Source organism: Hippopotamus amphibius, chromosome 1 (assembly GCF_030028045.1).
Source record: "Hippopotamus amphibius kiboko isolate mHipAmp2 chromosome 1, mHipAmp2.hap2, whole genome shotgun sequence".
Classification (NCBI taxonomy): Eukaryota; Metazoa; Chordata; class Mammalia; order Artiodactyla; family Hippopotamidae; genus Hippopotamus; species Hippopotamus amphibius.
Genome location: NC_080186.1, coordinates 70,450,823 through 70,739,180, shown reverse-complemented (window position 1 = coordinate 70,739,180; position 288,358 = coordinate 70,450,823). Strand labels below are relative to the sequence as shown.

Sequence of the window (288,358 nt, the reverse complement as noted above, 5' to 3'; positions counted from 1 at the left end):
GGGATATATGTATAAATACAGCTGATTCACTTTGTTGTACAGCAAAAACTGGCACAACAGTGTAAAGCAATTATATTCCAATAAAGAGCTTAAAAAAAAAACAAAGAAAAAAACACACAAAAAATTACTCTCTGGAAAGGTTTTTAGGGAAAATAAGAAAAAAATGTAAATTTATGACTGAAGTATTTTATGCTTTTATATAGGCTTTATAACCATAGATCATATACACACAAAATTAAAAATTAAATTGCATGCCAAAGTTTCTCAGGACAGTCTTTGGAAAGGTTGTAATGAGAACAGACCCAGGACTCTCCCCCAAACATGTCCTATAGCCATTCATACTTCTGTATGAATGAGAATTATACATACTTCCTGTATATATAAATAGTCTTTAAATGTTTTTTGCCCTATTGACTACCACAGAAACTTCCAACTTTTTCTTTCAAATTCCCCCATTCTGAACTCCCCAAGTAATATGACTACAATATTTAGTAATGTTAATGCCTTAACAATTGTACAATTTCCATCATCCTGAAGAATCACAAGTTATTTTCTAAACTTGAAGCAATATAGAAGGGTGATAAGTAATTATCCACTCTATCTTGAATCAAAACAGTTAATAAAAGAAACCTCAAGAGTAATCTTACATAAGTACCAATCTCTGGTTTATATATAGCCCGTTTATTTCTTTAATTATCAAACATGTGTAGAGGTGATGGGGATATATCTCTGAGAAAAATACCCCTGCCCTCCTGATCTTTATGTTCTAGTGGAAGAAAAAATTACATTTTTTTGTAATTGTATATTACAGTAAGAGTATATAAGGAATAAGAAGCATTAAGGAAAAAGTTACCTCAGTACAGAGGTAATGTTTAAGTGAAAAGCTGAAGACAGTAAATAGAAAATCATATGGGCACCTGGTTAAAGAGCTTTCCAGGCAGAGGGACAGTAAATTCAAAGAATGGAGGAGAGGTAGAGGAGTAGGAGATGAGAATTAGATAAGTAATGAGAATGCAAAGATCTTTATAAGGACATTTACTCTGAATGAGACAGGAAGCCAACTGGGATGTTTCAAATAGATAACACAATATTACAGTTCAATAGGACTTCTATAGCTGCTCCAAATATGATGAACTGGGACAAGAACTTATGATGCCCTATAATGCCAATAAGGCCTGTCGTTAGCATATAATTGAGAACTAGACCTATGATATCACTGAAAACTGAGTATAGAAAAAAAAGATTCAAGGACAGAGCATCCTAATGTAAAGAGGACAAAGAGCTGTAGACAGCAAAGAAGACTAACAAGAAATAACCAATGAAGTAGAAGGAAAACTAGCAGTGTAAATGATCCTAGAAGCCAACTGAATACAGTATTTAATGAAGGAGGGAGTGATTGGTTCTGCCAAATACCACTGAGTTAAGTTGAATGAAGACTGAGAACTGACCACTGGATTTAGCAATGTGGATGCCACTGATGACCTTGACAAGAGTAGATTCAGTGGAGAGAGGTAAGTAAGAGCCTTACTAAGGAGGGTTCAAGCGATATGAGAAGAAAGTAACTGGAGAGAGTGAATACACACAATTCTCATGAACAAATCTGCTATGAAGAAAAAAAGAACGGAAAAGTAGCCAGAGATTAAAATGAGTTAAATGGGAAAGTTTGGAGAAATAACAGACTATTCCTACATATAAGAAAGATCTGGTAAAGTTGGGAGGGGTAGGAGTGAGAAGGTTTGAATATTCAGGGCAGAGGGAAAATGCTGGGGCAATATCCTTAATTAGACCAAACGGATAAGAAGAAATCTACCCTATAGGTGAGGGGTTGGCCTTTCCTCAGAGCACAGGCACTTCAACCACAGTAGTAGAAGGTTGACACAGATGGATGGTTAGATGAGGTTGTAGGAGTTGTTGAAATTCTCTTCTGACTGATTAAATTCTCAATGAAATAGGAAACAAGGTCTTAAACTGAGATTGAGGATAAAGGAGTGCATGTTAACTGTTTGAGAAGAGAGTAAATTTTAAGAAATAGTTATATAAGAGCTGAAGTGTGAATTAACTAGAAAATTCTAGTATAACTGTAAGACAGCATTAAGAGCTAGCTTTAGGTCAGTGATCCTGCATTGAAAGTGAAACCACTCAGCATGGTTGTGTGTTTTTCTCCAGCAACATTCAGTTATAGGATAGTAATTTGCTATTAAAGAAGATTATAATTTTGATAAGTGGATATGATGGAGCAAGAAAGGGGCAAGAGATTTAGGAGAATGTATAAGAGAATGATTACAGTCATTGATCATGGCATTTAAACTTGAAACAGAGGGTAGTCAAGACATGAGGAAATGAGTAGAGAAAATATGATAAAAATCAATGGATTGTATATCCTTGTGATGTAAAATGATTACTGGAGTTAGGTTACTAGAAATAATTAGTTGAAAGAATAAGAGATGATGAACAGAGTTGAATGCTTCAAGTTGAGGTCATGTTATGACAATGTGTAGGTTTTGCCCATGAGAGTGAGTAGCTAACATAGGTGGAAATTAAGATAATTAGAGGAGAAAAGTTCAAAGAAGTTACAATCCAAAGTACTGAAAGGATATTCTACATGGATGAGGATATCATCCAAAATTATGATAAAGGTGTTGTTAAAGAAGGTAAGTGCGGGTCTGTGGATTATGTCTTCAAGGACAAGGGCAAGAAAATGACTACAACAAGAAGCTGTTTTGGTTGGCAAAGTTTTATGGCATAAGATTCAAAGCAGGAGGACTTAGATACGATGGATGGAGAATAAACTAAAAGCAGCTAGGAGAAAAAGGAGAAAAACCATACTTTTCTCCCTCCTCCGGCCCAAGCAGTACAAGGAGTGTGGGAAAGAAAACAGCCACCACTTGAAAGGGCTTCAAGGAAGTAGTGTCATCAGGTGAAAGATAGATTTCCTATGGAGCAAGAGGGTGATGATAGAAGATCTCTGAAGATCACTGTGAGTTGCAGAGGACAAATCATGTTTTCGGAAGTCAGAAAAGAGTGACACCAGAAATGGGAACGTACAGTCTTTTGGAGACTGCGATCTAAAGAGAGATGGGAGGTGGTGACAGATGTGACCTTCTTGTATTAACTAAAATAAATGGACCATCTAAATTGGATGTATGTCAAATGTATTGTTGAAGGACAGGAATCTAACAATTCAGCATAAGACTCTGTTAAAGGGAACCTGGCCTTTGGGCTGTGGGGTTTTTAAGTTCCTTAACTGGGGATAAATCAGGTCCTCTTTTGTCAAGATCAGGAGCTGGGATCCAAGCTGTAGAGTTATAGCAGTATATGATAGGGCAAAATCTTGACTTTCCACTCTATCCTGCTAAGCTACATTACCTGTTGCATGAGTACCATCCTTTTCCCTAACATTATCAAGGGATTTAAGAGAATTCCCCTTTGGCAACAGAAAAGATGTATGACATACCAGTGGCTTCTAGCTCTACTCAGCCACCTCCAAACCAAGAATTTACCTCTGGGTTTTACAGAGAGCCATCTTCCTCTGGGGAGGGGGGTAAGATTAAGGAGGATCAGTCTTGTACAAAATTACCCTTACCTTTCAGCGCACACTCATGTATTGCACCCCTTTCTCTCAGCTACTGATAATTTTTTGTCCATTATGCTTGTGATGCTAGTCACTGACCATGCTTAGAAGACTCTTGAGGACAGTCAAGTCAACCAATAGGAAAGGGAAGAAAGTGAATAACACCTTTCCTAGAAGGGAGCCCTAGAAAACTTTGAAAGCCTAGGGTAATTGCTGCCAGGGCTCAGCTCTTGTAGATCCAAGGCTGTCAAGGGAAAGAAACCTGTATACATAGAAAAAACACCCTATGAAAATCTTGTTATCCAGTGCAGAAATGTACATGAGTTGTTAAAAGGATCAACCAATTAGAGGCTATCCTTCCCATAATGAACACAAGCATTGCATGTAGTTGAGCAAGGCTGGTATTCATGGCTGCAGGGAGTTATATATTCATCTCTTACCTAGCATTGCTATAAGAAAGTGTTGTGGGGCAAAGGAGGAACTGATCAATTCCAATGAAGTAAAGGTGCTTTAGATAGTTTTTGAAGGATAAGTTCTTGAACGATAAGTTGAAAATGTATGAATGTACAAGATAGACAAGTAAAGGAGGGCACTTTAGGCAGAAGGGATAAAATTTGCAAAGGTATATAGGAAACAACATCAAATTTCAGGAAACTATACATAATTCAATGTGTCTACCAACAATAGCGACTACCACCCTTCATCAAGTGCCTACTTCATGCCAGGAATTGTGTGAAACTCTTTTCAACAATTCAACGTGGTCCACACTCTATACCACATCCCTTTATAAGAAATAATAGTCTGACTTTAGAAGTTTTGAAGAATGATACAGATCTTTTCCAAAGATTTCTTTAAAAGAAGGCATGAGAGTTTTACTTAGCACTTTATAGAGGAAACTTTGTTGAGCAAGAGGACTATCTAACAGGACTCATAAAACGTTTTCAATCTAGGAAGCTCTTTGAATTTCTTTGATGAATATTTCAATTTTGCTATTGGAAAACAGAAGTGTTCAATTATCCAACTTTGTTCTAGCCCTCGAAATATTTTTAGGCAGGCCATTCCTAGCAATTGGTATGAAATAGGTAGGTAAAAGGAGTCATAGATTTACTGTATAGATTAAATTATTGTGCATAATAGAATATCAGCTTTAATGTAGAATAAATTATACATGACTCAGTGTATTTATGTGTGGGTTAGCTTCAAGATATGACCAATCTGTTGAACATCTAAAGAAGCATCAAAAGTTGAGTAACGGACTGACACAGAATTGCACCATAAACTGCAGAAATGAACTCACAACCAGATGGGGGATAAACTATTCCACTATTAATAGAGAAATCACCAACAATGTATCCAAGAATCATTTAAAAAATATTAATTTGTGAAGCCCACAATGATTTACAATGTACTTACACATACATTGCTTTATTAGATTCTCAAAACTGAGTAGCATAATTAATATATTTTTCCCATTTGCAAATGTAGAAATTCAAGTTGTTAAAGGCCTTGCCAGCTCTGATTAAAGATTTAGCGATACCACAATATCAAAAATGTTGATGGAATGAATGGAATCCTCTTGTGATTCTTTCTAATGTGCATTTAATATAGATAATGGAGTAAATATAATGTACTAGTTTATAAGTTATGCTGAATATAACTAACTTTTTTGGATTAAAAGATCTTCTCATTTAGTTTTTATATGTATAAAATCATTGTAGATTTTACTAATGGGTACTAATTCTCAGGATACTCCAAGAGCCTGGTATTTTGTTAGTTAAGGCTCTGCATTCAACCTATTTCTGGTAACTTTCTCTTTTAAAAATATATCACTAATTTTTGAATTTACTAAATATTCAGTTAGCTATGCTGATTTTCACCAGATTAACTAGTATACATTCTACTTCAAGCTTGTCAAGTGCAACAAATTCTTCATTCATTAGGGCCAGTTGACTCAGTCAAACAAGTGGTCATTTACTTGAAAAGATTCAAATGATTTTGGCAAAAAAATGAGGTGAGATATTGGTCAAGTTAAACCATCTACCTGGTAGCCCTGTGCACTGGCATGCAAAACCAAGCCACCACCCACACTTTTTAAAAGAAGAAACATGCTCCCCATGCAGAGCAGTGAGAACCTCACAGAGGTAGCCCCAGGTCAGATACAGGACGATTCACTCTGCTCAATAAATCTACGTGGGCTAGAGAGACCCTTCCTAAACTGCGAACATGACAGAACTGCAAGGAATTCTTGTAGGGGGATGAAGTGTGATAAAGAGCAAAAGATAGTTCTCCACCAGTCAGGAGACCAGAATTTGAGTCCTGACATTGCTGGTGACCAGGCCATGAGCACGTCATTTTTCTAAACTCATACCTAGAAGTAATAACACTTGCCTTTCCCATTTCAAGGACTGCTGAGCCCCAAAAGCAATCATATACATGAGCTCATGTTGAAAAATATAAAATACTATACAGATATGAAAAACATAATTTTCTGCTTTGGTCTCTCTCATGAGCTAATGAATGACACAGCACAAAGGATGTGCAAGAGAAACTGAGCTCCTGGTTCTTTAGATAAAAGATTTTTTGAGTGAGAAGAGATTAAAATTTTTGTTATGATTTTGTTTAAATTTAATAAACATTTATTTAGCATCTATATGTGTGTATATATATATAGAACACTATGATGGCTCTTATAAAGAACTGACAATGTAAAGGTGATTAGGTGGACCGCCTATATTCAAAGCAGCTTACTAAATGAAAAACACTGTGGAATTGGAAAGATGCAAGTAAATTCCCTGACACATTAATACAAGCATAATGAAGGGCAATTTTTGAGCAGAATCTGAAGGATGAATAAGAGTTTGAAAATGGAGAAAGGACAGAAGAAACAATCATAGTAGGTAAAGTAGCAGCATATGCACAGGGATAGAGATGTGAGTGTATAATACACAGGAAGGATGGAGAGGAGAAATGCTGAAAACCTTGGATGCAAGGGGGAAATGCAGTGAGGAGTTCAGTACCTTAGGTGAGATTAGTGGCTCCTAAATACTTTGTTGTGTGCACTTGCTAATCCACCCAGCAAAATACCAACACTTTTGTTCAGATATTTGAATTCCAGAGTCCAGTGTTTTCACATTAGATCCTGTTGATCAAACTTTGCATCTGAGCAGCTCTGGGGATGTCTGGCACCTCTCCACTTCCTAGAAAATGTTCAGAGTCAGTGCATCCAAATTAGATATTACTTTGATCAAATTGCTATTGAGCTCAATAAAAGGTTCCCTTCATGCTCTGTCATCCAATAAAACAGATAAGTATCAACCAAAAAACTACTTGTGAAGAGAATATTAAAGAATTGAACTTGAAAACAATTTCCAAAAGCCTATTGCCTAAAGGCATTGAAGGATTCCTTGGAAGTTTTTCTGAGCATGCAGCGTGTCTATACACAAGTGATTGAATTCATGTGCATGCTGAAATTATACAGTTGAGACACGCAGCTGAAATGTAAAACTGAGATATTCAATAACAAATGGTTTCTGAGCATCTTCCCACCTTATATTTACATGGACAAGCGACTTCAGATCCTTCCTAGTAACCATGGTTTAGTCTAAGTCTCTGAAACTAAAAAGGGATGAATTCCATTACATTTACAATCGGTGTCACTTTTACCTAAGAATTATGATTTGACCAGACCTCTGTGCATAAATAACTTATTCAAAACAAAACTCTTTATTTCCATCCCAAGTCCTGAGCCTCTGCCAGGATAAGCTATGCTGCAGTAACAATCCCCAATACTATATGTACACATAGTTCTCACTCTGAGAGGCTAACACTGCAACCACTGTTTGGAACATGACTGATCACTGCAGAAGACAAAAAGAGAAATATGCAGGTCTCTCTTGGCAATCAAATGCTTGGCCTTGAATTGAAACCACATTTCATCAAAGTCCAGCTTATGGTCATATCAGATATTTTTATCAGTCTTGTTACCATTTTACGTTGATAAAATTTCAGATTTTTTAATATACTGGTATGAAAGCATTTCTTCCCAAACTGTATTTGTGAAAACTATATGACTATTTATTCTTTTTGGGGGGGGTCAGGTGGTTAATGAACATCTTTTTAATTTTTTTCAGATATGTATTGGAGTATAATTGCTATACGATGTTGTGTTAGTTTCTGCTGTACAACAAAGTGAATCAGCTATATTTATACATATATCCCCACATCCCCTCCCTCTTGAGCCTCCCTCCCATCCACCCTAACCTACCCCTCTAGGTCGTCATCAAGCATGAAGTTGATGTCTCTGTGCTATGCAGCAGCTTCCCACTAGCCATCCATTTTATATTTGGTAGTGTATATATATCGATGCTACTCTCTCACCTTGTCTTTTCTTGCTCTTTTTATACCAGTAGTTTTACCCTAACAAACTCATATTTCAAGTTTGGGGCCATGTTCTTAATGGTATTCATTTGCATACAAGGATTGTATTTCTTAAAACTGCTTGAAAGGAAATGATTCTTCTAGGTCAAATCTATTGAAATTCCTTCTATGCTTCAAAGCCAATACTTCAACCACTTTTAACATGAGTTCTAAGTTGCAGAACCATCTTCCTAATGATGTCTTAAAATACCAGAATTCCCTAAAAATACTAAATGTGTACATCTAAAACTTGCTTTTAATAGATTAAATGTATAAAATTAAGATATTTAATATAGATTCTAAATATTATTAGACACAAAGGAATATAGTTATAGAACAGATAGGAATGAAAGAACAATAGTAAAACCAGAAATTTCATAATGGTGAACTGGGTTAAAGTCAACTAGGGTGCAATTGATAAGTAGTAAAATGTCAGCTTAAAATATTTTTCTCACTGGTCTTCCAATACTCAAAAGTTCATTTTTCAAAAGAAATTTTATATCAGACGCTCAGGATAGAGAAAAACATTAGACATGACCACTACTTCAAGAAATATATTTCCTAAAGTAGGATGAGTAGCAGACGTTAATAAACAGAGTATCAGAGGTGATTAAGTCTGACTACTTTGTTGTGTTCAAAAAGAAACACATACGTTTGATTCATAATTTAAACTGGTTGGAGTATATTGGACAAAACTGGAAACATGATGGCAAGATTTCAAACCATAAACCATAATATTTAGTTACCGATCCTTTATTACCAACTGAACTATTTCCCTAGGTCCTCCTGTGGAGAATCAGGGTGGGTACATTCATTGCTCTGACCAAGCCAACTAAAGCCAGAGTTTAGACTTTAAAGGATCACAGTTGGAGTAATTGATCTCATAGGGATGGCCAGCAGTGGGGAGAATCATAGTAGGGAGTCTGAACTAAGGTGCACACAGATCACAAGGCCAAGCCAGAAAACCCAGCATCAGCCAAGCCTAAAGAAAGGGCTCAGGGCCAAAGTCAGTATATTAAGACAACAGTAAGCCGTCAGTTGTAATGAGAAAGAAGAAAGGTTAGAAGAAACATAAGGAGTGTTCTGGACTGTCTCGAATGGAACAGAAATGTCATCAACCTTGTGCTTATGGTATTGAACTGGTTTAAAGTGAAAGAATTTGGTTGGACAAGTTTCTATAACATTTATTGACCTAATAAGGATTCTTCTTGTTTCAAGGAAAAAGTATCTAAATACCTCTGATATATAAAGCCAAAAAAATGAATTTATTAAAAGTTGCTATTATTAACATTTAATACTATTACAATCAAAGAGAACTGGATAACTAAGATTCAGTATAAAGAGGCAGCAGGCAGGTCCACGCACGATGAGAGCAAGGATTCATGGGTCCTTATTCTAGAGTCTAGAGCACTACCATTACCTCGACACAGCTCCAAGGATCAAATTTCTTATCCTAGGTCAATAAACTACGGCCAGTAGGTCAGAGTTATGTAATCAGTGTGAGCTAAATCACCTCAAGAGGTGGCTACTATATTTTCTTATAGTTAGTGATTAAATACAGATGTGAAAGTAACATTTGTTGTAAAGAAGCCACATCTAATTTCAAAACGAAACCAATGAAGTAACTATTATATAACACAGAAGCTCTCAGGTAACTGAAGTTAAACCAGTAGATTTCCCTGTCTCTTTGCCCTTTTGAGGTCACTGTTTGCTTTAATGATTCTCTAAATAAAGCCATTCATTGTGCAGTAGCATTATGAAGTCATAAAATGGCATTGAGTTACCTGGCTTTTCTGGATTCCAAGTACCAAGAACAGTATCTGCACACAGAGGCATTTAATATTTGTTGGATAACTTTAAAAAATGAAGTGATTTCTCTGGGAACTCCTAACTTCCAGAGATTTCTAGAATACAGCAGGCTTTTGATTGGACATTATAGGCAGTGAATACCGTTGTCTCTAGACAACCTTAAAATTGTTGGCACAAAATCAAAACCGTGATCATCTACAGAGGGCTGAGTGTTTCTGGATAAGAAAGTATATGAGAAAGCATATCAACTAAGAAGTCAAGGTATCTTCCAAGATCCAATAGAACCCCCGAGTCAGAGGCTAAGATACTGCTCTGTAGAGCAAGCAATCATGGTAAAATCAATTGCATGACAGTTCTATCCTTTATTATTATATTTCACATTGCCTAAGGCTTTATTCTAGAAGCATTCTTTTTGAAAATCCAATAAGATTATTAGTTCTATTCACTTCCTTTATGTGACTAGTACATATTTGACTTTGTTTCTGTACTTTATCATCAGCTGGCCCTTAGGTACAAGAACTTTTGCAGCAAAACACAATAAATAGTGACCAGAATAAGCCCGGGTCTATAGGGCACAACCAGTATAACTTTAACAAATATTGCATTTTTGCTTCTGGAGAGCCTCTTGCAATGCCAGTTTAATTATCAACATATCCCAGAAAGAGAACAATTCTCACTGTCCTCAGGACAAATTTATTAGGGATACAAAGAGGCTAAAGAAATTAAGCCATTTTCTCTACTATGAGAGAACAACAATTCCAAAATCAAAGGGAGTCAGAGTAAGAGCTCAAAGCCTGGGCAATTACCAAATACTCACAAACCTTGTTCTCACTCAAGGTCAGATTTTTCCATTTGGGGAACCCCTTCTTGTTAAACTACTTTCAGAAAAATGAAGATGACTTAAGTAAAGTACCTCTAGGGAGAGACTCTTTCATTTGGAACACATGGTGCCTACCCACAGGGAAGACAGTAATCAATTGGCTAAATTGCTTCTATTGTCCTCACTACTGCTCTTTTGAGTGACTTCAAAGTTAACTCTCCCAAAAGGCATAGGTGACTAGATAATTGAGGAACAGCAGGGAATAGAGTACTTTCCCCATGAGATATTTCTTAAAGGGATTTTATGATCATCTTCTTATAATAGGTGAATTCTAGAAACTTAGAAATTGAAAAAGTGCTATTAGAAGCATTGATAATTCATTTAACCCAGACTTTTCCAAAGGCATTGACCTTGTGAACATGTTGCATGCTTTGGAGAATGAAGGATTGGGAGTGCCTGTTGGAGAGCATACAGGTGGTGCTCTCTCTTGAAGACACTGAGTGTCTGATAATCAGTGAGTTACCTTTTAGAGCTAACATCTTGAGTATGACTCCCTCTGTCCCCACCCCACCAGGCCTGCTAGCACATTGTGACTCAGAGACCAGCAAAATCTCAACTGACCAAGTGTAGTTATAGTGAAACTAAACAGTTTCAATAGCATGTCTCAGAGCCTGTGAGATGTAGAACATACAAGCAGTCAGCAACCCTACTGGAGAAAAGAAATGCATGATTTGCTTCTTGGAAAAGTAAAAGAGACCAACAGTATGTGTCATCAATTTAAGTACTGTACCCTACAGCTGGAGCCCATCTAGCACATTAGCAGAAAATTTAGAAAAAGAAAAAAGAGGAGGAGAGGGAGGAGGAAGAAAAGAGAGGGGGAACAAGAGATTAAAAAGGGAGCCGAGGAAAAAAGAAAACGATCATCCAAAAGAAGCCCACTGAGAAAACTTTTATCATCTTGAACTTAGATGGGCAGATGTTTTGGCAATTAAGCATTTGGGACATGAAAATAGAGAGACAGGTTTAATTCCCCAGGATTGAGACAGCTATGGGTCCTTTCACCCCAGGAGATCTCTGTCCTGAAGTTCATTTACTCTATCAAGTCTTTGGAACACTATTGAGGCTGAAGGAAGCACTTCTACCCTATAGAGATAATGAGCCAGTAAGGAGGTTAACTTACAGGAGGGATCAGACTCACAAGGCTAGCTGGAAGAAGGCTTTTAGTCTGAGTCACATATTTCTAACAAGTTCAGTACAGCTTCCGTGGGTTACGCATCTACAGAGTTATGTCCAATATACAGCCGAGTCACACCAACACATTATGCAACTATTCTAAATGAAATCCTGCCCACTTGCACAGCACATGTTCTATGTGGTTATCAGAGGCAAAAAGGAGTATTTTGGGAGCATACAATCTGAGAAGTGATGTCTGTTAGACCGTGCTCCTTTCATTCAGGGCCCTGGGCCTCGACTTTAGGCACGTAAGGCTGATTCTGTGGAAGCTTCCCAGATACAAGGCCATTAGGGGTTATATCTTCTCATGCTCACTCTTGCCAGCACCTACAAAAATGTCTTTTTTGTGACCATAACCTTATATATCCATGATTTCTCTCAATTCCTGATCCAAACCCAGCAGCAATTTCTATTAGCTTTACCTTTAAAGTATACTGTGTATCCAACTGCTTCCTACCATCCCCATTGCTATAACGCTAGTCCAAGTCAGCATCATCTGTCTCCTGGACATCTGCAGTAAGTTCCAATGATGTCTCTCACCACTCTTAACCTCACAGTTCAGTTGGTTCAAAAACTGGCCTCCATACACAGAGGGCAAGGAGAGATCAAAGAAAAAGGCATTTACTCCAGATTGGTAGGTGGCAGGTTTAACAAGCAAAAGAGGACTTACTTACGAGGCTTGTCTTGAGTGGCTGCAAAATGAGTAGATCTCTGCACACGCCTGCCAGAATCCTAAAAGCTTATATAGAGACCTTAACTGGGTTTAATCACGTATACCATCCAGATGGTCTTAATAACACGTTGCTTTCTTAAGGCTACATCCTCAAAAACAGCTTCAGCTGTGGGAATGGTGGGCGGAGCTTAAATCCAAGGACAAGAAAGGGAGTAAGGAGCCTGATTGCTCACTTAACTGGCAATCACATCCTCCCAACACCCTCCAACATCATTCTCTACCAAACAAACCAAATGGAGTTCTTATACCAAGTCCTATGTCTTCCCTTTTCTTCCATGGCTTACTACTGCAATTAAAATAAAACAAAATGCATTTTCAAAGCCTAGAGTATCCTGAGTATCCTAGCTTCTGCCCATTTCTTATAAACTCCTGCACTTACCCCCTTGTTCACCATGATTTGGCCCCACTGGCCTTCACTTTGTCCATCAAGTTTGTTCTCCTCCAAGGCATTTGCCCTTGTTGATCCCTCTGCCTGGATTGCTTTTGTATGCAGATCTCCTTATGACTGCTTACTTCTCATCTTTCAGGTCCAAGTTTAAAACTCATTTCCTCAGATAGAGCTTACCTGATCATCACCACACCTACCCCTGCCATCACGCTTCCCTTTTTCATTTTGTTTATATGTTTATTGTCAGACTATTCAACTGAAATGTGAGTTCCATGACTGCAGGAACCTGGTCAGCTTATTCACTGATGCATTTTCAGTGCCTATAATGGTGATTGATAAAAAGTAGGCACTTTAAAAATGTTTCTTAAATAGGTGAATGAATGAAAAAATGCCACTTGGACTGAAGCTCACCTTGGTCGAATCTTGTAACCACAGGAATCCTAAACTAGCCCTGACTTTCTAATAGAACTGATGCTGCAGTCTCTCTTCTTCCTTGTATGTGATTGACAGGATGCCCACCTGACTGAAGCTTATCTAGCACATGTATTTTCTCCGTAAGACCTTTTTGCACTTAGGAATACCAGACAGCATTTTAGCACGATGCTTGGGGATCATTTTAAACAAAGAAATTACAAAAAAAAAAAAAAAATGCCCCAAATGTGGCACTAAATACACTGCAAAAAACACATTTACAATATAAGAACAGAAACAAGGCAGCAGAGTAGCTCCTTGTTTCTGGCCTCAGCTGGGGATGAGCTCGTCCAATGATTCAAATTTTTTGCTACTCTGCCGTGTCTGGGAATGACCACAAAAGCAGTGTGAGTTCATTGTGATATTATAAATAAATTTTAGCAAGTAGGCATATTTGAAAATACAGAATCCATGGATAATGAATATCAACTGTATTGGACACTCCCTTACTAAAACTACCACCGGCAGTCTCTTGCAGGCTTTCTCCCCACTCCCCATTGCCTCAAACTCTTACCATCTTGCTGGTTTACTTCAACTGCCTTCAATTTCCCATCTTATTTTCTCATCCAATCCTCCTATATCACACCTCTGATAAAAATTCTTGTCATTCTACTATGAGAAGTGATATATCCAAGGCCATCCTTCAAGAGGTACACCTAACAAATGATTACACAGAACCAGCAATGACTCTGAGATTATAGCCTTCCCTATTACATATTGCCTTAGTTTCCTAGGGTTGCCATAACACAGTACCACAAATTGGGTGACTTACAGCAACATAAATTTATTGTCTCACAGTTGTGGAGGCTGGAAGTCCATAATCAAAGTGATGGCAGGTCCATGCTCCTTCTGAAATCTGTTGGGGAGGACCTGTCCTTGCATCTTTCCAGCCTCCGGTGGTTTGCCAGCAAAAGCCCTGTGACTCTTCGGCTTGCAGCTTCAGCACTTCAACCTCCGCCTCCCTCATCAAGTGGAATTCTCCCCATGTGTGTCTCTGTATCTCTGACAACTCTTCTTCACCTGAGTGAAGGGAAGCCGGTGAGACTGGTAGATTTTGCAAGCTGGGGAACATTCTATCAAATTTCCAAGATGTGTAAGTATAGGCAGTCAGGAAGCATTATACATTCCCGTGCAATCAAGTATTACGCACTTGGGAATAGTTTACAGTGACAGCTAACTTTCTACTCTACTGCCCCGCTTAAGAATTATTTCCCCACTTGATTGTGCTCTCATCTAAAGGTGAATAGAAGTGGAAAATATGTTAAATTCTCTCTCAAACACAGTGACCACCTGCCTTCACTAAGAACTCCACTCCTCTCCAAAGGGACAGGGCTCGGCAGCCAAATTTGCAGTATCTGACACTCCCTGGTCATATTTGATTGGACACCATATGCACTAAGCTGGACCATTAACATTATCTCTATCAGAAGTTTGTTTTAATGAGAGATGGATGCTTGTTTCTGCTAGTTAGTTTAATTGAGAACAGGTAAATTTGGCAGCTGTAAGGAAATGATCTATTATATGCACAGAGAAGCAGAAAGAGAAAAATCAAATAGACTTGAAAGCGGAAGCCACGATGAGAGACCATGAGTTCCATAAAAAGAAAGATCAAGACAGTTTCTGCCTCAGAGCCTGACAATTCGTATTTTCATCCTACTGGAATCTCAAATATATTTCTGCCATCATGCTCCATGGGACACACCTATATCCAGTTAATAAGCATTTTCTCCTTTTTTACACTAGTTTGATTTACTTCTGTTTTTGCAACTAAGTAGTCTTCATTAAAATAAAACTCAGTTAGACCTTTCCATCATTTGTTAGTCTACTGGATAAGACAGTTTAGCTACTAACGTGAGGCTAGAAGGACAGAATTTCCTTAATCTCCCATAAAAGTTATCTGACCAGCAATGTTGATACATAAATGACTCAACAGTAATATTTTAATCATATAAGAAGTGAGATGATTCCTGACCAAAAATGATCAAACTGACATTGCTACCTTGTCTCCTACCCATTTTTAATGAAATATACACTTTTTATAAAACAGCATTAATAAATTTAGGGTCAACCCTTCAGTTTAGCACATTACACGTAAAACTGATTCCTATGTGCCTGCAACATGTTTCTGTTTTTTTTTTTTTTTCTACAGTCTACCAACTTGTTCCTACCTCTGCCAGAGGCTAGCATACCTTAACAATCTTAACAAATGACTGGTTTAACAGTTCCTTCCCAAGTTCTGTCATTTCACATAGACATTAAGCTTAATGAGTTTCAGTTGTCATCATGTTTTGTTAAAACACAAACCTTATGTTCTATGTATCATTGCTTTCTTTTTTTTAATGACATTTTTAAGGTTTCCTAACATTTTATGTCAGATATGATATACTTTAAAAGAAAGATAGGATACACTTGCCCTGGAGCATTTTATCTTCACAGCACTCAGAAGCTGGCATCTAAAATACTGTGATCATGTTCTACAACAGAGATATTCATTCATTTATTTATACTCCAAATTTTGTGGAACATTCTCCGAAGGTGATGTCTTTGTGAGGCACTGGTTCCTGCCTTCAAGAATCTTGCAACTTAGAAGGAAAGCTGAGATATACACACTTATTAATCTAATTAAGTTAGAAAACATAAGTATCTTAAGAGCGAGTATTCAGAGACCAAGATAGCTTTACTTCTGGATAAGCAGATTAAGAAATATTTCATGGGCTTCCTAGGTGGCACAGTGGTTAAGAATCTGCCTGCCAATGCAGGGGACACAGGTTCATTCCCTGCTCCAGGAAGATCCCACATGCCACGGAGCAACTAAGCCCGTGTGCCAAAAAAGAAAAAAGAAAAAAAAAAAGAAAAAAAGAAATATTTCATGAAAGAATAAAATTAGCAATATAAGAAACCAAGAAAAGATGAGATTGGAAACAAGATAAAAGTAAAAACTGAAAAATGGTGTGTGGAGTGTCTATGTTCTTGGTGTTTTTAAAATTAAAAAAAAAACAAATTTTTTATTTTAAATCCAGCTGAAATATATATCCCTTTTGTTTTTAATGATGGTTTGTTCTTTTAGCAATCCTATGTTTATCAGAAAATCCCATGTTATTTTCATCTTTGCTTATGGCCTTCCCTAAAGTAATTGAATGTTTTCCCATAGTCATAAGACAAGCCAGCCCTTTCAGAGTCAATATATTTCATCCCTTTACCATAGTTTATAGCACCTATTACTAAGCCTCCAAATTCCCTGAAAATTTTGCAGAGCAAACAACTGTCCATCCTTCATGTCTGTCATGTCCTTCAACATGTCTGTCCTAGTCATGAATAAGCCCCAGTGAATAGAACTCTATTATGAATCACAGTATTCAGCAAAAGAAGAGCTCAATGAAGAAATGTATGTCTCACACTGAAGGACATTTGTTTATATCGGGAGAAAATCATTTAAGCTCAAATAAGAATTCAACTAACCTGCCATTTCATGTGCATGTTGTTTCCAAGTGATAAAAATATCCCGCTTGATATTTTATAAGTCTGAATGGAGTATTAGCAGGAAATCCAAGAGGGAGAATGGCTGAATCCCCAAGTTTAAGTTATGTGAAATTAAATGTCTTTTGCCTCACAAAATCTGCAACACTTCAGGGACCAAAAGGGTGGGTAGTTCTCTCCAAGCTAAAGCAAATTCTGCCTTGGTTTATACATAAATTCATGCTATAGACCATGTAGGATTAAGCTATTCAGTTCTCCATCCAAGGAAGAAATATATGGGAAACTGATATTTAATCCACATTTTTCTTTTCTTCTGTCATCCTGTTTAGAGGAGAAACATCATGCATTATGGATGAACTTTTTCGTTAGCTGGAGAGTCTTCCCTCATCAACACTCAATCTGCATCCTTTGCATCCAAGGCAGAGATATAAAAAAGCCTCCCTCACCAACATGAACTTCCTGAGAATATACGGATGGAAATACACAAACTAATAGTGCAGATGTGAAAATAGAACAGATTTGATCACCTGAAGGGAGCAAGGATTTCTCTTTCTGGCACGAGGAGAGGCTGGATCACCTGAACTCAGCAGAGCAGTTCACAAACCCTGAGCTGCCCTGGAACATGAATGCTTTCATTTCAGCAAGACTGGGGCTGTGATCCAGACCTGAAATGGAGGATTCTGCCACTGCGAACCACACAAAGGCATCCAACAAGAGGACAAAAGGGGACTGACATCCAGTTCACAGGCCAAGATCTGCTTCTGGAAGAAGTAACATGTTTTTCTAATTCACACAGAAGTATTCTCCTCTCAGAAACCAAGGGCTTGAAGGACTTCACCTGCTCTGATGGAGTGCTTCTCCTAATTCCTACAGAGCCATGGTATGGGCTAGTATTGGCCTAGAAACAAGTACCAAAGTAAAGCTGTTTAGTCTCTCTTATTAAGAGATAAATAATACTAAATACAAAGTGGAAATAGTAGACTGTCTTAAACATTTACTAGGCATCTGGCACTCAGTTGTTTTCTTGTGATCTATTTAACCTTTCCATAAACTTTATAAGTGAGACATTATTACAAAAAAACCTTCTTAAATATCTTTCACATAAAGGAGTCACTAGATCAATCTCCATTCTCCACCCCCTCAGTGAAACATACTGAACAATATTCATCACACACTGAATACTTGTAGCCACAAGGCCACTCTTTCATACTAAAGAGTACTGAAGGGTGTTCTTTCTTCACCCAGAGTTTGTTTCATGCTACCAAGAATCAGTTGAATTGGATCCTGAACTTTTTAAGATGAGCTGTCATTATTTTGAAAATATGTTATTTAATAACATGTGAACCAAAAAGAAACTCCTTAAGAAGAGTAGCATTGACATATATACATTACCAAATGTAAATAGATAGCTAGTGGGAAGCTGCTGCATAACATAGGGAGATCAACTCGATGATGGGTGATGACCTAGAGGAGTGGGATAGGGAGGGTGGGAGGGAGTCGCAGGAGGGAGGGGATAGGGGGATACATGCAGCTGATTCACCTTGTTGTACAGCAGAAACTGGAACAACAGTGTAAAGCAATTATACTCCAATAAAGAGCTGAAAAAATGTTATTTTCTATAAACATTAAGTAGAATATTTTGGGAGCTGAATAAAGATGGATCAATAAAAAAATTCTGTTGAATTATATGTTTGTGCAGCCACTTTAAAAACAAAAATTAATAAAATAAAAATGGAGAACTATTGTAGACATACTGCTTCCCAAGTGTCTAAGTTCTCATTAATTTTAAAGAAACAGGCTGAAAATCATAGGAGAAACACAGTGGGTATGCTTCATGCATGACGTCACAGAAGCCCAATCAGCAGACCTGCACTGAAAGAAATGTTTTTTTACTCTTCATCAAACTATTGGCAAATGAGTATGTGTTTAAGTTATAATCAAATGCTTAAGTCTGTATACATCACTTTTTGTGATTGATCACTTCAACTTTTTAAGAGAGTGTCTACTGTATTATTAACATTAGAGATGATGAAAATGAGTCAGCTTCTTATGTGAGTTGCAGAAAACATCACAGCCAGGAGATGACAGAGCCCCACTTTTCCCCAGTCTATATCCAGCCCTGAGATACATTTTAAGATCCTGTTCATTTGACCTTGGCTCAGATTTGCAGCCTCATCTATTGCCAGCACCCCACTCATATCCTAAGCTAGAGCCATGACAAACTGCCCTAAGTTTCCCCAATGCTCTATGCTCTATCATTCTCTCTGACTTCTAGGCCTTTGAATTTTGAACCACCTGTCAAAAACTTTCTTCCCTTTCCACATTACCTAGAAAACATTTATTCAACAGCCTTAAAGTCTCAAAATGGTGTCATTTCTTCTAGGATTATATCTATGACATCACTCTCACTCAGGATTAGAGCCCCTTTCGATATAGCACCTTTATTTAAGCCTTCTAATCCTTCATCATACTAATTATTGTCTATTGCTTATCCTTCTGTCCCAAATAGAGCACAAGCACATGTATTTAAGCTCAAGATCTCTGTATAGCCCATGATTGTATGTATAGTACCAAACCTAGCTCCTGGCACATAATTGGTGATCAATGCATATTTGTGGAAGGAAATCAGGAAGGGAGATAATCTGAGAGAATTTTAATTAATCTTTTCATAAGATAGGAAAACAATAGTGTCACCAAAAGATTATGAACTATAAGAATGAATACCGGCAGAGGAATCAAAATGGCAAAGTAGGAGGACGTGTGCTCACTCCCTCTTTCAAGGGCACCAGAATTACAGCTAACTGCTGAACAATCATTGACAGAAAGACACTGGAACTCACCAAAAAAGACACCCCACATCCAGAGACAAAGGAGAAGCTGCGATGAGATGGTAGGAGGGGCACAATCACGTTAAAATCAAATCCCATAGATGCTGGGTGGGTGACTCACAAACTAGAGAACAGTTATACTGCAGAAGTCCACCCACTAAAGTGAGGGTTCTGAGCCCCACGTCAGGCTTTCCAACCTGGGGGTCCAGCAACGGGAGGAGGAATCCCCAGAGAATCAGACTTTGAAAGCTAGTGAGATTTGATTGCAGGACCTCCACACGACTGGGGGAAATAGAGACTTCACTCTTGGAGGGCACACAAAAAATAGTTTGCTCACCAGGACTGAGGGGGAAGGAGCAGTGACCCCATAGGAGACTGAACCAGACCTACCTGCTGGTGTTAGAGGGTTGCCTGCAGAGGTGGGGGGTAACCGTGGCTCACTGAGGAGACGGGGTACTGGCAGCAGGGGTTCTGGGAAGTACTCATTGGTATGAGCCCTCCCAGAGTCCACCATTAGCCCCACCAAAGAGCCTTTAAGCTCCAGTGCTGGGTAGCCTCAGACCAAACAACCAATAAGGTGGGAACACAGCCCTACCATTGGCAGAAAAGCAGACTAAAGTTTTACTGAGCTCTGCCCACCAAATTGGATTAAAGTCTTACTGAGCTCTGCCCACCCAGCCCTACCCACCATCAGTCCCTCCCATCAGGAAGCACCCATGAGCCTCCTAGATAGCTTCCTCCACAAGAGGGCAGACAGCAGTATCAAGCAGTATCATCAGTATTTCGTTTTGTGGAACTGAAAACCACAGCCACAGAAAGATAGAGAAAATGAAAAGGCAAAAGACTTTGTACCAGATGAAGGGACAAGATAAAACCCCTGAAAAAAAACTAAATGATGAGATGATAGGCACCCTTCCAGGAAAAAGAATTCACAATACTGATAGGGAAGATGATCCAGGACTTTGAAAAAAGACTGGATGCAAATATTGAAAAGTTGCAAGAAAAGTTTACCAAAGACCTAGAAGAATTAAAGAACAAACAGAGATATGCAACACAATAACTGAAATGAAAAATACACTAGAAGGAACCAATAGCAGATTAACTGAGGCAGAAGGGCAAATAAGTGAGCTGGAAGACAGAATGGTGATAATCACCGATGCAGAAAAGAATAAAGAAAAAAGAATGAAAAGAACTGAAGACAGCCTAAGAGACCTCTGAGACAATGTTAAACGCACCAACATTCGCATGATAGGGGTCCCAGAAGAAGAGAGAGAGAAAGGACCTGAGAAAAGATTGTAACAGATTCTAGTTGAAAACTACCCTAACATGGGAAAGGAAATAGCTACCCAAGTCCAGGAAGCGCAGAGAGTCCCAGGCAGGATAAACCCAAGGAGAAACACGCCAAGATATATAGTAGTCAAATTGACCAAAATTAAAGACAGAGAAATGTTATTAAAAGCAACAAGGGAAAAATGACAAATAACATACAAGGGAACTCCCATAAGGTTACTTAAACCTCATTAGAAGCATTTATCTGTATAAAAGTAATCAGTAGTATAATCACAATTCATTGTCTTCTATTATTTAAAGCTGGTTCCTTAGCAAATTTTCTGTACGATTGTTTCTTAACCTAGATTAGGTTACCTAAAAGTAACGAAATTCATTTTAAAAGTATAATTTTGAATTTTAAACAACTGAAATATCCTTCCATCTATTTTGAGCAGTTCTCAGTCTTTTTTCTACAGTACACATAAAGAATAATCATTTATCTCATCATTCATATACTCATCCAATGAGCATTTATTAAGAGCCTACTATTTTCCAAGACCTTTGCTAAGCACTGTGAGTATAGCAAAGAACAAACAGATGTGACCCATCTTCTCATGGAGCTTACATTCCCCTGGAGATACAGAAAAAAACAAACAGCAAAATGAAGCAACAAGCGCTCTATGATGAAAATAAAAGTTGATGTGACATGGAGTTATTTCAAATTAAATAATTAAACAAACATTTTTCTGAGGAGGAGATATTTAAACCAAGACTGTGTAGTAAGGAGGAGCCACCAGCCATTCAAAAACCCAGTCAAAGCATTCCAGGCAGGGGAGCATAAAATAAGGCAGAGATTAGCAGAGACTGGACCACGGCGAGCTTTGTAAGCTAAGAATATGGGTTTTATTGTAAGTGTAATTGTGTGTAATTGGAGATTTTAAGGAGAAGAGAGATAGAATGTGATTCCAAATGTCACACATACTCTGTAAAGAGTGGTTTAGCAGAGGCAAAGGTTAGGGAGGAGCGGAACAGAATGGAAACACTGAAATCAGTAAAAAGCCCATTTCATTTGCAAACATGACACTAAATGGCAGCACTGGAGAAATAAAAGAGTGGACAATTTTAGGACATTTTAAAGGAAGAGCCTATAGAACTTAGAGATATTTGTCAGAGGTGAAGGAAAGAGTGGAAAAAGATTGCTGTTATGTTTTTGGGTTGAGCTGCTATTCAGTCATGGCATTCATAAAGATGGGAAAGACTGGGGAACAATTAAGTTGGGATAGAGGATCAAGACCTCTGCTTTGAATACATAATAATAATTATTATCAAAATAGATAATTCATAGAGAGTTAGTCCATAAACCTGGGGTTTAAAGAGATTGAGGTGAAAATAATAGACTTGGGATTCACCAGCAGAGAGATTGAATTTAATGCCATGAAACTGGATGAAATTACCTAACAAAAGAGTAGAGACTAAAAAAAAGAGAAAAAAAAGGTACCCACAAATAAAATGTATGGCACACCAATATTTAAAATTGAGCAAAGGCACTGAAGACAGTAAAAGAGAAGCAGAAGTCATTAAAGAAAATGAAAGCCAAAAAAATTTTTTTGCCATAAAAGTCAGAAGAAGAAAAAATTCCAAGGAGGAGAGCACCATCTACTATGTCAAATGCTGTTGAAATCTAGTAAAATGAAAAGAGAAAAGTGGACCACTCATTTTGGAAAGATAATGCTTATTAGATACAAAATATGATGAACAATTTTAGTAGAGTGGTAGCCATGGAAATCAGATTAACATGAGTTGAAGGAATGATGAATGTAGAGGAATACAGAGAACACAAATGGATAACTCAAGAAATTTTGCTATAAAAAAATGAAAAACAAAATGAGGATGTAATTGAAGTGAGACATGACCTCAAAAGAAATAGAGTAAAAAAGACCTGTTCCTCAATGTAGTTCTATCTACTATCAACCAGTGTGACCCTGGGAAAATTGCATAATTTTTGTAAACCTCTGCAAAATGAGATCTCTCATCTATGCCTCACAGAGATTCTATGAATATCAGATTTATCACATATATATATACATAAAGTTCTTTGTATAATTCCTGGATTGTATTAAGTATTCTTTTATGGTAAGCAATTATTATTATTTTCCACTTTTCATTTTGTGAAACTGCTATTAAAGAATATTTTCCTCCTTGTCTTCAGCATCTCTTACAAAAGGAATCAGGCTTAAAATTCCAATAAAGGTACCTGTCACTTCTGTTGAAGGAAAGCAGGTCTGTTATTATTAAGACAAAAAAGACTTAAGTAACAGTATTTTATATTTTATTCCAAAATGATGAGGTCAATTTAACATTCAGTCAGAATCACTATATAATCCCAAATTTTGGTTATATATCTACCTTGTCAATAGACCTTATTTTTGTAATTAATAAATATATATATATATAGCACACATATACATGTGTGTCAAAACATATTTGTCTTTAATTGTGAGTTAATTATAATTTATGGTTAGTTTCAAGAATTCCAAAGATAATAACTACAGAATCTAAGAGCTATCTTTCAAATATCAGCTAGAAATTTAGTTGCCTAGGTTGGATTTTGACATTCTCTTAAACAAAAGTCTTTTACAAAGTTCTCACAAAGTTAAAGTCAATCAAATATGCATAATAAGAAAGTTAACTATTAATATGTTCATTTCAGGATGGAGATCAAGACTTTTTATGTTGCTTTTTATGTTGCTTTGGAATTGCAGCTGAAACCTCAAAGCTTACTCAAAAGAAAGTCACCAAAACATGCCCTCAGGACTGAACCATCATTCCTATGCAGTCCCCTGTCTATGTATTCAAGTAAAAGCCTAGGGAGTTTGAGGAATTTCTCCAAGTAGCAGTTACCCACTAAGAGAAAGAATACAATTGGAAGAGGGTGTTTCCAGAGACAACTGAGGAGATGTTCCAAGAGAAACCACTCACTGAGAGTTGTGCAAGTGTGGCGTTTTCTAAAAACCAAGCAGTATCTTAACTAACACCAACCAATTCTCTAATTCTCTGACACCAACTGGTGTTCAACAATTCAGTTCTTACACTAACTACCCAAAGTTAGCACAGATCCCACAGGTTAAGGGCTCAGCCCCACAAGACTGCCCTCACCTCAGATGCCAGTTGAGAATGGGATACCCAGGCTTCCTGCACTTTTGCTCAGATGACTACATCGCGACTTCATCTTCAGGTCTGATAATTCAGTAGAATGACTCACAGAACTCAGGAAAGCACTTTACTTACAAAAACCATTTATTATAAAAGATAACTCAGGAAGAGCCAAATGGAAGAGATGCGCAGCGTGACGTATACGGAGAGGGGGTGCAGAGCCCATACCCTCCCTGGGCACACCAGCCTCCCAGCACAGTGACGTATTCACCAACCTGGAAAGCTCCCTGATTCCTGTTATTAATAATAAATGGAGTTTTCATTATGTGGGCAACTAAATCATTGGCAATTAATTATTGAACTCGATCTCTAGCCCCTTTCTGATCCCCTAAAGCTGGGGGTGGGATTGAAAGTTCTAACACTCTAATCATGCAGTTGGTTTTCTGAGGGACAAGACCCCATTCTGAAGCTACCTAGGGGCCCACCAAAAGTCACCTTATTAGCATATGCAACAGTAAGTTGCAAGAAGCTCTGTGCCAGGAACTGGGGACAGAACCAAAATATTTATTTTTCATTATGTCACACTTCAAGAAAGGCAATGTGGCACCTTATTCCCTTTGGATATTTGCTAGGCAGTAGCCCTATAACTGTCCTCATGACACTTCCAGAAAGGAGCAGCTTCTGGCAAAGCAGAGAGGATGCACTGAGCTTTAGTTCTTTTAATATTTGCCAGAAACTTCCTTTAAAAAAGGGAAAGCAAGAATTAACATAGCTCATTTGAGCATATTAAGTAGAGTTTATTCTTCTTTAAGTTGATTATTTATTCATTTGACATGTATTTTTTAATGTATCCCGTCAAGCACTGTTCTAGCTGTGCTGAACACGACTGCAAACAGAACAAAGTCCCTGCTTTGTTCATGGGCCACACATTGTGATGGAGGAGACCAGAGAGTAAAGAAATAAGTACACATATGTAACAGCTTCAAGGAAAGTGCTATTAAAAAGTAAATAAATAAACAAAGCAGGGTAATATTATAGGGACTTGGGGTAGGGAGGTGAGGTTATTCTAAGGAAGCCCTCATTGTGGAGTTGGTATTTGAGCAGAAATTTGAGGCAAATGCAGAAGCAAGCCACATGAAAATCCTGTGGACTTACTTTGCTATTTCTCAAATTATGAATGAACACGGGAACTTTAAAATAACGAAAGAAGAAATTCAGGTTAAAGTAATGATAGTCTAAAGTAGAAAAGGAGAGTTTGGATAGTCTGATTATCTGATAAGCATATCTTGCTTACAGTTTACCAACATTCTTTCTTCGTGTAGCAACCTTAACAAAAATAAACATATCCAATTTTCTGTCTTTCACACACTAATGCTTTACAAGAGCGTATTTTTTAAATCATGTAAACTATATATTGTCTTCTAATCAATATGTGGAAATCAGTGGTGTAATGATACCGAATGAGATTTGAGGGATGTAATGCGTCTTCTTGTTCTTTAAATGCGAAAGTTTGAATTATATGCATCCATAGACAATGATCTAAGCTGCCCTTTATAGCAGGTAAAAGGGTATCCGCAACTAAAACTCTAGGTTGTGCAGGCACTTGGTGCAATCACTTTCTCCTTTAAAACCCGCTAAATACTTTGTTAATCTTTCTGTTATGACATTTCCCTTACTTGAATTGTAGTCAATTTTGGATTTGACTTTGACCATACCATACTGTCTGCTACTTTAGAACAGGAACTGGGTTTTAAGCATTGTTTTACTCCTCACCCAGCAAGGGCCTGCACATAGTAGGTAGAAATAAATTCTTGCTTTATTTAGTCTTAAATTCTGGTTTTAATGGATCATATGTTTGAATTGTTCTGTAATAAAAATGGCATAAAGAGTATTCCTTGAGAGCTTTTACTCCCACCCATCTCCATCCATCCATTGCCCAACTCCTCGCTATGCCTAAGAGTTAACACCTACCTTGGAAATTTTTTCAGTGTCTCTTTATGTAAATGTATACAGATATAAATAGATAACCTTAAACCCCTGTTTTCTCCAACTCCAACAAAGATAAACATAGCCCTATACTGTTTTGCTTCTGATATTTTTCCAGTTTAATAATGTGCCTTTCTGGAACCAGATGCCTTTATGCTTTTTGTTGTCCCTGAATAGTACTCTGTTGTGTGGCCGCATTTCCGCTGTCCTGCACTGTACTGTAATTAACAACCGTTGCTTCGTGGTAGGCAGAATCCTAAGATGACCACCGACGACCTGCACCCTCACATAATTCCCCTTGAGCGTGGAAGGGACCTGTGTATATGGTGGACAATCATACCACTCCCATAATTGGCATGTTGTATGGCACTGTTGACCTTAAGAAAGAGATTACCCTAGGTGGGCCTGATCTAATCACGTAAAACCTTAAAAGGGACTGGGCTTTTCCTGAAGAAAGGAATTCAAAGCAAAGAAAAAATTACTCCACGGCTAGTTTTAAAAAAGGGGAAAGACACATGACAAAGAACATAAGCAACTTTTTAAAATGAGAACAATGCCCAGCCCCCAGCAAGAAAATGGAGACCTCCTTTGGGTCCTTGGAGACCCAAAGGAACTTGGAAGAGGACTCTAAGCTCCAGATGATAAGATAGCCTGGCCAGCATCTTGATTTCAATTTTTGACACCCTGAGCAGAGAAGCCAGTTTGTCACAGCTAGACTTCTGATCTATGGAAATTGTGAGATAATACATTTTGTTGTTTTAAGTCTTGCGAGTTTGTGGTAACTTGCTACATGACTCTTCTTTATCAGAGTTTCTCAGGCTGTTCTTACTTGCTTAATTTTTTTCCATAAAAACTTTCTAGAACAAGTTTTTATAGTTGTAGGAAAATAAAACTATGGTATTTTTAAATTAACTTAGGGACAATTGATATTTTATTTTAAGCATTTTTTATTTTAAGCATCACTATTTTCAGAACATATTGTTTCCACTTTTATGTCTACTTTTATTGAAAAAAGTTATCCATTCAGGAAAATCCAGAGGAAAATATCCATGGAGGTAAAGTGCATTCTCTGCTGTTTAGCGTAGATTTCTTTCTAGGAAACAGTTAAGCTTGGGGCTTAAGGTAGTTTCTCAGGGCTGCCATAACAAAGCACCACAAACTAGGCGGCTTAAACAGTGAACATTTATCGTCTCATAATTCTGGAGGCTGGGAGTCCAAAATCAGTGTGTCAGTGGGATTGGTTTCTTCTGAGGGCTGTTGAAGGTACCTCTGTTCCATGCCTCTCTCCTAGCTTCTGGTGGCCTCAGGCTTTGATTTATAGATGATATTTTGCCTGTGTCTTTACATCATCTTCCTTGTATGTCAGTCTGAGTACAAATTTCCCCTCTCTGTGAGGACACAGCCATGCTGAACAGAGCCCACCCTAGACCTCATCATAACATTATCGTCTATTTCCCAATATGTTCACATTCACAGGTATCAGGAGTGCAACATCTTTGGGGGGACACCATTCAACTCACAGGCCTCTTCAGTGATTTTTACACAGATATCTGTTTCCAACTCCAGTAAAAATACAGTGAGTGATTTTTAAAAAAATCTTTTCTAAACTCTACTACCTTGTAACTAAGTTACAAGTGATTTTTTTTTTTATGGAAAGACATTAAAAATAAAAAGTTAAATTTTTTAAAGACTGAGATTTCACAATTCTTAAATGATGAGTTCAGCTTGAAACTATAGACGAGCATGTTTTCCTAGAGAAATTTCTGATTCGTCATATTCTTGGGAAGAAAAATCAAACAAACAAATTGAACTCCAAACTTGTCAACTATCAAGATACTTGGGGGGGGGCGGGGGGAGCTTAATTTTACTTTATTGCATTACTCGAAATTTAGTTAGCATTTCACAGGGAAAGTAGACCTGAATTTTTATGAGTCCTTTCAGAGTTTAATGAGTTTTAGTTCTTAAGTAAACCTTTATTGGAGGAAATTAAGATCTTACAAGATCTTAAATGGAACAAAAGCAAAATCAAAAGCTAGTGGTGAGGAAGGTCATAACCGCCAACGCAATCGTTTAATCATTTGTTACCATATTCTGGGAATTCATTAGACTTCACCTGGCAGCTTTTGAGAGCAGACTCGCCTCAGTCTGAAATTAAGCAATGACTTATATGCCTTGGAGTCAAATATTAATCTGGATCAGATCTAATGGGAAATTTACTATATTCTGCCACTCAATCTCGCACGCGCATGTGCGAGTGGGTGTGTGTGTGACTTTCATAGTGATGAACATCATAGTCTAGGCTTAAGGAGAGGAGTGGAAAGAAGGAATGAGATTGATCCAAATTCCATTTTCCTTTTGGTAACTGTAATTCTACTCCTCTATATGCATGTAATTTTTTTTTTTTTTTTTGCTTCTCTCTTCTATTTGTGAAAGAAAAATTGACAGAAAGTCCAAAGCTTCTTTTCTTTCTCTTTCTCTCCTGCTTCCCCTCTGCCTTTGCCTCCCTCTTCCACTATTGTATCTAGTGACTTTGTCACAGGAGCTAGCAATCATCAACGAAGGCTGATCATCTTACTGGAATCACCTCTGCACTTATAATATCACCCTGAATTCTACCTTTTCTTTGGAAATGGAGCACTCTCAAGTGCATAAAACTTACACCAATTCACTCAGCTTGGGAAAGTTTTCTTATTGTTTTAATTATTATTATTGACATTAATGTTGTTATTTTTATCTTTTTTTTATTTTTATTTCCTTTTCACTTAAGCAGATTTGTAGAATATTGAAGCAAAAGGAGGAGGAGAATTAAGCTGTCCAGAGTAAGCAGGTCTCTTGATGGACAAACTGAAGATGAGATGCTCAGATAGTCTATGCAGGGTAGTCTGCAAAGAAAGCCAGACCTTACTTTATCCTTAGTGTAGCCATAATATCATATCACAGCAAAGGAACCATGGAGATCCTCTGGCTAGATCAAACCTCCGCAGATGTATAAACTGAGGCCACAATCTTGCAAACAGTGGCTGTTATAGAGTCCACTGATTAACCCCAATACACATTCTCTCCTCTTTCCTTTTAGCAGTGAATTTTGGCTTGGCATTTGGCTTCATAGCTAGAGACTATATTTCAAAACTTCCTGAATTAGATTTCTATTGCTGCCATAACAAACTATCAAAATTTATCAGCTTAAAATAACTCCCATTTATTATCTGTCACAGTTCTGTAGACAAGAAGTCCAGGTGGATTCAGCTGAATTATTGACCCAGGGCCTCACAAAGCCAAAATCATGATGGTGGTTAAGCTAAGCTCTTAGCAGAAGACTCTGAGAAAGAATCTGCTTCTAATCTCAGATTGTTGGCAGAATTCAGTTCCTTGCCATTTTAAAACCTAAGGTCTCTGTTTTCTTAAACATAGCTCTTCATCTTCAAATAAACAATGGCATATTGAATTCTTCTCATGCTTTGAATTTCTGACTTTCCCTTCTGTCTCAACCACAGAAAGAACTCTGCTTTTAATGGTTCCTGTGCTTATATTAGGCCCAACTGTGTGATCTAGGATAATCTGGTTCTTAATCTTTATTCATTCCCTTTTGACACATACTTAAACATATTCATTAAAGAAACATTAGAGGGCAAAAGTTATGGATAGTACACTTCTGCCCACTGCACCTCGCCTGCAGTAGAAGCCACCATGCCAGGGCTGCCACTCTCCACAATACCAGGGGGGCAGCGTGATCACAAAATACAGTGCAAATGATGCCCCTTGGAGATTTACAACATGGGAGAAGCACACTATATAATTAGGCTTAGCCAATGGGATGGAAATGGAAATTATATGCATGATTCACATTATTTTAAACACAAAGTCTCTTGCCTTTTTTTTTTCTCCTAACATTTTTTTTCTTTAACTTGAAAATGGCAATAACGTGAGCAATCTTATTAAGTAAAAAAGGAAAATAATTCTCTTGTATTTTATGGTTTCTTTGTTATGGCAGTTTACCTTGCTAAATGTCTTAGAGAATCAAGATTAGGATCCAGGTCCCTTGATTCCCAACCCAGGTGTTTTTATTGTCATACTGTCTCTCCTTATTCACATATGTGTTTAGTTCTGAATACTGCCACTAAACATGGAGCTTATTGCTTTAATTTCCTTCCCACTTGTTAGCCCAATATCTTCTGCTCTCTCCTCCATTATCCTTCTCTTGTGTTCTTCAAAATTCTGTAAAAGTCTGAGACTGGGGAGAGATGGCCTGCTTGGGGTTTGAAAAGGTATGATTTGTGTTAATAATAAGAGTGAGGGACTTAGTTGGGTGAGGATGGCTTATGTAACACCTCAATCTCTTTAGATAAGTGTGGGAGTAAAAGATGTTTCATTAGCTATGCAAATTCCTGAAAAGTGGTGAATAATTTTAGCACAAAATAAAACGTATCATAATAAAGAAAAAGCAAAAGTTGTTCTAGTAAATAAAAAGGAAATATCAGGCATGTGCATTTTACACACAATACCAATATGAAGAGAAACTAAATAACTCATAGAAAAAATTGTCTAAAAGTATGCATTCATAAAATAAAGTTATTGACAATCCCCATTCAGGCAATAGATAGCATTTGTGTATATCCAATAGCTGTATTTTTCTTGATCTTCTTCATTAAATGGCATTCAAAGTCTTTGTCATGTTCCAGATTTAGCAACTTCATTAATCTTGGCATCAGTGTGAGTATTGTTCTGATGAAGCCCTCTCTAAGGAGAGAATGCAGCCAATGTCTGTGATCTCTTAGCTCTTTTCATTCTGGCTGATAACTTTCCTCTTGACTCCAATTGCTTCTACAGCACTGAGCTTCCCTGAAATGTTACTGATGATTTTTAGGCATTATTTATATTAAAAAAGATAAACCTCAGAAAACATGTAAGTGTACAGAGTATAATCTAGGACAATTTAAAGAGTACAAAATCCTAAGGTAGCTGGGAATGTAGATTTTGGCTGGAAAATTGCCTTATATTGTGCTGAATATTTTCATATTAGGTTTCACCTGGACATTTGGAAGCACTTTTGAATCAACTAATGGTATGAGTAACAATATAATCCCCACCTTGCAAAAAATTATATAAATTGTATAATTATATACGTTATTCCTGTATATTAATAAAGGTGCTATTTTTTTCACTCTATTCTCAAAAAAACATGAAATAATTATGGATAGATTGGGTTGCCAGTTAATGAGCCTCAGATAGGTATTGGTTATTTGCTGTAGGGATGGCTAAGGAATTAAAGGAGAATGCCTAGGAAAGGTATAAATAATACTAACAGAGAGGAGACAATAAAATTAGCAGGGTCCTGGGAAATAGGTCCTTTGCTATCTACATTGCCTTTTGCAAATTACTAAATAACTCTGAGTCTGTTTCCTCTCCTAAGATATGGGGATCCTAGTACATACCTCTCCATGGATTTTTGAGGATAAAATGAGGAAAAGGTAGACGCATATATCCGTAGTTCTTGAAAACTAGTTGGTATCTGATAATGGTATTACCTTACTTCCTCCAGCCTTTGTAGGGGAGACTCTGAAAAGGAAAAGATTTAGAGTGGGATAGTCCCTGGGTACAAGTTCATTACCAGCCTTTGCTAGTAGATAGCAGAGGAGTACACCAGGGCAAGCTACTCCAGGTTATAGTCCTCTTTCTTAAAGGAGGATATCATACCTAAGTTTATCCCATGTATTAGTTTATTTTGCTGTGTAACAAATAACCACAAATCTGGTGGTTTAAAACAACACAAATTTATTATTTCAGTCTCCATACGTCAGAAGTCAAAGTAAGGCTTGACTGGGTCCTCTGCTCCAGGTCTTATCAGGCTATAGTAAAGGAGTCAGCTGGGTCTGTGTTCTCATCTGCAGCTTGTGGTCCTCTTCCAAATTGTTGGAAGAATTCAGTTTTCTGCAGTTTTAGCACTGAGACTTCCATTTCCTGATGGCCATTTGCTGTGGGTCACTCTCAGCTACTAGAGGCCACTGTCAGTTCCTAGCCAAGCTGCCACAACATTATTCCTTAATTCCTCAAAGCAAGCAGACTCTTGTATAACACAATCTAACCAAGGGAATAACTGCCCCACCATATTCTCAGGTCCTGTGCACACTCAAAGGGAGAGGATTATATAAGGATCTTATGCCAGTTGGTGGAAATCTTGGGGGCAACACAGAATTCTGTGTACCATACTCTACTAACTTGTTTCAAAGAAAAATAATAAGATTCTGAGTCAGGAAGAAATAATATTTTTCCTCCATCAAAATCTCTTTGTGGACCCAGGTGTTGCCATAACCTGCTGATGTATAATCTTTTATAGTCTGATTAGAAAAATCTTAGATATCAGTTTCTAATCCTCTGCCATTTCAAAAAAGACATTACGAGCCAGTCCATTCACATGGAAAATGAATTTTCTTTCTTTTCCTTTTTTTTATTGAAGTATAGTTGATTTACAATATTATATTAGTTTCAGGTGTATAGCATAGTGATTCAATATTTTTATAGACTATACTCCATTTAAAGTTACTATAAAATAATGGCTATATTTCCCTGTGCTTTACAATGTATTTTTGTTTCTTATTTATTTTATATGAAGTAGTTTGTGTCTCTTAATCCCTTACCCCTATCTTGCCCTCCCCTATCCCCCTCCCACAGGTAACCAGTGGTTTGTTCTCTATATCCGTGAGTCTGTTTCTATTTTGTTATATAGGTTTATTTGTTTTATTTTTTAGTTTTTACATATAAGTGATAACATAGAGTATTTGTCTTTCTGTCAGACATTTCACTAAGCATAATACTCTCCAGGTCCATCCATATTTTTTACAGAACTAAAACAAATAATCCTAAAATTTATGCAGAACCACAAAAGACCCTGAATTGCAAGAGCAAACTTGAGATAAAAGAACAAAGCTGGAGGTATCAGGCTCCCTGACTTCAGACTATACTACAAATGTACAGTAACCAAAAGATCATGGCACTGACACAAAAACAGACACATGGATCAATGGAACAGAATAGATAGCCCAGAAATAAACCCAGGCTCTTACAGTCAATTAATCTATGACAAATCTTCCTTCTGCAGACTCTGAGGAGAAAGTCTGTTTCCTTGCCTTTTTCAGCTGCTAGATTCTTTCCTTATTCCTTGGTTTGTGGCTACTTTCTCAATCATCACATCTTCAAATCTCTTCAAGTATCTCTTTCCTATCATCTCTTTCTCCTCTTGCATTTTACTATAAGCAGCAAGAAGAAACCCGGCCACACCTTCAGTACTTTTCTTGTAAAGATTCTCAGCTAAATATCCAAGTTGATTTCTTACATATTCCTAGAAATCAGGTTTATTTCATCCAATATATAATGGTAGGAGAGGCATAGCATAAAAGTTATAGACAACCCCCACTCAAAAAGGAGAGAAAATGAAAAAGAGAAAAAACTCACTGCTCTCAAGTAATTTCAAATCCAACAAGGCCAACTCCATTACATTTTAAGGCCTAGGAATAATCCTCTGTGACTTGAGGCTCACCCCTCTGGGCCAGCAGCTCCACTCTGAGTCATCCTTCCTTTTTCATGAAGGGTAGCATGTGTTTGTAGCTGAGTAGTTTTATCAGTCTATTTCCTGCTTATAGAATTTGGAGAATCCAACAGTCTTCTTTCATCTCCTCTCTATCCCTTTAGGGCAAAGCTGGCAGTATTTCTGCTGCTACAATAGTCTCAAAACCTTGTGGGTTTTCTGTGTATGTCATGGGGATTCATTCTATTAAACAGGAAGATTTTTCACAGGTCTTTCCTAGATTATTCCATCTATATTTTTGGCTCTTCCTAAATTGGTAGAGGGAATCCAAGAGTCACACATCTAATCTTCTCAAAGAGCCCTATATATGACTGAATACTGTGACTTTCTGTTCTTTCTGGGGTACTAGTAAAAGATTGTCCAACCAGACCCTTGGTTTTTCTTCAGAGCACACTTTTCTGACAGTGAATCTCCTAATTTTAGCATTTTTCTAATGATCTAGATAGGTTGGAAAATTTCAAAACCATCAAAATTTGATTCTTTTTTGATTAATAGTTGTCTCCTCAATTTATTGTTTCCTCTCATATATTACAAGAAGCAGCAAGAAGAAACCAAGCCCCATCTTTAATACTTTGCTTAGAAATCTCAGCTAAATATCCAAGTTCATCACTTACAAGTAGAGAATACGATTCAGGTAAGTTTTCTGCCATAAAATCCTCTTTCCTCCAATGTCCAATAACATGTTGTTTTTTTTTCAATTTAAAGGTTATTTTGATGGCAAGACACAATACACTGACACTTGAATAGAAGAAAGGCAGAACTCATTGGACAACTACATGTAAAAGAATGATATTAGAACATTTCCTCAACCATATACAAAAAAATCTCAAAATGGATTGAAGACTTAAATGCAAGACCTGAAACTATAAAACTCCTGGAAAAGAATATAGGCACAACACTCTTTGACATAAATCATGGTAATATTTTGGGGCATCTGTTTCCTAAGGCAAAATAAATAATAGCAAAAATATAAAAATAGGATCTAGTTAAAATTAAAAAACCTTTGCACAGCAAAGAAAACCATCAACAAAACAAAAAGACAACCTAGTGAATGGGAGAAAATATTTGCAAATGATATGACTGAGAAGGGGTTACTATGCAAAATAAATAAACAGCTCATACAACTTAATATTAAAACACTTAACTTACTATTAAAAACAAACAATCCAATTAAAAAAAGGGCAAAAGGCCTGAATAGACATTTTTCCAAAGACATACAGATGGCCAATAGGTACATGAAAAGATTCTCAATATCACTGATTATCAGAGAAATCTAAATCAAAACCACAATGAGATATCACCTCACACCTGTCAGAATGACATATCAAAAAGTCTAAACTAACAGATGTTGGTGAGGATATGGAGAAAAGAGAATCCGTGTACACTGTTGGTGGGGATGGAAATTGGTTCAGCCACTATGGAAAACAATATGGAGGTTTCTCAAAAAACTAAAAATAGAACTTCCATATGGTCCAGGAATTCCACTGCTGGGTATATATCTGAAGAAAATGAAGACACTAATTCAAAAAGATACATGCACCAACCCCCAATGTTCATAGCAGCATTATTTACAATTGCCAAGATATGGAAGCAACCCAAGTGTCCATCAACAAATGGGTAAAGACGATGTGGTATACATATACAATGGAATATTATTCAGCCATAAAAAGAATGAAATTCTGCCATTTGCAACAATGTAGATGGAGGTTATTATATTTAGTGAAATAAGTCAGACAGAGAGAGTTATATACTCTATGTCATCACTTATATGTGGAAACTACAAAATAAAACAAATGAATCTATATAACAAAACAGAAACAGACATAGATATAGAGAAAAAACTAATGAGAAGAGGGGATGGAGAGGGGAAGATAAGGGTATGGGATTAAGATACATAAACTACTATGTATAGAATAAATAAACAATGAGAATATAGTGTATAGCACAGGGAAACAGCCATTATTTTGTAATAACTTTAAATGGAATGTAGTCTATAAAAATATTGAATCACTATATTGCACACCTAAAATTGATATAATATTGTAAACCAACTATACTTCCATTAAAAAATAAAATACATATTCACACACACACACACACACACACACACACAGAAGACAGAGCATCCTTGTCAAGCGCCAGATGTCAGGGAGAAGCATTCTTATACCATTAAGGGTGCTTACGTGTTTATTAAAGATACACTTTATCAGATTACAAAAGTTTCCTCCTGCTGCTGTCATGCTGAGAATATACACCATGATTGGAAAAAGAAAAAAAAAAGAAGAAGAGAAAGGCATAACTCTTTACTACTTACAGCTCTAGGTAAGAGACAGCCACCACACAGCCATACAGAAGGTTGTAACCAGGGAGAAGGTAACAGCAAGCTGGAGCTGTAGGGAATGCTTATGTATGGTAAGTGGGGTGAGGCTGGCTAGGTTTCATAGGCTTCCTGTGGATTGGCTAATTTGAATAACTTCTCAGGCTCTGGAGCAAATGGGCTCTCCCTACTTGCCTGGTACCTGGCCCTGTGGTAATTAGGGTTGGTGCATAGTGGCTCAGTATCTTTTATCTACATCTTCTTTTATGTCCTTTAATAGTTTAGTTCCTCCCCAGATTGTGTGCATAAACTGTCAGATTTATTTTTAGATAGATGAGAATTATTGTTGCTTGTTGAAAATAGAATCTTATTTTCCGTTAGTTTGTCTGGTTGTTTCTGGCTCTATAGAGGAATGCTTATTTCTATATGTTAATCTTATATCTAGCATTCTTCAGGACTCTCTTCTTTGTTCTAGTAGTTTGTTGAATTGTATGGCTTTCTATGCAAAGTATTATATTGTGTGAAAATGACTATTTAACCTCTTCCCTGTGTAGTAGGCAGCATCCCCGAGCTGCTATGGATGCTACTGCTAATAGCTCACACAGGCTACCTCTTTCATAGGATGGCTCTTTCGTGGTGATATGCCTCACCAAAAGGTGCCTGGGAGTTAAGGCCCTTCCCTCCAATGGTGACCCATATGCAGTGACTGATGGGATGTGGCTTCCTTGCCTTAAGACAGAATGAAATTTGGATGTAATTTACACTTCAGAGATCTTCCCAGTAATTGATTTGAGACTAAACTACATCTAAAACAGTGTTTGTCAGCCCTTTGTTTTTCATTGTCCCCCTAAAGAGCCTTTATAGACAGCTTTTCCTAATTGCCTACCCCCAGGAAATTTTGATAGCACAGGTAGACCATCTATCCCCATGTTCATGTACTGTGGTCCTTTGGAGGGATACATCTGTCTATAATATCTTTCACTCCCACCCCAATAATCAATTTTCACTCCCTTCAGAGTAATACTGTCCCAATGAAAGCACATAATCAAAACTACATCCTTGCTTAATTTCTTTCCCTATCTTGCTTCCCTCCTCCCTTGTAGGTTTCTCCTGAGCACATTCCCATTATAAGTTATTTATATATGAATACTCATCACAGGTTCTGCATCTAGAGACACCAAACTAAGACACCTTACATTCTTCTCTAGTTATATGCTTTTGTTTTAAAGATTTTTTTTTGATAGGGACCATTTTTAAAGTCTTTATTGAATTTGTTATAATATCACTTGTGTTTTATGTTTTGGTTTTTGGCCGCGAGGCATGTGGGATCTTAGCTCCCCCACCAGGGATCAAACCCACACCCCATGCATTGGAAGTTGAAGTCATAACCACTGGACCACCAGGGAAATCCCGAGCTATATACTTTTTAATCATTGTGTGGGAAAACATTCAGAAGTCTTTCTGAAACCTTGAAAATGTTACAATAAATATGGCTAAAAGTAATTAAAGTATGTGGGCCGAGCAACTGGATGCAGGATGTCCTGCTTGAGCAGGGGAGGAACTAAGGGTGCTGGGCGTGGAGGCCATGGGGGCATAGGTTACCGTGGAAACAATATTGACCCTCTCTGGGGGCGCAGCCCCTTCCTCACTTGCACACCTCATATCACCCTGTTTGGCCCCAGAGGATGGCTGGTTAGCCAGAGACAGGTAAGATTCCTCAGGGGAGGAACAACCTAAGACAGGCACAGTCACAGAGGGGCCAACAGGGGTGGGGCACAGACCCTTACTCCTTCTGAGAGAGGTCTCCTGCCCCCATGGCTGCATTGCTTCCCACGCCCAGCTCAGATGGGGGCCCAGGAGGCAAACAGAGACCTGGCTAATAGCAGCTGCCCTCCTTCTGCTGTTCTTGCAAAAGACTACTGCCCCCAATCATATGAGGCCTTTGTTTGGTTATTTCAAAGTGAAACCTTGACTGTGGGACGAAACTGGGAGTGTGAGAACCTTATGCTATCTCGCTTCTGGAATGCCGAGAGCGCAATAAAAACAACGTGGGATGAAGCAGCGGGGCTTTTGATCCTAGAGGTCTTGAGTCCCCCGGCTCCATCTTTCTCTTAAATCTATGTCTGTGTTTTTTTAAGCTTGCCGCACCCGTCACTCGCCCCGAGTCACGGAGCTGGTCTCTGCATCATTGTAATATAAGTTCCATTTTTTTTTCTCTTGCGTTTTTTATTTCTGAGCATTGTTCTATAAGAATTTTAAAATATTTTTGTCAAGGTAAAAAAATTCTAATTGGAGCTTGATTTTAATTATATTAAACTTACAATATAAGTTTAGACAAGCTGATATTTTAACAGTATTCAGACATCATCCAGAAATATGGTATACTCATTTACACAAGCATTCTTTCATGGCTCTCAGTGCATGAAAATGCCTCATTTATTATGGAAGTTGTTCTTACATGTTTTACATTATTTGTTACTGTGAGTGGAATTTTAAAATTATTATTATTATAGTATTTTGTTTTCTGAATATTTATTTTTACTATGGAATTGATAAGCATTTATCTTTCTAAATGATTTCAAGGATATATTTAAGGGTAAAACCACTGCATTTTCACATAATGCCAAGCCAAGTAGAATTGCTACCATCTTAAGAACAGGTAAGGAATTCAAGGTTAACAAAAGTAGATGGAAAGAAAATCAGGACCAAAACACAGGTGTGCACTTAACGATTTTTTTTAAAGAAGAGTATAAAGACATTATAAATAAATCAATAGAAGACAAAATGGACTGAGATCACAGCAGTTCATAAGTTTAAGCAGAAATGTAAAGTGTATGATGCTCTCTGAAAACAAACAAACAACGGGCAAGAAAACTAGACTGTTAAAAAAGAAAAGGTCAAGCAAAAGCCTGCAAGTAGTCATCTTTATTCAGCAATAACTGGGCCTTGGGTATAATAGTGAATTGTTGGGAGCCAATATTTCTAACAATAAAGCTTCTTTCATGGTAATTTATTTTCTTTTACTAAATGTTTTAGAATCATCAAATCATTAACTGTTGGAGTTATTTGACAACTTAAAGACTTCCTAGTTTGTCTTCCTTATTTAAAAAATAAGGGAAGTGGGACTTCCTTCGTGGCACAGTGGTTAAGAATCTGCCTGCCAACGCAGGGGACACGGGTTCAAGCCCTGGTCTGGGAAGATCCCACATGCTGCAGAGCAACTAAACCCATGCACCACAACTATTGAGCCTGTGCTCTAGAGCCCAAGAGGCACAACTACTGAGCCCATGTGCTGCAACTACTGAAGCCTGCATGCCTAGAGCCCATGCTTGGCAACAAGAGAAGCCACTGCAATGAGAAGCCCGAGCACCACGACGAAGAGTAGCCCCCCACTCTCCGCAGCTAGAGAAAGCCCACATGCAGCAACAAAGACCCAAAGTAGCCAATAATTAATTCGTTAATTAATTAATTTTAAAAAAATAAGGGAGGTAAGCTCTAAGTAGGCAAAGTTAAGCTCCAATTAGGCTAAATTATTTTCCCTGATTTCCCTTTTTTGGTTACAGTCATCAGAATTCATCCAAGCCAGAAGTCTGGGTCATCTTCATCCCATATCCAATCTGTGATCCAAGTGCTCTTTATTTTTTTATCCTAAACACTTCGCTAATTCATAGCCACAGAGGTATTTCATGTCCTCATCATTGCCTCCGTTCTTTCATGCCACAAGTGTTTCTCTGCAGCTTCTGCCAGAAACAGACTGTACCAGACACTGCAAATATAACAGCAAAATCTGTGTGTCTCTGCATTAGGCTCCCACTTATTCTTTATTTTGATCCATCTTCAATACATTTCCTGAAGAGTTTTTACAAAACACAAATCTTATTACAATCTTCCTTGACTAAAATTCTCAGTAACTTTCCACTACTCTCTGGGACTAACACTGAACCCATTAGCTCTTCTCAGTGTGATCTGTCCTTATGATTTAGCTCCCTTTCCTGCTTATGTACGTATTTTTGGTTTACCATCCCACAGATCCTTTGCTGTAGCCACAATGAAGTATGAACTTTTACCCAAATATGACAGGTACTTTCATGTTAGAAACATAGAATGTTAGCCTCCCTTTCTCTAGTATATTTGGGGGAAAGTGAGTACGTCTTGTATCTGCTCCTGAGTCATCCCTTAGCTGTTGCTGTCCTATGGGATAGGATTTCCCCTACTGCTCTCCGCTCTAGCTCTGGTCATCATTCACTCTTTGGCTGGGTACCACCTAATACTCCAGCATGCTCTGATCTTCTGTATAGGGTAGCCACTGTGGTGCTAGCTACAGTAGGAAGTGATATGGGGACAGACACTCCTTCCTTTATGGGCCCATCCCTTAATTCTCCAAAGAATCAAGACAAAGAGTCTTATGTATGTAACAGACTTTATTGCAGTGTTGATAACTAGAAGAAAATAAAATGAAGGTAAAACAAATCTAGATGCTGTGCATGATTGTTCCTTATGTTCAAGGAAAAAGAATCCTTAATTCCCTTGTTCCTAGAATTGTTTTCCCAACCTGACATTTCTCCTCTCTCCCTCTGAAAGAACTGCCTTCTTCAGTGCATCCCAGGGTTAGTATTCACCTTATCCTACCCCTAGCCCCTTCCCACCAGGATACCCTAACCCATCCCTAATCACCGAAATTTCTCTAGCTTTAGAACCATGAGGCTTCAGCAGTAGAGTGCAGGGAGTACATCAGAAAACTCCAAGGAATATTTTGTCACATCATGTACAAGGATAAGTCAAACATTATCCACATTCTGGCTGTAGAATTTATAGAAGTTTTAATATAACCAGAGTGAGGATAATTTTTGACTCATCCTCGTATATTCTGCTTTAAGATCTCCATCACAGTGTGAAGTACCAATATATCTCCTAATTCTTCCTGTAGTTTTGGGGTAGGTAACGATTGAGACATACACACATAAGAACATTAGAAATAATAGCCTAAAACCACCTTAAAGAAGTTTTGTTTCTATATGCAAAAGGCCTGCACTGTTTCCCCTGGCCACAATTTATGTAGAACTGAATCTTTTAATAAAGAGCAAATTTACCTTCTTTTTATATTCTTTTTCTAAGTCCCAGCTAATGCCCAAAGGATTATTGGATCTTTAAAAGTAGGCCATTAGGATACCTTGACAAATATTGGAATCATCCATTGCATGCTCCTGTCCAGGAAAAAAAAAAAAAAAAACAACCAAAGACCCCACAAAACTCAGGGGTTAGATATGTAAGTGTTAGAGAAGAAAGAAAAGTTATTGCCTTTTTATTTAAACTACAATATTTTCACATCTTTTCACATGTTATTTCTCCTGCTAAAAATGTCACTTCTTCCAGTGAAAAGATTCAAGCTGAAATGTCTTTCCCGTGATGCCTTTGCTTACTCCTCTGTAGTCATCCAATAGTCTCCCCTGGGCTTTGCATAATAACCTGAACTTACCTCCACTATAGCTTTTGTTGTTGTTGTTGTTGTTGTTTCCCTACTACAGCTCTTAACGCATTCCTGTGTTTGTTGACATCTGTCTGTCCCATGCAGCCTGTGAGCCCCTGTGAGGACAAGAACTATGTTTTAATCTCCTTTGGCTTCTAGTACTTTACCACCATAGGTGCTTAATAAATGTTCTGTGAATAAATGAAAGAAGGAATAAATTCCTAAAGTTATACAAGTTAGTGGCAGTGTAGATAGCAAAACTCAGACTTTCTGACTCCTCTAGTATTTTCCACAATCATTATCTAATTTAGTCTGCAATTAATAGTTAATTTCCAAAGTACAGGCTTGAAATTAAGAGATTCAGTGAATTTTTCAAGGTCATACTCATAATGTCCGAAGTGCCGTTATTTCAGTCAGGATAGGCTAGATTGTGCTGTAGGAATGACAATTCCAGAGGCCTGAAGCAGCAAAGTTCTATCTGTTGTTCCTGCTACAGTTCCGCCATGGGTTAGGAGGGGGAACCGACACCTTCATCCAAAGACAAAGGCTGATGGAGCAGTCACAGTTGTGAGCGTTGCTTACTCTGTGCCAAGGAACAAGACTGTTCTGGTGCTAGCTGTAGCATGGAAGTTACACGTGTAGTATCCACTCACAGCTCCCTGAACAAGACTGGTCATCGTCCCCATCTACCAATAATGAGATCATGAAGTACAATTCTACCACGTTCCTCGACTGGGGAAGAATTGGAGATATTTGATTAGCTACCATTTTTCTTAGAAATGCAAGTTGGTCAGGACTATTGCAGAGACATCTACGGTAAGTATACCACAGATATTTAGGTTGAGTACAATTTTCATGTCTAGCCTAGAATTCTTTCTCCCAAGCAGTTCTGGGATCTCCTTATTTCAGAAAAGATACAATAGATGTGGGATATATTTTAAGATGATTCAGATTAAATAAAACAAATGTGAAACTGTTCATTAAATTATACATCTTGGCTTAAAACTAAGATATCTGAGTGAAAAATAGCTGACTTCAATCGTGGAGAAGGTGATTATAGGAAAAACCATGACAAGTTTTTCTCAGACGACTCAATATAAAGAAATAGACTTAAAATCAATTTTTAAAGTTAAATTGGGTGTTTTCATAAGAGTTATATAAAAACGTCATGGCATATAAAAAAAAAAGGTCACTTCGTAGGAAAGCCCAAGATTTAGACCTAAGTTCATCACAAATTAGCTATGTGTAGTTGGATCTCCTGTAGGCATATATCTTGCATATAAAATGAAAACTGGAAGAGATGTTTAAGGTTCCTTGCAATTTAAAATTATTTGACCAATGTAATTCAACCCATCATAACTCAATTTAGGAGCAACTGCTATAGTAATTAGAGTAATAATAGCTGCTGTAGCAAGTACACCCCCAAATTCCAATGACTTAAAATAACATAATTTTATTTTTCACCCACATAACAGTATTCCTATCTGACAGGCAGACTTTTTCTACACTCTGATTCAGGGACTGAGGTTTCTTCCATCTAGGGGCTCTATCCTCCACTGGAGCCTCAGAGTTCTCTGCTTCAGGTCAGAAGAAGCAGGGAGAAGAGTGAAGAAGCCCAATCCAGAAGTGGCACTCATCACTTCTGCTCACTTCTGTTGGACAAGGTCCTCATTGGTAAGATCATACGACCTCATCTGGATGCAAGGGGCAACTGGAGACTCTCCTTCTAGCACCAACTTCATACTGTGGAAGTAGGGATTCAAATTTGTGGAGAACATCTATCCCTCATCTAGTCTTTCTTGATGGCCACCTCCCTCCTTCAAAAAAATAACCACTCTTCTCTGTTGCTCCCCTGTACTCAGACGGAATGCTATCTCCATCACTTGATTCATTTAGGTGATACATATTCAAGGGCAGGGACCACTTTTATTCAGCCTTGCACTTCTCAACACATGGCCCTATTCCTGGAACAAAGTAAGTATGCAATAATAAATTTTAACGAAATGAATTTTCTCAAAATCCTCTCTACCATCTTTGTGTTTTTTCACAGTATGTGAACTTGGAAAAGTGTTTTGTTATAGAACTTTATAAGAACTCAATGATTCTGCAAAGTTGTTAGGGGTATTATACTAAAAAACTTAAGTGTCTAGATATAAATGATGATTCCCAGCCCTTCATTCTCCACTGGAAACCACAGCCCCTTCATAAGTTGATGGAGGGCAAGGTTCTATGTGAAATAGTCCTTCATCCTTTCAGCTTATGTCCAAAAACCTTAGGTTTTTAAGTGAAAAAAAGATGTCATATAGTACCTCTAGTAAGATAGAATAACTAGACTGTGTAAATTTACAATAAATATGTATATTTTCTGAAAAAAAAAACATTTGGACTTTATAGAAAACACCTGGAAGATTCTGTACATAAGCAACAATGAAACATTTTGGAAAAATTAACTTTTAGTTCAATTCTTATTTAGTCTGGACCAAATGTATAAATACATAATGATATGTTTATTGCAGAATCCACTCATTTATCCCACAAGCATTTATTAAGCACCTACTTTGACTTATTAACCTAGACTATTTAGGAAAAAAACAAGCCATTTTTTCAAATTACCTGGATAATTAGAGAATGTTCAGCACTGGATATGCAGCAAGATCTTTGAGGAATATTTTTAATTATAATATATGGCTCTTTAAGGACAAGAGCCCACATCTACCCATTGCTTGAATTTCCAATAAATATTTATAGAATAAATTACTACCAAAATAAACCCTTTGTTTTTTTTAATCTTTTATTAAAACTTTTTACCTATGAGAATGTTGAACTTTATCAGAATCCAGTGATTCTAGAAAACATCAATGTTTAAAAACAAACAAACAAAACATCTTTTTGTGTTCCAGACAGTAGTTTACTGCAAAGAAACAACTTTCCCCCTGTGAGTTAGGTGAGACTAATGGATGCTCTCCTTATTTACCTATGACAAAGCCAGACAAAATCTCTCTCTTTGACTTCCTAATGATTAGCTGAACTGCTGGTCCCCACTGATTATCAGAACAAAATGCTTATTAATCAAAGTTTGGTTAAGCTTCTCTCCTTCCCCTAGGCCTCTGAAGTTTGACCTGAGCCAGCGCAAAACTCCTCTTCAAGAGTCCTGCCTGAGAATAGGCAGCTTCAGGGTAACACACTCTCTGATCCACACCTCCATCCCTCTTCCCCACATTCTGTTTTTTCTAGCCTTGTTTATTTTTCCCTAAAAAAGAAAAATGTTTTCGGACTAATTTTTGAATGCTTGCAAATCTCATGGCTCACAGTCACTGTCCCCTATCATCATAGACTCTTTTCTCCTGTTGTACTAATCCTTTCCCAAAGTCTCTTCTCACTTAGTTCCAGACTTGTTTTTTTTAATTTTATACCTACTTTAAAAGAAAATTACTCCCTCCAACACACCCAAAACACAAGTATGAGCTAAATATCTAATAGACTCTTAACTTTATTTTTTCCATTTGATTCCCTGACATAAAAATGTGTATTAACATTCAAGTTTAATAAAGGTAAATATTTAGAACCTACACCAAAAAAAATACAATTTTTCAAATAAGAGTTCTGAATTTGGTTTTGGGGTTTGGGGAGCACTTATAGAAGGACTACCTGAATGTTAGGGGCTGCTCTGTTTTTATTACACAAACTCTCTTCCTTTAAGACTGAATATATACTGCCATCTACTGGTAAGTGGTACAAAATCAAGTTAATACATATAGTGTTGCTTTACAAAATCATATGAGCATATTTGCTGAAAAGACAGTCTTCTCAATTACATAACAGACCTAACAACAAGTATTTATGTTTTGTATAATTATTTAGTGACCCACCATGTTGAAATACTCTTTTGTCTCAGATTTTCTCAAAAATATTTTTTAGTTGGTAAAATATTTTTAAATGATTCAGGGTTAATTAAATATCTGAAGAAGTCTAATCATTACATACATTGAATAGGGTAGAAAAGTCCAGTATAATATAGAACTTTGATGCAAACATTGGGTAGACCAGCAGTACCAGTATCATTTGGAAACTTGTTAGCAATGCAGAATCTTAGGCTTCTCCCCAGACCCACTTGAACAGAATCTTCATTTTAACAAGATCATTAAGTAATGCATATGCACATTAAAATATGAGAAGCACTGGTACAAAGTACTGTATAGCATTATATGTCGAAAACCTTTTTTTTTTTGTAAAAAAAGGGAAGTGCTCAAGATTTTTGTCATAGTTTCAGAATCATTTTTCATCTTTCAATCTTCAAATGGATTTCATCTTGCAATTAACTTTTTTGAATCACTGTAAGATCAATTGAAGCAGTCTTGCAACAAATTACACCTCTGTTAAAGAAAAAGAAAAATACCCTCAAGCTATATGTTAATATTATACATTCGTGCATATTCAGGTTCTTTATACTGTTCAACATCATCGATGAGACTTTCCATAAGATTAATTACTGAAACAGCCATGCCAGCAGCCTCCCAAGTAGGTCAAGGGATAGACAATCAAGGGAAAGATACAAACAAACTGAGGAGTTGGAATTGAGAATAAGGTCAATTTATGCAGTAAATCACATGCACATGGGCACATATACATACACACATTGACAATGAACTCCTAAAGTCAAGTTGAAAGACCACAGAAGCCAAACTTTAACAGTTTCCTTGTTCTTCACAGGTCCTGCAGCTACATGTATGAGAATGGGGTGCCATTGCCTCAAGTAATTTCATTCACGGTACCAGATGCCTCTTCCCTGAAAAAGGAACACAGATAAAAGTGTACATTCTACAGAGTAAAGGCCATAGCCACCGTTTTTCATGATTTATACATAAAACCATTTTATTTTTTTGGAAATTTGTTAAGACACTCTTCATGGTCTAGCATAGTCAATTGTTAAACATTTCATGTGTGTTGGAAAATGTTCATTTTGTAGTTATTGGGTGCTAAGTAGACAGAGAAATCAAAATTGTTAATAGTTAATTATGTTGTCCATGTTTATATCATTACTAACTTTTTTCTCTGTCTGACCCATCGATTAATATAAGTATGGTGGTATTCCTGAGAAATATAGTATTATAATTATATTGTGACCCTCTTCATTCTTAATAATGCTTTTCATCTTAAATTCTGTATGATTTATACTACCCAAAGCAGGCCAGACAACACAGGTTAAGGGCAGAGCCTTTCACAAGATTTCACTTCAGGCAGTACCCACGAGTGAGTTCAGGTGTACAGCAGGCCACCCTCACTGTTAATCAGCTGGCTATAATTTTGTATAAGTTCTTTATAAATTTTGGATATTAACCACTTCTTAGATATGTGATTTACAAATATTCGCTTCCATTCAGTAGGTTGCCTTTTCATTTTGCTGATGATATTTGCTGTGCAGAAGCTTTTTACTTTGATTTCATCCCACTTGTTTGTTTTTGTTTTTGTTGTCTTTGCTTTCAGTATCAGTGAACTTTAATTGTCAAAGACCAAGGTCTCCTTTCTAGGATTTCCTTTGTGTTGCCTTTTGCGGCAAGATACAAAGGACACCCTTCGTACCCACAAGTGAATTTTCTGTCCATTCTCCTCAACAATTGCTTTAGCAGCTGCTCATAAAATTCCTAGCCAAGTGTCATTTTCTAACATCAAGGGTTCTGAGGCATCTAGAAGTCTAGGCATTTCGTCATTAGTAGAGATATAGGCAAAACCTCTAGTTAATTCACGATACACAAAGAGAGGTAGAGAGATAGACATTGGAATTGTAATGTCTCTTCAACTGTCTCCTACTTCGTTGCCAGTTCTGTTGTCTAAATTTAAGCCTCACAATCTTCTGCCTAGATTATTTTTAACAACCTCCTAATAGGTTTCCTGTTTCCAATCTTGTCCCCCTCAAACCTGTTTTCCACTTTAGACCCAGAATGATCTTTCTAAGTCATCCATTTAATTATGTCACTCCTGTCCTCAAAATCCTATATTATCTTGCAATTGCTCTTAGGATAACGTCCCAAATTCTGATAATACCTCTCAGGCCTTTTTAAAAATGAATTTCAATTAGTTGAATTCACTCTGCTATTTTTGTCCTTTAGATCATTGCTTTTGCTTTTGTTTCAGCCTGGAATACTCTTTCCACATCATCTCATCATGTGGCTAATTCAGCTGAGCCCTTCATCCTTGCATAAAATTTCCCTGAATTTCCAAAAGCTAGATTAGGTGCTGCCCTCCTCTATCATCAAGTACTATCAGAGAACTCCTAACTCCTTCACTATTCTATTTTTAACACCTAGCAGTGCAGTCACATAGTAAGTGTTCAGTAAAGCTTTTCTAAATGGGTGAATTAGTAAAATAACAAAATTATTCAGAAAAAGATATGTGTTTGTTTCCTGCCGATATTTTTTTCTGTGAGTAGAACTGTTCCCAAACTCATTCTTAGAGAATAATTTTTACTTATCTGAATACACTGGAATGATTGCTCTAAAGTTAACAGATACAAAGAAGTAGCATTTTATGTAAAATAAACTCATGTTGGACTCCACCCAAATAGAGTTAGTTACTGATGTCCCCCAAAGCACTTCATTATAAGGTGGCCAGGCTTGAAAGCCTTGGACACCAAAATGTATAACTAAAACATATGTCTCTCTTACAGGGTAAGCCTTCCCAGCACAAGAAATGCTCCTGTGCTTTGCGTCAGAACACTGAAGTGTTTGACTTGTAAGGAAATTTGTTAAAGACAATAGGTATTTAGAGACATTAAAAAAAGAGTAGAGAAGTGAAGATTTGTTCATAAAATAGGGCTTTTTTGTTTTGCAAATCAAGTTTAAATTACAGAGACACAAATATCCTCCACTCACTGGAAAGAAGAGTATGATTTTTTTTTTTCCCAAAGGGAGAGAAAAATATTGTACTTTAAAGGATCTTATTTACCCACCTTGCCAAATTGGAGAATCACACATAGTGCTTTATAATACTTTACATCACCTGGCAAGAATGAAAACAAAACAAAAAGCTAGCACATTTTTTGGTAAAATGAAACACAAATATGATAATTTGGTGTATTATTGCAAACAAAGTACACATTTTGAATGCTTCAGAGAAATATAGCACTGTTACAAGCTAGTAGGTCGTTTCTTACAAATATATGCCAGGATACCCATCAAAAGCATGTGTAGTCAAGAGGTTGACATAGTTTCAAAGAAGGACCATTAATCTGGTGACAGCACTCCATTAAACCAACTCTGCAAATCATTTCGTTGAAGGAATGAAATATTGGAGTGAGAGTAGGACCCTTGTTTACTGTCATTATTGACTAATTACAACATAATTGCTTAGGGACAAGCCAATTTTGGGTGCCATGTAGAAAGATAACAGAGATAAAGAAACTCCCATTTGGAGCAACTCAGCTTTTTAAGGGCCTTCATTTCTCCTTTTGACTCTCCATAGAAAACAGAGAGAAAGAAATTTGTTCTTTTAATTTAGGTAGGATGGATGGGAGCAGATTTAATTAAGGTAACAATTAATATAACACATTTTTATTCTGTGAATAAACTATATGAAAAATTCAATAGAATTTGAATAACATTTAATATTTCCACTTTACACACTACTAAAGCTAATTATTTCTCAAAAGATAAAGTTTCTTAGTATTGATTTCCAGTATAGACATATGACAATAACAGCCAGAAAATATTGATCTAACTAAAGGAATCAAATCTCTCTTAAGGTTGCATTTACCAGCTTTTTAATTTAATCTAAGTTTGCCATTAGGAAAACTAATGAGACTTTTCTTGGAATTATTCTCCCAGATGTACACTCAATTCCTGATTATCTAAGATAGCAGAGTGTAGAAAATAGCAAAGATAGCTAAATCAACAAATCACTCCCTTGCCTAAACTTCTACTAACAAATCCACAAAGTAACTTCAAGTTAAAGCATTAATGATCAGGAAAATGACCAAAATTTGTTAACTGCATGATTAACTCTCAAAATACTCCGTTATGAGGTGGTAGTGGGGGGGGGGGGGTGTTAGTTCATTGAATAAAATGCAGGCCCAAGTTTGTCCTGCTGGGTGTAAGTAATATATACACAGAGATCTAACATATTATGAGATGTAAACAGAGTAAATGAACAGGCCGCATGGGACAGTGGAATAAAATTTAGTTTCTGTAACTGTAGAATGAGGCAGTCATTAGTTAAGCATTTTTCACCCATCTATAAAATATCCTGAGTGCCTATAGATACTGCGCTAAATGCGGGAACAGTGGTCAGTAAGACAAGTACAGTAACTGCCTTCATGAATCTTTAGGAAAACAGATATCAAGCAAATGAATACAATTAATTAATCAATTAATTCACCGTAGCAGGTAGATGATGATGAAGGCCACCATTCTCATTATGGTAATCACAACTCACGCTTATCAAGCGCTTGCTATGTTGCAGATCCAGAATAAAGCCTTTAATATATGTGATCTCATCTGTCTCCCAATACATCTATGAGGAATGCTGTAATCATCTTACAGATGAGAAAGGTTGTTCACATACTGTCATTCAAAAAACATATTTTATACCAGGCACATTTTCCATACTCTGGGAACAAAAGCCAGAGGTTTTTGTAAAGTGCTGGAGGCTACACTCAGCAAACAGTGGACCCAGGATTTGAATCCATAATCTTATCCACCATGCTTTTATCCTCCCATTGTTAATGGTGGTTAATATCCAAAGCTTTAATGAAATCTCACTTTTAATTCAACTTTGAGTTGCCAAGTTCATAGATAAAGGGAGGAAAGAGGTCTGTTGAGGAGAAATGTTTGTTGCTCTCCTAGTCACATTCCTTACAGCTACAGAGAATTTCACCTGCTGCACTGGGCCTCACCAGCTGCTGTGCAGAGCAGATCCCATAATAGCTATGGTCTCTATGTGTTGTCTGATTTTAATTTAAAAAGGATTTTTAAAGCAGCCAAAAACTTTAAAGTCATATTAAGAAGCGTTTTTTAAGGTTTTGTTTTTCAGGTTGTTTTGTTTTGTTTTACCCATTCATCTGAGTCAGTAGACATTTATTAATATTCTCATGTTGTATCTCCTCTTTGCTGCTTTCTTGGAAAGTAAATCTATTACTCCTTTATTTTCTTCACTCTAATACAGATGGTCCTATCACCTAAAAAGGTAAATTAAATCTGTAAGAGCTACTAGTTTACTGATTCAATGATGACATACCAGGGTTAAAGTGAGCTGACTACAACTCAAGATACCAGAAACGACCATAGAAGAATCACTGGTATATGCCCGTATTTAATCACTTAATGAAGGAACAAAAAGATATCATGTGGATGATACAGTACATTGCAGTAGTGACTAATTTGATTTTAATTGCTCCAGAGTCCCATCTTATTCTTGCTCTATTTTTGCACAATGTTCAAACAAATCAATTCTTTATTCATAGAAGACTTTTTTCACATCATTAAAATTGAGAAAAAAAGATTAAAGCTATATATCATTGTGCTGTTGGTTTCCATTTAAAATATGCCTACACATTTTCATTTGGAAATCATTTGGAATTCTGGGCTAAAGCCTCTGTGAATATTTGGCCAATTATGCCAAAAAGCTCAAGACAAATGAGACCCCTCTGCATGATTTAATTTGGTACACAATGGAGAGAAAACAACTGACAAAAAAAAAAAACACAGATCATTATCTAAGCCTTGCAGATTTACTTTTAACAGTGATTGTTGATTTTTTTAACTGTATGAAAAATGTACTGCTGTGACCTGAAAATGGAAATTTCCATGGATACTTTTACAATTTCAAGTACAAGATCATGTGAAAAATGTTCTTGTGATAATTTCTAGCCTAGCCATTTAGCTAAGGTTAAAAGCAAGCAAGTCATTTTTTATGTTTATTTAAGTGTTGCCTTTGCACACTTGAATTTATACAATTTACTTCATATTGTTCACCTGTTTTAGCTATTTTTAATAGGTGCTCAATTCATTTCAAATACATAAAATGCTTCTTCTCCCCCCCTCCCTTTTTTGTTCATTTCCAGTTTGGGAAGCTTATAGGTAGTATGAGGCTGGAATGAATACAGTTGCTGCTGTTAACAACATTCATCAACTGTCAACAGTGTGCATGACATCAGATTGCATTAAATACTGTGGAAAGTTATAAGTAGATGAATACTTAGCTTCTGCCCTCAATGAAGATGCAGTCCAATGAGATTCATATAACGTACACTCCTGGAAAAGTAAAATACGCTAGAGAAACATATTACATGTATTTAAATAGTAATATTCTCAAGTGCCAGCTTGAGTATCATAGAGAAATGTCTCTGACTCTATGCTTTAAAAAAGTTGATTGGGATTCCATTGCTAGTATTAGTAATAATGATAGATATCAAAAGGGCCGTCACCTGCAAGCCAAGGAGAGAGGCCTCAGGAGGAACCAAACCTGCCTACACTTTGATCTTGGACTTCCAGCCTCCTGAACCAGGAGAAAATAAATTTCTGTTGTTTAAGTCCCCCCAAAACAAAAAAAGGGCCATGAAAGACCCAAGGATCTACAAAGATAACGTGGTAGTTAAATTTTACAGAATGCCTAATGAGTGCCAAGCCCAGGAGCTTTGCATACATCATTTCACTTAAACCTCATGACAACAAGGTTTATTCCCATTTTCCACATGAGGTAACTGAGGCTTAGAGAAATTAATTATTTAGTCAGATCATATAGCTATTAATGGCAGAGTCTGGCTTGAAAACAAATTATTCTAACACCAAAGTCCAAACTTTCCCCATTTCCCCCACACAGCCTCTCAAGCTTCTTTACCTGGCCAATCTAATTTTCTCAACTATTTCTCCCCGCTATATTGCCTATATCTACTCTCTGACCTCAGCCAATTTTTCATTATCTCCTCCCCTTTCCTTTACACCTCTCTTCCTGTACTGAACTATATGTTGTCAACTCGCTGGATGACACCAGCACCAGCCTCAAGCAGCTTCTTGAACTTCTCGGTGGGCCCCAGCCTCTCCAGCCATGCTCTGGCTACTGTCAGTGACTGGCTGTCTAATCCCCCAGCTCCACTTTCAGGCCTTCCCTTCCTCACTGCCTCATTCATTCTTTAACCCCTAAACTCCCTGTACTCCCAAAAATACCTTTCGAAGCTAAGACTGATACAGTCCCCAATTTATAAATCTCCTCTTTCTCATCTTCATTCAGGTATTTGCAATCAATTTTTAAGAGATAATTCTAGGTAAAGGGAATAAGTATTAATCGAGCAGCTTCTCTGCCTGACAGACAATGTCTGCTGGGTCTTTGGCATCTTACCTGTCTTTATTTCTTTATTTCTGGTAAGTCATTGTATCTAAGGTAACTGCTTAATCTCCTGAGTGTCCAGGGTATTTATTGACTCAACTCAACAAATGTTTACCAAGTGCTTATTACACATCAGGCATTGTGTAGGTTGCTAATGAGAACACAAGTCTCTATCCTCAGGAAACTTATAGTCTGTAGGAAGAAAGTCAAGGGACAAATATATAAGTGTTTGATAAAAAATAATCACAGCCATGTTTAGGGTCATATGCACATATGGAAGGGACATCAGACTCAGAATGGGAATAAGAAGGGTAAAGTGAGAAAGAAAATGTTTCAAGGGAGGTGTACATAGGCCATCTCTCAATTATGAATATGGGTAAGCCAAAACAAATAGGTGGTAGGTTAGAACACTCCAGGAAAAAAAGGGGCACCATCTTCACAGAGTGGCTGTGTGTAACTGGAGAACAATGTAGTAAATGCTGGTGGAGAGCCAGAGGCAGGAGGAACTAAATCTTAAAGGGCTTCTGTGCTCTGCTAAATTGTTTAGATATTAATCTTAAGGCAATGGGGAGGCATTAACTGTTTATTTCTCAGCTAAGGGGGTCTAGCTTTATACCTTAGAAAGATCAATGTGTCTGAGGTTTGGAAATAGGAAAGTTAGAAGGAGAGGAGTTAAGTGACTTTTTGCAGTATATTCAGGACAAAGATGATGAGGGTCTGAACCAGTGATGACAAAAAAGTACTTTGCCTTAAGAAATAGATTTTAAAGATTTTAAATAGAAATGGCCTATAGATGTCTAGATGCAGGGAAAAGAGGGGCAGAGTGGAGCAGTTGGATCCAGAATGATGCCATGGGGTCTGCCTTGGATGGTGGGACCCTGGGGAAAGCAGCATTGGTGGGAGGGAGGAGGAGATGAGGATACATTTGGTTATAGCTTGAGGTACCTACCAAACCTTCAAATGGGAATGCCCAGTATATATTTCTGTATGAATCAATTGCGATGTATCACATGTTCTTTTTTATTATAATTTAGTATTTCATGTGCATTCTTAATCTAACCAAGTATTTTTTTTTTTTTTTTGAATTCTTTGAGCAAAGAATGGGCATTGCCTTATAAGACTTTGCATTCATCACAGGTCAAGCACAATATATTGCTTATAGTGGGAGTTCAGTAAAAATTTGTTTCTTGACAAATGAATTGATTGATTAATTGCTATCGGTTGACTCTAATACACACTGAGTAAGGTAGTTAAAGTTTGCCTGTGAAGGTTTCATAAAGGTTTTATGTATGAAGTTTAGAAGAACAGCAGCATAGTATATTTATGAAAACCTTATGTAGAGAAAAGAAAGCATTTCAGAGAAGAAAAGATGGCGGCGAAGTAGAGAGACGTGGAGTGCATCCCTCTCCACAGATGCATTGGGAATACACGGAAGGACGCAGTAATTCCCACAGAGAACCAGCTGAACACCAGCAGATGGCCTCGGACACCAGAAAGGACCGCAGGGAGCCCGACATAGCCGATTTAATATTTGCTTAATCCAATACTTGGACATTAGTCTGAGGCTTGGACAGTCTTCTATAAACACCTCTATCGTCAGGACAAGCAACCCCAAAAGTTTGGACAACCATGAGGAAACAAAGAAACACCATGCAGGCAAAGGAGCAGGTAAAAAACCCACAAGACCAAATAAATGAGGAGGAAATAGGAAAAATGCCTGAAAAAGAATTCAGAGTAATGATAGTAAAAATGACACAAAATCTCGATAACAAAATAGAGAAAGTACAAGAAACAGTTCATAAGAACTCAGAAAAACAAACAGCAATGGATAACAAAATAACTGAAATTAAAAATACTCTAGATGCTATAACCAGCAGAATGACTGAGGCAGAAGAACGAATAAGTGAGTTGGAAGATAGAATGGGGGAAATAACTGCCACAGAGCAGGAAAAAGAAAAAAGAATAAAAAGAATAGAAGACAGTCTCAGAGACCTCAGTAATAACATTAAGCGTACCAACATTCGAATTATAGGCATCCCAGAAGAAGAAGAAAACAAGAAAGGGTCTGAGAAAATATTTCAAGAGGTTATAGTGGAAAACTTCCCCAACATGGGAAAGGAAATAATGAACCAAGTCCAAGAAGCACAGAGAGTCCCATACAGAATAAACCCAAGGAGAAATACACCAAGACACATATTAATCAAACTAACGACAATTAAACACAAAGAAAAAATATTAAAAGCAGCAAGAGAAAAGCAACAAACAACATATAAGGGAAAACCCATCAGGATAACAGCTGACCTTTCTACAGAAACTCTGCAGGCCAGAAGGGAATGGCAGCATATACTGAAAGTCCTGAAAGAGAGAAACCTACAGCCAAGAATACTCTACCCAGCAAGAATCTCATTCAGATTTGAGGGAGAAATCAAAAGCTTTCCAGACAAGCAAAAGTTAAGAGAATTCAGCACCACCAAACCAGCCTTACAACAATTGTTAAAGGAACTTCTCTAAGTAGGAAACACAAGAAAAGGAAAACAACTACAAATACAAACCCAAAACAATTAAGAAAATGGTCATTGGAACACACATGTCAATAATCACCTTAAATGTAAATGGATTAAATGCTCCAACCAAAAGACACAGACTGGCTGAATGGATCCAAAAACAAGACCCTTCTATATGCTGCCTACAAGAAACCCACTTCAGACCAAGGGATACACATAGACTGAAAGTAAAGGGATGGAAAAAGATATTCCATGCAAATGGAAGCCAAAAGAAAGCTGGAGTAGCAATACTCATATCAGACAAATTAGACTTGAAAGTAAAGACTATTACGAGAGACAAGGAAGGACACTACCTAATGATCAAGGGATCCATTCAAGAAGAACATATCACAATAGTAAATATCTATGCCCCCAATATAGGAGCACCTCAATACATAAGGCAAATGCTAACAGCTATAAAAGGGGACATCGACAGTAACACAATAATAGTGGGAGACTTGAACACCACACTTACATCAATGGACAGATCATCCAAACAGAAAATAAATAAGGACACACAAGCTTTAAATGACACATTAGATCATCTCGACTTAATTGATATTTATAGGACATTCCATCCAAAAACGACAGAATACACTTTCTTCTGAAGTGCACATGGAACATTTTCCAGGATAGATCACATCTTGGGTCACAAATGAAACCTCAGCAAATTCAAGGAAATTGAAATCATATCAAGCATCTTCTCAGACCACAACGCCATGAGACTAGATATCAATTACAGGAAAAAAACTGCAAAAAAGACAAACACATGGAGGCTAAACAATTCACTCTTAAACAACCAAGGAATCACTACAGAAATCAAAGAGGAAATCAAAAATTATCTAGAAACAAATGACAACGAAAACACAACAACCCAAAACCTATGGGACGCAGCAAAAGCAGTTCTACGAGGGAAGTTTATAGCAATACAGTCCTACCTTAAGAAACAAGAAAATTACCGAATACACAACCTAACCTTACACCTAAAACAACTAGAGAAAGAAGAACAAAGAAACCCCAAAGTGAGCAGAAGGAAAGAAATCATAAAGATCAGAGCAGAAATAAATGAAAAAGAAAGGAAGGAAACCATAGCAAAAATAAATAAAACTAAAAGCTGGTTCTTTGAGAAGATTAACAAAATTGATAAACTATTAGCCAGACTCATCAAGAAAAAAAGGGAGAAGATGCAAATCAACAGAATTAGAAATGAAAAAGGAGAAGTAACAACAGACACCTCAGAAATACAAAACATCATGAGAGACTACTACAAGCAACTATATGCCAATCAATTGGATAACCTGGAAGAAATGGATACATTCTTAGAAAAATACAATCTTCCAAGACTGAACCAGGAAGAAATAGAAACTATGAACAGACCAATCACAAGTACGGAAATTGAGGCAGTGATTAAAGATCTCCCAACACACAAAAGCCCAGGACCAGATGGGTTCACGGGTGAATTCTATCAAACATTTCGAGAAGAGTTAACACCTATCCTTCTCAAACTCTTCCAAAATATTGCAGAAGGTGGAACACTCTCAAACTCATTCTACAAGGCTACCAACACCCTGATCCCAAAACCAGGCAAAGATGTCACAAAAAAAGAAAACTACAGACCAATATCACTGATGAATATAGATGCAACAATCCTCAACAAAATACTAGCTAACAGACTGCAACAGCACATTAAAAAAATCATACACCATGATCAAGTGGGGTTTATCCCTGGGATGCAAGGATTCTTCAATATACGCAAATCAATCAACGTGATACATCATATCAACAAATTGAAGGATAAGAACCATATGATCATTTGAATAGATGCAGAAAAAGCTTTTGACAAAGTTCAACATCCATTTATGATCAAAGCTCTCCAGAAAATGGGCATAGAAGGAAATAACCGCAACATAATAAAAGCCATATATGACAAACCAAAAGCCAACATCGTTCTAAATGGGGAAAAACTGAAAGAATTCCCTCTAAGAACAGGAACAAGACAAGGGTGTCCATTCTCACCACTATTATTCAACATAGTTTTGGAAGTTTTAGCCACAGCAATCAGAGAAGAAAATGAAAAAAAAGGAATCCAAATTGAAAAGAAGAAGTAAAATTGTCACTCTTTGCAGATGACATGATATTATATATAGACAACCCTAAAGACTCTACCAGAAAACTGCTAGCACTCATTGATGAGTTTAGTAAAGTAGCAGGATACAAAATTAATGCACAGAAATCTCTTGCATTCCTATACACGAACAACGGAAGAGCAGAAAGTGAAATTAAGGAAACTCTCCCATTCACCATTGCAACAAAAAGAATCAAATACCTAGGAATAAACCTGCCTAAGGAGGCAAAAGATCTGTATGCAGAAAACTTTAAGACATTGATGAAAGAAATCAAAGACGACACAAACAGATGGAGGGACATACCATGTTCCTGGATTGGAAGAATCAACATCGTGAAAATGACTGTACTGCCCAAAGCAATTTACAGATTCAATGCAATCCCGATCAAATTACCAATGGCATTTTTCACAGAACTAGAGCAAGAAATCTTACGATTTGTATGGAAACACAAAAGACCCTGAATAGCCAAAGCAATCTTGAGAAGGAAAAATGGAGTTGGTGGAATCAGGCTTCCTGACTTCAAACTATACTACAAGGCCATAGTGATCAAGACAGTATGATACTGGCACAAAAATAGAAAGGAAGATCAATGGAATAGAATAGAGAACTCAGAAGTAAGGCTAAACACATATGGGCACCTTATCTTTGACAAAGGAGGCATGAGTATACAATGGAATAAAGACAGCCTCTTCAATAAGTGGTGCTGGGAAAATTGGACAGCTACATGGAAAAGAATGAAATTAGAACACTTCCTAACACCAGACACAAAAATAAACTCCAAATGGATTAAAGACCTACATGTAAGGCCAGACACTATAAAACTCCTAGAGGAAAACATAGGCAGAACACTCTATGACATCCATCAAAGCAAGATCCTTTTGGACCCACCTCCTAGAATCATGGAAATAAAATCAAGAATAAACAAATGGGACCTCATGAAACTTAAAAGCTTTTGCACAGCAAAAGAAACCATAAACAAGACTAAAAGGCAACCCTCAGAATGGGAAAAAATAATTGCCTATGAAACAACAGACCAAGGATTAACCTCCAAAATATACAAGCAGCTCATGCAGCTTCATACCAAAAAAGCAAATAACCCAATCCACAAATGGGCAGAAGACCTAAATAGACATTTCTCCAAAGAAGACATACAGATGGCCAACAAACACATGAAAAGATGCTCAACATCACTACTCATCAGAGAAATGCAAGTCAAAGCCACAATGAGGTATCACCTCACAGCAATCAGAATGGCCATCATCACAAAATCTGGAAACCACAAATGTTGGAGAGGGTGTGGAGAAAAGGGAACTCTCCTGCACTGTTGGTGGGACTGTAAGTTGGTACAGCCACTATGGAAAACAATTTGGAGGTTCCTTAAAAAACTACAACTAGAACTACCATATGATCCAGTAATCCCACTCCTGGGCATATACCCAAAGAAAACCATAATCCCAAAAGAAACTTGTACCATCATGTTTATTGCAGCACTATTTACAATAGCCAGGACATGGAAGCAACCTAAATGCCCATCAACAAATGAATGGATAAAGAAGATGTGGCATATATATACAATGGAATATTACTCAGCTATAAAAAGGGATGAGATGGAGCTGTATGTAATGAGGTGGATAGAACTACAATCTGTCATACAGAGTGAAGTAAGTCAGAAAGAGAAAGACAAATATTGTATGCTAACTCACATATACGGAATCTAAAAATGGTACTGATGAACACAGTGACAAGAACAAGGATGCAGATACAGAGAATGGACTGGAGAACTCGAGGTATGGGAGGGGGCGGGGGGTGAAGGGGAAACTGAGACGAAGTGAGAGAGGAGCACAGACATATATATACTACCAACTGTAAAATAGATAGTCAGTGGGAAGTTGTTGTATAACAAAGGGAGTCCAACTCGAGGATGGAAGATGCCTTAGAGGACTGGGACGGGGAGGGTGGGGGGGACTCGAGGGTAGGGCAAGTCAAGGAAGGGAGGGAATACAGGGATATGTGTATAAAAACAGATGATTGAACTTGGTGTACCCCCAAAAAAATAAAAAAAAATAAAAAAAAAAAAAAAAACAAAAACAAAAAAACCTTTTGTATTTTTATGTGTAACTCTAAATACATCGTATCCTGAAAACAATAACTTATACATTTTTGTGAATAAAGATTGTCTTATTTTTCCTCCATCTTCTCCCCAGCTTTTGTGGCACATGGTAGATATTCAACAAATATTTGTTGAATAAATGTGCAAGCCACAATCACTAGGTCACAATTTATGTAAACAGCTATCTACAATGTATATACCACAATTTCAAATTATGAAAACCTATATTTAATAACAGTTACAGTAAATAATAGATGGAGTTTACCCAATTTTTACCATCCAATAGTCACAAAGTATCTTTATTTGCTGTCTTTGTAATATATTTGCAGTTGCAGTCTGTCCCTTTAAATCTGAGCAATTCTGCCTCATCTGCTAGTGATGCCAGATGGAGGAGAGGCAGGGAGACCAAGAGATTAATGAAGCAACTCATCAAGTTGTTTGAAAGGCAAAAATATATAAGAAAATCAAATCTGTTGAAATGCTCTCACCAAAGAGCAGTGGCTGCATATTGTGTGTTTTAAGTTTCTGGAGCTAAAAAAAAAAAAACCACCACCACTACCAAAAAAAAAAAAAAAAAACTAAAGGAAAACTTCTGTGAGATAAATTGTTAATGACATGTAAAGATGTCCATTTTGGAAAAACACAGAGTATCATCTTCTCTTCAGTGTCCATGTTACACCCTGGTAGCAAAGAATATTAACTCTTTCTGACCACAAGGGTGAAATTAACTACACTGGGGAGTATGGAGTTCATTAGTGAAAATAGTTCCCCAAGGCTCTTGGTTGATGATGGACTCAGACACCATGAAATAAGGGTACAAGCTAGTCTTTTCAAAGAAAACTCAGTACTTTAGAACAGGAATATTGCTTGTAATTTATAGGAGAAAGGAAAGGCAAAATCATGTGAGCTCTGCTGGATCTTACAATTCTCCAGAAAGCAGTAGTGAAAACGGAGGGGAAAACATACACACACACACACACACACACACACACACACACAATATTTTAGGACAGTACCAGACTTCAGCCAGTGGGAGGTAAAAGGTAAAATAATATCCCTCAAATAGTGCTGTAATGCAATAAACTATATTATTCAACTCACCATACAAAATATATTCTAGTAGAAATGAATTCATTTTAAATGTTAGTAAGTTGTAAAATTGCATGATGAAGAAAAAGTATTAGTAATATTACAAATGAAAAAATACAGAATAGAAAGTATGTTTAAACAACATCTGTAAGAAGTCAATCTATATATCATCCAAAACAAATATCATTAATCAAATAATTATATCATTAATCAAATAATTGTATCATTAATATCATTTATCATAACAAATTGATCATGAAAGCTTATTCATTAAATTTAGATAATTTCCCTCTTTAAAGAAAATTCCTGTTTTCTCAGTTTTTCTACTCAGCTCCTTCTGAGGCAAGTGACAAGTAGATCTATAGTTGATAGTCAAATTCCCCCGGACTAATTTTGATTCTCTTGACATTTAATTTCTCAAGGTCAATTTTTTTGTTTAAAAATATATCAATCCTAGTAAGAATTCTGAGTTCAAATTATTTTCTAAACCTGGCTTACTTGACAGAATATACAATTTTTGAAATGCAAATAATTTTATTTAGTAAAAGCCACAATCTGATCAGATTTGAAAAGAGATATAGAAAAAAGAAGAAAGAGAAAAAGAAGGAGAAGGGGAGGAGGAGGAGGAAGAGGAGGAAGAAGAAGAAGAAGAGGAGGAAGAGGGAAGGAGAGGGAGGGGGAGGAGAGGGGGGGAGGGAGGGGACGGGAAGGGAGGGGGAGAAGATGCAGCACAAAGTTACCGTATTAGGACTTAATGTACATTTTAGGAACATATGCTTGCTTTTTGCATCTTACAGGAATTAGAGTCACTGTGAAAGATCTGTATTCATTCATTTATTCCTTCATTCACTCATTTATTTAACAAATATTTTTAAGGACTCTTTATATACCAATCACTATGCTAATTATTAAATATATATGGCATAGATCTTAAATTTCCATATATATGTAAACATCAGAAATGAAGTTTTGTGGGATTACCAGTTAAAAAGGACAGCCAAATACTGTCCATACTATAGGTGAGTATGGCTGTGTATATACCCCAAACATTTTATCTGCTCCCCAGTGTTTCTCAAAGCCCTTGTGTTAGGCAAGTACATGTGAAAATTTCTGGACAAAGAGCTACAAGCAGATGTGACCTATATCATTTTGGAGCCAAGATCTTTAAGGGCTGTTGGACTATGTTCTTTGCACTATGCTCCCTTTCCTTGCCACAGCAGTCTTGGAGGCTGAAACTATAAAATGGTGACACCTTCCCCAGGACATGTAGTATCAGTGAGAAATGAACTAAGTAGGACTAAGCCACTGAGATTGGAGGATCTGTCACTAAAGTGATTATTTCAGCCAATAAGCATGAAGAGACTATCCTGAAATGATAGATGAAGTGTTGATATGAAATACAGAGGTTATATTTCAAACATTTCTTGACTTCTAGAAACTATGCATGCCAATTTAGAAGTATTGCGTATTATACAAATACAACATTCATTTCTAGCCTGGTTGGTGACCACCTCTATTCATGAGAGTATGAAAGAAGGTTCTGTAGCTCTGACAGTCGCATTTCCTCAAGGATTCTTCCCTTCCTCATCAAGAGATTTCCAGGTTTCCAGGCTGTAGAGGAAGATTTATAGTGAAGACAATGGGACTTAAGTTTTAGTACCCGTTGTTGTGTAGGTCCCTTCCAAGGTCTTTTGCCTAACTTCGTATTTGTAATTTCAGATAATTTTTCTAAAAGAAGATTTTCCCAAGTTGAGTAAGTTTCAGGACAAAAACTTGGATCCATCCCTACCTGGTCTCTTATATGACACCGCTTATCTAGTACTAGGTGTTACCTTTCTGTTTTTACCAGATATTTATCTCACTCTCCAAAAGTAAACTGTATAAAAATGTATGTCTTACCTGGCACTAGGCATTACGTTTCTGTTTTCAACAGCTATTTATCTCACTCTCTGAAAGTAAGTTAGATAAAAAGGCCTTTTTCTTCATGGTCTCAGAAAGTATCATATATCTATTTCTCCTTTAGGCAATTAAACCCAAGAGATGTTTCCTTTGGCTGAGTGTTTAAACCAGTTTTTCCTAGCTTCAGTTATTTTCAGTAGCTCTCATTCACACATATAGACTGGAACCTGCATATCTGTGTACAAATGGAAACACATACACACACCCACAGACTTAAGAGCACACATAGCAAGTATATTTTACAATGTGTTGTGTTCTTTCTTCCCATGTATTAAGATGACTTCATAATAGAGACCTTTACCACAGGTCAATATCAGGTAAATAAGGCCAGTGTCTACAGATTTCTGACACGCAAGTCAGCCATTTTCATGATGCCCAGCTTATCTCCAAGGCCACATATTGTACTTTGAGGCAAATTACCTGAACAATTAAATGCCTGTGCTAATGACTTTTTTGGAGCTAGCACTACCTGGCCCTTCAAAGTAGAAGAAAACCAGTGCCTGTATGATGAGCAGGTGGCTTTCCTCTTTTCCAAAGTACTCTACTTTGTGTATCACAAGGGTAGTGGCATGATCCTGGCTGTCATTTTCATAGGGAGCCTAACCGCAATCTGTATTCTGGCTGGCAGAATGGCAGCAGGAGAGGAGAGCGGAGGCCAGGAAAAGCATAGTTAACAATTATGCATACGGTAGTGTGTTAGGAACTCCTTCCAAAGCTATGATAAAGTACTTCATTCTTTATTTAAACTCTCATAATCACTCTTCTTCTTTATCTAAAGAGCCACATTTTTAGAAGAAGCAAAATTCTAAAAAAAAAAGTCAGCTTTCAAATTTGTTTTTTCCCTCTAAATGTGGGAAAGAAGGGAGAGTAGGAGGTTTTTGAAATTACTATAAATGGGGCTTTTAACCTAAAGTTGATTCCTCAGCAGAACAGCTGAGATAGTTAATTCAAAGAGTAAGTCAAAAGAGAGTTTACTTCTTGAAATTTTAGTGGTACTTAATGACTTTATCTCAATTTTATCGGTCTGTAAAATATATTCACCAATCTGTTGTCCCTACACAGGTAAGAAAATTTTAATAAAAACAGGTATGTTAAAGGACATTCTTTGTTCTTGAAACTATTCCAAAGACTAAATAATACACACAGAAAAATAAAAAATATCCTCTTTTCATTATTTTAGCACTGGGGATACAAAATTAAATAATAATTAAATGGGTTGAACAGTAAGTAATCAACTGTGTTGTAATGCCATGTAGTAAATATTATAATGGAGGCGTGCACAGAAGCACTGTGGGAAAACTCTTGCAGAGCCTACCCCTCAACTCTAAAAGATCCATCAGAAATTCTCTAAGCAGACAAGAGGGTAAGGGAACTTCCTACAAAGGAATTTGAGAATTGTGAATAATCCAATGGCTGGAACATTGGGACTGAGAGTTGGCTAGAAAGGTAGGGGCTGGCAAGATCATTAAGGAATTTTTTTTCTGCTAAATGAAAAGGGTTTTGACTTCATCCTATAGCAATGGAGACACAACCAAAGAGTAGATCTGCATTTTAGAAGGATATGCAAGGTAGATTTGAGAAAAAAAATAGTAAGAATTAAACATTGCCTTTGGAGAGTCAGAGATGGAGAGTTTTGAGAGTAGAGACAAGAACATGGACAAGAGTTGGCTATATAAGGCATGAAGTAAAGAAGCAGGTTTGGGATGACCCACAGGATGGGTTCTAGAAAGAAAGGAAGAGATTTTAGTTCATAGCATGTTGAGTCTGAGTTCTGTGAAGGACATGCAAGTAAACATATGCAGCAGGTGGTTAGAAATATATTGGACCTCAGGAGAGATGCTTTTAGGACCTGTTAGAATATAAGCTATACCATAAACCTGCTCCTGCACACTCTCAGTCAGGAAACAAATATAGACTGAGAAAAAAAATGGTAGATGGAAACATGAGTAAAACCAACATTTAAGGACAAAGCAATAGGAGCCCCCCCCCCCCAAAAGGCCAGAAGAATAAGGAAGAATATGAAGAATAGCACATGGTATTATGGAAGTTGAGGTGGAAAAGCTGTAGCAAAGAGGAAGAAATCAATATTATCCAATGTGTCCACAAATGCCAGAAAAATAAGGACTAAAAAAATGTTGATTTGATTTAACCAATAGAAGATTATTAGTAATATTTTTAAAGGTGTTTTCGCTGGTGTAGCATAGGAAGTAATGGGAATCTGATTATACAGAACTGATGTGTATTTCAATATACACATTTATAATAAAAATAAATATATATAAGCAGTTTTTCTATTCTTTTTCTGGATGCAGGCTTTAAGAAAAGTCTCTGCCCTTAGTTATTGAGGTGAACACTCACTAAATCACAGCTGAGAAAGACATTAGTAATGATTACTGAAGACCACCTATAGCGCATAGGACTCTGCTAGAGACAGCTGGAACCAGAAAAATGGTGAAACACATTCCTGACCCTAAGGATTTTATAACCTAACTGGAGATGTTACACAAGAAGACAGATGACCATAATAAAAGGGAAGATCAGTGTCACAGGGCTGTAGCCTCAAAGTACCATGACTGACTTTTAATATGTACCTTCTTATTATCAGCCTTTGATGCATTTCCTTCCAATTTCCCCAAAAGCTGAAAGTTACAGCACTGAAAATGATTAAAAACAATCATTTATTAAAATAAATATAAATGAATACAATAGTTAATAACATTATTATAGCATTTCTTTTGGCCCTGGCACTGTTATAGGTGTTTTACATTCACTACATTTAAAATCTTCATGATAGGTTATTATAACCATTCGACAAATGATTAAGACAAAAAACCTACTGTGCCACTTTCAGAAAAGAAATCATTTACACTTGAAAATGAAGGTTTATTGAGATGAACTAAGTATATTACAATTCTTCTTCTTCTTGCGTGGAACTGAGAACATTGCTAGTGAAACAATAAAGATACTCACTGGAAGGATATTAGGTAACTCAAATCAACAGGAGAAATCTGGGGACCAAGCTCAGAAAATGGGCTAAAACCAAAGGAGGCTAGGTAGCAGGAGTCCATGCTGGACAGTGACATAGAAACGGTCAAATTTTCTATTTCTAATGCAGGAAATTTGATGCTGCCTATTGAACTCATTGCCACCATGAATGACTTCCCAATGGTCTTTGGTTTTTGTACCACTCTTTCAGGATTAAAAGTGCTGTCATGAGCATAAAATAGCTGGCAGAAGTTAGGGTGACAATTATTTGATCCTTCTAAATTTTATATTGGGACATGGGACCGTACCTCAAAGCCAAAAAGTTATGCCCCCTGAAAAAGGGGATACAGTTGATACAGAGACAAAAACAAACAAAAGAACTTGATAAATGACCGGCTACACCTTTCTTCTGATACTAACATTTCTCATTCCCCCCAGAAGTGACTCAATTCTAACATAAATATTCTTTATTCAACAAAAAAACATATATCCACTTCTATAAGTGAAATAATTCAAAGTCTCATTAGTTACTATATCCTACTTGGAACTGAGGATCACTCACTGTATAACGTTCCTTCCTCTTTTGTTCTATTACAATTACATTAATATTATACATTTAAGAACTGGGGAAATGGAAAGGAATAAAAAAATATACTAATTAAACTATACAAATATGTTCATGATACAACAATGACAATGATATGAGTAGAAGTTGTCTTTGTTTCTGTACATATTTAAGAAGCCATAGTTAAAATATATGACTCCCTCCGTTATGGTAGACAGGCCTGTGCATTCCTTAAAAACCTGCAAAGTGGGAGGTGTTTCTGCAAATATAAGAAGGGTGTTGAGGTACAGATTTAAAAACAAACAGGTTAAATGCCCACCAAACTGAGAAAAACATTTTCTAGTCTATCAGTACTTTGCCTCACGAACTGAAAAAACTCCACTTTCCTAAAACAAGGTAGGAAGATAGACTATTCCCCTATCACTTCCATCTCCTGCTTCAAACTCAGGTCTATAACAGCATAAAAAGGGGATAACTCTTTCCCAATACGTGCGAGTGCTGCTATTTACACTTGATTCTGTTGAATGACTCTGTATATTCATCCACTTATGATACACAAATTACAATAAACAATTGGTCAGAGAGAGGATATGCTTAGATGTGTTGGGTGGTGCTGATATTAGCCCATATTAGACCTAGTTACCACAAGGTTATGTGTGGGGTCAAAGACAAGAAACGCTCAGATAACAATCATGTATCAGTGACCCAGAAAGTGGTGGAGTGGGGTGGAGGGGTTGGGTGGGAGGCAAGGAAGAGAGACTGGTGAAAAGGATCCACATATACACCTAAATATGAAATGAAAGACTCCACAATGTTAAAAACGATTATCTATAGGCTGCAGGCTCTTATTTGTATTTTTTTAATGCTTTATTTTTTGTGTTTGCGTATTTTTTTAATTTATTTATTGGCTGCATTGGGTCTTTGTCTTTTTCTAGTAGCAGAGAGCGGGGTCTACTCTTCATTGCAGTGCGCGAGCTTCTCTTTGCAGTGGCTTCTCTTGCTGCAGAGCACGGGCTCTAGGACGTGGGCTTCAGTAGTTGTGACGCACGGGCTCAGTAGTTGTGGCTCACAGGCTCTAGAGCACAGGCTCAGTAGTTGTGGCGCATGGGCTTAGTTGCTCCGTGGCATGTGGGATCCTCCCGGACCAGGGCTCAAACCCATGTCCCCTGCATTGGCAGGCGGTTTCTCAACCACTGGGCCACTAGGGAAGTCCCAAGGTTGCAGGCTTTTAAATGCTATTAATTTTATTTTATGTTTTAATGTATTTTCTACTTTTCAAAAATGATGTTGCTTTTATAATTGAAATACAATATTTCACGTTCTAATGAAAATCCTGGTAGTATTTGCAATACAGAGCATTTCAGCTTGGAGGGAGAAATACTGACATCAAAGGAGGAAAGCAGAAAATCATGACATTTTCAAGAACCGTTGGTATTCAACATGATTGGAACATAAGTAACCAAGAATACTAGTAGAAGATAAATACTAGAAACAAATCAAGGAGTTTGGTAGCACTTCTAAAGAGAGAATTCTGGGCAGAGATTAAATATTGTTCTTTAAGAACTTCTTATTGTGTATATGCCTGCCCATACATGGGATCTGTCTGTCTGTGGTAGAGAGGTAAAAAAAATCATCCTCAAAAAAAAAAAAAAAAATCATCCTCATTAAGTCTATAATTTGCATTGAAGTCAAGAGTTATTCTATGGAATAATGCAACAGAATTCTAAGAAACTTTTAAAAATGAACTGGCTTGAAGAGTGGAGTAGGGAAACAAATTTATACATATAATATATATTTACATATATAAATTTACACTTATATATAATATACAACATATATCACTATTTCAGTTTAACTGAGAAAGACTTTGTGTTGATTTTAGATACAAGCAACCTGAATACACTGACATTCAAAGGCAGTAGAGGGGACTAACATGGGTAAAACTTAAACAACAGTAACCAGTAACACTAGTAACACTTACATGGCTTTCAGTAATTATTTGTAAGATGGATATGAAATAGATATTTGTTATGAATTCTCCATTTTTCAATATTCTTCATTCACTTTGAATTACTTCTAGATGAGAAAGCCTCAAATATTTCATATATATATATATTTTATTTATTTTTTCTCCCTTTGTGTGCACTAGTTTGGGTATTTCTAATTTCTCTTGACTGTCTTCAGATTCAATAACAGGCAGACTAGCCAAATAATAGGCTTAAAACTTTTATCTGGGAACATTTTGAGAGTCTCTTTCTATGATTGCCCTTGCGTAATTATGTGAATGAACATATATTTGCAGAATGGCTCCTTTCTCTTGTTTTTGTCCTGTCCATCCCTTTCACCTTCCCAGCAAATGACTCTAGATAGGACTTTTTAGCTTCCATAATTCCAAAGCTCACTCCTGCTGGCAGATAAATATGCAACTTTAGGACATATTTTCTCAAAACAATACAAAGGTATTAAAAAGACACCTGGTAAATTTCAAGAGAATGAGTCATATCTTATGAACTCATGAAATCTCTACTGCCTTTGTACATAAGTATACTACTATGAACTGACTGCTTACTGTGATATAGTAACATCCTAAACACTTTACATACATCATATCATTTATGAACGAAGAGTGAAATTTCTACTGAGCTTCAATAACTTTCTTTAGGTCAAACGATAAAATGACAAGGAATTTAAGCTCAGGTCTTTGTGATTTCAAAGCCTGTGCTCTTAATCATTGTACTCTATTATTATACAATTTGGACTAGTAGATTATTAGACAGAAAATACAAATTTCTCTTGGTTCTAAGAAAGAAAAAGAGGGAAAAGTTGATAACTGACCTCTTAATTTTCTTCTAAGGTGAGATGCTGCTGCTGTAATCCTTGGATACTGCTTCAGGCCTATAGTGGTCACTGCTTCTGTTAAGGAAACTCTGGGGAGAAGTGAAAAGAAAGCCTTTCTTTTACCAGTATCTCACTACTCAAAGAAAGGGCTCACAGTATGTCACCTCTTTGGCTCTAATCCCATTTTTTTTTTCTATCAGCCTCTTTTTTAGTGTAATCTGCTGCTATTTCTTCCTGTTAACCTTGGCTTCAGTATAGCACTTTCCTATATAAGCAGATTTATCATGGTGTTTGTATATTGGTTTTAATGATGATTTATTTTGAAATACTTCAGTATTATTGGCAAGTGTAAACAAATTTATTTTAATCTGTAACAATACTTTAGGGTAGCCTTATTTGCATAAGGAATGTTGTAAATAGCTATTTGAGAAATTGGTTATATTTAACCTTTGTATTGGGTTAGAAGAATCTAGCACCCTTGCATATATAAGGTCTAAAAAATTGCAAGCCCAACTATCTATGCTAAGGATTGGAAAACTATCACCAATGGGCCATATCTGACCAACCTCCTGTTTTTGTAAATAAATTTTTATTGCAACATAATCACACTCATTTTTTTTCATCTTATCTATGGCTGCTTTTGTACTACAGCATGGAATTGAGTAGTTGCAACAGATACCATATGGTCCACAAAGCTTAAAATATTTACTATCTTGTCCTTAGAGAAAAAGTTTGCCAGGGAACAAAACACATGTTCTTGATTACACTACAAGCAGTGACTCGGGAACCCAGACTCTTTTTCATCTTGTGGCTCAGTCATCTTTAACATGTGTTTTCCAAGGTGGCAAAAGAAGAGGAAAAATCATAGAGGATAGTGCATGGCACATACATGAAAGGGGTGCCTATCATTTTTACCCAGATTTCATTGGTCAAAATTCAGTTCTTTGCCTCAATTAACTGAGTAAGGTGGCTGGAAAATTTGGGCTAATTGTGTCCTAAAGAAACAGAAAATAGGTTTGGTGAAAAGCTAGCCAGCCTCTGCTAAAGAGACCTTCTGCAGATAGAATTTCTGGGCTTCATATTTAATAAGATGTGGTGAGGTAGAAGAAAGAAGTCAAAGGTATATTCTAAAATTTTAGTATGAGAAACTTTAGATGGTTATGAATGTAGGGGAGTTTGGGAATACAGAAAGAGAAGCAAGATTGGAAAGGGAGGGAAATAGTAAAAAATAATAATAAATTCCATTTCAGTGTATGACTTTTAAAAGATTTTTAGGCCTTTAAAGAGAGGTATCTAGCATGCATTTGGAAATATAGGAGATATATTAAATTTAAGACATCTAGAGATATAGATTTTTGATTCTTCAAAACATAAACATTAAGCAGCAGTATAAGTCATGATGGGACAACACATAAATAGGAAAACAGAGCTATAAACAGAAAAATCATTGTGTGTAATATGATATCTGCATTAGCACAAAGTAATAGAAACCCAGAGATGAGTATAATCATCTTTGCCTTAAAGAAGCTCACAGTTGGGCAGAAATAATCAAGGAAATTACTTATTACCTCTTGGATGATAAAGGTTATAAAAGATCTGTAGTATGGAATGGGAGCATATAGGAAGGGCAAAAAATAGTTAATAAATGTATTGATTGAACAAATGAATTATATTCAAATACATAATACAAAAAATTCTACCATTCCGTGATAAAGTGTCCCTCAGCTCTTACTTAGATAGTTGACAAATCCTCCTATAACTATACAGAAAAGACTTCTGTCTCCACTACTACACACTTACCTTTATTAAGTGCTTACTCTGTGGAATGCACTATATTGCTTTTTGTGTTTTTCTCATTCAAGTCTCATAAAAATGCTACATGACGAGGACTATTATTTTTAATTAAATCCCCCAAAGATATATATTACTTCCAAATACAGAACAGAAAAATGGAGTAACAGATTATCTAATTTGTTATGGAAATCTACATCTGTCATACTTTTACCACTTCAGAGTATCCCACTTTGTTCTTTTTGAAGAATAATTAGAAATACCAATGATTTCTCATTAGTTATCTGCAAATTAACAAGAAAAGTGAGAGTGGGTGTCATGGATTTAAATAGACAGCTATTATTTTACAGAAAATTAGGAAAATACTACTAGCATTTTTTAGCAGTCCAGCATAGAAGCACAGTGAATAACTGCTGTTGTAAAATACTTAGTTTTTGGAAATTTACCATAGACTAATAAAATTAGAGAATTCTGAAAAGAAACACTTAAAAACTTGCATATATAACTAATGAGTATTAAAGAGAAATTTTTTAATAAATTTATTTATTTATTGGCTACTTTGGGTCTTTGTTGCTGCACATGGGCTTTTCTCCAGTTGCAACAAGCAGGGGCTACTCTTTGCTGTGGTGCACAGGGCTTCTGATTGCTGTGGCTTCTCTTGTTGCAGAGCACAGGCTCTAGGCATGTGGGCTTCAATAGTTGTGGCACATGGACTCAGTAGTTGTGGCTCTCGGGCTCTAGAGTGCAGGCTCAGTAGTTGTGGCGCATGGGTTTAGTTGCTCCACGGCACATGGGATCCTCCCAGGCCAGGGATGGAACCCATGTCCCCCGCACTGGCAGGTGGATTCTTAACCACTGCGTCACCAGGGAACTCCCAAGAGAAATTTTGAACATCATTAGCTACATTGTATTAAGTGAACAATGTCATAATAGTAGTGAGACATTTAAATACTATTGAAAATCAACTAAAATTTTACAAAGATTTTTATATCTTTTATATTATTCTTTATTTATATAATGAATATGTATTAAATAGACTTAAAATGAATATATACTATTTTTGAATTCTTTATTATCACAATTACTCAATATATGTGTCCTTTATCTTTCCCTTCTTCCCTCCATATATGTAAAGGCAAACGCATTGAAAATAAATATACAAAAATCTTACAATCTTCTAGGAAGTTGATAGTAATATTTAATTTCCTTTTTACAATTTATATTTTCTGAATTTTTATAGTAACATGAGTCACTGATACAATGGTGAAATTTTATTTTGAAAAAAATTGCTTAAAAAAATATACAGGAAATATAATTAAAGATATGAAAGCAGGCAATGAACCTAATCAAAGAACACAGTGTCTTAGTAAAAGTCAACAGCTGGGGCCGAAATTGCTATTCTAAGGTTGCCAGAGAAACTGAAAATGGCTTACAAATTGCTGTACTCAGGATATGAAACAGTACAAGCAATGCCTTTGCAATATTCCCTGCGATAAATTAAATCAGTTTTCATTGTTCCTTGGAGATCTGGATATATAAGGAACATTTAGTTGTGCCAAGTCAACCTGATTTAAGTTAAATTATGATCAAGAAGAGAAACATTTTAATTATTCTTCATATTTTTAGAAGATTTATATTCAAATCCACCTTGTGATACAGAGTACTTCTTGTTTCATAGTATTATTTCAAAGTCCTTTAACTAAAAATAATGGCCATAATTCAAAATGACCAGAGAATGTGATCTGACATCAGTTCACTTTGTCATTCCATTGGGAACTTTAAAGACTGAAGTCTTTTTCACAGTTGCAGCTCTTCTTTTAACATCTTGAAATCTTTCACAAGCTTTTTGAAAAGCAATCATTTCATTAACAAATTTTTCTTCACAGTGTCTTTTATATATTTCTTGAGCCCTAAGAAGAAAAAAGAAAGGTAACATAAAGAGATAGTTTTATAACTAAAACCATTAACAGTCAATCTAATTGTTAATGATAATTAGATGTCTTCAAAATAGATATATATATAAATGGAAAAAAGAACTCCGCTTATTGCATAAAATTTTATTATATCATTAAATAATGTTCATCTTGGGCTAATATTTCTGTTTTCTATTATCTGTAACAGAATTCTTACAAATTCTGGCTTAGATTCCCAAAGAGGCATCTAAACCAAAATGTGCCATGACTTGCAGAACTTTTACTTAAGCCTCACTAAATCCAAGCTCTTTCCAGGACTCTACTGTGGACTGAACTATGTCCTCCACAAATTCATGTGTTGAAATCCTAACCCACAGTACCTTAGAATGTGACTGTATTTGGAGAAAGGCCTTTTAGAGGTGTCTTTATAAGAAGATGAAGGGACACCAAGGATATGAACACACAGAACAAAGGCCATGTGAAGACACAGTGAGAAGGCAGACATCTTCAAACCAAGGAGAGAGGCCTCAGGGGAAATCAAACCTGACAATACTTTCATCTTGGACTTCTAGTCCCCAGAACTTGAGAAAAAAAAAAAAAAAAAACTTCTGTTGCTTTGACTGAAGCAACCACAGTCACCCAGTCTGTGGTGTTTTGTTACGGTAGCCCTAGAAGACTAATACAGACTCTTAATAAGTTAGAGAAAGGTGAACCAGGTTACTCTGGCAAACGTGAGAAATGTCTTGGGCCTTAGGAGAATTCATTCATTCATCCTCATTCATTCAAGAGTTATGTATTATAATGCTTGGCACTATCCCTAAATGCTGGAAACATAAAGATAAATAAGACATAATATAGTTATAAGAAGCTTACAGAAAGTAAAGAGAAATAAAGGTGTATGAACATATACATGAAATATACATATATATTTGTTTGTATTTAGGTATACTCAGAAATGTGGACTTAGGGAGTAGAAGAGAGGCCCAAGACTAGAAAGTATGCAACTTATTGACTATGTGATTTTGGACAAGTTACTTAAGTTCTTTCTACCTCATTTTCTTCATCTTTAAAAAGGGAATAATTCGACTCAGGGTTTAGTAAAGGACTGAATGAGTTAATATATTTAAAATCCTTAGAGGAGTACCTAACATTTAATAATTTACTTTATTAAATGGATAATAGTGGCATTCATCAGGATAGGAAATGTAAGAGCAGCCAGATGGGGAGAAAGATTAGAGTTTCACTTTGGTAATATTGAATTTAAAGACCCTGGCTATCTATATGGAAATGCCTAGAGAGTTGAATACAAAGAAACAATGGCTTATGGTTAGGAGTACATATAGTGAAACCATTCTGCCTGGATTTGAAATCCAGATCTGCAACTTATTGATTGATTTTTGGACAAGTTATTTAAGCTCTATATGCATCATTTCTTCACCTTTAAGAAGGGGCAATCCAACTCATAGGGTTTAGTAGGGAGTAAATGAGCTAATACATTTAAAATCCTTAGAGGAAGGCTGGTATTTAATAGTGACTCAATGAAAATTAGCTACAATTATTTTGAAATAGGAGTTCTGGAGAGTAGTCATGTCTGGACATGCAGCAGAGTAGAAGTCATGGCAAAATGGACCTTGCACATGTAATTAACAGTACTAATTCAGTCTAAGAAATTTACTGAAATAGTCCTCCTACAGATAACAATTATAAACTATGGACAAAATTAAAAAAAAAAAAACCTATTTAAAAGAATTGAAGAGTGAAAAGCATAATAATCTATTTATATATACCAGAATCGTACAACAGGAAAAATGAAATTAAGAAATTCCATTTACTATACCATCAAAAAATAAATACTTTGACATAAGTTTAATAAAAAATAGGCAAGGCCTATACCTGAATATGATAAAATATTGCTAAAAAAATTAAAGAAAATCTGAATTAATGGAGAGTTATATCATATTCAAGGATTGGAAGACAATATTACTAAGATGCCAGTTCTCCCCAAATTTATCTATAGATTCAATGCAATTCCACTTAACATGCAAAGAGCCTTTAGGGTAGAAATTAATATTTAAATTTGTTTAAAATATATATGTGATTAAATTTAGATTAACATTTATTTTAAATGTATTAAACTTAGGTAATTTGAATGTTTTAAAAGATAAATGCACATGGAAATGCAAAAGTCCTGGAATATCCAAAGTAATTTTGAGAAAGGAAAAAAAAGAGTCTGTATTTTCCTATTGCTGTAAAACAAACTACTCTAAAATGTATCAGCTTACAACAACAACCATTTATAATCTCACAATTTTCATGGGTCAGAAGCCCAGGCACAGCATAGCTCAGTTGGATTTTCTGCTTGGATTCTCACAAGACCAAAATCTAGGTGTCAACCAGGGCCATGGTTCACATCCAGGTTTTGAGGTCCTCTTTCTGAGATTGCTGGTTGTTGTCAGAATTCATTTCCTTCTCATTCTTTCTACATGGCTCCCTTTATCTTCAAGTCAGCAATGTCATGTCAATCTTTCTCCTACTTTGACTCTCTTTGACTTTCTCTTCTGCCTCTGCATTTCAAGGCTCGTAGGATATATTGAGTCCACCTTAATAATCCAGAATAACCTTCCTATTTAAGGTCAACCATCAATTACATGTGCAGAAACCCCTTTACCATGTAAGGGAGCATATCCATGAGTATAGTATTGATGGGGACAAGGACAGGCTTCCCCAAGATGTGCCACTCTGGTATGCGAATTATTTTGAGCTAAAAACAATCCAGGCCCAAAAGAACCTTTGAACTTCCCCCTTAGTGCCTAAACAAATTTAAAACAGGAGGCCTGTCCCAGGAAGAAGTTGTCACCATAGATAGCTATAGGAAAGTATTAGGTATTGTAGACAGGGAGGTACCTAGCAAAGCCCATTTGATCAAAGTTCCCTGTGTGCCCCCATTATCTTTGGATGGCCCAGCAAACATGTTTTTACCAAACTTTAATTCTTTTTGTTCTTCCTATGAATAACCTTACTTCCCCTTGAAGCCTCAGACCCCTACCTTCTCCTTAATCCAGAGTAGAAATATCTTACCTTGCCTTGGTGTCTTGGGAATTTATCATTCTTATATGGATTCCCCTTGCATATGTAATAAATTTCCTGTTAACTTGCCTTACACTATTTTAATTACCAGCAGGTTTGAAATCACTTTTGTAGGTAATGGGAGAAAGAGCAAGGACCTGAGGGAGCAGCTAAAGTTGGAGGCCATAGAATTGATAGCAGCATAAATCTACAAGTCACTGATGCCTTCTAGCTATTTTTATCTGAGTACAAAAAATGAAGATAGATAATGGGATTGTTCCAAGGTAGGGGCTGAGGTGGTTAGCATGGTGGAGGCAATGAAAGGAAAGGACATCAGAGACACTGGGTGAAATGGAAAAAAAGAATAATTGAATTAAAGAACCCTGGAACCTACACTGGAAAGTCTATAAGACAGGTTATTTCAGGGATGAGTGTCACAATATAGTCAAAGAATACACGTGGTAAAAGTAAAGGAAAAAAAGAGTTGAAACGATAAAAGATTTTAGCCATAAATAAATATATAAGAATTTAAAATTCAAGAGGTGGGGCAGTTCCAACTGATGAGAGGGCATTTATGTGTCAATGGAAATGAGTTTAAAAGTTGTTGGGATCTAAAAATGCTTAGGTTAGGCAATTGGGAGGGTTGTTCTTATGAATTTGGAAGTTAACCATGATAATGGCAGACGATGGATGAAGAAAAGCTTTATATAACAAGATATAAAGACCACAGGGAGTTCCATTTTTAGTTTTTTAAGGAACCTCCATACTGTTCTCCATAGTGGCTCTATCATTTTACATTCCCACCAACAGTACAAGAGGGTTCCCTTTTCTCCACATCCTCTCCAGCACTTATTGTTTCTAGATTTTTTGATGATGGCCATTCTGACTGGTATGAGGTGATACCTCACTGTGGTTTTGATTTGCATTTCTCTAATGATCAGTGATGCTGAGCATCTTTTCATGTGTTTGTTGGCCATCTGCATGTCTTCTTTGGAGAAATGTCTATTTAGGTCTTCTGCCCATTTTTGAATTGGGTGTACCATATGACCCAGCAATCCCACTACTGGACATATACCCTGAGAAAACCATAATTCAAAAAGATACATGTACCCCTATGTTCATTACAGCACTATTTACAATAGCTAGGACATAGAAGCAACCTAAATGTCCATCGACAGATGAATGGATAAAGAAGATGTGGCACATATATACAATGGAATATTACTCAACCATAAAACAGAATGAAATTGAGTTATATGCAGTGAGGTGGATGGCCCTAGAGTCTGTCATATAGAGTGAAATAAATCAGAAAGAGAAAAACAAATACAGTATGCCAACACATGTATATGGAATCTAGAAAAATGGTACTGATGAACCTAGTGGCAGAGCAGGAATAGAGATGCAGACTTATAGGACAGATTTAAGGACACAGTGGGGGATGAGGATGCTAGGATGAAGTGAGAGAGTAGCACTGACATATATACACTACCAAATGTAAAATAGATAGTAGGAAGCTGCTGCATAGTATAGGGAGATCAACCCGATGCTTGGTTGTGACCTAGAGGGGTGGGATAGGGAGGGTGGGAGGGAAGCTTGAGAGGGAGGGGATAAGGGGATATATGTATACATATAGCTGATTCACTTTGTTGTACAGCAGAAACTAACACAACATTGTAAAGCGATTATGCTCCAATAAAGACGAAAAAAAAAAAAAAAGACCACAGGGAATGAAAACGGTTGTCAAGAACAAAAATAAGGACAAGAAGAAGATGATGTAATTTGATAACTGCCTTAAGTGCCAGACCTTTCAAGCTAAATGATACTCTACTTCAAAATGGACACGACGCTGTTCTGCCCTGAGCAGTGTCATCACTTTTTTAGAGTAAGGACAAGAATATTTGGGGAAACTTATGACCAGCTTTTACCTGATATAGAACTTCTTGCATTTTAAAATCTCTTTTTAGTTCATTCTTAAACACTCCTGTGGATATTTTATCAACTTCCTAAACTAGAGCTTTATGGTTCCCCTTTATTCATTCATTTTTCCTCATTCCAGAGAAGGATTAGGAAGCTATATTCTCAGTAATGACTTCACTAGTTACTGAGATTCATCAGAATGCTTTTAGGTGAAGTGTTTGATACATTAATGAAGAATCAATTGGCAGAAAAAGAACTGAAAAACTTCTGAAGTCTCTAGACAGATTTCACTTTTTTGAGTTATAACTTTTTTCTGCACATTGATACTCAATCTTTATTTGAAAACATTTATAATAAAACTCAATAATGCCTTTTAGGATACATTACTGATATAACCAGAACATTGCCTTATGCCTGTGTACTTTTAAGGGTAATATCTTTGCAGCAGCTTACTACAGAAGATAATTCAATTAATATACATTGGGAAGCTCAATTGACTCTGTATCCTCTACAAATTAATGACAGCCAGACATTCAATTTGCTATAATAAAACTAAGCTGATTAAATTTTCTTTAACATTGATTTGTGCTAAACTTGTATTTTGATATACTAGGCCAGCTTTCATTCTTTTTTCCAAAATATATTTTCTATTAAATTATACAAAAAATATTTCCAAAGTTTCTCTCTTTCTCTCACACACACAAAGTATACATTAAGGAAAATGTTTTTAAGTTTTGGAGGAGAAAAATATTTTTCATACTTAAAAAGACATAAAGTACCTCAGTAAATATTTTTAAATTTGCTTATAACTAGGAAAAGACAAATGTTTTCTTCTTATTTTACACTCCTTTTTAGTACAGACTACTTTTTTTTTTTAAACCATAGCATTTAAAAATGTAAATGAAATAAACAGTTATAATGATCTTAAGTATTTCTAGATAAGCCTTAAAGATACATAGTCACGGTTTGGCCACTTAAAATATCACCAGGATAAAACTGTGGCTAGTAAGATTCAATCTAATATTAGGAAAAAAACCTGTGTGAAAGACACACAAGGGTAAAAAGGGTAAAATATATACTGGGGGTCCTGTCTAGTGTACCCTTTAGAATTATCTGTCTTTTCATCTCTTTGAGCTATTTCACAACTATATAAGTTGAGGAAGAGGAGGATGACCAAACCTCTAGAAACTCAGTGAAGAAGTAATGACTTAGATCTACATGACAGACTTACCCTTGTTTACTGCTTTTCTTGGTAACCTCTCAAAATTGATTCTCCATCCCCAACATCTCTTTTTGTCTTCAGCTGAATATGGTATTTGAGGTAATGGCTTCAGCTATTTGGGGGAGTTACTCAGTTTTCCTGGGTCCCTCCCATGTAAAGATGTTATTAAACTTTTGTTTGATTCTCTCCTGTTAATTTCTCTCACATCAATTTAGTTCTTAAACCAGCCAGGAGAACCTAGAAGGTAGAGCATAATTTCTTCCTCCCTGACCACTAAAAGCTTCTATTATATCAAAACTGTACCTACCTAATTTCCTTCATTTGTTTAAGTAAATCCTTTTGATATTTTTCAGCTGCCAGTTTTTGCTGAACAATTAGACTCTTCTCTTTTAAGTCAGCCTGTTTGTTCTTCAATCTGTCAATTTTAGTAATTCCTTTGGTCAAAAGAGTTCGCTCATTATTTAAGTTTTGAATTAATAAACGGTCTTTAGCCTTTTGCTTTTTTTCTTCCAGAAACAGTGCTCTCCTCTCTTTAACTTTCTCAAGGTAGTTGGATCTGTCCTGCCAAAGTTGTTGTAAACCATTCTGAATTGTCTTATTGTGTCTTGCAGTAAGTTTATGTGTAGCATATATTTTCTTATCTAAATTTTCTTTAATAGTTAATCTAACTTGTTCTTGGGCCATTTGTGCCATGCTTATAGCGGTTACTTTATTTTTATAGCTTTGCTGCTTCTTTTGTTCTGAGCAATATTTATCAATATCACAAAGTGCTTGAAGTTTCATACCAGTTCTTTGTGTTGTAAAAAACTCTCTTCTTACATGCTTTTCCAACAGCATGTCTTTTTTTTTAATTACTGGTTTTTGATGAGTGGCAGAAAATGGCTGGTTATACGTAGGAAAATAATCTTGTTCTTTTGCTTTCAATACTGCAGCATACCTCAATGAATCTGAAGTATGTATGGGTAGTTTGAATACTGATATCCTAAAACTGACATCGAATTCTTCATCCTCAATTTCATCTTCAGACTTTTTCTGACCTACATCACACAGTGGACAAATACAATCCATTACACAAGTGTTAAGCCCAGTTTATTTTCTGTCCCAATTGTTTTGAAACCTACATTAATAAAGTTGACAAGAACCTGTTATTCACTTTATTAAGAAGCACTTTTCCTAGCTGATATTCCTTTTCAATTTGTGATTTAGTCATGATTTTGGAGAGAAAAATCACTATTGGAACATTTTAACAAAGAAATGCACTGATTCCTATATTTCCTTTATTAGCTCTCACAATTATTTAACTTGCACTGACTCAATAGCTGCATTTTCTATTATACTTTTTACTTAATCACATATATCATTTTTACATATAACTATTATTATCTCATATTTGCAAAGGACTTTGTAATTCATTTTACCTTACTTTCTTAATTCTGGTGGAAACTAGGAGCTGACATCAAAATTGTTTTTCCCTTCATTGGACACTTGAAACAAAATCCCTTAGCCTCCTTTGCTATTATGTGTGACCATGAGACTAAGTCTTCTCCAGGACAGTGTGGGCATATTATATGTGTCATTTCCGGTCTAAGGCTATTAAGAAAAATTGTGCTACCTCTATGTTTTCTTTCTTATTCTGACCCACTGCACAGAGATGAGGATAAAGTGTTAGAAGATGGTAGATCTACAAGGTGGAAGGACTCTGGCTCCCTGAATCGCTGCTTGAAAAAGTACTCACTGACCAGGATTATCCAACCTGGACTCTTATGGAAGCCAGAAATAAAAGGCAATTATGTTTGATCAGTATACATTTCTGGGTTTGTTATCATAGCCAACCTATCCAATATAATAACCTGAATCACATTGTTGCTCATTATTTTCTGATCAACCAGTTGATGAATTTAGGATCAGGTGGCAAATGCAGGTAAAAAAAGAATGCATATTAATCTTTGGAAAAGATGTTTCCCATGTTTCACTAATTCCCTCTCTTTATTAAAATTGCATCCCTGCTAACTCCGGTCTATGAGGGTTTTATCTTTTCTAATCTTCTAATAGAAGATTTTCATAAAGTTTTTATATGTCATAATGCTAAATCTGAACGTGGAGCATTTATGGAAGGATGGTGGCCATGAAGAAGTGCAGAACCTGTGGGCTAGTCAGGCAGTAGGAAAAAATGAACAGGTAGGATTTTCACTAGAGGCCATAGGAATATTAACATTAGAAAAGGAAGCAGAGTCTAGAACTAAGTAGGAAACTAAGGCTAGCAAGTGAAAGCCAAAGTGTCCAGAAATAAGAATAAAGAGTTTGAGTCCAAAGCAAGGCACTAGAAACTCAGAGGGATGAAAGCCAGAATTTCAAGTCTAGAGTGAACAAGGTATGATCTGGAATGACTACCTAGGAAAGGTTCTCTTATGGGTAAATTTAATTTTATGTGTAAACCTTGATGTGGGAAAGCTGACCAAGAATAAAAGATCAGAGATAGAAAACACAACACTAAAATGTTCTGGTTACCAATTCTGATTTGTGTGGAGTGGAGGAGTTTTCCCATACCCACCAAGCAATGCTCTGACATCAGATGGGTGTCCTACAATTTAACTTAATTCTGACACTATCTACCTGGAGATAGGACCAGATCCCACAGGTTAAGAGCTCAGTCCTATCAGGTTGCCCACCCCACTCCCTCTTTGGACAGCAATTGCAAGTCTGAGACAGGAGGAAAGGGGGCAGGGCACAACCTTGAAAAGAATGACACAGTACTTGAGGATACACAAAAACTGGTTAGAACCTACCAGGCCCAAGATGGCTGAAGATTCAATTTCCAGTAGATCTTGAGCCTCATTAAACACTCACTGTGATACATCAACAAGCTAAATGACACTCCTACAGGTGCCATGACAGTTCCGAGGCTGACCATAAAAGGCCAAAAAGTGGGCAGTGGCCCAATTCTTGTATATCACTGCCCCTTCCCCAAAACAGTTGGAATAATCCTCCCACTTGTTAGCCTATGAAATTACCCACCCCATAAAAACTAACAACCCTATATCCTGGGCCTCTCACCTTCTGAGATGGCCCATACTCTGTCTACGGAGTGTGTAACTCCCTGAATAAATCTGCTTTCTCTCTGTTTCAGCTTGCTCTTGAATTCTTCTCTGTGCAAAGCCAAGGAACTTCATTTGACAGCCTGTCCCAGGGACTCACCCAAGTCCTGGGATGTGACCACTCTCTCGCGCCCCATTTCCTGCAACAAGTCCATCTTTTCGTGTGTGCTCCTGACCAACCAGCTATAGACTGGAGGTTCCAATGACTCTCCTTGGTATCAATTAACTTGGTAGAGCTGCTCACAGAACTCAGAGAAACATTTTACTTGCTAGATTATTGGTTTGTTATAAAAGGATATAACTGAGGAACAACTAGAGGAAAGAGATGCTTAGGGCAAGGGACTGGAAAAGGGTGAGAAGCTTCCATACTCTCTCTAAGCACATCACTCTCCCTGAAGCTCCACGTGCTTACTAATCTTGAAGCTCTCTTCACCCAGTCCTTTTGGGTTTTTATGCAGGCTTCATTAAATAGGCATGATGGATCAAATCACTGGCCATTGACAACTGAACTCAATCTCCAGCTACTCTTCCCTCGCCAGAGGTCAGGTTTGGGATTAAAAGTTCTAATGCTCTAATCATGTGGTTGATTTCCCTGGAAAGCAGCCCCCATCCTTAGATGTATTCCAAAAGTCACCTCACTAACAACAAAAGATGTCTTTGTTGCTCTGCTCTTATCACCTAGGAAGTGTCAGGAGCTCTATGCCAGAACTGGGGACAAGGGCCAAATATAATTTTCTTGTTATAAATCACAACATTACAGTTACCAATATACATATATGTTTGTGCCTTAATAGTTTAGTTAAGTGAGTCTTGCCTCCTTGGTGAAACTGGAGACTCTTTGAAGACAGAAGCTGTATACTAAGCTGTATATTTCATTGTGTTTAGTAACTATAATTAGTTTTCGGCTGATGATCGACATTTTTCTCTGCTGTTGGTTGAACGTAATTCCACTAGCACTTTTAAAAAACCCCCAATATCCTTCTCAGCTTCAAGATATCACTCACTTCTATATAATTTATCTTTCTAAACTAGGACTCTAATCACGCCATGCCTTCTACCCAAACAAAGGAAAATAAAACCTTTATAGTTCTTTACCTTTAACCCTAGGAGCCTATATTATAAGAAAAGAGCTCCATTTTTTCCCCAATCATGTGCCACCTCTTTCCCTCTTTGGGCCTTTGCTTATGTTATTTTATGTTTGGTCTAGTATGTTGTTTTCAACATAAGTTCAAATTTTATCCATTTTTCAAGGCTTCTTCACATGTCATTTTTCTTTATTCTTTAAATAAGAATATTTTTAAACTCTCATATCACTCCCCTCCTTATAGGATTTACATTTCGTTTATATTAAAGCTCTATGTAGTAATTATTAGCTGTAGTAGCAAGCTAGATATAATTTCCTTAGCAGTAGGGACTGCATTTTTTTTTTTTTTGATCCTCCATTCCTAGTATTTTGCAGAGAGTAGGGTTTTCTTTATAGAGGGGTAGTGGGCTTAACTAGATAGCAAATGTCAATAAGTATATCTGTTGGGTGGATGAGTAGATGAATGGAAGAGTGAATCTGCTGCTCAAGGACATTATCCCTTGCAGTGTGGTGAAAGCCTAAAATGTGGAGACAATCTGACTGGATTTGAACCTAGTTCTACTTAACATTGTGTAGGCGAGTTATTCAGTTCTCTGGGCTTCACTCAGACAACTGTAAATGGATATAAAAATACCCAATTTTTAGGGTTGTAACAGGATTAAATGAGGAAATAAAATGAAAAAAGCTCGGCAAAGTATGATATATAATTATTAGAACAGTGCCTGACAAAGAGTAAGAATGATATGTTAGTTACTGTTTTTTCATTATATTTGATATGGAAAACAAGGAGTTTATCTTATCTCTTTAATTCCATCAGTGGCACAGTGTTCATATAGCCATATAATTTAGCAATGAGTGGGGAAAGTAGAACAAAGCACTTTTGTCACACCCCTCAACATCCACTGGACAGTTGCCACATAACATACAGGAAAGTCTTCTTTGTATGTATACTTTGTTTCAAAACTTCATAATCCATCTCATTCATTATAGTAAACACAGAAATCAGGTGATGGAAGTGCTCTCATATTTCTATAACCAAATTTATAAACTTGTCTGTATGTTCATCTACCCTGATACAACGCAGGAAGAATCCCTTCTTTCAGCAGAGGCCAATTCTTCACAGGTGCTTTGGCCCCATCCCACTTTAGCTTTGCTTCTGCAATTAACTATCTCCTTTATCATCCCCTCTCCACTGGACCATTCACAGCCGTGTTTAAACCACTATAACCACCTCTACCACCACCCATGCAAGAAACACAACTTTTAGAGTGAAAACTATTGAGAGAGTTGTCTCCCTGTACTATGTCCTTTTAGTCACCTTTTATTAATTATTCAATTTATCAATTTTTCATTTATATATGGATTTCAACTCTACTATTCTCACCCACCTGTTGAAATTCTCCCTAACAAAAGCTTCTATGGTGATAAATACAAAGGACACTTTTTTTCCTGTTCTAATTTTTCTTGAACTCTCAATGGCATTTAACACAGCTGATTAGTTCTCCTTCTTGAAATTCTTTCTTTCTTCATATTTTCTGATTTCCAGATTCTCTAAAGCTCTCCTGATATCATGAAGGTATCCTTTTCCCCCCTATATTGTCTATAGCTCTCCTGATTTTTCTTCTGGCTTTCTGATTGCTTCTTCTTAGTTTGATTTTCAGATTCTTTCTTTCCACCAAATTTCTGGAGTTGTTGAGGACTTGATACTAAGTCCCCTTCCCATCTCTACTTTCTCTCCTGAAGTGAATCACATTCATGGATTTAAATACCAATCTCTATGCTGATAACTTCCAAATTGTCATTTCCATTTGGAAGTCTTATAAGTATTTTTCAAACTTGGCACGTTCAAAACACATTCAAAAGATCTCATTTGCTACCAGTAATCAATTCCCTCTAATATCAGCCCTTCCTCTCTCAATAAATAACACCTAATAGCTTACTCAATTTTATCAGTCAATCCTGTATATTCTACCTCAAAAATGTAGCTTAAATTAACTGATTTTTACTCCATTTCCTTGCTAACCCCCTAATTCAGGTTTCTATCAACTCTTACTTTGACTATTGCATGTCTTCTTAAATAGCCTCTGCATTTCCCAACATAAAATTTCCCACACACTGACGAAGCCAGAGTAATCTCTTGAAATTGTGTCTTTAAAGATGTATGGCTTATGTATGCCTTCATGATAAAGTTCAAATTCCTTGCCATGGCCTACAAAGTCTTGCATGCTTTTATACTTGTTTACTTACTCAATATAATCTTCCAACTACTTCCAACTGCATATACTACGCTGTAGCCAAGACATGAATGGTTTGTGGGGTAACTCCCAGGCACAATTTTTGAGTACCAGAACTATAAATGACAAAGAAGGTCAGCTCCTTTGATTACAGTTTTACAAGTGAAAAATTCAATTTGACTTTGTTAAATAAATATGTGGGTACCTATGATCCAGGGTCTTCAAAAATGAAAATAATGCTGCCTCACAAAAGTCCTATAGTCTAAAAACTATCTTGTAAGTCTAGTAGGGAAGGAAAATGGATAAAGCAGATAACTTCAAAGTACTGTGGCATGTGCTAAGACAGATATATACACAGGGAGCCTTGGAATCATAGAAGAAAGACATTTTACCCCATCTGGGTCAGGGTAGGTTGTTGTCAGCAAAAACTGTTCTGGAGAAGGTAACAGCTGGGTTTATTCTTAAGAAGAGACATTATTTTATATTTGTATTATTAGAAAGCCCATATTTTGGGTATGTGGGAAAATGTAATGAATTTGCAAAATGTGTGGGTAAAAGAATAGGAAATAAGGCATTCTCAGGAAAAAAGAATTTCATAATCAAAGATGCAGATGTGCAAAAAAAGAACAATATGTGAAATTTGATTTTACAAAATATAAAGTCAGCAGCTGGTATCAGAAGTTAGTTGCTAGAAATGTCCAGTAAGCAGGTGGATACATGAACAGAATCTAAATTCTGAAAGAGAAGGCAGATATGGAGATAAACGTTTGGGAACCAATAGCACACAGAGTTTTAGGTAAACTATGAGTATAAAGGAAAACAAAAGAGCTAAAGATGAAATCTTGGAGAATCAATAATTATGTACATACTAGGTAAGCCAAACATTAAGGAGAAGAAAAAATCTGTGGCTTTAGCCTCTTGGTATGTAGGTATCTAAATAAATCACTATATGTAAAGGCACCTGGTATATGTACACACCCTAGTTTGCCATGGAAAGTCCCAGTTTATGCCTACCATCCTAGTGAAGTTTATTAACAGTAACCACTTTCAGTCTCAGAAGTGACCCAGTTTGGAAGAAAAATTATATGGTCATCTTAGATATAGGGACCCTGCCCAATGACAGACAAGAAGGAGGACAGTAACACTGTGTGATCTGCATTGTTTTAAGTTAAATAAAGATCTTCATACAAGGCCCAGGACTTGGTAGAAATACAATAAATGCTTTTGTTAAAATGTAGGTTAAGAAATCCCCAAGGCTCTTTGAAAGTTGAGACCATGCCTGTTTTGTTCACCACTCTATACTAAGCATTTTAAAGAACATCTGGTCCATTCTTTCAATAAATATGTGTCCATTACTTTCAATAAATATTTTTTCTATAAACAGGTAGGCCAACACAAGGACACTCTCCAGTTTGGCCAGTGGGCTACTGATGATAAACTTATACTCTCTTCTTACTTTTTGCTCCTTCGTTTTCCTTTCTGTATTTCCCAAATCTCCCATTATTCCCTTCAAAAACCCTACACTTCAAATATAAAAGTTACAACTTCTGAACAGGACTGAGACACTTTTGCTTCTTATCTCCTGCTGTTCCCACTTCTTTGAAAGGCCCCATCTACATTACCATCTATAAAAAAATTATATCTTGAATAACATAAATGCTACAATTTATTGAGCCCTTACCATGTGGTAGCTATTGGGCTTGCTTTTTACATATATACATATTTACCATTTACTTTAATATCAGTTACCATGAAATAAATATTATTGATCACCAATCATAACGATATAGTTAATATTTACTGAATTGTTGCTATATGTCAAACTGTTCTGAGCCCTTTAACAAATTATCTCATTTAGTCCTCTCACCAGTCTTATGAGGCAAGCACTATATTATTTTTATCCCCATTTTCAGATAGAGAAATTGAGCCTTACAGAAGTAGTCAATATGTTGAAGTAAGATCCTAACATCTGGCTAACAACTGGCCAAAAAAAAAAAAAAGCCTGAGGACTCTGGAGAGTGTTTAGAAGCAAGCAGATTTTAAGGGTGTGTTAAAAACAAAAATATCAACACTCTTATAACAGAATCCAGAGAATTACGTAACATTTGCAATGCCAACAATATAACCCAAAACACATAATATTAATGAAAATTATATCATGACAGATAGCACTTCACATAAAATGCAGAACTCATGCAACTGTATATGCCATTTAGGCTCCTACTTTCTGTAGTCTCTGTGCAGTGGTACAATATTAAGTAGATTGTGCTAAATTAAGGATTTAGATTATAATCCTTAGAGAAAATAAATATATAATGTGAAGAAGTTCAACTAAAAATCCAACAGATAAACTTAAATGGAATATAAAAAGTATTTGAATAATTAAAAAAGCAGGAAAAAAGAAACAGAGGAACAGAAATTGAGGACATATTCAAAACAGAGCAGAAAACAAAAAAAAATGATCCTGATCTAATAAGATTAATGTCCTTAAAAGAAGAGACACCAGAAAGCTTGCTTTCTCCACCTCACCAAAATAAGTACTTGGTACACATATGTGTTCTTCTGACATGGCAGCTGACTTTCCCCAGATCAAATAATCTAACAGAGAGCCCAGAGCAGGACACAATATCTTTTGAGATAGAGTCTTGTGAGTCACCTATCATCTCTTTTGCCATATTCTATTCATTATATTTCAGTCCCTAAGTCCACTTCACAAGGGGAGGAGAATTAGGCTCTGCTTTTTGAAGGGAAGAGTATCAATGTATTTGTGGACATTTAAAAATCACTGCATCTTATGTAAATATTTTATGTTCATGGAATTCAAGCTCAAGTCCATCAATTAAATGGTTTTAAAGACATTATTTATGTTTTACAAAAATTCAAAATTTGATATTTAATAATTTATATTCTATTTTTATTACTGTAATTAAATAATATAAACAGAATATATTTCCTACTAATTACAAACTCTCTCTCATTTTAACCCAGAACACTTTACAAATATTATTATTATTGATTAGTGCCATAACTGGATGCACTATCTTATAGCAGTGGAACAAAATCTACTCATATAGTTCATAGAGAATTCTGCTTGTGCTATAGCTGCCCATTTTAGCTCAATAAGTTTTAGTTTTTAAAGGCTAGGAAATATGTACTATATATCTTTATATCCTCTACTACAGTTAGCATAGTGTTCTGCCTTTTTGGTATATAATCTTAAAAATTCAACTATTTATTGAATATAAGTATTTATATACAAAATCAGAATTTTAAAAATACATGTGAAATAAATTTTAAATATGTTAATTTTTCTCAAAGACAGTTTGTCTTTTCTAAGGAAGTCAAGAGTTCCACTATAAGATTTAAGTATAGCAGAGGGATATACAATTTGAATTATCTGATACATACTTTCTTCATCCCTTTAACTTATTCTTTCTTTTCCCTTTCCCTTCTACTGACACCTTTTATCCGCTTAACAGCTTTTTTGCTTCACCTGTATTACCTGACAATGGCAGCAAGGTTCTTTATTAGATCCAGCAACAGCTTTGTATTAGTGATATTTTTCCTGCTTCTTTTATGTTATTATGAGACAAAAATAATAATCACAAAAGTCACCTATATACAAGTTCAAATCTGTGAGATAGACTGGTGATCTGATATATAAGCAGCTTCTATATGACCTGGAGTGACTTGATACCCAGTAAAAACTTTTCAGTAACAACAGACCCCCAGATGGCATTCCTTTTTGTGAATTAGGGAATTGACAATAAATATAATCCAAATGAAAAGGCCTGAAGGTCACCTGTCTAATATATACAAGGCAAGCAATACTATAAGGGGCACCACCTTTGAATATGAAGGGCATTGACATAAAATATTGCAAGCAAACTGCAAAACACAGTTCAAACCAAAAAGGAAAAATGTGACATGAGGTAGTTTTGGCACTACATCTCTGACCCAAGCTTACATAGGAAAATACCTAGAGATAGATTGTCACACATTTCCCAAACATTGCTTGACACTGTAATGGAATTAATCCTTTACCTAAACTACTGAGTCACATAAGAAAATAATTTATATATTTAACACTCTTCCTTTGTACAGCAATTTTTTTTAACTTTAAGAAAAAAAGATTAGAATTGGCTACTTGAATTGTAGGCTTAAAAATGACAATTACTTGGCCATGGATTTAAATAACTATCATAAGATTGAAGAAAATAAGGTATTAACATAGCTTATAGTTGCACATTTAACCTGAAAGACAAGAGCAGGGTATCAGAATCATGACTGGGTATACACATAGGTGCTCTTGGAAACCGCTGGTTGAATTTTTAAATGACTAGAAGCTTTTTAACACTCACCATGAAATTAATGATTATTTCTGCTTCCTGCCTGTAAAAAGAGATGCTTAACAAATTGTAACTACTAAGCAAATAACATGAAAATCTGAACCAAAATTCATGCTAGGTTTTGTTTGTTTGTTGATGTTGCTACAAAAAATAGAAAGGAATCTGTCCATTAAACAATCCTTGCATAAATTTGTGGAGTTATGTTTGGATGTCATGCCTGCCAATGATTTCTGCTCCAAAATATGTTGCAAGGAAGTCTTTTATATCTAACACATTGCCCTACCTTAAAAAAAAAAAAAAGCAAAAACCACCCAGGGTCCAAATATACTGAGAAGCGTTTCTGTTTCTTTGTTTTCTCTTTCTTTTTGCTGTTTCTTAAGCAGAGGGCTAAAAGGAATGCATACACACACAAAGTGATGAAACGTTTAATACTGTTCTGGTTGATAATAGAGGGCACAAAATAGGTCTCTTAGTGTCTTAAAGTGTCTTAGTACTTAGTACATAGTTTATTATGTTGCTCTTTAGCATTCTTTTCTTTCAACTTGAGGAACTCCCTTTAGCCTGTTTCTTGTAAGGCAGGTCTAGGGGTAATGAACTCCCACAATTTTTCCTCTAATATCAGGAACAAAGCAAGGATGTCATCCTGTTCAAAATAGTACTGGAAGTCCTAGCCAGAGTAATTAGAGAAGAAAAAGAAATAAAAGGCATCTACAATCAGAAAGGGAGAAGTAAAAATGTCCCTGTTTGCAGAAGATACGATCTTATTATCTAGAAAACTCTAAAGACCCCCTGCCACACACACACACACAAATGATTAGAACTAATAAATTCAGTAAACTTGCAGGATACAAAATTAACATACAAAAATCAGTTTCTTTTCTATACATTGATGCCAAACTTACATGAAAAAGAAATTAATAGAACAGTCCCATTTATAATAGCAGTCAAACAATGAAAAACTAAGAAATAAATTTAACCAAGCAGGTGAGAGATCTCTACACTGAAAATATTAAGATGTTGATGAAAGAAAATGAAGACACAAATACAAAGAAAGATATCTCATGTTTAAGGACCAGCAGAATATTGTTAAAATGTCCATACTACACAAAGCAATCTACAAATGCAGTGTAATCCTGATCAAAATCCTAATGGCATTGCTTACAGAAATAGAAATAAGAACAATTCTACAACTGATACGAAACCACAGAAGACCACAAATTGCCAAATCAACCTTGAGAAAGAACATAGCTAGAAGCATCACACTCCCTGATTTGATTTCAAAATATATTACAAAGCTACAGTAATTAAAGCACTAGCATACTGGCAGAAAGACAGACATATTGACCAATGGAAAATAGAACACAGCCCAGAAATAAATCCATGCATATACAGTCAACTGATCTTTGAGAAGAGTGCTAAGAATATACAATGGAGAAAGGATAGTCTCTTAAATAAATCATGTTGGGAAAACTGGATCTCTACATGCAAAAAATTAAATTGAAGCCTTATATTACACAGAAAAAGATCACTCAAAAATAGACTAAAGAGTTAAATATATGACCTGAAACACTAAAACTCCTAGAAGAAAATATAAGGGAAAATGTCATGACACCAGTATTCACAATGATTTAATGGATATGACACCAAAAGCACAGGCAACAAAAGCAAAAACAGAAAAATGAGATTACATCAACAAAGCAAACAATCAACAGAGTAAAAAGGCAACCTATGGAATGGGAAAAAATACTTGCAAATCATTTATCTGATAAGGATTTAATCTCCAAAATAAATAAGAAACTCATACAACTCAATAGTAAAAAAAAAAAAATTAGTATTCTAATTTTTAAAATGGACTAAAGACATGAACAGACATTTCTCCAAAGAAGATATACAAAATGGCCAACGGACATATTAAAAAATGTCTGGAGGGTGAGGGATAAATTGGGAGGTTGGGATTGACATATACACACTACGTACAAAATAGGTAACTAATAAGGATCTACTGTATAGCATAGGGAACTCTTCACAATATTCTGTAATGACCTATATGGGAAAAGAATCTAAAAAAAGAGTGAATATATGTATATGTATAACTTATTCACTTTCCTGTACAGCAGAAACTAATACAATATTGTAAATTAACTATACTCCAATAAAAATTTTTAAAAAGAAAAAAAAAAGCACATGGGGGCAGTGAAAGGCCAAAAAAAAAAAAAAAAGCTCAACGTCACTAGTCATTAGGAAAATGTAAGTCAAAACCACAATGAGATATTACTTCATACCTGTCAGGGTCAAAAATTCAAGACAAGTGCTGGTAAGGATGTGGAGAAATTGGAACCCTTGCGCACTGTTGGTGGCAATGCAGCCACTATGAAAAACAGTATGGAGGTTCCTAACAAATTCAAAATAGAATTACCCCATACTATCCAGAAACCTCATTTCTGGGTATTTTGCAGAAAGAACTGAAATCGGGATCTTGAAGAAATATTAGCACTCCTATGTCCATTGCGGCATTACTCACAATAACCAAAATGGAGAAACAAATGTCCATCAACAGATGAATGGATAAAGGAAATCTAACATATACATAGAATAAAATATAAAATATACCCAGCTTTTAAAAAAAGGAATTTCTGCAATATGGGACAACATAAATGAGCCTTGAGGACATTATTCAATGTGAAATAAGCCAGTCACAGAAAGACAAATACAGTAAAACCTTGGACTGCGAGTAACTTGTTCTGTGAGTGTTCCGCAAGACGAGCAAACATTTCTAACAAATTTCAAGTTGATAAATGAGCGATGTCTTGCAATATGAGTAGTATGTGATGCCCAATATCACATGATCACAACTGAGCCAATGGAGCTGACCACCGACAAACTGATGGATCTGCATCGTGAGCAACAGCGAGAGGTTATGGAGGAGATCTTCTCTGCAGAGGAGGAGGAGAAAAAGGTGGAGGAATCCCTCACTTCAAATGAGATTAGGAAGATGTGTAAAATGTGGGAAACAGTACAAAATTTTGTAGAAAAGCACCACCCGAATAAGGCTGTAGCAGTGCGAGTGATGAATCTGTTGAACAACAATGCAATGTCACATTTCCACGAAATCCTCAAAAGGAGGCAAAAGCAAGTGTCATTGGATAGGTTCCTTGTTAAAGCTGCATGAAAAGAAAAAGATTCCATTGAGCCAATATATAGCAGTGATTCTGTCAGTGATAGTGAAATTCATTCTACACAATAACCCTCCTCTCTCTTGTCGCCCTCACACCAGCCACGAAGGTTTTAAAAGGTAAGTGCAGGTTAATTTATTTTTCTTTATATTTTGTATTTTCTTTATTATTTTGCATTATATTACTGTTTGTAATCATTTTTATATGAATATTTTTGGGTTGTGGAATGAATCGTCTGAGTTTCCATTATTTCTTAGGGGGAAATTTGCTTTGATATACAAGTGCTTTGGATTACAAGCATGTTTCCAGAATGAATTATGCTTGCAAATCAAGGTTTTACTGTACTGCATGATTCCATTTATATGAGGTATCTAAAACAGTCAAATTCATAGAATCAAAGTGGAATGTTGTTGCCAAGAGCTGGGGGAAGGGGAAATGAGGAGTTACTAATCAACTGGCATGGTTTCAGTTAAACAAGATGAATAAGCTCTAGAGATCTGCCTTTCAACATTTCATCAATAGTCAATGATACTGTATTGTACACTTAAAATTTGTCAAGAGAGTAGATTTCATATTAAGAGTTCCTACCAAAACAAAATAAAAATTTTTATAAAAGTACAGAGTTAAGCCAAATCCACAAAATGCACCTCCCCACCTTGAATTTAACTAGTGTCTATAATGCAAAAAATGATAGATACATTTCCTCACTCCCTGCTATCACTGTAACTTTCTTTTATATTTTTCATCAGTTTAAATATGCAGAGACCAAAAGACACTGCCAAATTTCAGTGCAGCAATTATAGTAGCCAAAACAGCTAGACCTTAAGTGTTATTTAAATAAATCCCTTTAAGTAATTCTTAGAATATCAACCTCTAGAGGACCCAATTTTATGATAAGTTCCAACGATACAAGCTTCAAAGTATAAATCAACAAGTAGAAATGTCAGAAACCTCACAGGACCTTCAGAGACTATATACAGCCCACTACAGTGCAGATATTTAAGATTTCTAATTGCTACTTGTGGTCATATTGGAGTTCATTTTTCTCTTCTAATTACTAAATTATTAATTTCTATTTGATTTCAACTATAATTCATTCTGATATGTTAATGACTCTTCTACTTTAATTTATTTTTGGATAATTAACCTAGTAAGTCCAAGACTCTGTGAGCATTTATCCCGTCTCAGATCTCAATTCTCAATTTTAGTGTTTTATTAACGTAATAGATACCAATTTCTCCCAATGGCGGCTACTTAAAATTACATATGGTCTCAATGAAGACTTTAACAGCTTCAAGCTTCCTAGAATCATTTTGATTTATTCATCTACTAATTCATCTATTTATCCACTCTTCCATCCTCCATTCATATTTTAGTAGCTTGAAAATTCAATTGAAATTCAGGAATCACAAGTATAAAGTTTCTTATTCAAACTCCTTCCAGTTCTTAATTTTCTTAATTTTTCCTCTAAATTTTATTTTCTTATTTAATTGTTTGAGGATTATATGGCTTCTATGGATATTTTCAATCATTCTTTAATAAAAAAAGATTTTCTTTGCTAAACACAGCAATTAGATAACAAATATAATACCTATGAAAAGTGTATACTTAACATTGAACTTTTGCTATGTGTAAGACACTTCTGTAGACAGGGGAGATGAGGCATTATGAAAGGCACAGTCTCATGGAACTTCTAGTGGGAGAAGACAGATAAAATAATAAACAAGAAAATAGCAAGGAATAAGTGCTCTGATGGAAGTCAATCAGGTTAAAATGACAGCAAGTCTAGTAATTACATTAGGTAGACAAGAAAGATTCTTTAAAGGAAATTCAATTTCATCTCAAATCTGAAAGATAATAAGGAATATGCAGTGGGAAAATTTGAGGGGAAAGTATTCCAGGAGAAATGAGAAGTTACTGTAAGGATACTAGACAGGAACACATGGTCTGTTGGCGATACAGAAAGAAAGTCATTTTTGCTAGAATGCAGTGAACAAAAGGAGGGTGGTGTGAGATGTGGTCAGCGAAGTGAGGCAGGAGCCAGATTAAATGAGACATTGTAGGCCACAGGAAAAATGTTTGGATGTTATTCTGAGATTTAGAGCCATTTATGAGGGTGAGTCAGAAATTACCCACACTCTGCCTGTAGAACTTATTTTGATTAACTTTTAGAAAAGACACATCATTTTTCGACATAATCTCCTTGCTTTTCAATATACTTCATCCCTCTGTCAACAAGCTTCCATATTCCCTCATTAAAACACGTTTTAGGCTGAGCTGTGAGCCACAAATGCAATGCTGTCTTCACTTCTTCATCAGAAATGAATCTTTGTCCTCATAGGGCTGCTTTCAGGGGACCAAACAGGTGAAAGTCCGATGGAGCAAGATCAGGACTATATAGAGAATGCTTAACACCTCAAAGTGAAGTTTTTGCAGAGTGTCGACAGTGTGGGCAGAAGTGTGTAGACATGCACATTCTCAGACCACAAAAAACTAATCACTGCATGCTGCTCTTCTTTTGTGCAAATCACAAGTGCGACATTCTTTTTGAAGTTCATAGCTTTCAAACTCAAACTCGAGCTAACATTTCATTAAAGTTACATTTAAAATCTTTATCTTAAAAAATCATTTTTTAATACATCATTTAAAATATTTTATCTTAAAAATAAGAAAATCAATTTGAACTAATACTATTTGTTTACATTTACATGATTACTAATAATATTCAGGTAAAAATTGAGAAAAATTACACCTTCGTATACTTTTTATTTAATAATACCAAGTAACTTTGAGATACAGCTACAATTTCACAAACTGAATTATTCAACAAAGGGCAACACAATTTGGTTAGATATAGTTTACCATATGAAAAATAAATACTTGCTAAAAAGAAATTATCCTTACATTTGTACTTTGCATGAACTTCTCTATTTAAGAGCAAAACAACTAGGCCACATTATAATCAATTTATTTTCAATCATCTCAACAGATAGTTTTATTGTCACATGAACCTTTAGCACTCACAGAAACACAGAAGCAAGTACCATTTGTGGTCAACAGAGCTTATCTGCTTCCCCTAAATGTATTATAGATTTATGAGCCATCTGTGAAGAAACAAATGTTCTAAGACTATTTAAAATCAGTGTAGCTATGATCCGAATGTTCAAAAATGGGCCTGAAGCAGTTGCTCTTTTCAACAAAATTGTCTGACATCTCAGCACAAGTGGATGGCCTTGTGTGGTAATAGGCTTTGAGGCAGCTTTGAGTTCAGATGAAGCAAAGAATAGGAGGGAAATGAAAAATAAAGTAAATGTAAAGAAAATAGCAGAGACATCAAATTCTGTCATGCACTGAGTTTTCCCTGATTTGTTAGGCACATAAATGTCACTGAAATTACAGTGACACAGTGGCCATTTTCTTCTTTTGAGATGAATTTTCTTAGTAACCATACAAAAATGTCTTCCCCTACCCCATCCCATTACATATACATAAATAATGTGGTATAAATGGTCTATCAAAGATATGACCCAAGATCATCATGGTCCAAGATCATCATCATAATTAAAGAAGGTTACAAAAAAGTTGTATATTTCACATGTAACAGAGTTATATTGGAAACTAATTGCAATAGGATAGAAAGTTAATAAAAATTCAGAGAAATTATCTTTCCACTTAATACCATTAATATATTTCTGAAAATTAGACATTTTGTGTGAAAATGCTATCCAGGAGCCGATTTCTTTATATTCTACATGGGAAAAATTGTAATGCATTACAAGTTAACCACAAAACCCTATAACCTAAAAAGAAATCCCTTAAAAGTGATAGCAGTAAAATATACATTTATGAGCACCTCACATAATAATGCGTAAAATACTTAAAATATTGTTACTTGATCATCAACTAAAAAGGTTGCTCACAAATAGTTGTTTTGATTGCAATGTTGTTTCCATTGCTCATGCTCATGACAGCAACATCTCAGATAAACATCACCATTGTTGATATCCACGTTTTAAAAATGTTTATATGTGACTTTTTCTAGTTTGTTATTGAGATATATTTAACATACCATAAAAATTAACCATTAGCAGGATCTTAAATTGAAGATCTAAACTTCTCAGCCTGATATCCTGTCAAATATGTGTTCAACTTGGACCACACCAACCACACAGATCATACTAGTCCAATTCTATTTAAAAAATGCTTTGCTGCTACCATTCTGTTGATTTTGAACCACTGTTGGATAGTAACTAGGAGTATAGAACTAGGAACAAAATTAATTGGATTTCTGAAATGGCATATCCTAGCATTTCAGGAAGTAACTTTAAGCAAGATATTTAACTTTCAAGGCCACAGTTTCTTCATCTATAAAACTGAAGAACAAAAGTGCCTACTTTACAGGTTAGCTGTGAGGATTGAGTGAAAAATACTTGTCGTATAGGTAGAATATTTAAAATCTAGGTTTTATTAAATAAGCTATTAATTTCACTTTGAACTCTACAAATTCTCACTTCCTTGACAATGACAAACATTTCTAATTTACCCAAAAGCCTTTTTTCACACTCCTAGATGTTGTCTCAGAATCTGAAAATAGCACTCTAGGCAGAGTGCTGCCATTAATGAGTAGACTATGAGCTGATACACATTTATTATCTTTATCTGTGATAACAAACTTTGATTAATCTTTTATTGTACCATAATTACAAATCCCTTCTTAAGCGTCTCTCTTCATAACATACTTGAACTACACTTTTTCACCTCAAATATCTGTCGTACCTGTTTTAAAACAAAATTATAGATTGTGTGAATCTTAAAACTGATATTAATCCAGGTTTGCAATTAATTTTTAGTTTAAAGGTAATTGTTTATCCATTTATTTGTTCGCTGTTCTTTTTGATATTTTCAAATGACATAGTTATTGAGATATAATTCACATACCAAAGAATATATCTTTTTAAAGTGTACAGTTACAGTAATCAAGACAGTGTGGTGTTGAGGAAGAATAGACAGATCAATGGAACAGAATAAAGAGCCTAGAAATAGACCCACATAAATATAGTAAACTAATCTTTAACAAAGGAGCAAAGGCAATACAATGGAGCAGAATAGTCTTTTCAACAAGTGATGCTAGATCAACTGGACAGCCACATGCAAAAAAATGAATCTAGACACAGATGTTACGCCCTTTACAAAAATCAACTCAGAATGGATCATGGACCTAAATGTAAAATGCAAAACTATAAAATTCTTAGATGAAAACACATAAGAAAACCTAGATTATCTTGGGTATGGCAATGACTTTTATAGATGTAACATCAAAGACACAATCCTTGAAAGAAAAAATTAATATACTGGACTTTATTAAAATTAAAAATTTCTGCTCTGAGAAAGAAGACATTAATAGAATGAGAAGACAAGCCACAAACTTGGAGGAAACATTTGTAAAAGACATATCAGATAAAGGGCTATTATCCAAAATATAGAAAGAACTCCTAAATACAACAATAAGAAAACAAGCAATCCAATTAATAAAATTGGCATAATAGAAAAACAGACAGCTCACCTGAGAAGATATATAGATGGCAAATAAACATATGAAAAGATATTCAACACAATATATCATTAAGGAATTGCAAATGAAGGCAACAAAAAGATACATTACACTCCTATTAGAATGGTGAAAATCCAAAGCAATGACAATACTAAATGCTGGGGTGAAGAGGAAGTGGAGCAACAGGAAAACTCATTCACTGCTGGTAGAAAGACAAAATGGTAAAGCAACCTTGGAAGACAGTTTGGTAGTTTCTTACAAAACCATAGTCTTACTATATGATCCAGTAATCATGCTCCCTGGTACATAACCAAATGAATTGAAAACTTACATCCACATAAAAATCTGCACATAGATATTTATGGCATCTTTATTCATAATTGCCAGACTTGAAAGTAACCAAGATGTCCTTCATAGGTGAATGGACACGGATTTTATTCCCTTTACAAAAATCAACTCAAAATGGATCATGGACCTAAATATAAAATGCAAAACTAGAGAAAGAAGAACAAACAAAACCCAAAGTTAGTAGAAGGAAAGAAATCATAAAGATCAGAGCAGAAATAAGTGAAACAGAGATGAAGAAAATGATAGAAATGATCAATGAAATTAAAAGCTAGTTCTTTGAAAAGATAAACAAAATCAATTAACCTTTACTCACACTCATTAAGAAAAAAAGAGGGCCCAAACTGACAAAATTAGAAATGAAAATGGAGAAGTTACAATTGACACCACAGAAACACAGAAGATCATAAGAAACAATTACAAGCAACTATATGCCAATAAAATCGACAACCTGGTAGAAATGGATAAGTTCTTAGAAAGGTACAATCTTCTAAGACTGAACCATGAAGAAATAGAAAATATGAACAGACTAATTACTAGTAATGAAATTGAATAAGTCATTTAAAGACTCCCAACAAACAAAAGTCCAGGACCAGATGACTTCACAGGTGAATTCTACCAGACATTTAGCAAAGAGTTACACCTATCCTTTTCAAACTATTCCAAAAAATTTTAGAGGATAGAACACTTCCAAACTCATTCTATGAGGCCAGCATCACCCTGATACCAAAACCAGACAAACATATTATAACAAAAGAAAATTATGTCATTATCACTCATCAACATGGATATAAAAATCCTCAACAAAAATATTAGCAAACCAAATCAAATAATACATTAAAGGGATCATACCCAGGACCAGATGGATTCACAGGTGAATCTTATCAAACATTTAGAGAAGAGCTAACACCCATGCTTCTCAAGCTCTTCCAAAAAAACCGCAAAGGAAGGAACACTCCCAAACTCACTTTATGAGGCCACCAACACCCTGATACCAAAATCAGACAAAGATACTACAAAAAAAGAAAATTACAGAACAATATCACTGATGAATTTAGATGCAAAAATCCTCAACAAAATACTAGCCAACAGAATCCGGCAACATATTAAAAGGATTATACACCATGATGAAGTGAGGTTTATCTCTGGAATGCAAGGATTCTTCAATATACTCAAATCAATCAATGTGATACACCATATTAACAAATTGAGGGATGACATGAGGCTATATATAGAACATCCTAAAGATGCCACCAGAAAGCTACTGGAGCTCATCAATGAATTCAGTAAAGTTGCAGGATAAAAAATTAATACACAGAACTCTGCTGCATTTCTGTATGCTAACAACAAAAGATCAGAAAGAGAAATCAAGGAAAGAATCTCATTTTCCATCACATCAGAAAGAATAAAATACCTAGAAATAAAGCTACCTAAGGAGATAAAAGACCTATACTCATAAAACCATAAGACACTGATAAAATAAATTGAAGACAAAAAACAGATGGAAAGATATAATATTTTCTTGGATGGGAAGAATTAATATTGTTAAAATAACCATAATACCCAAGGCAATCTACTATCCAATTGAATCTGCACTGCAGATTGAATGCAATACCTATCAAAATACCAACGGCATTTTTCACAGAATTAGAAAAGATGATTTTAAAATTTGTGTGCAAACACAAAGGACCACAAATAGCCAAAATAATAAAATGGTGCTGGCAGAAAAACAAACACATAAATCAATGGAACAGAATCAGGAGCCCAGAAATCAACCCATACACTTATGGCCAATTAATTTACAACAAAGGAGATAAGAATATACAATGGAGGAAACACAGTTTCTTCAAGAAGTAGCTGGGGAAACTGGACAGGTATATGTAGAAGAAAAAAATTAGAACATTTGCTGACACCATATACAAATATAAACTCAAAATGGATTAAAGACCTAATAGTAAGACTGGGAACCATAAAACTCCTAGAGGAAAACATAAGAACATTCTTTGACATAAATCACAGAAATAGTTTTTTTGGATGTCTCCTAAAGCAAAGGAAATAAAAACAAAACTAATAAATGGAACCTAATTAAGCTTAAAAGATTTTGCACAGTAAAGGAAACAATGACAAAGTGAAAATACAACCTATTGAACAGGAGAAAATATTCGGAAATGTTACGACCAATGAGGGATTAATATCCAAAATGTATAAACATCTCAAAGAACTCAATATCAATACAAACAACCACTTAAAAAATATGCAGAAGACCTTAATAGACATTTTTCCAAAGAAGATACACAGATGGTCAGTGATGGCCAGTGGGCATATGAATAGATGCTCAACATCACTAAACATCAGGGAAATGTAAATCTAAACCACAATGACATATCACCTCACACCTGACAGAATAGCTATCATGAAAAAGAACACAAGTAATAAATGTTGGTGAGGATGTGAAGAAAAGGGAGCCCTTGTACACTGTTGGCAGGAATGTAAATTGGCGTGGCCACTGTGGAAAACAGTATGGAGGTTTCTCAATAAACTAAAATTAGAACTGCCATATGAACCATGAATTCCACTCCGGGTATATATAAAAAAAACATGAATTTGAAAAGATATATGCACTCCAATGTTCATAGCATTATTATTTACAATTGCCAAGATATGGAAGCAACCTAAGTGTCCATCTACAGATGAATGGTAAAGAAGTAGCAGGATATATATGATGGAATACTACTCAGTCATAAAAAAAAGTGAAATTTTATCATTTGAAACAACATGGATGGACCTGGAGAGTATTATGCTAAGTGAAATAAGTCAGACATAGAAAGACAAATACTGAATGATATCACTTATTTGTGGAATCTAAAAAATAGTAGAAAGTAATGAATATAACAAAAAAGAAACAGAATCACAGATATAGAGAACAAAACTAGTGGTTACCAATGAGGAGAGGGAAGGGGGGAGGGGCAATAAAGGGGTAGGGGATTGGATTAAGAGATACAAACTATAATGTAGTATAAAATAAGCTCCACTGATATATTGTACAACACAGGAAATATAGCCAAAATTTTACTCAAAATGGACTATATCTTGTAATAACCTATAATGGAACAGAATCTGAAAAGGAATGTATATATATATATATGCACACACACACAAGATATTGAATGTAGTTCTCTGTGCTATACAGTAGGTCCTTGTTGGTTATCTATTTTGTATGTAATAGTGTGTATATGTTAATCCCAAACTCCTAATTTATCCCTCTCTCCTCCTTCCCCTTTGGTAACATAAGGTTGTTTTCTATGTCTGTGAATCTGTTTCTGTTTTGTAAATAAGTTCATTTGTATCATTTTTTTAGCTTCCACACATAAGTGATATCATATGATATTTGTCTTTCTTTGACTTACTTCACTTAGTGTGATAATCTCTAGGTCCATCCATGTTTTTGCAAATGGCATTATTTCATTCGTGTTTTATGGCTGAGTAGTATTCCATTTAGTGTGGGGGGTGTGTGTGTGTGTATGTATCTCACATCTTCTTTATTCATTCATCTGTTGATGGAAACTTAGGTTGCGTCCATGCTTTGGATATTTTAAAGAGTGCTGCTGTGAACATTGGGGTGCTTGTATCTTTTTTTTTTCAGGAACTTTTATTGAGATACAATTGACATACAATACACTGCATATATTTAAAGTGTGTACTTTGAAATTTTTTTCTTATGGTAATGTATATATGGCAATCCCAATCTCCCAATTCATCCTACCCCACCCCACCCCCACTTTCTCTACATCTGTGTCTCTATTTCTGCCTTGCAAACCAGCTGATCTATACCTTATTGTTATTTAATGTCTCTATTTACGCCTAATAACTTTCAATGGTCTAAAGTCTGTTCTGTCTACTCATAAGCCTATCAAAGACATTCTTCATTACTTTTAAGGTGTTGTTCATCTCTAGTATTTGCCTTTAGTTCTTAGAATTTCCATCTCTCTTTACATTGGCTATCTATTCTTTCATGTTGTCTACTTTACCCATTAGATCCCTTAGCATATTAATCATAGTTGTTTTAAATTCCCGGTCTGATAACTGCAACATCTCTCCCATATCTGAGTCTACTTCTATTTTTGCCCTGTCTATTCAAGTTGCGTTATTTTATGTCTTGTAATTTTTTCTTGATAGTGGACAGGATGTGGTGGGTAAAATGAATTGCTATAAATTGGTCTTTATCAATGTTGTGGTAAGATGTCAGGGAAGGGAAGAAGTCTATGTTCCTACTATTAGCTCTCAGTCTTTTAGTGAGCCTGTGCCTGCAGACTATAAATTTCACATGTGTTTTCAGTCAACTCCCCCCTTAAGTAGGACAGGAATGCTAGATGGTAGCTACATTCCCCACCCTCCATGTGGAAAGCTAGAATTGGCTTTGGTGAGGTAGGTATTTTCTTTCAAATCAGTTAGGCTCTGATTAAACCTCAGTAGTTTAGGCTCTTGTTATACCCATTTCTCCTAAGGGCAGACCTTGCTGTTAAGAAGAATAGAATGCTCCTGTGTATTTCAAAGTGATTCCTTTCACCCTCCCTTTGTCAGAAGCCTGAGAGAGTATTTCTCCAATATTCACTGTGAGAACTTACTTATTTAAAGCTCCAGGAATTAAATCTCACAAAAATGTGTGGGTCCCTTATTGACTGGGTCCCCCTGTCATTTTTATCTCTCAAATTTCCCCATATTGTGCCTCTAGCAATCCATTAATTATTTCAGGTTTTCCTGGCATTTGTTCCTCCAGAGGTTTCTGCTCACTGGTTCTCTCTGGAGAAAGAAATGTGATGACATAGGAAAGGGATTGTAGTGAAAGGGTGATGATCCAAAGAGTGTTGTTAGCCTCTTGGTGTTTGAAGAGGCAATGATGGATGCTTCCCTGGAGCTTCCAGAAGGAACTAACCCTGCCAATATCTCAATTTTAGCATTTAAGGTCCATTTTGGACTTCTGACCTCTAGGACTGTAAGAGAATATATTTTTGTTTCTTTAAGCCACTAATTTAGTGTGACTTATTATTGCAGCAAATGAAAATAAAACAGATCCTCTTAAAGCCAGTTTCTATTGCCAGCTTTTCCTCCCTGGGTCACACTTTCTTCTTTGTATGTCTCATAATTTTTTACTGACACTTGGACATTTCATATGGTATGTGGTAGCAACTCAGCATGCTGATTCCCACCCATCCCCACCTGGGGCTGATGCTATTTGCTTGGTCATTTTCCTTTCTTTTTTCTTTTTTTTATAAATTTATTTATTTTATTTATTTTTATTTTTTGGCTGTGTTGGGTCTTTGTTGCTATGCACGGGCTTTCTCTAGTTGTGATGAGCAGGGGCTACTCTTTGTTGTGGTGTGCGGGCTTCTCATCGTGGTGGCTTTTCTAGAGAACTGGCTCTAGGTGCACAGGCTTCAGTAGCTGTGGCACGTGGGTTCAGTAGTTGTGGCTCATGGGTTGTAGAGCGCAGGCTCAGTAGTTGTGGCACATGGATTTAGTTGCTCCACAGCATGTGGGATCTTCCTGGACCAGGGATCAAACCCGTATCCCCTTCATTGGCAGCAGATTCTTAACCATTGCACCACAAAGGAAGTCCCTGCCTGGTCATTTTCTAATTTATTTAGTGACTGGACTGAAGTAACTCTTTGAAGTCTATTTTCTCCTCAGTGTAGAGCCACACGTTCCTAGTCAGGTTCCCCTCTCCTTTTTCAAAATCGTTTAGTTTAATCACCCAGCCAAGTTCAGCCTCTGGTTCATTACAGCCATTTATCAGTCAAGGATTGTGTTTATCCCCTTATCCAATTAAGGTTTTAAACTTGTACTATTGGGGGTGTGTGTGTGTGTGCGTGTGTGTCTTTGAAGGCTGCAACTTAAAGTCTAACTCTATATGACTGAATTTGCGTTAAGTAATGTATCTTTTAGTCTGCGTTTAAACAGTTTCTTTTTAGGTGGAAATTTTATACTTACTCTTATAAAATATTATTTTATTGGATTGAGCTCATTGCTTCAGTCTCAATATTCACAATTCTATTCTTTCATTGGATATTAGCTAACTCTCTCAGCCTCATGAAATATATAATCATGCTCTTTGTACTTTATTCTGGGTCTTTCTGAAAAATAGTGAAAAAAAGATGGGGTAACAACCTATTCCATTAAAAATATAACTCCAAGCTAACACTGATTCATTTGCAATTGTTGTTAAGTGTTAGAAAAAATTATACCTATATCTAAATATTTTCCACTTTATCCAAAATGTCCTTGTGAGAACCTCTTTAATTCAAAGATATTCCTGAAATGAATATAGGCTGTATAGAAATTATCTATTGTTGTTTTAACACATAAAAATGAAAATTAGATTTAATTGACATAATTTGTACTTAGTAATCCCTTATGGGCCTCTATCACTTACCACTTTTTGTAAATTCTCAAAAATATTTTATGCAATGGATAAATTTCTTGGTAAAACCACAGAGAAATTTCATAGACATATTTCAGGTCTATGGGTTTATGAGATCTAACAATAAAAACAGAAATAACAGCAGCAGAAGCTAACATTTATTGCACATTTACTACATGCTAGACATTTTACTGTATGACTGAGTATATGCCATGTGCTAAGCCTCATGTCAAGTACTATACATATCTGTTATTATTTAATTTTTACAGCACACTCATGGAATACCCTTTTAGTACATCCTTTTATTATACCCTTTTGACTAAATAAGATACAACCACTATGGTAAGAATAATTAACACTAGTTGTAGTAACAGATTAAACTTAAAATCAAATGGTTAACAAAGGTTGATTTTTTGCTCATGTAAATCTAAAGTAGATAGGACATCCCTCCTCTACAACATAACTAGACCATCTGAAACACAAGCTCTCCAAGGACTTTGAAGGAAAAATGTGAAGGAATGGTGTGCTTAACTACCTTATCCCAGAAGTAACGTATTTACTTCGAGTTGCAATCTGTTGAGTAGAACTAAATTATGTGGCCTGAATCAAACTTTGAGAGAAGTTGGGAACTGTAGAGAAACAAGTAGAACATTTTGTAAGCACAAAATCATTGCCACAGGTTATCAAAGATCCTTTGATCCCTTTTTTCCCTAGACATAGAACATATTCCTAAAGAAAAACAACTGAAAGTCCCATCAAGTCCTGCATCTCCAGATGTGTGCAATGTCCATTAATTAGGTCTGGATAAAGTTTTGTCTAAAGAGTAATGAATTTCAAAGACAAGTCATCTGCCTCCTGCCCCACCCATCTATACACATGCTGGATATACATACTGGTATAGGGAAAAATCAACTACAAATGGGAAGAACTGGAGGCACACACTAGTCACTGGTTCCCTCTGTGAAGCTCTCCTACCTTTAGGTGTGGATGGTTCCTGGATTAGTCCCTAATACTGCTTTTTGTGAGGAGTTCTGTCTTTCATTATTCTCCTTGGCCATATCTCAGGTGGGGCGAATTGCTTACTTTGGAGGCTACAAAAGCTTTCTCGGTGTATTTCCTGCTTGCTTGCTAAAGATTGGCGTTTCAAATGCATATTTACATCTTAGATGGTCAAAGGTATTTCAGACTAAGATACTCTGGTAATACCTTTGCATTAAAATTTCAGATATTGACCTGTTTTCTTCTGTCAGTTCCATGTGCCAGTAATGGCATTTAAAAGTCTTTTGGAGTCATATGTAGTAATCAGATCTGCTTTTTTTTTTTTTTTCCCTTACTTTCTTCCAATCTCTGTTACTCTAGCAATTTAATGGAAGTTACTATAAAGCTATCTGCAACAATAGGTGGGAAGCCCACACAGTTAATCTAACCTCTGTCCTAAGTCATCATTTTCGACTAAGAGGTTTGGACCTTTGTCTCAAAGCCTTACTAAATTTCCTGTTTTGTTTTACTATTTGGGACAGATTTTCCAAAGGTGCAAAGCCCTAAATTTTTGAACTCTCCATTTTCTTTTATTTTGTCTTGAAAACCAGCTACTTTGCTGAGCTCTTCTTTTTTCTGTGGGGTAACTTGCTAAACACAGTCCAGTACAACCAACACACAGAATCAATACTCTGTTTTTCAACTTTTTCCCCTAAAGCCATAAGTTAGTAGACATATAGTTTGCCTTCCAAGTTATAACAATTTATACTGTTACTATAAAAATTAGATTGTCATTTTTCCAGTCGATGTCAGTTTTCACATCTTAGTGATCACATCTATAAACCCAGTAGCTTAGCACAATAAAGATTTATCCATTTCTCATCTAAGAACCACTGTGTATCAGTAGTACCTTTCAGATATGCTAATGGAACACATGGCCTACAAGATCTACATGCAGGGAAAGAGAAACATGCTCTTAATTGCTTTTACTCTGGTGATGTTTCACTTTTGCTCATAGTCAAATAGACAGAAATAATCACATAATTCCTAAGTACATGGGAAGCTGGGCAATACAGGGGAGTAAATTGAATATATGGTATTGATGCTTAGAATCAGAAAATAAACCCAAATATTTCTGACTCAAAAGCCTATTTTCTTCCCATTAAGCTATACTTACTTTCATTTGAATTTAACATTCTCCTTCTCCGTTCTTGGTAGTAAGAATATTAAAAATACTTAATAAGCAATTTGAACTATTACACTGATATATATTTCTGTTCTCTTTGAGTTTTAAATCTGACAACAAAGATTTCTAGTTTTATATGCATGAGTATACTCTAATTAAATATCTGAAGTAATTTAGTTGATACTACTTGGACTAAAATTGTCATTCCAGCAAACAATTTAGGAGAAAAGAAAAGCACTGTTAAAATTGTCTAAAGCACAAGTGGATTGAAATCAGCAAGATATGATGAATTGGATGAATTTGGAAGAAAAATGTTGGAGGAAGAAAATGTAAAGTGTTTCAATGAAAACCATAAACTCTCCTTTAGAATCTTCATTTCAGACTCATAAGTGGATTTACAGAAAGACAAAGTATATAATGGAGGTAAAATAACTAAAGATTGTATAAATCTGATCATAGGCACTTGGATAAAATGACCCTCAAATAATTAACCCTGTGACCTTATATTCTGAATTGGAAAAAGCAGTTTTGTTCCCAGAAATGTCTTTTATATAACAGCTGGCACTTTCTGAAAAATACATGAATTTGCTTTGTCATAACATACCTGAAATATAAATTCTGTCTGAAATAACTGTATGGAATTGTCCCATCTTTTGTCTATATAATAGAGGGTTAAGAAAACACTAACACACACTTGCAGGTTTGCAATGTCTGTCTGTATGCCATATTCTTCCAGTATAAATTAAGAAATTTATATGTTCAATTTCTAACAATGGAAAAAACCCAAAATAAGAGATAGAATAGGCATTTATTGAGTATCATGTCTCTTTAAAATATCTGACCAGCAATATTTCATAAAACAAAAATAAAACATTTGGTTAGGCAATATAATGTAAAAACTAGAAAGGATAATACATTTAATCTAAGTTAAAAGCATATATTTATTACATGCTAATAATTAGTAAGAGGAATTTTGGATAATATTAAAAATAATAAGCAGTTAAGCTGTCATGTATAATTTCATTGATCTATTTGCTAATATAAATGAGTCAATATAGTATATATCCTTATTAATACATTTACAGGTAGAGCTTTTAAATGCATAATCTTACAGAAGTTCCACTGTCACATGTAATATTATCTTTACCACTAATATGCTAGCTCCATGAGGGTAGGGTTTTATATGCCTTGTTTACTGTTGGATTTTGAATACCTGTAGCTGTTAAAATATATATGGTGTAGTAATAACCTGAAGTGTAGTTTTAAAAAATCTAAGTGTAAAAAAATACTTTCTAAGTTTCAAAACCTGCTGGAGGTATGAGTGGAAAGAGTTAAAGTATCTGGACAGTGATCCATTCATTCTGTTTATAAGGTGCCCATGGGGAAAGGAAAGGAGGCAGATGATCTGATCTAATTGCCATGTCAACTGGAACTCCAAAAAAAAATGGACAAATGATATTTTCTAGGAGGAGAGACCTTATCTATTGAATGCCCTCAGCAGGATGGTGCCTGGCTAAAGGATTGCTTATATTAAATAAGCCCAGAATCTATGAGGTTACACTCTCTAGGGAATGTCAGAGAAACTATATAACTTTCTGAAATATAAAACAGAAATATTTCATAATGTAAACACTTGCCTCTGTGTGAGGTAAACCCATGAACCTCACTAGAGATTTCATCTATTTTGCTGGGCCATATGTGCAAATTCTTCAAGGGAAGAAAGAACCTGGAAATCCACCCCTGATATCCCAGATCTCTCCCTGCTTCATTTGAGCCTCTTGATTATTTGTATTCTTGAAATTATTAGTAAAGTTTTAAATTGGCTTAGGATGAGAGAAAGTGAGGATGGCATATAACTTATGTAATCATATAATACATCATTCAAATTGGGACATGTTCAAGATTGAAAGGCACTATTATTAATAATTATACCAGGTACCAACTGAGACTTTCCAGAGCAAAAGTGAGATACATAATCATGGTACAAATAGCCATGGGTCCTTCATTCACTAGTGTATTTGTTTATCTGATAAATATTTTAAAAGTTGTGGCAACTTGAAATGTCATGGTGAGAAAGTAGACAGGGAAATATGGCCCCATGTAGGAGTTGCAATACTCAGCACATACAAACTGTGAATTATTCTGGCTGGCCTTACAGTAACAATATAAGGATCAGAAAAACCATAGTATGACATAATTACATGTTATTTCTAATTAAGCATTAAAAATGATATATTACCCTTGTGGATAGTTTGCTTACCCACATTATGTTTATCCATTTGCTTACTTGTTGCCATGCAAATTTACCTCTCTTAGATAAAGGTAGACTTCATTTACACATTGATTCAAAATCACTTAAGAATACTCTATGTGGGTAAGATACACTGTCAAATGTTAGGGAAGACAGAGAGAAAGAAAACCTAGTCATTGTTTTCAATAAATTTATATTTTGGCAAGGGGAAGTTTGCCAAAAACAATCATAATAAAAGTACACATAGAGTGATACGGGATGCATAAGATGAAGGCATTCATTGTAATTACTGAGGAGAACAAAAGCTTAGTGGAGAAAACAAACATAATTAAGGTATTGCAGAACAAGTGGGTTTCAACAGGCAAAGATGGATATATTTCAGCTGGAGGAAAAAACAAAAGCACAAGCACAGTGTTATAGTCTTAGAATTATAAGTAGAACTGTATATGTAACTAGAACACAGCCTTTGTAAAGAAGGATAAGTACAGAGATATCAGAGAATCTCTGGCAATATGTCCCCACAGGTTAAAATAAAACAATATTAAGAAAAAGATAACAAGCAGGACAACAGATGCTACACGAGTCAAAATTACATATAATAAGAATTTCAAATAATTATATTGAACTTACCAAAAAAAGAAAAGGGAATAAAAGCAATATAAAACAAGAATGAGATAAAAATAATAATAAATGATATAAGTGAAAATCTTAGATAGGTAGATGATATAAACAGTGAAATGGATGTTACTAAAGAGTAATTCATGAGTTTAAAGATCAGACTGAGCAATTTTTCCAGAAGAAATCTGGGGAGGATCAAGAGATACAAGATTTAAAAAGAAATTGAAAGATACAGAGAATAGAAGTAAAAGTGCTTAAGTAACTGCATCCCAGAAGGCAAGAAAAATAAAAATGGAGAGGAGAAAACGTCAGAAAATAAATGTAAGATATGCTAAGTAGAAGAGAGAAAGAGTAAATAAATATATATATAAAGACATATAACCGTATTATAGTGAAATTTAAAGACTAAAGACAGAGAGACAGCTTTAAAAGCTTCTAAAGGAATAAGAATATAATGACTTTAGATATCTCAGCAGCAACAGTGAATGCAAGAAGACAATGGAGTGACAGTTTTGAAGTACAGGCATAACTCAGAGATACTAAAGGTTCAGTTCCAGACCACCGTGATAAAGTAAATACTGCAATAAAGCGAGACACAAAATTTTTTTGGTTTCCCAGTGGATATAAATTATGTCTACACTATAGTATTGTCTATTAAGTGTGCAACAGAATTACGTTGAAAAATGTATATACCTTAATTAAAAGTACTTTATTATTAAAAACGCTAACCTGTGGGAAGACATTCTGGAACCTTTTTGAAGCATTGAAAATGTTGAAGTATGTGGGCCGAGCAATGGGATTCAGAATGTCCTGCTTGAGCAGTGGAGGAGCTGAGGGTGTGGGGCGTGGAGACTAATATCACCCTGTTTGGTCCTGAAGGATGGCTGGTTAGCCAAAGACGGGTAAGATTCCTCAGAGGAGGAACAACCTAAGACAGGCACAGCCGCAGAGGCGCCAACAGGGGTGGTGCATAGAGCCTTCCTTATATCACCGTGTTTGGCCCTGGAGGATGACTGGTTAGCCAGAGACGGGTAAGATTCCTCAAGGGAGGAACAACCTAAGACAGGCACAGTCGCAGAGGGGCCAACACGGGTGGGGCACAGACCCCCAATATCTGAGAGAGGTCTCCTGCCCCCAGGGCTGTTTTGCTCTCCACGCCCAGCTCAGATCCACACCTGCTCAACTCGGACCCAGGAAGTAAACAAAGATAATTGCCTCAGTCACGTGAGGCCTTTGATTGTTTATGAGTGTAACCTGAGAATGTAAGCCCACGAACTCAATAAAAGCAGCCTGGGATGAGTCAGCAGGGCTCTTGATCCTAGAGGTCTTGAGCCCCCCGGTCCCACTTTTCTCTTCAGTCTGTGTCTGTGTCTTCTTCAAGCTCGCGGCACCCGTCACTCACCTCGAGTCGCCGAGCTGGTCTCGGCACTAACCATCATCTGAGATTTCAGCAAGTCGTGGGGGATCTTGACCTGATATTGATGGCTACCGGCTGAAGGGTGGTAGTTGCTGAATGTTAGGTGGCTGTGGCAATTTCTTAAAATAAGAGAGTAATGAAATTTACCTCATTAATCTACTCTTCCTTTCACAATTTCTCTGTAGCATGCAATGCTGTTTTATATCATTTTACCCACAATAGAACTTTCAAAATTGAAGTCAATCCTCTGAAACCCTGCTGCCGCTTTATCAACTAAGTTTATGTAATATTCTAAATCCTTTGCAGTCATTTCAACAATCTTCACAGCATCTGCACCAGGAGTAGATTCCATCTCAAGAAATAACTTTAGGAAAAGATGGCGGTGAAGTAGAGGGACGTGAAATGCATCCCTCTCCACAGATGCATTGGGAACGCACCAAAAGACGCAATAAATCCCACAGAGAACCAACTGAACACCAGCAGACGACCTTGGACACCAGAAAGGACCGCAAGGATTCCGACATAAACGGTAGGGAGGCATCTCTGATGGCTCAAAGAGGTTGAAGTGACTGAGCTGTGGTAGACTGAAGGGAGTGAGAAACACCTGGAGGGTCTGCACCACAGCTCAGCGTTCCTGGACTGAGACATCAATTCACAGCTGAACAGAGGGTCCGGGAGCAAGAGCATGGGAACCGGAGAGCTGGTTCAGGGTGAGAAAAATTGTTGCCAATAAGGTGATGGACCAAGAGGACAAGAGGGAAGAGGCAAGGACTGCTTGCCCCTGAGAGCTGCCAGGCCATGATGGCAGCTGGATGCTGTAGGCTCACGGGCAGTGGGGAGTAGCCTAGGGCATAGCCTCTCTCTCTCTCTTTTGGCACCTGCAGTGGGCAGTGGAAGGACCCCTGTGGGCCACCTAAGGCACTCAGGGATAACAAGTACCCTCAGGCCCTCGGGCAGGGCTAGCTTAAAACCCCTTGGAATGCAGGCAGCAGGGAGGCTGCCCAGAACAGAGAAGCCTGGAGAGAGGCCCAACTCTGAGACATTCTGTTTACACCTGAGCCACCAGAGCCCCTCTGCAACAGGCACCTCCAAGCCCAACTGAAACGACAGAGTGCTACTGCTCACACACATGCAGGGGAAGGAGCCACTATTGTACCCTCTTCCTCCCCACACACCAATGCTTACAGACGAACAATAAAGGAAGCTCTGCTGGTCACAGAATAATACAAAAAACCCAAGGTGAGTAGAAGGACACTTACAGCTGAGACTCTAAGGAAACAGAAATATTAGTATCAATTCTATTGAACTGGTCTATTCTGGGATCAGTTCCAGTTTGGTTTTTTTCTTTTTATTAATTACAATCTTAGTCCTAAGGGATCTACAAGTTTTATAACATTTTTTATTATATTTTTTATTCTATTTTTGTTTTTAGCCTTTTTATATACTTCTATTTCGAGCTAAGTTTTTGGCCGTACAGACTATATATCTCTCATACTTTCCTTTCATTCCTATCTTTTATACATTTCTATTCCCTTCTTTTTATTTACAGATTTCCAGGCACACTACGATCTTCTGTTCCCCTGTCTTCCATCTATTTTTAGTTTATGTTATCTTAACATATAAGCAACACTATCAATCTGCTCAGACTCCTTGCTCTATTCTCCAGATGATAAACCGCCTTGGTATTTAACACTAGGTTTTTGTCTTTATCTTAGTTCTTAGTACAATTGTCTAATTTCATTCTGAGAATCTCCATTCTGTCTGGTGGTATGCTAGCTCTTTTTTATATTTGATCCTACCTTTCAATATCTCCCTGAGTTTGTCTTTGTAAGTGTAAGGTGTTATTTGTTTATTTGTTTGTTTTTGCTTTTGTTTCTGTTTTGTTCTGTTTTGGTTTTCAATTTCTGGTGAGTTTCTCTTTGAATATCTGATAGCATACTGGGGTTCTTCTGTCAGGTCTTTCCAGAGCTGTATGTCCTAATGGATTCAGTAATTGTGAGTCTTATACATGTATGTCTTTCCTAGATTTAGTATTTGTTTAACCCAACACTCAGACATTAGTCTGGGGCTTGGAGAGTCTTCTATAAACCCCTTTATCACTGGGACAAGCAACCCCAGAAATTTGGACTACCATGAGGAAACAAAGAAACACCATGCAGGCAAAGGAGCAGGAAAAAACCCACAAGACCAGATAAATGAAGAAGAAATAGGAAAAAAGCCTGAAAAAGAATTCAGAGTAATGATAATAAAAATGATACAAAATCACAATAACAAAATAGAGAAAGTAAAAGAAACAGTTCATAAGAACTCAGAAAAACTAAAGAACAAACAAACAGCAATGGATAACAAAATAACTGAAATTAAAAATACTATAGATAGGTGTACCCCCCAAAAAATAATAAATAAATAAAATTAATAATAAAAAAATACTACAGATAGTATAACCAGCAGAATTACTGAGGCAGAAGAACGAATAAGTGAGTTGGAAGACAATGGGGGAAATAACTGCCACAGAGCAGGAAAAAGAAAAAAGAATAAAAAGAATAGAAGACAGTCTCAGAGACCTCAGTGATAACATTAAGCGTACCAACATTCGAATCATAGGCATCCCAGAAGAAGAAGAAAAAATGGGTCTGAGAAAATATTTGAAGAGCTTATAGTGGAAAACTTCCCCAACATGGGAAAGGAAATAATTAACCAAGTGCAAGAAGCACAGAGAGTCACATACAGAATAAACCCAAGGAGAAATACACCAAGGCACATATTAATCAAACTAATGACAATTAAACACAAAGAAAAAATATTAAAAGCAGCAAGAGAAAAGCAACAAACAACATATAAGGGAAAACCCATAAGGATAACAGCTGACCTTTCTACAGAAACTCTGCAGGCCAGAAGGGAATGGCAGGATATACTGAAAGTCCTGAAAGAGAGAAACCTACAGCCAAGAATACTCTACCCAGCAAGAATCTCATTCAGATTTGAGGGAGAAATCAAAAGCTTTCCAGACAAGCAAAAGTGAAGAGAATTCAGCACCACCAAACCAGCCTTACAACAAGTGCTAAAGGAACTTCTCTAAGTAGGACACACAAGAAAAGGAAAACACCTACAAATACAAACCCAAAACAATTAAGAAAATGGTAATTGGAACACACATGTCAATAATCACCTTAAATGTAAATGGGTTAAATGCTCCAACCAAAAGACACAGACTGGCTGAATGGATACAAAAACAAGACCCTTCTATATGCTGCCTACAAGAAACCCATTTCAGACCAAGGGATACATATAGACTGAAAGTAAAGGGATGGAAAAAGATATTCCATGCAAATGGAAGCCAAAAGAAAGCTAGAGTAGCAATACTCCTATCAGACAAATTAGACTTGAAAGTAAAGACTATTACAAGCGACACAGAAGGACACTACATAATGATCAAGGGATCCATCCAAGAAGAACATATCACAGTGGTAAATATCTATGCGCCCAACATAGGAGCACCTCAATACATAAGGCAAATGCTAGCCGCCATAAAAGGGGAAATCAACAGTAACACAATAATAGTGGGAGACTTGAACACCCCACTTACATCAATGGATAGATCATCCAAAGAGAAAATAAATAAAGACACACAAGATTTAAATGACACATTAGACCATCTCGACTTAATTGATATTTATAGGACATTCCATCCAAAAACGACAGAATACAGCTTCTTCTCAAGTGCACAGAGAACATTTTCCAGGATAGATCACATCTTGGGTCACAAATCAAAGCTCGGCAAATTCAAGGAAACTGAAATCATATCAAGCATCTTCTCAGATCACAACGCCATGAGACTAGATATCAATTACAGGAAAAAAACTGCAAAAAATACAAACACATGGAGGCTAAACAATTCACTGTTAAACAACCAAGAAATCATTAAAGAAATCAAGGAGGAAATCAAAAAATATCTAGAAACAAATGACAATGAAGACACACAACCCAAAACCTATGGGACGCAGCAAAAGCAGTTCTAAGAGGGAAGTTTATAGCAATACAGTCCTACCTTAAGAAACAAGAACAATATCGAATAAACAACCTAACGTACACCTAAAACAATTAGAACAAAGAAACCCCAAAGTGAGCAGAAGGAAAGAAATCATAAAGATCAGAGCACAAATAAATGAAAAAAAAAGGAAGGAAACCATAGCAAAAATAAATAAAACTAAAAGCTGGTTCTTTGAGACGATTAACAAAATTGATAAAGCATTAGCCAGACTCCTCAAGAAAAAAAGGGAGAAGATGCAAATCAACAGAATTAGAAATGAAAAAGGAGAAGTAACAACGGACACCGCAGAAATACAAAACATCATGAGAGACTACTACAAGCAACTATATGCCAATCAATTGGATAACCTGGAAGAAATGGACACATTCTTAGAAAAATACAATCTTCCAAGACTGAACCAGGAAGAAATAGAAACTATGGACAGACCAATCACAAGTACGGAAATTGAGGCAGTGATTAAAAATCTCCCAACACACAAAAGCCCAGGGCCAGATGGATTAATGGGCGAATTCTATCAAACATTTCGAGAAGAGCTAACACCTATTCTTCTCAAACTCTTCCAAAATATTGCAGAAGGAGGAACACTCCCAAACTCATTCTACAAGGCCACTATCACCCCGATACCAAAATCAGACAAAGATGTCACAAGAAAAGAAAACTACAGACCAATATCACTGATGAATATAGATGCAAAAATCCTCAACAAAATACTAGCTAACAGACTCCAACAACACATTAAAAAAATCATACACCATGATCAAGTGGGGTTTATCCCTGGGATGCAAGGATTCTTCAATATATGCAAATCAATCAACGTGGTACATCATACTAACAAATTGAAGGATAAAAACCATATGATCATCTCAATAGATGCAGAAAAAGCTTTTGACAAAGTTCAACATCCATTTATGATAAAAGCTCTCCAGAAAATGGGCATAGAAGGAAATTACCTCAACATAATAAAAGCCATATATGAAAAACCAAAAGCCAACATCATTCTAAATGGGGAAAAACTGGAAGAATTCCCTCTAAGAACAGGAACAAGACAATGGTGTCCACTGACACCATTATTATTCAACATAGTTTTGGAAGTTTTAGCCACAGCAATCAGATAAGAAAAATAAATAAAAGGAATCCAAATTGAAAAGAAGAAGTAAAATTGTCACTCTTTGCAGATGACATGATATTATACATAGAAAACCCTAAAGGTTCTACCAGAAAACTGCTAGCACTAATTGATGAATTTAGTAAAGTAGTAGGATACAAAATTAATGCTCAGAAATCTCTTGCATTCCTATACACTAACAACAGAAGAGCAGAAAGAGAAATTAAGGAAACTCTCCCATTCACCATTGCAACACAAAGAATAAAATACCTAGGAATAAACCTGCCTAAGGAGGCAAAAGATCTGTAGGCAGAAAACTTTAAGACACTGATGAAAGAAATCAACAACGACACAAACAGATGGAGGGACATACCATGTTCCTGGATTGGAAAAATCAACATAGTGAAAATGACTGTACTACCCAAAGCAATTTACAGATTCAATGCAATCCCGATCAAATTACCAATGGCATTTTTCACAGAACTAGAGCAAGAAATCTTATGATTTGTATGGAAATGCAAAAGATCCCGAATAGCTAAAGCAATCTTGAGAAGGAAAAATGGAGTTGGTGGAATCAGGCTTCCTGACTTCAAACTATACTACAAGGCCATAGTGATCAAGACAGTATGGCACTGGCACAAAAATAGAAAGGAAGATCAATGGAATAGAATAGAGAACTCAGAGGTAAGCCCAAACACATATGGGCACCTTATCTTTGACAAAGGAGGCACGCATATACAACGGAAAAAAGACAGCCTCTTCGATAAGTGGTGCTGGAAAAATTGGACAGCTACATGTAAGAGAATGAAATTAGAACACTTCATAACACCATACACAATAATAAACTCAAAATGAATTAAAGACCTACATGTAAGGCCAGACACTATAAAACTCCTAGAGGAAAACATAGGCAGAACACTCTATGACATCCATCAAAGCAAGACCTTTTTTGACCCACCTCCTAGAATCACGGAAATAAAATCGAGAATAAACAAATGGGACCTCATGAAACTTAAAAGGTGTTGCACAGAGAAAGAAACCATAAACAAGACAAGAAGACAACCCTCAGAATGGGAAAAAATAGTTGCCAACGAAACAATGCACAAAGGATTAACCTCCAAAATATATAAGCAGCTCATGAAGCTTAATACCAAAAAAGCAAAGAACCCAATCCACAAATGGGCAGAAGACCTAAATAGACATTTCTCCAAAGAAGACATACAGATGGCCAACAAACATATGAAAAGATGCTCAACATCACTAATCATCAGAGAAATGCAAGTCAAAGCCACAATGAGGTATCACCTCACACCGATCAGAATAGCCATCATCACAAAATCTGGAAACCACAAATGTTGGAGAGGGTGTGGAGAAAAGGGAACTCTCCTGCACTGTTGGTGGGAATGTAAGTTGGTACAGCCACTATGGAAAACAGTTTGGAGGTTCCTTAAAAAACTACAAATAGAACTACCATATGATCCTGTAATCCCACTACTGGGCATATACCGAGAGAAAACCATAATCCGAACAGAAACATGTACCATAATGTTTATTGCAGCACTCTTTACAATAGCCAGGACATGGAAGCAACCTAAATGCCCATCAACAAATGAATGGATAAAGAAGATGTGGCATATATATACAATGCAATATTACTCAGCTATAAAAAGGAATGAGATGGAGCTATATGTAATGAGGTGGATAGACCTAGAGTCTGTCATACAGAGTGAAGTAAGTCAGAAAGAGAAAGACAAATGTTGTATGCTAACTCACATATAGGGAATCTAAAAATGGTACTGATGAACTCAGTGACAAGAGAAGAATAAGGACTCAGATGCAGAGAGTGGACTGGAGATCTCGAGGTTTGGGGGGGCAGGGGGTGAAGTGTAAGCTGAGACAAAGTGAGAGAGTAATATAGACATATATATAGTACCAACCGTAAAATAGATAGCCAGTGGGAAGTTGCTGTATAACAAAGGGAGTTCAGCTCAATGATGGATTATGCCTTGGAGGACTGGGACGGGGAGGGTGGGGGGGAGTCGAGGGAAGGAGAGCATATGGGGATATGTTTATAAATACAAATGATTGACCTTGGTGTACTTCAAAAAAATTATAAAAATAAATCACTTTGCTCATCCATAAGAAGCAACTCCTTGTTTGTTTAAGTTTTATTAGGAGATTGAAGCAGTTCTGTCACATCTTCAGTCTCTACTTCTAATTCTAATTCTTTGGCTATTTCTACCATATCTGCAATTACTTCCTCCACTTAAGTCATGAACCCCTCAAAGAAATCCATGAGGGTTGGAATCAACTTCTTTCAAACTCCTATTAATGTTGGTATTTTGATCTCTTCCCATAAATCATTAATGTTCTTAAGAGTATCTAGAATGGTGAATCCTTTCCAGAAGGTTTTCAATTTACTCTGCACAGATCCATCAGGCGAATCGCTATTTATGGCGGCTATAGCCTTACAAAATGTATTTCTTAAAATAGGATTTGAAAGTTGAAATTACTCCTTGATCAATGGACTGCAGAATGGATATTGTTTTAGCAGGCATGAGGGCAACATTAATCTCATTGTACTCCTCAATCAGAACTATTGGATGACCAGTTGCATTAACAATGAGCAGTAATATTTTGGAAGGAATCTTTTTTTTTCTAAGCAGTAAGTCTAAACAGTGGGTTTATTATTCAGGAAACCATGTCACAAACAGATATGCTGTCATCTAGGCTTTACTGTCCCATTAATAGAACACAGGCAGAGAAGATTTAGCATAATTCTAAGGGCCTTAGGATTTTCACAATGGTAAATGAGCACTGGTTTCAACTTAAAGTCTCAGCTTCATTAGCCCATAACAAGAGAGTTATCCTGTCCTTTGAAACCAAACATTGCCTTTTCCTCTCTATAAAAGTCCTCAATGGCATCTTCTTCCAATATAAGGCTGTTTTGTCTACATTAAAAAAATCTGTTGTTTAGTGTAACCACTTTCATTTATTATCTTGGCTAGATCTTCTGGATAACTTGTTGCAGCTTCTATATCAGCACTTGGTGTTTCCCCTTGCACTTTTATGTTACGGAGATGGTTTCTTTCCTTCAACCTCATAAACTAAACAGTGCTAGCTTCAAACTTTTCTTCTGCAGCTTCCTCACCTCTCTCATCATTCATTGGACTGAAGAGAGTTAGGGTCTTCCTCTGGATCAAGCTTTGGCTTAAGGGGATATTGTGGCCGGCTTGATTTTCTATCCAGACCATTAAAACTTTCTCAATATCAGTTATAAGGATGTTTTGCTTTCTTATCATTTATGTGTTCACTGGAGCAGCATTTTCAATTTCCTTTAAGAATTTGTCATTTATATTTACAATGTGACTAACTGTTTGGTGCCCAGCTTTTGACTTGCCTTTCTCAATACGCTTAATCATTTCTAGCTTTTGATTTAAAGTGAGAGATGTTTGACTCTTCTTTTCACTTGAACACTTAGAGGCCATTGTAGGGTTATTAACTGGCCTAATTTCAACTATCTTTGTGTCTCAAGGAATAAGGGAGGCCCAAAGAGAGGGGGAGAGATGGGGGAATGGCTGGTTGGTGGAGAAGTCAGAACATGCATAACAGTTATTAAGTTAAATCTTTTCTGGGCATGGTTTGTGGTACCCCAAAACAATAGTAATATCAAATATCATTGACTGCAAATCACCATAACAAATATAATAATGAAAAGAATTCAAATACAGCAAGAATTACCAAAATGTGAAACAGAGACACAAAGAGAGAAAATGTGGTTGGAAAAACAGTGCCGATAGAGATAGATTTGCTTGATTCAGGATTGTCATAAACCTTCAATTTGTAAAAAATGCATACCTACAAAGTACAATAAAGCAAAGTGCAATAAAAAGAGGTATGCTTCTATTGAAAGAAAATCTTAAACAGACTTTAAAATTTAGCCAACTTATTGTTCAAATGTGAGGGTAAAAAACTAGTGTCCAGGATAAAAGGCAAAAGGTTTTCTACTATAGCTTCACATAATAAACACTTTTGAAGAAAAGTGAGATGAAACAAGATGAAAAAATCAATCTAGGAGATGCTGCAAATGATATGGAAGTAAGGTCGAACAATTACTTGATAAGATTTGCTGTTTCTTAAAAATTTTTTTAAAAATCAAATCAAATCAAATAAGGAGTATATATATTATGACACAACTAAAACCTAGACAACAATAGGACTGGATTCTGGACAAAAGAAAAAAGGATATTAGACAACTGAACCACATGAATATGATTCACAGACAAATTAATAGTACTGTATGAATGTTAATTAAATTCCTGGTTTGGATAATTGTGCTATGATTATATAAGATGATAACATTTGGGAAACAGGTGAAGGATATTTAGGAGTAATTTGTAATTTTTGTATCTTTTCTGTAATTTGAAATATTTCAAAATAAAAAGTCAAAGGGAAGGAAAAAATATAGATATCAATTATGAAAAAACAAGAACAAAAACAGAAAGAGTAGAACAAACTGGAAAAAAAGTATAAGCTAGAAATAGGCCCAACTATTTCAATATATATAGTAAAAATAAATGGACTACAGAGACTGGACCAGCACTTTCCTATTTTCATAATATATCTATAAAGCAAAAATTCAAACGTGAAATGAAAAGTTCGCTCCAATGGGCTTAAGAATTTGTCATAACCAGTTTTTCACAAACACCAAAGAATAGGTATAAGCCAGGATTGAAAAGGATTCTTCTTATGAAAATCATGAAAGTTAAAAGAGGCTGCTTCCTATGGGACAGCAACAGCACTCTTCCCACTCAGTACCCCCAGAATTGCTAATCTTTCAATTTAGAGGAAATGAATAAGTAGTCCAGAAAGGTTTGCATCTCAAACACAATGTATTACTTAATATTAACTATATAGTAGAAGAAGGAGACTGGTAAACTTCCTAATCTTTCAAACTAAGGTTTGTTGAACCCATACTTGAGTACGGTCAGAGAAAGAAATTATACCAATCACTCTGAAAGGAAATCTTTATACTGAAGGAAGGAGAAACACTGCTAAGAAGAAAAGGTATTTCTCATCTTTTATGACTTTGACTATATATTTGAATTTGTTATTATATAAAGATTGGTAAAATGGATTAAAATAATCCTAAATAGAAAAATGCAATAATTGGAAAGCAACAGAAAATACTACTTGGTTAAAGAAAATAAAAGTTATTTTTAATTCTGAATTGATAAAAACTAATGTCAGAAAATAAATGAAGCAACATCAGTACAATTTCTGGCTGCTTTAAAATTGACCAATTTGTTAAAGCAAGTATAAGGTAATTGTCTATGATTTAAATAAAAGAAATACGGGGGGAAACATTATCTTTACTTTACCTCTTCTAATTTTATTGGTTTTGGATAAGTAAGATACTCTTTAACTCTCATGGCTTTTTCTAAAGATCAGAAATATTAAAATAAATGGGAAATAATTAATAGAATTTATATAAAATAGCTGGTTCCACAATGTTTGGAATGATAAAGGGAGTGACAGATTTTATTAGGTTTCATAGATTCAGATAGCTTAATCTAATACAACCATATCCCCATGCATATGAATTAATTATTACATAGTGATACATTTACAGTCCTCAGGAGGCATCGTGGTGAAATAGAAAGGGCACTAGATTTTGAATCAGGAAAGAGGGCCTGGGAATAGTACAGCTCTGGGACTTTTGGATTATGTGACCTTGGATAAATTATCTTAGCTCTTTAAACTCACCTTCCTCATCTGTAAAACAGAAATAATAAATTAAATTAAATGTTACAATGTGACATTATCTACACTGGGATGGTTAACACATTTTAATTTTCATGATCCATTGATTGTGGCTGCACAAAGCATTCACTTGAGGGAGAAGTCAATCAGGATTCAGTATGATTTATAACTGACATTTCCGAAGGGTTAAAATATCCCTTGTCTGTAACAGAATATGTGTTCCAAAACTCCCTATTCCCTCCTTTTCACCTTCCTACCTTTCCTTACTTTCACATATTTAATATAAAATGTGAAAACAAGTCAGGTCAATTTAAAATAATATAGATTTCAGATAAAAAAGAATGAATTCAATTGTTTAAACATATTAATTTTTTTGCTTCCTTTCTGTACCCCACTACCATAATCAAAAAGGAAAAAACACGTAAAGACAATTAGAAAGAAAGAAAAAAAAATAGCAGTGACACCAAAAAAACATTTGGAAGCTGGAAAGCAGATGAAAGAAAAGTAACAGACAACAGATATTATAAAGTTGACATTTAATGCAGGGAAACAAAGAAGAAGAAAGCTGATTCACAATACAGAACACTAAAAAGGCAGAGAATTGGAAACATGGTTTAAATAATCATCTGAAAGGGATAATGTGGTCAAAAGATCTTTCAGCAACCACATACAACAAAGTGACTCTTTTACCCCTTGTTCTGATGGGAGAGTAAAGATTCACCCTCCAGAAAAGTTAAACCAGAGAGATTCTGTATTCAGGGACATCAAGTATAGCTAAGGATTCAGGGGTACCTGACTGAAAACTAGGAAATGAAAGTTCTCATACCAAGTTTTGCTGAGAATAGTAGCAGTTATTCAAATATCACAGGCAAGATACTGGAAGAGTCAACTTCTAAAAAAAACTCATATTACAGGTCCTTCAATAAAGAATATTCATTCCACACTTAATTATCCTACATTAAAGCTCACAAGTCAATAAAACCCAACTATATGTATGAACATTTTCTAAGTAGCATTTCAGAACCTTATTCTTTTTTTTATTTATCTTTATTTTTTAAATTTTTATTGGAATATACTTGATTTACAATGTTGAATTAGTTTCAGGTATACAGAAAAGTGAATCAGTTATATATAAACATACACCCATTTTTCTTAGATACTTTTTCCATATAGGTCATTACAGAGTATTGAGTAGAATTCCCTGTGCTACACAGCAGGTTCTTATTAGTTATCTATTTTATATATAGTAGTGTATATATGTCAGTCCGAATCTCTCAATTTATCATCCCCCCACCCCCGGTAATGATAAGTTTGTTTTTTATATCTGTGACTCTACTTCTGTTTTGTAAATAAGTTTATTTGTACCCTGTTTTTTAAGATTCCACATATTAGTAATATCATATGATATTTGTCTTTCCATGTCTTACTTCACTCAGTATGACAATCTCTAGGTCCATCCATATTGCTGCAAATGGCATCATTTTGTTCTTTTTTATGGCTAAGTAATAATATTCCACTGTATATATGTACCACATTTTCTTTATCCATTCCTCTATTGATGGACATTTAGTTGCTTTCATGTCCTGGCTATTGCAAATAGTGCTGCAATGAACATTGGGGTGCATGTATCTTTTTGAATTATGGTTTTCTCCAGGTATATGCCCAGGAGTGGGATGGCTGGGTCATTCTAAAATATTAGTGAACAAAGAAGGATTAGCAGAATTTTTCAGAAAAGCTCTAAGAATAAAGTAACTTGGGAGAATAGCAGAACATAGTATGCAGAAGAACCACCCACAAACAAACATCTACATGATATTAATATCCTCAGAGATATAAAGAACATACTGCATCTATGAACTAGTATTCACATTTTAGAAATTTGATACATAATTGAAAAAAAATGGAGCTAGAAGAAAAAAATGGGTAAATATTCCATATAAGCAAATAAATATAAATAGAGATGAGGACATAGTGATAAAAAGTAGGAAAGTTAGAGGATCAGTCCAGGAGGTTCATCTGAATAATAGCGGTTCTAGAAAGAGAAAGTGAAATGAAGAAAATGATGAAATAAATACATGAATAATGGGTCAGCAAGATGACAGACTAGGAAGCCCCATGCCCTCATTCTCCCACAGAAAAATCAAATAAACAATTACAGAATGACTAAAATAACTTTATGGGAGCTCTTGAAATGAGTCAAAGATTTACAGCAACTAAGTAAAAACCCAATCAAAAAAAGCCACATTCAAAACAGTAAGATATTTCATAGCATTTTTACTTTCAGTTCCCTACCCCCTCCTCAGTGTAGTGAAGCACAGTCAGGAGGAATCAGCCCATTTTTAGTTTCTCTGCCTTAGGATAGAAGGAACTGAGTAGAACTTGTTTGGAATGTTCTAGCCTGTTTCTGAGCTGCTGAAAGACTGGTTTGTGTCTTGCTTGACCCAAAGCTCAGAAGAGAAATGGAAATATAGTTTAGATTCCAGGCTAGAAACCAAAGAAATAGTGGTGAGCACCATTAAAAATTGCAGGGAACTGCTGATCCAGAGACCCCAGGAGGAAAACAATGTGGACCGTGAAATACAATAGAAAAATCTAAGACCTCAAAATAAAGCTGGGGAGAAACTCTTTGGGAAATTAATACATTTCACTGGGGAATATAAGATAAAAATAAACAAATGGTACCTCATTAAACTTAAAAGCTTTTGCACAGCAAAGGAAACCATAAGCAAAACAAAAAGACAACCTACAGAATCAGAGAAAATATTTTGCAAATGATGCAACTGACAAAGGATTACTTTTCAAAATATACAAACAGCTCAAACAGCTCAATATCAAAATAAAGCAAACAATCCAATCAAAAACTGGGCACAAGAGCTAAATAGACATTTCTCCAAAGAAGACATACAGATAGCCAAGGTGCACATGAAAAGATGTTCAACATCACTAATTATTAGTGAAATGCAAATCAAAACTACAATGAGGTATCACCTCACACTGGTCAGACTAGCCAACATCAAAAAGGCTATAAATAATAAACGTTGAAGAGGGTGTGGCGAAAAAGGAACCCCCCTACACTGTTGGTGGGAATGTAAATTGGTAGAGCCACTATGAAAAACAGTATGGATGTTCCTTAAAAAACTAAAAATAGAGCTACCATACGATCCCATAATCCCACTCCTAGGCAAATGTATCTGGAGAGAGACCTAATTTGAAAAGATACATGCACCCCAATGTTCATAGAAGTACTATTTACAATATCCAAGACATGAAGGCAACCTAAATGTCCATTGACAGATGAATGGATAAAGAAGATGTGATGTGTGTGTGTGTGTGCATGTGTGTGTGATGGAATATTACTCAGCCATAAAAAAGAATGAAATAATGCCATTTGTAGCAACATGGATGGACGTAGAGATTATTATACTAAGCTAAGTCAGAAAGAGAAAGACAAATACCATATGATATCACTTATATGTGGAACCTAAAAAAAATGATACAAATGAACTCATTTACAAAACAGAAATAGACTCACAGACATAGAAAACAAACGTATTGTTACCAAAGGGGAAAGGGTGGGAGAGGAGGGATAAATGAAGAGTTTCAGGTTAAAATATACACACTACTATATATAAAATAGGTAACAAGGACCTACTGTAAAGCACAGGGAACTATAGTCAACATCTTGTAATAGCCTATAATGGAAGTAAATGTAAAGAACATAATAATCACTTTGCTGTACATCTGAAAGTAATACAACATTGTAAATCAACTATATTTCAATAAAAATATTTTTTAAAGTATCTGGGAAAACTGAAAGAAAAGAAAAACCACACATACACTGACCCTGACAGTCTGCATGCCCAGAAAAGACCCAAGAAGACCTTAAGCATTCACCTTGGGCTGAACTCAAGGCTCAGGTGTTCACTAAATAGTAAGACTCTTTCATGCAAGTCTGCAAAGACTGAAAAAGGTGGCTATTTTACAAATGTCTAATTTTCAACACTCAATCACAAGGCATACAAAAGAAATAGGGAAACAAGGCCCATTCAAAGGACAAAAAATAAATCCTCAGAAACCATCCCTGAAGAAGCACATATACCAGCCTTACCAGATAAAGATTTTAAAACAACTGTTTTAAAACTTGCTCAAAGAGACAAAGGACAATGTAGACAAAGAACTAAAGGAAATAAGGAAAACAATATATGAATAAAATAAAAATATTAACAAAGACATAGAAATAATAAAAAAGAATAAAACAGAATTTGGGGAGCTGAAAAATAAAATAACCAAGTTAAAAAGTTCACTGGATGAGTTCAAAAGTAGACCTTAACAAAAAGAAAGCAGAATCAGCAAAATTTAAAGACAGGCCATTTGAAATAATTGAGTCTGAGGAACAAAATGAAAAAAGAATGAAGATAAGTGAACAGATACTAAGAAACTTATGAGATAGCATCAAATGTACTGATATATGCATTATGGAAGTCCCAGAAGAAGAAAGAAGCAAAGAGGTTATTCAAAGAAATAATGGCTGAACACCCCAAATTTGAGGAAATACCTTAATTTGCAAATCAAAGAAGCTTTGTGAACTCCAAGGAAGATAAACACAATGAGACTCATATTGAAAAACAAGAAGAGAATCTTGAAAACCACAAGAGAAAAGTGACTCATCACATACAAAGGATTTTCAATAAAACAATAAGCAGTTGTATCAGCAGAAACTTTACATTCTAGAAGGCAGTGGGATGATATATTTAAACTGCTGAATAATTTTTTAAAAACTGTCAAGTGAGAATTCTGTATTTAGTAAAACTATCTTTGACAGTCAATTTTATATGTCAGTTTAGGCCATGGTAGCCAGATATTTGGTCACGTTATTCTAGATGCATCTGTGAAGGTATATTTTAGACAAGATTAACACTTAACCAGTATACCTTGAGTAAGGATATTATTTAATAAAACAAAGACATTATAGAATATAGTGAGGACATTATATAACAAAGTAAAGACGTTATATAATAAAAGAGTCAATTCACCAAGAAGATATAATAAACAAACATGTGCCAAACATCAGATGCACAAAATATATGATGCAAACATTTACAGAACTGAAAGCAGAAATAAACATCTCTGCATTAAATAGTAGGAGACTTCAGTGCCTCACTTTCAACATAGGATAGAACAACAGAGAGATCAATAAGTAAACAGAGGATTCTAATAAAACTATAGACCAATTGGACCTAATAGACATGTGCAAAACACTCTATCAACAACAGCAGAATATACATTTTTCTCAAGAACACGTGGGACATGATCCGAGACATGCAATTTGTTAGGCTATAAGACAAAATTTAATAAATTTTAAAATATTGAAATCATACCAAATATATTTTCCAATCATAAGGGAATGAAAGAAATCAACAGCATAAGGAAAACTGGAAAATTCACAAATATGTGAAAGTTAAATGGCACACTTTTAAACAGCCAATAAGTCAAAGAAGAAATCACAATGGAATTATAAAACACCTTGAGACAAATAAAAATGTATACACAATATATTGAAACTTGTGGGATGCAGCAAAATCAGTGCTAAGAAGCAAGTATGGCTATAAATGATTACATTATAAAAGAAGAAAGTTTTCAAATAAACAACCTAACTTTATACTTTATGGAACTAGAAAAAGAAGACCAAACTAAACTCAAAACTAGCAGAAGAAAGGAAATAATAAATATTAGAATAGAAATAATCAAAATAGAGTTATAAAAACAATAGAGAAAACCACTGAAAATAAGATTTGGCTCTACAAAAAGGTAAACAAAATTGACAAATCTTTATTTAGAAAGACTAAGGAAAAAGAAGATATAAGGATCAAATAACTAAAATCAGAAATCAAAGGGGATGTTACTACAATTTTACAAAAATAAAAAATATTATAAAAGATTACTGTAAACAATTGTATTCAAATAAATTGGATAACAGATGAAATGGTCAAATTCCTATAAACATGCACCTACCAACACTGAATCATGAAGAAACAGAAACTCTAAATAGATCTATAATTCATAAGGAGGTTGAATCAGTAATCAAAAACTTCCCAACCTTTTCCCAAAGAAAACCGAAAACCAGATGGCTCCACTAGTGAAGAAGAATGAACAACAATCCTCAAACTCTTCCAAAAAACTGAAGAGAAAGGATTATCTCCTAACTCCTATGAGGTTACATTAGCTTGATACCAAACACAGACAAAGAAACTATAAGAAATGAAAACGAATATCCCTTATGAATACTGATGCAAGAATCCTCAACAAAATACTAGAAAATTCAATTAAACAGCATATTAAAAATGTTAACACAGCAAGACCAAGTGGGATTTATTTCTGGAATGAAAAAATGGTATGATATAAGAAAATCAATGTAATACATATTAACAGAATGCAGAGGAAAAAACACAATTATCTCAATCAATTCAGGAAAAAATTGGCAAAATTCAACACCCTTTGATGATCAAAACACTCAACAAACAGGGAATAAAAGGAAACTATTTCAACATAATAAAGGTCATCTAAGGAAAAAAACACAGCTAACATCATATGTAATGTAAAACACTGAAAAATTTTCCTCTAAGATCAGGAATATGACAAAGATGCCCACTTTTGCCATTTGTATTTAATATAGTGCTGGAGGTCCCAGCCAGAGCATTTAGGCAAGGAAATGAATTAAAAGACATGCAAATTGGCAAGGAAGAAATGAAATTATCTCTCTTCACAGAGGACATGACCTTACATACAGAAAACCCTAAAGATTTACACAAACACACACACACACCCCACATGCACAAAATCCTGTCAGAATTAATAGACACATTTAGCAAAATTACAGGATACAAAGCTAACACACAAATAGCATTTGTGTTTCTATACATTAACAATGAGAAATACAAAAACAATTAAGAAAACAATTCCATTTGTAATAGTATCAAGAAGGCTAAAATACATAGAATAAACTTAACCAAGGAGGTGAGCAACTTGTACACTGAAACTTTAATGTATTGCTGAAAGAAATTAAATAAAATGGAAAGATATCCTGTGTTTATGAACTTGAAGACTTAATATTGTTAAGCTACTATTCAAAGTAATTTTCCAATTCAATGCAATCCCTATCAAAATCCAGTTGTTCTCACACATGCAATCCCATTTTAAAACTTACTACAAAGCTTAGGTAATCAAAACAGTGTGGCCCTGATATAAAGACAGACATATAGATCAATGGAACAGAATAAGAGCCCAGATGTAAACTCCTATATGTATGGTCAAATGTCTTTCAACATGGGTATTAAAACCATTCAGTGGGGAAAGGACAACCTTTTCAACAAGATGTTGGGAAAACTGCACTCCATATGCAAAATAAAAGTGAGGTGGGTCCCTTACTTTGCACCCTATACAAAAATTAACCCCAGATGAATCAACAATATAAGAACTAAAACTTATTATAAAACTCTTAGAGGAAAACACAGGGCAAAAAGCTTCATGACATTGGATTTTGCAATGATTTCTTGGTTATAACACCAAAAATACATACAACACACACAAAAAAACAAATACCCTGGACTTCATCAAAATTTAAAATTTGTGCATCTAAAGTAAAAAGGCAACCCACAAAATGGGAGAAAATATTTGCAAGTCATATATCTGATAAGGAATTGATATCCAGAATATACAAAACATCATACATCTTAACAACAAATATCAAACAATCCAATTAGGAAATGAGCAAATGATGTGAACAGACATTTTTCCAAAGATATACAAATAATAGATAAGCACAGTAAAAGATGCTCAACATCACTAATGATTACAGAAATGCAAATCAAAACCACAATGAGATATGACCTCACAACCACTAGGATGGCTACTACCACTACAATAATAACAACAACAACAGAAAATAACAAGTGTTGGTCAGGATGTGGAGAAATTGGAATTCTTGTGCACTATTATTGAGAATGTAGACAGGTATAGCCACTGTGGAAAAAAGTATAGTAGTTCCTCAAAAAAATAAAAATAAAATCATCATGTGATCCAGAAATTCCACCTCTGGGTATACACCAAATACCCATGTTCATAGAAGCATTATTCACAATAGCTAAAATGTAGAAGCAACCCAAGTGTCAATCGACCAATGAATGGATAAAAATGTGGTATCTACTTATAATGGAATAATATTCAATCTTAAACAGAAAAAACACATACATTACAATGTGGATGAACTTTAAAGACATTATGCTAACTAAAATAAGCCAGTCACAAAAGGACAAATATTATATAATTCCACTTTTTGAGACACCCTTAGTAATCATACTCATAATAATTCTAGACACAGAAAGTAGAATGGTGATTTCCAAGAGCTGAGAGGAGGCAAGAATTGGGAGTTAGTGTTTAATGGGTATAGTTTCAATTGAAAGAGATGAAAAGGTTCCTCAAATGGATAGTCATGATGGTTGTACAACAATATAAATATGCTTATGTACAGTTAAGGTGGTTAAAATGGTACATTCTGTATTATATATATTCACCATAAAAATAATACAAGAGAAATATTGATACATGAGGGTTATAAATTTTCAGATTGAAAAGCCACAATAAATTGAATTGAAAGAAAATCTACACAAGCAAACAAACAAACATCTGAGGCAAATCACTGTGAAATTGAAGAACACCTGGTACAAAGATAAAACACTAAAAGTTTCTAGTCAGAAGAGAAAAATAACTAACAGAAGTTCACACACATCAGACTGAGAACTAAATGGCAATGAACTTCTCAAAGGTAATACTGGAAGCTAGAGGACAATAAAGCAATTCTGAGACAATTCTGAAGGTTCTACACAGTCAAATCATTAATCAAGCATAAATGTAGCATAAAGACATGTTTAGGCTTTCAAGGCTTTAAAAAATTTACCTCCTGTATATAATTTCTCAGTAAACTAAGGGAGAAAGCACTGCATTAACATAAGAAAATAAACCAATAAAGAACAAGATATAGAATCCTGGAAACAAGGGTCACAACACAGCATAGAGACAAATGAATTCTCAGGATCACAGGTGAAATGATGTACCAAGATGACAGCTGTTAAGAACAAGTTTATAGGGCTTTCCTGGTAGCACAGTGGTTAAGAATCTGCCTGTCAATGCAGGGGACATGGGTTCGAGCCCTGGCCTGGGAAGATGCCACATGCTGCAGAGCAACTAAGCCTGTGCACCACAACTACTGAGCCTGAGCTCTAGAGCCCATGAGCTACAACTAATGAGCCCACATGCCACAATTACTGAAGCCCATGCACTTAGAGCCTGTGTTCCACAACAACAGAAGCCACCACAATGAGAAGCCTGCACACCATAATGAACAGTGGCCCCCGCAACTAGAGAAAGCCTGCGTGCAGTAATGAAGACCCAACACATAAATAAAAATAAATAAATAAATATAAAATAAATTTTTTTAATAAAAAGAATGAGTTCAGAAAGCAAGCAGTCCTGATTGAATCAGCAAATTAAGGGCTCAAGCAGAAGTATCTTGAAAATATATACATGTGGGTGTGCTTGGTGATAGTGGAGGTTTGACTCTTACGAGGTTTCCAAACAAGTTTTTAGAAAACACTATAAGAAAACAAACATAGCTTAATATATTGGGTGACTCAGCTTGAGTAGTTTTTACATAGCCATAATAAATAAAATATTAAATATTAATTAACCCCCAGGCAGTGATAATATAATTCTATTGGGAGAAAAGAACAGGGGATATGTTAAGAGTGTGTACTAGGGACGATTTACAAGGTAATTAAACCTCTACCTTTCACAGTAGAAATTGTATATAATATCTAAAATGGAAAAAGAAAATTTAGCAGAATAAGTATACTACTTAAAAATATAAAAGTAAGTAATAGAAGAGTCATTAAAAATTATTAAATGATTATTGCCTTGGGGGAGCAAGAAGAGTGAGTGGGGAGGTATGGAGCATGGGACTACTATTTTTCTTTCATTTTATTTTGGTTTTATAAACCTAGGAGTTAAATAATTGGATTAAAATAAAATTACTTTTAAATAAAAGATGCAGAGCTTTAGGAAATACATAAAGTACATGAACCTCATAGAAAAGTGATGAAATAACAAACAAAGCCACTGACAAATGAGGATCTGGTACAGTTCAACCAGCTCACATACACAGAAGAAAAAAAATCAATAAGGATAAAGACACCACCATGAGTTTTTAAAAAGAAAAAAATTTGAATATTTCAGAATTAAAAGGATGGAGGGAGGGAAAAATGGGGATCTGCTGTTTAAAGATTATAAATCTTCAGTTACACAAGATGGAAAAGTCCCAGAGATCCGCTGTACAACACTATGCCTATAGCTAACAGCACTGTATTGTGCACTTAAAAATGTTAAGGGGTAGGCCTCATGCTAACTATTCTACCACAGTAATTTTTAAAAGGTTTAAGAGAAACCTTGAGAAAAGCTATAAGACCTTCACATTATTTTACAAAACTGATTTTATGATTTTTCTGTGAAAGACAGAGGTGAAGAAAAGAATGTCACCTGATCATAACACATTGTATCAGAAGAAATTCTGCAAAAACAAAATAAAAACAAGTACACATATGAGGACCAAAATTTTATTAACAATAAGATAAAAATATTTTCGTGTAACAAAAAAGTAATTACCTTCAAATCCTGAAGGACATTTAATATCATTTTAAATGAAATAATTTATATTAATTAATCTGATACTTGACAGATTTCCTGAAGGAGGTACCATGTTGACACAGCCATATAGTAACAAAACTATCATTTCAATATGGTTCTTGCTAATACTTATTTCTCTTAATTCCCAACTTCTATTCAAAATCAGGTCCTTCATATCCATGAAACAACTTTCTGAATATATATATATTTATAAAATAGTGAATGAGATGAATATTTTATTTATGAGTCTCAACATATATTTCATGGAGTCGTATTTACAGTCAAAATTAACATGCCCAATGTCTCATGATTTTAATTACTCTTCATCAAAATATGCTCATTAAATATCTAAAAATTCATATAACTAACCTTTTTGAATGTGATGTCTTGGTTTTCTTGTTTCTAATTCATGTAAAGTAGAAGAAACACGTTTTCTCTGTTCACTAGAATATTTTAAATCAACAGGAGAATGTATATTCTGTGGAAACAAAATAAAAACAATGACAACAATGATAATATCTTATATATGTTTTAGAGTTGTCAAAGAACTCTCACATGTATTATAATACATTATCATGATTTATGTTTATTTAGAAAACAACAGCAAAACCTGTGAGGTAGGCAGAGTTAAGAAAAGATAAAAAGAGTTCCATTATATACGATTCTGATAAATTGTCTTTCTATTAATAGTTAATGATATACTTTGGACAATGCTCTAAGGGAGACTGAGGGGAAGGGGGACCTGTCAGGAGAGTGCCATGACAAAAAGAATCAGGGGGGAGGAGAAATAAGGAATAAACAAAGGGAAGCAAGATAATGTTGCCCAGAAAGCCTGAAGGAACAGTCAGAGTAAGAAAGGAGGGACAAAATTGTTTCATGGAATGCTAAAAGATAGTAAATTAGGAAGAAATAAATGGGGCCAGAATTATCACAAGTCTTAGCAGTATGAATGGATCAGATATACGTGGAAAGAATAATAAGCAGAATATTGACATGGAGTTTTGTGGAAAGCAGAGTCACTATCAGATGCAAGTTAATCAATGTCTGTAAACTGGTTGGGGATGTTTTAATAATTGATACTCTGTTCTCTTTCTCTCTCTTCACAGACCACTCAGGATTGGTACAGAGGAATCAGGTCATCAGGAACCTAAGCTCTCTCAAAATGTATCATCTCTTTCTCACTTCATCATCTACATGGCTTCTAGCCTCAAGATTTACTCATGAGCCAAGATAGCTACTAGAGCACCGAACACCATGTCTATATTTCAGTCAGCAAAATGGAGGAAAGGATAAAATGGCAAAAGGGCACAGGCCATGTGTCTTAAGGATTTTTCCCAGAAGTCCTTCCAATAATTTCTGTGCATATGTCACTGGTCTCCCACAGCTAAAAAGGAAAGGGTAAGAAATGCAGCCTTTTTGCTAGGTACTTTACTTCCTGGAGTAAAATGGCCGTCTGTTACCAAGAAAGAAGAGAAGGACAGATATTTGTAGGCAACTAACAGACTGCTACAGAAAAAATAAATCAGAATCTTGGGAAGGGACATATGTTTGTATTTGGAAAAACCTTCCCAGGATATTATGGTTTCCTTGATGAGAACCACTGATTTAAATTCTGAAGATTCACAAATATATATCCTCAGAGAGATCTCTTTTCTGAGATGTTTGGTTCTGTATATTTGTTTATGGAATATTTGTACAGTGCTTATCATTTACCATTATTTTAAGCTCTTTATCTATATTAATTTATGTAACACTCATAACCACCATGAGCTGTGCTCTTTTTCCCTGGAAAATCTCACAGACACAACACACTCAAGAGATTTGAAGTCATAGCTTTCCTCTCAACCTATTAATACCTATTTCTAGTCCTGGTGAATAGCATTAACTTCATCCAAGAGGAGAAAAGTCACATAAGTTCTCTAACATGTGATAGCTGATAGAATTTTTAAATAGATAATTTTTTTCATATTTCCCCTGCTTTTACTGTCCACTTGTCCAAACCTCCTTTACTCTACAATTTAGAAGAAACACTTGGATATGTGTCCTAGTCCCCTGTATTTACGATTTTATGCCTAAATTCCTGCACCATATAATACAGATATATTTAATTAAATATCCTTGAGTTTCTTTTATCTTTTAAATTTTATATGTAATGTCCTCTAATTTATTTTTTGAAAACATGGTCTCTATGCAGTGACTCATTGTGCAAGGATTTTTTAATGTTTATGATAGGTACTAGGTATTATCTGGCCCTGGAATGAATCAGTTTTTATTCTTCTCTAAAAAATCCTTCACTAATAATTCTTATACAACACACTTCTATTCTCCTTATGAAAAAATAATGAAAGTAGAATGAAAGGATGTGTTCAGCAATTCTGTTTCCACTAGTACTTATTCCTTTACTCGCCTGAAAGAAAAAGGAAAAATTTTATAAGGTATGTATCTATCTGTCAAATATGAGTATCCAAACTCTATCACAAATAAAGTTAATTTGCAGAATCATGAAATTTAAAGCCCCCATGTCAAATCAATAGCTAGTTAGTTCCTTTTAGAAACATATTTTCTTTAGTTTGGCCACTTATCCTTTTTCATATACTATCCATGTATCATTGTTTAAAATAATTTTCCCTTCCTTGGCTTTTATATAAGAAGAATCCATGACAAAAGGTGCATATGTGATAGTGAAACAAATCTTAGAAAGATGATCAGAGGGTCTAAAGCCCTGAATGAGCTGAGGCTTATACAAGCTGCCAATAAATAAAATGGGATTCTTGTTCTATATATATATATATTTTTCATATATATATATATATATATATATATGAAAAAAAACCAGAAAGAATGTGCCTACTTATTGATTGATCTTCGAACTCACAGAGAAAACAAGTTATGATATTACTGGAGATAATCTAATAAATATCCTGTTTTCAATAACAGAAAGGATAGTCTATTAACTAAAGTGTCTTAAACTTAATACTGGTCTTCAACAATTTAGGAAAATATTTTAAGCATTTTTGGTAGCATTTAAAAAAGAAATAATCACCAAGGAGCAGTATATATTGAAAACAAACTACATCAGATATAATTTTATTTTCAACAGGGTCAGAATTAATTTAGGTGCAAATATCCTTGATATATGATCAACCTGCATTTCAGCAACATGTTTGATAAACACTTTCACTGCTTATGGAAAGACAATATAATTAAGTAGAGATTAGAGATGTTGAGTTATCACATGGAAAAGAATAAGGATTAATAAAATGATGCCAATCTGAAGGGAGATCTCTAATGTCATGATATGTGGACATATTCTTAGCCATGTGCTGATCAATATTTATATGAAGGATGCGAATAAAAATATAAACAAAATGCTTATCAAATTTTCAAATGAGGTGGTAAAAGAACAAAATCAGTTAATATAAGACATTTAAAAGATTATCAATAGATTGGAGTAATGGGTCAAATTGAATAGATGACTTTTAGTAGGAATAAATATTACAGTTGGGAAAAATGCATTTAATCACTACAATAATATGATTTAAAAACATGAATGATAAAATAAAATATTTTAGTTAAATCAAAGTCCATTGTGTGATGACTTTATGCTGTATTAAGCATTCCATCTAGAATGAGGGAAATGACAGTCTTACCATATTCATTTCTGATCAGAACCATACCTGAAGCACTATGTCATGTCAGGGCAACATATTTTCAAATGATTATCGATAACCTGGAACATGAAAAGAAAGGAGCCTATCTACTGAATTATTTTTAAAGTAAGCCCTACGTAAATAAGCCACGTATAAATCTAGTGTAGAAAAGAGGTAACAGAGAGATCCGGACTTCTCACATCCTCCAACTGTGATCTTCCTCATCTTGTAAAATGATATCATTCTCTTATTCAAACCATAAAAACTTAGAATTCCATCTCTATTTTATCCTTTTTCTGAAACACTTTATCTAAATCATCAGCAATTCTTGGCAATTCTATCTCCTAAATCTATTTCAAATCTGTTCACTTCTCTCTGTTTTCACTTTATTTCTCTAGTGTAAGCTATAATCATCCCTTCCAAATAGATACAGCTTCCCATTGGTCTCTGCCTTAACCCTGGCTCTTACAAGATATATTTACATTTGTCAAAAGGTAAATATAATCATGTTTCTCTTTAGCTTTGAAATCCCATAATGGCTGTCCAAGGTGCTCAGTCCTTATTATGAGGTACAAAAGCCCAGCAAAATATGGCCCTTGACTACACAATCAAACTCATTTTGTGCTACTCAACATTGTTCATTATACTCCTGCCACACTGGATTTAAGTCAGTCCCTTGAACCCAACTCAACAAAAACAAGCTACCGCACACTTCAGATCCTTGTGTAAGTTCTTCCCTCTGCCTAGAACACTCTCCTTCTTATACTCTGCATGGCTAGCTTCTTATCCTTTAGGTCTTAATTTTAAGTGTTATCTCTTCAGAAAAAAAACATTCTGTGACAATCCTATGAGAAGTAGGCATCCTCTTATTATTCTCTGTCTCACCACCTTATTTAATTCATAACATTTAACCAAACTTTATTTGTTTACAAGGGTTATATCTTGTTTGTTTTTTGTTTTTTCCTTAGAATCTAGTCCACAAGGGACTAAAGACTTTGCTTATCTTGTTTACTCAAAGCCAAGAATGGCACCTGGAACTCAGCATATACTCGATAATTATTTGTTACACGTTGAATGAATAGTACCAAAGAGAAGTGCTAGAAGGAATGAGTGGAGGTTTAGGAACTTTGGCTAATATAATGTAATACAATATAATATAAACTCCATTTTTTTTGGAAAGCTTCTAACAACCAGACATAATTTTTTTTTTTTTTAAAGTGAAAGCAAGTTTATTCAGATAGATACACACTACATAGACAGAGTTTAGGCCATCTCAGAAGGTGAGAGATGGCCCCGAAATATGGGGTGGTTAGTTTTTATGGGCTGGGTAATTTCATAGGCTAAAGAGTAGGAGGATTATTCCAACTATTTTGGGGAAGGGGGGTGGTGATCTCCAAGAGTTGGCCTTTTATGGTCAGTCTCAGAACTGTCATGGCGCCTGTGGGTGTGTCATTTAGCATATGCTAATGTATTACAATGAGCGTATAATAAGGCTCAAGATGTCCTGGAAGTCAAATCTTATGCCATTTTGGCCCAAATAGGTCCTGACCACTTTTTTTTTTTTTAATGTTTATTTATTATTTATTTGGGCTGCATTGGGAACCAGACATAATTTTAAAATAAATTCCTAGCTTACATCTTTTAAAGGACTCCACCCCAAGTAACACTTTTCAATATTCTGTTCTTTCATTCCTGAAATTTTTCATATTCTATGGTTACTCCAAAGCATTTCATTAAGCAAACCCTTTGCAATTCTCCTGTCTCCTTTTTCTTTATCATGTACATCAACATAGATTCTCTACATTTTCTAAAATATCTTTTACTTTATCATTTCTCAATATGCTACCCACAATAAAACATACACATAACCATCTGGTAGGAATAATTATATATTTATTCAGGTACATCTCTATCTACCTATTCTGTTGATTCCTCATCACAATAAGCCAGAGAACCAAAATGACAATGAAAGAGCTCTTCTTTGATGGTACTGAGTGGAGAAGCTAAGAAAAAATCATCTATAAGAGGTATAGAAATAGGGAGAGATAATCTGTATATGACTAAATCTCATTCAATCCTAATGAGAAAAAAAATTCTTAAAGTGCTACTGAAAACTGGAATAGATTAACTGAGGATCTATGGATGGAGCTTCCTGTAATCAACAAACTGAACAAGTACATGGTTGTAAAATATCAGATGGATGACTATACTAGATATTTAATTCCCCCAATAGAAATGATAATTTATCATTTAAATATTGAGGAATGGTGACAGTGGTAACATTTTCCTCAATCTTCTTTCTACACCAAGGGTAAATATGTTATGCTATCTCTGAAAATCAAGATTCATTTTCAAAACTTAGTGGTTTGAGTTTCTAAACTTAGCCTAATTAGAATTCTGAAGATTGTTGGTTTTGTTTTCACATTATATATTATGCAAATCGGAGTCCTTTGACTTTAAAGGAAATTATAAGTCTTTGATCAAAGCCGATTGTTAACAGAGACTCACTGTTATGTTATCTATTTACCCATATACTATCTATACTATCCTATACCAGAGCAAGCATTTGCTTTGTCTATATTACATATTATTCATTGTAAGTAGCCTCCATTTCAAGGATGACTCCAAAAACCTCTTTAGGATCACAGCCAAGACACCAGCCCCTTCGTATCCTACCCCATTTATTATTGTTGTTGTTTCTGTTGCCTTTCCTCTTCTCAGCCAAGACATCATCTTAAAAAGCGTTAATATAGATCTTAGGCTTTCTATAAAATACTCAAGGAATATGCTGAAACCCAAACTAAAAACAGTTGGATTTTTTTGTCTGAATGAAAACCGTTAGCTCTAGTGTTTGGTTACACAGCCTCTGGTTAATTTAGCAAGCAAAGCCTTCACCCAGAGGGTAGGCTAAAGCATAGTGATCCATGTATTACAAAGTCCACTTGATCTCTGCTTTCAAGAATAAGTGCAAGTTAACAGGAAAAACCATGAGGAAGGGGCACGATTTAAGATAAAAGTTTTATGAGAAAACGTTACTTATTAAGATATTCCCCTTTAAGCAACTGGTGGGTTTAACAGATAGTTGAAAAATTGCTTCTACCTTCTATTTGATCCCAATCTTACTTTACCTTACTTAACAAAGGAGACTAGAAGTGAAGTGATAATACTCTTGATATATGGGGAAGAGAATTCACAAAGGATGACCTGGATAAACAAATACATGAGAAACCTAGTAGATATAGAAAGAAATGTGGCATTTCTCTTCTATACAAAAAGTAGCCACAGGAACTGAGGATGGCTGAAATTTTATTTTGTTGCAATTGTCCAGTTAAAGAACATATGGAGAAAAAGCATCATAGGAAGATATGCTCCCTCAGTTTAAGAATGATTAAAGTCTAAGGTCTATCCTTACCAAGATTAGAGGTCCCAATGAGTAAATCATTAAGGCCCACTCTCTGTCTGCTATAAAAGACTGGTAACATAGTAACTGCTTGGTAGTAGTAGCTGTCAAACCCAGTAAAAAGAGATGCTGCAAACTTCCAGAGTTTAGAGTAAGTTACAATTTCAACTTTGGAGAACACAATGGTAGTTCATGAAAAATAATAATTGATACTAGGTAGAGTAAGGAAAGTAAAGGGTGTGAGGAAATTTCAGAGTATACAGGGTTTTTTTTTTTTAATGTTTATTTGAAAAATCTCTCCAGAAATATATTTGATTAATTACTATTTACATGACAATGCAAATCTATTTATTATCCTTTTTTTAAAATAAATTTTACATTGTCTAATAGCCAACATATTATATAGCAATAATTGAAAATAATTCTATATCTGGTTTACCTAAAGATCATATTTTAAAAAGCACATAACTCTACATAATCAATATCATTTTGTTCATAACTTTCAAGCATTTATTGTGTTCTACCTTATATAACAGTTAAGTACATTTTTTATCCCTAGAAGAAATTATTCTCTCTGAGGACTTGGGGCCATGGTTTATTTATCTCCATATCCCTGCACCACTTTGACTGGATTCTTCAATCTCTATTGCAGTATCAACTCACAAATAACAAAAAAGAATTGAGACATTTGATTAGTTTTTTCAACAAATATGTATTGAGTGCCAGCTATATCTATGGCACCAGGCAAGGCATAGGTACAAAGTTATTATTTTGTGAATATTAAACTCTATACTTCTCAAAATATGGCATAATTTAATGATTAATCCTCTATATAGTGTGGAAAATATGAAAAGCAAGATAAAGACATTGAAAGTGAGAAAAACATAGTAGAAAGCACAGGCTGAAAGCTAAACACATTCCTGATAAAAGTCTGCATTTTATTAAACCTCAAGTATTAACTTAAATGATTAAAATAATATTTAGTAAATTATTTAGTAAATAAATAATTTTTAAATCTAACCATTTTGAAGTGAAAGTGACATATTATGTATTAGTAATGTAAGTTAATACTGCGTTAAGTCATCCCTAAGTGAGACCACTCACATGCTGGTGTAAAATTTAATGATGGGCAACAAATACAATTTTCTAGGGGGAAAAAAAAAACCTTTTTTCCCTTAGTAAAATATATAGTTCAAGAGTGTATATTTCTAGGTATATCTGAACAATGTTTATATTTATGAAAAGAGGAGAAAAGAACAAAGAGACTGACAATATTTTATGATGTTTAGATTGTTCTCTAACCTATACAACTTAAGCAAATCTAGCATTTTAGAAAGTTTATGTTTTAAATTGGTTTAGAATCTAAGGGGGGGTTTATATTTACCATAAAGAAAATATCTCAATAAATTAACATAGCAGCCATATATATAATTGTGTTTCTAAAGTACAGCACATTGTAACCAACTTAAATATGCTTTATAAATACATATTGGTAAATTATTAAATTGATTCAATAACAATTACTTAGATAATATTTTCTAAAACTGAAGATTTAGCCTTCTGCAACTGGGAATAATATACTCATCTGGGGAGTTCAGAATATTTGTAAATGTTCCTTCATACAAGCTTTTATTACTATATTAAGGACTAAAACAGCTGTTTCAAATGCAGTATAATTATACTTCTTCCCTCTGAATGATACATCTATCTCAGGAACTGTTTTGAGCAAAAAGTGGGTTACATAATAGGCGGATTATATAATATATATGCATACATATGTGTATGTGCATAAAATAGTATACATACGCTTAGGAGATAGATAAATAGAGAGGCTCAATAAAGTGCTTTAATTGACTCTGAGTTGCCAGCCTACAAGTTCTACAGCCTCAGTGTAAATCTCAAATCTGTCCAACTTTACAATGTATTCAGCACAGCTTCCTAAACAGCCTCAGCCCTACTGTTCTTATTGGAAATATTTCAGCCATGATCTGAATGTTTATTAGTTACACAAAGTCCAACATTCCTGTAGCTGGATAAAATGATTCAAAACTGTAGTTGCCAAAACTTTCAAATGCAAACAGGCTTATTTTCAGTTCTTAAGCTAATAAAGTAGGTATTGTCAGAATCCTTATATTTTGTTAAACAGAAACTTAAATATAAAGAAACTCCTGCAATTTACTTTGAGTCTCCACAGGCTTTCTAGGTGGATATAATCAGCAAAACCCATGCTTAGATCGAATATCTCTAAAAATATCTTAAATAGATCAGAGAGTAGCAATGTGATTCAATAATTAATATTTTCCAAGTTATGGTACCTAAATTTGTTTTGAGAAAATTCAGTCCTGTCAATTCCGAGATAAGTCATAATACAGAAATCTTTGTCATTCAGCACTTAGACCAATATTAAAAAACATTGAATTAGCTACTCTCTCTTACCTTGAACAAATAAGAATTCATTTTAAGTAAGTCGTAAAGAAGGGTCATTTTATTAATTTTATTATCTTTTTATTATAAAAGATGGACAGCTTGAAAGTTTTGCATTAGCAGTCTTTGCAAAACAAACTTTTTATGCTGGTACATTACACTGGATTTAAAAATGGTAATATTAGCTTTCTGGTATGAGGAAGTAAATAATTTCATGAACATTTTTATGCAAGTTCCAAATTGTTAAAATATGCTGGCTTGGATGAATTATTAAGTGTATTTCTCTTTTCAACTTTACACTTATCTTGTGTGTACAGCTGATATCCCTAGCGTCCAATCAGAGACAGATTTTCATCCTGTTGTCCAGGGAATGATGGGCACTATTCCTTTTGACACTGATGAGAGTGTCATCCAGCCCACTTCAGTGAAAATTGACCCATATTTTTTTTTTACCCTGAAGAAAAATACAGTAATAAAGTTTAAAGATGGAAAAAAAATACAGTTAAACTCTTGAGGTGTACCATTAGTTAACGACAGTCAGCAAACATTATATTTTGCCTTGAGGACAGTGAGCTCCAGATTTGCTTTTAGGTGCTCGTGAATTCTAATAATCATGGCTTTCCATATGATAGCAAGAAACCTAAAAATCTGAATGATAGGTTTTTCACATTTCAATGAACGCAAAACTTAAAACTAAAAAGGAAAGGCATAATTTAAAAATATTCTTCTACCTCTACTCTCCCCTAAGATGTTTCTTACAAAATGACTATATACATTTCCTATAAATATTTAGTAGTTAAAAATATACATGATTTCTCACAAAAAGACTATGCACCAATTTAAAAACGTGGATCTTGTATAAAACTCTAATGGTGTCTCTGAACTCGCATTTTCAAAAATATATCATCATTCCTAAGATTTCTGGGGAAAAATGACTTGGCATAGTAAGTCAGATCAATTGCCCCTAAATCAGATATTCTACCTCTAATAGCAGCAAAAAGAAACGCTGTGAACAGTTAAGGCTATCCAGCAAAACATTTTCATTTACTTTAATAACCCATTAATGATACACTATTAATTAATTTATCTATATAATTTAGTTTATATCATTGGCTTATAGCATTTCCGGAAGAATGAGTTTTATTATAATTACCACAGTATGGTAATCCCTTTTCCTGCTCTATCTTTGAAAGGTGTTCTAAGTTCTAATGTAACAGGCTCATCAAGAAAATCTGTTTTATTTACATAGTTCATAACTTTGTCAGATTCTTTTGAACTCTATATTTTACTTTTAACTTGCATTTTATTTTAATCTACCTTCTTTCAATCATAACCTTAATTCTTCCTGCCCACATACAAAGATTTCAATGATAACAGGATTCTATTAACTACTCTTTTCATACTAGCACAGTGGATTAATATTTTCCGAGAATATACTACAATAACTCCATGAGTTATAAATTATGACTCAAAAATATAAGTAGTGTTTGAATTATATTTCTTGTAAATGCAATGAATAGTATTTTAAATCAGTAAATATTTGTTGAGTGCCTCCTATGTGTATATCACTGTTCTAGGTAAAAGGTTTCAAAACAAATAAATTACTTGCCATAAAGTGGCTTATATTCCTAGAGTAAAGATATTCACACAAAACAGTCACCTTCGAAGGAAGTATGGTATAAATAAATTTAAACAGAAATATACATACGAAAAATACTAGTAACAATATTCCAACTAAGAGAAACTAATTTCCTCTAACATTAAAGCAGAAGAAATCTGTGTTCTGGGCTATATCAGGGACTTTAATCCTTTAATTTTATACTACTAGCTGAGGAGAGAAACAAATAAAAGAGGTACAATTCTAGGCAAAATCTCATTCTTAAACAAAAGGAAGTGAAGATGAGATTCCAGGAAGAAGGTTTTGGCCTTAGCACCAAAAACTTAAGGTGAATGAACATAGGTGTTTTAGTGCCTACTTTGAGACTGAAACTGTTTGATGGCATAATTGTAGAAAGAAGGCAATGTGCTGGAATGGAGGTGAAGTGGAGGGAGCACATAGCAATGCTTTTATATATTAACCCTATCTCTGAGAAAGAAGAGACTTTGCTCGCAATAATTGGCTAACTGATTCATAGCAGCCAAGATCAAATATAGTTAATTCTACTGAGCTTAATTCTAATACTGGAATCTTTTACAATAGGCAGCAATGGTCCTCTTTTGAAGGAAAAGCTGCTGGCAAGGTACCACGCTCTATTTCTGTAACCATCCTTTCCCTCCTTTGGAGCTACTAAATCTCCATCATACAGACTCCATTTCTCCTTCCAATTCTAGGACCTAACTAAGAAAGGAGATAATAAGACTAAGTCTATAAGACAATAAGACTAGTCTCCAGACTAATACATGGAGTTCCCTACTAACTTACCTTTGCTCATAGCCTAAAACATAATTATGGTAGTTAGTATTTTGTGTCATTCTGAAGCCTTCATCACTCCATTCAGCCTTTGAAATGTTTCCCATAACTTGATATCTGCCTTGGACCATTTCCCAAGCATCCATTCTAGCAATCCAGTCTTTAGTACCAGTTTTCTTTTTAAAGCAGTCATTGAGCACAATGTCTAGGCTTTGCAATGACAGACTTCATTAATGTCAGCTTGCTTTCTCAATTTCAATGTTGTTAAACTTTTCATATCAGTTGGTCACTTGTTGCTAGCCATGAGGACAGTGACTAGAGCTCATTGGATATGAAGGTACTTACCAGACTGACTCTACTTTGCTAGTTCCTAGCACTATAACCATTCTGTCTCCTGTACTGCTCCAGTGGCTATGTCCAAACTCTTTCTTATCCTGACCAATTTTACATTAATTAATATACAATTCCCATAAATCACAAGATAAAATGAATGTTAAAGTTCCAACTTGCATATGTAAATGTTATCAGAAGGTTGAACTCATTGGAAAGCATCTTGAAGAAACTGGGAATGTGAATTAGACAGATGTGAAATAAGTAAATAATGCTTAATTCACATAAGGAAAACATGAGGCAAACAGGAGACTGAAGAGAAAGGTGAAGAGACTGAACCAGCTGAAGTGCACTGTGTATAATAGAATAGTAAGCAAGAAAAACTGAAAAGATAAATTAATACAAAATTATAAAATGCTCATAAACTACTTGAATCTATGGCCTCTATTATGCTATTTCATCTAGCCTCTGGAAACCTTCCTACATTCTCTTGTCCTCTGTCTGTGACATTTTAATACATAGGAAAATATAGGCTGATAGCTGTAAGATTTCACTATTTACTCTCTTCTTTACATCATAAATAAAATCACTAAGTAATCATCCTAACATCTGATTGCCCACTATCCTATATAAAGTTGAATAGCAAATGTAATTTGTTAATTCTAAGTATGAGGATGAGTCAAAAATTATCTGCACTCTGACTGTAGAATTCATTTTAATTAGCTTTTAGAAAAGACAAATACATCATTTTTTGACATAATCTCCTTGCTTTTCAATACACTTTGTCCATCTGTCAACGAGCTTTCATATTCCCTCATTAAAAATGTTTTAGGCTGAGCTGCAAGCCATGAATGTTCTGCTGTCTTCACTTCTTCATCAGAAGTGAATCTTCGTCCTCATAGGGCTGCTTTCAGGGGACAAAACAGGTGAAAATTCAATGGATTAAGATCAGGACTATAGGTGACCTTCTTTGCAACAAAGCACTTTCTCCATGCTGCGCACAAAGTCTTTGATAAATAACAGCACCAGGTACACCCTCAGACCACAAAAAAATGAATCATTGCACGCTGCTCTTCTTTTGTGCAAATCACAAGTGGGGCATCCATTTTTGCTCACACCATGATTAAAAATGAACTGATGTAACATGTTCACACCTGCACAGCAGTGGCTGGGGAGACAGTAGCCTTGAACGGAAAGCACTGACAAGACAGTGCAGCCAACAGAAATTTTAATATAAGTGGAGTGCAGATAATTTTTGACACATCCTAGTAATTTGATAGTTATATAACTGTACACATGGTATTAAAATGTATAGAGAGACTTTTTCTTGCCAAATAATCATTTTAAGCACGAAAGTGAAAATTAAAATAACCATTAACAGCTCTATCCAACTTCAGTTTCCACAATTTCTCTCATAGTTTCCTTCCCATTCACACATTTGCGAAGCTAATTTTCACCTCTACAACTCTGTTCATGAAGTTTTTTTTTTTCAGTATGACCCTTGATCTTTTCTTCTTTGACATTCATTTCTTTATATGTTCCACCACATATTTGGTGCTTATTTATATAGATGTATTGGCCATTATTCTATTACCTCATCTAAACAACAAATTTCTAAAGAACAAAAAATTTTGCCCTCTCTTGATTTTCCCATAGTATGCTGAGGTGAAAAAAGTACTGAAATTAGAGTATAGAACTTGAAATTTATGCTCTGTGACCTAAATGGGAAGGGAATCTAAAAAAGAGTGGATATACATACATGTATAACTGATTCACTTTGCTGTACAACAGAAACTAACAAAACACTGTAAAGCAATTATACTCCAATAAGAATTAATAAAAAAATAAAACTAAGTTTTAACACTCATATAAAAAATATTTATATCAATACCTACTTATACATGTAAAATTATGCCAGTATGTACCTATTACGTTTAAAGTATGCAGGCAAAGTTGATTTTGTGATTATGAAGGCCATGAAATTTGCAATATACCATGTGGTCTGTCAATGGGATAAATAAGTGTTCTATGGATAGAAAAATCAGTTGTCTCTAAGGTCTTTGAATATTCTTTCCACTTGTCAAGGCTTACAAACTTTCTCTCCACATTAAATTTTCTATCCATCCATGAATCTTAAAATTGCAAACTTTTAAAAAATTTGGAGGTAAATAATATATTATTTGTACACGAGAGGAGTTTGCATGTTGATTTATCTTTGAACTTGAGTATGATGTTATAAACACAAATTTGAGGATAATAGATATAAATCTTAAGTATAACGCAATAGTTAAACTACACTGCTAGAGATTCATAAAATATTGGGGATTTTTTCAGTAGCACATTATTTAGATAATAAATCTATGAAACTTACAAAAAAACATAAAAACAAATCTTTGAGACATTAGTTTAGAAAATGACTTCTTAGAAAACATAAGTGACAAAAATACCCATGTAAATTGGATTTCATCAAAATTAAAAATTTTGTGCTTCAAAGGATACCTTTAAGAAAGTGAAAAGACAATCCACATAATGGGAAAATGTTTTCAAATCATATGCATGATAAGAGCCTTGTATCAAAAATATATAAGGGATTTTTATAATACAACAACAAAAAGAAAACTTATAAAATGATCAAAGTATTTTTGAATAGATAGCTCTCCAAAGAGCTTTTCTCTATGTCATCACATTGCCTCTCCATGGTGAATGCATGGAGTGGAAGGTGGGGGGAGAGAACACGTTCTCTGGTGTCTCTTTTTATAAGGACATTAATTCTATCAGATCAGGGCCTCACCCTTATGATATTATTTAATCTTAATTATTTCCTTAGAGGTCCCATCTATAAATATAGCCACACTGGGCATTAGGGCTTTAAGATGTAAATTTGGTAGGGTGCAGGGGACAAAAATATTCAGTCCATTAGACGTTTATAAAAAGAGTTTGCAAATGTGATTATGGATCTTTTTTACTTAAGAAGTTTTATTGAGATACAACTGACATAAAACAAACTGCATATATTTAAAATGTACCATTTGATATTTTTTTCTTATTGGTAATGTATATATACAATCCCAATCTCCCAATTCATCCCACCCGAACCCCTGTCCTTGCTTTCCCCACTTGGTGTCCATATGTTTGGTCTCTACATATGTGTCTCTATTTCTGCCTTGCAAACCAGTTGATTTGTACCATTTTTCTATATTCCGCATATATGTGTTACTATACAATATTTGTTTTTCTCTTTCTGACTCACTTCACTCTGTATGATAGTCTCTGGGTCCATCCACGTTTCTACAAATGTCCCAATTTTGTTCCTTTTTACAGCTGAGTAGTATTTCATTGTATATATATACCACATCTTCTTTACCCATTCATCTGTTTATGGACATTTAGGTTGCTTCCATGACCTGGCTATCGTAAACAGTGCTGCAATGAACACCAGAGTGCATGTATCTTTTTGCATTATGGTGTTCTCTGGGTATATGTCCAGCAGTGGGATGGCTGGGTCATATGGTAACTCTATTTTTAGTTTTGCAAGGAACCTCCATACTGTTCTCCATAGTGGCTGTATCAATGTACATTCCCACCAACAGTGCAAGAGTGGTCCCTTTTCTCCACACCCTCTCCAGCATTAACTGTTTGTAGATTTTCTGATGATGCCTAATCTAACTGGTATGAGGTGATACCTCATTGTAGCTGTGATTTGCATTTCTCTAATAATTAGTGATGTTGAGCAGCTTTTCATGTGCCTCTTGGCCATCTGTATGTCTTCTTTGGAGAAATGCCTGTTTAGGTCTTCTGCCCATTTTTTGATTGGGTTGTTTGTTATTTTGATATTGGGCTGGATGAACTGTTTATATATTTTGGAGACGAATCCTTTGTCTGTTTATTCATTTGCAAATATTTTCTCCCATTCTGAGGGTTGTCTTTTAGTCTTGCTTATAGTTTCCTTTGCTGTGCAAAAGCTTATGTTTCATTAGGTCCTACTTATTTATTTTTGTTTGCATTTCCATTACTCTGGGAGGTGGGTCAAAAAAGATCTTGCTGTGATTTATGTCAAAGAGTGTTCTTCCTATGTTTTCCTCTAGGAGTTTTATAGTGTCTGGCCTTACATTTAGGTCTGTGATTAAGGATCTTGAGAAAGGTTGATTATCTGGGGTAAGGAGAGTGTATGATTTAAACACAAGGGTCCTTAAAAGAGGGAGCCAGATGATCAGAGAGGAAGTAGGAGCTGTAACAATGGAAGCAAGAAGTTGGAGTGATGTGAGGTAAAGGTTACAAGCCATGTACTGCAGGCAGTTTTTGGAAACTAGAAAGGACAAAGAAATTAATGATCCTCTAGAGCCTCCAGAAAGAGCTAACACTGCCAACACTTTGATTTTAGTAAAACTAATTTCAGACTCCTAGTCTCTAGAACTGTAAGATAATAAATTTGTGTTGTTTTTTGCTTCCAAATTTGTGATAATTTGTACAACAGCAAAAAAAAAAAAAAAAAAAAAAAAAAAAAAAAAAAAAACTAATGTACATGGCAAGATATACCTTCAAGAGAAGTTGGGAAATGTAGATTATTTTAAGCGGCTAAAATATGGGAGTTCTTTCACTGAGGAAGAAAGAGAGAAAAGATATTGGAGAGCAACCATCACTCACCACCACACCCAGAGATGCTGGAATTTTTGTGGAATATAGCAGTGGCATAAGCCTTTAGGTTTTCTTCCTTTGGCAGAGGTTTGTGTTCTGTATTTGGGAAGGATACATGCGAATGTTTGAAATTTTCTTTCAATATTGATTAAAACCTTCCTTTACAATGGAAGAACCTCATGCTTTAGCTGGGCATATGCCTGGTCAGAATAAGACTATATTTTTTAGCCTCCTGCAGCCATATGCCTAATTTGTAGTTGACCAGATGTAAGCAGAATATTGAGTATCAGCTTCCAAGAACTTCCCACAAAGTGAACACAACCCCTTTGCTCCCTCCTCCTATATCCCCTCTCTTCCTTCCTTCTAATTACAATGCAGACCTAATGGCTGGAGCTAGAAAAGCCATCATGGACCATAAAATAACCCTGGGGATAGATGCCATGCATGGTGGGGCAACAAGGTATAAAGAGTTAAGGACTCTGAGAATGTTATGATACAGCGTTGCTATACCAGCCATGTACTATCTCCAGATTTTTATGTGAGAGAAAAACAAATTTCTGTTTTAAGCTACTGTCATTAGGGGTCCATTACTCCCAATTCTAACTAATGCTCTACCTTCCTTCTAATTCTCTCATACAATTTTTCACTTTAATTTTTACTGGTTACTCTAGATACACATCCATGACATGTATAACAAAAGCCTGCCTTTAAAATATAACACTGGTACAGTCATTTAAAGATGCGTATCTTGTGAATTATTGTAAGTAAGAGATTTAGAAGGACCTGATTAAGTATGTGATATTTAGATAATCTCATGAGCAACTGATATTAGACTCAAAATGTCTAGGTAATTAATAAGAATGCATCTTTATGTACACAGAATGGATCTTTATGTAGACAGCAAATACATTCTAAAATTATAGCCATGCATAACAGCTATAACTTTATAATTACATCCACATAAAACATAGCATACAAACAATTTAAAATACATTTATGTTATTACTACTAAGAGGTTTATACAAAGCAATCCTAATTCAAGTGTTCTTTTATCATTACGTAGTTTTATTTAAAAATAAATAAAAATGCATCTGATACAGTTGATGTTTAAAATGTTTGGTCATGGGATTCCTTTATATTGTAAAAAAAGTATAACACCCACAAAGAGCTTTTGTTTATGTGTTTATATCTTTTAATATTTACCATATTAGAAATTAAAAGTACAAATGTTTAAAATAACAGTAACAAATCTGTTCCATATTCACAGAATTATATAATTTTATAAAATACAACTATATTGCAAAAGATGAAAAGAGTGAGATCATTCTATATTTTTGCAAATCTACGAGGGTGAGCCAAAAATTATCCACACTTTGGTTATATTAAAACTTCTGTTGGCCACACTGTCTTATCAGCACTTTCTGTTCAAGGCTACTGTCTTCCCAGTCACTGCTGTGCAGGCATGAACATTTTACATCAGTTCATTTGTAACTGTGATGTGAGCAAAAATGGATGCCCCACTTGTGATCTGCATGAAAGAAGAGTACCATGCAGTGATTCATTTTCTGTGGTCTGAGGGTGTTCTCGGTGTTTCTATTTATCAAAGACTTTGTGTGCAGTATGGAGAAACTGTTTTGTCATGAAGAAGTATGTATGAATGGATAGAGAAGTTCAAGGAAGGTTGCACTAGTGTTAGCAGCCCTACAAGGACAAAGATTCATTTTTGATGAAGAAGTGAAGACAGGGGTGCATTTGTGGCTCTGGGCTCAGCCTAAAACATTTTTTAATGAGGGAATATGAAAGCTTGTTGACAGATGGACAATGTATATCGAAAAGCAAGAAGATTATGTTGAAAAATGATATATTTATCTTTTTAAAAGTTCAGCAAAATGAATTTTACAGCCAGGGTGCAGATAATTTTTGATTTACCCTCATATTTAATTTTTGGCTTAGTAGAAGGCAAATTTTCACATTTGCTTATATAATTGATCTCTCACAAGTCATGAAGTCTCCGGAAAAGTTTCATGATATGAGAGAATGAGGCTACAAAAAATTAATAACGTTTAGTGTTATTATTAAAATTAAGTTGGCATTGAGGATAACCTTAAAAGATGTCAAACACCCACAGTGGTTCCTGGATTACACTTAAAAATCACTATTGTACAGAACAGCTATAAAAAAAACAACAGGACTTATTATAAGAAGGCCAGTCAAAGTGTATGAAAATACTCAAAATTCTAAGAGAATACAATATGAAGATTATATCAAGGTGACAGTAGAGTATAAAAATGTTTTCCACAATTTCTCTTGCATCAAAAGAAAGGGGAAAAAAAAGAATATTTAGAAAAAAATGAAAATGAGAGTACCTAAAGGTATAAAGCAAACATTAACAAACATAAAGGTATAAATTGACAGTAAAACAATAATATTAGGGGATTTTAACACCCTATTTACATCAATGGACAGATAATCCAGACAGAAAATCAGTAAGGCAAGAATGGCTTTGAATATCTTTAAATAACACATTAGATCAATGGACTTCATGGATATACATGGAACATTCCATCCAAAAATGTCAGAATACACATTTTTTCAAGTGCACATGGAACATTCCCCTGGATAGATCACATTCTAGAACGCAAAACAAGTCTTGATAATTTAAAGAGGACTGAAACATATCAAACATGTTTTCTGATCATAATGCTATGGGATTAGAAATCAATTACAAGAAAAAATTCTGCAAAAAAGACTAACACAAGTAGCCTAAACAATATTCTCTAAACAACTAATGGGTTAATGAAAAGATCAAAGAGGAAATTAATAAAAATACCTGGAGAAAAACAAAAAAGGGAACATGAGGATCAAAAATCTGTGGGACATAGCAAAAGCAGTTCTAACAAAAAAGTTTATAGAGATATAAGCTTAACTCAGGAAACAAAAAAAAAAACTTAAATAATCTAAACCTACACCTAAAGGAATCAGAAGAGAAGAACAAACAACTTATAAAGAGTTAGTAGAAGGAAAGAAAAAACAGTTAAGATAAGAACAGAAATAAATGAAAGAGACTAAAAAAAAACAGAAAATATAAATGAAACAAAGAGCTGGTTCTTTGAAAAGAAAAACAGAATTGATAAATCTTCAAATATGCTCAACAACAAAAGAGAGAGAGAGAGTCCAAATAAATAAAATAAAAGATGAAAGAAGTTAAAACCTACACCACAGAAATACAAAGGATCATAAGATACTACTATGCACAATTATACAGTAATAAAATGGACAACCTATAAGAAATGTACCAATTCCTAGAAACATATACTCTCCTAAGACTGAATCTAGAAGAAAGAGAAAATATGAATAAACCAATTATCAGTAATAAATTTGAATCAGTAATAAAAAAAAAAAAAAAAAAACTTCCCCAAAACAAAAGTCCAGAACCAGAAAGCTTCACAGGTGAATTCTACCAAACATTTAAAGAAGAGTTAACACCTATCCTTCTAAAACTATTCCAAAATACTGCAGAGGAAGGAATGCTTCTGAACTCATTCTGAGACCAGCATCTGTCCAATACCAAAACCAGACAAAGACACCACAAAAAAAGTAAAGAACAGGCCAATATCATTGATGAAGAGAGATGCAAAAATCCTCAACAAAATATTACCAAACCAAACCCAACAACATTAAAAAGATTAGAGATCATGGTCAAGTGTGATCAATTCTAGTGTTGCAAGGATGGCTCAATATTCACAAATCAATCAATGTGATACACCACATTAATGAACTGAAGAATAAAACTCACATAATCATCTCAATAGATACAGAAAAAGCTTTTGACAAAATTCAATAACCATTTATGATAAAAACTTTCAATAAAGTGGGTATAAAGGAAACCTTCCTCAACATAATAGAGGGCATATATGACAAGCCCACAGCTAACATAATGCTGTGGATATGCTAACATAATGCTAACATAATGCTTTTAGCTTTTCAACAGTAGAAAGCTAAAAACATTTCCTCTAAAATCAGGGAAAAAGTCAAGGATGCTCACTCTCACCACTTTTATTAAACATAGTACTGGAAGTCCTAGCCATAGCATTCAGACAAGAAAACAAAATAAAAGTAATACAAATTGGAAAGGAATAAAGAAAACAGTGACTGTATGCATATAACATGATACGATATATAGAAAATCTTAAAGATGTCACCAGAAAGACTATTAGAACTCATCAATGAACTTAGTAAAATTGAAGGATACATAATTAATATACAGAAATCTGTTATGTTTCTATACAGTAATCTATCAGAATTAACAGTAATCTATCAGAAAGAGAAAATAAGAAAACAATCCCATTTCCAATTGCATCATAAAGGATAAAATACCTAGGAATAAATCTATACAAACTTGATAGATTGTAAGACTCTGATGAAAGAAACTGAAGATAATACAAACAAATGAAAGCTATATCTTGTTCATGGAATGGAAGACTTCATATTTTTAAAATGATCATACCACCCAAAGCAATCTACAGATTTAATGCAATTCCTATCAAAATATTCATGGCATTTTTCACTAAACTGAAAAAAATTCTAAAATTTATATGGAAAGACAAAAGACCCTGGGTAGCCAAACAATCTTGGAAAAGAAGAACAAAGCTAGAGATGTCACACATCCTGATTTCAACCTATACCACAAAGCTACAGTAATCAAAACAGTACAGTTCTGACACACACAAAAAAGACATCTAGGCCAATGGGACAGAATAGAGAGCTCTGAAGTGAACCCACACTATATGTTAAATTAATCTAAGACAAAAGAGGCAAGAATATACAATGGGGAAAAGACAATCCCTTCAATGAATGGTATTTGGAAAACTGGACAGCCACATGCAAAATAATCAAATTAGAATACTTTCTCAAACTATATACAAAAATAAAATAAAAATTGATTAGAAACTTAAATATAAGACCCAAAACCTTGTAAGAATAAAAATCCTATAAGAAATCATAAGCAGTATGTTCTATGACACTGGGCTTAGGAATATTTTTTTGGCTATGCCTCCTCAGGCAAAGGAAACAAAAGCAAAAATAAACAAATGGGACTACAACAAACTAAAAACCTTTTGCCCAGTAACAGAAGCTGTTAATAAAATGAACAGACTGCCTACTGGATGGGAAAAATATTTGCAAATGATATATCTAATAAGAGATTAGCATCAAAAAAATATACAAAGAACTCATACAACTCAGCACCAAAAAACAAATAACCCATTTTAAAAATGGGTAGAGGACTTGAACAGACATTTTTTGAAAAAGTGTATATAGATGGCCAACAGACACATAAAAAGATGCTCAACTTCACTAATCATCACAAAAATGCAAATTAAAACCATAATGAAATATCACCTTGCAGTTATCAAAATGGCTATTATCAAAAAGACAGCAGATAACAAGCATTGGTGAGAATGCAGAGAAAAGGGAACCCTCATACACTACTGGTGGAAATGTAAAATGGTGCAGCCACTATGGAAAAAGAATGGCAGTTCTTCAAAATATTAAAAATAGAACTGCCATACAATCCAGCAATTCTTCTCCTGTGTATTTAAGCAAAGAAAGCAAAAGCACTAATTAGAAAAGATGTATGCACCACCATGTTCACTGCAGCATTATTTACAATAACCAAGATATAGAAGAAACCTAAGTGCCCATCAATAGATGAATGGTTAAAGAAGATGTGATATCTATATATCTGTACATATAGATACTTGCACACACGATGGATTATTACTCAGCCATAAAAAAAGAAAGTAACCTTGCCATTTTGTGACATGGATGGACCTAGAAAATAAGTCAGACAGAGAAAGACAAGTACTGTATGATTTCACTTATGTGTGGAATCTAAAAAAACAAAATAAATGAACACAACAAAACAGGAAAAGAGTCATAAATACAGAAAACAGGTGGTTGCAGAGGGGAAGGAGATGTGAGGGGGAAGAAAATAATAGAAATGAGACTAGTATTCTCAAAACTATTGGATATAGTATTATCTGCACTGAGAAGTAAATAAGGTATTATGTTGAATGTGTTCATTAGGTATCAGAAAAAAAAATTGAGAAAATTATGTATTCAAATAAATGTGTGAAAATATCTTAAAAGTATGTCTATAAAAATGCTGGAAATTCAGAAAGAGAAAATAAAGATAAAGTAAGCATGACACAAAGTAATAACTCAAAAAATTTAGTTGAAAAAGACAATTTTAGTTATATTCAAAATTTTTTTTACTAAACTAGTAAGAATTCCTAAAATCTGAACCATATAATGATGAGAAATGACCAAATTTGTTGTCAAAGATTTACAAGTCTTTGACAATTTAAAAAGTCTTATAAACTTGACAACTGCATAGGCAAGGCTTCTTAGTAAATATTCGAAGGATACCCAATTCCAATATTCTTGAAATTGTTTCAAAGCATAGGAAAAAGGAAAGTGTCTTAAGACAGACCCCTGTCCTGATATCAATACCTCAAAAAGTAGACACCAAAAGAAAACAATACAACCTCACTCATTATTACAGAGGGTAAAATGATAAAATAAGTATTAGCTATCCCAACTGAGTGATTCCCATTCAAACAAAAACACACAAGGACTAAGATCTGTTTTAAGAATGCAAGCATGGTTCAAAATAAGAAGATATATTGATTTAATTCATTACTTTAGCATACTAGAAAAAAAATGAAGACTCTCAATAGAATCTGAAAAGGTATGTAATAATGTTCAACAAATATGGTGCTTTATATTTAATCCAACATCTCAGTAATAAGACACTTTCTTAACATGATAAACAGTACCCACAAGATATTTTACAATATCATATTTCAAGATGAAATAATAGTGGAATTAAGATCAAAGTCAGAAATAATACAAGAATTGCAAGAATACCCATTTACTACAAATATTATCCTTGAATTTGAAATCTACTCAAGAAAACAAGAAAAATAGCAAAAAGTACGACTGGTGAAAATGAAGAGAAAAATGATCATTTTCTAAAGAATACCTTGGAAATCTGACAGAATAAACTGAAAAATGCATTTAAAATCACAAGATAGTGACTAAAAAATTCAACACACTCTTTTATAAAAACCCTAGTCAGAAATCATAATTATAAAAAATTTCAATTCTCAATAAAATATAAAAATAACCAATAAATAATAATAAATTGTTAATAAACTGTAACATGTCTATTCTCCCATAATCAGTTCCTAAATATAATGCCATTAAAATAAATATATTTTAATATGCAAAATGATTTTAAACTTCATTTAAAGAAACAAAACATAAAAATAGCTAATAATAATGAAAATTGGTTTGCCTTATCAAAGATCAACATCATATAGCTAAAATATTAAAATGATGTTGTTTTCAAGTAAGTAGATACAAGGAGATTATCATATGTGATAAAAGAATTATTTTAAATACCTGGTAGAATAAATAATTAACAAATGGTGTTGGAATAATATAATTACTATATGTAAAAATATAAAGATTTTTTCTTCTAAAATTAATTTTTTTAAAACAATTGAAGTATAGTTGATTTATAATATTATGTTAGTTTCAGGTATAGATCATAAAGATTCAGTATTTTTGTACATTATACTTCATTATAGGTTATTAAAAGATACTGGGTATAATTCCCTGTGCTAAATAGTATATCTTTATTGTTTATCTATTTTATATACAGTAGTTTTTATCTATTAATCCCATACCCCTAATCTGTCCCTTCTCCTTTCCCTCTCCCCTCTGGTAACCACAAATTTGTCTTCTATATCTGTGAGTCTGTTTCTGTTTTGCATATACTTTCATTTGTATTACTTTTTAGATTCCACATATAAGTGATATCATACAGTATTTGTATTTCTCTGACTTATTTCACTAAGCGTAATATTTTTAGGTCCATCCACATTGCTGCAAATGGCAGTATTTCATTCAAAAATATAAAGTTTTATTCTTACTACAACCCCAAACTAAAATAATCTCCAAATGGAATGATATTTAAAAGTAAAAATATAAAACAGAAAAATGTTAGAATAAAATGGTTTTTCTTTTTATAATCCTAGATTTGGGCAGAACTTTTCTCAGCATTATATAAAGAATAGAAACCCCAAATACTCACTGATTTGACCACATTAGAATTAAAATTTTCTGAACAACAAAACACACTATAGGTAAAACTAATACACAAATGATAAACTGGAAAAAACATATGATAAAGGAAAATTTCACTGAAATTGTCTCTTCCAACTTTAATGGAGTAAAATTCTATAGCACATCCATTGCAATAGAATAATGAACAAAGAATATGAAAAAAGAAAAAGAAAAACAAAAGTAAGTCACAAAGAACAGAATGAAAGTGGTCAATATAAAAAAGTTATCTTTTATTAATAAGTATGATGTAAGTTAAATCTGAATGTTTCTTAATAAGACTGTTAGCTTATTTGTTTAGACATTTACAAAGGCATTTAAGTTTTACAAATCAAAATCATTTAAGTTTTACAAATTAATTATTAAATTGTGACATAAAAAGAGGGAAGAGCAAATGAGCCATGGGATGTCATTTAGAAGGGAAAATTAATAACTTGGGAGCATAATGGAAGGAGAAATTACAGTAATAGGTCAGGAGCTTATCAGGAAGGGGGCCTACAGCAAATTTAGTTTATTTCTGGGCAAGGAGAAGGAGAAGCAAAAGGACAGCTATCTGGAAATGTGCAATAGGGATATGGTTTCAGAAGCACAGAATAAAAACCATGATCATGCCAGAAAATCTGTCAAGAAAGAGTGGCATAAGTGCCTACAGTCTGGAAAATGAGACAGATGAGAAAAACAGAAGGACATAAATTTGACCTAGTTTTCTGCTTGTTATAAAATCAGCCTTCATCTCTGAGTAGGCTGCCCAAGAAGACTCAGAAACTTTGAATACCAAAGAGAACTAAGTAAGCTAAAGGGTACCAGGTAGATTTCTAACCTCTTCATGAAGCAATTCAGGTAGGAATACTCCTTGTAGTCCTTGGAAATGTGGATACAATATCTTTATATACAGAGCAGAAGACAACTTCCACATTGTGTATTTTAATAAAAGTTCTATGGTTAGTGCCAGTTGTCCTCTAACTGGTTCTAGAAGGTCAGGAAAGCATGCAGATATGTGAGTGTTCTGTGTGAATAGTTGAAATGGAACTATGATTACAAAAAAACCCACATTTTTCAATAAGAGAAAAATGGACACTTCACTGCATAATATTAAGAATAAAGGAATTTTTACTTACTTTGTATTTACATTTGTCTCACAAATCCTAGGAGAGTCAATGTATTGTATATTATTGATATTACAGCTTCTAGGTATGCACGTGGGACCAATAGAGATGTTAAAAAATGCCAAGAAAGCTACCATCTGGCATAATTTATAAGTATCTCCCTTATAACTTTTGTCTAATTTCTATCTATCTCAGATTTAAGTCACTTAATTTTCCTTTATTCACTTTAATGCACAAAGCATTTCTTGAGCGGTACTAAGAGCACTTCAATAGTTCCTGTCCCTGTGACTTTTCCACATGTGTTATTCTATTATGTAAATTGTCTGCTCAGTTCTCTCATTTTCCTAGTGATCTCTCTGTTGACCTTGGAAACCCTCACAGTTTTACAACTCAGAATATGTATTAATCTAGCATCCACTTGCTGCTTTTTAAAAATAATTCTGAAATTGCTTGGTTTTAAAAATTTTTCTTATCCATATCTATGGAGTCAAGCATAATATATGATGTCACAGGTTTTTCCAGAAAGGAGATACTGAGACAGCTAAGTATGCAAAGGTTTATTGGGAAATAACACTCACTCTTTAAAGGAAAATGAAGGAAGTGGATTAAGCAGAGAGAGTCAAAGTTTCTGCCAACCAGCCAGGAGTTCTGAAGCAAAGTCTGTCTCTATCTGAAGGTCCAACAATGAGCAGTAATGGCCAGGTCCTTGTAACACTGACTTACTCAATAATTGCCTGAAAGCTGCCTAGAGAATAGTGTGACCTTGCCTTGAAAGCAGAGGTGGACCCTGAACAATCTAACAGTTGGAGCTGTCAGCTAGCCACACTCCTTGCATCTGAGCATGCACAAATGGTGTCTAATATGATCTTTGTGTGCCTCTGTCCTAACCTGATTCATTTAGCTCCAAGTCTTCTCCTTTTAGTCTCAGTAAAATTTTTGATTAAAGGGGACAGACTTTATTTTATTTTTACTGCCAGTGACAAGCAGAGGACCTGACATTTATAAAGCACCTAGTAAGTGTCTATGAAATTTTATTAAATGGATAAAGTTAGCCCCTTACATGTTGATTAAATCAGTAAACTACATCTTCACTTCTAAGTAATCATTTTTCCTTCTTTGGACCCCAAAAGAAGGGTGAATTAAATTAAATTACCCTTAGCCCCTGGTAGCCCTAGTATCTGCCCTTAGAGGCTCTTCTGATAAATATCTCATATTTCTATCTGACCCTAAAAGCCACTATTTTCCATAAGAATATTCAGGACAACTCCAACTCCTTTGATCAGACCCTTAAATGAAGGCAACTGACTAAACTGGATGTAAATTTGTATTGGCCTTTCAACTTCACACCTTATATAATCAGTCCCTACTCAATAAGTTTTTCCTATTTCTTTCCCCTCTCACTACAAGTTCCAGCATAGAAATTGCTTGATGACAATTTTTAAGTCCTTAGAATTTGTTACAGTGTGAAGGACATTCAAAGTATTCAAAAAAATACCCATTTAAAATGAACTGTACTGCTGATGGGGCCCGAAAATGACTGTTAGGCAAAACAAAGAGCAATTTTTAGAGAAAATGTAAGAATGTCATTATAAAGCTTTTTTCTTAAGACTTACATAAGTTAGTACAACATCTCAGCTCATTGATGATAAAGGTCAGTTTACAAGTGTAAGGAAAGACTTCATAAAACAATGAAATTTAAAAAACGAAATATCTAACCATAAATTTCTTTTTAACACCTCACATAATAAAATGTGACCCATTCTACATCTCCTGAATCTGATACAAGACCAACCCTCTCAAAATTTTCTTAGTATCACTTACTATAAAACTAAACAAAAAAGTGGACAAAAGTAGTATCAGTATTTTTTGGCTTATAATATTATAGGGCTAATCATTCTTTCTCCCTGCCCCCATATTTACCTGAATTCAAAGTAGGCACACACACAAAAAAACCCAAACTCAAATATGATTAATTACACTTTATTATTTATAAAATTAAAATTAGCACAACTTCACCCTGCCATGCAAGCTGTGCTCCATACAACTCCAGGGAATATCATCCACATAGACTGATATAAATGCACTCATGCAATGTGCAAAGCAGCAGTCCTGAGTAAGGTGAAGTTGTCTCGCTCCTCTCTTACACACATAGGCCATGTGATTATAAATCATCACATTTTTTAACAGTAAAAAGAGAACTACAAAATAAAAGATAAATAGATGGCAAGTAAACATCTGAAAAGATATCTTCACATCATTAAGGAATTACAAATTAAAGCAATAATGAGATACTATTGCATACCTATTAGAATGGCCAAAATCCACTTACACTGACAATACCAAATGCTGGTGAAAATGTGGAGCAACAAGAACTCTAATTCATTGCTGGTGGAAATGCAAAATGGTACAACCACTTTGGAAGACAGTTTAGCACTTTTCTTTATGAAACTAAGTATTCTCCTACCATACAACCCAGAAATCATGCTCCCTTGTACTTACACAAACAAACTGAAAATTTATGTGCACACAAGAACCTGCACATGGATGTTTATAGCCACTTTGTTCATAATTGCTAAAATTAGGAAGTAACCAAGATGTCCTTCAATAGGTGATTGGATAAACTGTCATGCATCCAGAGAATGGAATTTTATTTAGTGCTAAAAAGAAATGAGTTATTAAGCCATGAAAAGACATGGAGGAAACAAATGCATATTACTAACTGAAAAAAGCCAAGCTAAAAAGGCTATATATGCTACATACTCTATTATTCCAATAACATGACATTCTGAAAAAGGAAAAACTATGGCGACAGTAAAAATATTATTGGTTGCCAAGGGTTAGGAGAAAATAAAGATGAATAGGCAGAACACAGAGGATTTTTAGGGCAATAAAATTATTCTGTATAATATTCTAATGGTGGATACATGTCATTATATATTTCTCAAAACCCATAGAATGTACAACACTAAGCGTGAATCCTAATGTAAACTGGACTTTGGGTGATAATGATGTGTCAATGTAGGTTCAATGATTTTAACAAATATACCAGTTGTAGTACAGGATGTGGATAATAGATACTGTATATATGTGGGGACAGGGAGTACATGGAGACTTTCTATACTTTCTGCTAATTTTGCTGTGAACCTAAAGGTGCTCTAAAAAGACTGTTTATTAACTAAGAAAAGAGAATTGTTAATGTGGAATATAACACAAAATAGAGGCTTCTGAAGGCAATATTTCTATATTTATATTACAAAAAATGGAGATAAAATGTTTTTATCCACAATGCAAAATCTGTTTTTATTATATAAATAAAACATGATTTCTGATTAGAAAAAAAAGAATATATAAAATTGTCAGAAAGATAGGAATGATCACTTAACATTCTGCCACTTAAATGACTAGTATTAACATATTGATTGTGATATTCATGTATTTTTAATGTATATATGTACAGTTAAAAACTTAGTTTATATTTTTGAACCCTTATTAAAAATTATGGTATATTAAAAGACAAACAGTTCCTCAGGTATGTATGTGTGTGTATATACACACACACATAAAACTTTAAGAAAATGTATTTAGTAGTAATTAACACTAAATCATTAAATTTAATACTAAATTATTAAATTTAACACTAAATTAATTAATACTAAATTATTAAATTTAATGCTAAATTATTAAATTTAATACTAAATTATTAAATTTAATTACTATTAAATACATTTTCTTACAGTTTTATGTTTGTGTGTATATACACACACATACATACCTGAGGAACTGTTTATCTTTTTTTTTTAATTTTTTAAAATTTTATTTATTTATTTATTATTTTTTGGGGGGGTACACCAAGTTCAATTATCTGTTTTTATACACATATCCCCATATTCCCTCCCTCCCTCGACTCCCCCCACCCTCCCCATTCCAGCTGGTTCACTTTGGTGTCCCTCGAAAACTGGCACAACAGTGTAAAGCAATTACATTCTAATAAAGATCTTAAAAAAGAAAAAAGAAAACGTATTTAATAATAATCAGTGGAAAGCCTCACAGGAGGACTATATGCAAGTATATTTTGCTTTATTTTGTTTTACAAAAACGGTATTCAACATGGAATATATATAGTTCCATCTATATTAGTTGGGATAAAAATGAACCTTTGGAAGCAGAGGAAAATTAATAAAAACACCCTAGTATTCAACCCAATAGCAGTTCTAAAGTAAATTTTACTGTAGTATAGATGATTGCCATATTAGATTATGTTTCCAGGAACTATATAATCCCATAAAGGAGAACAAGATATGAACGTTCAATGTGTTAGAAGTAGTTCAAAGCAAGAAATCTGTTCCAGAGAAATTGATTGGATTGCCCTATTGATCTTTTTCCTCATTCTGTTGATAATTAGGGAGAATATATATACCCTCTCCGGAAGAGGAGTCAAGACAAAGGGTGTGAAATTCCAATATTCATGCCTCCGAGCAGGAGGGTGTTGCTCAGTCCTATGAAAAAATTAGATCATGATTCTAGGAGGTGGGTTGCCAAAGAAGATAGAGATCCACAACACACAGACATGTTCTTTCTTTCCATGAAGTTTTAAAAGTAAAGATTCCTGGCCATCACTCTTTCTTACCTCGTAGGTGCTTTCTTTCCTTCCTAACAACATATGACTAAATCAGCTTAAGGAAGTTTCAGACATGAAGGTGTGGGGGCAAGAGGAAAGGGGGCAACTAAGCTGCTCTGAGATAAATATATGGCAAATTGCTTTCCCCTACTCCCAAGCTCTGTCCTTTTGGCTATTGTGAATGTGACTTTCTTTCATACTATATCCCTTCTAAAATTCATGTTTGCAGTATAGGAAATAGCTATTTAAGATACTGGGTGGGCCAAAAGGTTCATTCGTTTTTTTTTTCCCATAAGATGGTTCTAGTAGCACTTCTAGTAGCACTTAGTTTTCTTTAACTTCATTCAAAACAATTTTGTTAGATTGTGACAGCTGCCATATCAGCATGCATTTAAAAAAACACATCAAAATTGGTGAATTTTTGTGTAGCAATTTTAATATTGAAGATGGGAGAAAAAAGCAATATTTTCAGCATATTATATTTTATTATTTCAATAAAGGTAGAAATGCAACTGAAACACACAAAAAAGATTTGTGCAGTGTATGGAGAAGGTGCTATGACCGATCAAACATGTCAAAAGTGGTTTGCTAAGTTTTGTGCTGAAGATATCTCGCTGGACAATGCTCCATGTTCGGGTAGACCAGTTGAAGTTGATAGTGATCAAATCAAAACATAATTGAGAACAATCAACATTATACCATGTGGGAGATAGCTGACATACTCAAAATATCCAAATCAAGCAATGAAAATCATTTGCACCAGCTTGATTATGTGAATCACTTTGATGTTTGGGTTTACATAAGCGATAAAACCCTTTTTGAGCATATATCCACATGCAATTCTCTACTGAAACATAATGAAAATGTTCCGTTTTTAAAACAAATTGTGACAGGCAATGAAAAGTGGATTCTGTACAACAATGTGGAACAGAAGAGATCGGGAGGGAAGCAAAATGAACCACCACCAACCACACCAAAGGTCAGTCTTAATCCAAAGAAGGTGATGTTGTGTATATGGTAGAACTGGAAGGGAGCCCTCTATTAGGAGCTCCTTCCAGAAAACCAAACGATTAATTCCAACAAGTACTGCTCCCTAAAATTAGACCAACTGAAAGCAGCATTTGATGAAAAGCATCCAGAATTAGTCAATAGAAAATGCATAATCTTCCATCATGAAACCATATATTTCTCTGATGATCAGGTAAAAACTGTTACAGCTTGGTTGGGAGGTTCTGATTCATCTGCCGTATTCACCAGACATTGCACCTTTGGATTTCCATTTATTTTGGTTTTTACAAAATTCTCTTAATGGAAAAAGTTTTCAGTTCCCTGGAAGACTGTAAAAGGCACCTGGAACAGTTCTTTGCTCAAAAAGAGAAAAAGTTTTGGGAAGATGGAATTATGAAGTTGCCTGAAAAATGGCAGAAGGTTGTGGAACAAAAGAGTGAACATGTTCAATAAAGTTCTTGGTGAAAATGAAAAATGTGTCTTTTATTTTTACTTAAAAACAGAAGGCACTTTTTCGCCCACCCAATAAAAAAGCATAGGTAACCAAGAATATCTCATAGTCTAGCCCAAGTTACTAAACTATTGCAGTGGAATTTTACACCAAAGCTTCAGTTAGGAACTGCTCTGTTTGCTATTACTCCCTGTACATATATTTTCCTTGGTAAGTTCTGAGTAAAAGATTGACTGTGCCAAAGCAGATTTCAGTAGTCTTGGGTGCCCTAGCAAAATCCATCATAACATTATCTAGATTTCCCTAAAATCCTGCATAATAATATACAAATGTCCTTAAAGCTTGATCTAACTGACCACCATAATTCTTTATTTATGTCAGTCTATTCAATAACAGGAGAAACCACCCTCTGACAAATATCTGTAAACCGTGGATAAATCATGTCCCTAGTAATTGTTTTAGACCCTCAATTTCTTCTATTCCAATCCAGTGGGTTTTGTTTTGTTTTTTTTTTTTTTTAATCAGATTCCTTCATCATGGATTCTGACTTTCGGTTCTGTATCTTATTTACAGTTTATTCTTACACCATGAACTCTGAATGTTTATATGGACTCCTGGCTTTGCAACATTGTTTCCTAAATGAATGTGACTTGACTTACTCCTCTGCCTCTTTCCATTTTAGGTTATCATTAATATCAGAAATTTTAAGCCCTTGGGAGACCAAGCACATTTTATCCCAAAACAGGAGCAGATTCAGACAAGGATTACTTTATCTAATTACTGAAACTCGAATTCCATTCTTGAATAACCCTTTCCATTACTTTGCTCACAGTATCTTTTTCCAATGAACTCCCAGTATTAAATGCTGATTTTTCTCAACTCCTCCCCTTTCCCTACTCCCAAACTCTTTTAATGTTATCTGGATACTAGGTTCTCTTAGGCATTCTATGGTATCAGTTGTTCTCACTAAAGTTTCTAATAAACCAAGCTCCAAGTCATTAAAGATTAGACATGTGAGTAGTAAAAATAATAAAAGAATAATATATCAACTAAATGAGCTGAAGAGAAGACTAAAAATGAAGCTAGCAGAAGATGGAATGACAATTTTATATAGAAGAAATAGATTCAAAGATGAATCTTACAATGAAAAATTATTTCAGTTACTTTAAGAAAGTGAGCTTTGAAGACAACTTCTCTAATGTTCTATGAATGGTAGCTATAAACAATGAAAAAAGCATAGGAAAAGTTACATATTTATAGACTATGAAAGAATAGTTTTTAATAAATGACATTAGTAGTGATGTGATTAGTGGAATTACTAATATCAAAGAGCTTTAGAAAACTCCTTATAATTAACATATTTCGCAAAAGATTTTTAATAGTCAAAATAGTTCCAAAGACCTGAAATTGTATATTATATGTAACTTCATATATATTAAATAACCTTTATATTTTATTCCTATTTATGTATATATTATAGTCACTTGCCATAACACAACATGTATACAAATATACATATATATGGATATGTGTATATGCATATACATTTATATATGGGTGTTGGCTATCAGCATTTCCAAATTGGTTATCAGTATACAACATATCCATATCCAGCTTGGATATCAGTATACAACATCAGTGAGAGTCTTCTCTATGTAAAGCATATACAAAGCAGGTGATGTGCCTGAAATCAATAAATTTATATTCTACAAAGAGGGCCTAAAGACATTTCACATAGGCTTTATAGAGCATACTATCATCTGGAGCAAATAAATACAGTTGGCACTAGTGCTAATGAGGAAAAGGTTTTGAATAGGATACATTTGCCTTTTAAACTCATGTTTTTATTCAATGGATAAACTTTTGTGGAATTTAAAGGCTTGAGGACATTACTGTAGTATACCTAGAACATGTCCTTAATTTTTCAATACATTGAAATCAGACTAATGGCAGTCTGGATGTTTTGTATTCTCTTCTAATTATGTTAACATAATGGAAACATTTGTAGCTTAGGTTACTCAGGTACAGGTGCAAAACTGAAGGAGTTTACATCACAAACACAGTGCTTTACAAATTATAAAAAGCTCATTCCAGTTAATTATACTGTAATGCCGAGTTTTCATTTTTACCATTACCTAATGTTCAAATCAAAACAAAACTCTAAAAACAAAAAAGCACAAGCTTTAGAGTCAGAACATCTCGAGTTAAGTCCTAGCAATGTCACTTAACTGTCTGGCTTTTGGTAAGTTAATCAACTCCTCCGAGACTTTGCTTCCCTATTCATAAAAACAGAGGTAAAAATACCTATCTTACAGTATTGTGAAGAATAAATTACATATCACATGGAAAATATGTAGCACAGTGCCTGGCACATAGTAGGCACTCAATAAATATAAATTTCTTTCTATTTTTATTGTGTCCTTAAATCAATACATGATTTAGCATAAAACACTGAGTGAATATTATATGTACAATTATCAACCTTTAATAAACTAAATATTTCTTTAAGTTTTCAGCTCCTAAGAAGAGATTTTATATTACTATTGGTAACTACTTGCAATAATAATTAATAAGAGAAAACAAATATACAAAGCATAAATTATAAAATGGTTCTCGTAAGAATTATTAATACACCACAAAAATTATATTTATACTACATTATATGACTTTTATCACATCAAGAAAAATCTCAAGCAGAATATTAAGATAATAGAAGATATTTAAAAGAGATTAAAGAAATGATTACTAATTCAATATAAACTATAACTATAGTATCTTAAATAAAAATATTTCAAAGAGAAGGAATAAAATAATTATACTTACATGTTTCCAATGTGCAAGCCTTTCTGTTATATTAGTTCCAGGCTGAAAAAAGAGATCCTTAAAAAGTTTATCTTCCAGTCCTTTGTGTTTGTAAATCCTTTTTTTTTCACATTCACTAACAGTTTTTTCCTGATGTTTTTTATACAAGAACAAGCAGCTGAATATAAGGCGGGAGGCGGGATTGTCATTTAGTTTTTTTGCCAAAAAACAAAGTGAGAGAAAACACTTATGAGTTCACTTTTATCTTAGAAAACATATGGTAAATTTAACATAATATTTGTTTTAATATTATTACTATGTTAAACTATTTAGGCACTAGGGCTTGCTCATCAACATTCATCGAGGGATGGATGAGTGCTGAGAAATCTCTGGGGATATGAACGCACAAACAATTCTGTAACTACATCCGGCTACACATTTTAAAATATCATGTCAGAGAGAACATCATGAAATTATCTAAAGAAACATAAGGTAGCCAATATGAAATCTTATTTTTCTTCTCCAGTGAAGAAATATTTAATTTCCACCTAGGAAAACTACTCTACAGCAATACTGTCCAAAAGAATATAATGTGTGCCATAAAATAATTTAAAATTTTCTATTAGCCATACTAAAAAAGGTAAAAATAAATAGGTGAGATTAATACAGTTGTGACTTGAACAACACAAGTGTGGACTGTGTGGGTCCTCTTATACATGAATTTTTTTTTAATGAAAATAGTACTATACTATCTGTGGTTGGTTGAATCCACCACACTGTGAAATCTGCAAGTACACAGGGCCAAGTGTAAAGGACTAGAGCATCTGCAGATTTTGGTATCTGTGGCAGGTCCTGAAACCAATCTTTTGTGGATACCAAAGAATGACTGTATTATGTTTTCCTTAACCTAACGTATTCAAATATCACCAGATAAATGGCATCAACAAATTAATATCATAATACTAAAATACTAAATGTTAGCTCTGTAAGATCAAAAATAAGAGAAGGATAACATCTTTCACCCAACCTATTCAACATTGTACTAGAAGTCCTACTCAGTCCAATAAGGCAATAGGAAGAAAAGCATATATCAATCTAATCTTTGAATACAGATGTAAAAATTCTAAATACTAATAAAAAGAACCCAGCAACATAAGCAAAGAATAATAAGAACACTAATGATCAAGTATTACAAAGCTCATTACATAAACAATTTAATGAAGAGAAAATATAAGAGTATATAAATGGATGCAGAAAGACATTACAGGGACTTCCTAGGTGGCGCAGTGGTTAAGAATCTGCCTGCCAATGCAGGGGACATGGGTTCAGTCCCTGCTCTGGGAAGATCCCACGTGCCACGGAGCAAATAAGTTCGTGCACCACAACTATTGAGAGTGTGCTTTAGAGCCCATGAGCCACAACTATTGAGCAAATGTGCCGCACCCACTGAAGCTCATGCACCTACAGTCCATGCTCCGCAACAAGAGAAGCCACGGCAATGAGGAGTCCATGCACCACAACAAAGAGTAGCCCCTGCTCAACCGCACTAGAGAAAGCCTGTGTGCAACAATGAAGACCCAAAGCAGCCAATAAATAAATAAATAAATAGATTTATTAAAAAAAAAAGGGGGGGGAATGAAATTGCTTTAAGGAAGATTTAAAAAAAGAAAGACAGAAAGACATTAGATAAAATTCAGCAGCCAATCTTTATTTTAAATATTTTGTGAGAGAGGATATCAAAGTAAACCACTTCAGTATCATGTAGACAGATTACCAAAAACCAATAACATTCATTATATGTGATGAAAGAGAAAAATTATTTAAATTAAAATGACAAAACAGGTAGGGAGTTTACTGTTACCATTATTATTAAATAGCAAAAGAAAAACAAAATAAACCAAGGAAAGCAATTTTTCCATTTCTCAGATTTTTTAAAGTGGGCCCCATCTATTCATTTCTTCATTTAAATATTTTCACTGATAATCTGCAGATTAGTTAGGGTGAAACACATTAAGAGAATAAATCTTGTAACGGTTCAAATAAGATGGAAGTATACTTTTCTCACATGCAGTGTACTCTGGTGGAGCAGCACTGCTCCATAAAATAATTCAATCTTGCCTCGCCACACTCAAAGGCACTGCCACTGATCCACATCACTAATGCATTCCAGCCCATGGGAAGGGAAAGGCATAAAAACAAAGCAGGTACAATTACCATTTAAGTGCTTGAAGTAGCAATTGTGATCATTAATTCTGTTCACTTACAAATCTAACAAAAACATAGTCAGAGGAACATGCTTAGCTGCAAGTAAAACTGGTTAACAAAAAGCTCTAGTATTTATTCAACTGCCAAAAGAAAAGAAAATAATGGATTTTCAAGGAAAAAGTAGCATTTTGAAAATGACCAGTATGTGGTCTGTGAAGAGAACAAAGCCTATAATACGATGAAGCTTACATTCTCTAATAAGTAGAGTTAGACAATACAGAAATAAAACGCTAAATATACAATAAGTGAATTGCTTTTCACCTAGGCTGGAATGGGATTGTATTGCTGAGAGAAAACAAGATATAGGGAGAATCTCAGAAAAACCTAGTAAAGCAAACAACAAGTACAAAAGGCCAGGCAGAAGTATGCTTAGAGAGGCAGGAACACACTTGGCATGTTTGAAGGACAGGAAGAAGGTCACAGGGATGGACAGTCATTACAGAGTTTTGAGAAGAGTGGCTTTGAGACCAAAGGAGATCAAGATGGTAGAGTGGGAGGATGTGAAACTCACCTCCCCTCACAAACACAACAAAAATACATCTGAATATGGAACAATTCTCATTGAAAAGTAATCAGAGACTGAATGAAATACTCCTGTATAACCAAAGATGTGAGAAAGAGCCACACAGAATCAGGTAGAAAGGGAAGAGATGTGATCAGGTCAGAACCTGCGCGCCTAGGAGGAGACAGGTGGGAGACCATCGCTAGGAAATGAGCAGTTTGAGTCACATATTGAGCACCCTAGCCCTGGCGTCTGACACTGGGAAGACAAGCCCGCTTGGCTGGTCCCAGGGCCCGGCGGGACTAACAGCAGGGCTGTGGGAAGCCTGCTTGGGAGGAGTATGCACAAACTCACTTGCTCCTAAAGCAGGGCAGAGGGGGCAGATTGAGACTGCAGGGTGGTTAGCTGATTTCCTGCAACCACCCTGGCCTGTGTACCAACCTAAGGAGAGTGGTCACTCATGACACAACTCCACACTGGGGTAGAGCTCTATGGATGAGGGACAAAAAAGGCTCAGACCCAAAGAAGCATCTGACGAAGGCAGTGGCAACATTACTGGTGCTCACACAGGCAGTGCATTGGAAGCAGTCCAGGTCGCTGCCAAGGCCAGAACACCACAGCCTGCACTCTGATCCACACCAAGTGAACACACTTGCCACTCTTGCCCAAACAGTGCTCCCCTCTGGGGTGAGAGTGCTGGTGTTGGAGTGGGGAAAGCAAACATTTAATGGGAAAAGAGCCAGCTTGAACCTGACCCCCAGGACTTCTGCTCCAGCAGCTTGGGACATGCCCCTGCCCCCAACAGGGTCGTGACAGCCACTGAGCAGAGGAAAAGCCCCAGCCCACACGTGGCTCTGGACCTAGCCACTCCTTCTCCAGTCCCATCTCCTACTAAGGTAATAGCTGCAAGCACACTTTGAGGAAAGATGTGACTAGTGTTGTCAGATCTAGCTCTCCCATCAAAGCCACTGGCCACACACAGGCTGTAGAGAAATGTTTCCACACAAGGACATCCTTTCAAGATGGCAATAGATTATTGTTTCACCTACTTTCACAAAGACAGAGAAAGTTAGTCAAAATAAGAAGACCGAGGAATTTGTTTCAATTGAAAAGGCAAGAGAAAACCCCCTGAAAAATAACCAATGAAACAGAAAGAAATAATTTGCCAGATAAAGAGTTCAAAGCCTTAGTAATAAGAATGCTAAATGAATTAGGGAAAATAATAGGTTAATACAGTGAAAATTTTAATAAGGCACCAGAAAATATAAAAAAGAACCAATCAGAAATGAAGAATACAATAACTGAAATGAAAAACACACTAAAGGAAATTAACAGCAGAGTAGGTGACACATAAAAATGTATAAGAGACCTGGCAGATAGCATAATGGAAATCACCCAATCAGAAAAACAAAAAGAAAAATAAATTTAAAAAATGAGAACAGTTTAAGGGATCTCTGAGACAACATCAAGTGTACCAATATTTGCATTATAGGGATCCGAGAAGGAGAAGAGAGAAGAGGGTTGAAAATGTATTTGATGAAATTACGGCTGGAAACTTCCCAAACATGAAAAAGGAAATAGCTATCCAGGTACCGTAAGCACAGAGGGTCCCAAATAAGATGAACCAGAACAGACCCACACCAGGACATATTATAATTAAAATGACAAAAGTTGGGACTTCCCTGGTGGTGCAGTGGTTAAGAATCTGCCTACCAATGCAGGGGACACAGGTTCAATCCCTGGTTCCGGAAGATCCTACATGCTGTGCAGCAACTAAGCCCATGTGCCACAACTACTGAGCCTGTGCTCTAGAGCCTGTGAGCCACAACTACTGAGCCTGTGTGCCACAACTACTGAAGCCCATGCACCTAGAGCCCATGCTCCACAAAAAGAGAAGTCCCTGCTTGCCACAACTAGAGAAGGCCCGTGCACAGCAATGAAGACCCAACTCAGACAAAAACAAATAAATAATAAATAAATATTTTAAAAAGTAAAAATAAAATGACAGAAGTTAAAGATAAAGAGAATTCTGAAGGTAGCAAGACAAAAACAGTGTCATATACAAGGGAACCCTCATAAGGCTATTAGCTGATTTTCATGCAGAAACATTATAGGCCAGAAGGAAGTAGCATGATATATTCAAAGTGCTGAAAGGGAAAAACCTGCAACCTAGGACATACTCACTACCCAGCACGATTATCATTTAGAATTGGAAAGATAACTTCTCAGACAAACAAAAACAAAGAGTTTATCTATACAAAAATTATCCTAAAAGAAATGTGAAAGAATCTTTTCTAAGTGGAAAAGAAAAGGCTCTAACAAGAAGAAAGAATCTATAAAGGAAAAATCCCACTAGTTAAAGCAAATACATAGTAAAGGATGAAAGTCAAACACTTAAATAAGCGAGTATAAAGATTTAAAAACAAAAAAATTGTAAAGTCAACTATCACTACAATAATCAGTAAAGGATATACATGAAGATGTAATATATGACATCAAAAACACTATGTGTGTTATATGCAATCTAAAAATGGTACTGATGAACTCAGTGACAAGAACAAGGATGCAGATACAGAGAATGGACTGGAGAACTCGAGGTATGGGAGGGGGCGGGGGGTGAAGGGGAAACTGAGATGAAGCGAGAGAGTAGCACAGACATATATATACTACCAACTGTAAAATAGTCAGTGGGAAGTTGTTGTATAACAAAGGGAGTCCAACTCGAGGATGGAAGATACCTTAGAGGACTGGGGCGGGGAGGGTGGGGGGGACTCGAGGGGGGGGAGTCAAGGGAGGGAGGGAATACGGGGATATGTGTATAAAAACAGATGATTGAACCTGGTGTACCCCCAAAAAATAAATAAATAAATAAAACAAAAACAAACAAACAAAAAAACACTATGTGTGGAAGGGGAGTAAAAAAATGTAGATATTTTAGAGTGCATTTAAATTTAAAGGACCACCTGTTTAAAACAAACAGTTATATGTCAACATATATGAACCCCATGGTAACCATAAATCAAAAACCCACAATAGATATACAAAAACTAGAGAGAAAGGAACACAAGCGTTCAATTAAAGAGTCAACAATTCACAGGGAAGAAACTAAAATAAGAAGAAAACAACAAAGAAGAACTACAAAAACAACCAGAAAACAAGTAATAAAATGGCAATAAGTACATACTTATCAATAATTACTTTAGGTGTCAATGGAGTAAATGCTCAAATCAAAAGATATAAGCTGACTGAATAAAAAACATAAGTCCCATCTATAGAAAAAGTAGAACTAATTGAGACCAAAGCTAGCAGAAAAAGAATAAAATGATCCCAAAGTTAGAAGGAAGAAAATAATAAAGATTACAGAGGAAATTATGAAATAGAGAATAGGAAAACAATAGAAAAGGTAACCCAACTTAGAGTTGGTTCTTTGAAAAGATAAACAAAATTACAAACCTTCAGCTAGACTAAGGAAAAAAAGAGAAATGACCCAAATTGACAAAATTGTAAATGAAAAATAAGACATTACAATCGATACTGCATAGACACAACAGATCATAAGAGGCCATTATGAACAACTATATGCCAAACAACTTGACAAACCTAGAAGAAATTGAAAAGTTATTAGAAATCTACAACTACTCAAAACAAATTAGGAATAAACAGAAAGTCTGAATAGACCAATTACTAATAAGGAAATCAAATCAATAATAAAAAAATCTCCCAGTGAAGAGAAGCCCAGAACCAGATGACTTCACTGGTGAATTTTACCAAACATTTAAAGAATTAACATCAATTATTCTTAAACTCTCCCAGAAAATCAAAGAGGAGGAAACACTCCCAGACTCATTTTATGAGGACAGCATTACCCTGATACCAAAGCCATATAAGCACACTAAGAGAAAAAGGAAACACATTCCAATCCCTGTTGAATACAGATGTAAAAATTCTCAATAAAACATTAGCAAACTGAATTCAGCAGCACAGTTAAAGGATCCTTCACCATGATCAAGTAGGACTTATAAATAGGATGCAAGGAAGGTTTAAGATATGCAAATGCATGTGATACACTGCAGAAAAATAGAATGAAAGAAAAAATCACATGATCATCTCAAGAGAGGCAGAAAAAGCATTTGACAAAATTCAACTTCTGTTCATGACAAAACTCTCAACAAATTATGTATACAAGGAACACACCTGAACATAATAAAGGTGATATATAATAAGCACACAGCTAACATCATCCTTAATCATGAAAAGTTGAAATATTTTCCTCCAGAATCAGGAGTAAGACTAGGGTGTCCATTCTCACCACTCCTATTCAACATAGTACTGGAGGTCTTTGCCAGAGCAATCAGGCAAGAAAATGAGATTAAAGAATAAAAGAAAACATAGGAAAAGAAGAAGTAAAATGATCTCTATTTGAAGATGACATGATTTTATATGCAGAAAATCTTAGACTCCACTAAAAAAACTGTTAGATCTAATTGATAAATTCATTAAAATTGCAGAATTCAAAATTAACACTCAAAAATCAGTAATGTTTCTACACACTATCAATTATATGGAAAAGAGAGAAAAAAATCCCATTTAAAATAGCATAAAAAATTATATTTTTAGAAATAAACTTAGGAGGTGAAAGATCTCTAATCTGAAAACAATAAAATATTAATGAAAGAAATTGTGGAAGTGTCAAAAAGACAACAGACAACAAATGCTGCCGAGGATGTAGGAGGGAAGGAAGCCTTGTGCACTGTTGGTGGGATTGTAAACTGATATTGTCACTATGAAGAACAGTATGAAGAATCCCCAAAAAATTATAAGCAGAACTACCATATGATCCAGCAATTTCACTTATGAACATATATGCAAAAAGCCCACAAAAGCACAAATTCAAAAGTATATCTAAATCTCTATGTTCATGGCAGCATTATTTACAAGTAAAATATGGTAACAACCCAAGTGTCCACTGATAGATAAACAGATAAAAAAGTTGTGTGTACACACACACACACACACACACACACACTGGAATATTGTTCAGCCATAAAAGAAGGAAGAAATCCTGCCATTTGTAACAACATGGATGGACCTTGAGCGCATTACACTAAATGAATGTCAGACAGTGAAAGACAATATATGATCTCACATATATGTGGAATCTGAAACAAAAATAGACAAACAAAAAACCTCATAGAAAAAGAGATCAGATTTTTGATCAGATTTGTGGATACTAGAGGTAGGGGTTGGGAAGCAGGGATTTGGAGGAAAGTGGTCAAAATGCACAAACTTCCAGTATAAGATAAATAAGTACTAGGAATGTAACGTACAATATGATAACTATAGTTAGCATTGTCAAATGATATATATGAAAGTTGCTAAGAGAGTAAATCCTAAGAGGTCTCATCAAAAGGAAAAAAGTTCTTTTCTTTTTTTTATTGTATTTATATGAGATGAAGGATGCTAATTAAACTTGTGGTAATCACTTCATAAGTCAAACCATTATGCTGTACACCTTAAACTTGTGCAATGATATATGTCAATTATATTTCAATTAAATTGGAAAAAAACTAAAAGTAAAATGAAATTTTGGCAAATAAACACAAACTGAGAATTCATTGCTGGCAGACATGCCATATGAGAAATATTAAAGGAAGTTCGTTAGGTCAAAAGCAAGTGACCTCAAACAGTAATTTGAATCCACAGAAAAAATAACGGTTGCAGGTAAAATATTATGTAATTATGAAACAATATAAATTCAAATTTCTACTTATTTCTTAACTATTTTAAAAAAGCAATTGTATAATATAATATTTATATATTGTATTTTTGTCTAAAACATGTATAAATGTAATACATTTGACAAAAATAGCACAAGATGGCAAGTGTAAGCAAAGCTATTTTGGAGTTATAAAATGATACTAGATGGTAATCTAAATCCACAGGAAAAAAATGAAGAGAACTAGAAATATGATAAACAGTACTGTCAATGTAACAAACTCAGTGAACATATACTTGGTCCTCTTTCTTGCCTTAGCTCCTTTAAAGGACAAAACACTTTATAAAGTGTTAATTATAATAATATACTTTTGGGTTAGTAACACATATAGATGTAATATGCGTAACAATAGCACGAAAAGTCGGAAAATGTGATAAACATGTACAGAAGTAACATTTTCATATCTCACTAGACTTGTCACTATATATCTGAAGTAAATAAGTTCAGATGTATATTCTAAGTCCTAGGAAAAAACACCAAGAAAATAACTAAAAATATACAATTAAAACATTATCAAAGAAATGTAAATGTTACACTATAAAATATTTAGTCAATACAACAAAAGTATAAAGGGGTAGGAAAGGAAAAAAGATACGAGACACAGCTGTGAATAATGTAAATATTTAGGTTTATATTAAATTATCTTATGTTCTAAATCTCTTAGATTATTAAATTTACATGGCTCCTATTTTAAACATAATTTTAACTTTTACTACATTTGCTTTTAAAAAAACTGTCTATTTAATGGCTTATTTTTATAATGAAATAAGAGGTAGATTCACAGACCAAGAAGTAAAAATCATTTCCACAACTTGTTGATATTAAAACAACTTCCTTTTCATCAGAGTTATTTATTCATTTACTCTTTCATTTATTGCTGAAACACTTATTCAAAATGCATTGCTCTAGACTCTGGGAATATGTCGTAAAATTCCAACACTCTTTGTCTTAAAGGACTTACATTGAAGGAAATTCTTGGTGACAGACTCTCTTTTTCCTTATAATATGAATTATAAGGGACAATTTTTTTAAAGTAAGTTTTAAAGAGATACTTTATTTCATCTCAAAAACATTTGCTTACTATTTCCATTCCATTTTAATTTTACTTGAAGATCCCTAAGTAATTTTCCAATTAGGAATTGGCTTCTTACTGACTACTGGCCAGAGGACCTGAATTATCTGGTCTCCTTAAAGATTAAATCTCTCATGAGAAAACAGAAAATAGCCCATGAGTTTAAAAACAGATGGGTTGATTATAAAACTTAGGTTTGCCTCTGACATGTGGGCTCAATAATCCATCAAGATTCTTCTTGGACAGTGTGAGACAGTGTAGATCTTAAGAAGTGAAGGAAACTTGGGGTGGGTGGTGGTCTTAAATATTCCACAGAAGTATTCACATTGACCCTAAATTTCTAAGATTAAAGGCTAAAACATGACAATAAAAAGTTATGGTATATGCTAGAGTTTAACTTGGAGGTCATGAACCCAGTGAAATTGTAAAGGATAGTTTATTTGAGTATGCATGTATAGATTACACTGGGAATAATGCCTATAAATTTCATCAGATTTTCAAAGGAATCTGTGACCCCCCCCCAAAAAAAATTTAAACCTTGAAATAGACATTAAAATAAATTAGAATGTTCTAAAAGATTAGAGGAATCAAAATATAGTAAGTCTCCTACATGCGAACCTTCAAATTATGAACTTTCAAAGATGCAAATGTGAGTTCGTATGTCCAATCATGTAAGTTTGTTCACGTGTCTGGCGTACACTGTCAAATGCGTGCATCCTCTACAAGTGGTTGTGCTTTTGTGTACTTTACAGTACTGTACAGAGTACAGTAGTACAGTGTCTTTAGTTCAAGCCCAGGATTCTGGAAGCAAGTGTAAAAGCAGAGGTGATGTAACTGGTACTGCTAAGAAGTAACAAATGATAACAGCGGAAACAAAAGTGAAAATAATTGAAAGAGTGGAGTCAGGCGAAAAGATGGTAGATGTCACTTGTTCTTATAACATGAATTGTTCAACCATTGGCACAATTCTAAAGAACAGGACAAGATTACGGAATATGTGGATTCTGCTGTGCTGATGATGTTGACAATATCGAAGAAGTGTGGAAAAGAGATGAAGGAAATAGAGAAACTTTTCAGTGTATGGATGTTGGATCAGCATTAGCTTACTAACGAGGATCTGATGGAATTGAAGGCCCAGAGAAAGGATGAAAAGAGACAAGAGGAAGAAGAAGTAACTGAAGAACTGAAGAGATTCACGATGCAGGAAATGGCAGGGGGATTTCCTTTATTTGAGGAGGCACTGTTAGTTTTTGAGGCACAGAATCCAAATGTAGAATGGTACACGAAGGCTGCAACAGCCCTTCAGAATGCAATCCAGTGCTACATTATCTATGACAAGAAAAAAAAAGTGCTACTACCCAGATGTTACTGGATCATTTTTGCAAGAGGGAAGGTAGAATTGAATCCAGCAAGAAACCAGAACCTGTGCCATCAACATCAGGCACGAGTGAAAATGCAGTTTTCCCTCCATCTCTTATTGCTGACAATCCTTCAGCTCTACCATCTCCCACCTCATCTCCCTCCTCCAGTCAGTAACTCTTCTTGCCTGTTCACTTGATGCCAGCCCCCATATGCCAGCTGTTGTACTGTATTACTGCACTTTTCAAGGTACTGTACTGTAAAATTAAAAATGTTTATTTTTTGTTTGTTTTTTATGTATTATTTGTGTGAAAAGTATTACAAACCTGTTACAGTACAGTACTATATAGCCAATTGAGTTAGTTGGGTACCTAAGTTAACTTTGTTGGACTTATAAACAAATTGCACGCTCTCCAAATGGAAATCATTCATATGTAGAGGACTTACTCTAAATAACGATAAAAAGGGTAAGAAAAAGCAACAGCCTCAAACATTTAAAATGCATAATGAGTCAGCAAGATGGCAGAAGAAGAAGTTCTGGGCCCCCCTTTTCCCTCCACAAACACCAATTCAGCAACAATTCATGGACAAATTCCTATTGTGAGAAATCCACAAACTAACTGAAAGGCTCATGCATCCTGGTGAACATGAAACTAGGCTCACCAAAGCAAGTAGGGAGATTCAGGACATCCCTTATTCAGAATATCTACCCCTGCCACAAGACAATATGATCAAGAAGAGAACTCCTAGCTCCCAGCTTCTCCCAGGGGAGGGCAAGAGCTAGTTCACATGTCCAGCATCCCCAACTTTTCTGAGTGACCCCCTTCTCAAAGGGTTGGCTTCTCTCTTGCCAGTCTCAGAGCTTTGATGGTCTAACACAGTCTAGCCACCTGGAGGAACGGAGACAAAGGCTTGGGCTGGGAGATGCCATAACTCCTCCCTGGCTCACCACAGAGCAAGTCGACAGAAACCACAGATGCCTACAATGCCATAGTTTTTCTTGGGACTGCTCAAAGTACTGGCTTCTGACTTGCTAACAGTCAAGTGCTCATAAGACCTGGCAAAACCAAGCTTCCTGGGGACTAGTGAGAATAGAAATGGAGATTTGGGTTGGCAGTCACCATACCTCCTGCTCCTAGTTCAGCACAGAGCAAGTAAACAAAATCCCTAGCTCTCAGCTTCTCCCTGAGCAGGTGTGGAAACACAAATGCCCATCAACAGCAGAATAGATAAATAAAATGTGGTATATGCCTAAAATAGAATATTATTGAGGCTTAAAAAAGAGGCAAATTTGGCAATATGCGACAACATGGATGGACCTTGAGGACGTTATGTTAAGTAAATAAACTGGTCACAGAAAGACAAATACTGCATGATTCCACTTACATGATTCACTCTGTCCTTTCATAATTCTGGAAAGTTGTAATTATACATTAAGAAATACTATAATGACTTGAAACCTGAAGACTAGAAAGCTAACATAAGGGCCCATAAATAGTTTCTAAAATTAAGACATATTCAATGCTCCTCCCCACTGAACAAAGATCCAGAAGAAATGGAAAAAAACTGAGATTCTTTTCTATGAGATTAAATAACAACAAATTATCAGATTAATGATTAATTTACAATTCAACACATGTATTATTAATAATAAAATTATAGGAAGATTGTTTACACATTGTTTGACCTCTCACAGTTTGCTGTTAATTACTTGGCTTCATCAGTTATATCAAATTATTAAAAAATAATCAGTATAGTCAGTAAAACACAAATAGTCATCATCTTTGGAACACTTGTGTCTCAAAAGATTATATTATAAGCAGAAGTTAATACAGAAACAATGATAAATGATTATAATTTTCCAGGTAACTTTTACAGTGGTTGAGAGAAAAAATACAGACAGATGTTAAACATATCCATATTTTAATACAATTAGAAATATTAGTATTTGACATAGCCTTTAAATTCTTCCTCCAACCACATTCACCCATGTTGCTCATCACATTAAATAAACTTTACTTAATAATAAGATTTTCATCTAGATAATGTGAAGGAAAATTTAATAAGGTCTCAGAGACTTCCTAGGTGGCGCAGTGGTTAAGAATCCACCTGCCAATGCACTTCCCTGCTCTGGGAAGATCCCACATGCCGTGGAGCAACTAAGCCCGTAAGCCACAACTATTGAACCTGCGCTCTAGAGCCCATAAGTCACAACTATTGAGCCCATGTGCTGCAACTACTGAAGCCTGCGCGCCTAGAACCTGTGCTCCACAAGAGAAGCCACCACAATGAGAAGCCCGCACACAATGAAGAGTAGTCCCCACTCGCCGCAACTAGAGAAAAACCCATGTGCAGCAACGAAGACCCAACGCAGCCAGTAAATAAATAAATAAATAAATAAATAAATTTTAAAAATAAGATCTTATTTTATTATACTTATTAGCAATAGTAATATTACTAGCAGAAGTAATACAGTAACAACTATGATATTCATAATATTAATATTATATAGTATAATTGGCAATTACTAATACTAGTAATAAAATGATTAAAAAAAGAAATTTATATATCCATTGAAGTGCCAATTCAAATTCCAGAAATTGCTTCTAAGTATATAATAGTGAATATGCATAAATATATGTTTATGGATTTTTTCCCTATAATTTTTATAATTTGGAGAAAATATAAGCAACATTAATGTCCAACAGGAAAGCTCACCTAAGTAGAATACATCCATTTAAAGGAATATATCCAGCTATTAAAAATTCTTATACAATAACATTTAACACTACAGAAAATAAAAACAAGCATATTAGATAATAAAAGGTATAACAACTATTTTTTTAAAAATTATACACATATATACATTTAAAGAAATACACACAAACACAAATTATCAATCTTTACTATTCCCTCTCCTTGCACACCATTGCCTAACCCCCACCTACACATTGGGTTGTACATTTTTCCTTTCCTCACATGGATACAAACTTTTGCCCTTGCTTTTTATAAACACTGGATTTTGCTATCTATATTTCTTTGTAACTTGCTTTTCTCTTAATAATCACTGAAATCTCTGCTAAATAGATTTTAGAATTAATGTTATTTTTAACAATTATATGATATTTTATACTATCTCTGAAGTACACACTTCCAACAAAGAATACATAAGTTTTTCTAGGTTTTTTTCACTACAAATAACATAATCTCTCTCCCAGGCTCCTGTCCCTCCAAACACTTTCCTCTCTACTCCCTCAGCTCCACTCTCCTCTCACATCTCTCTCTCTCTCTCTCTCTCTCATACACACTTTTTCTAGTAGAAATTTCAAGAAGTGTTATTGCTGATGTGAGAGTGCATTACTCAAAATTCAACAGAGAAACAGAACAAATATACAGAGAGAGAGAGAGACAGACAGAGAGACAGAGATAGAGGGGGAGAGATTTTAAGGAACTGGTGCATGCAATAGTGGTAGCTGACACGTCTCAAATTTGTGGATCAGGTGAGCAAGCTGGACATTCAGGGAAGAGCCGATACTTCAGTCTTCAATCCAAAATCTGCAGGCTGGAAACTCAGGCAGGGTTTCCATCTTGCAATCTAGAAACAGAAATGCTTCACCTGGAAATTACAGTCTTTGTTCTTAAAGGCTTAAACTAATGAGATGAAGCCCATCCACAATATGAATGGTAATCTTCACTCAGAGTCTACAGATTTAAATGTTAATCACATCTAAAAAATACCTTCACAGCAATATCTAGACTGGTGTTTAACCAAACAACTGGGCACCATAGCCTAGCCAAATTGACACATAAAATTAACCATCATGGCGAAGGGGGCAGGGAGAATGAATAAGCGAAACAGAGATGAATTTCAGGGCAGTGAAAATACTCTGTATGACACCATAATGATAGATACATGTCATTATACATTTGTCTAAACCCATACAATGTACAACACCAAGTGTGAACCATATGGATTATAGGTGATTATGATGTGTCAATGTCAGGTTCATCCTTAAATCCTCATAAGAAACAATATTACAATTTCTAATCTTTGTCAATCTGTTAGGAATAACTGCATCTTTAATTTGCATATTTTTAGACTATTAATGAGGTTAAAAATCTTTCTATATTTCTGTTGGTAATTTATATTTCTTTTATGAGTTGTCTGTTCACATCTTCTGCCCATTTTTTTTCTATTTGAGTTATTTTTCTTTGCCCTACTATTTATATGAGCTTTTTATATGTTAACATTCTCTGATTTATACTGACACATTCTTTTTAATGTAAACACTTCTCTGTTTACAGCTTTCTTCTCCCCCACATCAAGGTTATAAGAATATTCAACTGAATTGTCTTCTGAAGTTTTATATTTAATGCTTTAACCCATCTGAAATACATATATTTTAATCCTGCAGAGAAATTATGGTTTTGTTCAGAAAGACAACGAATTTTGCCATTACCAATTAATAAATAAACCATCCTTTTCCCATCAAATTAAAGCTTCTCTTCCATTCTTAAAGATGTCTTCTATACACAAACCTTTTTAGGACCTTTATTCTTTTCAACTGATTTCTCTATACCTGTGCCAATGGCCAATTTATTATAATGGCTTGATAGTAATTTTTAATATTTGGAAAATTGTTTCTTTTTCTGTTGTTTCTTGACTATTCTAAGGTATTTATTTTCTCAGAAACTTTAAAAGCATATTTTCAAGTGTCTCTACAAAACCAGGATTCTAATTAAAATCACTGTAGTGCTATAGTATTTACTATTGAAAAGCATCCATTTGTAAGTGGATCTTCACAGATCAAACCCATGTTGTTCTAGGGTCAACTGTACATAGATAATTGTAAAAAAAAAGAATTAAGAACGCATTTTCTTCTTAAAGATGTGTGTGTGTGTGTGTGTGTGTATATGATATATATAAAAGCAGAAAGGAGGTGGAAGAACACGGAGCTCTTTTAAAGAAAGGAAGCTTCCACTTTAAGAAATGTTGGGGAAAAAAAGAGTAAAGCAAACCCATAGCAGGTAAAATGAAAGGAAATAAGGATTAGAGAGGAAATCAGTGAAATAGAAAATTAGGAAACAGAGAAATCTAGTGAAACTAATACATGATTTCACAAAAATATTTTTTAAAAAGGCAAATCTCTAGCTAAGAAAAAAAGTTACTAATATTAAAAAAAGAGAGACTACATTACTGTTGACCTTACAGAAATTAAAAGTGCCAGAAGAGAACACTAGGAACAGCATTAGGTCAAAAAAGTAGACAATTTAAATGAAATGGAAAAATTCCTCAAAAGATACAAATTTCCAAAACTAACTTAATAAGAAGTAGAAAACCTAAACAGACTTACAACAAGCAAAAAAAACAAAACAAAAAATCCCACTGAATTAATAATTTAAAATATTCCCATAAAGGAAAGCCCAGGCCAAGATGACTTCATTGGTGAATTCTATCAAACATTTAAGGAAAAAATCAAATTCTTCACAAACTCTTTCAGAAAATAAAGGAGGGAACATTTCTCAGTTCTTTTTATGATTCCAGGGAGAGTTTTGCCAGCATGTCAGATAGTTATTCTTCTTTAAAAAAAATAAAAGTAATGGAAAATTCTTTGTGATATGGAGGTTTCCACTGTGAAAGCATTTACTTTAACAGGATCCAACTCCCTTGCCAATTCTGTTGTCAGAAAGACAGTGATTTAGATACAAAATAGTAACAAACTGTGGAATCATAGAATCATACTTCTAAGAATTAACATTTGTAAAGCACTGCCTATGTGCCAATCACTTCTGAGCACCTAACAGGTATTATCTCAGTCTGTCCTCACAAACATTACTGTCCCCATGTTCTGAGCCTCAGAGAAGACCCAACTCACTCAAGGGTCAGGAGTGGGACCATGGGAATGTCTCCCAATTTCCAGGTCAGGTCACTTCTCACCCCTCAGAGAGATTCACTAGCACACCAATAGGTAAATTTGCAGGACAGCTTTCTGGCACTCTAGTGGGTGGCTTATCAGCAATTGCAAATAAAGAATTCCACAGGCCTTCAGGAAGAATATATAAATCTAATTCAACATATATTAGAAATGGTAAAAATTCCTCAGGATTTTTTGGCACTATTCCTTATTTTGAGCACTAATGGGTTCTATCTACCTTCTTCATTCCCCACTCACAATGTTTGCTTTTACTTTGGTTATTCTAGTCATTTTCTAAGAGGCATGTTGGAAAGCCTGTTCTTAGTCATTATTTTTCTTCATTCTGAATAAAAAAAATTCTCTTATCCTATTTCATTATGTCCCCTCTCTTCAGCAGAAGTTAAGGCTGAAGGGGAAAACATTTTAGTTCATTTTCATACTGAAACTCAAATCATAAACAGAAGAGAAAATTTTAGAGTCTTGTTTTCCAGTTTTCACTTGGGATCCTTATGTACCTTAGCTTCAAGTAGTAAATTAAGTTTATCATTTTCCTGTTATGGTTGAAAAATATCTTAAGTATTTTTAAAATGCTATAAGTTTATGAATGTTTCTTTCATTTATGATTTCTTTCATTTTCAACTGTCAGCTCTTATGGGCCAGGAAGGTCTTTATAATTATCAGCATAAAAATGATATGTATTTAATAGGCCATATATCTAGCATAATTATAGGAGAAAAGTAATAAAAATTCAAAAACATCCTGTATTTAAATTTTTTATTCATTCATAGTTGATTTGTAACACTTTATTTTAATTAAATAACAAAACCCAACAAGACACAATAGTTTGTATATTATCTGCAACTGCGGATTTCATATAATCAGTAACTTTGAATAAACTATAAAAATATATGTGAAAAAATTAAGTATGGAATTGTGATTGCTATTAAAAAGCTAGAAACTAACTTCAACTTGCCAAGGAAGGAAGTGAGGGAAGGAAAAAGGAAAGTGGAGGGAGGGAATGAGTAAGATTTAGCTACTATTCGCGTAATCCCTTAAACCAAAATCTTTAGTGACACCCACAGTGTGCTAATCTTTTTGTGTCAATTTTTAAAATTATTTTTAGTGGACTTTACATTTTAGGGCAGTTTTAGGTTTACAGCAAAACTGAGAGGAAGGTATAGAGAATTCCTATATACCCTTTGCTCCCACACACGCATATCCTCCCTTATTATTAATATCCCCCACCAGAATGGCATATGTTACAATTGATGAATGTGCATTGACACATCCCTATCATTCAAAGACCACAGTTTATATTAGAGTTCACTCTCAGTGGTATAAATTCTGTGAATTTGGACAAATGTATCAATATAATTACACACAATCATCATTGTGTAAGATATAGAGTATTTCACTGCCCTAAAAATCCTCTGTGCTCTGCCTACTCAGCTCTCCCTCATGTCAATCCTGGTAACCACTGATCTTTGTACTATCTTCATGGTTTTGCCTTTTCCAAAATGTCAGATAGTTTGAATCACAAAGTATGTGGCCTTTTCAATTCTTTCACTTAACAATATACATTTAAGTTTCCTCCATGTCTTTTCATGGTGTCATAACTCATCTTTTTATTACTAAAATTATTCTATTATCTGGATCCATCATATTACTTATTCATCTATTCACCTACTAAACGATGTTTTGGTTGCTTCCAAATTTTTGCTGTTATGAATAAAACTGCTATAAACAACCATGTACAGGTTTTTGTGTAGGCATAAATTTACAACTGCTTTGGGTAAACACCAAGGAGCATATGGCAAGGATCATATGGCAAGCATATATTATTTTTGAATTTCATTGATTTCTGCTCTATTTTGTTTCTGTACACTTTAATTTGCTCTTCTTTTTCTAGTTTCCTAAAGTGGATGCTTACATGAATGTCTTTAGACATTTCTTCTTTTCTAATATATGCTTTGGCCCTAAAAACATCCATCCAGGTACTACTTTCTCTGCATTTGACACATTTTGATAAGTCCTGGTTTAATTTTCATTTAGCCAAAAATGTTTTAAAATTTCTCTTGAGATTTCTGCTTTAATCCATGTGTTATTTGAAAGTGTTAGAAGTTTTTAGTTTCCAAGTAATATGGAATTTTTCAGCTAAATTTCTGTTATTAATGTTTTGTTCCATTCCACTGTGTCTGAGAGCATATATTATATGCTTTCTACTGTTTTAAAGTTGTGTTTTGTGGCCCATAATGTGGTCTATTTGGGTGAATGTTCCACGTAAGCTGGAGATGAATATGGATTCTGCTGCTGCTATTGCATGAAGTAATCTATAAATGTCTTTTTATCCAGTTGATTGATGTTTTGTTGAGGTCAACTATGTTCTTCCTGATTTTTTGCCTGCTGGATCTGTCCATTTCTGATAGCCAGATCCTCTTTGATTTTCTCTTTCATTTCTCCCACTATAATAATGGATTCATTTGTTTCTCACTTATAATCAGTCTGTTCCTATTTTCTATTTCTTCCTTGTTCAGTCTTGGGAGATTGTACCTTTCTAAAAATCTGTCCATTTCTTTTAGGTTTTCCACTTCATTAGCATATACTTGCTTGTAGTAGTCTCTTATGATCCTTTGTATTTCTGTAGTGTTGGTTTTAACTTCTTTTTCATTTCTGATTTTACTGATTTGACCCCTTTCCCCTTTCTCTTTTTTACTTGATGAGTGTGGCTAAAACTTGATCAATTTTGTTTATCTTTTCAAAGAACCAGCTCTTAGTATCACTGATTTTTTAAAAAAATTGTTTTTGTCTCTATTTTATTAATTTCTGCTCTGATCTTTATGCTTTCTTTCCTTCTACTAACTTAAGGTTTCATTGTTCTTTTCCCAGTTCCTTTAGGTGTAAGGTCAGGTTGTTAGTTGAGATTTTTCTTGTTTCCTGGGGTAAGCTTGTATTACTATAAATTTCCCTCTTAGAACTACTTTTGCTGCAATCCTTAGATTTCGGACAATTGTGTTTTCATTTTCCTTTCTCTCCAGGTATTTTTTGATTTCCTCCTTGATTTCTTCAATAATTCACCGATTGTTTAGAAGCATATTGTTTAGCCTCCATGTGTTTGTGGGTTTTGCTAGTCTCATAGCATTGTGGTTGGAAAAGATGCTTGATATGATTTTAATTTTATTAAATTTACCAAGGCTTGTTTTGTAGCAAGCACGTGATTAATCTAGAGAATGTTACATGTGCACTTGAAAAGAATGTTCATTCTGCTGCTTTTGGATGAAATAAAAGAAATCCTAATTAGAAAGGAAGAAGTAAAACTGTCACTGTTTGCAGATAACATGATACTATATATAGAAAATCCTAAAAATGCCACCAAAAAACTACTAGAGCTCATCAATGAATTCAGGAAAGTTGTAGGACACAAAATTAATATACAGAAATTGGTTGCATTTCCATACACTAAGAACAAACTATCAAAAAGAGAAGGGAAACAATCCTACTTACAGTCATATCAAAAAGAATAAAATATCTAGGAATAAACCTACCTAAAGAGGTAAAAGAACTGTACACAGAAAACTATAACACACTGATAAAAGAAATTGAAGACAGCACAAACAGATGGAAAGATATACCATGTTCATGGATTGGAAGATTTAGTATTGTGAAAATGACCATACTACTCAAGGCAATCTACAGATTCAATGCAATCCCTATCAAAATACCAGTGTCTTTTTTCACAGAACTAGAACAAAAAAATTTAAGACTTGTGTACAAATACAAAAGACCCCAAGTAGCCAAAACAGTCATGAGAAAGAAGAAAGGAGCTGGAAGAATCATGCTTCTTGACTTCTGACTATACTACAAAGCTACAGTCATCAAAACAGTATGGTACTGGCACAGATACAGACATATAGATCAACAGAGCAGGATAAAAATCCCAGAAACAAACCCACATACCTATGGTCAATTAATCTATGACAAAGGAGGCAAGAATACACAATGGAGAAAAGACTGTCTCTTCAATAAGTGGTGCCAGAAAAACTGGACAGTTACATGTAAAAGACTGACATTAGAACATTCTCTAACACCCTATACAAAAATAAACTTGAAGTGGATTAAAGACCTGAATATTCGTAAGAGTGGAAACCATAAAAATTCTAGAAGAAAACGTAGGCAGAACACTCTTTTGATATATACTGTAGCAAAATCTTTTTGGATCTGTCTTCTAAGGTAAGAGAAACAAAAGCAGAAATAAACAAATGAGACCTAATTAAACTTAAAAGCTTTTGCATAGCAAAGGAAACCATCAACAGAACAACAACAACAAAAAAAAAACCTATTGAATGGGAGAAAATATTTGCAAATGATATGACCAGTAAGGGCTTAATATCCAAATATAAACAGCTCATACAATTTAACATCAAAAATCAAACAACCCAATAAAAAATGGACAGAAGACCTAAATAGACATTTTTCCATAGAAGACATATAGATGGCCAACAGGCATATGAAAATATGCCCAACATTGTTAGTCACCAGAGAACTGCAAACCAAAACCACAATGAGATATCACCCCACACTTGTCAGAAAGGCTATCATCAAAAAGACCAGAGATGATAAATATTGGCAAGGACGTGGAGAAAAAAGAACACTTGTACTCTGTTGGTAGGAATTTATATTGGTGCATCCACTGTGGAAAACAGTATGGAGGTTTCTCAAAAAACTAAAAATAGAACTACCATACAATTCAGCAATTCCACTCCTGTTTATATAGCCAAACAAAAACACTACTTCAAAAAGATACATGCACTCTAATGTTCATAGTGTTATTATTTATAATAGCCAAGACATGGAAGCAACCTAAGTTTCCATCAACAGATGAATGGATAAAGAACAACAGATGACTAATTTATATATATAAATACACACACACACACACACACACATAATGGAACACTACTCAACCATAAAAAAGAATAAAATTTTGCCACTGTAGCAACACAGATGGACTTGGATGGTATTATGCTTAGCAAACTAAGTCACACAGAGTAAAACAAATACTGTATGATATCACTTCTATGTGGAATCTAAAAAATTAAAACTAATGAATATAACAAAAAAGAAACAGACTCACCCATATAGAGAACATACTAGTGGTTATTAAGGAGGAGAGGAAAGTGGGGAGGGGTAAGAAGGGGGTACGGGATTAAGAGGTACAAAATGTATGTATAGAATGAACAAGCAACAAGGATATATTTTACAACACAGAATATAGTCAATATTTCATAATAAATATAAATGGAATATAACTTTTAAAAATTGTGAATCACTATGTTTTACACCTGAAACATATATAATATGGCAAATCAACTACAGTAAGCCCCCTACATACAAACCTTCAAGTTGCAAACTTTCAAAGATGCAAATATGTATTCCCGCATCCAATCATGTAAGTTAGTTCAAAAGTCTGAAATATACTGTCACATGTGTGCATTCTCTACAAGTCATTGTACTTTTGTGTACTTTACTGTGCAGTACTGCACACAGTATAGTAGTATAGTATCTTTATTTCAAGCTAGATTTGCAGGAGGATGACTTCATTGAACTCCTTGCTGTACAACACGAGGAGATTACTAATGAAGACCTGATGAACTTGGAGGCCCAGAGATAGGATGAAGGGAGACAAGAGGAAGAAGAAGTAACTGAAGAACCGAAGAGATTCATGATGCAGTGAGTGACAAGGGGATTTTCTTTGTTTGAGGAAGCACTGTTAGTTTTTGAGGCACAGAACCCAAACACAGAAGGGTACAGGAAAGTTGCAGTAGCCATTCAATTCAGAATGTAATCCAGTGCTACCATATATCTATGACAAGAAAAAAAAAGTGCTACTATCCAGACATCACTGGATCATTTTTTCAAAAGGGTAGATAGAATTGAATACAGCAAAGAACCAGAACCTGTGCCATCAACATCATGATGATCCTTCAGTTCTACTATTTCTCACCTCCTCTCTCTCCAGTCAGTAACTCTTCTTGCCTGTTCACCCAATGCCAAACCTTGTAATTGCCAGCTGTTATACTATATTACTGTACTTTTCAAGGTATTGCACTATAAGATTAAAAATGTTTATTTTTTGTTTTTTTAATGTATTATTTGTGAGAAAAGTATTATGAACCTATTACAGTACAGTACTATGTAGCCAATTGTGTTAGTTGGTTACCTAGGCTAAATTTGTTGGACTTATGAACAAACTGGACGTAGAAACGCACTCTCTGAATGGAACTGGTTTATACATAGGGGACTTACTGTATACTTCAATCAAACAAAAAAATTATTTTACTTTCACTTATTCCTTTCCAAATTCCTTTCTTTATGTAGATGTTTCTGACCTAAAGAATTTCTTTCTCTCTAAAAAACTTCTCTTAATATTTCTTGCAATTCAAGTCTACTGGTAACAGATTCTCTCAGTTTTCATTTGTCTGAGAAACTTTATTCCCTTCACTTCTTTTTTTTTTTTTTTTGTGCTATTTACTTATTTTTTTAAATTTATTTATTTATTATTTTTTGGGGGGTACACCAAGTTCAATCATCTGTTTTTATGCACATATCCCTGTATTCCCTCCCTCCCTCAACTCCCCCCCCACCCTCCCTCGAATCCCCTCCACCCTCCCTGTCCCAGTCCTCTAAGGCATCTTCCATCCTCGAGTTGGACTCCCTTTGTTATACAACAACTTCCCACTGACTATTTTACAGTTGGTACTATATATATCTGTGCTACTCTCTCGCTTCATCTCAGCTTCCCCTTCAAACCCCGCGCCCCCCAGACCTCGAGTTCTCCAGTCCATTCTCTGCATCTGAATCCTTGTTCTTGTCACTGTGTTCATCAGTACCATTTTTAGATTCTGTATATGTGAGTTAGCATACAATATTTGTCCTTCTCTTTCTGACTTACTTCACTCTGTATGACAGACTCTAGGTCTATCCACCTCATTACATATAGCTCCATCTCATCCCTTTTTATAGCTGAGTAATATTCCATTGTGTATATATGCCACATCTTCTGTATCCATTCATTTGTTGATGGGCATTTAGGCTGCTTCCATGTCCTGGCTATTGTAAAGAGTGCTGCAATAAACATTATGGTACAAGTTTCTTTTGGGATTATGGTTTTCTTTGGGTATATGCCCAATAGTGAGATGACTGGATCATATGGTAGTTCTATTTGTAGTTTTCCATAGTGGCTGTACCAACTTACAGTCCCACCAACAGTGCAGGAGAGTTCCCTTTTCTCCACACCCTCTCCAACATTTGTGGTTTCCAGATTTTGTGATGATGGCCTTTCTGATTGGTGTGAGGTGATACCTCATTGTGGCTTTGACTTGTATTTCTCTGACGATGAGTGATGTTGAGCATCTTTTCATGTGTTTGTTGGCCATCTGTATGTCTTCTTTGGATAAATGTCTATTTAGGTCTTCCGCCCATTTCTGGATTGGGTTATTTGCTTTTTTGGTATCAAGCTGCATGAGCTGCTTGTATATTTTGGAGGTTGATCCTTTGTCCATTGTTTCATAGGCAACTATTTTTTCCCATTCTGAGGGTTGCCTTCTAGTCTTGTTTATGGTTTCTTTCGCTGTGCAAAAGCTTTTAAGTTTCATGAGTTCCCATTTGTTTATTCTTGATTTTATTTGCATGATTCTAGGAGGTGGGTCAAAAAGGATCTTGCTTTGATGGATGTCATAGAGTGTTCTGCCTATGTTTTCCTCTAGGACTTTTATAGTGTCTGGCCTTACATGTAGGTCTTTAATCCATTTGGAGTTTAATTTTGTGTATGGTGTTAGGAAGTGTTCTAATTTCATTATTTTACATGTTGCTGTCCCATTTTCCCAGCACCACTTATTGAAGAGGCTGTCTTTTTTCCATTCTATACGTGTGCCTCCTTTGTCAAAGATAAGGTGCCCATATGTGTTTGGGCTTACCTCTGAGTTCTCTATTCTATTCCATTGATCTGCCTTTCTATTTTTGTGCCAGTACCATACTGTCTTGATCACTATGGCCTTGTAGTAGAGTCTGAAGTCAGGAAGCCTGATTCCACCAACTCCATTTTTCCTTCTCAAGATTGCTTTGGCTATTCGGGGTCTTTTGCATTTCCATTCAAATCGTAAGATTTCTTGCTCTAGTTCTGCGAAAAATGCCATTGGTTATTTGATAGGGATTACAAGGAATCTGTAAATTGCTTTGGGTAGGATAGTTATTTTCACGATGTTGATTCTTCAAATCCAGGAACATGGTATGTCCCTCCATCTGTTTGGGTCGTTGTTGATTTCTTTCATCAATGTCTTAAAGTTTTCTGCATACAGATCTTTTGCCTCCTTAGGCAGGTTTATTCCTAGGTATTTTATTCTTTGTGTTGCAATGGTGAATGGGAGAGTTTCCTTAATTTCTCTTTCTGCTCTTCCGTTGTTCGTGTATAGGAATGCAAGAGATTTCTGTGCATTAATTTTGTATCCTGCTACTTTACTAAACTCATCAATGAGTGCTAGCAGTTTTCTGGTAGAGTCTTTAGGATTTTCTATATATAATATCATGTCATCTGCAAAGAGTGACAGTTTTACTTCTTTCCCAATTTGGATTCCTTTTATTTCTTCTTCTTCTCTGATTGCTGTGGCTAAAACTTCCAAAACTATGTTGAATAATAATGGTGAGAGTGGACACCCTTGTCTTGTTCCTGTTCTTAGAGGGAATTCTTCCACTTTTTCCCCATTTAGAACAATGTTGGCTTTTGGTTTCTCATATATGGCTTTTATTATGTTGAGGTAATTTCCTTCTATGCCCATTTTCTGGAGAGTTTTTATCATAAATGGATGTTGAACTTTGTCAAAAGCTTTTTCTGCATCTATTGAGATGATCATATGGTTTTTATCCTTCAATTTGTTGATATGATGTATCACATTGATTGATTTGCGTATATTGAAGAATCCTTGCATCCCAAGGATAAAATCCACTTGATCATGGTGTATAATGTTTTCAATGTGCTGTTGGATTCTGTTTGTTAGTATTTTGTTGAGGATTGTTTCATCTTTATTCATCAGTGATATTGGCCTGTAATTTTCTTTTTTTGTGACATCTTTGTCTGGTTTTGGGATCAGGGTGATGGTGGCCTCATAGAATGAGTTTGGGAGTGTTCCACATTCTGCAATATTTTGGAAGAGTTTGAGAAGGACAGGTGTTAGCTCTTCTCGAAATGTTTGACAGAATTTGCCTGTGAATCCATCTGGTCCTGGGCTTTTGTGTGTTGGGAGATTTTTAATCACTGCCTCAATTTCTGTACTTGTTATTGGTCTGTTCATAGTTTCTATTTCTTCCTGGTTCAGTCTTGGAAGATTGTATTTTTCTAAGAATGTATCCATTTCTTCCAGGTTATCCAATTGATTGGCATATAGTTGCTTGTAGTAGTCTCTCATGATCTTTTGTATGTCTGAGGTGTCCATTGTTACTTCTCCTTTTTCATTTCTAATTCTGTTGATTTGCATCTTCTCCCTTTTTTTCTTGATGAGTCTGGCTAATAGTTTATCAATTTTGTTAATCTTCTCAAAGAACCAGCTTTTACTTTTATTAATTTTTGCTATGGCTTCCTTCCTTTCTTTTTCATTTATTTCTGATCTGATTTTTATGATTTCTTTCCTTGCACTCACTTTGGGGTTTCTTTGTTCTTCTTTTTCTAATTGTTGTAGGTGTAAGTTTAGCTTGTTTATTTGATAATTTTCTTGTTTCTTAAGGTAGGACTGTATTGCTATAAACTTCCCTCTTAGAACTGCTTTTGCTGTGTCCCATAGGTTTTGGGTTCTTGTGTTTTCATTGTCATTTGTTTCTAGATATTTTTTGATTTCCTCTTTGATTTCTTTCATGATTTCTTGGTTGTTTAAGAGTGAAATGTTTAGCCTCCATGTGTTTGTATCTTTTGCAGTTTTTTTCCTGTAATTGATATCTAGTCTCATGCCGTTGTGGTCTGAGAAGATGCTTGATATGATTTCAATTTTCTTGAATTTGCCGAGGTTTGATTTGTGACCCAAGATGTGATCTATCCTGGAAAATGTTCTGTGCACTTGAGAAGAAAGTGTATTCTGTCGTTTTTGGATGGAATGTCCTATAAATATCAATTAAGTTGAGATGGTCTAATGTGTCATTTAAAGCTTGTGTGTCCTTATTTATTTTCTGTTTGGATGATCTGTCCATTGATGTAAGTGGGGTGTTCAAGTCTCCCACTATTATTGTGTTACTGTCGATGTCCCCTTTTATAGCTGTTAGCATTTGCCTTGTGTATTGAGGTGCTCCTATATTGGGGGTATAGATATTTACTATTGTGATATGTTCTTCTTGAATGGATCCCTTGATCATTAGGTAGTGTCCTTCCTTGTCTCTTGTAATAGTCTTTACTTTCAAGTCTAATTTATCTGATAGGAGTATTGCTACTCTAGCTTTCTTTTGACTTCCATTTGCATGGAATATCTTTTTCCATCCCTTTCCTTTCAGTCTATATGTATCCCTTGGTCTGAAATGGGTTTCTTTTAGGCAGCATATAGAAGGGTCTTGTTTTTGGATCCATTCAGCCAGTCTGTGTCTTTTGGTTGGAGCATTTAATCCATTTACATTTAAGGTGATTATTGACATGTGTGTTCCAATGACCATTTTCTGAATTGTTTTGGGTTTGTATTTGTAGGTGTTTTCCTTTTCTTGTGTTTCCTACTTAGAGAAGTTCCTTTAGCACTTGTTGTAAGGCTGGTTTGGTGGTGCTGAATTCTCTTAACTTTTGCTTGTCTGGAAAGCTTTTGATTTCTCCCTCAAATCTGAATGAGATTCTTGCTGGGTAGAGTATTCTTGGCTGTAGGTTTCTCTCTTTCAGGACTTTCAGTATATGCTGCCATTCCCTTCTGGCCTGCAGAGTTTCTGTAGAAAGGTCAGCTGTTATCCTTATGGGTTTTCCCTTATATGTTGTTTGTTGCTTTTCTCTTGCTGCTCTTAATATTTTTTCTTTGTGTTGAATTGTTGTTAGTTTGATTAATATGTGTCTTGGTGTATTTCTCCTTGGGTTTATTCTGTATCGGACTCTCTGTGCTTCTTGCACTTGGTTCATTATTTCCTTTCCCATGTTGGGGACGTTTTCCACTATAACCTCTTCAAATATTTTCTCAGACCCTTTCTTGTTTTCTTCTTCTTCTGGGATGCCTATAATTCGAATGTTGGTACGCTTAATGTTATCACTGAGGTCTCTGAGACTGTCTTCTATTCTTTTTATTCTTTTTTCTTTTTCCTGCTCTGTGGCAGTTATTTCCCCCATTCTATCTTCCAACTCACTTATTCATTCTTCTGCCTCAGTCATTCTGCTGGTTATAGCATCTAGAGTATTTTTAATTTCAGTTATTTTGTTATCCATTGCTGTTTGTTTTTCTGAGTTCTTATGAACTGTTTCTTGTACGTTCTCTATTTTGTTATCAAGATTTTGTATCATTTTTACTATCATTACTCTAAATTCTTTTTCAGGCATTTTTCCTATTTCCTCCTCATTTATTTGGTCTTGTGGGTTTTTTTCCTCCTCTTTTGCCTGCATGGTGTTTCTTTGTTTCCTCATGGTTGTCCAAACTTTTGGGGTTGCTTGTCCTGGTGATAGAGGTGTTTATAGAAGACTGTCCAAGCCTCAGACTAACGTCCAAGTGTTGGATTAAACAAATACTAAGTCTAGGAAACACATACATGTATAAGACACACAATTACTGAATCCATTAGGACATAAGGCTCTGGAAAGACCTGACAGAACCCCAGTGTGCTATCAGATATTCAAAGAGACACTCAACAGAAATTGACAACTGAAACAGAACAAATCAGAGACAGAAGCCAAAGCGAACAAACAAACAAATAACACCTTACACATACAAACACTAATCCAGGGAGATTTTGTAAGCTAGGACCAAATATAGAAAAGAGCTAGAATACCAGCAGACAGAATGGAGATTCTCAGAATGAAATTAGACAATTGTACTAAGAACTAAGATAAAGACAAAAACCTAATATTAAATACCAAGGTGGTGTGTCATCTGGAGAATAGAGCAAGGAGTCTGAGCAGAACGATAGTGTTGCTTATAAGTATGTTAAGATAAAATTAACTAAAAATGGCTGGAAGAAAGGGGAACAGAAGAGCGTAGTGTGACTAGAAATATGCAAATAGAAAGGATTAGAAATGTATAAAAGATAGGGATGAAAGGAAAGTAGGAGAGATATATTGTCCATACTACCAAAAACTTAGCTAGAAATAGAAGTATATAAAAAGGCAAAAAAATAAAAATAGAATAAAAAATCATTAAAAAAAATTGTTATAAAACTTGTAGATCCCTTAGGACTAAGATTGTAATTAATAAAGGAAAAAAAAATCCAGAACTGATCCCAGATGGACCAGTTCAATAGGATTGATACTAATATTTCTGTTTCCTTAGAGTCTCAGCTGTAAGTGTCCTTCTACTTGCCTTGGGTTTTTTTTCATTATTCTGTGGCTAGCAGAGTTTCCTTTATTGTTCGTCTGTAAGTGTTGGTGTGTGGGGAGGGAGAGGGTACAATAGTGGCTCCTTCTCCTGGGAGTGAGTGAGCAGTGGTGCACTGTTGTTTCAGTCGGGCTTGGAGGTGCCTGTTGCAGAGGGACACCGGTGGCTCAGGTGTAAACAGAAAGTCTCAGATTTGGGCCTCTCTTGGGTTTTTTGTGTTTTTTTTTTCTCGGCAGCCTCCCTGCTGCCTGCTTTCCAAGGGGTTTTAATCTAGCCCCGACCAAGGGCCTGAGGGTACTTGTTATCCCTGAGCTCCTTAGGTGGCCCAAAGGGCATCTCTCCACTGCCTGTTGCAGAGGTGCCAAAAGAGAAAGAGAGGCTACGGCTGCAGCTCCTCCCCCCCGCCCGTGAGCCTGCAGCATCCAGCCGCCATCATGGCCGGGCAGCTCTCAGGGGCAGGCACTCCTTGCTGCGGGTCTCTTCCCTCCTGTCCTCTCGGTCTGTCACCTTACTGGCAACAATTTTTCTCACCCTGAACAAGCTCTCCGGTTCCCATGCTCCCACTCCTGGACCCTCTGTCCAGCTGTCAATTGACGTCTCAGTCCGGGAAGGCTGAGCTGCAGTGCAGACCCTCCGTATGTTTCTCACTCCCTCCCGTCTGCCACAGCTCCGCTGCTTCACCCTCTTTGAGCCATCGCAGATGCCTCCCTACTGGTTATGTCGGGCTCCTTGCGGTCCTTTCTGGTGTCTGAGGTCGTCTGCTGGTGTTCAGCTGGTTCTCTGTGGGAATTATTGCGTCCTTCATTGCATTCCCAATGCATCTGTGGAGAGGGATGCATTCCACATCCCTCTACTTCGCCGCAACCTTTTTCTCTCTTTTCCTTCAGTTCTTAAGGATAATTTTCCAGTGACCAGAATTCTAGGTTGATTTTTTTTCTCTCATTGATTTGAATATTTCACTCCACTTCCTTCTTGATTGCATGGTTTTCTAGGAAAAGTCAGATGTAATTCTTATCTTTGCACCTCTAAGTAAGATGTATTTATCCTCTGGCTTTTTTAATGAATATTTTCTTTCTTTTCATTTTTTGGAGTTTAGCTTTCTAGCTTATATCTTTTTAGCATTTATCTTGCTTCGTGTCCTCTGATGTTCTCAGATCTGTGGTTTAGTGTCTGATGATAACTGGGGGAAATTCTCCACTGTTATTGTTTCAAATATTACTTCTTTTCCTTTCTTTCTTCCCTGCTGGGATTCTTACTACATGTTTGTTATAACTTTTGTAGTTGTCCCACAGTTCTTGTACAATCTGTTGTGGGTTCTTTTCAGTCTTATTTTGCTTTTCAGTTTTAGAGTTTTCTATTGAGATATCCTTGAGCTCAGAAAGTCTTTTCTCAGACATTTCTTGTCTTAAACAAACAATACTAAATTATTTTGGAAAATTTGGGATGCATTTTCTTGCTTTGTGAAAAATGTGCCTAGTCCATTACTGTTTTCACTATCAAAGATAAGCAATACATAAACTCAAAAGCAGTTTTATCATTTAATTCTAGAGAGAGTAAACTGAGAATTATTACTTTTTCCTCTAAAGCGTTATCATCCTCCTCTATTAAAAATACTGCTTCTCAAATTCTTAGTTATCCTACTAAATGAAATAATGAAATTCACATATTCCTTAAAAATTTTTAAAGCTTCAGTTTAGGCATGATGTCCTACTGAAAGTATTCTCTGACTTTCCACAAGGAAAGGTAATGTATGTCTAGTCCACCCCAAGGAAATGAGTCATTGTAATGAGACTGACTTTGTTTAATAGACTGTCCTCTGAAATTGATAGTCAAAGTTGTAGGTCACAGATACAAAGCTGGCTATTAGCGTAGCTTAAATATAAGTGCCATGTTCCTCATGTGATTTGTTTTGAATTATATATTTTTAAAGGATACTTGTTTCTCAAATGGCCACAAATGCTTGCTCAAGAGAGTTAGAACTGTACTCATATGAATCCCTAAGAAGAAGCAGACAAAGGGTATCCTTCTATGACAGCTTGAATCATCAGGGCATGCACCAAAGTTATGCTGCTCTTGTTGTATCTCTTGAATCCTGCTGATTGATGCGCTGTTCCTTCCCCTAGTGTAGAAAGACCCACTCGGTGTTCAAATGAGTCTATCCACCTTCTTACGACATTAGTCAGCTATTGAGTTTAATAAGGACAAGGAGATGGCAATAAAGCTTGTTTGTGTGTCTACACAGAAGTCCATTCATTTTGAAAGAAAAGAAACATACAAATCATTCTGCTTCTTACATCACTTATGAAAATGGAAAACCAGTCTTTCAGAAGACAAATAAGAAACCTAATTTTTACCTGGGTTTCAATGGAATAAAAAAATAGAGTACTAGTACAATTAAAATTATTCTACATAAACTTGAAATAAAAAGAGAAAATGACTCAGTCTAATTACGACAACTTAAATAGGACCATTATTCAACTTAGTAAGTTGAACATAAGACCAGACACAATCTATTTTATTAATATTAAATTATTAAAATTATTTACTGAATCATAAAATGTTCTTGATGTTTTAGTAATATTTTAACAATGATAAGCCTTGGTTAGCAAATAGTAGAATAAAAGACTTCTGTGTACCAAGATAGTATTAAACTAAGTTAATTTTGAAGCTGAAAACTTTAGATAACATAGGCTTGAATATGGACCCTGCCTTCACAAATTATGATTAATGATCCCCACCATACCTAAAATTAGATATTAATATTTTAAATTGTCTATATCTGGCAAATTCACCTTAATAAACATTTCTTATAGGGATTTTCACTTAAATATATCATTTAAAATAGAATTCTCTTTTTTTAAATATAATTGATAATTTTGTATAGTAATCCTTTTTTTAATAAATTTATTTATTTATTTATTTATTTATTTATTTATTTATTGGCTGCATTGGGTCTTCATTGCTGTGTGCAGGCTTTCTCTAATTGGGGTGAGCAGGGGCTACCCTTCGTTGTGGTACGCGAGCTTCTAATTGCAGCAGGTTCTCTTGTTGCAGAGCAGGGCTTTAGGTAAGCAGGCTTTAGTAGTTGTGCACACAGGCTTAGTTGCTCCGCAGCATGTGGGATCTTCCCACCCAGTGATCGAACCCATGTCCCCTGCACTGGCAGGTGGATTCTTAACCACTGCGCCACCAGAGAAGCCCCTAAAATAGAATTTTCTTCAAAAAGAACTTGAGGGATTTCCCTGGTGGCTTAGTGCTTAAGAATCTGCCTGACAATGCAAAGGACACAGGTTTGAACCCTGGTCGAGGAAGGTTCCAAGAGCCGCGGAGCAACTAAGCCTGTGCACCACAGCTACTGAGCCTGCACTCTAGAGCCTGTGAGCCACAACTATTGAGCCTGTGTGCCTAGAGCCCATGCTCCACATCAAGAGAAGCCACTGCACTGAGAAGCTCATGCACCACAATGAAGAGTAGCCTGCACTTTCTGCAACTAGAGAAAGCCTGCACACAGCAACGAAGACCCAACACAGCCAATAAATAAATAAAATAAACTTTAAAAAAATTAAAAAATAAAATAATATAAAAAGGACTTCAGCTACTGCTAGTTTCAATATACTCGGTTTTTAAGGTAGAAACTCTCTTAATCTTCATTATACATAAATAATGTAGTCATTGAATAAAATCAGTATTCAGAATTACATAATTTACTATAACAAAATAATAGACTATTACAACTTTTCATCACATAATTCCAAAATGAGGTCTCAAAATGTACTCTGCAAGTAGTGAAGGTAAATACCATCTGAATAACATAGTAATTGAAAGTTGAGTATAATGCTTTTATATTTTGAAATTATGTAAAATACCTTATAAATCCGAATATTTAAAGTACTGTAAATCTTATATGTAATTGAAAAGGTATAATCATTTCCTGATTCCTATACACTGCAATATTACTATGTTGAATGCTATTTGATAATTTTATCCTTTTAAAAACTAGTGAAGTATTAATAATATACATAAAAGGAATGCAATAATAGATGTTAATATTTAAAGTTTGGGCTTCAGAATCAATCATGACCCATTTATTCCCTACCCCGTTTGTGGGCCTTCCAGTTAGTAAATCTTGTTTGTTCTCATTTCCCCCTAACAAGTTGCTCTTAAGTTTGCTGGACCTATTGGTTACCCAGTCCTTATCTATGCTCTAATCCCCTAGTTTACAACCAGCCTCTCTTTCTTTCACAAGAAGTCTTATTTGCAACATATTTGGCATGATTCCAGAATATCCATATATCAAATGCTCACTGTGTAATTAACAATATAGATTTCTAAATTATCAGATCAGAACCTACCTGGAACAAATTTCTGTAGTCCTGTTTAACATGACACACTTCTATGCTTTATATAGAGTTTATATATCAGGAAAACTAAATGGATATTTTTCTACCAACTTAAAAAATAGGAAAAAAATGTTTTTGCTTTCTCGAACAGAGGTTCAAGCAAGCCTCAAATTCAACTCAGAGCCCAGTAACATACATAACAAAAACCAGCAACACAATTATCTATCATATCATAAATTCAAGTATATTATAAGTTTACTCCTTATCTTCATCATAGCCTTCTATATCAGGGGTCAAAACTTTCTGTAAAGAACCAGAGAGTAAATATTTTAGATTTTGCAGTATACATTTACCTTGTCCCATATTCTTCATTTTTTCCCCACAGCTCTTTAAACAAGTAAAAACTATTCTTCTTGGCTTACAAGCCATATTGGATTTTGCCTACAGGCTGTATTTTGCCAACCCCTGATCTATATTACATTCTGAAACATACACATATGCCCATACATACATACACACACACACACACATTTTCCTCCCATTTTGCCTTAGAGACTTCTGGGGGAGAATGCAAAACAAGTGTATGTGTACATAAATATGGATGCATATGTACATATATGAATTTACTGTAAAATAAATTTAAGCTATAGAGATCTCATATGAGTCCTGCCTTTTATAATATCTATACACACAAAATGAATTTAATGTACATTTAGTAGAGATAGACAGCACCTGAAGACCCTCCCATTCTGGCTTCCTATACTGATATACTGTTATCATCAATGTTTGGATGGCTTAATATAAAAGATAATAAAAGATATTCCCTTTTCCACTTTCCTAAGAGCTAAGACTTAGTCATACGATCTAGCTTCAGACAATTTAATGCTTTCTCCCTGGATTTTCACTTCTGGGGCATTATCCAAAACACAAGGACAATGAAAGTGTTGATGGCAGCTGCCACAGAATAACAAGGTGATGAGTAGCTAGTAATAATAGACAAATAGAAGCAGCCTTAGTAAATTGTTTCTCTAGTGGAGTCTTGGCTCTGTTTTGCTTCTCATTGCTGCTCATTTTTCAAGCCTAGTTGTTGTGGCTGCCTGAATATTCTGTGAGCTTCCTGGATAAACCTCCAACAAATTATACCATTGCCTAAGTGAGAGTTAATTCTATTATTTGCAAGAACTCCACGTGCTATATAACCTAATATTTCAAATTTTTATGCAGGAAGGATAAAAAAGGAGTTGCTTGAATAATTTTATGAAAAAAGTAACAGCTTATAGGCTACTCATTATGATACAACCAGAAAGCCACCGTAAACATACTATAACCTCTCTGAGAGTGATGCTAGCTATGTAAATTTGAAAAGAGTTTTGTGAGATATTCCACTACTAAAATATAATGGACTACTTAGTTTTCATCTTATTACATTTATATTAAATATCTAAATGTAGTACTTTCTTTTCCTTTTATCTACTTTTCGAATAAATCCTCAATTTGTCTCTATTATGATATCTATCAAGTATTTATATCTATGTCATGTAACTGCTGAGGGAATTGAGTGAGCTAACAAATATAAAAGTAGCTTTAAAACTTTAAACATATAAAAAGCATATTCCAGTAAAAATCTGTTAACAATAAAGTCATTATAAGTAATTTTTGTAAAGTAATATGTAAAATTAGCATACCATTATATAACATATTCCATTATATACAATTATGTATGTGAAAATAAGAATTCCATTACATTATAGTATCTATGAGAACAGTGATTTTTGAGTGTTCTATTCACTATCATATCTTCAGGATATAGAAAGCGCCTGGCCTGTAGTAGGCACTCAATAAATATTTTTAGAATGAATCAATCAATAAAAACTGATAATTTTATGTCCTACCTGATATCATGCCCATGAGACAGATAAGGTACATTAGTAAAACTCAATAAGTTTTCAATGAAAATTTCAGTAAAATATTATTTTCTAAGATCCTAGCAGGTGGTAGTAGAATAATAAAAATGTTTTATTTAGCTCTGATCTGTAAGAGGTGGAGTCCTGTATCTATAACTTACTAGTTTTACAACCTCATGCAAGTTATTTATAGGATTGTTTATAAGATTAAATGAAATGGATTACATGAAATGCCTGGCACAAAATGCCAAACCAGAACTTGAACACGTCTGGTGATTCTAATCTATTTCCAACTTTGGATAACACCAAACAATTCACAGTAATTAAGGATATTTGGTTATACCATAATAATTTTACATTATTTTTTAATAACTGAAAAAGAGGGAATCTTTATAAGAATCACCTGCAAGCAATAAAATTAAAAACCAAATTTGATTTGGCATTTAATCTTTAAAACTTTCTATATTTCTCAACATATAAATAAGGAGAAAATTCTATTAAATTCTCTGTATAAGAATTTTTTCTCCTTTGATACACTCATTTTCTTTAATCGACCATCACAGATTCTAAAATCGCTGATTTTAAACCCAGATAATTTGATATTTGATAAGAACATAAACTGCTACATAACCATCAAAAGTAAAAATAATGATGTCAAAATACTAGTCATTTCAGGTGAGCTTTCTAATATCCAACACAACGTTCAGAAAATGAAGTAAAAGTATGAGGACTCAAAGATTTAGTAAAAAAAAGTATGCATGATTGATACAAAAATAAAATAAATGTGATACAGCTTTAACAAAATAAACACTTTACTTTCAAGTGAATTAAAGTAACAAAAATGCCTTCTCAAGAAAAACTTACTCAAAATTGGGCAACAGCAATAAACTTCATTTGATTTTTAGTGTTTCAGTAATTTCAATATTGAAAATATGTGACAATGGCTATAATGACTAGTTAAGGTCTTTTATACAATAGCAACAGTTTATTCCATCTATAATCTTTAAAAAACAAATAAAAAAGAATAAAATTATCTATACGAGCTACACTTGAAATATTTTGCTAATTTTACAGTAGTTATGAGTGAATTAAGCCCCTACAGATAATTTGTATGCCAGTCAATAATTCAAAAAATGTTTCTAATAAACATACTTATCAATTAGCAGATTTTTGTCATAAGAAACAGAAAACCCCAAAGACAAGGTGGCTTAAACACAAATGAGAAGTTATTGAATATCAAAACTGAAAAACCCAGGGGCAAGTTTCCAGGCTTGGTTGTTTGGAGTTCAGCCCCATTCCTCTGAAGTTTTCTTGGCTCACCCTTCTTCCATGTGTCAAATCTTCCCCAAGCAGTTGTGTTTTATGTTGGAAAAAAATGAGCAGAGTAATAATCCAGAAGAAGAAGAATAGATGATACAAGACTACCAAAACCAAAAATAAAACAAAAAGCTTGTATATGCTCATTAAGATCAAATTCAAATTAATTCTCATAAGCAGGGAACTAGTATGGACTGGATACTGTAAACCTACCAATCCCTGCGGCAAGAGACATAAATTCACTCTAAATGGCTCTGAACAATCTGGTTCCACCTCTGTATCCGAGTGTTTGATTTATTCTACTCTTCACAACGGTGAGGGGTGGAGTAGATGTTAGGTATACCACAAGAAGGTCCACTAAAATCTAGCCCTTTGGAGATCAACATTAACATCACTTTCCTTCTCATACACATACCTACAAATGAGCTAGGTCTAGAGGAAGTATCAATATACGCACCCCTCCTTCAAAAGGAAAGAATCCAAAAACATACCTAACACTGAATCTAGGTCCACGTTCAGGATCCTTGTTAATTCATGGTTTAACAAGTCTAGATAAATAATTATCCATCCCCAACCTACCTACCCAATATATAAATGTATATTAAAAAATCACGATAATTACAGGTAAATATAATGTGGTCACTGGAACATAACATATATCATATTTTGCCAAACAAGAATAGGTAGGACTTTTTGCCTGAGCAGCAGAGTTCATTCCCTGGTCAGTAAAGCTGAAAACATTCCACTGGGCTTTCATCTAAGCACTGCCTTGAATATTGTCCTCTCTCCTTGAGATGAGCAATCATAAAGATGTCTGGAAGATGTTACTGTAGTAGAAAATTATGTTGTGAGGTTTGGAATACTGGATGCTCCAAAAGCCTTAAGAAAATCAACATTTCTAGAAAAGTTTTAGATTTATCTGGCCATTCAATTCCCCAAAACACTTAGTAAGCAGTTCATACTTTCACTTCCCACCCTCAAAAACAACTTTCTGAATGTAGAAAAATCTTTCTCCCAGCATCAAGACATTATGCTCTGCCTTCCCTCAAGACTAAGTTTAACAACTTGTATCTTCAACTGGGCTCTGCCTGGGGTTCTACTAATACTTCCTTATGGTTTTATCAAATCAAAAACTCTATCTTCCTGGTTAGGTTTAGTATTCTTTGAGTCAGGAAGATAATGCTTTGTAGTAGGTATTAATTTCTTCTAGTGTCTTACCTTTCCAAGTCCTAACTTTATCTTGGGGTAAATACATCATCTTTTCTACTTGACAGACTCCCAAATTAACAAACATTTCACCAAATTGAATTACAGAGCATGGGCAAAAAAGACTCTTCTTGGCAAAGTCATATTTTCTTCCCTCACTGCTTTCATTTATATCCATTTCAAGTTAATTATGTATCTTTCCTAAAATATTCTACTATTAGAGTTTAATATAGAGGAGAAAAGCAAAATGCTGATGATACACACGACCACAAAAGTAATCAAAATATTTCAACATGTGGTATTTTTTTCCTAAATTAATCCCCCTAACTTCACACCTTCTGTAGACAAAAGTCAATCTATAATATAAATAAAAGTTTAACCAACTATTTCTTAACTGCATAAAAAGAATGACTGATTTCCTAGCTCAGGACAAACAATTTCTCCTCTTCACTCTCTTCCATACCTCAGTTTAGCCAGTTTTATAGTTTGAAGTCTATTCCTTACAGTATCAACTTCTCTTTATACATAACAACAAGAAGCTCAAACTGGTATAAATATCAAAGGGGTAGGGTACGATTCAGGTTTATTTGGGATTCCAAATCAATTTCTTTAGGACTGTTGAGCCATGTAAACCAATATATGACTTTATTGTCTACACTAGTTTGTCTTGGATATTCTTTTATTTCTTCTACTTCTTTCATTAAGATAATCAAAACAATCCTAATAAAACAAACTGCCTTATATCAGAAATTACAAATCTGGGTGTGAAGTGTATGGTCAAATCAGCCCAAATCACATTGTACATAATGGGGAACAGGTAAATTAGAGGAGGCCAGTAAAATACTGATGATACACAAGACCATTGGTTTTATTTATATAAATGTTTATTCCTTAAATCTTGTCAACTATAAAATATTTCACAATAGGTGGTTAACATTGCTGGAATTATCGGTAATTGCTTTTTTTTTTAAGAACTTTTATTGAGATACAGTTAACAGACAATAAACTGCATATATTTAGAGTATACAATTTGGTATCCCAATCTCCCAATTCATCCCCCCCCCAACCCTCCCCACATTCCCCACTTGATGTCCATATGTTTGTTCTCCACATCTGTGTCTCTATTTCTGCCTTGCAAATGGGTTGATTTGTACCATTCTTCTATAGTTCGCATGTATGTGTTAATATAGGACATTTGTTTTTCTCTTTCGGACTCACTTCACTCTGTATTACAGTCTCTGGGTCCATCCATGTCTCTACAAATGTCCCAGTTTCATTCCTTTTAATAGCTGAGTAATATTCCATTGTATATATGTACCACATTTTCTTTATCCATTCATCTGTTGATGGACATTGAGGTTGCTTCCATGGCCTGGCTATTGTAAATAGTGCTGCAATGAATGCTGCAGTGCATGTGCCTTTTGGAATTATGGTGTTCTCTAGGTATATGCCCAGCAGTGGGATTGCTGGGTCATATGGTAACTATTTTTAGTTTTGCAAGGAACCTCCATACTGTTCTCCATAGTAGCGGTATCAATTTACATTCCCACCAACAGTGCAAGAGCGTTCCCTTTTCTCCACAGCCTCTCCAGCATTAACTGCTTGTCGATTTTCTGATGATGCCCATTTTAACTGGTGTGAGGTGAGACCTCATTGTAGTTTTCATTTACATTTCTCTAATAATTTGTGATGTTGAGCAGCTTTTCATGTGCCTCTTGGCCATCCATATGTCTTCTCTGGAGAAATGCCTATTTAGGTCTTCTGCCCATTTTTTGATTGGGTTGTTTGTTTTTTTGATGTTGAGCTGGATGAACTGTTTATATATTTTGGAGATGAATCCTTTGTCTGTTGATTTGTTTGCAAATATTTTCTCCCATTCTGAGGGTTCTCTTTTCGTCTTGCTTATAGTTTCCTTTGGTGTGCAGAAGCTTTGAAGTTTCATTAGGTCCCAATTACTTATTTTTTTTTTATTTCTGTTACTCTATGAGGGGGGATCAAAAAAGATCTCGCTGTGATTTATGTCAAAGAGTGTTCTTCCTATGTTTTCCTCTAGGAGTTTTATAGTGTCTGACCTTACATTTAGGTCTTTAACCCACTTTGAGTTCATTTTTGTGTATGGTGTTAGAGAGTGTTCTAATCTCATTCTTTTACATGTAGCTGTCCAGTTTTCCCAGCACCACTTATTGAAGAGGCTGTCTTTTCTCCATTGTATATCCTTGCCTCCTTTGTCATAGATTAGTTGATTGTAGTTTATCTCTGGGCTTTCTATCCTGTTCCGTTGATCTATATTTCTGTTTTTGTGCCAGTACCATACTGTCTTGGTCACTGTAGCCTTGTAGTAGAGCCTGAAGTCAGGAAGCCTGAGTCCACCAACTCTGTCTTTCCTTCTCAAGATTGTTTTGGCTATTCGGGGTCTTTTGCATTTCCATACAAATCATAAGATTTCTTGTTCTAATTCTGTGAAAAATGCCATTGGTAATTTGATAGGGAGTGCGTTGAATCTGTAAATTGCTTTGGGTAGGATAGTCATTTTCACAATGTTGATTCTTCCAATCCAAGAACATGGTATGTCCCTCTATCTGTTTGTGTTGTCTTTGATTTCTTTCATTAGTGTGTTATAGTTTTCTGAGTACAGGTCTTTTACCTCCTTAGTTAGGTATACTCCTAGGTATTTTATTCTTTTTGTTGCAGTGGTGAATGGGATTGTTTCCTTAATTTCTCTTTCTGATCTTTCACTGTTAGTGTACAGAAATGCAAGAGATTTCTGTGTGTTAATTTGTATCCTGCAACTTTACCAAATTCATTGATTAGCTCAAGTAGTTTTCTGGTGGCATCTTTAGGATCTTCTATGTATAATATCATGTCATCTGCGAACAGTGACAGTTTGACTTCTTCTTTTCCAATTTGGATTCCTTTTATTTCTTTTTCTTCTGTGATTGCTATGGCAAGGACTTCCAAAACTATGTTGAATAGTAGTGGCAAGAGTGGACATCCTTGTCTTGTTCCTGATCTTAGAGTTTTTCACCATTGAGAATGATGTTTGCTGTGGGTTTGTTGTATATGGCCTTTATTATGTTGAGTTAGTTTCCCTCTATGCCCACCTTCTGGAGAGTTTTTATCATAAATGGGTGTTGAATTTTGTCATATATAATTGCTTATTTATTTTTAATATTATTAAGAAACAAATTATATTTTAAGAAAATAGAATACATGAGAATGGATGCTTGATAAGAGTCTTTTTATTGTAAGTAGAGTGTAGAGAGGTAAAATATGTGGCAATTATATTTCTCATAATGCAGAAACCTAGATCAATTTCTTTTTTTAAATTTTACTTATTTTTTAAAATTCTTATATCCCTTAGAATCTGAACACAAATTACAGCACTAGTTCAAAGAGACAAGAAGTGGATCCAAACACAGCTTTCAAACTCAGGACATTTACTTCACTCAGATAATCCTGGGCTTTGGTATTATTGGTAGGCTTGAGTATTACAAGTAGAGAAGAGCGTAGGGTTTCATCAGGATGGAGATTATAATGAGAAACCTTCACAAAAATCCAGGATCAAATGAAGTGCACCTCCAATGAACCAACATCACTATTCTCCTCACTCTACAAATTGCCAGAAGAAGAAAATTACCATTTTAGACCTACCTTGTCTCTGGATGAAAGAAAGGAAAAACAATCTTCAATGAAAAATTTTAAAAGCAATCTATTCCTCACCATGAGATTTCATTCCAAATTCAAACTACCTGGATAATCTGTAAAAACTGGAGATGATCCTTTAAAGTTTCAACAGATGCTTAAAAGTAATCAAAACATCCTCTATGGGAAAACCAACCTTCATAACAGAGTGTCAAAGAATTTAGAAAAAGTTCCAAGGAATATGAGCTCACATTCAAAATCACAGAATGCACAAGGGAATGATACAGTAAGTGAAATCCACAGTAAAAGCAGAGAGCAGAATCAAACCTGTAAAGATAGCAGCTACTGGAATTATGAGTTACTAAATGAAATAAATATGCTTAATATGTTTTAAAAAATAAAGGGAAATTAAAATATGAGGAAAGAGCTATTAAGAAAACAATAAGAAAATCTGAACGAGAACCAAATAATATTTCTACTTAATAAAATATGTAATTGAAATTAAAATTTCAATGGCTAGATTAAATAGCAGATTATATCTCACAGGAGAAAAGTATTCAACTGGAAGATTAATCTAAGGATCTTCCTTATAGGATTTATAATAGAAAAAATTATAAAAGACATTGTAAATGTGTTGCATGATTTGAGAATATTCAATCATGTTTTAAAGGGAGGGAGAACAAACAAGCAGAACAGGCAAAGCTTGTAAGATGCCAAGTGTACATACTGAACAAACAAATGAGAGACACAGGTAAGATTCATAAGATGTCTTAGGTATACATAGTAAGTAAGGTAGTAAACTGGAAAATACATTATACAATAGATGAAACACAGGTCTGGGAAAAATACTGATATAAAAGAAGAAATAAGTATGGAAGGACTAAATAACATTTTAAAACATTCATAAAGCATTTAATACATCATCTTCAGATGGACAGCTGTGTTTCCCACCAAATCAAACAACCATCAGTGACCTAATATGACCTCATTCATGCTATGCTCAAAACATACAAGTAAAATTCATCACTGCTTAGTAGGTTATCAGTCACACAGTTTATGGCTATGGTGAGGGGCACTTGATCCTACATCTCTCTAAAAAGTCAAGAGTGTGTTAGCTCCAATCAGTTTCTGGCTGTTGAAGACCCTTGCTCTTCCTCAACTATGGTGCTTATAACCCAACCATCAGGAGAAGCCTGATGGAACAAAGTGAGAAACAGGACATATGAACATTGCATAACCCAGGATTCAGATAGTGTGGTAATTTCACCCTACTTGTACTCATATCTATCCCATTTTTCTCCCTTGCTTCTTGCTGTATGTTTTAAGTAGATGAAATAAACTGATTCAAGTACTTAATTTGATCTCTGAGGCTTTTTATTCTATGACCTCTGAAATAGCCTGCCTGGTAGCTTATTTGGAGGCTATCATAGCATCTAGGTATTTTCCACCACTACAGCTGGCAATGAGAATGGGATGCAATTAAAAAGCATCCTAAGTAAATTATAAGAAAAATAAGGTCATGCTTCACAAATGAACTTTAAAATCAAAGCAATATTTAAGAGCTGATAATACAAAAGAAATACTAAAACTTACCCATATACAGAGTAGAGAAGAAACTAAGCTAGAGATTAGAAAATAAATCCAGAACAAAACTCAGTGGAAGCCTGATTACTCTCCTCAATAAGACCATGGAATCAACAGGAAGAAACCCTAAGCCAAGGGTGTTACCAAATACCAACATACTAGTCTGTGGGCATGACCTCTGTTGTAGTCTACCTGTTAATATACTTAGAGACTATCATCGCAAAGAGGTTATTTCCCACCATAAGAAAAATGGGGAATATAGTGAAAATGTTTTGAAGAGATTATCAATAAATAAAATGATTAGAAATTATCCTGAATTGATAAAGGAGAAACCAATCCATATATGCATAAAAGCCCAGCAAATATCAAGTCATATAATAAAAATAAATTGATTCTTAGAATTGTCAAAGTAAACATCTTCAGAAAACCAACAGAAATATCTTAGATTTAAAAGCAGTAAGAGAGAAAAGAAAGATCACCTGTAAAGGAACAATTAGCCTGATAGTTTACTTTTCAACAGCAACAATGTAAGTCCAAAATGGTGAAAATATATTCAATGAGCTAAAGGAAAATATCTATCAGCCTAAAATTAGAATTCCCCAAATATATATATATATCAGAATATATATATATATCAAGTCTAATAGAGGAAAATAAGCCCCCTAAACTCTTTTATGTCCATTATTTTATTTTGTTTGTTTTAGTCTATAATTTTAGAGGCATTAAACAATATCTAGTGATCGCTGGAAGTACTTTCATCTTTAAAATGAAACACTAAACATCTCAGTTCAGAATAAATAGAAGAGTTTAACTGATTTTAAAACAGAGATTCAATAAATGCTGCTATTTGCAGCAGCACTCATAGAGGTTCCTAGCATTTTTAAATCCTAATCTTCCCTGGGTTTTGCAGTATGAATCGGCCTTACTCTTGGGCTTCTGATACTTCTAAGACAGGCTACAGCAGAGGTTGGCAAACTTTTTCTTTAAGAGTCAAATACAGATGGTAAATATTTTAGGTTTCTGGGCACTGCAATCTCTATCTCAGCCACTCAGCTTTTCCATTGTAGCTTAAAAGCACACTGATAGACAATATATAAAAGAATGGGTATGACTGTGTTCCAGTATTATTATTTACAAAATCAGGTAGCCATCCAGAAGACCACGGTTTTCTGATCTCTAACTATAGGTTTCTAAGATCTGCAAAGTCAGTTATACATACCTATCTGCTTCCCAGTTTGAAATTTTTGTTGCTCTCTTTCTTTTTGCCCTTCTCTTGTTCTCTGCCTTGATTCGTCCGAGATCATAAAAATGATATATTCTTGCATATATTTTTGTCTTGTTTTATCAGTATATGTTTGTTAGGTTTCTTTTTAGAGGTAATCACATCTTTCCTTTCATGTATGCTTAGTATATGGTTCATGACAGCCATGGAAGTTCACTGCTGAGATCTCCTTGAAAAGAACCCACTATGAGGAGCAAAGGTGACTGACAGCCCCAGCTGCTGCCTCTTTAGATCCATCACTGCATTTTTGCCAAGGCTATTCCCAGTCAATGACTGAGGTATTGTAATACTGCTGGCCGATTTCTGCCTAATGCAGGATTCCTCCAATGTTCAAGTTTTGCTCGGGGATTCCCCATTGGTCTGGCCTAGATTTTTTAAGAGTTGTATTGCTGAGTTTCTTTCTGCCCAATCCACTGTCAGATTAACATCAGAGTGTGAAGATTTGTCCCTGCCTATTCCTACTCCTTCCTCTTTTTGTTGTCAAAGGTATTTCTCCCAATAAATTTCTTGTACAGGAAGAAAGATGGTGGCAAAGTAGAAGGACGTGGAATACATCCCTCTCCACAGATGCAGCAGGAACACACCAAAAGACACAATAATTTCCACAGAGAACCAGCTGAACACCAGCAAATGACCTCGGACACCAGAAAGGACTGCAAAGATCCTGACATAACTGGATAGGACAGAGGGGAAAAAAAAAAGGAAAAAGAGGAGGAGAAGAAAGAAAAGGGACAGGTCCCACACCCTGGGGCGGCGGGATCTGAAACAGAGGGGAGATTGCCGAATTCAGGAAAACATCCCTTATCTGATGGGGAAAACCCATTCTCCAATGGGGAATTTCCCTGGGTCAGAAGGGAGGCATTTGGGATTGTTCAAAGAGGGTGAAGTGGCTGAGCTGTGGCAGACGGGAAGGAGTGAGAAACACATGGAGGGTCTGCACCACGGCTCAGTGTGTCTGGACTGAAACATCAGTTCATAGCTGAACAGGGGGTCTGGGAGCTGGAACGTGGGAACCGGAAAACTGGTTCAGGGTGAGAAACATTGTTGGCAGTGGGGAGACAGACAGAGAGGACAGGAGGGAAGAAAACCGCAGCGGAGAGTACCTACTGCAGAAAGCTGGGTGGCCATGGTGGTGGCTCGATACTACTGACTCAAGCGGGGGTAGGAGCCACGGGTGTAGGTTCTCTCTCGGCGCCGGACAAAGGAAGGACCCCTCTGGGCCTGGCTAACGCACTCAGGGATAATAAAGGCCCCTGGGTGGGGCTGGCCTAGAGTGCCTGCAGCTGAGAGCCAAAAGTCCACAGAGTGGCCCAGCTCTAGAGACATTCTGTTTATACCTGAGGCACCAGCATCCCTCTGCAACAGACACCGCCATGGCTGACTGAGCCACTGTGACCCTGGCAGGGTGCCCCGGCAGAGCCGTAGCAGCAGGGAGGAGCTGTGGTTGGAGTCACTCTCTTGGCCTGAGCCGTCCGAGCCGCCATGACCCAGGCAGTGTATCACTGCTCACTTACTCCCAGGGGAAGGAGCCACTATTGTACCCTCTCTCTCCCCACACACCAGAGCTTACAGACAAACAATAAAGGAAGCTCCGCTTTTTTAAAGAGTAATACAAAAAACCCAAGGCATGTAGAAGGACTCTTACAGCTGAGACCCCAAGGAAACAGAAATATTATTATTAATTCTATTGATCTGGTCCATTCTGGGGTCAGTTCTAGTTTTGTTTTCTGTTTTATTTTTTATTAATTACAATCTCATTCTTAAGGGATCTACATGTTTTATAACATATTTTTTATTCTATTTTTTATTCTAGTTTTATTTTTAGCCTTTTTTTATATTTCTATTTCTAGCTACGTTTTATGTAGCGCTGACTGTATCTCTCCTACTTTCTTTTCATCTCTATCTTTTATACATTTCTATTTCTTTCTTTTTCTTTTCATATTTCCAGTCACACTACGCTCTTCTGTTGCCCTATCTTCTATACCTTTTCAGTTTCTTTTATCTTAATATGCTTATAACCAATATTATTGCTTGGCTCTGTTTCCTTGCTTTATTCTCCAGATGACACACTGCTTTGGTTTTTATTATTAGGTTTAGTCTTTATCTTAGTTCTGATTATAATGGTTTGATTTTGTTTTAGGAATCTTCAGTCTGTCAGACTGTACTCTCGCTCTTTCTTATATTTGATCCTAGCTTTCAAATTTTCCCTGGATATGAGTTTGTGTGTGTGGTGTTTTTTTTTTTTTAATTAATTATGATCTTAGTCCTAAGGGATCTACACATATTATATTTTTTTATTCTTTTATTATATTTTTTCTTCTATTCTTATTTTTAGACTTTTAACGTATTTCTACTTCTAAGTTTTTTGTAGTGCTATCTTTATCTCTTCTACCCTCTTTCCTTCTCTTTTATACATTTCTATTTTTTCTTCTCTATTTTCTTTTTTCATATTTCCAGTCACACTATGCATTTCTGTTGCCCTGTCTTCTATCCTTTTTTAGTATCTTTTATCTTAGTATACTTATGAGCAATATTATCAGTCTGCTCTGTTTCCTTGCTTTATTCTCCATGTAACACACTGCTTTTGTTTTTATTATAAGCTTTTATATTTATCTTAGTTCTAAGTATAACTGTCTGATTTTGTTCTAAGAATCTTCAGTCTCTCTGGTGGTACTGTTGTTCTTTATTATATTTGATCTTAGCTTTCAAAATCTCCCTGGATTTGTGTCTGCCTGTGTACGGATTTTTTTCTTTTTTTTTTTTTTTTTTTGGTTTGAATTTCTGTTGGTTTTCTATTTGATTGTCTGATGGCATACTGGGGTTCTTCTATCAGGTCTTTCTAGTGCCTTATGTTCTATTGGATTCAGTATTTGTGTGTCTTATACATGTATGTGTTTCCTTGACTTAGTATTTGTTTGACTCAACATTGCCATTAGTCTGGGGCTTGGACAGTCTTCTTTAAACCCCTTTATTGCTGGGACAAGCAACCTCTGAAGTCTGGACTACTCCATCAGAAGTCAAGTAGGAGGCTCTGGGGAGGGAGCACTGAATCCAGGATGCCAGATTATTAGGGAGTCCTTAGACACAGGGAAGATCACCTGCAGAGAACTCTCACAGAGCCCTGTATTAGAGTATAAGACTTGGCTTCATCTGACCATCTGCAACTGCCAGTGCTGGACACCTCACACCAAACTACAAACAAGACAGGAACACAAACCCACCCATCAGCACACACACTACCTAAAACCATATTAACCTCACAGATTCCCTAAAACACAACACCTGACACAGCCCTCCTCATCAGAGAGAAAAGACACAGAGCCACAAATTGGAAAGCAGACACCAGTCCCCCTCACCAGAAAGTCTACTCAAGACACTGGACAACCCCACCACAGGGGTCAGAGGGCAGAAACAAGAGGAACTGCTACTAGGCAGCATAGGGAAAGGAGACAGCAAATCCTATAAATTAGACAAAATGAGAAAACAAAGAAATACCATGCAGGCAAAGGAGCAGGAAAAAAACCCACGAGACCAAATAAATGAAGAAGAAATAGGAAAACTGGCTGAAAAAGAATTCAGAGTAATGATAGTAAAAATGATAAAAAATCTTGATAACAAAATACAGAAAATACAAGAAACAATTAATAAGGACTCAGAGCAAACACACAGTAATGTACAACAAAATAATCAAAATTAAAAATACTCTAGATGGTATAAACAGCAGAACAACTGAGGCAGAAGAACAAATAAGTGAGTTGGAAGATAGAAGAGGGGAAATAACTGACACAGAGCAGCAAAGAGAAAAAAGAATAAAAAGAATGGAAGACAGTCTCAGAGACCTTGGGGACAACATTAAGTGAACAAATATTTGAATCACAAGCCGCCCAGAAAAGAAAAAAAAAAGAAAGGGTCTGAGAAAATATTTGAAGAGGATATAGTGGAAAACTTCCCCAACATGGGAAAGGAAATAATTAATCAAGTGCAAGAAGCACAGAGAGTCACATACAGAATAAACCCAAGGAGAAATACACCAAGACACATATTAATCAAACTAATGAAAATTTAAAATAAAGAAAATATATTAAAAGCAGCAAGAGAAAAGAAACAAATAACATATAAGGGAAAATCCATAAGGATAACAGCTGACCTTTCTACAGAAACTCTGCATGCCAGAAAGGAGTGGCAGGATATACTGAAAGTCCTGAAAGAGAAAAACCTATAGCCAAGAATACTCTACCCAGCAAGAATCTCATTCAGATTTGATGGAGAAATCAAAAGCTTTACAAACAAGCAAAAGTTAAGAGAATTCAGCACCACCAAACCAGCCTTACAACAATTGCTAAAGGAAATTCTCTAGGCAGGAAACAAAAGAAAATAGAAACACCTACAAATACAAATCCAAAACAATTAAGAAAATGGTAATTGGAACACACATGTCAATAATCACCTTAAATGTAAATGGGTTAAATGTTCTAACCAAAAGACACAGACTGGCTGAATGGATACAAACACAAGGCCCTTACATACGCTGCCTACAAGAAACCCACTTCAGACCAAGGGATACATATAGACTGAAAGTAAGGAGATGGAAAAATATATTCCATGCAAATGGAAGCCAAAAGAAAGCTGGAGTAGCAATACTCATATCAGACACATTAGACTTGAAAGTAAAGACTATTACAAGCAACATGGAAGGACACTAAATAATGATCAAGGGATCAATCCAAGAAGAACATATAACAATTGTAAATATCTATGCGCCCAACATAGGAGCACCTCAATACATAAGGCAAAAGCTAACAGCCATAAAAGGGAAATCTACAGTATCACAATAATAGTAGGAGACTTTAACACCCCACTTACATCAATGGACAGATCACCCAAACAGAAAATAAATAAGGACACACAAGCTTTAAATGACACATTAGACCATCTCAACTTAATTGATATTTATAGGACATTCCATCCAAAAACGACAGAATACACTTTCTTCTCAAGTGCACAAGGAACATTTTCCAGGATAGATCACATCTTGGGTCACAAATCAAGCCTCCGTAAATTCAAGAAAATTGAAACCATATCAAGCATCTTCTCTGACCACAATGCCATGAGACTAGATATCAATTACAGGAAAAAAACTGCAAAAAATACAAACACATGGAGGCTAACCAATATGCTATAAAACAACCAAGAAATCACTAGAGAAATCAAAGAAGAAATGAAAAAATATCTAGAAACAAATGACAATGAAAATACAAGAACCCAAAACCTATGGGACACAGCAAAAGCAGTTCTAAGAGGGAAGCTTATAACAATACAGTCCTACCTCAAGAAACAAGAAAAATATCGAATAAACAACCTAACCTTACACCTAAAATAATTAGAGAAAGAAGAACAAAGAAACCCCAAAGTGAGCAGAAGGAAAGAAATCATAAAGATCAGATCAGAAATAAATGAAAAAGAAAGGAAGGAAGCAATAGCAAAGATGAATGAAACTAAAAGCTGGTTCTTTGAGAAGATAAACAAAATTGATAAACCATTATCCAGACTCATCAGGAAAAAAAGGGAGAAGACACAAATCAACAGAATTAGAAATAAAAAAGAAGTAACAACGGACACCACAGAAATACAAAAGATCATGAGAGACTACTATAAGCAACCATATGCCAATAAATTGGACAAGCTAGAAGAAATGGATAAATTCTTAGAAAAATACAATCTTCCAAGACTGAACCAGGAAGAAACAGAAACTATGAACAGACCAATCACAAGTACGAAAATTGAGGCTGTGATTAAAAATCTCCCAACACACAAAAGCCCAGGACCAGATGGATTCACAGGCAAAGTCTATCAAACATTCTGAGAAGAGCTAACACCTATCCTTCTCAAACTCTTCCAAAATATCGCAGAAGGAGGAAAACCCCCAAACTCATTCTACGAGGCCACCATCACCCTGATACCAAAATCAGACAAAGATGTCACAAAAAAAGAAAATTACAGACCAATATCACTGATGAATATAGATGCAAAAATCCTCAACAAAATACTAGCTCACAGAATGCAACAGCACATTAAAAAGATCATACACCATGATCAAGTGGGGTTTATCCTTGGGATGCAAGGATTCTTCAATATATGCAAATCAATCAATGTGATACATCATATCAACAAATTGAAGGATAAAAACCATATGATCATCTCAATTGGTGCAGAAAAAGCTTTTGACAAAGTTCAACATCCATTTATGATAAAAGCTCTCCAGAAAATGGGCATAGAAGGAAATTACCTCAACATAATAAAAGCCATATATGAGAAACCAAAAGCCAACATAGTTCTAAATAGTGAAAAACTAAAAGAATTCCCTCTAAGAACAGGAACAAGACAAGGGTGTCCACTCTCACCATTATTATTCAACATAGTTTTGGAAGTTTTAGCCACAGCAATCAGAGAAGAAAAAGAAATAAAAGGAATCCAAATTGGAAAAGAAGAAGTAAAACTGTCACTCTTTGCAGATGACATGATAATATAAATAGAAAACCCTGAAAACTGTACCAGAAAACGGCTAGTACTAATCAATGAATTTAGTAAAGTGTCAGGATACAAATTAACACAGAGAAATCTCTTGCATTCCTATACACTTACAATGAAAGATCAGAAAGAGAAATTAAGGAAATAATCCCATTTACCATTGCAACAAAAAGAATAAAACACCTAGGAATAAACCTGCCTAAGGAGGCAAAACACTTGTATGCAGAAAACTATAAGACACTGATGAAAGAAATCAAAGACAACACAAAGATGGAGAGACATACTATGTTCTTGAATTGGAAGAATCAACATTGTGAAAATGACTATCCTACCCAAAGCAATTTACAGATTCAATGCAATCCTGATCAAATTACCAATGGCATTTTTCACAGAACTAGAACAAGAAATCTTACAATTTGTATGGAAATTCAAAAGACCCCGAATAGCAAAAGCAATCTTGAGAAGGAAAAATGGAGTTGGTGGAATCAGGCTTCCTGACTTTAAACTATAGTACAAGGCCATAGTGATCAAGACAGTTGGTACTCGCACAAAAATAGAAAGGACAATCAATGGAATAGAATGGAGAACTCAGAGGGAAACCCAAGCAAATATGGGCACCTTATCTTTGACAAAGGAGGCAAGAATATACAATGGAAAAAAGACAGCCTCTTCAATAAGTGGTGCTGGGCAAATGGGACAGCAACATGTAAAAGAATGAAATTAGAACACTTCCTAACACCATACACAAAAAGAAACTCCAAATGGATTAAAGACCTACATGTAAGGCCAGACACTGTAGAACTCCTAGAGGAAAACATAGGAAGAACACTCTATGACATCCATCAAAGCAAGATCGTTTTTGACCCACCTCCTAGAATCATGCAAATAAAATCAAGAATAAACAAATGGGACATAATGAAACTTAAAAGCTTTTTCACAGCAAAAGAAACCATAAACAGGACAAGAAGACAACCCTCAGAATGGGAGAAAATACTTGCCAACGAAGCAAATGACAAAGGATTAATCTCCAAAACATACAAGCAGCTCATGAAGCTTAATACCAAAAAAGCAAACAACCCAATCCACAAATGGGTGGAAGACCTAAACAGACATTTCTCCAAAGAAGACATACAGATGGCCAACCAACACATGAAACAATGCTCAACATCACTACTCATTAGAGAAATGCAAGTCAAAGCCACAATGAGGTATCACCTCACACCAATCAGAATGGCCATCATCAAAAAATCTAGAAACAATAAATGTTGGAGAGGGTGTGGAGAAAAGGGAACTCTCCTGAACTGTTGGTGGGACTGTAAGTTGGTACAGCCACTATGGAAAACAATTTGGAGGTTCCCTAAAAAACTAAAAATGGAACTACCATATGATCCAGTAATCCCACTACTACCCAGAGAAAACCATCATCCAAAAAGAAACATGTACCACAATGTTCACTGCAGCACTATTTACAATAGCCAGGACATGGAAGCAACCTAAATGCCCATCAACAGATGAATGGATAAAATAGATGTGGCATATATATACAATGGAATATTACTCAGCCATAAAAAGGAATGAAATGGAGCTATATGTAATGAGGTGGATAGACCTAGAGTCTGTCATACAGAGTGAAGTAAGCCAGAAAGAGAAAAACAAATACTGTATGCTAACTCATATATACAGAATCTTAAAAAAAAAAAAAAATGGTACTGATCAACCCAGTGACAGGCCAAGAATAAGGATGCAGATGCAGCGAATGGACTGGAGGACACGGGGTTGTCGGCACAGGGGGCGACAGGGAACCTGGGACGAAATGAGAGAGTAGCATAGACATAGATACACTACCAACTGTAAAATAGCTAGTGGGAATTTGCTGTATAACAAAGGGAGATCAACTTGATGATGGGTGATGCCTTAGAGGGCCAGGACAGGGAGAGTGGGAGGGAGTCGTGGGAAGGAGGGGATATGGGGATATACGTATAAATACAGCTGATTCACTTTGGTGTACCTCAAAAGGTGGTACAAGAATGTAAAGCAATTATATTCCAATAAAGAGCTTAAAAAACATAAAAAGAAAAAAAAATTTCTTGTACATCTAATCTTGTTTTGTGTCTGCTTCTTGAAGATTAATCCAACAAATGGGGGTTTTTATACTATTACAAATGGTAGCTTTTAGTTTCATTTTCAAGTTGATGATTGTTACTATATAGTTAAATACTATTAGTTTTGCATTATTACTTTACTAGCTTGCACATTCAAAATCATGACATCTACAAGAAATTACAATTTTATTTCTTACTTTCTGATCTTTTAACTTTCTTTTTATTTTCCTTACTTTGTTCCACTGATCTATGTTCACCATTGCAATATTAAATAAAAATTGTAACCGTTGATTATCTTGTTTTATTCCTGGTCTCAGGGGAATAATTCCAATATTTCACTACTAATTATTAATAAATGTGTTAAAAGATACATATCATTAGATTAAGAAAGTTTCTTTCTAATCCTATTGATAGATTGCTAAAAGTGTTCTTTTGTTTTTAACCTTGAGTGCTGAATTTTATGACTTTTGTGCAGACATTGAGATGACTGCATACAGGTAGTCCTCACTTTACAAGGTACTGCATTAATGAAACTCTGTGCATTCCAGAACTATATCCTCACTTTGTGCAGTTCTACCGTATATTCTTCTATTACTGAGTAACAAACTGCACAAGCTTTGTGGCTGGTCTGGGTTCTTTCTTATCTGGATACTTAGGGAAAGAGTCTGCTTCTAAGCTCACTGAAGTAGTTGGTAGAATCCATTTTCTTGCTAGTTTTGGTGGAGGGTCACTCCTAGCTTATAAAGTCACTCTCGGGTCATTTGAATGTGGTCCCCTCCACCTTTAAAACAGCAACAGTACATCAAATCCTTCTTGTGCTTCAACTTTGTCTGATATCCTGCTTCACCATCAGCCAGAGAACACTCTTTGTTTTTAAAGAGATCATTTGATTATGTTAGACCCACTCAGATAATCTATCTTAAGTTCAACCGATTAGTAAGGAATCTTAAGGACATCTGCAAAACATCATCTGCCACATAATATAACACGATCATGGGAGTAATACCAGGGAACAAAGATCATGTGGGCTATCTTGAAATTCTGCCGATCACAAGTTATATGAGATCAAATGAGATCAAATCTCAGTTACCTTGGAACTTTGAAAAATGAGGATACATTCATTCAAAATATGCACAAATTTTAGTTAAGCTGATACTGGGCAAAGTGAGAAATGGTAAGGTGTTTTCTCCCTCTCATATTCTGTTAATGTGATTGGTTTTCTAATGTTAAATTAATTTTTTTATTCTTGGAATAAACCTATGTTGGCTACAGGGTATTAACCACTTTATAGATCACTGGATCTAATTTTCTAATATTTTATTTATAATTTTTACATGTGCATAGCTAAGACAGGCCTGCAATTTTCTTCCTTGCAATATCCTTGTCAGGTTTTGCTTTAATGTTATGCTGACCTCTCAAAACCTGAAAGTATTCTCTTTCATTCTTCAGAAATTTTGTTAAGATGGTGTTATATGTTCCTTAAACATGTAACGTAATTCACCAGTAAAGTCATCTAGACCTGAAGTCTCTGTGGGACAGATTTTAACAATGGATTCAATTTCTTTAATGTATTAAGGACTATTCAGCATTTTTATTTCTTCTGTAAGACTGAAACTTGTGTTTCTTCAAAGAATTTGTCCATTTCACACAAACTGTCAAATTATTTGCCATAAAGTTATTCGTTGTATTCCCTTTAATTTCTGTGGACCTGCAGTAATATTCTTTTTTCATTCTTTATCATGGTAATCTGAAGTTTTTCCTCTATCTCTTTGTTACAGCAGTCTTGTTGTAGCTTTATCAATTTACTACTCTTTGAAAATATAACAAATTCTTGGCTTTACTGATTTTTATGCAAATTTTCTCATGTTGATTGTATGCTTGTTTTATATTTCATCAATTTCTGATACTATTTTTATTATTCCTTTCCTTTTACTCTCTTTGGGTATAACTTCTGTACTTTTCTATCTTCATGATACAGATGCTTAGATCCTTGGATGCCAACCTCTCTCCTTTTTTATATATGCATTTAGAGCTGCTAGGCAATAATTATAATTCCTTCTTTTGCTTTCAAATATGCTATGGCAGAAACTTCTAACTACCTTCCAATTCAAATCCTCCCTTTTAGCCTTTGTAACAGAAGCCAACTTTCATACAGGTGGCAAAGTGACCAGATAAAAGATCCTATTTCTTAGCATTCCTCATTGCCAGCATGCCCATATTACTATATACTGGCCAATGAAATGTAAGAGGAAATGCTTTATTTCCAATTAAACTGATTAAAGTTGCTGTTTTAGTGGGGTGATGTGCCCTTTCTGCCATTCAGTACTGCATGAGCCTTCCAGCATGCAACCAGATATAATAATTGGAACTTTGGCAGCCATTTTGGAACAGAAGTGAACTTGACATAGAACACACAAGATCGGAGGATAGAATAAAAAGCTAAAAGAAACTTGGGTCCTGATTTTGTGCAGAGTCACAGGCTTGTACCTCTTGGACTACAAACTCTTCTAATATAAAAAATAAAACTTCTGCCCATTTTAAACCATTATTTTAGGATGTCTCTGTTACACAGAACTGGATCCAACTATGACTAAAATATACAAATACATTGTTCATTCTTTTTTTAAAAAAATTATCGAATTATATAAAGCTTTTGGGAATTTTAATATAATAGTGATGACTATGGGCCTCTGTATTTTGCTCCTGGTCTGAAGAGGATCACATATTATTTTCCTATTTATATATGCATCTGATGGAATTAACTATGTTAGACTATGGTATAGTGCACTTTTCTCCTCAGGAGCAGTGGAGCTTTTTGCTTAGCACTGAAAATTCTTGATAATGGTGAACGGACACCAACTCTACAACATTACCTGTCATACACTGAAGAAACCCTTCTTGTTGACATGCGATACCTGGCTAAGAACACAGTCATGGTAAATTGTGGGCTTATAAAGCATGTGACTATCAAGAACAAGTATGCAACGTCTAAGCATGCTAAGATCAGCACTCCAGCACAGCTTAACACTGCACTAGTTCAAGGTTTAGCCAAGGCTATGTAACTTGTGAACTTTGGAATACTACAATATCTGCAAATAAAATTGGAACTATGTGCCATATGTACACATAAAAAAAGATGTTAGATATTATACATATGTGACCTCTGCTAAGACACAGTTTATTACAACTCTAGCATGCATGCAGACAAATCCCACTTTAATACTACATGTTAAAAGAAGTTTAGAACCATACCATTCAGAATCATAATAGATATTGTTCTTAAAAATCAAGCTGAAATTTATCTTTCTGAAAGTTCTATCCCTACATTTGATCCTTTTATCCGTTGTATTTACTATTCATATATAGCGTATATATAGTAACAGTATACTATGCTAATATATATTGTACATATACTATTTTATGTGCAATATCATATACTATTCAGCTATTTTGAACTATCCTTAACTCTTTTGATATGTAAACATATAAGTCCCTCTAACCATTCTTTCTTTTTGTGATTGTAGGATATTTGATTTCTGCAATGCTTTTATACTTTTAAGAAATAAATTCAGCTAATATATATCATCCAAAATATGTAAGTCACAGAAATTTAGCTTATTAGAAACACCTGGTAAAGGATGCTGGTAAACCAGCTTTGTGTTTTGTTAGGGCACTCTTAAATAATAATCATGGCAGTGACATAGTTTTTAAATCTACCCATATTCCCATATGAAAACAGATATAACAATTAGCAAAAATTTAAGTTATCCCCAGAAAATCCAAAATGTAAAGGAATATGGAAAAACCACTGACATCCATGAGACCTTTGTGGTATTAGCAATTATGCATGAGGAAACAGATGAAAGCAACACATGTGATGGATAGAAATAAGACAAAAAATCTAAAGACACTCCCTGGAAAGCTTGGAGAGACAATTTAAGAACAGAAGCTATTTTTAGCTTTTTAAGGAACCTCCATATTGTTCTCCATAGTGACTATACCAATTTATACATTCCCACCAACAGTGTAGGGGGGTTCCCTTTTCTCCACACCCTCTCCAGCATTTATTGCTTGTAGATTTTTTTGATGATGGCCAAAATCAACTACCATTAAATAAAAATTAAAAGAAAAAAAAAAGCTAAATCCTATAGCGGATTTGCATATTCCAATAGTGTGTGAATACAAGGTTTCAGTGGTAAGTTCTGAAGGTCCTGGAGTATTCTGGGCCTATAAACCCACAAAACTAACTAGCCAATGCTTTTCTCTAGGTCAAAGCCCAAAACTGAGAAGAAACTCCTGAAGGTAGAATCAAAATTGAGCAGCACATAAACAATGGAGAAAGAGAGGAAAAATGTCTGCATTAAAAAGGGAGTGCTAGGGACCAGAGAAAGAGAACTCAGAAAGTAAGCCATGATATTTTGGGAAACTACACACACAGGCACACACACATACACACACAAAAGAAACAAACAAGAACAAAGAACTTTAGAACCTGAAAAAAAAGCTTCTTAAAATTGTTTAAAAACTAATTTCTCATAAAAAGGGCAACACAATAGGATCACTATCTAAACCTATAAAGATTTATTATAGAGGTATTTATAAGGCAAAAAGAGAATAAGAAGCAACATAACATCACTATAGACAATAAAAGCAAGCTAGACAGTGAAGACTGCAAAAGAGATAAAAACTATAACCTATTATTTCAAAATAAACTTAAGTCCAGTTCTGCAGATTAGGAGCTTGGAAACTGTCATTCTCTCCTAACAACAAAAGCTGAAGAGGCTAAAATATCAATGACTCTTCTCAGACCCCTAAGACAGAGAAGAGCACAGAGCACCCTGCTGCCCTCAAGATTTGAAAGACAGACAGGTGAATATAAATCATTACAGCTTGCCTGAGCAAACACTCATAAGAGGAAACTGCCACCAAAACCAGTGCCAAGGTAGGAAAATCTGAACTGTCATCAACAAACTGCTAGAGGCTCAGTGTGGACAACACTGAGAGTTTAAAACTCCAGGGGTTCTCAGTCATAAGTAGACTGCCACAATACGGCACAGTACTGTGAGATTTACCTCCAGGAGCTCAAGCAGATTCCCACCATAAATATCAGAGAAAAATCTCCTTGCGGCTTCCAAAAGTGGGAGGGGAGAATGAAACAATTTGAAATATACCAGAGCATTTTGCTCTGTTTAACAAAGCCTGCCCTCAGCTGAATTTAATTAACTACAGCCTAACCTGCTGGGGTATTATCAGAGCCTAACTGACCTGGGAGAAGGGAAAACCCAACTCTAACCGGCCTGAGCTTTGCACGTGATAAAAAGGAAATAGAGTTTAATTTTGAACAACATGGGAGTTAGAAGCGCCAACCTCTCACACAGTCAGAAAGTCCACATATAACTTTATAGAGTCAATCCTCCATATCCAACCCTCCATATTCACAGATTCAACCAACAACAGATCACGTAGTACTGTAGTACATATTTATTGAAAGAAATCTGTGTATAAGTGGACCCATGCAGTTCAAACCCATGTTGTTCAAGGATCAGCTGTACTAAACTCCAGCTCACTGTAGGAATCCAGTCGCACCAAAAAGGGGAGAAAAAAATGAGACGTTCTTGTGAAGTATACAGTTCACAGGCACAGATTCACTAAATGTCATAGAATGCTACCCCTCCCCACACCTCAGCACCACATTACCAAGACCTATTTATAGCAGTTCCTTTTAGCTGGTACATAATGTCCAGCTATCAAAACAAACAAACAAACAAAAATTACAGGGCATACCAAAAGGAAAAAAAGCAAATTTAAAGAAACTGAGCAATGATCAGAAACACATGGCAGGGAAGTTGGAATTATCAGACCAGAACTGTAAAACAACTGTGAATAATATGCTAAAAGCTCTAATGGATAAACCTACAGCTTTTAAGAATAGTTGGGCAATATAAGCAGAGAGAGAAAAAACCTAAGAAAGAATCAAAAAGAAATGCTAGGGGGAGAAAGATGGCGGCAAAGTAGAGGGACGTGGAATGCATCCCTCTCCACACTCTTATACACCCCCACCAATTCTAGCTTCTAAGATGATTTCTGGGTCTGCCTGGTTGGCTGCAGGGTTTGGGGGGGGGGTTGTTTGTTTAATATCAATCCTGGAATAGGTAGAGCTGAATATTTGGAAGGAGCTATGACTGGCTAGATTTATTTACCTAAGAAGAATCTGACGCTACTAACAGAAGAAATAACATTCTCCAAAACAGAAAGAGAGGATGAGGAAAGAAAAGAATCAACATTAATGAGAAAACAGGAATGAGAACAGATTTTACATGAGCTACTGCTGTGAACAGGGAGGCTTTGGGCAGAGTTGGGTAAAGGGCTTCTCTAAATTTGAACATTTCTTAAGCTTCCACTAACGTGATCTTCAACAAATTTTGGTGGAATGAATACTAAATTTCTTTTCACTTAAAAAAAAAATCTAAGGAACAAAATCAAAGAACTAAATAAATAAGAGATATTCCATGTCCATGGATAGGAAGATTCAACATGGACAAGATGTCAATTCTTCTCAACTTATCTATAGATTCAATGCAATACCAATCAAAATACCAGCAATTTATTGTGTATTGACAAAATGATTCTAAAGTTTCTGTTGAGAGGTACAAAATCCAGAATAGTTAAGACAATTGAAGGAAAAGAACAAAGCAGACCATCAAAATATCACCCAACTTTGAGATTACTATAAAGCTCCAGTAATCAGGACAGTGTGGTACTGGCAAAAGAACAAATCAATGGAACAAAATAGAAAACTCAGAAATAGACATAAATAAATAGTCAACTGATCTTTGACGAAGCAGCAAAGGCAATACAATGGAGCAAAGATAGTCTTTTCAACCAACGATGCTGAAATAGTCATGTGCAAAACAAACAAACAACAAACCACCACCACCAACAAAAAACTAGACAGAGAACTTACTCCTTTCATGAAAATTAACTCAAAAATGGATTTATTACATAAATGTAAAGTGAAAAATTATAAAGCTCCTAGAAGGTAACACAGGAGAAAACCTAGATGACCTTGGGTATGACAATGACTTTTCAAATAGAACACCAAAGACATAATCCATGAAAGAAAGAATTGACAAGCTTGACTTCATTAAAATTAAAAGCTTCTCTATAAAAGACAAAATTAAGAGAATGAGAATATGAGTTACAGACTAGGAGAAAATTTTTGCAAAAGACACCTAGAAAAGGACTGTTATCCAAATTATACAAAGAACTCTTACAACTCAACAAGAAGAAGACAAAGAACTCATTTTTAAAAAGAGCCAAATACCTTAACCTCACCTCACCAAAAAGGTATATGGATGACAAATAAGCACATGCAAAGCCGCTCCATATTATATATCATCAGTGAGATACAAATTAAAGCGACAGTAAGATACCACCACACATCTATCAGAATGGCCAAAATCCAGAACAATAACACCAAATGCTGGTGAGGATGTGGAGCAACATGAACTCTCATTCATTGCTGGTGGGTATGCGAATAGTATAGCCACTGGAAAGCAGTTTGGCAGTTTCTTATAAAACTAAACAAACTCTTACCATACAATCCAGCAATTGTGCTCCTTGGTATTTATTCAAAGAGTAGAAAACTGTCCAGAAAACAAAAACAAAAACAAAAACAAAACCTGCACACGACTGTTTATAGCAGTTTTATTCATAATGGCTAAAATTTGGAAGTAATCAAGATGTCCTTTAGTAGGTAAATGAATAAAGAAACTGGTACATCCAGACAATGTAGCATTATTCAGCTCTAAAAAGAAATTATCTTATCAAGCCATGAAAATACATCGAGGAATCTTAATACATGGAGGAATCTTAATCCATGTTACTAAATGAAAGAAGCCAATCTGAAAAGGCTACATACTTCATGATTCTAACTATATGACATTCTGGAATAGGCAAAACTATGGAGACAATAAAAAGATGAGTGGTTAGAGAGGGGGATGGGGTGACTAGGCAGAGGACTGAGGATTTTAGGGGGCAGTAAAATAAAATAATGTGATTCCATAATGATGGCTATATGTCATAGCACATTTGTCCAAACTCACAGAATGTTCAATACCAAGAGTTTAATGTAAACTAATGACTTTGGGTGATTATGGTATGTCAGTGTAAGTTCATCAATTTAAAAAAATGTACCACTGTGATGGGGAATGTTTAAAATGGGGGAGGCTATGCATGCGTAGGGGCTGGGAGTATAATGGAAATCTCTGTACATTCTGCTTAATTTTTCTGTGTAACCGAAACTGCTCTAAAATAAAGTATTATTTAAAAAAATAAACTAAAAGGTATCAAGAAAATTAGAGAAGACATACAAGACCACATACACTAGAAATAGACTAATTTAGAAATGTAATGACAGGACTCAGAATAAGACATTTAAGACCCAATTTATAAATAAATACCAATCTAGGAGAAGCATAATCATAATGAACAGAACATAAAATATCCTAAGAGAAGTGGAAGATGAAAATAAAAATTTTAAAAATTAAAAAGAAATAAAATCATTAGATAAGGAATATACTGTGATTACATTAAGTACCCATTCAACAATTATTTTAACTATATATCTCTAACCTAAAGACAAAAACCCTGCAACATATTTTAACTTTATTAAATGTTTTTTGTTGATAGTAGTTTATGTATAGCAATCCTGAAACTATTTTGTGTTTATTAGGATTCAGCTAATGAGTAACATTACTGATGTTAGCAACCAGAATTCACATGGTGGAAGAAGGGGAGTATAATGTGGAAGGAAGAAGGCAGTGAAGAACCTTCTGTGTTGGACTGGCATTAGAGGTATCAATATGAATTCATGATTTTAAAAATCCATTTTCTATTCCATCTGCTGAAATAGCCTAAGAACCATGACACTCTAGTAACAATGAAAACATTTAGTGCCCAGACTTGGTTCCTAAATACCATTCCGTACTAAAAATACTAGGGATCTTTGGGAAATTGCTGTTTCTAGGGCTTCAAAATAAAAAGAGCACAGAATTTGCGCTATGTTAAACAAAAGAACCTAACATTTGCAGTTTTAACACAGACAGTGTCATCTCTTTATAACTGACTACAAATGTCCAACACAGCAGAGCTGTCAGCCATTGGATACCTATCCAAACCTCTCAACCAAGTTTAAATCCTTAATTCTTCATCCATAAGGTAGAAAATATAGGACAAACTCAAAAGCTCTGCTGTATTAAATGATATAAAGTGGATTTAAAGTACCTAATATGGTACTTTCCATATACCACACAGTCAATAAATGTTTCTTTCCTATTTTTTCCATTCTTTTAATTACCTTTTTTATATCCCATTTTCCCAACTAATAATCCTCCCTGTGCCCTCAGTGTAGCTGCCCTTACTTAGGTTTAGCAGGCTGCCAATCTGATCACAGTATTTCATTCTAAGTATACCTCCCTTGTACCACGTCATTTATGTTAGAATAATACCACTTCAAAAGATAAAAGCATCAATCATAATAATTTTCTAAATTTCAGCAGTATATGGTATTTCAAGGCTGTATATAAAATTTCAACCAGTTTAAGTGAACAAATTTCAAACCAAGTACAGAATATTTGGGCATAGGGAGACATTTCTCAGCTAGAAAGAGACATATGAGAGGACTAATCACTCGGACCTTTAGATTTTGGGAATCCACAGGCACCTCTCAGGGCAGCTTTGCATGTTTCTCAGTTGTTTCTGTTTTTGCTTTCCACAGACGAACCTAAAAATACTTTTCTAATTCTAGCTTCCGCATTCTCTCCATTTATTACTATATTCATCAATTTAGCAAGTATTTTTTGAGCATCTAACATGTGTCAAGCACTCTGTTATATACTATAGATAGAGTATGTAGCACATTTGGAGATACAGATAATTATACAGACAACTTCAATACAATATTGTTATGTTGATAATGAAAGTATGTGATGCACATGGTAGGGGCAAATATCCCAATAGTTTGCCCTAAGCAAACTGGGAGCAATTGGAAGTTTAAAATTGGTGAGTAAGATTAGATGCGTAATTTTAAAGGATTACTCTGTGCATGCTGTGGTAAATGTAATTGGAAGGAAGCAAGAAATCTAAGGAAAGATTGTTTCCCACAAAATCAAATAATGCAGTGAGCATAAGGTAGAACAGTAACAATAATAATGATATTAAAATAGCAGCTAATAAGAATGTAATATTCGCATTTGCCAGATGCTATGTGCTTTATGTTCATGATCTCAATTCTCACAAGCAAGCAGCAAACTAAGTACTGCTCTTAGCCCCTGCTCTCTACCATTTAACATATAGGAAATTCAGGCCCAGAGTAGTTAAGTAATGCACCTAATGGAACAGCATTTTAAAGAGAAAAAGAATTCAAATCAGTCTGTCTTGAACCACTATGATATATTATTACTACTGACATTTCTCCCCACAAAGCTCATTCAAATTCTCTTCATGCATGCTGAATTTTCAGAGATTGTTTCCATGTACAAGGTTTTTTATCTCATGTTACATGAATATCAAAGGAAATCTTGATTCTAAGAGAGAAATATTCAATTGCAGAGACAAAAATTAAGGAAAAACCCCTTTAATTAGATGTTTATTTCACATAAAATGGATACTTAATTTAAATGGAACATATGAGATAGAAATAATATTTTAAATAAATATGTACCTGTTAGTAATTGCCTGATTCTTTTCGCATCTTTTATTCCAAATGACTTTACTTTTCCCCACTGATGAGCTCACTGTGTCTCAGATTTTGACCTTGGTTTGAAAAGTATGTGGAACCAGATCCTCAGATGTTGCAGGTACTATATTATGTTCGGTTTTGTCTCTCATACTTATCTCTCTTTATCAGGGCTATTGCCATCTATGATTTAGTACATGCAGGCTAAAACAGGAGAACATCCTCTCTGCCTTACCACAGAATGTTGAATATCATTGCAGTGAAACTTCCTAATCTTTCTTTTTCAGAGAATGTCTATTTCCCAAATCCAGATCTATTTAACCCTACCTGTATTTCAGGGCCATGTTCTATTTCTATCTTATGAACTCTACCATCTAGCATCTGAGAATAAGCTATAGGAGAATGTTCATTTCCTTTTTTGTATGTTTGATGCTTGGCATGGCTAACATAAATAAATTGACGGCGGAGTATCCTATCTTATCTCCCCAAGTACAGTGTTGAGAGATTCTCACAGGAAAAGTTTTTCTCTATTTGTAAAATGTCAGCTACTGGAAAGGGGTGCAAGGAACAAAGAGAGAGGAAAAAGCATTAATCAAAGGATAATGTAGATTGATGTGGTAGCAGATGTTTTCGCAAAACTATCTTCATATTCAAACAAAATACAAAATCCTCATTTATATATATATACACACACACTTATATATATATATATATACACACACACACACACACACGATTTATATTTCTCTTATGTTGAACATGGCTCATATTTCTATTACATCCCATTACATGACAGAAATTTAGTATACATTTTTGACTAATGCTTTTAAGTTTAACTGAAAAAAACTGTCAGAGTTACTCAATGATTAATAGAAAAATTTGTTGATTAGTTATTTATATAGTCTATTTAAAAGAAAAAAATAAGAATCAAATTTTGATCATGATAAATATTATATTACTATAGAGTCTGTGGTGTTTTCCTTAAAATTAGTTAGTCTATAAAGTAACATTTTGATATGGAATACAAAAATGCATGTTATTAGAGAAATGCCTTTTCATCAATTATTTTATCATATTTTTTTAATATTGAAATAGTGAAGAAAGCAAAACATACCTCATTTTTTTCCTAGCTAAGAAACCACGTATCCATCTTTGAACAATCAAAACTGGTGAGTTATGAGCCAGAATTTCATTAATTTTTGAAATAATATAATTGACATTATCAATTTCATCCTCATAGGTTGATCCCTGTATAAAGAACATATATTTAATATTTATATTTCATGAAAGTATTTCCAAAAGATATTTTAAGTTGGCAGTCTGATGGTTTAAACTATTGAAAGATTCACAGGTGTTTTATACACATAACTTAAATAAATATTTTCATATCTATTTTTATTAGATCAGAAGATCAAGAATTAGTAGCACCAAATAATTTTAATTCTTTAAAGAAAACGCAAGATCAATGAGGATAACTTTCTCCATTCTAGATTCTTCTCCCAATCTGCTATCATAGGTATAAAATTTTGCCCATAATCATGTTGATCTCTGAAAGGCACTGGCATGAACAGACATCCAATGAAACTCTAAAAGTATTCTGTGGATCATCATAGAGAAAACTGATATGTGTTGGATTTATAAAACAACTTACAGTAGTTCAAAATTTTGTTGCATCTTAGCTAGGATGTTGGACACTTTTACTAGAAGATAAAAGTGTCCTGGGGAAAGATATTCCATATTGCCTCTAAAGAAATTAACTCTAAGATTATTGTTCCTGCAAATTTTTAGATTTGGGATCACAGACTCCCTCTACCCTACTGATCATTTGGTTAGAAATAAAGCCACTTTAGTTATGTTTTGAATGTAAGAATTATACATTAAAAACCCAACATATTTTTTGTTAAAGTACCTACCCTGAAAATTATCAACCACTTCATGTTAAAACAAAGAAAGAAAAAAAAAACAAAACACATACCTTTACTGCCTACACACTCAATCAGCTACATATTGCTAAAAAAAATAAAAATAAAAATCACAAAGCCTAGTAGATTAGTACTATTTCAGATTTATACTTGCAAACATGTATTGCTAAGTAGCAAATCCTTTACTTGGCCCTGGCTTGCTTCCATTTCCAACAGGAGCTACTGTAAACCTTCAGTACTATTCCCTATATTCAAGCCTTTTCCCTAGCGCTTCCCTAAACATCTTGCTTCCTTTTCACAGAGAAAATAGGACTATCAAGTCTGAACTCTATCAACTAACACTCCTCCCTCCCTACAAATTTAACTGTATTCTCATTTAACTATATTCCTATCTATACGCAGTAGAAGCACCTTCTACTCAATCTTAAAATAAGAAGTATCTCACTTCCTGTCCAAGATTGGCTCTCTATCATGGTTAAGTTAAATCTCCCTGTTTTCAATTGCTTCCCTCCTACTGTTCCTATCCCTTACTTGTAAATATGATGTAGTCTCATCCATATATAAAATACACACACATACACAAATAATTACACACATCCCAATCCTTCATCCTTTGTATTGGGTATCTAATACCTAACACCTAACTTTTATTAAGAGCCCAAATTCTTGAAACAGAGTTCCACATTTGCTGTCCCACCTTATCTCTTCCTGTATCTCAATCCACTGACTTCTACCCCATTATCCTAATACTTTTACAAAATTATCATCGGAAATTTCTTCTTGAAACAATTCCCTTGGCTTCTGTATACAACACTCTAGGTTTTCTTATAACTATTGTTTACTTCTCGACTTTTTAAAGACCTATCCATACCCTACTTAATGTCACATTGAAAGAATTTCCTCCATTTGTCTCTTTTCAATCTGAACACACTGTCCAGATGACTGCATCCAAATCCACAGCTCCAACACTCACCTATGTTCTGATGTCTCTCAGATTTTTAGCTTTAGCCCTGGACTCTCTCTGGAGAACTCTCTCTGGAGCTACTGAACAATATGGTCAAACATTATCCAATTACAGGCTTACCTTGGAGATATTGCAAATTGAGTTCTAGATCACCACAAAAAGGGGAATATTGAAATAAAGCAAGTCACATGAATTTTTTGGTTTTCCAGTGCATATAAAAGTTACGTTTACACTATAACGTAGTCTATTAAGTATGCAACAGCATTATGTCTAAAAATCCAGTGTACATGCTTTAATTTAAAAAATACTTTATTGCTAAATAAAAGCTAACCATCATCTGAGCCTTCAGCGAGTTGTAATCTTTCTACGGTACTAACATCAAAAATCACTGATCACAAATCCTCATAACAAATATAATAATAAAAACTTTGAAATATCGTGAGAACTACCAAAATGTAACATAGAGACATGAAGTGAGTAAATACTGTCAAAAAAAAAGGCACTTATAGACTTGCTCGATGCACGGTTGCCACAATCAATCTGTGGTAAGTGTGTTATGTGTGAAGCACAATAAAGCAAAGTGCAATAAAACGAGATATGCCTGTAGAGTCAGCTTGCCCAAACATGAATGTTCCTCCCTAGCCTGTTTTCTCACATGCTCTTAGGTGAATGGTGCTTTTGCCCATACGAACCTAACTCAGAAAACCTAGAACCATCTCAGGATCTCTTTCTCTCTCACTTCTTCATATCCAGATGTTGCTAGATTCAGTATATTCAATATCCCAAATATCTTATCTCCCTTTTCTTCTGTTCTCTACCATTGCTTTCCTGCATGTCTTTATCACTTCCCTAACTTACTAAAAATGTCCTGATATCTGAAATTATCCATATTCCCTATTCCCTCCAAATCATAATATGTACTGTCGCTAGAATGAACTTTCCAAAATGCAAATCTGATCATATTGCATTTTTGCTTAATATATTTCACTGGTACATCATTGAAAGATGTTACAAATTTCTTGACCTGGCACACAAAATCCTTGATCTAGTCCCTTTCTTACCTTCTCAATCTCATCTCCCTTTACCCTACATATAATACCTTCCATTCTGGCAATATCCAACCACTTACATTCTTGAAAACTACCCGGTAATCAAACTTCAGTGCTTTTTGCATGCCATTCTAGTTTCTTGATTGCCCTACTCAATTACTTGTCTCACTATCTTAGTCTTTTGGAGACAGTTCTTTTCTCCAAGAAGACTTTCTTGACCGATCTGAGTTTAACATCCTTCTACAATATTATCCTGTGTCATAACTAATTTGCTACACCTGACAATGTTGAATTTTATCCAAGCCCTGTGATCCTGGAAAATACTGGAGGTTAAGAAATCTCCTTATCCCTTTGTTTCACAAAATGGTTTAATACAAAGAAGAACCCTTTCATCATATTACTTAGATTGTACCCATGGATATCCCTCTTATTCGTCTTTGACAAGGCCCTGACAAAGACTCTCTAAATTCCCATTCTTTGCCTATTAACGATTAGGTGAACTACTTTATCTATACTGAGCAATCAGAACAAAAAGCTTGTTAGCCAAACTTTGGTTAAGATTCTCTCCTTTCACCAGTCCCTTGAACTCTGCCCCACCTTCAGCATGAGCCAGCATGCAACCCTTCCTTAACAGCCTATCCGAAATAGACTACTCTCAGCGTAAAATATTCTCTGATCTGTTGTCAGATCATGCCACTCCCCATCATCCTACTTAGCCACACAATGCTTCTAGCCTTGTTTACTCCCTTCTATAAAAGAAAAACTCTTCCTTTGCCTATCCTTTAAGATGTTTGCAGACATTAATGATCAGAGCATTCTCCCTACTGCAACAGCATCCCTTTGTCTCTATAGCCCCTTTCCCTCTCTTGCAATAATCCCTTTGAAAAAAGTCTCTTCTTCTTAAGTCCTGATTTGTTTTTTTACTTGACAAGTTTATGCTGTAATACAATTATTGGTCTATCCTTCCCACTGCAGCATAAACTTACCAAGTTTAACAACTCTGACTTTATCCTATATCTCTGTGACTAAGTAAGCTATCTAGTCTGTAACTGGCATTCAAAATATCAGTTGATTATTAAATCACTAAGTAACAGTCACTTGTACACTGACATATTTTGTCTCCAAGCTTGATTTGGCAATGTCAATCTGTTTTTGTAACTCGACTGTTACTTAGTGATTTAATAATCAAATGTTATCCTTTACTGATTTCTAGTACAGATATAATTTCCTCTAATCTTATAGGGTTTTTTTTGTTCATTGCATTTGGGCTTATGGTGTGTATGTGTGCATGTATGTCTGTTTGTGTGTGTGTGTATGTGTGTGTTTCTGTTTAGTGTAATAAAATATGCCACCTCAAATATGCTTCTTCGGTATATTGACTATTTTGAGCCACTGGCACTTAAAAAACAGCAAATGCATGGAGGGGCATTCTCTGAAGTTCCTTTATCTTTCTAAAGACAGATCCCCAAAAGATATTCAATTCTCATAATTCCCCTCCCAGGATTTTCCTCAACCAGGGAAGAAGGAGTTTTATCACAAGAAAGGGGATTAGAAGGTAATTAGAAGGGGAGGAAATTAGAAGACACTACAACCAAATGAATCTTGTTACAAACTCTGATCTATTCTTCTAAGAACCCATTCATCTTTCTTAAAAATAATTTACTCTCTCATAAGAGGCCTACAGCCTTCCTTCCGCTTTCCCTTTTTAGATGGATTTAAGCATGAATTCCCACCTCAGGGGGGTTACTCATTTTTCCCTGGGTATCTTCTCAGTATACATGAGGTATAAATGTCAATAAGCTTCTGTTTTCTAGGGTAAATAACCTATCTGTCCTCTAACCATCTTTTGTAAAATAGAGATAACCTCATTGGATTTCTGTGAGAAAATATTTGTAAAACACCTAGAACAGTGCTAAAACATTTCAAGCATTCAATGTTCTCTGTCAACACTTTAAAGACATCTGTATACCCTTATCTTATTTGATACTTAAAAAATTAGTAAAGAGATTAACTTAGCAATTTACCCAAACTAACATAATGTAAAATTAAGAAATTAATAAGTTAACTATAAAAGATAATTAGTACCAATATTTTCAATCCAATAAAAGGAATTAAATAATTATAGTATTGATAAAAGCTTGATAAGGAACAACACATTTTGCTTAGGCAAAATACTATCAAGAATCAACAAAAGAGATAATAATGAAATATCTATACTCTATCACATGCTATTGTAAACCTGGAATGAAAATAGGGCTACTGCTCTACCTGGTATAACGCATAATGAGGCAATTCAAAAGAAAAGACCTTTGTAAACATGACTCATGTGGAAGAAGAGTACTGTGTTCTAACAGGGAGAATAGTTTAAAAAACAAATTCTAAAACTACATTCTATTCAGACTGTATGTAATTACACAAAGATTCCCAATTAATTTGATATTCTAAATACATCTGTACTTACTTTTCTTTTTTCCATGCTTTTATTTCTTTTATGTGTATCTAGTCCCTACAGTCTATCTTTTTCTATTCCATTTGTGATTTATTTCCGTCAGAATTTCCTAATTTGACATATATTTTCTCAGCATAATTGAAAAATGTAAAAGTTTTCACCTTTTTATTCCATCTGTAATATATTCACTTTAATAGTCACATGAAATGGTGAGTATCTCTGTGAAACTCCCCACAAAAGCTAGGAAGATTTTGTATTATTTTAAATCAGTATTTCTAAGGATCACTGGTAAACACTTTGGGAACACACTATAGTCAATTAACAAATTAAAAAAAAAAATCACCTGAATCAAGTAACATTAAATAACTTAAAATAAAATTTAGAACTGTAACAATAAACCACTATAAAATTTTTAGAAAAGAAGAAAAGCAAATACAAGAACAAAACTTTACACAAATTTCCACCACTTGAAGTACCTATTTTCATTTTTAAAATGTTCACTTCCAAATACTTTCCCCAACTCTGAGCTTATATTTTCATTAACTTAACAGGGTCTTTTCCAGAGCATATTTTTTAAAAATTTTGATGACGTTCACTTCACCATTTTTTCTTTTTAAAGATGGTGCTTTTAGTATCAGGTCTAAGTCTTTGCCTTGTCCTAGATGCCAAAGATTTCCTTCAATTTTATTTTTCTAAAAGTTTCTTAGTTTTAAGTTTTACATTTAACTCCAAGATCCATTTTGAGTTAATTTTTGTATGAGTAGTGTAACTTACATTGAGGCTCATTTGTGTGTGTGTGTGTCCAATTGTTCCAAGTAACATTTATTGAAAAGGCTATATTTTCTCTATCAAGTTTTGTGCATATTTTATTAGATTTACACCTAAGTATTTCATTGTTTTGAGTGATTATAAATGACATTTAATTTTGGTGTCCATATGTTCATTGTTAGTACATAGAAATATGACTGATTTTTGTTTGTTTACCTGGCACCCTGCAGCCTTGCTAAGCTCGCTTTTTAGTTCTAAGAGACTTTTTGGTAGATTCTGTGGTATTTTCCACATAGGTGATCATTTTCATCTGCAAGTACTTTTATTTCTTTTCTCATCTGTATGTTTTTATTTCCTTCTCTTATTTTATTGCACTAGCTAGACTTTCCAGCAGCATGTTGACAAGAAAAATGAAACAGACATCTTTGCCTTGTTCCCAGTGTTGGGGAGAAAACATTGTCTTTCACCATTAAGCATAACATTAGCTATAGGTTTTACATTGATGTCTTTATAAAGAAGAGGAAGATCCCTCTATACCTATTTTTCTGAGTTCTTTAATGATGAATAGATGCTGAATTTTGTCAAATACTTTTTCTCCATTGATTGATATGATATTTGATATATTTTTTCTTTTGTCTTTTGATATGGTGAATTATATTAATTGACTTTCAAATACTGAACCAGCCTTGCATCTATGGAATAAGTCCCACTTGCTTATGGTATATACTTCTTTTTATATATTGCTAAACTTTATTTGCTAATATTTTGTTAAAGATTTTTTTGCTTATATTCATTAGACATATTTTTATCCCAGAGATAAATTACACTTAATCATGGTGTATGATCCTTTTAATGTACTGGTGAACTAAGTTTGCTGATATTTTGTTGAGGGTTTCTGAATCCATGTTCATAAGGGATATTGGTCTGAAATTTTCTATTCTTGTAGTGTCATCATATGCTTTTGGTTTTAGAATAATATTGACCTTGTGAAACAAGTTTGGAAGTGTCCCCTTAGCTTCTACTTTTTTTGAAAAGTGTGAGAAAAATGCATATTAATTCTTATTTAAATGTTTTGTAGAATTCACCAGTGAAGCCATCTGGTTCTAAACTTTTTTTGTTGGGAATTTTTTGATTACTGATTCAATGTCCCTATTAGCAATCAGTCTGTTAAAATTTTCTGTTTCTTCATGATTCAGTCTTAGTAGGTTGTATGTTTCTAGGAATTTATCCATTTCTCCTAGGTTGTCCAATCTGTTGGCATATAATTGTTCATAGCAGTCTCTTATAATCCACTGTATTTGTGTTGTTTCAATTTTGATGTCTTCTCTTTCATTTGTAATTTTACTTACTTGGGTCCTCTCTCTTCTTAAGTCTAACAAAGGGTTTGTCTATTTCGTTTACCTTTCAAAAAAAATCTCTTAATTTTACTTATCCTTTCTGTCGTCCTTTTAGTCTCTATTCCATTTATTTCCACGCTGATCTTTATTTCCTTCTTTCTACTAATTTTGATTTAATTTGTTCTTTTTTATTCTAGTTCCTTGAGGTATAAAGTTAGATTGTTCATTTGAGTGCTTTCTTTTTTCTTAATGTAGGCATCTATCACTATAAATTTCCCTCAAAACAGCTTTTGCTGTATCCCATAAGTTATGCTGTCATTCCATTTTCATTTGTTTCAAGGTATTTTTTTTATTTCTTCTTCGATCCTTTGGTTGTTGTATGTTGTTTAATCTCCAAATAATTGTGAATTTTCTAGTTTTCTTCTTGTAATTGATTTCCAGTTACATACTATGGTAGTCATAAAAGATGTCTAATATCACTTCAATCTTCTAAAATTTGTTAAGGTATGTTTTGTGGCCTAACATATGATGTATCCTGGGGAATGTTCCATGGATACTTGAGAAGAATGTGTATTCTGCTGCTCTTGGAGAGAATGCCCTATAAGTGTCTGTTAAGTTCATCTGCTCTAACATTTAGTTTAAGTCCAATGTTTCTTTCAGATTTTCTGTCTGTATGATTTATCCATTGTTGAAAGTGGGGTATTAAAGTCCCTTACTATTATTATATTGCTATATCTCCCTTCAAGTCTGTTAGTATTTATATATTTAAGTGTTCCTATTTTGGGTGCATAAATATTTACAAATGTTATATCTTCTTATCGTATTGATCCTTTTATCATTATCGAATAAACTATTACAGTCTTCAGCTTAAAGTCTATTCTGTCTGATATAAATATAACTACACCTGCTTTCTTTCAGTTTCCAATTGCATAGACTATGTTTCCATTTGCATGGAATATCTGTTCTTTTTATTTTTCAGTCTCTTTTCTCTCTGTTGTTCATATTGGGTAATTTCTATCATTCTAGCTTTCCTTTCCTTCATATTGTCATCTTTCCCCTCCATTCTGCTGTTAAGTTCATCTACTGTGCTTTTTATTTTGGTTATTGTATTTTTGAGTTCTCAAATTATGATCTGTTTCTTTATAGCTACTGTGACTATGCTGAGGCATTCTATATGTACATGTTTCAAGCATTCTTATAATTGCTCATTGAAGTATTTTTGTCATGGCTGCTTTAAAATTTATCAGATGATTTTAATAGTTCTATCTTAGTGCTGGCATCTACTGATTGTCTCTTTTCACTCAGTTTAAAATCTTCCTAGCTCTTTGTATGTTGAGTGACTTTTGACTGAAACCTAGATATTTTTGTATTACAATACTTTTATTGTTATTTAAAATTTGTTTTAGCTGGTTTTGTCTGACATTGTTGCAGCAGGGGAAACAAGAGCCATTATCATGTTACTTCAAGAGGGAGGTAGAAGTCCAAGTTCCTCAGCACTGAAGCCTCTAATAACCCCCAACTGGGGAAGAGAGCACATTGTTACTTCAGTGTGAGGGTGGGAGTTTCAACTTCTATCCACTCTTCACTGACACTGCTATGGAGGTAGTCTTCTTAGAGCTGAGCAATGTGAAAGTCCTGATCTCCATTAGGCCTTCTCCAACACCACCCCAGTAAGTGTTGGGTTGCCTCATTAGAGCCTCACAAGGATGGAAGTCCAGGCTCTCCATTCAGGCTTTACTGGCATGCGTGCAGGCAGGACCAGTGTTTTCTCTACGGTTATTGCCTAAAAGCTATCTGTTTTACTAGACTGAATGTTTCTTGGTTGTTTAGATAGAATGAGTAAGCTTCCATTTGTATTTTTGGTAGTTTGTTTCTTTGTTTGCACTCTTTGGCCTTTCTGGGTTACTGGCTTCTTCAGCTAAAATTTTAGAATACACAAAGATTAAAACAAAACAGAACAAAACAAAAAACAGCAAAACAGCAAACTTACTCCACCATTTTCATTCCTCAGGTTCTGGCTGTCCTAGCCAGTCAGTTTCTGCTCTTAATTAGTCACAGTCTTTTTATGTTTGTGTTGTATATAATGTCCAAGGAATTTCTATAATATATAACATTATATATATTGTGCTGGGAATTGAGCTGTATTTTGCAAGAGGAAATCAACAACTACTCGACCTTTCCAGAAGTGGAATCCTGTACCTTATTTTATTTTTCCAGACTTATTGAGATATAATTGATATACAGCACTGTATAAGATTAAGGTGTACAGAACAATTATTTGATGTATGTACATAATAAAATGATTACCACAATTAGGTTAGTGAACATTCATCATTTCATATAAATACAGAGTGAAAGAAAAAAATATTTTTCCTTGTGATGAGAATTCTTAGGATGTATTCTCTTAACTTTCATATATAGCATAAAGCAGTGTTAATTATATTAATCATGTTGTACATTCCTAGTACTTATCTTATAAATGGAAGTTTGTACCTTTTGACCACCTTCATCTAATTCCTTTTCCGCCAAAACCCCTGACTCTGGTAACCACAAATCTGATCTCTTTTTCCTGAGTTTCTTTGTTTTTTGAAGTATAACTGACCTGCAATACTATATTAGTTCCTGGTACAAAACGCGCTGATTCAATATTTCTATACACAACAAAATGATCGAAACAATTAGTCTAGTTATCTGTCATTACACAAAGATATTATGTTATTATTGACTACATTTTCCATGCTGTACATTTCATCCCCATGACACTATGATTATTTCTGAATACAACAGTTTATTAAGATAAATATGTCGTCCATCTAATGTAATAGTTTCTATCTATCTAGTCTTACATTTCCAAAAATATTTGTTATATATTTTGTATAATATAACTTTGTGCATTAATGCCCAAACAAAAATAACTTTATTGTAGCTATTATTTTTATATCAATTGAAATAGTTCCTATTTATCCCATTTAATGTTTTGTGTACTGAATTTTATATTGTTTAAGATTAATGTTGTCTTTTCCTTTATTCTACTTAATATATATTTTAGCATTTAACTTTTATTTTTTCTGCATTACTTTGGTTTCTGGACATGATATTGCTAATAAATATCTTGATTTTGGTTGTCCATTTATTAATAATAAAATTATAATTTATGTACTTTTGTTTATATGTACATCACACTCATAATGTAAATATATAGTAGTTTTTACAACTACAGTACTACTTTTGATGTTGTCTTATGATTTTTTTGTATTTCATATTATTGTATTTTCTCTTATTATATTTTGTAAAGCAAAAACATTTTAAACATTTACAAACATTACATAATCTATATTACTCTATTAAGTTAAACATGAATTCATTTTAAAATATTAATTTGGTAATTATATATACTATATGTATATTTCTATATGCAGTTTTATTTTCTTTTGAAATTTACACTGGAATTAAGAACAAATGGATGTTAAGTGTTTGAGCTATAAATCTCTACCTTGAAATATCAGTCCTGTACTGGATTTTCAATTTTTTCACCATGTGACAGAAAGTATTAACTGCCTTCCAAGAATCTATCTTCCTTTCCTCATTAATAGAATATTGGTAGTCCTGCAACAAAATGGCTAGTAGAAGGACATTAAGCTCACCTCCTCTCATGAGCACACCAAAGTCACAACTGACTGCTGAACACCTATCAATAAAAAAGACTGGAACCTACCAAAAAAAGATATTCTACATCCAATGATATAAAGAAGAAACCACAAAGAGACAGCAGGAGGGGCACAATTGAGCTATAATCATATCTCATACTACCTGGAGGGGCACCCACAAACTGGAGAATAATTATATCACATAAGTTTTTCCACAGGAGTGAGAGTTCTGAGCTCCATGTCTGGCTCCTCAGTAACATGGGCCCAGCAACAGAAGGAGGAGCCCCAAGAGAATTTGGCTTTGAAGGCCAGCGGGGGTTGACTGCAGGGGCTCCACAGGACTACATGAAACAGAGAATCCACCAATGAAGGGTACACACAAAATCTCATGTGCACAGGGACCTAGAGCAAAAGCAGTGACATCATAGGAGCCTAAAAGACCTACGTTCTTGTCTTGGAGGGTCTCCTGGGAAGACAGAGGGGCAGCTGTGGCTCTGTCTGGGGTCATAAAAGCTGGGGAAGACATACTGAGGAGTGTTCATCTGCATTAACTCTTGCCAGAGACAGACATTTTGCTTGAATCATTCACACAAACATCTGGCCCTACCAAACAGCTGGTAAGTGCCAGTGTGGAGAGGCCTCAGGCCAAACAACCAACAGGGTGGGAACACAGCCCCACCTAACAAAAAGAATGAAAAGAAATGAAGACAGTCTAAGAAACCTCTGGGACAACATTAAAGGGACTGACATTTGTATTATAAGGGACCCAGAAGGAGAAGAGAGAGAGAAAGGGCTTGAGAAAATATTTGAAGAGATAATATCTGAAAACTTCCATAATATGGGAAAGGAAACAGTCACCTAAGTCCAGGAAGTGCATAGAGTCACATACAGGATTAACCCAAGTAGGAAGATGCCAAGACCCATAGTAATCAATTGACAAAAATTAAATACAAAGAGAAAATATTAAAAGCAGAAAGGGAAAAGCAACAAATAATACAATGGAATCCCCATAAGTTTATCAGCCAAATTTTCAGCAGAAACTCCACAGGCCAGAAGGAAGCAGCATGATATATTTAAAATGATAAAAGGGAAAAGCCTACAATCAAGAATACTCTACCCAGCAAGGCTTTCATTCAGATTTGATGGAGAAATCAAAAGCTTTACAGACAAGGAAAAGCAAAAAGAATTCAGCACCACCAAACCAGCTTTACAACAAATGCTAAAGGAACTTCTCTAAGTGGAAAAGAAAAGGGTACAAGTAGAAACAAGAAAATTATGACATGGGAAAGTTCACAGGTGAAGGCAAACATACAGTAAAGGTAGGAAACATCCACACATGTATATGATACTAAAACCAGTAAGCATGAGAGGAGAAGAACACAAATGCAGGATATTTAAAATACATTTGTAGGCACTTCCCTGGTGGCACAGTGGGTAAGAATCCACCTGCCAATGCAGGGTACATGGGTTTGAGCACTGGTCTGGGAAGATCCAGCATGCCACAGAGCAACTAAGGCCCATGCACCACAACTACAGAGCCTGCACTCTAGAACCCACAAGCCACAACTACTCAGCCCCTGCACCACAACTACTAAAGCCCATGCCCCTAGAGTCTGTGCTCCGCAACAAGAGAAGCCACTACACTAAGAAGCCTGTGCACCACAGCAAAGAGTAACCCCTGCTCACTGCAACTAGAGAAGGGCCACACATAGCAACAAATACTCAATGCAGACAAAAATTAAAAATAAATAAATAAATAAATTTATTTTAAAAAAATACACTTGTAATTAGGAGATCAGCAACTTAAAACAACAATATATAGACTGCTATACCACAACTTCATGGTAACCACAAACCAAAAATCTATAATAGATTTACACACAAAAAAGGAATAGGAATCCAAAAAAACCACTAAAGACAGTCATCAAATCACAAGAGAAGAGAACAAAAAAGGAAGGAAAGGGAAAAAAAGACCTGCAAAAACAAATTCAAAACAATTAACAAAATGGCAATAAGAACATACATGTCAATAATTACCTTAAATGTAAATGGATTAAATGCTGTAACCAAAAGATACAGACTGGCTGAATGGATTCAAAAACAAGACCCATATATTTGCTGTCCACAAGAGACCCACTTTAGATCTAAAGACACATACAGACTGAAAGCGAGGGGATGAAAAAGGTATTCCATGCAAACGGAAATCAAAAGAAAGCTGGAGTAGCAATACGCAAATCAGACAAAATACACTTTAAAGACTGTTACAAGAGGCAAAGAAGGACACTACACAGTGATCAAGGGATCAATCCAAGAAGAAGATATAACAATTGTAAACATATATGTAACCAACTTAGGAGCACCTCAATATATAAAGCAAATATTAACAAACATAAAAGGAGAAAGCAGCAGAATACACATTTTCCCCAGTGCACATGGAACATTCTTCAGGATAGATCACTTGCTGGGCCACAAAGCAAGCCTCAGTAAATTTAAGAAAAGTGAAGTTAAAAATCAACTATGAGAAAAAAACTGAAAAAAAAAAAAAACATACAAACATGAAGGCTAAACAGTATGCTACTAAACAAACAATGAATCATTGAATAAATCAAAGAGAAAATAAAAAATACCTAAAGACAAATGAAAATGAAAACACAATTCAAATCCTATGGAATGCAGCAAAAGCAGTTCTAAGAGGGAAGTTTATAGCAATACAATTATATATCAGGTAACAAGAAAAAAAATCTCAGAAAAAACCTAACCTTACACCTAAAGCAACTAGAGAAAGAAGAACAAACAAAACCCAAAATAAGTAGAAGGAAAGAAATTGTAAAGATCAGAGTAGAAATAAATGAAACAGAGACTAAGGAAATGATAGAAAAGATCAATGAAACTAAAAGCTGGTTCTTTCAAAAGATTAAAAAAAAAAAAAAACTTGATACACCTTGAGCCAGACTTTCAAGAAAAAAAAAGGGAGAGAGCCCAAATCAATAAAATCAGAAATGAAAAAGGAGAAGTTAAAACCAACACCACAGAAATACAAAGGATCATAAGAGACTACTATAAGCAACTATATGCCAATAAAATGGACACCTAGAAGAAATGGACAAATTCTAGGAAAGGTACAATCTCCCAACCCTGAACCAAGAAGATATAGAAAATATGAACAGACCAATTACAAGCAGTGAAATTGAATCTATGATTTAAAAACTTCCAACAAACCAAAGCCCATGACCAGATGGCTTCACAGATGAATTCTACCAAACATTTAGAGAAGAGTTAACACATATTCTCCTCAAACTATATCAAAATATTGCAGAGAGAGAAACACTTCCAAACTCATTCTATGGGGCCACAATCACCCTGAAACCAAAATCAGAAAAAGATAACACAAAAAAAGAAAATTGGAGGACAATTATCACGGATGAACACAGATGCAAAAATCCTCAACAAATACTGTACTAGCAAAAAGAATCTAACAATACATTAAAAGAATTTTACACCATGATCAAGTGGGATTTATCCCAGGGATGCAAGGATTTTTCAATATTCGCAAATCAATCAGTGTGATATATCACATCAACAAACTGAAGAATAAAAACCATATGATAATCTCAATAGATGCAAGAAAAGCCTTTGACAAAATTCAACAGTCAGGGACTTCCTTGGTGGTCCAGTGGTAAAGAATCAGTCCTGCAATGCAGGGGACGTGGGTTCAATCCCTGGTCAGGGAACTAAAATCCCACATGCTGCAGGGCAACCAAGCCTACATGTCACAACTACTGAGCCTGTGTGCCTCAACTAGAGAGCCTGTGTGCTACAAACTACAGAGCCCACATACCCTGGAGCCCACATGCCATAACTAGAGAAGAGAAAACCTGCACACTAGAGAGAAGCCCACACACCACAACTAGAGAGAAGCCCATGTGCTGCAGTGAAGAGCCTGTGCACCACAACAAAAGATCCCACATGCCGCAACTAAGACGCAACGCACCCAAAAATAAAAAATAAATAAAATAAAATCAACATCCATTTATGATAAAAAACCTTCCAGAAAGTGGGCATAAAGAGAATATGCCTCAGCATAATAAAGGCCATATATGACAAATCACAGCTAATATCATACTCAACAGTGAAAAGCATTTCATTTAAGATCAAGAACAAGACAAGGATGCTCACTCTTCCCACATTTATTCAACATAGCTTTGGAAATCTTAGCCAAGGCAGTCAGAGAAGAAGAAAAAAAATGAAAGGAATCCAAGTTGGAAAAGAAGATGTAAAACTGTCACTGTTGCAGATGACATGACACTCTACATAGAAAATCCTAAAGATGCTACCAAAAAACTACTAGAGCTCATTAATGAATTTGGTAACGTTTCAGGACACAAAATTAATACACAGATATCTGTTGCATTTCTATACACTAACAATGAAAGATCAGAAAGAGAAATCAAGGAAACAATCCCATTTACCATTGCATCAAAAAGAATAAAATGATTGGGATTGCCATACATACATTATTAATAAGAAAAAAATATTAAATTGTATGCTTTAAATATATGCAGTTTATTGTATAAATAAATAAATAAATAAATAATAAAAAATAAAATAAAATGCCTAGGAATATACCTACCTAAGGAAGCAAAATATATGTACTCTCAAAACTATAAGACACTGATGAAAGAAACTGAAAATGGCACAAACAGATGGATACATATACCATGTTCTTGGATTAGAAGAATCAATATTGTTAAAATAACTATATTACCCAAGGCAATCTACAGACTCAATGCAATCCCTATCAAATTACCAAAGGCATTTTTCATAGAACTAGAACAAAAATTGTTTACATTTCTATGTAAACACAAAAGACCCTGAATAGCCAAAAGTATCTTGAGAAAGAAGAGCAGAGCTGGAGGAATCATGCTCCCTGACTTTGAACTCTACTACAAAGTAATCAAAGCAGTATGGCACTGGTACAAAAACAGACATATAGACCAATGGAACAAGACAGAAAGCTCAGAAATAAACCCATGTACCTATGGTCAATTAATCTATGACAAAGGAGGGAAGAATATACAACAGAGAAAAGATAGTCTCTTCAATAAGTGGTGCTGGGAAAACTGGACAGCTACATGTAAAAGAATGAAATTAGAACATTCTCTAACACCATATACAAAAATCAGCTCAAAATGGATTAAAGCTCTAAATGTAAGACCATAAAACTCCTAGAAGATGACATAGGTAGAACACTCTTTGACATAAATCACAGCAATATCTTTTTAGATCCATCTCCTAGAGTAATGGAGATAAAAACAAAAATAATCAAATAGGAGCTAATTAAACTTAAGAGCTTTTGCACAGCATAGGAAACCACAAACAAAATGAAAAGATGACCTATAGAATGGAAGAAAATATTTGCAAGTGATGCTACCGACAAGGGATTAATCTCTAAAATATACAAACAGTTCATATAGCTCAATATCAAAAAAAAGCAACCCAAAAAAAAAGTGTGCAGAAGACCTAAATAGACATTTCTTCCAAGAAGACATACAGATGGCCAATGGAAACATAAGAAAAGTTCTCAATATCACTAATTATTAAGAGAAATGTAAACCAAAACTACAATGAAGTATCATCTCACTCTGGTCAGAGTGGCCATCAGCAAAAAGTCTACAAAAAAATAAATGCTGGAGATGGTGTGGAAGAAAAGGAACCCTCCTACACTCCTGGGGGGAATGTAAATTGGTAAAGCCACTATAGAGAATAGTATAGAGGTTCCTTAAGATAATAGAAATAGAGCTACCAGATGATTCTGCAATCCCACTCCTGAGCACATATCTCAAAAAAAACGTACTTTGAGAAGATACATGCACCCCAATGTTCACTGCAGGACTATTTTCAATAGCCAAGACATGGAAGCAACCTAAATGTCCATTGACAGATGATGGATAAGATATGGTGTGTGTGTGTGTACACACACACACACACATATATATACACAATGGAATATTACTCAACCATAAAAAAGAATGAAATCACGCCATTTGCAGCAAAATGAATGTACCTAGAGATTATCTACTAAGTAAAGTAAGCCAGACAAAGACGAATGCCATATTGCTTATGGATATGCAAATGAACTTATCTACAAAACAGACACAGACCCACAGACAAAGAAAACAAATTTATGGTTACCAACAGGGAAAGCAGGAGAGGGATAAATTAGGAGGTTGGGATTAACATATACTCACTTCTGTATATAAAGTAACCAACAAGGATCTACTGTATAGCACAGAGAACTATACTCAATATTTTGTAATAACCTATAAGGGAAAAGAATCTGAAAAAGAATATATATACACACATACATACAAATATGATACATATTTGTATGTATGTATAACTGAATCACTGTACTATATACCTGAAACTAACACGACATTTTAAATTAACTATACTTCAATAAAATTTAAAAGATAAAACAAAACAACAAAAGATAGAACATTGGTTTTGTTTCAGAAGTAAATATTCCCAATTAAAAATACTCATCATAGCAGATTCTCTTCTCCGTAGTGGTAGCCATGTGATCTAGTCCTGGTGGTAGAAATCTTTCACAGGGAATACCTGGAGGAGCTACTCTTTTCCTAATACAAAAAGGATAGACTTAGCTGACATGTGCTTTTGTTTCTTCCAATCCCCTTCCTCCTGATGTAAGCACATGCCTGGACATGAAGAAGTTCACTTCCTATGAGGGAAAATGTTCATTTGCTAAAGATACAAAGCAGAAAGCTAGAATAAAGCCTGGTCCTTCACAATTTCCTTGAGAAACTACACAGAAGGACTGCCTACTCTAAATTTTTTGTTTCATTAAAAAAAAAAATTTAGCTTGGTTTCTATTACATGCAGTCAAAAACACAATCCCAATTGATAGCATTGGTTCCTTGCCCAGATCACCCATATCTGAAAATTACACATATACATCCCCTATTATATGTTTTTAGATTTTTAGATAAAAAAGGACTTCAAATTTCTAGCTACTTTGGTTTCATAGAGTTAAGAAGTACCTGTGTTTTCACCTTTCTTCAAGATATAAGTAATTTCCAGTAAGACACCAAAAAACGAAAGTCTACGAATTACTATTTGTCACAGTTAAGAATAAACAGGGTCCTTCTAGACAATTTCACTGTGTTATAGGGTACAAATTTTAATCACACTAATTTGTTCTTTAGAATGAAGACAGACTTCTTAAATTCCTACATCCATGTTTTCCTCATAAAAGAATAATACTTATTGAAAAAACTGTGTGAACTATTATGAGGTTCATTATTATTTTTCAGTTTTCATAAACTTCTTATACTCAATAAGTACAATTAAATGTTTTGAAAATATATTTCAAACACTACTAAATAAATAAATAACCCCATAGATTGTCATTTCTCTCTTTCTCAAGTGTTGCTTGTATTGTATAAATTAAATAAAATCTTTCAATAATCAATAACCAAAAGAACACTGCTTATAGCAAAAATAATTAATAAAAACTTATAAGTAAACTGAAAAACTTTTATTGAAATCGATTTCTTTAAATCTCTACAACTCACAAAAATTCTGCCAGAATTTGGTGTACCTATATCTCTTTAAGGCTTACTCCACTTGCGATGCCTTCTATTCATGCTTTCTCCACAATATTTTTCTTCAATTATTCCCTCTTTTTCTGACATTTTCAATCACTTTTTTAAAAATTAAAACTAATTTCCCTCAGCTTAAAAATGTTGTATCATCTCACTTAAAAAAAAAAAGCCTTTCATTAATCTTATTTTCTACAGTTAAGATATTGTCTTTCCTTTGTCCAAAATTTTCTCACAAAAGTTTCATTTGGCAATCACATAGTAACCATTACAATTTCATACACACTCCTGAAAGTTAGTGAAATTCCAAAGATGTAATAACCTCTTCACTTTCAAAAAGCCTTTCAAAATAGTTTTGTATCAGTGCTAACTTTCATTGGCTCTTTAAAAATATTATTCATTTTTAAATCACTCTTTTAAGTGATAATAAGCCATGTCTGTTTTTACTCCTATGTCATTGGATCAATCTCTGTTTTCCTCATTGTTTCCACTGCTTTCTATGCACAAAATGAGATACTGCCCTAAAGCTTTGTCCTTAGCTATTAGCCTTTACTGATCCCTACATTTTCCTGTGACAGCTTGGCTTCAACTATGAGCTCAAGCAAATGACAACTGGATTTAGATCTTAGACCTACCTATAACACTACTTCTGAATTTTAGTTCTTCATTTCCAATGCCTGGTTGATATCTCAATATCAATATTCTGCCTCAAATAAACATGACCAAACTTAACTTTCTACTAAAACTCTTTAAATGCCATCATTTATGTTAACTAGGTTATTTATTTCCTCAGTTACCCAAGTTCAAAATACCAGAGGAATCTTTCCTCACTTATTCTTCTCTACCCACATTCAATCATTTTAAAAAAAAAAAAATCTTGTCAAATCTTTGTTCTGTCTGTCCTTTGTTATATAACACTGATCGCAGGACTAAGACCAAGACAGACTGGAAATCTAAGTTTCATGACTGACTAGGTGTCTTGGATAAGTTTTAAGTTTCTAAACCTCACTATATTTCATTTTCTTCTGTGAAATAAGAATAATACCTTTCCACATAAAAGGATACAATGAAGAATACTTTTCAGAAAATCCTTCCCCATGGACCCTAGCTAATGTATTAGCTCAAATCTCTATCCCTTTCATCCTTTGTTACCATTTTATTTTATTTTATTTTATTTAGAAATTAACACTATCTGACATTCTCTGGCTGACTGATGGATTGATTGACTCATTGACTGATTTTTACTTATTCCCTATGATTTTCCACTGGACTTCATGAGAACAGGACCTTTGTTAGTATTATTTACCACAGAATCCAGAATAATCCCTCTCACATATTAGGCGCTTAATACATATTTGGTAAAGGAATGAAGTTATGAATAAAATACATAAAGTGCCTGCCACAATGGCTTTTACTGAGTGTCTGTCCTCTACTTTATGCTGTCTTCTTTCTTCTTTGCCACTACTGTCTTCCTGTAACAACACTAATCACACCATTTCTGGCCTACAATAATTGGTCTCTCTGTCCTCATCTGTCTCCTAATCCCCATTAATCTGCTAGCAAAACACTGGATTAATCTCCTTTAAAAAACATTGTATTTATAAAAACTATTTATTCATAAATACCAACTATGACAGAACCTCTCTTAATTTTCCTACTCAAACAACTTCAATAGATCTTCATCACATTTATTAAGAAGTCTAAACTCCTCAGTATATCACCCAAGATTCTTTTCAACACTCCCCCCGCCTCTAATTTCCAACTAATTCCTTATATAAACCTCAGTCATTTTGATTGTCCTTAAAAGGGTCATGTTTGTTCCTACTTTTGATTACACCATACCACACAGAATACCTAAATGAAACTCTTCCTTTAGAGCCCTGGATAAGACACCAGACTTAAATTCTGCCTTGTTTTATATTTTCTTAAGTTTCTTAAACTACTTTTATAAAATCATTAATATATTTATAATTTTTTAAAGTAAAGAATAATGTGCAGTTATAAAAAGTCTTTCAACTTTCTACTCTCCAGATTTCCCAAGTATAATCATTGCTCACTGTTTATATACCCTTTCATACTGTTCAAATGGTTTTATATTTTTCATCAATATTCACCATACATATACATATATATGTAGATCTATATATACTTACAACTTATTATAAACACTGTTCTGAAACATACATCTTTACTTTCTATATCTTGTACCTGATTTGTCTAACATCTGTAGAATTAACCCCTTATTTTGAACTCTTCTATGACTTCTTTGCTCTAACATTAATATGACATGAAGCATGTTTTCTTCTATTTTTATCAATTCATTTAAGTATTTTGTAACCTCCAACTAGATATCAAATTTCCCAATTACTTCTTCCAACATTTTAAAAGTCAACATACAATGGTAATTTGAACATACAATGTCACCATATTAACTATTTAGAAATTGAATATTTTATCGTCTTCCATTAATAATGCAAATTCAAATGCCTGGAATTAGACACTGAGAAAAAATAAACTATTTCCTAATGGAATTATTCAAATATGGAAAACTTAAAAAAATAGAGATCCACTTTCAATTAAAAAACAAATATTCTGAATCTACACAAAACTTCTAGAACTAAGAAATGAGAATAGCAAAGTGGCAGAATATGGGATGAAATAAAATTTCAATTGTATTTCTATATGCTAATAAAAAACAATACAAAGTGAAATTAATAAATGATTCCATGCATAATATCACAAAAATAAATACATAGAAATGAATTTGAACAAAATAAGTGAAAGACTTGTACACTGAAAACAACAAAACTGAGAGTATTAAAGGGTACTTAAATAAATGATAGTTCATGTTCAAGGACAAGAACACTCACTATCATAAAGATGGTAATTCTCCACAAATTGACCTAAAATTTCAATGGACACCTTATCACTATCCCAGCAGGAATCACTGTAGAAATTGATAAGCTGATCCTAAAATTCATTTGTAAATGCAAGCAACCCTGAGTAGCCAAAGCAATATTGCAAAAGAAAAGCAAAGTTGGAGAATTCACACTTCCCTATTTTGAAACTACAAAGCTATAATAATCAAGACTGTGTAGTACTGGCATAAGGATAGATATACAGACCATTGGAATATAATTGAGAGTATAGAAATAAATGCTTAAGTTTGTGACCAACTGATTTTTAACAGAAAATATCAAGGCAATTCACTGGGAAAATGGGGCTGGTATAATTGAATATGCATATACAAAAAATGAACTTAGACCCTTACTTCGCACCATGTAAAAAAAGCTTATTCAAGATCAAACACAGATAAATTTCAGAGATAAAATTATTAAAATTTTATAATAAAACATAAAAGAATTTTTTTTTACCTTTAATCAGGCAGAGTTCTTCGATATAACACTAAAAGCATGATCCACAAAACAAAAAATTCTAAATTGGATTTCATAATACTCAAAACTTTTCTGCTTCAAAAGAGACCATTAAGAAAATGAAAAGACAAGCTACAGGCTAGGAGAAAATATTTGCAATTCATATATATGATAAAAATACTTATATCCAGATATCTACTGTTACAAATCAATAAGGCAAATATCTACTTTAAAAATGGGCAAAAAATTTGTATAGACATTTGACCAAAGAAGACATATGCATAGTTAATAAGTAGGTGAAAAGATGCTTAGCATCATTATTTATTAGAGATATAAAAATTAAAACCATGGTGAAATACCACTTCACACCTACTAGAATGTCTATAGTGCAAAAGATAGAAAAAACTAAGTGTATGCAATGAGATACAGAAACTAGAACCTTCACACATCAGTGGTTTCCACTTTTCAGGAAATAATTCAGTTTCTTAAAAAGTTAAACATAAACTTACCATACATCCCAGCAAATGCACTCCTAAGAATCTACCCAAAGAAAATGAAAATATATGTCTACACAAGGACATGTATATAGGTAGTTACAGCAGCATTTTCATAATAACAAAAACTAGAAATAATCCAAATGTCCGTCGGCTGGTGAATGAACAAAGAAAATGTAATATATTCACATAATGGAAGAATACTCAGCAAATCAAAAGGAACAAACTATTGATACATGCTACAACATGAATAAGCCTCAAACACATCACTCTAAGTGAAAGAAGGCAGGTGAAAAAGACTACATATTCTACAATTCCATTTTTATAAAATGTTTAGAAAAACAAATTCATAGAGAGAGAAAACAGATCAGTGGTTACCTAGGACCAAGGTGGGAGTGCGGATTAACTGCAAACGGGAAGAAGGGAAACTTTTGGAGTGATGGAAATTTCTAACACTGGATTGTGAAGACAGTTATACAGTACTGTTAATTTACCAAAATTATGGAATCATACATGTGAAATGGGTGAATTTTACAGTGTGTAAACTATTCCTCCTTAAAAACATAATGGAGACCCCCAAAAAGTCAAATATTTGTTTCTCTACAATTTGACAACACTATGCACAATAATTTTTATCAGTAGGCATGTAAGTTTTTGTAAATTTTTAGTTATAAGATATTACTAATATATTACTAATATATTTCAGTTATAAAATATTACTAATATATTACTAATATATTCGCTAATATAGTTTATTATATTTTATGTAAATGATAAAAAATACTGGTTTAATGTAATTTATGTATAGAATTTAGAAACTAAAATTTTACTTCTTTACATTTATTTAAAATGAAACCCTAATGAAGCCAATTACCTTTTTCAAAGCAGGGCAGAAATTAAAGAAAAGTCGGTGGTTATATGTTTTGAATCTTTCAGGAAGATGCCAGTTCTGAATTATTTCTTCATCAGAAATCACATGATGATCCAGTGCTTTGAGAGGCCATACACTGTTGACAAGAACATGTCTATATCCTTTTTTAAGGCTTACCGGACAATCAAACATAGTGAGGGCAATAAGGCTTGGACAGGCAGATAACGTACATACATTCTTCAACTTTGCAAACCCATTGTCATGTAGATAGAGAAGCTTTAGGTTCTTCAATCCACTCCAAAATCTGGTATCTGGTAGACTCTTTATCTGAAACATTATTAATAATTATACTTTAAATACAAATATAAATTTCCATGGAAAAGGAAAAACATTAAACAGCTTCTATAATTCAATATTTTCCCAAATAGTAAATTTCTCATTAGTAAGCAAAAACAGAATTTCTAATTACTCAAATGATGACTGGAATAAACCAAAATACACTAGGTAAGTGTCTGTAATTACTAGTGTAATAAAATAAACAAACATATATACGCCATTCAATAAAAATCCCTTTGTAATAAGCAGACTCTCTAAACTTTTCTAAAATACTTTCCTTACATGAAAAACTTAAGGGGTAAAAACAATCAATGTGATACTCCACATTAACAAAATGAAGGATAAAAATCATATGATAATCTCAACAGATACAGAAAAACTATTTGACAAAATTCAACATCCATGTATGATTAAAACTCTCAACACACTGAGAATAGCGGGAATGTACTTCAACATAATAAGGGCTATACACGACAAGCTCACAGCTAGCGTCATTCTCAATGGTGAAAAGATAAAGTCCTTCCCTCTAAGAGCAGGAGTAAGACAAGGATGCCCACTCTCGCCAATTTTATTCAACATAGCTATTCAACTGGAAGCTAGAAGTCCTAACCAGAACTATTAGGCAAGAAGAAGAAACAAAGGCATCCAAATTGGAAAGGAAAAAGTAAAACTGTCACTTTTTGCAAATTACATGATATTATACAGGTATACCTCAGAGATTTTGTGCACTGGGTTCCAGACCACTGCAATAAAGCAAATACTTGCAATAAAGCAAGTCACAAAAATTTTTTGGTTTCCCAGTGTGTATTAAAGTTGTTTACACTATACTGTAATCTATTAAGTGTGAAATAGCATATTAAAAAAAACAATGTACATATCTTAAGTAAAATATACTTTATTGCTAAAAAATGCTAACCATCGTCTGATAATGCAGGGTTGCCACAAACCTTCAATTTGTGAAAAATACTGTATCTGTGAAGTGCAATAAAGTGATGTCCGATAAAAATCAGTATGCCTGTATACAGAAACCCCTAAATACTCCACAAAAACTATTACAATAAACAAAATCAGGAACATTTCAGAATACAAAATCAATGCACAAAATTATGTTGCCTTTCTACACATTAACTATTAACCATCAGAAAGAGAAATTAATAAAACAATCCCACTCACAATTGCATCAAAAAGAATAAAAACCTAGGAATAGATTTCACCAAGGAGATAAAAAGATATGTACACTGAAAACTATATGACATATTGAAAAGAAACTGAAGAAGATATAAACAAATTGAAAGATATTCTGTGTCTGTGGATTGCAAGAATTAATACTGTTAAAATGTTCATACTGTCCAAAGCAATCTATAGATTCAACACAAGCCATGCCAAAATTCCAGTGGCATTTTTCACTTAGACAAATAATCCTAATATTTGTATGAAATTACAAAAAACCTCAAAGAGGCAAAACAAAGAGAGAACAAAGCTGGAACCTTCACATTTCCTGAATTCAAAGAATTTTACAAAGCTACAGAAATAAAAACAGTATGGCATTGGCATTTTAAAAAAACAGGTCAACGAAACAGAAAAATAGTCCAGAAATAAACCCACACAAACATGGTCAATTGATTACAAAAAGGAGCCAAGAACATACAATGTGGAAAGAAAGTCTCTTCAATAAATTGTGTCGAGAAAACTGGATGACAGTCACATGTGAAATAATAAAACTTGACTAATACCTTATGCTATACACAAAAATTAACTAAAAGTGGATTAAAGATTTGAATATAAAACCTGAAACCATAAAACTAGAAAAAAATTTGTGGTACATTCCTTGACATTGGTATTGGCAATATATTTTTTTTCAATTTGACACCAAAAGCAAAGGCAAAAAAAAAAAAAAACTGAACAAGTGAGATGACGTCACAGTACGTGAAAAGCTTCTGCACAGTAAAGGAAACCATCAGTAAAAAGAAAAGGCTACCTACTGAATGGGAGAAAATTTCTGCAAATCATATCTGAGAAGGGGCTAATATCCAAAATATATAAAGAATTCATACAACAATAGCAAAAACCCAAACAATCCAACTAAAAAAAATGGGCAGAGAATCTAAGTTAACGTTTTACTGAAGAAGACACACAGGTGACCAACAGGTACATGAGAAGATACTTAACATCACTAATCATGAGGGAAATGTATATTAAAACCACAATGTGATCACTTCACATCTGTTAGAATGGCTATTGTCAAAAAGACAAAAAAATGACAAGTGTTGGCAAGGATGTGGAGAACAGGAAACCATGTGCACTGTTTGTGGGACTGTAAATTAGTGCAACCATTATGAAAACAGCATGGAGGTTCCTCAAAAAGTTCAAAATAAGGCTTCCATATGATCCAGCAATTCTACTTCTGGGATTTATTCCAAGGAAATGAAAACACTTAGCTCAAAAAGACACATGCATCCCCATGTTCACTGCAGCATTAGTTATAATAGCCAAGACATGGAAAGAACCTAAGTGAATATCTATGCATGAATAAGTAAAGAAAATGTGGTGTATATATACAGTGGAATATTATTGACTCATAAAAAAGAATGAAGTCATGCCATTTGTAACAACATGGTGGACCTTGAGGTCATTACACTAAATAAAATAAGTCAGACAGAGAAAGGCAAGTACCATATGATCTCACTCATGTGGAATCTGAAAAAACAAACAAAAACCAAACTCTTAGACACAGAGAACACACTGGTGATTCAGAGCAGAGTGGGTGGGTGAAATGGTGAAGGTACTGAAAAGATACAAATTTTAAGTCATAAAATAAATGAGTCCTGGGGATGTAGTATACAGCAGAGTGAGTACAGTTAATAATACTGGATTATATATTTGAAAGTTGCTAAAAGAGTAGATATTAAAAGTTCTCATCACAAGGGAAAATTTGTAATTCTTTGGTGGTGGATGTTGACTTGTGATCATTTTGCAATATACACAAATATTGAATCATTATGTTTTATACCTGAAATTAATATAATGCTATATGTCTATTATATGTCATTGAAAAATAAGGAAGTCAAGAAATAGTCTTAATGAAGACTACAGATTTAAGAAGTAAAATAAACAAAATCACACACTGTTGGTTTATGCTTTAAATTAAAAATGTTTGCTTATATTTAAAAATTTGTATTTATATATTTTTTTATTTTTTACTTAGTTTTGAATTACTTATATTTCACACAAAAGACTACATGGGAGAAATACTGTGCATAGATAACATAAGTGTTCATTAAATATCAACTTCATTTATATGTAAATAAGTGAAATCGCTATTGCTTACCTGATTTCCATGAAGATCAAGTTTGACTAATTTTATACAACACTGAAGTGGATGAATATCTGTAATAAAATTGTTTGAGAAGATGCACACTCTAAGAGAGATACAAGATTGGAAACTTTCCATAGATTTTAAATGAAGGCCACTGAACTTCACAAAAACAAAATCTTTGTGATCTTCTATTATATTTTCATTATAGTGATTCCATTCTCTATGATTGGTTAGCTCTTCTATGATTGTTCCATGAAACATCTAGGAAAAATGGGAAATTTTGAAAGTTTTTTTCAACTTTCAAAAATAAATCTATCTGGACACAAATAATATTTTCTAATAGTGAGAATAAAATGGGTAAAATTAAAATTTTCAAAAATATAATTTCCATAAAACCTTCTATCTCAAAGCACTTTAAATATATAACATATATATAACTACAACTCAAAAATGTATCATTTCCCTCACCAATGAAATAATCAGTAAGAGAAAGAAAAAGTTATTTTTCCTGAAATACTTAAAGAACATGAAATTAAGTGAAACAGTTGAGATAAAAACATCACCTCTAGGCAACACAACTAAAACAAACATAGAAAACTATACCCTAACATACCTTGGATAATAATTTTAGTTAAAAGATGCTGTTAAATACAGAAGAGCATTGAATGATGAATCCCCAAGTTAGGAGAGTGATAATCTTTGTGTGAAAGGCTGATAAATGCAGCTAAATGAAACCAAGGGGCAATACAGGGCTGCAAGGATGATTCAACAATGTAAATCAGTCAATGTGATAAGCCTCATTAATGGAATGAAAGATAAAAGTTATATGATCATATCAATAGATACAGAAAAATCATTTGATGAAATTTAACATCCTCTAATTATAAAACTCTAAATAAAATGGGTACAAAAGGACTGAAATTCAACAAAACAGAGACCATATATGATAAGTCTGTAGCTAACATCATACTCAATGATGAAAGGTTGAAATCTTTCTTCTAAAATCAGCAGGAAGAAAGTGCCCATTCTCACTATTCCTATTCTACACAATACTGGATATCTTAGGTAGAGTAATTAGGCAAGATAAAGAAATAAAAGGCATCCGAATCAGAAAGGAAGAAGTAAAACTCTCTTTGTTTGCAGATGGCAAGATGTTACAGATAGAAAATCCTAAAGACTCCATCAAAAAACTGTTAGAACTAATTTAAAGATTCAATAAAGTTGAAGGACACAAAATCAACATGCAAAGCTCAATTGCATTCTATATTTATCAACAATGAACTACCTGAAAAAAAAAAGAAGACAATCCCATTATAACAGCATTAAAAAGAATCAAATACTGTACTTAGGAATAAATTTAATCACAGAGGTGAAAGAGCTGTACACTGAAAACTGTAAGACATTAATGAAATGAATTGAAGAAGACACAAATAATTGGAAAGATATTCTCTATTCATGGATTATATTCTTAAAATGTTCATGCTACCCAAGTCACCTACAGAGTCAATGCAATCCCTATCAAAATTTTGATGACATTTTTCACAGAAATAGGAAAAACAATCCTAACATTCATATGGGACGACAAAAAAAAAAAAAGAAAGAAAAAGAAAGAAAAAAGAAAAGAAAAAAAAAGCACCCAAATAGGCAAAGCAATCTTGAGAAAGAAGAACAAAGCTGGAGGCCTCATACTTTCTGAATTCAAAATAACATATTATAAAGCTACAATAAACAAAACAGTATGGTACTGGCAAGAAAACTGGCACATAGATACAGGTAAAAAACCTGAAAGCCTAGAAATAAACCCATAAATGTACAATAAATTAATATTTGACAAAAGACCCAAGAATACACAATAATATAAAGATAGTATCTTCAATAAATGGTGTTGAAAAAACTGGATGTTCACAATAAATGGTTTTGAAAAACTGGATCCCAGTCTTACATCACTCACAAAAATTACCAGAAATGAATTAAAGACTTAAATGTAAGACCAGAAACCATAAAACTTCTAGAAAAAAGCATAGGGAAAAAAACTCCTTTTACATTCACCCTGGTAATGATTTTTTGGATATGACACCAAAAGCAAATGCAACCAAAGCAAATACTAACAACCGTGACATCAAACTAAAAAGCTTCTGCACACTAAAAAAAAATCTAACAATTAACAGAATAAAGAGGAACCTATGGAGTGGGAGAAAATATTTGCAAATCATATATCTGATAAAGGGTTAATATCCAAAATATAAAAGGAACTCAATACAAATCAGTAGAAAATAATAACAACCTGATTAAAAAATAGGCTAGACCTGAATAGATATTTTTCCAAAGAAGACATATAAATGGCCAACACATACATTAAAAAGGTGCTCAGCAACACTAATCCTTAGGAAAATGAAAAATTAAAACCACAATGAGCTATCACCTCACACCTGTTAAAATGATTATATTCAAAAAGATAAGAAATAAGTTTTGGCAAATACGTGGAGAAAAGGGAACCCTTTTGGCTGTACCAAAGTAAACAGTATAGCAGCAGTCCCCAACCTTTTTGGCACCAGGGACCAGTTTCATGGAAGACAATATTTCCACAGACCGGGTTGGGGGATGATGGTTTTGGGATGACTCACATGCATTAATTTATTATGGTCTCTGGGCAGTCAAACCTCTCTACTAATGATAATTTGTATTTGCAGCCACTCCCCAGCACTAGCATTACCACCTCAGTTCCACCTCAGATCATCTGGCATTAGAGCACGCACACTGGATCCCTTGCATGCGCAGTTCACAGTAGGGTTCAAGCTCCTATGAGAACATAATGCTGCCGCTGGTCTGACAGGAGACGGAGCTCAGGTGTAATGCAAACGATGCGGAGCGGCTGTAAATACTGATGAAGCTTTGCTCTCTCGCCTGCCACCTACCTCCTGCTGTGTGGCCCCTTTCCTGGCCCTGGTCCATGGCCCAGGGGTTGGGGACACCTGCAGTACAGAGGTCCCTCAAAAAATTAAAAATGGAACTACCATATGATACAGTAATCTCATTTCTGAGTATATATCCCCCCAAAATGAAGTAATTATCTTGAAGAGATATGTGTATCCCCTTGTTCATTAGTCACAATGGCTAAGACATGTAAGGAAATTAAGTGTCCACTGACAGATGAATGGCTAAAAAAAAGTGATATCTATTTTATACACACACACACACACAATGGAATATTATTCAGCCACAAGGAAGAAGGAAACTGCCGCTTTCTACAATATAAATGACATTGGTGTCAAAATGGGGTGCAAGGAATGGGGAGATGTTGGTCAAAGGAAACAAACTTCCAGTTATAAGATGAACAAGTTCTGGGGACATAACGTACAACATCATGACTATACTTAAAAATACTGTATTGTATACTTAAAAGTTACTTAGAGAGTAGGTCCTAAATGTCCTCACACACACCAAAAAACACAGGTAATTACACAAGGTGATAGATGTGTTAATGAAACTTATCATGGTAATCACTTTGCAATGTATATGTGTATCAAATTATCATATTGCACATATTAAACTTACACAATGTTATATGCCAATTATATCAAAATAAAGCTGGAAGAAAATATTTCTAAGTATGAGCAATGAAGTATCTCTCATTTAGATTAAAATCTGCTGTTAATTCCTTAAAATCCTTCAGTTTGAATTCCCTACAACCAGTATCCAATGTCCCATAAAAAGAATGCACATTCTTTTTTTCATTTATTTACACTGTGTAACAAAGCACCTCAAAACTTACTGGATTAAAAAAAAAAAACACACCACTTATTAGTTCTCAGGTCTGTGGGTTGACTTAGTTCACGTGCACAATTCTTTTCCAAGTGATGCTGAATTGAGATTCAGTCTTGTGGGGCTCATCCAAACTAACACCTCCAAGGTGGCTAATTTACATATGTGAAACCATGGCAAGGACAGCAGGGAGGGAGGAATGCTGGGATGTATGGGTCTCTCTCCCTATACTATTCCAAGGCTTCTCCATCTATACCAGTACTCATGATGTCATCCTCTCACATGTTTATTCACGTGTCTCTGTAATAAGGAAGCAAGACTTTCTACATGGTTTATTCAGAGCTCCAAAAAGTATAAATGCAGAACCTGTCAGGCCTTCTGAAGCTTTAGGCCCAATTAGCACAGCTTTACCTCAACCATATTCTGTTGCTTAGAGGAAGTTATTTTGATGTTTTGAAACAGCTTATAAGGTAATTAGAGAAAGAAGAAAATAAAATATAAGTTGTTTTGAGCTTGGTGACTGCACACAAGTTATGTATCCTCAGTTTGTTATGTATCCAAATTATGTGCCTGAATTCCCTCATTTATAAAATGTGGATAGCAATAGTATTTGATGGAAATAATTATTATGAGGACAATAAGTTGGCATAAAGTTTTTAGAACAGTGTCTGGCACATAGCAAGCACTATAAAATGAGTATTACTTACTAAGGCAAATATATAGCTCAATTAACAACTCAAGATAGAATGTCTCTTCAAAAAGCAAGTTAGGGAACTTCTGGTTTCCAGTCCAACACATAAGGAGCTTGGAAGTTGTCACACCATCCTAACAAGTAAAAGCTGAACAAAATGAAAAATCAACAACTCTTCTTGGATTCATCAGAGAAGGGAGGTCAAAGGGAGAACCAAAGCCCCCAAAATTAGAGAGACAGGTAGGTGGACACAGAGATTCAGAACTTATGGGAGCAGAAATTCACCAGCAGAGATCTCTGGAGGAAACAGTGCCTCCAGGGTAGGAAAACCTAAACTATAAACTGACAAGTTACTGCAGGCTCAGTGTTGACAACTCTGAAATTAAAAACTCCAGGAGGACCTAGTCAATGAAGGGATCCCCTTACTTTTGTGAGATTAATATCCAGGAGCTCCAGCAGGTCCTCAGAGTGAATACTGGACAAAATCCACTCATGCTTCTAACGAGGAAGAGGAAATAAATAATTTTGAAATATACCAGAGCATTTTGTTCTTCTTAATAAGGCCTGCCCCCAAGAGAAACTATTTCATAGACACTAAACAACTGAGGTTTTATCAGAGCCTAAATGATATAGGAGAAGAGAAATACTCAACTCCACTTCCCTCTAGCCTTCCATTTTGGAGGAAGGGAAACACCCAACTCCAGCCCACTTTTGCCATCTTGCCCACCTAAGAGGAAGGAAAACTAAAAAGCACTTGTGAAATCCACAGCCCAGGGGCACAGGCTCATTAAAAGACTAAGACCTAATTATATGACTGTAGAATATTTCCTTTCTACCCACCCCTTACCACCACACCACACCACCATTTTATAAGAGTTCCTTTTACCAGTACATTATGTCTGGCTTTCAACAAAAAAATTACAAAGCATACTAAAAGACAAAAAAAACACAGAGTAAGCATAAGAACCAGAATCAGCTATGGCAAAGATGTTGAAAATATCAACTGGAAATTTACAACATCTATGAATAATATGCAAAGTACTTGAATGAAAAAAAAGTAGACAACAAACAAGAACAGATGGATAGTGGAAGACAGATAGAAATAAAAGAGAAATGCTAGCGATCAAAAATACTATAACAGAAATGATGAATGCTTTGATGGTCTCATTTAGTAGATTGGACATGGCTGAGGAAAGAATCTCTCAGCTTGAGAATATGTCAACAGAAGCTTCAAAAACTTAAAATCAAACAGAACAGAGACTGATAAAAGCAAACAGAATATCCCAGAACTGTGGGATAACTACAAAAAGTGTTCAGTATGCATAATGAAAATACCAGAATGAGAAGAAAGTGATAAAGGAACAAAGGAACATAAAAAAATCTGAAACAGTAATGGTGAATTTCTGCAAATTAATGTCAGACACAACCCACTGATCAAGGAAACAGAAAACACCAAGCAGGGAAAAGGTCAAAAAAATACACCTAGACATATCATTTTCAAATTTCAGAAAATTAAAGATAAAGAAAGAAATCTGAAAGATGCCACAGGAAGAAAACCCCTTACCCACAGAAAGGGAAAAATAAGAATTATATCTAACTTCCCCTAAGAAACCATGCTAGCAAGAGGAAAGCGGAGTAAAGTATTTAAAGTGTTGAGAGGAAAAACTCGCCAACAAAAAAATCTATACCTTGTGAAATTATTCTTCAAAAGTGGATGAGAAAAAAAAATACTCTCAGACAAACTCTATTCAATACATAAAATAAGGAAGAACACAGGCAGGAATAAGTGAAGGTAAAATAAAAATCTTTTATTTTTCTTATTCTTAGTTGATATAACAGATAAAAGTTTGTTCAAATATTAATAGCAAAAATGCACTTGATTACACATGCATACATATGTACAGTTGACACTTGAACAACATGGCTGGGGATGGGGTAAAGACCCTTACACAGTTAAAAATTATTTGTCGCTCAGTATTCACAGGGGATTGGTTCCAGGATCCACCACAGATACCAAAATCCATGGATGCTCAAGTCCCATAGTTAGCCCTCCACAAAACTATCCAAGGTTCTGCACCTGTGGCTTCAACCAGCCACAGATTTGTGTAGTACTGCATTTACTGAAAAATCAAAACAAAGCAAAACATAGAAGTGGACCCAACAGTTCCTACCCATGTTGTTCAAAAGTTAACTATATATTTTTGGGACTTGCCTCGTGGCGCAGTGGTTAAGAATCCACCTGCTAATTCAGGGGACACGGGTTCCATCCCTGGTCCGGGAAGATCCCACATGCCATGGAGCAACTAAGCCCGTGCGCCAAAACTACTGAGCCTGCACCCTAGAGCCCATGACACAACTACAGAGCCCATGTGCCACAATTACTGAAGCCCATGTGCCTAGAAGCCCATGCTCCACAACAAGAGAAGCCACCACAATGAGAAGGCTGTGCACCACAACGAAGAGTAGCCCCCACTCGCCACAACTAGAGAAAACCCATTTGCAACGACAAAGACCCAACACAGCAAAAAAAAAGAAAAAAAAAAAAGTCAACTGTATATTTTTGTATAAGAAACTATGCTTATGTATAAATGAAATGAATGACAGCAAGGATACAAGGAACAGGAGGGAGGAATCAAATATTTTTTATTTTAAGATATTTATACTACATATTATGTAGTACAGTGTTATTTAAGAATGGATTTGGATTATTGCAATCTCTAGGGAAATGGCTTAAAAAGTTAAAAAAAAAGTAAAATAGATATGCTAAGGAAAGATAGAAAATAGAATCATATACATTGCTCAATTAAAATTACAAAAGGCAGAAAAAAGTGGAAAGCTAAAACTGGTACAAAGAACAAGAGCAAAAAATGGAAAAGATTAACAAATATATATATTAATCCAACTATATAATTAATCACTTTAAATATCAATAGTTTAAGCATCAAAACAAAGACATCAAAGTTAGAATGGATCAAAAACTAGTCCAAGTATATGCTGTCCACAGGAAAGCCACTTACACATAAAGATACACATAGAATAAAGGTAAAGTGATTGAGGTAAATACTAAAACATTCAAAGACAAATTAATATGAATTCTTCTCAAATTCTTCCAAACTATAGAAGATGAGGCAACATTTTGAAGCTCATTTTATGAAGCCAACATCACCCTAACACATAAACAAAACAAAGACACCACAAAAAAAGATAATTACAGGTCAATATCCCTGATGAACACAGATGCAAAATCCTCAACCAAATATTAGCAAACAGAACTGAACAATACCTTAAAAGGATCATACACCATAATTAGGTGAGATTTATTCTAGAGATGCAGGAATGGTTCAACATCCACAAATCAGTCAATGTGATACACCACATTAACAAAATGAACAATAAAAATGTATGGTCATCTCAATAGATGCAGAAAAAGTATTTGACAAAATTTCAAACCCATTTACGATAAAAACTCTCAACAAATTGTGTATAGAGGGAACACACCTCAGCATAATAAAGGCCATATGTGACAAGCCCACAGCTAACATCATACTCAATGGTGAAAAGCTGAACGCTTTCCCTCTAAGGTTAGAGAAAAGACAAGGATGCCCACTCTCACCACTCTCATTCATTATAATACTGGGAGTCTTAATCAGAATAATGAGGCAAAAATAAGAGATAAAAGGCATTAAAATTGGAAAGGAAGAAGAAAATTGTCACCATTTGCAAATGACAACATATTACATGTAGAAAACCGTAAGGACTTCACACACAAAAAACTTAGAACTAATAAACAAAATAATAACATTACAGAATACAGAATCAATACACAAGAATCTGATTCATTCTACACATTAATAATGACTTACCAGAAAGAGAATTAAGAAATCAATCCCATTTTTTATTGAAATATAGTTAATTACAAATTCCCTCAATATTGGTTTGCCTGAGAAAGTCATTATTTCTTAAGTATATATCATATATGTATGAATGCTTATATATAAGTGAAATTAAAGACAGCAATAATAAGGGACAGAAGGAAGGAATTAGGTTTATTTTCTAATTATAAGGTACTTACACTACCTAGGAAAGGGTATAATGTTGCTTGAAGATGGAACTGGATTAATTATAAACATGTACCACAAACTTTAGGGCAACCACTAGAAACAGTAAAGTAAGAACCATAACCAATATGCTAAGAAAGGAGAGAAAATGGAACCATAAACAATTCTCAATTAAAACCACAAAAGCCAGAAAAAAATGTGGACGGCAAAAATAGGAACAAAAAACAATGGCAATAAAAAACAAATAGTAATGAATATAGCAGATATTAACCCAACTATACCAATAATCATTATGACCATCAACAGTCAAAATGCACCAATCAAAAGAGATTGTCAGAGGAGTTAAAAAAGCAAGACCCAACTATATGTTGTCTACAATAAAGCTCAATTTAAATATAAAGACATATACATTAAAGTGATGGAGAAAGATATACAATGCTAATACTAATCCAAAAAAAAAAAAAAAAAGGAACAGCTATATTCAGACAGAGCAGACTTCAAAGCAAGGAAAGTTATCTGAGATAATGAAGGGTGTTACATAATGATAAGAGAGTCATTTCTCCAAGACGTCATACCAATTGAAAAAGTTTATGGTCCTAACAACAGAAGGTAAAACTATGTGAAGCAAAATTGAAAGAACTGCAAGAAGAAACAGATGAATCCACTATCATGGTTGGAGACTTCAATACCTCTCTATCAGAAATGGACTGACCCAGCAGACAGAAAATCAGTAAGGACATAGTTGAACTCAACAACACTCTTAATCAACTGGATATAATTCATATCTAAAGACTACTTCATCCAACAACAGCAGAATATGCATTCAAAAGCTCACATAAAACATTTACCAGAAGAGAATACATTCTGGATCATAAAATACACTTTAGCAAACTTAAAAGAACAGAAATCATAAAGTATCTGCCCTAGACCACAATGAAATTAAACCAGACATTAATAGCAGAAAGAAAGCTAGGAAATCCCCAAATAGGTGGAGATTAACAACACATTTCTAAATAACACATATTTCTAATTAACACATAGACCAAAAAAGATCACAAGATAAATTAATATTTTTAACCAAATGAAAATAAAAATACAACTTATCAAAATATGTGGGATGCAGCAAAAGCAGTGCTTAGAGAGGAATTGGTAGCACTGAATGCATATATTACAAAAGAAGAAAGATTTAAAACTAACAATCTAAACTTCCATTTTAGCAAAGTAGAAAAAGAAGAGAAAATTAAATCCAAAGTAAGGAGAAGAAAAGAAATAATATGAATTAGAGCAGAAATCAATGAAATTGAAAACAGGAAATCAATAGAGAAAATCTATTAAACCAAAAACCAGTTCTTGGAAAAGATCAATAAAAGTGATAAGCCGCTAGCCAAACCAAAGAGAGAGAGAGGACAGAAATTACTAATGTCAGAAATGAAAAAGAGAACAATACTACAGATCCCTTGGACAGTAAAATGATAATAAAGAAATATTATGAACAACTCTATGCACACAAATTTGATAACTTAGACGAAATGAACTGATTCCTCAAAAGAAAAAACCTGCCAAAACTCACATAAGAATAAACAGACAATCTGAATAGTTGTTTATCTATGAAAGAAATTCAATCAATAATTAATAACCTTCCAAAACAGAAGCACCGAACCCAGGTGGGTTCATTGGGGAATAACATCAAAATTTAAGGAAGAAGGTACATGAATTCTCTACAATCTCTTTCAGAAGACAGAAGCAAAGGGAATACTTTCTAACTCATTCTGTGAGGCTAGCGTTATCCTAATACTAAGGCCAATTAAAGACATTACAAAACTACAGACCATTATTTCTCATGAAAAAAGATGCAAAAATTCTGAAAAAAGATTAGTAAATCTAACCAACAATGTACAAAAAGAATCATACACCCTACCACCAAACTGGATGTAACCCAGGTATACAAGACTGGTTCAACGTTCAAAAACCAGTTAATATAATCCATCACATCAATAGGCTAAAAAGAAAAGTCACATGATCAGATCAACGGATGCAGAAAATGCATCTGACACAATGCAACACCTATCCATGATAAAACTCTTAGTAAACTAGGAATAGAAAAGAACTTCCTCAACTTGATAACAACTATTTACAAAAAATCTACAGCTAACATCATACTTAATGGTAAGAAATTAGAAGCTTTTTCACTAAGCTCAGGTCCAAGGCTAGGATGTCCCATCTCACCATCACTTCCCAACATTGGACTGAAAGTCCTAGCTAATGCAATGAGACAAAAAAAAAAAAAAAAAAAGGAAATTAAAATGTACAGATGACACCTCTGTTCACAGATGACATGATCATCTGTGGGAAGACATTCGGGAAACTTTCTGAAACATTGAAAATGTTGAAGTATGTGGGCCGAGCGATGGGATTCAGAATGTCCTGTTTGAGCAGTGGAGGAGCTGAGGGTGCAGGGCGTGGAGACTAATATCACCCTGTTTGGTCCTGAAGGATGGCTGGTTAGCCAAAGACGGGTAAGATTCCTCAGAGGAGGAACAACCTAAGACAGGCACAGCCGCAGAGGCGCCAACAGGGGTGGTGCATAGAGCCTTCCTTATATCACCGTGTTTGGCCCTGGAGGATGACTGGTTAGCCAGAGACGGGTAAGATTCCTCAAGGGAGGAACAACCTAAGACAGGCACAGTCGCAGAGGGGCCAACACGGGTGGGGCACAGACCCCCAATATCTGAGAGAGGTCTCCTGCCCCCAGGGCTGTTTTGCTCTCCACGCCCAGCTCAGATCCACACCTGCTCAGCTCGGACCCAGGAGGCAAACAAGGATCATTGCCCCAGTCATGTGAGGCCTTTGATTGTTTATGAGTGTAACCTGAGAATGATAGCCCACGAACTCAATAAAAGCAACCTGGGATGAGTCAGCAGGGCTCTTGATCCTAGAGGTCTTGAGCCCCCCGGTCCCACTTTTCTCTTCAGTCTGTGTCTGTGTCTTCTTCAAGCTTGCGGCACCCGTCACTCACCTCGAGTCGCCGAGCTGGTCTCAGCAATCATCAGTGTAGAAAATTCAAAAGAAGAGACAAATACTCTCGGAACTACTAAGTGAGTATAGCAAAATTATAGATTCATGGTTAATACACAAGAGTCAATCACTTCCCTATATACCAGCAATGAATAAGTTAAAAACAGTACCATTTCCATTACCACTATCAAAAAGAAAATATTATGTATAAACAGAACAAAATATGTATAAGATCTATAAGAGGAAAACAAACAAAACGCTGATGAGAAAATTCAAAGAATAAATGAATGGAGAAAGACAATGTTCATGGATAGAATGACTCAATATTGTCAACATGTTGGTTTTTCCCAACTTATCTATAGATTCAATGCAACGCCAATCAAAATCTCAGCAAATTATTTTATCCATATTGACAAACTGATTCTAAAGTTTATATACAGGGGCAAAAGACTTCCCAATATGTAATACAATACCTAAGGAGAAGAACAAAGTTGGAAAAATGACAATACCTGATTTCAAGACTTACTGTAAAGCTATAGTAATCAAGACAGTGTAGTACTGTCGAAAGAAAGGTAGATCAATGGAACAGAATAGAGAGCCTAGGAACAGATATGAATACAGCCAACTGATCTTTGACAAGGGAGAAAAAGCCCTACAATGGAGCAAAGACAGACTTTCAACAAATGGTGCTGAAACAGCTGAACATCCACATGAAAAAAGAAAATGAATCTGGACACAGACTTCATACCTTCAGAAAAATTAATTCAAATTGGATATATGACCTAAATGTAAAACATAAAACTAAACCTCTTAGAAGATAACTTAGGAGAAAACCTAGATAACATTAGAGATGACGATGACTTTGTTAGATACAACATCAAAAACATAATCCATGAAAGAAATATTTTATAATCTATAGTTGATTACTATCAAAGACGTGATCTGCAAAAGGTATGCCAAATGAATGAGAAGACAAGTCACAGACTGGGAGAAAATCTTTTGCAAAAGACATCTGATAAAGGACTCATACAAAATATACAAAGAACTCTTACAATTCAACAACAAAATGAACAACCCAATTAAAAAATAAGCCAAAAACCTTAACAGACGCTTCAGCAAAGAAGATACATAGGTTGCAAATAAGTATATGAAAGTTCTCATATGTCATCAGGAAAATGCAAATTAAGACAACAATGAGATACCATTACACTTCAAATAGAATGGCCAAAAGTCTAACACTGATTACACAAACTACTGAGGAGGATGTGGAACAACAGGAAATTTTATTCATTCTGGTAGGACTGCAAAACGGTATAGCCACTCTGGAAGCCCTCAGTTTGGGGGTTTCTCAAAAAACTAGATACACTGTTACCATAAAATCCAGTAACTGCATTCTTTGGTATTTACCCAAGGAGTTGAATACTTATTTTCACACAAAACCCTGCACATGGATATTTATAGAAGCTTTACTCATAATCACCAAAATTGGGTGGAATCAAGAAGTCTTTCAGTAAGTGAATGGATAAATAACCTGTGGGACATTCAGACAATGGACTGTTTACTCAGCACTAAAAATAAATCAGCTATCAAGCAATGAAAAGACATGATGTAACCTTAAATGCATATTACTAAGTGAAATAAGCCAATCCGAAAAGGCTACATACTGTAGGATTTCACCCATATGACATTTTGGAAAAACAAAACATGGAAACAGTAAAGAGATCAGTGGTTGCAGGATTTGGGGAATGAGGGTTGAATAAGCAGAGCACAGAGGATATTTTAGGATAAGTGAAACTACTCTGAATAGTATTATAACAATGTATACATGTCCTCATACTGTGTCCAAACCCATAGAATATAAAACACCATGAGCGAATCCTAAAGGAAACTATAGACTTTCAGCGATTATGATGTATCACTGTAGGCTCCTCAATCATAACAAATGCACCACTCTGGTGAGACATGCTGATAATATGTGTATATGTGAGGGTATATTGGAAATCTCTTTATCTTCTTCTCAATTTCGCTGTGAACCTAAAACTGCTCTAAATATAAAGTCTTAAAAAAAAACTAAGAGAGAAAGTAAAATAGAAGTTTAGGGGGAAAAAAGTTTTCCTTTGCCCTCCAGAAAGGGGGTGAGGGTTCCTTCAAAAGGGCACAGTGGAAAAAAATAGTGAAGAAATAGGTTGAGACCTGGCTAGCTGAGTAAATAAATTCAAAGAAAGGCAACAGTAAAAAAAGAGATTTTTGCTTTACCCTCCATGTCAACAAGCGTAAGAGGAGGAAGAGTCGTTAAACAGAGAAATGATGCACAAGTAATGGAAAAGATGAGAGCCCCAGCATGAACTGGCCAAGCCACGCACCTGAGCTCCATGGTCAATAATCCAGGACCCTCTCCATTTAGCTTCAGCTTCTTTTTATGTACGAGAGGAAAAAATTTAATGTGTTTCTCTACAACTTTCACACAATAGTCATAGTTATGCCTACAGTAATAAATATAACCTAACTGGCATTAATTGTAAATAAGCATAAGGCATCTCATTGGGGTGATGCAAATGTTCTATACCTGGTTTGTGGTCACAGTTGCACCACTCAGTACATTTACTAAAAATCATTAAACTGCTCACTTACAACAGGTCAAGTTAATAGTATGTAAAGTATACCTCAGTAAAGTTCTTAAAAAGTCTGTCTCACTTATTTTTATGGCACTTCTTCAGATACTCTCCTCCAATAGAAAAACAAAAGATCCCAAATGCCTTCAAAGAGTATCTTTTTTCAACTTATTATACAAGAGTGAGTCAAAAATTATCCGCACTCTGGCTGTAGAATTTATTTTAATTAACTTTTAGAAAAGACACATACATCATTTTTCGACACAATGTCCTTGCTTTTCAATACACTTTGTCCATATGTCAACAAGCTTTTGTATTCCCTCATTAAAAACATTTTAGGCTGAGCTGCGAGCCACAAATGCACCGCTGTCTTCACTTTCATCAGGTGAAAGTCTGATGGAGCAGGATCAGGACTATGGTGAGGATGCTGTAACATTCCAAAACAAAGTTTTTACAGAGTGTCGACAGTCTGGGCAGAAGTGTGCAGACCTGCATTGTCATGCAAGATCACAACGCCCTTGGATAGCAGTCCTCTGCATTTAATCTGAAGTTTAGGCTTCAGCTCAAACTTTTCGAAACCTAAGTCTGTCAGGGATTATTTCATAGGCAGAGCCACGGCTGATTTACAAATGATTTGCTACATAATCCACTGTCAATCTATTCAAAAGAATCATTTCACGTGTACACTCAATGTTGTCATCAGCCATGGTTGTGGACAAGCATCCATCCGGCTCCTTCTTGATGACTAACACTTGTGCAACCTTCCTTGAACTTCTCTATCCATTCATACACATTTCTTTGTGACAAAACACTTTCTCCATACTGTACACAAAGCCTTCGATAAATAACGGCACCAGGTACACCCTCAGATCACAAAAAAAGAATCACTGCATGCCGTTCTTCTTTTGTGCAAATCACAAGTGGGGCATCCATTTTTGCTCACACTGCAGTTACAAATGAACTGATGTAACATGTTCACACCTGCACAGCAGTGACTGGGGAGACAGTAGCCTTGAATGGAAAGCACTGATAAGACAGTGCGGCCAATAGAAGTTTTAATATAACAGGAGTGCGGATAATTTTTGACTCACCCTTGAAGTTTGGTTTGTCTGATGTCCTTTTTAAAATGTGGAATTCAAGATCAAACACATCATTTCCATTCTATACAGAACAATGGGTTTACTGCTAAGCTATATTGACATTTTATTCTGGTCACTGTAGCTTATGACTATTTAAACAACCATATTGCACTGTCTGATTATATAAAATGTAAACAAATAAAATCCCTTGACTTTTTTTACCCACTATAACCAACTGCCAAAGAGATTTACTCTCACATAGTATACGTTTTTTTCATTTTTTCTTAAAAATTAATATTAGTAAAACTTGAAGAAAATAGAAAAGACAGAAAGATATAGTATATTTATGCCCAGCACATTCTATGTGAGAAATATAATCCTATCAGAAAAAAAATAGCATCCATTTCTATGGCCATTGTTCCCATGTCCATGAAATGCTCCAGCATACATTTAACACTCTATGACAGTCTATCACATCACCCTGTTTTAGTCCCTCCACAGTTCTTACCATTTCTGAAGTTTGTTTATTTGGTTACTTTTTTCAGAGTTTATTTTACCTCCTTAGTATGTAAAATCCCTCAGCTTATAGGCTCTATCGACCTTTCTTTCCTTAGGACTTCATCTAGTTCTGTAGTTTAAAAATTAACTCCATCTATATGCTGACAACTCTCAAAATTATATCTCTAGCCCAGATCTGTCTCACGAACTCCAGACTCATATCTAATGCAAATAAACACATATACGTACAAACTCCCATTACATATGCACTGCATACATATAAATCTGTTTATTTTATGCATCGAAAACCAAATTCTGGACTCTCCCTACTACCCCCATAACTGTCCCTACTTCCCAGTCCACAGCCTTTACCATTTCAACTGATGGTCGCTCTAGGCAATTATCCTTGACTCTTCTCTTTCACATTCCACAGCCATTCCATTAGCAAACTGTATTAATTATGCCTTCATACATATATCCAGAACCTAACCAACTTCTCATCACCCTTACTGTTACCATCCCGGCCAAGCCTTCACCAACTCTCACCTGTTTTTCTGCAGTAACCTGAAAACTGTTTCCCTGTTTCCATCGTTGCCCCACCCTCTACGACAGTCCATTTTCACAATTCTGTGTGCTCCTTTTAAACATAAGAGAAGTCACATAAAAACCCTGCAATTCTTTTGTTTCACTCACTTAAAAAAAAAAAAATCCTTTATTCAGGCCATTGTCATGTCTCTGACCTCTCTTGCTGTTTTCCCTTTTGTTCATCCTCACCTATGTCTTCTGTATTTTCTAAATGTTCTTCATAAGAAAGTTTTGTTTTTATTAACAAGAAGAAAGCCTTCAAACAAAAATATGAGAGAGTAATCTCCCTTTTTACTAAAACGCTAAGTATAGAATTAAATAAAAGGGTCAAGTCTTTGTTAGAAAAAAACTAAATTAAATTCATGGTAAGAACTTGTAACGCTTTGAATGCCTATGTTCATTATGAAAACTTTAATGAAGCCAGGCTTATCAAATAAATTAAACTGTATGGTGCAGCAGAATGATGTCTGGGTTTGGGATTGAAATATCTTGCTTAAATCTTCTCTCTACTAGTTACTAATTGTGAGACCTTGACTAAGTCATTATTCTCTGATTCATAGATTTCTCGTGTAAAGATGAACAGAAGAATCTGTAAAACTCAACATAAATGTGGTGCTTTACAAGAGAAGAAAAATAACATCGATAACCTACCAAAAGCACATCCGATAAGGCCAACTTATACCCAGGAACGCTATTGAAAGTTCTGTATTAATCTGCATACACAAAAGGATGCCAGGGAAAGAGCCAAAATACCACAAATGTGAAGGGCCTGACTGTAGAATTTTATACAACTTCTAAAAGCCTGTTATCTTACAACTGGGAGGGGTGGAGAGGCTCACACTCTAGTAACTGTAAGGGCAAAGAAGCCACAAAACTTCCTGAAGAGAATACACATTTTAAAAGTTCAGACTGCGTATCTGGACCTGGGGTTGGGGCAGATGACTTCACATGACGATCCAGAGGCAGGAATTAACTGTCAAGAGGTTCTTGGGAACTGCTACTGGCTAAAAGGAACCACGCGTCAGAAAGTACGAATCGCCTTTGAGAGAAAGCTAGAGGCTAGTTTGTAGTTTCACTTCTCCTTAAGCGGGTCAGTCCTCAAAATTTCGTCGCCCAACCAGAACCACTCACCGGGTCTACCGGGCTGGAAGGCCTTATGAGTTGGGAACAAGCGGCCCAGACCCGGCACAGTCTGACAAATCACTAGGTGGCCATTTATCCTTTCCGGAGACCGTTGCTAGGGAAACGGAGCAAAGCTCTGGGCTCAGCCCACGGCGGTTTTCCCTAGGCAGGCCTGAGCGCTTCGGGGGCAGGGCTACGTGAGTGACGCACGTAGGGGGCGGGACAGAGGCGAAACCGGACTAAGGAACGGGTTACGTCCCAGGGCGCATGCGTGCAGTGCTGTGCTGCGGGTTACCGGGGAGTTGGCGGCGGTGTCGGGAAAGTGGGCTATGGCCGACGCAAGTGCCCCTCCAGGCGTGTCTTTGCGAGAAGCCACACAGCGAAGGTTGAGGAGGTTTTCAGAGCTTAGAGGTACCGAAGGAGAAACCGTGGCTCTCCCCGGCAGTGCACAGGGAGGGCGCCTTATGTACTGGGATATTTGCTGGACTACCACTTCCTTTTACTAATCACCTGCGAGTCTAGGACGCTCGTCCAGGCGTAGCTACTGTACCTCTGGAGTTTATTATTCTTCTGTCACTCTCTTTACGTTATGCTTGTTACTTTTTTTAAGTTTATCTAATTGCATATATATATAGAGAGAGAGGCAGGAGAAGGAGGATAATTATTAGCCTGAGTAGAGAAGCTGTGAATCCAGGTTGTTCATTTGGTTAGCTCATTAACAAAAAAGACTTTAAATAAACCTAGACGAACTAAAACATAGTGTTTTGACCCTTACAAATCCGATTTTAGCTTTCTTCCACTCCCTACCCACCTCACCAATTTGTTCATAATGTGAATGCTTACTAAATGAAAAGCGAAGCAGCATGGAGGAGTTATGGATTAAAAATTAAAAGAAGTAATTTTGTATCAAAATGTTTTTTTAAAGATTATGCTAAACGACTGTCATTTCCTGTACAACTGTCTAATTGGTTATATTTTTGTTGACGTTACTGCTTTAAAAATACAGAAAATAACACTTGGGTAACAGTAAAATGTTCAGGACTATTAGGTTCTAGCTGACAAGTCCTATTTGTTAACTAATAAAAACCCTTATTCATCTTGCTTACCATTAAAGAAGAGCTTCCAACTGTCAGCCAAAAGTTCAGTCTGTCTTTTATTGAGTTGATCAGGGAGTTGGGAAGTTTTCTGTGATCCAGAATTTGGTATCATTCTCCAGCAGCCTTTGTAAACTTGCATGGCTCATCTTAAGGTAATTTAAAAATAAAGTGCCCACATTTATAAACACTAGCATTGTAGCAGTGGATCCTTGGGTTTACTCTTCCTTAGCCAACAAACATTAAGTGGTCCTTGATGTGAAAATTGATTTTCAAAGCTGGAGATTAATTTTTTCCTTTGTCTCCTCTCTTTAAGAATTGAGCTCATCTTTTAGCAAGCCAAAAGTTCTCCTCTTAATGAAGAAACATTACAACTCTCAGAAAATCTAAATAAAAGGGACTGTAGACCATAAAAAGGAGCAAGTAATATAAAAGAAAAAAAAAGGTGGAATTTGTGAACAATCTTTATTAGAACTATTTTGAATCCTGCTAGCTGGCCACTCATTATTCCCTAATTCTCAAAAGCAAAAGGTACATTTTTGGAGATACTATTACCTCTTTTTTCCTTCTTTCCCAATAGGTAAACCTGTAACACCTAGAGACTTCTGATAATATTTATCACTTCCTTGTTTTTTCCACATAGGCAAACCTGTGGCAGCTGGGGAATTCTGGGACATTGTTGCAATAACAGCAGCTGATGAAAAACAGGAACTTGCTTATAAGCAACAGCTGTCAGAAAAGCTGAAAAAAAAGGAGCTACCCCTTGGAGTTCAATATCACGTTTTTGTTGATCCTGCTGGAGCCAAAATTGGTACGCATTTATGGTCAGATTTATATCATAGGTTGTGGGCAGAATAATCATTGAAGAAAAGCTTTCCTGTGGCTTGCAGTTTATAAACTGTGTATCTTCCCACCTATAGTCTTTACAAACTTTAAAATTTTACTTTAAACTCATTATTTTTTGAGAAAGATAAAAGGCATGGCAACTGTTTTTACACACTGTAGACTTACCATGAAAAATTTCTAGAATGTTGTTACTTAAAAAGAGAATTTTATTAGTCTTAATAAAATTTACTCAGATGGTGAATATTCCTTTGGACCTTATCAGTAGGGCTCTTAAGGTCCCTTCCAACTCCACAGTTTGTTCAGAAATTTACATGAAGAGAGCACATCAGGAAAAATACGTACTTGGCCTCTTGGGACCACAGTGCAGACTGTGACGGAGCACAGTCTAATGGCACAAGTATCATAAATGTTTACTTTTAAAAACCAGTTTGTCTGCTTTGCCTTTGACCTTCCCTTGCAAATAATAATACATGCTTTCCATGTGATATTTAAAGTTGAAGCCCCTTGATACCAGAGTTAGGGTATCTGTATCTGATATTGGCATGTCCTAATTAGCCAATGTTTTAATTCTCAAAAATAATGTGGTCAGTACTTTTGTGATTCCCATGTCTGAATGAGGGCACAAAATGTTAAATAACTTGCCCAAGGTAACTGGTAAATGGAAGTTACACTTAAGATGTTTTTTAGGGAAACAAGTTCTAAAAAACTTTTTAGAAAGTAATCCAATGCACATACTCGATTGTATAGGAGAATTATTTTAATGGGTTTTAGAGTTCATAACTCAAAGTGAATGTGTACACTTACAGTCTTCTAGTGTTGCAGATTGCCTATTTTATCATTTCTTTCTTTTTACTATTTTCAGGAGAAGGGTAACTCAACTTTTATTACCAAGGGCTAATCTCTGGGTTTTATTACTAATTATTTAATTGCTAGAAAATATGTATTTAATTTGATTCTTTTCCTGTACCTTTGCTCTCTGCCTAGTTAATTATAGCCAGAGGTCACATCCTCAAAGTTATAACACCTAAATTTACTGTAATAACAAAGTTTTTGTAACTTTCTATGAAATAAATTGTGCTTTTTAACTTTATTTTTAAGGAAACGGTGGATCGACACTTTGTGCCCTTCGATGTTTGGAAAAGCTTTATGGAGATAAATGGAATTCTTTTACCATCCTATTAATTCACTCTGGTAATGTTACACTTTACTAATTTATATTTTCTTTTAGTATTTTACCTTTGATGTCTTGGGGTCTTTTTTCTCCCTTAATAATACTGTCCCCTCTTTTTTTTTTTCTTTCGTCTTTGAAGTTGTTTTACTTTGGAAACAAATATTTCGTGCTTTTCTTGATATTTTTAGGTTGTAAGTAGCATAATATTTTTCACAAAATTTAACCTTAAAATTCTGGATCACATATATTATCAACTTTTCATGGGTATTGTTTTTGGTATATATATTGAAAATTATTTTCCTAAGATAGAACTCATCAAAATGTGGACATTTCTTGATAACGCTTTAGAAAGTATTCTTGCTGTAGAGGAGAGGCTGGTTTAGTACTACAATTATCAGACTTTAGACAGAACCTTCTGTTATACACTTTTATCTAGTTATTGGTGGCCAAAGTCTGTAATCCTTAAGAGTTTAAAAACAAAAAGAAAAGATAGTGACAGAACATGGAGTTGAGAAGAAAGTATAAAAGAGGGAAAATCACACACACAGAGAAGGGGACAGAAATGTAAGAAAGAAATAATCTGAGAATAAAGGATGATTTTTAAATTGGACAAATTTGGTTATATGAAAATTTTGGTTATATGAAAGAAACCTCTGTTACTCGTCCTCTATGTACTGGGGGCTGGTGAAATTTTGTCATGGACTTGCACCAGTTCAGGGACAGATATTTTAGAACCACTCATCGACATGGCTACCAAGGCACTTTTCATTTCTTATGATTCATATATGAAACAGTGATTCTTTTTAAAGAGAATATCAAGTAAAGCATCCAAGTTCTGATTTTAAGACTAACTAAAAAAAATTTTTAAAAATTCAAATTTACAGTTTTGTTCAGAACGAGTATTACTATTACCAATTTACTAAAAATTAATTTAGACACCAGAAAATATATACAGTTGATCTTCGAATGACATAGGAGTTAGGGGTGCCAACCCTCACATAGTCTAAAATCTGCATATAACTTCATAGTTGGTCTTCTGCATAGGCAGTTCCACTCTCGATATCCACAGTTTCTCATCAGGAATTCAACCAGTCTCGGGTCTTACAGTCTTACAGTATTTGTTGAAAAAAATCCTCATATAAGTGGACTGGTGCAGTTCAAACCCTTACTGTTCAAGGGTCAAGTGTAATTAAAAATAGGTAATTCTTATAATGCTAAACTGTACCGTTGGTAAGTATTTGGAAAATGAAAAAGAGAGTATTAGCTCTCGTTGGTTGAACAGTGTACTCTGTGGTAAGTGCTTTGCATGTATTGTTGATCTCATAAAACATGATAAAACAAATAGAATTCTATATCTGCTGATTTAGAGTAAATCCAAAGATAAACACGTAAAAAATGGTGAACCAAAATTTGAACCCATTTTTGTGTGACTTGTGTGTGACTTTCTACTGTGCCTCTTACTATAATTAGTTATATACAAATGGTGTAAGCTATTTAATGTACTTAAGAGAATACACTTTTCAAGGAACTAAGTCATAAGGCTCATCTTAGCAGGGAAAGCCTTTTTAAATTAAAAACAAGTACACATTGTAAAATGCTTTTAAATAAATGCAGCTGTACTTCCTTTAAGTGTATGTAATAATGTGAGGAAAATCATTGCATCTGGAAATTACACTTTAATAATTATGTATTTTAGTTTTCTGTGACTTTTTTTTCCCATATGGAGTGGATTTTTAAGGTAGCAGTTTAAACATGGTTAAAATTTATTGTTTAAAATGTAGATATAAGATCATAGTTTAGCTCATTGTCTTTCTTACTTGTTATACAGTTGCTTCAAAACAATTTTTAGTCTGTAAAGCATATTAGAGTTCTTTCCTAATCTAGAACTGCAGTATATCAAATCCCAGTAGAACTGCTCTTTGAATTTGTAATCTGGAATTTATTATTCTTTCCTGGGATATAGTTATGCATTGTATATTTTAAATATCTTTAGAGAGGTTTTGAGTTGTAATTGATGCTCCTGTGTTTTTAAATCTTATAAACATTTTAAAACAATTATTTTGTTTAATTTTATGTAGGTGGCTACAGTCAACGCCTTCCAAATGCAAGTGCTTTGGGGAAAATTTTCACTGCTCTGCCTTTTGGTAGCCCCATTTATCAGATGCTAGAATTAAAACTAGCCATGTACATTGATTTCCCCTCACATATGAATCCTGGGGTTCTGGTTACATGTGCAGATGATATTGAACTTTATAGTATTGGAGAATCCGAGTTTATTAGGTTTGACAAACCTGGCTTTACTGCTTTAGCTCATCCTTCTAGTTTGACTGTTGGTACAACGCATGGAGTATTTGTCCTAGAACCTTTTAACTGTTTAGAATATAGAGACCACAAGTACAGAAGTTGTCATCGTTTCCTTCATAAGCCCAGCATAGAAAAGATGTATGAGTTCAATGCTGTGTGTAGACCTAGAAATTTTTTTCAACAAGGCTTTGCTGGGGGTGACGTACCCTCTCTTAAATTAGACCCTGAGTATGTCTACACAGACAGCCTATTTTACATAGATCATAAAACAGCAAAAAAGTTACTTGCCTTTTATGAAAAAATAGGTGCATTAAACTGTGAAATCGATGCCTATGGAGACTTTCTGCAGGCTTTGGGACCTGGAGCAACTATGGAGTATACCAGAAACACATCAAATGTTACTAAAGAAGAGTCAGAGTTGATAGATGTGAGGCAGAGAATATTTCATCTTCTTAAAGGAACATCACTAAATGTTGTTGTTCTTAATAACTCCAAATTTTATCACATCGGAACAACTGAAGAATATTTGTTTCATTTTACTTCAGATTGCAATTTGAAGTCAGAGCTTGGCTTACAGTCCATAGCTTTTAGCATCTTTCCAGTGACACCAGAATGCTCTAGTAACAAATCATGTATCATTCAAAGTATACTGCATTCAAGATGTTCTGTGGCACCTGGCTCAGTTGTGGAGTATTCCAGATTGGGGCCTGATGTTTCAATTGGGGAAAATTGCATTATTAGTGGTTCCTATATCATAACAACAGCTGTCCTGCCTGCATATTCTTTTGTGTGTTCTTTAAGTTTGAAGATGAATGGACACTTAAAGTATTCGACTATGGCATGTGGAGTGCAAGACAACTTGAAAAAGAATGTTAAAACATTGTCAGATTTAAAGTTACTTCAATTCTTTGGAGTCTGTTTCCTCTCATGCTTAGACATTTGGAATCTTAAAGTTACAGAGGAACTGTTCTCTGGAAACAAGACATGTTTGAGTTTGTGGAATGCTCGTATTTTCCCCGTTTGTTCTTCTTTGAGTGATTCAGTTACAGCATCCCTAAAGATGTTAAATGCTGTACAGAACAAGTCAACATTCAGCCTGAATAACTATAAGCTGTTGTCCATTGAAGAAATGCTTTTATACAAAGATGTGGAGGACATGATAACTTATAGGGAGCAAATTTTTCTAGAAGTTACTTTGAATAGAAAATAATCTGATTTAGAGACATCTTAAATACTGTATACTTTGCCTTTCTTGTGACTGAGCAAGATTACAGATGGCAGGAGTTTTCTGTAGACTGCTGTTTTTTAATTGAAGTGAATTAATGAAAATTATATTAACATGGTTGCTATAAAATAACAATAATACAAAAATACAAATAAACCATTTTTTAATGAAAGAATATTAAGGCTGTACGTTCAGAAAATGATTTTTTGATGTTTATCACTATTTTAATTTTTCTTTTATAAAGATTGATTTGTGGAGCGTTATTTTGTTCACAAAATACTATAATAGTTTTAAAGGTAATTTTCTAAATATACCTGTAGAGTTTTTTCATCTTCTTTTGGACTTTGGTTCCACTGAAGTTCTAAGTATTCATTGACCATTCTCTCCTCAAGTGCTTTAGTCCTATTCTGATGAACTAATAAAAATGTCATACTGTAGGGTCTTCAGAGCTCTGTGGGAATACTGTAGAAGTACTTTTTTAGAAACAAATCCATGGCTGGCAGAGTCAGATTAAATCAATGCTTAAAATATTGTGATAGTCTTAATAAATCACTATTACATCAGAACCCAAAATAGAATCTGTAACCAAGCTTCCGTACTTTGACCCAAACCATTCATATCTTAACTTCCTTCACTTGATCTTATTTGCATTAAAAAAAATTTTTTTTGGTCCAAATAAATAAATATTAATAGATACAAACTGTTCAGAAATGATGATAAAAATCTATCTCATTTATTAATCTTATCCAAATGAAACAAAAAGGGTATATGTGCTGTTTTATACTTATAAACTTGAACACATGGTTGTGTATCTTAAAATTTTTCCCTGAAGTTTCATCCATCGGAAGGCATACACACACATAAGACTGCAGTATCTGTATAGGGAAAATGTTGGAATAACTGGGATTCCCTAATAATCATATAAGTTCATTTCAGACATTATTTTCATCCTTCCTTATTAATCCTTTTAACAGAACTATTAATATTACCAGATGAACTAATTTTTTCATTTTTTAATTATCTGTCCATGCACTGGTGATGATGCTGAGAAGCAATAAAGGGCCAAAAGGTAGACAGCAGGACGGAGCCAGAAAAATAGAATGACTGAGAAAATATACAGATGATAAACAGCTTCAAGGAAATAAAAGTTGGCTGGAACCCCAAGTTTTGTGTTCTTATTTTGGTATAGGCACATATGTGAAATGTCTTCACATCAAAGTCTAATAATTATTAGAGAAAAAATTTGTCTGAGTTTTGTGTTTTAACATGAATAAATTAAAATAGAAACTGGCCTGTGTCACTTTCATTTTTTGATATATGTCAATATGAAATTAACATGTCAATATGAAAATAATTGGTAAACCAGAAGTGACTTATCAGCAACCCTCAATTATGATATTTATGTGTATTGGTTTTTTTTCAAGTTTCTTCCTGAAGAGTAAATAAAGATAGATAGTAGCCATTGTTTAGCATTTACTGACTTAACTTGCAGAGATTTCAGAGGATATGTTTGTCACTTATTAAAAGTTCAATGCTGTATTTCTAATCTAATTGATCTAAAGTGCCATCAGTTATTAAGAATCACATTTTATGTTCCACTGAAAAAGAGAAAACACTACCAATAAAATATGATGCAATGTTTTTCTTGTTACTTGAAGTTTTTATTTATTGGAAATCTTTTTTTAAAGCACTTAAATATAGATTTGTGTCATTTAACCCTTTTGCAAATACATGTAGAAGAACAAAAAAAAACTTTTCTAAAGCAGTTTTCAACTCAGGAGTGGTTGATATCCATGTGTTTCCACCTAGTACTATCTTCTTTGCTGTCAAAGGTATTGATAAAGCTACATATTCTGCAAGTGCCACCACCACACTGCTGCCTAGATTTACCTCCAAGCTGAGGACACCAGATACATGTTCTGCAAGCTGGATGCTGATGCTTTATTGCTTGACAAAGTTGTTTCACTTTTGACTTAGTTTAATGACATGTCTGTGGAATGTTAGTTGGCTTCTATTTAAAGTCAGTGGGAAGTTTCTGACAAGTTGGTAGTCACCACATTAATCACGTTCCTGCACAACGTATGGATTCTAGTTGCTTTGAAATGTTATCTGTTCCAAAGAATTTGGCAGTGTTTCCCTCCTTGATATGTATTGCCTGGTGTGTAGTACCACACATGTACCACCAGTAGTGTACTTAACTCAACCAAAGTGATAATCACATGCATGAATATGTAAAAAAATTAGACCATTTTCTCTTGATTTATCATTTTTACTTCATAAAATCACAGCTCTTAAGTCATATACTCTCAAGATTTATAAAGGACGGCTACTATTTGTAACTAAATATATTCTGTAAACATAGATGAGCTAATAATTAATAATGAGCAAGAAGAGCATGGAAGAAATTTGCAACTTTTGATATTAATCATCTACCTTGAGCATTTACTTCCAAACTAAAGAGAAATAAGGAATGTATGTTATATATTAAGTGGAAATAAAGCATTGAAAACCCAAGTAATATGCTAAAAATCACAAAAATTTGATGGAATGAATCCAGAATCAATTCTCAAGCTGTGATGATCCATTCATCTTCTGAGACTAAGTATTACTACCTGTGTTATCTAAAGATTACCAAATTTAGCACAGAGCCAAAATCAAAAGTTGCCTGCTGCAAAATATATGTATGGCTGTCACTGCTGGTAACTGATGTGCTACACATGCCATTCCCATACACCATAATATTCTCTGGACTTGAGCAACGTGGGGACCCAGAATTTAGGAACCTTGATGTAGTCTAGCAGAATTAAAATAGAAAGAAAAAACTAAGGAAAAAATTTACTGACTTGCTCAAAATTGTCTAAAGGATTTCAGGTGCTCTTTGTTTTGCTTAGCTAAATAAAACACAAGTCTTTGTCTATGTCAGTAACTAAATTAATCTTAATAAAGAAAAGACCTTTTTAATGTACTTGAAAGTTACCTTTATAAATTCACTTAGTGCTGGAGAAATAATTCAAGTTACCTTTAGCTTCTTAGTTTAACTTAAATCTTTTGTTCCTGTAAAGTATGTTTAGACAAAGCTGATTCCTATTTTGATTGAGGAACACAACTTTTGTTGTTTATACTTAGTGAGATTGTATTATTAATACTCTACTGAAGGAGTACAAGTCCTTTGTAGGTACTTTGTCACGAGTCACTACACATTCTCCTTCCCTTCAGTACTGCTAAGCTCCAACATGCTAGTGTTCATGTTCCCATTTGTTTATACTTACAGAAACTTGAGAGTAGTTTGTTTTTAAAATATTATAAGGAGCAAATTATACCAGTTTCTCATGGGAAAGAACCAGTTCCTGTCTCCGGCAGAGCTATCTACATAAGCCACAACAAACTGAACATGCATATCATTCAGACTTGGCAGTTTGGCTGTACTTTAATAGACCACAATTTTAGATCAGGTTGAAAATTGGAATAAAAGATCTAACTAAAAAATGGGCAGAGGATCTGAATAGATATTTTTCTTTGCTTGTCCTGGAGCTTTGGCCTAAAGGGCAAGTTTTAGGTTTGGCATACATCTAGTAGCCTGCCAAACTGCTCTCAAGGAACATAGGCTATGAACACCATCTTGGTGCTTTCCCACTGCTTTACCCCAGCTCATTGGTATTTCCCAGAAAAGAGCTCATTCACTTGTCTGGAGCCCTGATATTTGCAGCCATTACACAGGGGACATCTCCAGATTACCTGGCTCTGGTGGTCAG

The 288,358-nt window shown here is 34.9% G+C and overlaps 2 protein-coding genes across 2 annotated transcripts; one reads left to right on the top strand and one right to left on the bottom strand.

Moving 5' to 3' along the window:
- Nucleotides 1–72,595: 72,595 nt before the first annotated feature.
- LRRIQ3 (leucine rich repeats and IQ motif containing 3) lies at nucleotides 72,596–260,805 on the bottom strand. The gene is made up of 7 exons (XM_057696915.1): nucleotides 260,557–260,805; nucleotides 256,896–257,219; nucleotides 233,510–233,643; nucleotides 168,358–168,514; nucleotides 133,682–133,790; nucleotides 79,268–79,997; nucleotides 72,596–72,752 (listed from the first exon to the last, which is right to left on the bottom strand). The coding sequence occupies exons 1-7, from the start codon at nucleotides 260,803–260,805 to the stop codon at nucleotides 72,596–72,598; spliced, it is 1,860 nt and encodes a 619-aa protein (XP_057552898.1).
- A 17,441-nt stretch (nucleotides 260,806–278,246) lies between these two features.
- FPGT (fucose-1-phosphate guanylyltransferase) lies at nucleotides 278,247–286,239 on the top strand. The gene is made up of 4 exons (XM_057716096.1): nucleotides 278,247–278,377; nucleotides 279,704–279,871; nucleotides 281,005–281,097; nucleotides 283,156–286,239. The coding sequence occupies exons 1-4, from the start codon at nucleotides 278,296–278,298 to the stop codon at nucleotides 284,589–284,591; spliced, it is 1,779 nt and encodes a 592-aa protein (XP_057572079.1). The 5' UTR covers nucleotides 278,247–278,295; the 3' UTR covers nucleotides 284,592–286,239.
- Nucleotides 286,240–288,358: the final 2,119 nt, after the last annotated feature.

Coding starts and splice junctions, on each gene's coding strand:
- LRRIQ3 (XM_057696915.1), bottom strand. CDS start 260,805: ATGTTTCATGGAACAATCATAGAAGAGCTAACCAATCATAGAGAATGG. Junction 233,644..256,895: donor TCTGCCCTGCTTTGAAAAAG/GTAATTGGCTTC, acceptor TTCTTTATACAG/GGATCAACCTATGAGGATGA. Junction 79,998..133,681: donor AAGACATCACATTCAAAAAG/GTTAGTTATATG, acceptor TGTGTGATGTAG/GTCAGAAAAAGTCTGAAGAT.
- FPGT (XM_057716096.1), top strand. CDS start 278,296: ATGGCCGACGCAAGTGCCCCTCCAGGCGTGTCTTTGCGAGAAGCCACA. Junction 278,378..279,703: donor GAGGTTTTCAGAGCTTAGAG/GTACCGAAGGAG, acceptor TTTTCCACATAG/GCAAACCTGTGGCAGCTGGG. Junction 281,098..283,155: donor CATCCTATTAATTCACTCTG/GTAATGTTACAC, acceptor AATTTTATGTAG/GTGGCTACAGTCAACGCCTT.